The sequence below is a fragment of the Danio aesculapii genome, chromosome 16, assembly GCF_903798145.1.
Source record: "Danio aesculapii chromosome 16, fDanAes4.1, whole genome shotgun sequence".
NCBI lineage: Eukaryota > Metazoa > Chordata > Actinopteri > Cypriniformes > Danionidae > Danio > Danio aesculapii.
Genome location: NC_079450.1, coordinates 34,987,836 through 35,227,639, shown reverse-complemented (window position 1 = coordinate 35,227,639; position 239,804 = coordinate 34,987,836). Strand labels below are relative to the sequence as shown.

Genomic DNA, 239,804 nt, shown 5'->3' with positions numbered 1-239,804 from the left:
AAATTTCAGACAGCATTTAGAGGTTTTTGCATCTAAACTCTCCATATGTTCACTAAGTGTTTATTAAAAATCAAACAAGCAGGCCTGCATATTAGATGCCCTTAAACAAAAGCTTCTGTGGTAATTTTGGCGAATATATCTTAGTAATACAAACGTAACGCATTACCCTTCAGAGACAGTAAATGTAGTTAATCACATTCAAATGACAGTAACTATACTATATATCATGTATTACATTTTAAAAATCACTTGCCCAACTCTGAATGTGAAGCACTGGGATTTTTGATCTGGACGAGTCCCTTTTTAATGGACTTCTAAACTGAGTGTTTCAGTCTGTTTTAGCTAACCATCCAGAGACAGTATCCAAATGGCAAGGAATCAAGTTCTGTTAGCTTTTCCCCTCAGTTCTCCTCAGGGGAAAACATCCCAGACAGCGAAGACCTGGTTTGTGAAGTTTTCTTCATAAAACTTATAGCAGTCCAGCAGAGTTCAGTTGAGGTTGTTGTTAGCACTGTTAGCATTTTACTTCCATACGCTAACTCAACATCTTTGACTAAATTTCCAATTTTGTAAGCTGCTCTCTTGCATCTTTCATTATTTTAAAGAGTGCTGAGACTGCAAAGGAAGTCAAAGAGGTGACCGCAAATCTGCCTGTCTGTCAGATGAAACAAAACTCCATTTGTATGCAGTGTAGGAAGGTTCAGTGGCATATAATCAAACTTATGCCAAAAGACTCGAGCTGAGGTCTCCTTCTACTCTAATGAAAACATAAAGGTCATATTACTTCTAGAGTGAAGGGAAATAGAGGGCGCAGATGGTGTGTATGCTTATTGTTTGTCATAAATAATGACAGACGCATGTCTTATTGCTACACAATACTGAATGACAGTTGTGAATGTGATAAACAAAAGGCAGTTTCGGCTTTATGAATAGTTTTTGTGAAATCAATGCAGTCGGTAACTTAACACTGAACATGGTAAGGTCAAATCAAAACAACATTAACATTTGTTGTATTTTTCATGGTGTAATCTCATGAGTCTACCCTGTAATCTGAAGTCATTTACAAACCTTAATACCTAATCAGAACAGAGGACAACAGAGACGCCCAAGACCCCCTGATTAGCTTTTGTTTTCAGGTTTTCGGTGCACTGTGATCAGCCTAAAAACAAAGCTAAGCTTAATTGAACTGCTACTCAGAACTGAGCATCTGGTGGCATTATTCTCTCTGAATGCCAGACAGTGCAAATGCAACAATTATACAAATGCAATAAGGCAAATCATAACTGCACTGACGCTGATATATGAATATAAATCAATTGAATTTTGAATGATTTTTTGTTGTTTCTTACATACCATTACACATTTGGATGTCTTAAACATAGTTATTTTCTCCAAGTTTAGTTATTGTACACAATTAAAAACACATAATAACAATGTTATTTTAAACATTTTATTTAAGTGCTATTTAATATTTTATTCAGAAATGTATATAATCACATATGTTAAAACAAAAACTGTAATATTCAGTTTCAAGGCAATGAATAATTTTCAGCAGGTATTGTTTTATTGTTCAATGAATGTTACATATTTCAAAAATATATTTTTTTATATGAATAAGAATAATTTATTATGGTTATTGTGGAAAACCGTTGTGCTGCTTAATATTCATGGAAACTAGCCTTGACTTCAATACAATACACTCTCAGAAATAAAGGTGCAAAATCTGTCACTGGGGTGGTACCTTTTCAAAAGGTACCCTTTTGTACCATACTGGTGGACATTAGTATCTTTGGGGTAGACTTTTGTTCCTTTAAGATTCACTTTTGTACTTTTAAGGTTGACTTTTGGACCTTTAAGTTACTGTGAGGTACACATTTCTACTTTTTAGGTATTGATATGGACCTTTTAAGGACCAGTAAAACATTCAAATGACCAAAAATGTATTCAAAAATGTACCTTGTAAAAAGGTACCTCCCCAGTGACAGATTTTGCACCATTATTTCTGAGAGTATCAATGGTCTAAAAAATCACAACTTGATTTTCTTAATTCTTTTTTTACATTTTTATTGATGTTCAACAAGACCTTACATTGTAGTATACAATATAACATAGGAAACAAATATTTCTTATTTTCCCCACTATCCCCTCAAAATAAAATAAATAAAATGTATTAGATATAAACAAAGATATCCTCTGAGAGAAAAAATATAAATAAAATAACAAAAAAAGTGAAATAAAAATTTAAATATATATTATTTTATTTTAATAATAATTGAGCAAGTTTACAATAAAAGAGTAAAAAATAAAAAAAAATAAAAAATTATTTCTTTCAAGTTTGCGTTGAGGAGTCAATATTTCCTCTTTCCAGTTACTTACTGTGTATTGGAGCATATCCACTGAACAGGTTAAGCCTTTGATATAGTCTAAAACAGGATTCCAGGTCTTGTAAAAAGATTTGAGAAATCCTGCAAGTAAACATCTTAACTTCTCAAGTTTTATGCAGCTAAAGATTTCTCTGATCCACATGTCATCTGATAGAGGAAGTACCTGTTTGCATTTGATACGAAAGGCTCGTCTAGCTAAAAGAGTAGAAAAAGCAATAACCTGGTGAGACGCAACAGTCAGGTTGACTCTCTCTGAAATGCCAAAAAGGGCTGTCAAGGGGTTAGGGTCTACATTTATGTTAATAGTTTCATTAAGTGTACCAAAAACACTGGACCAGAAATTTGTCAATTGAGGGCAAGTCCAGAACAAATGGAGATGGTTTTAATTCATTTAACAGAACAGATGCAAACATTTAAACTAATGTAGGTAAAAAAAATAATAATAATTTAATTTTTAAATAATTTTTAAAGATTTTGTGCTTAACATTTCTTTTTAAAAATGCAGAAAACGTATTTTTGTGGACTCTTCAGGACCCCTTTGTCAAGTTTAAAAGAACAGCTTTTATATGAAACATGCCTATTAATCATATAAGTATGAAAACAAACACTGCATTTTTAGAGTCACGTAAAATATTGAAAAATGTTTTATGGCTACACAATATATAAGATTTTTTCATTGACCATAATCCATAGTCCAAATCCAGAGAAATACGCAATTTTACCATGATAATACAGTTCTAATGGAAAGCTCATCCATGAACATAATTTCTGGAGGTCCAGGAGCTGGATCCTGTTCTGGAAAATGTCAGGTATTCATGTTTTCATTCGTTTTTTTAATCGATCCGACATTAACTTGTATGTGATGAATACCTGCATGTGTTTGTGTGAGAGAGAATATAAATGAGTGCAAGCTAAGAAGGCTGTGTGGATTGTGTGCGAGTACACACACATGACAGTAGTCACCATGTGCAAGTTAAAGCAACAGCCATATTTAACCATTGGCCCTCAACAATATTTTCAACCAATCAGCTTTCTAACATTTACAATCACTCTCATTGGTTGATTGTTTAGCACACAGTGAGGAGTGAAAATAAATAATGGCATAGTATGGTGGCCTGCCTTCATAATATTTGTATTTTCAAAATAGCAAAGAGGCAGTCAAGCATATTTTCATTTTTTTAAACCACAAGTAAATCTGATATGAACCTGGTCAAACATGATCTCGAGAAGATAGAACTGTGTCCCTGGATGAGGATAGTGGGAGACAGAAGCAAAGCGAGTCAAGTCAGCCAGAAAACATGATGGAAGAGGTAACTGTGTGCTCTTCATGAAGATGAGTGTGGGCAAGTGCGAGTCATTTTATTATGTTTTTTTTTCCTACTTGGAAGTGAACTGAACATCAGTGGTGTTAATAAACTGAATCGTGATGTTTCATAAGATCTAGGTTTGTAACTACATGTTTGTTTGCATCCTTGTAACGACCTCCAAAGACTTCGTCGAATAGTTCGGACTGCTGAGCGAATCACTGGTACAACCCTTCCTACTCCCCAAGAACTGTACGTATCCAGAGCGAGCAGAAGGGCAGCCAAAATCACTCTGGACCCCTCACACCCAGCACACTGCCTCTTTGAACTTTTACCTTCTGGTCGACGCTACAGAGCACTGCGCACCAGAACAGCCCGACACAGAAACAGTTTCTTCCCTCAGGCAGTCCATCTCATGAACACTTGATGATAATAATTGCGAAACCAACATCACTACTTGCTATACACTTTTATACACATATACACTTATTTAACCACACACTTTACATGCCAATTTGCACATAACAGCTGCACATATAACGTTGTATATAGTAATAAACACGTACATACACTTGTCAATCTGTATATTTGCACTCACTACTTACTTCTATTTTTTTTTTTTATATATTTATTATCTGTTTTTTGTCCTGTCTCTGTAATGCTGTTGCACTGTAGAAGCTCTGTCACGAAAACAAATTCCTAGTATGTGTGAACATACCTGGCAATAAAGCTCTTTCTGATTCTGATTATCAACCCATAACATTGGCACATCACTGTTTAGTAATTCGGGATGAAACAGTGTTTCATATTTGGGAAAAACTGAAATTGTGTGGTGGACGTCCATCACCGTAACTTTTATTTCCTGGTTTTGTTCCAGAAATTAGTCATTTACAAATTAAGCACTAGATGTATTGAAGATGACACATCCCAAGATAACCAACCTTCTGTTTCACTACAATCCAACCCGCTCTGTAAGATCTCAAAACTCAGGGCTTCTGGTCGTACTCAGAATAGCAAAGTCTACTAAAGGAGGTCGAGCCTTCTCATTTATGGCTCCTAAACTAGTTCAAAACTAAATTAAAGACCTTTATAGTAAAGCGCACACACAATGCATAATGGTATGATGCACGAGTGTGCTCCATGCAGGTGAGCTTGTCTACCTGAAGGACGCACTCCTCTCCTGTCTTAATGCACCAGACATTTTGTTAGAAATACTCGTATGCTTTACGTTTGTTTACAGAACTACTATTTCCATTTATAGCACTTCATTATTGCATTGATATTTAATATCTCGTTTAAATACACTATGAACAGCAGCTACGCTAATTATTTTCTTTATTCTCTATTTCCACCTGAGGATACTCATATCGAGGGATCTAGAGATCATGCAGCGCCATCAATGTGATCAAACACCTGTGAAGAGATAATGCCAACCATCGAGAACCTCAAGGACAATACACACAAAGAGATGATGGCAGCCACAGAGCACTTCTAGAGGTCTCCATAATCCTGGACCAGGCCGTATCCTGAGCAGATGCTGTGGCGGTCATAGAGGAGTGGAGAGCATGAGACCGATTCCTGAAAGACCCCAGTGATAGACGGGCCTTCGCATTGATCCTGTGGGCCAGCCTGAACTCCCCCCAGTAACGTACTTGCACCTGCAGCTTCTCCATGATGGATGTCCAGTATTTTCCAGCCTCCAACTCCTAGACTGCATCTCTGAACAAAACGTTTGGCCAGAGGAGTAATGGTTGTGCCCAACTGAGCCTGGTTTCTCAAGGTTTTATCCTTCACTTTCGTCAATTTATGAAGTTTTTTACCTAACTACTGTCCCACTGGCTTGCTTGGTTTGGGACTTGTGACGCTGCGCAGCGATGGATTTGCTCTTCAGTGTTTGGACTTTCAGCAGTGAAAATTAAACCACACTGAACTCTGAAAACTAGACTGACAGTTTCAATTTACCAAAACTTCTATGTTACGCTGCTTTGACACCGTCTACATCAGGGATGGGCAAACTCGGTCCTGGAGGGCCGGTGTCCCTGCATAGTTTTGCACCAACCCTAATCAAACACACCTGCTTGTAGCTTTCTAGTGATCTTGAAGACACTAATTAGGGTGTTCAGGTGTGTTTGGTTAGTGTTGGAGCAAAACTCTGCAGGGACACCGGCCCTCGAGGATCGAGTTTGCCCATGCCTGATCTACATTGTACAAGCGCTATAGAATTAAAGATTAATTGAATTGATTTCACACTCAGTTTCATCATCATCATCAAAATATGCCTTCATTTGTTCTGAACATGCGCCCTCTAGTGGCAAAAATGACATACTGTGGCTTTAATCCAACAGATAATGGACAGACAAAAATCCAACCCACAGAGACATTTTATAACTTTATTAATGAGTTTATTATTTATACCAACAAACAAAAACATAGTTCATGTCTCCCTCTCTCTCCCGTGAACCGTTCATCTCTTGACCGATGGGCCGAGCAGCCTGTGTGTGGTATATATAGTGTGGACCTGCCCTTTCCAGAACATTCTATCGGCGTTTGAGATATGAATGTTACACCAAATGACATCACACACACAAAACCCCTCCCCCATCAGACTGTTAACAACAGAATCAGACAGCAATACAATAAATAAAAAGATCAGAATTAACACTGATGAGGAAGGGGAAGGACAGGCAGGTGGGCGAGCGAGCGAGGAGAGAGAGCGAGAGAGAGAGAAAGAAAGAGAAAGAGACTGGGAGATATCAGGTAAAAACAAAATTTTGTTCAGTTTCGTCTTCCTACCCGGACACCGGGAGAGGCTGGATGAAATGTTATATACAGTCGTATGATGGAGGGAAAGGAGAGGAAGGAAGAGGAGAGCGAGAGAGACAAAGAGAGAGAGAGAGAGAGACCGAGAAAGGCTGGTTTCTGCTCACACCAGCACTGCTCCACTAGGAGGAAAATCTAATTACAAGGACAACAGAATAACAATAACAAAAATAACAAAATAAAAGGTACATGGCATTTACATATTAGCAAGGACAGAGAGGAAGGATGGAAGAAGGGGAAGACAGCTCCGTTTTCATGTCTCATTTGCTGTGTTCATGGTGTGTTTTGTTTTTTTTGAACGAGCATCCGCTAAATCCACATTTAATGGCCACACCAATGTATACAAACACTCACACACCGGTGTCGACTTCATAAAGCACAACTGTAATCAAACAGACACAGCTATTAATGGGATTGACCTATGCATTATAATGTGTGTGTGTGTGTGCGCATGGGCACGTTTCTACACCCATTCTACCTCAGCTTATCCAAACACCTAAATATTCTCCTTAAAAGACATTAAAACCCAAAAGAGTGTGCAATGATTACTTAAAACTTACATACACGCATATTAAGACACTCATTTTCATCTCGGCGAGAAGAGAAAACACACAAACACTGACATCTCACACTCGCTGCTTCATAAAACACATCACAGACCTTGCTTTTGTTTAAGAACGTGGCTAAAAGGTATCGGTTTTAAGAGCAAAAACTAATTTTAATTAGCTCGATAGCTTTAAAAATGGATGGCTGGCAGAGAGCAGTAACTGTGCGGTGCTCTTCCTGCCACTAGAGGGCAGACGTGCCCAAAAACTTGCCCCTCCCAGGGTTAAAATCTTACCAGCTCAATCATACCGAATTTAAATCGACCTCCGGTGACGACTGACGTCGTTATTCTGGGCATCACACACACTTCTGCCATTATAGGAGAATGTGAGTACACTTAACACGAGGTGACGAGTGTGTGTGTGTGAGAAAGAGACTTGTGCAAGAGAGACTGTTTGGAGCTGCTGTTGGGAAGGAGAGAGGAATGAGAAAGAAGGGATGGAGGAGAGAGGGGTGATAACGTCGCAGTAATGCCAAGGGAACAATTAGGTGTTGTTGCTCAGGGGTCCCGGTGCGGAGCTGGACTGGGCTGGACCGTCTGAACCGCTGCCCTCTGTGAAAACACACATATACAAAGAGGTAAGTACACTGGATACTTCAGGTTTTTAAAAAGTCAAACCCACAGCATTTGAAAGCACACTCCAATTGATAGTCTAAGAACCAAATGAACAGAAACATTCCTCCTTGTCCAGTATCTAGCACTCAAATAAAACATGGCAAGACACTGCAAGTGAATTAGAAAAAAAACACACACTAATAGTTAACCCATCATAATTCCCAAGTTGACTGACTACATTAAAGCCCCAAATATACTTCAAGAAAATCAAGAATGAGCTGAAATGACCTATATTTGAAAAAAGTCTGCTCAAAACAAAGTTCATTTAGAATTCGTATAGCGAAATAATTCCCCAAAGTGAACTTTTGTACGAGTTTTTGGCTCATAAATCCCTACAACATCCAAAACGTCACCAATTTAGCAACATTAACATACTTTCTGTCCTAAAACGAAGAGCAAAAATAAGTATATTGGGGCCTTAAAGCAACACTATGCAAGTTTCTCTTGCGGCTCTCCCCTGTGGTTGAGGAGCACAGCTCCCTGTTGCCAGTTGTCAACAAACCTGAAAGAACATGTATTAGCTGACACCTCATTAGGAAAACATGCCCACTGACCAGGTAAAATAGCCTGAAACATGACACTGTATTAATACAGTGACAGTGCGTAGCAATGAACCATGGCTGACCCAAGTCAAAAGACCCATATGGGTTTATTCTTTGAGCAAGAACGAAAATAACTTTGTCGAACACCACACCTACCAAAAAGGGTAGTGTTGGCAATGGAAATACAAGCCTTGTCAAGAGGACCCATATCAAACTACACTGTACTGTACTAAACCACTGAGGAACCGAGCCATTAGATTAATTCATTTCACAATTCGCTTTTGGCTAACTTCACCTAGGCTCGGAAAACAACATGTAATATGCCTTAAAGCATTTAGCAATGTTTCGCTCAAACCATGTGTTCACACCATCGCTGACAAGATAGTCAAAGTAGCAGACTGCTCATTTTTTAATGGGAGCCAATGGCAAGCTCCGGCGAAAGCGGCGTGATGCGTTTTGGATGGTGTGCTGTTGCGAAGACTTATGTTAATGAGCTATGATGCAGTTCAGCAGCAACCTAGAGAAATGTACTAGTCCACCAGTTGAGAGAATTCCAGAGAATGAAGTCAAATATAATTTGACCACATTAGTTCAAAAGCAAATCTAAGCGGAGAGGTTAATTATTGCTCTGCGGGTTTCCCTGTTTGTAAAGTAGGATGCGCACAAATTAACATTAATGTGAAGACCAAAGGCTATTAACCGTCTTCTATAAAAAAGCATGTAGAAATTAGACTAGCACATAAATGAACACAAAAGCCTCACTATACAGACAGCTTTTAATTGATTTATTCCGTAAGTAAACGTGTTTGATCAGAGTGTCAACGGTAGGGGGCCAGGGCCAGTGACGCTTTTGTCGGCAGTGATATGGATAGCATTTCTATATATGCCCATGGTTCCACTGGCAGGGCTGTGTGAACCGGGCCACCTATCCAAAGCTGCAAGTGGGATTTCAGACAACAAGAGGCAAAGTAGCAGGATTCATCTAGTCACAAGTTATTCTACCACTGGTATTTTTTTAGAGATATAATTTGAGCTGCTTTGAGAATAATCAAACATTTTTTGTTTTACAAGCTTTTAAAATGATACAAGTGTGCAAATGAGACTTTTAAAAACTTTTTTTTATACATTTCTAATTTTTAAAAAAACTGGAGGAAGTTAGGTTCAAAATTCTTGTTGACATTCTTGTTGAAAGGGTGTTTTTTTATTAATTTTTTATATATTATATATTTTTTATTTATTTATCACTACATATTACAGTAAAGAAATTAGATTCTTTTGTAGAATAAAAGTTTGCATATAATCAGACATGATATGTAACACATCTCTCTGCAAAAAAAGAACACAGATCTGAAAGAATTCAAAGTTTGCTACAGCAAAAATGCCAAAACTCAAAGGTGCATGAAAAAAATGGTTCTGTCTGCAGTCTCTCTGTTCACCTGCCTGCCAATCTGACATCAGTGAACCAAATGAATAAATGTTGTTAAATTATTAAAATCTAAAATGTCCTTCTTCAGGGGAATATTTCATTGTCAGGGGTCTGGCAGACAAAAGTATCTGGGAATTCTTATATTACATGAACAAACATTAATAATAATAAAGAGACATTAATTAGTGTGACACTCCACAAAGTTAAAAACAGCTACTGTAAATAGGGGACAAAAACTATCTACAGACAAGAAATGAAATTAGCTCAGACAAATTGTTTCACTTATATTAACATACTTAATTAAAAAGAAGGAAGTCTATTTTTTGTAATACACAAAGTTCAAACAAACCGAGATGACAAATCATTATCCTGAATGTTTTCTTTATTTACAAATGCATAATGGGTTTATTGCAAGCACACAAATAAACGTAAACTCTGTACAGTTTCCAGTGAAGTCTAATTCTAATCTGTTCAAGCAAAAAGGGCAGAGTGTTTTCAATATGTTTTTTAAAAAAACTTGAAATTGTCAAAGAAATCAGCTACTGCCAATATCTCCGACCAACATTGACACACTATATCATTGTGTATCCTATCATCTGCACCACCATACAGTATACCGAGCATAAAAATAAAAACTGAAGTATACTTCAGGGCATGTGCATTCACAAATCCACACAGACTGACAGGAAGGGTAAATCAAAGGCACTGTGTTTGTAAGTGTGATCAGTACCGTGCGAGGCAGGTGTCGTCTGCGAGCGAGCATGTGGAGGAATGAGAATGGAGTTCAACTGTGGTTGGATAGACAGCTCTGTGGGAGGGGAGAGCAAAACAGAGATTAGACATCAACATATGTAGGCTATATGCCAAAAATAAGATTCCTTTATATTTGAGCACAGACTATAGAATACACAAGACGTGTCACTCGTATAGTTTTGAATGGGGGAAAAGTGTAACGGTCAATATGGCGAATGAAGCCCTGCCTATTAGTACATGAGCAAATCATCGATAGCTATAGACTGACGTTTCTCATGGGGAGAAGCTTGGACCAGATGCGTGCTTTTACGACAGTTTTTGTGATCAACAAACACACTGGAATCTCCGCGAAAACTCTCTTCACAGCTATAAAAAAATATATCCACATAAAACTGTTCTTTTAAATGAACCAACTACACTTGAAAACAAAAGGTTTTTGCTTTCGTAATCTGTATGAAACGAACGCAAGGTACAGTCCATCCTGTCAAACATCACATGACAGCAACTACACGAACGGCCACAAACTTGTAAACAAAGAGTCGCTGTCATTTCTACACGAGACTTGCCTTCAAGACCAAGTTGTGAATTACTTCAGAAGATCAATGCGATCTGACGGTCATTATTCATGATGTCAGAAACCAAACAGTAGTTGTTTAATTTTATTGGTGATTCCAAATATTTAATGTAATCGTAAGCTTGGCAAAAGAATCTGCCTATTCGGACAGAATGCCATTTCAAGACATTTCAGAAATAGCCGCCAAGTGAAATGACTTTTCTTAAAGAGGCTTTGATTTGAGACCTAGAATTTGAAAGTCGCCGCTAGCAAATTGATGCTACCTTCCAAGATTTCAAAATTTGAGGTATACGTTGTAATATGTTCAAGGAATAACAGTGCTCGAAACTGCGACCGTTTGGGTCGCATATGCGCCAAAAATTGTATCTATGGGACCTCAAAACATATTTGGGAGCATTTGTGCGAATGCATGAAATTGATGACGTGTGACCAGTTTTCACAGCAAAATATTCACCGTATGCACGGATTTAGAAAACATTCATGCAGAACGCATCTTTGCACCTGAAATGCGAAACACAGCGCTCAGGAATAGTTTAAAACAGTTGTAATGTCAACTTGCTGCAGTAAACAAATCCCGCAATGTCCGGCCCGCCTTTAAGCTCCTCTTATTGGCCCACTGCGCTACAACAGAACGCGAATGGATTGGTTAATATCAGCTGTCAATCACTCAGTTCAGATGACAGAGAGCTACAGCCGTGAAAATGTGAAGCGCTGAAGATGAGAATGAAAACAACACTGACAGATTGTGTTTGTGAAACCACCTAAAGTTACAAATAATGACATCTGATTAGTGATCTTGTGGTGAATGTTAATCCACCATTTACACTTTTTTCCCAAGAGTGGATAAAATACTTCCAGAGGTTAAAATCCACCATGAAAATGACTGAAGCATTCACAGTAAAGCTGGTGGGACGAAGTCTTCAGGTAACAGTGTTTGCCACATCTACACATTTTAAGCATGAGATGTTCTAACGTTATTTAATCCTTCATTTAGTCATCACAATGCTGTCACTTGTGCGACTGACAAAGTGTTCACTATCTCTAAAAAGCATGCATTCACTGAGATTAAGCTAATATTGTGCAAAGACCGGTATTGCTGTTAAGATGACGTATGCAAATAATAAAGTTATATGTCAACAGCATCGGTGCAATATCAGACAGCACATGTGAGAACAGTACAGTTAATATCATTAACTCAGTTCATCCTATTCAATTCAAGCAGTGTGTGCAGGGCTGGTGGGTGCATGCAAATTTTTTTTGTTAGTTTTGATTTCGTGTTTATTTCAAATGCATTAAATATGCTAATATAAAATGTGTAGTAACGCTGCTCATAATTTTTGGTGAGTGCGACTAAATTTTGTCTGGTGCTCCTAAATTTAAGTTACGAGCAACGGTGCTACCAAGAAAAAAATATTAATTTCGAGCCCTGAAAAATCTATCCCAGGGTACCCAATTTAACCCAAATCTCAAGTTCCCTAATCTAAAAAGCTGAATGTCCATGGCATCTAATAATTACACAGGCCACTGTTGTGCTAGTATACAAATAATACAATATTCAAACAATATTTTCAAATCATAACAATAATAAAATGGTTTTAGCTTGAATAAGTTGCTTGACTTTAACAGTGACTTTTAATAACAACAAAAGATCATTCAACTCCAATTGTGATACAAATCTGAGGTACTGTTTGCACCTATTTTCCATATTTGATAATTATTTTGAACACGCAGATTTTGGAAGACCATTTGGAAGACAAAGCTTCAAAATGTGTATTGCTCTGTCATGTTAGTCTTCGATGACAGGTAGTCTTGTGACTGAATTTGACTTTAATGTCAGTTGATGAGCATGAAGGAATTAAATGGAGCCGAATATTAGACTGATGATAACAACAGGTGTGTAACTATAGAAACAACAATTGATAAATGAAAACTAAGATTTAAAGCAACAAATAAAAGTCCCCAATTTCCCGTTACTAAATGAAAAACATTATACATAAAATTCCCTGACTTCCAATGTCTAAATATAAATTAATACTTCAGACATTTCATGAAATGTGGGAATCCAGATTTAACAATTAAAGGTCCAAAAACAAAAACAGCTGGCTCCTGTAATTACACATTTTTTAAGCTGGCAAACAGACAGAATATATTGCTACATGTGCTGCCATTTTTATGGATCTCTCATCAGATCTCGATTTCAAGCTTTCTTTATTAAACTAGTGCATATTCCTGAAATTTAATAATTCTGTTTAAGTTAATAGATTTTTTTATCGTATACAAAGGTTTGAGGAAGTTAAATATAAAAGCCGACCTATATTAATTTTAAATAGAGTAAACGTGGATAAAACCAAATATTGTTTTTGAATACAACATAAGAATTTTCTACTTAATGTTAAATGTGACAATGAGTGTGTTTACGTGTACATTCATAACCTGTTTATGTTCAATAAGCCAACAAAACCAGTGGAAAGTAAACATTCTAAAGCATGAACCGATCATCACAGCTAGATTTGTGCCACTTACATTTAGCGCTGTGCAATGAATTGAAATCGATTCATAATCAATACACAATTATGCTATAAGCAAAAATTGTAAAAGGCTGCGATAAGAATACGATATAAACGTATAAGTACAACATAAATATACAAAATGTACCAAACTAAACGCATTAAACAACGCCTCCTTAGAGGGTTTATACAAATTGATTTTAAAACAGCCAATTTAAAAAACAAAGCACATTTAGTGAAGTTAGTCACATTGTAATGTGTATTTACATAGCGCATTTATCGTGTACGGCCATACACCCAAAGTGCTTCACAATAATGGTCTCTCCACACCACCACCAGTGTGCAGCATGCACTTGGGTGATGCGACGACAGCCACGGGAGAACAGTGCGTTCACCACACACCAGCTACTAGTTGAGTGGAGAGATGATGATGGAGCCAATTCAGTGGACAGGAATGGAGGGATTTTGGACAAGATATTAGCATTTTGACTCTATTCACTATTTTTGATATACTGGTAAAGCAGTTACAGTAATTTTACAGCAATTGGCCTGTATTACTGTTTGAAAGGGGGCTATTATCTTATAGTTAGTCATTCTAAATTGCCAATTTGGTGTTTAATGAAACTCTAATACTTACAGATTCAAAAGCTCATAGATCAAGAAAGAGTTTTTTCAGTCTACAAGCAGTAAGCAATTACAAAGTGAGGTAAAGCATGACAAAATAGCAGCAAGTTAATACCTGGTGGAAACAGGGCCTTAATGACATGCCTTAATAGCTTCAGCCCAACACAATTATTCACCAAATGGAGAACAACTGCTCTGCTGTGTTTACTTTTAGGTTCATTAGACTTGGATCCATCTAATTAATACTGACTGGTTGTTTATTTGACAACATGCAGTTAAGTTAGACACACTTTCTCGACAAGACAAGAGCTTTCTTTTGAACGTTCATCTTAAATTATGGTCAAGAGTGGCAAAATCAGCTCGCTAGATTTATTCACCACCTCAGAGTATCAAAGCGCAGAGCATTCCTGATGCGTTTGAGATGCAAAGAGACAGACGAAGAAAGCGAGAGCGTGACTCTCCGATTACTCAGCCGAGGTGTATGTGCAATGGAAGTGGCAGTTCTTTCAGCTTCACTCACCCACAGGGCTGAAGTTGAAGAGCTGGGGAAGTTCTCGGCCATTAGGCAGACGGGCATTGGGCTGGCGCAGCTCATCAAAGAAGGCGTGTGCGCAGGCCTCCAGCGGAGAGAGCCGCGTCACCGGCGTGTACTCCAGCAGACGAGAACACAACGAGATGGCTTCTGGAGGAGTCCTCGGCTTAAACACCTGACACAAACACACACACAGTCACATCTGAGCTGTTTACACATTAATGACCTTCGAATAGCATCAGGTATTGTTTAACCTACTGAGGCATTCGGGCAATCAAAAATATGATTTTAAAATGGCTTTGGAGCGCTGAAATCACTGAAATTTGTGTGGTTTGACTGTCTTTTTTTAGTACACAACATGAACAAAAGCTAAATATCAGCTGTGTGGACGCTGGGACTGATTCCATGATTTTAAATCAATCTTAAAATGTCAACTGAGACACTTAGGAGCCGATTACACTGAACGTGCTTTTTGCATTGAGGCGCAGCTTTTTTCTTTTATGATTTACTAACAGCTGCAAGCACTTTGCACTCTGCTTATGCATTTTGCCAATGCGCCTCTGCGCTCGCACCTGAAAAGCCAACTGAGTGAAAAAAAAGAATTACGTCAGTCACGTCTTTTTCCTTCTCCAATCAAATGAAAGCAGAGGCGGGGTTTCCGTTGAGGCGACAGCAGTGTTTGTGTTGTCAAGACGACTACAGAGACTTTTGAAGACAGAAGAGACTAGTAGTTGCTGTTTGAGTTATTCGGAGCTGCATGACTTCACAAATCTTGAATATCACAAGTAGGCATAGGCCGGTATTAGATTCTTGACGGTATAATAACCTTGGATAAAAATATCACTGTTTCATGGTATTGTGATTACTGCTCTAAAATGTATTCTTTTTAAATGTCTGGGTAAAAAACTACAACTTTTTCCCTTTTGAGCACAATACATTTTATTTTTAGAAACCTGTAAAAAAAATTGTAACAGTAAACATCAGGCTAAATGAATCATTGACTTCTGCTGTCTTTATGTTTCAAAAACAGATTTTTTTTTTTTACAATTTAAAACGGCATTTTTGGATATCTTTTCTGCTGAAGATACGGTTGTCCTAAAAAAAAAAAAAAAAAAATTAACAAAAAAAAATCTTACACATATCTTTGACGGTATTAAAACCTTGACTTTTCCAAACTGTGGTATACCTTGAAAATAGTTATCGTCCCAAGCCTAATCACAATAGCATTAAATATTAAAATTATACCAATAGCAACAGCAGCACTCACGCACAATAGGCAGCTGATTCAGTCGCTGCATGATTCTGGTTAAAATGAGAATCGAAATTTTTTTGCTTAAAATAAAGATCACGATTTTCTCAGGATTCTGTAGATGTAAAATAAGGGTTATGTGTGGGCTATTATTATTATTTCTCAAACATATAATAAAACAACAATAATAATATGTGTAGCTCTAATGTTGATTAAAATGCTAAATTTTAGATTTTAAAGTGGTGGACTTAAACAGACTTTAAATTTGTCCTGGTCATTAATGCACAGTAGTGTGATGACATCAGAATACAACTATTGATAATTCTGAAGTTGAATTATTATGTTTGAGACATATGCTTGCAATCAGTCATTGACAACATTATTAAAAAACATTTTTTTTCACTGGTAAAATCAGACATTTGTCATTCTTAGATTCCCTCTTGCATTATATAGGCTTGAGTAGTTATACTGACACTGTTAAACATTTATTCTCATGCACAAGACTGTGTTTGCTACAAAAGAAAAAAAAAACATCAAATGCTAGTCCTAATCATAACTCTAAAATACAAATTTGATTATTTAAATGATGTGCGGGCTTTCGGTTTCATTTTCACTGCTAAGTGTGGTTCATACTTCCCGCGCGGCTCCCAAACAATCGCTCTGTACCACAAACTGAATGTTACAACTTTTTTACCCGTTATTCACAAAGCCTATGCAGGTTCTGTTCACTAAAGTAGACTTCATTCACAGGCGCGCACCCGGCCTCTCTGCGGTAACACCTCACAGTCAGCTCGCGTCACGCGTAATTTCGCGGTCACGAATACATCATTACATGAAGACAAAAATGACTTTTTTTTGGTGAATTATTACCTTATAAATACAGCATGTAACGCTTAACACAATTTGAAGGTGTCCGCGTTGCTGAGCAACGTACAGTTTATGTAAATTATTACAAATTTAAAATTGTTATAAAGTGTATACTACAGTTTAAGTCAGAATTATTAGCCCCACAGTGAATTTTCATTTCTTTTTAAAATCTTACCCAAATGAATTTTAACAGGGCAAGAAAATTTTCACAGCATGTCTGATGATATTTTTTCTTCTGGAGAAAGTCTTACTTGTTTCATTTTGGCTAGAATAAAAGCAGTTTTTATTTTTTTTTTAAACCATTTAAAGGTCAATTATTAGCCCCTTTAAGCTACATTTTTTTTCAATAGTCTACAGAATAAACCATTGTTATACAATAACTTAATGGCCTAATTACCTAACCTGCCTAGTTAACCTTATTAACCTAGTTAAGCTTTTAAATGTCACTAAGCTGTATGGAAGTGTCTTGAAAAATATCTAGTAAATATTATTTACGGTCATCATGGCAAAGATCAATAGATCAGTTATTAGAAATGAGTTATTAAAACTATTATGTTTAGAAATGTATTGATAAATATCTTCTCTCCGTTAAACAGAAATTGGGGAAAATAATAAACGGGGCTAATAATTCTGACTTCAACTGTACGTAAAACAATGTTAATACTTGTGCGGCCACCTTTGCTTCTCTCCTGATCTTGAAAATATGATTGGCAGAATCATAGAAATGCTGGATTAAGATCATCTAGGGGGTCGAATCGAGATCGCAATCTTTTTTTCGATTAAATGTGCAGCTCTACTGCCTAGTGATATAAAAAGTGCAAAAAAAAGTGGTGCATTGTGGTACGCCTTGCGTTTTTGGAACGTAAAAGCGTGTTCAGTGTGATCGGCCCAGCTTTAATAGGTGATTTAATGAAATGTTTATTAAAAAAAAAAAAAGCTACAAAAATATTATTTCATCATTAACCATTAACCAGTAAAATCCTTAACGTTTGTTTATCAGTTCAACAAAAGCTGTCTGGCATTACATGCTGATATATGGAACAGATAAAAATCATCTAGCTTATATGTGTTATTCTCAATATTTTATTTATAACTATGAAAAACCTATAATTGGGATATAATTTTGCTTTCATAACTTGAATTATATTACTTCATAACAAAGTACTTGCAGTAAGTGTCATTCTATAATCTTTAAACAGCTATAATTTTAGTACAAGTAATAGACTATAAATATTGCACAGATCTACTATACTACGATATGCTTTGTTTCTTGGGATATGAAATTAAGCTTTAAAATGTCATCCATTTTATAAAGGAATTCATTCAATGTCATTTTGCATCTCTTTAAAGGGATGTGACTGATTGATACAAATGTCTTTGTTCAAGTAGCAGTGCAGAGCAGAAATAAACCATCAGCTCTTCCTCTTTACTACTGGTTATACAATGGTTATGGCTACTTTTTATATTTAAAAAAATAAAGATGAATGAACGCTGGGGAGAGACAAACATGGTGACTGATACAAATATCAAACCGGCCCCAGCCCGCAGTCTTCGTTCAGCATTGGGACTTACCCTGTATCAGCCATGCTGCAAACTCAAAACCATGGGTGGGATGGCTTTTTCATACAGTGCGCCCAAGCTGTGGAATGCGCTACCCATCAGCATTAGGAATGCTGCCTCTCTGGACTGTTTTAAACAAATTCTTAAGACTCACCTTTTTAGTATTGCTTTTAACTTAGGATGACCAATTTGTTCAACTTTTTATTTTATCTTATGGTTCATATTGCATCTTTAATTCATATTCATATTGCATCTTTTTATTGTTGTGCTGTTTTGCTGCCTTATTGTTAGTATTTTATCTTGTAGCACTCTTGAGTTTAGGAAAAGCGCATTACAAATAAAATTTATTATTATTATTATTATTATTATTATTAACATGAGAAGGCATGCAGAAATAACCAAAACAACAGTATTTAAATGTCAGAAATTAAACATCAAATTGATGAAGCCATTTTCTAATTATAACACTGAAATTAAAATTCCGTACAGCCACATTTTATACGTTACTTGACTACTTTCTTTATGTTTAATATTTGTCCAAGTGGAGACTTCAAATTACGAATACTTCGTGCATCGCTAGTAATCTCCTGTAAAGTATGCTTTACCTTTGTCCAAGGGTGTGCTTTGATCTGTGGGAATTTAAACTCCGTGTAGTTGGGGTTCATCTCTCGGATCTGTTCTCTTGTGGGGGTCCCCAAAACCTGCAGAGTAGAAAGAGATAGAATTATTATGAGTGTTTGTGCTTCCTCTCAAAAAAAACAGCACAGCAACATATTTCCGGCACTCACCTTGATGATCTCCACTAACTGGTCCACTCCACTGTCCCCGGGGAATATGGGCTGTCCCAGAAGCAGCTCCGCTAATACACAGCCGGCTGACCAGATATCAATGTTGGATGTGTAATCCGTGGCTCCGAATATTAGCTCAGGAGCGCGGTAATACCGGGAACAGATGTATGACACATTTGGCTCTCCACGAACTAACTGCTTTGCACTGTGGAAATCAAACAATTGGGGATTTTAAACCACTACAAAAGACCAACACACACAACAACAAGTAAAAGTGATGAAGGGAGTTGCATTTGATAAACTTGCACCTGTATAGCACTGCTGAATAACAGTTGTATTAAAAGGTGCTGTATGGAAGTTTTCAACTATACTGAAGCATAAATATACCATAATTTGTTTGCAGACATTTAAGAAACATGCTAAGTGAACATACATGTTTGTGTGAAAAATAATGCTAAAGTCAGATATTCTCATTTGAAAATTTTCATTCTGTGTTGAATGCCTGTAGCTACGTTTCCTTTAACCTATTTTTATGCAAATTTGGGATATGTGCATAAAAACATGGTTCATAAAACAGTCTCACGCCTTCAAACGCCAGCACAAGTAACAACTGCGTGTCAGCATCGTCTTCTGAGGTGCAAGTCATCTATTAAATAAGTAAAAGATTGATGCAGCTTCTCCTACCACAAAAAATTTCAGTTTTTAATTTTTATATTTGACGCCAGTTAATCAGGAAGCAACAATTTTATTCTCTTTGACTTGTTGGATGGAAACGCTGCTTTATTTGCACGTTTTTTTTTTATGCGATATTCCAGTTTTGCGCATATATTTAACTAACATCTTTAGATGAAAACATAGCTTGTGCTTGTTTTGAATCTAACTCCACCTACTGCCAGTTTACTCAATTATATTTTAGCACCCTAGTCTTGTTAATCTGGCAACCTGCATGTTCGTAAAGTCAGAGGAGGAGAAGGCTGGGTAAAAACAAAAAGCATCGCCAATATTTTGAATTTGGACTGCAATACCCATTTCAATCCTAGTGCCAGTCCTACATACTGCACCTTTAAAACAGGACACCAACTCTATTCCTGGAGGGTCACAGCTCTGCACAGTTTAGCTTTAACCCTAATTAAATCACACCTGATCATTCCTTAAGTCACTAATGGCTCGTTTTCACTGACTGGTACGGTTCGGTTTGGTACGGGTCACCTTTATCAGGCTTGCGTTTCCACTAACAAGGGTACCCTTTTGGTGGGTGTGGCGTATGACAAAGTTTCAGTCGACGTCATTCTCGCTCGATGAAATGTCTACAATAAAGCTGTATGGGTCACTTACATATCATATGAGAAGCTCTTCTCACAACACAGATGCTTCATACACATAAATACTTGTGTAGAAATGTTTATTACTAACTTTTCAATGAACATGAGTTGATTATAACTGCAGATCAATGACAGTGCGAAAAAGCCTACTGTAATGTCTGTAATTATATTAAATAACTAAATAAATGAACATATATAAACACAGACAGCCCCTTACAGTCTCCGATATGTTACCAACTACAGAAGAAATACATATAGCAGACATTTCATCAATATTTAAGTTCAAAACAACACAAAATATAGCCTACAGTCAGTGAAAACCTCTTATCTGTGTCTATAATCTTCAGCAGCATATGTAGCCTCTGTTAGAGAGTAATTCCGTCATTCCGGTTCATATTAGTCCAAAAGGTGAAGATAATAAGTTAGTTAATCATGGCATTTTTGCCATTCGCGTTTGCTGAAAATATAATGTGCTCCTTTTTTCCGGCTTCTCCTTTGTTTCTTCACGCTTCACTCTCGTGTTTGTCAGTGTCTGACAGGATCGGGTTTCAAAAGCACATCAATAATCAAGCACAGGTTATTATCATCAGCTCAAGAAGTTTGTTATTTCAGATATAATGTTAGACGCGCGCGAGCGCAAGGAAGACAGCTAAACCGCTCGCGCCTCAGACTGGCTTGTAAAAAAACTATGGGGCACAGGGTAAATCTGCTCTTCTTCTTGGCTTTGTGGCTGTTCAAGACGACGACAAGGTTTGTTTGAGCCCAGATCGACCATGGCTCGTTATTATATGTATTTATAATTCTGCTATAATCTATCGCTGTGTATTTCAAACATGGCGGTTTTTTTGTTTTCATTCTGGCTTGTTGCGCAAGCGAATGACACCTCTCTGTAAACCAATAGCGTTCAGCTGCGCGTGTGGCTCCGCCTTTTGGTACCCTTTCTCGTGTTTGGTACCGAAAGGGTGTCGAAAAAGTGGTACGGTATGATTCAGTACGCTTTTTGACAGTGGAAACGGCCATAAAAGCGTACCAAACCGAACCGTACCGTACCACTCAGTGGAAACGGGCCATAAGGTCATGTCCAGTTGATACAGGCATTTTTATAAACCGTTTTCCCTGCTTTCGTTTAAAAAAAAAAAAAAAAGTCTGTTCATATGATATGTAAATGGCAAAACACTCGTGGCAAAACACACAGGTGGTGATAATGACCCTTTTATGCTAGGTTCACACCAAACGAGAAATTAAGTATATTCACAAGGGATGTAATGATTATTCATCGTGAGCCGGTTGAAATCGATTTAACCTGCACTTTCAAGAGTGAGCAAGAGGTGGGGCGGCAGAGTAATGACAGCGATGAGGTGCGCCAGACAAAACACAAACTGTGCGCAAATACTGCAAAAAGACGTTTACTTACACTAACAGAACAACAAATATGAACCACATAAACACAGCGAAAAATTACTGTCAGAGATGTCTGACCGCAAATAAACTATTAATAAGCCAAACCACACTGAATGAATGATTTGCAGCTCCGCTTGCTCTGACGAGTGCTACAGAGATCACACGGTGCATCAGTGTTTTCATAGCGAAAGTGTGAAGATGTCTTTCAGATTGAAAGAGAAAGATGTGCCGTCACAAAACCAGATATTAGATTGTTCCTTTTTACCCTCTCTTTTTCAATTTAGTTTATGCATATTTTAATCATTTGCTTATTATATTGTATATTATAATCAGTATTTTATGCCAGTGGCCAGTCTCCTGGATAAGAGGGCCTACTGACCACCTCTGTACACACCGATGTGTTTTAGGCTTTCCTCTCTACACTAGCCATCTCAGTCCACAGTAAAAGAGTTTTTTTAATCAGGAGGGGACATTGTAAAAGTCCAAAGAGCTCAGCTTATGTTAGAAAACAGAGATATTTCTTTTTAAAAACATTAAATTCTAGCACAGTCACAGTTTGTTAGTATTAAAGAGCCTTCTTTAATTTGTATTGTTCATTTTTGATTTGGAATTAGTTTTAAATTTGTAATTTAACTGCACCATCAAAGAGTCTTCTTTAGTTTGTATTATCCCCTTATTATTTGGATTTTGTTTTAAAATTTCAATTTAGTTATTGCAGAAAAAATTTTTGTAAAGAAAACAAAATTGTACAGCATTTGAGAAAAAAAAATTAAAGGGCCCTTGTTCACCTTAAGTTTGTTTCAAATAATTTTGTTAAAAAAACCTGACTAAATTGTTAATCATAAGATTAGTATCATGAATCGTATCGCATCGTGAGTCAGGTGAATCGTTACACCCCTAATATTCACAAGTAAACATGAGAACAGCGGCGGAATACTGTTCAGCGGGCGAACAATGTGCAATACAAAGATACATCTGCCATAAATGTGCGAAACTTGTGTCTTCCGTATTTTGTGTGAACCCAGCAATGTTGGCCAATCAGAAAGGAGAAAACATCGCACATGCTGACATCATAAGTTGTAGTGTCCACGTGACCACACTGTACCCAGAGTGTTGGAAAATCTTCACCCAGACCAGAGTTTTCAGAAAGTTTTGGTTTTAGTCACCTGATACTCACATTTTTATATGAACTAACAGCAAAACCATGTGAAATTCCCCGTGTTACACCCGTGTTCATGTGGACATGGCCTTCAGGTAAATGTGTTGAGCAAGGTTGAAGGTAAACTCTGAGGGCCTCTAGGAGTTTGAAACCCCTACAAGGGATAATTTAGAAACATTTACATAGTTTACATTTACATAGCCAACTTTTTTTGTCTTCTGTTGAAAAAATGAAAAATGTTTTCAACCAAACAGTTAATGTTTGTCTTTGATTATAGGAAAAAAAACTGATGTGACCTGTCATTGCTGTTGTTGCTCAGGGGCTAATTACACTTCAAACATGTTATTTCCAGTTTGATGCAGCTACTACGCACAAACAAAAAGTGGACCAAACACCACAGGACGACACTGGAAGGACACAGCATGTGATGGGCTGAGATTTCTCTTGTCAAATTCAATGCAGGCACACAGTAGTCACCAACTGACTAGCATTTCCATAACATACAAGCGAATCTGTACTGAACGGCAAGATCTTCAACTCAGAACATCAATCCACACAAGACGGGAACACCCATCTCTTACAGGACCCAACATGCATGTTAAGGCCCCACATTTGCTTTAAGTGAAATTGTAGAATTAACTGCTGTAACAATTTTAGACATGGCTAAAATGAGGCTGAAGAGTTCAAAACAGTTTGTCAAAATCAATATGCTCCTAAAGAACTTCAGTGGAGATTTAATTAAAGGCACTGTGTCTCTTGCACAGTCTGTTGAGGTCAAATGCAAGCAAAAAGACATTTATAAGGGTGAAAAAAAAATACAATCGTACTATCACAACCAAACCAGTGCATTGTTTTTTTTTGATGTTGTTTGTTTTTAGCATTCGGAAGCTAGTGTTTAGAGTTTTTCGGAATCTGACTGGAATTAACCAGACTTGATTTGCCTGTACATTCATAAGCCGAGTACACATGCTAGATGACAAAACACAATAGCCCCTTTCACACATACAGACCTTTGCGGAAAATAACCGGCAATTATTTAAAATAACAGGCCCTTTTTGAAAATACCGGTAAATTCGTTCAGGCTGTTTTCCAGGAAGAGAAGTTGTAACATTACCAGTAATTTGCCGGAATCATGCGCTGCGTAAACGTCGAAGGAAGATTGCCGGAAAGAGCGTGTTCACGTCTAGAACACGCTAACGTGTGACATCTACTTTAGCCAATCAGAATATTCAGAGGTATTCACATCCACTGTTTATGAAAATCCAGACACATTTAGCTGATAGATGGTAGTCAGACAACATTTCTATTTTCCTTCTTAATCCCAACAGTGTATAAAATGACTGATAAAACGCTTATGATAAACCGCTGTTTGTTCAAGCTCTGACGCACGTGAAGCAGCCAGTGAGCGCCAGCACACACACATTTTATGAACATCTCGACATGCGAAAGTGTTCCTCCATATGTTTTCATCAAAGTTGTTCACAATACTCCACAGAGTTTGTAATGTAGTCAAATGTTTACAAATACAAGCGCAGCCGTTAAGAGATCATTTCCAGTTAATGATGTCAGAATTTACCGGTATTTTGGAATGGATGTGTGAATGGTCTTTTCCGGAAAAATTCCTAATGTCCTTGCCTGTGTGACCAGCGCTTTTTTTAATTTACCGGTAAAGTTGTTCTAGAAATTTTCCGGATATTTACTGATATCACTGTGTGAAAGGGGCTAATGTCTAACTCAAAATTCAAGCCGTCTACAGGGTTTTGTTTTAAAAGACAGAGTAAGCATAAAGACAAGTAAAAGGATGCAGTGGAAGCGCAAAAAAAGTCTGAAATTTAAGTCTATGACTTTCCCACTGTAGCAATACCTGCTCGTTGCTGCACTCTCAACTATTTTCCACACCTCGAGCCCCACACTCTGGTACATTCAAGCAGCTTGAAGCAGTTTGTTATGATGTGCTACAGCCCATCACAACCTATTTAAACCAATCAGTTTAACTTGGGTTCATTTATCCAGAGTTTGCAGCCATTTCACAGATAATGCTGCAAATTTGCATGCTTCAGGTTTTATCAGTTTTAAGACTCCAGCACAAGAAGTGGCACACTGAATATTCACTCATGCAGATAATTCTCTCAGCTCACAATTTTTTTTTAATGTTCTTGCACTGCAACATTTAAGCTGAATGCAATTAGAATAACCTCAAAATATCCATCTCTAAGACAGTCAGTCAAGTTGGAGTCTGAAATTAAACTCTTGTGGAGTTTTGAAAATGACAACAGCGCTGAAATCATTGCTATTAATCAACAAGAAACTAAATTAAAACTCTTACACTAATATGTCATTCATCACAATAAAGTGTCTATTGCTAAGATCAAGCGGCCTCATACTTTCAGTTTTTCAGCACACGCATAATGAGCCGACAGAGCCTTCACAGCACCCAAAACAGCAGCAGGGGAGATGAGCACCAGTCACTGAATCCAGCATAGGGGTTCTCAACTCATTCACCCCATTCTGTCTTTATATTATGCTCTGTCACAAAGTCGCATGTGCTCAATGTTCAAGTGCTCAACTCTGACTCCACTTTAAGTGCACACGCGTGCTGCATCACACAGCGCCTGCAGTTAAAACTTTTAAACCCACAGCGGTTTATCAAATCTTTCATTGATAATTGATCCTTTTCCCCACAATTGACAGCAAGACTGAATACAGAAGCATTGTCTGATTGACAAACAGCACCTACATGTGTTCAAAAGAATCTGAAACGTCAAATGGGATGAATTTATGCCGCATTTTCTAAAGTAATACTCACTGTTAGGGTTGAGCAATGTGGACCAAATTGGCATCGTATGATGTCTTATGTGAAACATCGCGATGGACGATGGCATCGTCGTCATAGGCTGCAGTGAATTATTTAGCAATAATTAATTCATTCATAACAAATTAATTATTTGTAGCCTACCGTTCCAACTATCTGACCCGCATGGTTTTGATTTACCCATAACTAAATCATCAATAAATAATATTCTTTCAATCAATCACTTTTTCTGTGGGACTCTGTGGCATGAATAGGCAGAGTGATCTGTGTTCTTATAATGGCGTCAACACACTTGGTTGGTAAGCAAAAGATTGAAGCAGTGTTCTGATGCTGTGACACGCTACCTGATAGATTCAAAAGACTGAAGAGTCTTTAGACAAAGAAAAGATTAATTAAATATCACGTTAAACAACTATAGTGAGACGCGATCCTGTGCTATATCCTTGATAAACTGTATGACGTGCGCTACTCTCTGGGGTTTTGTGCTCAAAGCACCCCATACTTACTACCTGGAGCTCAGATGTGCGCATATACTGCTGAAGCGCATGCCAGAGTGTGTGTATGTGGTCACATGAAGTGCGTTTTCAGCGGTAAAGTGTGGAAGAAGGGTTATTGAGAAACGATAGGTGAAACGCCAGTGTGGACGTGGATCATTTTTATTCTAAAACGCTATTTTAAAACTAAGATGTATTAGTGTAGTGTCCACTTTCCTTCCTAATCTTCCTAATGTAGTCTCCACTTTCCTTCCTAATCTTAACTGCCTCTCTGACTATACCACTAACTGTACTCTCTCTCAAAAAAAACAAATAAATAAAAAAAAAAAATAAAAATTACTAATGCTCAGATTCTTAGACTTTACACACCTGAAACTTGTCTATAGCACTTGTTCACTGCTGCTCTTATAGTTGTGTAAACTGCTTCCTTTCCCCTTATTTGTAAATCGCTTTGGATAAAAGCGTCTGCTAAATGACTAAATGTAAATGTAAATTTAAAAGTAGTGTAAACGGGGCGCAAACGGGGAGCAAGCGGTTTGCTGCTGCGAAGGGGGCGGGGTGTAGGATCGTGATTGTGGCTTAGCATCGTGATGTCTATCCGCCATTGGCGATGGAATCGTCTATCGACCCAACCCTACTAACTGTATTTAGCTTTTCGCTTGTATGGTTGCTCTGACCTGTCAAAACACCTCTCAAAACGCGTTTAGACATTAAATATTTGAACATGTGTACATTACTGTAACACGGTTTATTCAAGAACATTTGAGCTGGTTTCAGTTCTTAGTTCTTTAATTTTACTTAAAAAAAAAAAAAAAAAATATATATATATATAAATAAAAATTTAATTGTTAATTAAATCCCATTTTGTAATTTAACCAATTTGCATGTAAATATGCTATGCGAAGAAAAGGAAACCATTTATTTTTGACATGCTTATTTTTATGAAATCGTGAATATAGGTCTATATAAATCACCTTGCAATTTTAAAATTATTGTTTTTTGCTTTGAGTAGGCTATTCAGTTCATAGAATCAGATCAAACTTTTATGAAGTTTTTTTTAAATAAAATCAGTTGTTTACTGTATAAAAAATATAACATTTTGAAGTATTTATATTTATGGGCTAATACAGAGGTTCTCAAACTAGGGCGAATCCTTTTGGGGCCCCCCAAAGAATAAAAACGATGCAAAAAATTAACACTTTAGTTAAAACATTTTAAATTGTACTATTCATGCTCTGGATTAAATTTTGTGAGATGTCAGAGGAGTTGACATTGTTTCATTGCTTGTTTCAATTGATCAAATCTTCAAGCGCAGTGTTCACTGTGGTCTATTCTCACTGGATTCCATCAAGCCATATTTTGTGTACGAGTAATCACATTTACACAATTTTTTTTTCATTCTAGGCTCTTCTGTATTAACCTTTTCAATTGAGTGTGTAAATTTATCTAAAGATTTAAAGTTTTAGAGAGTATTGTCCATCAGCCTGTTAATGGTTAACAGTTCACTGTACTGTTGTGATTAGCAATACTACAATAGACGTTGTAGTGGTTTCAGTGAGTAGAAGTTGTTTATTAATTTTCCTTTTTTGTGCACATCATAATTTACTCAGGTTGACAATCCTGACTTACACTGATAAAAAATACTTTCCTAAAAGCATTCTAGAATGGGGTAAACAAGTTCAGAGGCAAAGGGGGCCACATTTAAACCACTTAAAATGCAAAGAGCCACAAGTTTTACTTTGCATAAATTTTGCACTTTTGCTGACTTTAAAATGTTCATTACCAACTTGTTCTATTAAAAATAATACTGAACATTACATTTAAAGTAGTTACATTTAAAAAATGTGGGGAAAACAGTGGATACTTAGCAGCGCAAGCCATATACAGGGAAGTGCTTTCAGCAACCGACAATGTTCTTTTTAAAGCATTGATTATGTATCTTAACTGAAATATAGTCAGGTAAAAAGACCTCAGCATTCATTTAGTTGTTTAAGCATAAACGAGATGAAAACTTAAGCGAAACGTAAATGCCGTCAGGAGCAGCAGACGAGCACCAAAAATGACCAGAAGCACCCAGCCGGAGTGCTTATTCAATAAAAGTCTCTGTGCACAGTGGCGTGGCGCTGCCATACTTTTCCTGTGTGCAAAAATATCAACTGCTTTTAAATGACACAAACATGACACAAACATACAGATTAATGCGGTACTTTTGAGCTCAAATTATAATAAAGAAATACATTAACCTTCAGATACACACCCCTCATCTAGAATTTCTTTGCAGACCCCCCAGCGCCATCTAGCGGCCTCCAGTTTAAGAACCACGGGGTAATATATCGGTTATCTGCCTTCAAATCTTAAAGAGTTATCAGTTCTCAATATCAGCCAAAAAAATCCATACCGATGCAGCCCTAACCGAAATTGACAACAAGATAATTTTTCATATTTAACACAGTGAATGTTTACTATAATGAAATCTACTCTATATAATGAACTTCACGTGATCTAACTTGATTATAGTACCAATCTGCAGAGCTTGTCCAAACATCCAAATCTCAATGATCAGATGTTTTTAAACTGCTGTGTTTTGTCATCACTGTCATGTTTCTTGTGTGTACATTATTTTACTGAGAGTAAAAGAGCACAGCATATATTCATCTAAAATCTCTCTCGGCAGTGTAGGTGGAGCTGGGATTCTCACTAACATACCACCGCTCAGGTATTTCAAACTTTTTTACCCCCAAGCTAAGAACATTGCTATGAGTCTATCATTTTCAATACATGTCTCTTCTACACGGCTCAGTTTCTGAAAAGCATCAGGACACAAACCTGCCAAAGTCACACAGTTTAAGTACAGCTGTGTCTGGGTCCACCAGGAGATTCTGTGGCTTGATGTCTCTATGGCAGACGCCTTGGGAATGGATATACGCCAGACTGCGAAATAACTGATACATATACACCTGAGAGAAAGAAAGAGAGAAGTGTGGGGGAGGAACGACAGAGCAGATAGAGAAAGAGGTTATTGTTTATTGTACATGTATATATGAATAGGCAACAGTGGCCGCAGTCATGATAACATAGAGACTTACTTTGACATAGATAATGGGGATGGTGGTTTTGGACTTGTTGAAGTGGCGTGCCACCCTGTACACGGTTTCTGGTACAAAATCAAGCACCAAATTTAGATACACTTCATCTTTCTGAAGAGAGAATGAAAAGAGAATGCAGATTAGATTGGCCAACAGAAAAAAAACATTCTTCAAAAATATTAAATACTGAAAGGTTGAACAGAAAAAAGCTACCTTTTCTCCACTGGAGTAGAAGAAGTAACGTAGCCTGACAATATTACAGTGGTCCAACTTCCTCATTATCTGTAGCTCACGGTTCTGTAGAGAAAGAAATGACGTGTGAAGGACAGCAGAGGCAAGGCATGAAAATCAGACATCTATCTTGCTTAATGCGTTCATGTGTGCGAATGAGTTTCTCTGACTGTGCAGCACATTTAAAAACTGGTGCCGCAAGACCAAATCAAACCGCACAGATTTCACTGCTTCTTAGTTTGCTCACAAAACTCAATTTAATGTAGATGGCAGAACTTTATGGTGGCAAGACTGCTTTGCACCTGATATTAAGATATGGTATTGTTGATCTGGAAATTTCCAAAAGCAAAAACTCGTCGTGAACCCTTTTTTTTTTTAGCAAAGAGTTATTTCAGATTTTTGGCAAATGCATTTTAAACAAATATTATATTATCATAAAGATAAAACCGTTTCTTCAAATAATTCAAAATAAAGTATTTAGCAATGTTTTCATTTTGGCTAGTTTTAAAAAAACAAAAATCATATGGTAAAATCCTTTTACTATTAAGAATATAACAATTCGTCAATTTAATTTTGGCCTCAAACCAACTCAAAATAAATGCTGATGTTATGTCACTGATCTGTTGTGTCACGGATTTCGCTCCACTGGTACTTTGCCGCAAAAGCTGCATGGTGGGTTTCAAAAATGTCTCATAACTTGGCCCACACGGAATCTGCGCGCGCAGAATTCCTCCGATTTTTAGCCCATCATTAATTTTGTTTATTTACTTGAGTAAATGTGTAAATCTATATTTATTCAGTTTTTAAAGTACTGTGATATTATTGACTAATATGAAAAAGTTCATCTGATTTATGTACAATGCAGTTTGTAAAGTAATATTTTCTGTCTTTTAGTAGAGATATTATACGAGAGACTTGCTTTGTTTACCAAATAAAATGAATCTAATTCGATTTGCATTTTAAACATTAAATAAGTTAAAAATATATATTTTTTTTATTTCACATATAAAAGGGTTTAGTTATGATATTCCCAAAATAATTCCACAGAAATCTGCAGATTTTTACCAAAATTCTCGGTAGAAATAGCAAAAATGTCCGCGATTCCATCTGGCCCTACTCATAAAATTCGATTTTTTACAAGAGGAAATGCGTTTTGTGCAAATCAGACAGAGCACCAGACCTTTCAAAAAAAGTAAATGTTTCTGTTCACTCATTTTGAAACTTTCGATGTTCCTCATTTTTTTTCTTTTCTCCATCACCACTCATGAATGTTGTTTAAACTTACGTGTGTGAGGTTACCATAGAAACAGAAGTTGTTTGCCCTTTGGTGTCACGATTCAGGTTTATTCACATCGCCTCACACACACATCGTTCAAAACGACAAGTTTTCTTGTAAACTGAGTTTTTATTCTTTTTACTTATGCAGTAGAATGCATGTAAAGGAAGACAATACCACCTATTTACCTCATTTTTAAACTTGAAGCGTCAGTTCTCAGAAAATGAAGCTAATAATTACTGCGCTCGCAGTTGAAAAAAGTCAACTGAGTGGAAAAAGCGTGTAACAGTCAAATCTTTTTCATTCTCACATAAAATAAAAGCAGAGGCGGGGTTTCCATTGAGGCAACTGCGGTGTTTGTGTTGTCAAGACAACTACAGAGACATTCAAAGATGGAGGAGAGACTAGCGGTCGTTGTTTTCAGTTATCCGGAGCTGTATGACTAACAATTCTTGAATTTCACAATATCATTAAATATTACAATTATACCAATATCAACAGCAACACTCGCGCAAAATATGCAGTAGTGTGAGCCTCGCGTTTTTGTACCGTAAAAGCGCATTCTCGTGATTGGCCCCTAAGACTATAAAGGCCCATTAACACAAGCAAAATAACCATAAATAAGGATATTTGCGCCCACAATGCTGAAAGATATAAACAAGTTTTTTGTTTGTTTATGCTATTCAATTAGCATTATCCCCTAGTAAACAAAAGATCTTGTGTGCTACTAGATCATCTGAGAAGTGAATCTTTATTGAAAAATATATTAACCTACTCAAATATGCAACCAACGAGAATGACACACCAAGACTCTATGAGCTGGCACTGCATACCTGATGAAGTTTTATTTTTATATTTCAATTTGCTCGCCTGGCTTGCATAACTTCCTTGTATTTATTTAATATAGTCTTTAAATAATCTTTGACAAAATAAATTAACATTAATCAGACATTCTCAATAATGCTGTCTGTAGCTTTAAATTGTGTAAACCCTTTAAATTGTAATGAAATAACTCGTATCTCCCTTCAAAAAAACAAACAATAGGAGAGTAGTCAAAAATGAATTAAAACACCAGGTGTAAACAGGAATACTCCTTTCTTGTCTCTAGTAAAAGACCAAAACTCATCATAACTGCAGTTGAATACAAGGCCCAAGATCCCACAAGTACTTATGATTCAGTGTTTCCACATTCAGAGTGGATCCATTTATATTTTGTATTAACATGCTTCTCGGGTCTGAGATGAGACTGGTTGGCATTTAAAGCCTTGCAGGTCTGTGCTGTGCAGTTCATTAACATGCACCGCAAATACCCTAGGCTCACATTTGAGTACTTTTAAACAATTTACAAATTACTACACCAATGTAAAATTTTACAGACCGTATGAGATGTATATAAATCAAGCACACATAGAAACAGACAGCAATTATAGAAATACAGCAATATATTAGACTAAATTTGTAACTGCAAATTCTAATAAAACTGATCAATAATAATCATGTATATTACATCACAACTAAATAATATACAAGTGGAACAGGGTAATGTACAACATTACAACTAAAGTGAATTAAAACACTTACAAGCCCAGTTAAAATATTAACACTAAGAAGAGACTTGGTTCACTTTGAGGTCAGTTTGAATGAATATGTGGTCTTCTAAAAATGTGAAGCACAGTGTTTCCTCTAGGCAGCAGAACTTGGACAAAACAACTCGCTTTGGAGTCATAAGGCATTGCTTGCTGCTTTCTATTTTATGAACACGCTGCTGAAGACGAAAGGGGGAGGGTGTTCGATGGCATCTGAAGCATTTTAGTTCATTTAACTTTGATATCCAAGCACTTGCTTCATGATATTAAATGTTTAATCTATCAATATGTCAAAACAATTCAAACGTGACACTAAAAGCCCGACTTAAAATGCCTAAAGAATTTTCAGGGTGTTTTATTATGTGACATTAGTTTGCAAAGTTGTAATTGACCTTACCTTAAACCTCTTATCCTGAAGCACCTTCTTTATGGCCACCATCTCCTGGCTGTCGATGAGCCGAGCCTGATAAACCACTCCGAATGAGCCATTGCCGATCACCTTGATGTCTGTGTACGAAACCTCCTGAGGACGGTCGGGACCCTGCCCTGGTGTGGCTACTACTGTCGTCACTTTCCCACTGTCCCCTGAAGACACAACAAGAAAATAATTATTTTTAAAACAAAAAAAAAAGTCATTGGCTGTGTCAGAAATCGCAAACTAAAACAGCGAGCAGAGTAGTACGTCCGAATTCAAAGAATTCAAAAAACAGTTTGCAAGAAGTTCCCAGATGACCTACTACTTTTAGCGAGATTCTGAAGTGCTCATCCGATGCCATGCGAGATTCTGAAGTGCGCATGTGCTATACCATGATGCCATGTGTGAGATTTCATAAATGGGAGTGAAGCAACGCAACTGACGCAGGCAAGTCACGTGATAATGAGAAACGGCTGATGTGGTATGTCCGTGTTTCAGTCATACTACTCACATTCATTCGGATATCAGTTCGATACAGAATATTTTTGCTGGATCGAGTATCAGCCAGTTGGTACTGATCCAAATCCGATCTTGTGTCATTCAGTGTCATTTATAAGCCAACAAAAGCAATGAAGGTAGCCTATTATAAGGGCCTAGAAAGTTGTCATGTAGGCATACTATATGTTAAAATGTTCTGAAGCCATTCTATAGTTTAATGTGAAGTACAGATGAATATTGAAGTGGTTAAATTCATGTTCAATTCAGCGATTCCCACCGCCACGCCTGTCAATCATTCTCCATTCACTCACAGTACAAACAAAAAGTTTGTACTTTAAATATATATTCAACAATTAAGAGGTGCAATTTTAGTTTTTGTAATCTAATAACACATTTCTTATCTTTGTGATATTAATAGTTGATGGAAAATCTAATTATGGTTATTTGTTGAATATTTGTTGAATATTTTGAATAAAAGCACAATTACCGAAATGAGAAAAAAAAATTACTTTCACATTATTACACACTAAAAGTTAGATTGCCATTACAAATGTTAAAAACAACCAGCATGTCAAAAGAAAATAACTTGTAAGTGTTGTAAATGCATATGGTTTTAAATAATGCAATGTGAATAGTGAAAAAACAAAACCAGCACTGTTTTTACACATCCATAAAGCACATCCATTACAAGCAACAAATAAAAATGTCAAACAATCCAAATAACTGACATGGAAAATTTGTGTCAGTTAAAGTTTCTGAATTTCAGAATTAATTTAACCTATTGAAATTTTTTAACATTAAAAATAATAATGAAATCACACCGCTTTAAAATTCATTAAAAACAATGCGCTACATTATACTGTTACAGAAAAATGATTCTTGGCAAAATGTGAGCATAAAATGTCATTTGTGTTGTTTGAGAAGCAGAGTGTTGGTGTGCGATGTCCGTGTAGCAATACAGTGCAGGAATGGTAGTAAACATGCTCTTCACTGCAAAAACACTAAAATGGTGCTTGTAAGGCCTGTTCACAAAGTACGATAACTAAAACTATAGAGTTCTAACCATCGCTCTGAATATAAAAAACAACAACAGCAGCGTTCAGATTACAGTGATAAAGATGTATAGAAACAATATAGTTGGATTTACTTTCGGTTTCTCAGTTAGTAATAGGGTTGTCACGATACTGGAATTCAGTTCCAATCGGTTCTTAAATTTAAAAAAACGTCCATTTACCGTAAACATTTGAGCGGTTAGCCACGTGCTTAAGCAGCACTGATTTGCCATTGTGTTCACATGCTCAACAGAAATGACTGTAATTTGCGGTGAAGGTCATCAGTTCACCGCCGTTTCCTGAGTGTAAACCCAGATACAAAGACACTGGAGCGTTTCAAAGTCACGTTGATCAGCTGATTTGTCTATAAGCTAACAGAGCAATCTACTGATGAATAGCAGTTTAAAAACGCTCCAGTGTCCCTGCTTATGTGGTTACACTCAGTAGCAGTGAGTTTGGTGAACTGATGACCTTCACGGCCAATCACAGTCATTTCTGCCGAGCACGTGAACACAATTGCAAATCAGCGGTGTTTATGAGCTCAACAGCTGTCAAATGTTTGCAGGAAATGGTCACTTTTAAAATTTCAGTATCGACTGCTACCAAATTCCAGTATTGTGAGAACCCTAGCTAATAAACAATAAAACACTGAAAGACAGTCAGAATTCATCGAAATATTAAGAAATCGTATTTCAATTTACAGTCACAGATGACATTGTGGAGGAGCACTGCTTGATATTAATCTTTTCAAAGATAATGACTAACTACAAAACAATTAGTTATACTATGAAATAACAATAATAATATGCAAGCCAGGCTATCAAATTAAAGTATAAAAATAAGTACTGCTGATACCAAATGCTAATTTCATCATCTGTGTCGTCTCCTTTGAAAGTGCTGAGGAATATAGTTAGTAGTTTTTATATCACTCATCTGACTAAGGCTTCGTTTACACTGTCAGGCCTTGATGTCCAATTCCAATGTTGCCTATATCAGATTTTTTCGCCTGTCCGTTAGGGCTGCTCGATTATGGGAAAAATCATAATCACGATTATTTATTCATAATTGTAATCACGATAATCCAAAACGATTATCAGTTGAAGTCAGAATTATTCGCCCTTCTGTGAAATTCTTTGTATATGAATATTTCCCAAATTATGTTTAACAGAGGAATTTTTCATAATATTTTTTCTTCTGGAGAAAATCTTATTTGTTTTTTTTCGGCTAGAATAGAAGCAGGTTTAAATATTTTGAAACTTATTTTAATAGCTCAATATTATTAGCCCCTTTAAGCAATATATATATTTTTGATTGTCTGCAGAAGAAACTACTGTTATACAATGATTTGCCTAATTACTCTAATTAAGCCTTTGAATGTCACTTTAAGCTGAATACTAGTATCTTGAAAGACATCTAGTAAAATATAATAGCAAAGATAAAAGAAATCAGTTATTAGAAATGAGTTATTAAAACTATTATGTTTAAACTGTGCTTTAAGCATCTTCACTGTAAGAAAAAAGCTTTAGCTACAAAAGTACTTCAGCCAATAGCAGTGAGGGATTTTGTCCTTTTGTTGTTTGATTGATAATAAAAACAGGGGCAGCAGGAATATAGCGCGCTGTCATTAAAGCACTCACATTAAGATGGCATTAGATGCGTGTGCTCTGCTCGTCTCCGAGCCTGTCCGAGGCCAATCGCGGCGCACACACACACACAACAGCATGCGCTCTTTTGCGCTTTTAAAAATAAGAATGATTCGAACGTACATCAATGAATGTTGCGCATCCCGTGCTGCAAACGTTAAATTACAGTACATGCTTTTAGTCATTTTCACGTGGAACTGAGCTTTGCAGAGCAACAAATGTGTACAACTGGAAATGGGGCGGTATATGATGGAATAATCGTTTATCTCGATTAATGGTTTTTCATAATCGTTAGAAGCCAAAATCGTAACCGGGTTTTCGATTAGTTGCACAGCCCTACTGTCCGTTTACACATTCTTGTGACCCATATCCGATTCATGTTTACACTTGCCATACAAGTTACAACGTTGTGCAAGCGTAAAGGCGGGTTCTAGTTTCTGCGCCACACTAGCCACGATGGAAGAAATTGTCTTGCTTTTAGCTCTGTGAAATATGCAAAGTTTGTCCAACTTTAAAAGAATTCAGTAATGTAATGTAATTTGAGTTTTTTATTTATTGCCATGTCAGCAACCAATGCTATTTTCATGGCAAGAACGTTTCAATAATAAATAAACAATTAAGAACAACAAACAAATGAATACACAAGTTAAATCAGATTTTTAGTGTTAATACACGATAATAATTCTAACATTTTTCTGGTGTCACTGTGCTAAAAATGTCCTTAAGAGAGTCATAAAAAAAGACTTCTGGAAGCATTAAAAGTAGGACAGTCCAGTAAAATGTGTTTTACAGTAAGGGGTGCAGCACAAACATTGGGTGGGGTCTTCATCTTTCAGTAAAAAGGCACGAGTTAATCTTGTATGTCCAATACGACATCTGGTAAAAATCACTTGATCAAATAGAGTATTAAAATGTCTTAAAATTCTTTTTGAGATGTCAGGTTGTATTTCCTGCAATTTATTATTTTCCAATGCATCCCACTCCTCTTGCCAATTATTTAAAATGCAAACGTTGATAAAAGGTCTCATCTCTGATGGAGGAATTTGGCATTTGTTGAGGCTTTGAAGCTTAAAAGGATTCAGAGGAATTTGTGGGTAGGAGAGAGATCTCCGGTCTGGTGGGAGCAAATTGTGGCGACTGACCACTTTCCTCCTCGTTTCCTCTGTTGTTGTTTACCGTGTCTGCATCTCCACACACAATCTTCCTTCTACGTCAAACCACGGAGAAGTACCACAATGACTTTCAGTTTAATGATGTACAAAACGGAACGCCTCAAATCTGATCTGCCCGTTCACATGACAGTTGCATTGTCACATATTCGATTTATATATGATTTATTTTCACACATGAAGGAGGCTTGAAACCAATCTCTGAATGTTCGAACGCAGGCGATTTTTTTCATGTTTATCCGGTCTTAGAATCCGATCTGTGTCATATGAGCAGAAAATTGGAATTGGGTCACATTTAACTGGCAGTGTAAACGGGGCCTTAGACTTCTAATTTAGTTTGATTAGATGAACGCATTTTTAAACAAGAACTTACTGGTCAGACACGCTAGTAGCACATTGAGGACACCTGTTGGTTACAAGAGGGTAATGCTAAATGAAAACCAGACATTTTCGTCTGTCAGTGTGGACAAAACATATTTACCCTTATATTTTTATTTAAGCAATCCACGAGTATCTCTCCGTTAGTTTCTAGGACCTCCTTTAACAACTTAGAGACTGAATCTGGAGATCTTGAGCCTGCTCCTTCCGCCACCTTCAGTATACGTATATTCGACCTCCTCATCCTATTCTCTATATCTGTGCATTTCTCCTGCAACGCCGAAACAGCCATTTCAAGTTTGCTCACTGACTTTTGTAGTGAAGTCACATCATCCGAACATGTAGACAGCCCATGTTTCAGTTACCGTCTTATAGTTTCAAAATCTGACTGCAGCAGGGCGATGTTGCCGACAAATTTAGTTTTGACAGCCTGTAATTCCGATCTCATGTTGTTAAATTTGTCTGAAAGAACAGTTTTCAGTTCAGCCCTAAGCAGCATGGGGATATCATTTTTTATGAGCGACAGGATTTCAGCTTTTGTATCCGCCATTTCAGTTAGTTTCTCTGGCGATTTCTGATCATTACATGAGGCGCCAGGCCTACTCGCAATATTCAATTCAATTCACCTTTATTTGTATAGCGCTTTTACAATGCAGATTGTGTCAAAGCAGCTTCACATAAAAGGTCATAGTAAATTGGAACAGTGTAGTTCAGTTTTCAGAGTTTAAATTCAGTTCAGTTTAGCTCAGTTCAGTGTGGTTTAATAATCACTACTGAGAGTCCAAACACTGAAGAGCAAATCCAACGATGCGCAGCTCTACAGATCCCGAACCATTAAAGCTAGTGGCGACAGCGGAGAGGGAAAAAAAAAAAAACTTCACTAATTGACGAAAGTGAAGAAAAAAAACCTTGAGAGAAACCAGACTCAGTTGGGCACGACCATTTTAATTTCTCCGCTGGCCAAACGTCTTGTGCAGAGCAGCAGTCTCAGTAAGAAAGACTCGCAATAGTCCTTCTGGTGTAGGTATATTGTCACAGACTTTTACCCATTAACGTATCACCATGACCAAAACAGAAAGAAAAGTTTTGTAAACAAAGTATTAAATAATGTTTTAATGCAGATTTCAAAACACAAGACGCTCATAATACAGTTAAGTTAATCAAATTTAGCGGAGCTCACGCAAAACACAACCTCTTCCATACCTGCTCACTCCCTTAACTGTATTAATAATGAGCTGCTATGCCATTTCAACTGAGAACAATACGAGAAACAATTCTGATCAGCCGGTGACTTGAAAAGACAAGTTAAGTTTAACCTTAACTTTACACATTTTTCTTAAGTGATTCATGCAAGAGAGTACATCAGGCTTTAATCAACATGAGGCCGCACACCAAAAAATAAAATAAAAAAAGGATGATTGCTCGTAACTACTCGTGCATGCTTAATTGGCATTTATATTCAAACATACAAAAACATCCAGGCTGCATCAAAGCAAGCAGCGTGACACCAATATTAGATCTAAAGCGGTTAGATCTGTTTGAACTCATCTTATCCAGCACGCTATGCCTTTTTGCCCCTCTATCTGACAGGTGTCAATAGTAATTCAACACCCATGTTTAGATGAGGGTCCAAACACAACGGAACAACGAGCAGAGCTTATCACTAGGAATAGCAGAAACACCCTTGTGACTGTTTGAACTCAGCTGGAGGGTGAAAAGGCATAAGACTGAGCACATTTCCACCTGTGGTCAAGAACAGACCTGAATAATAATTATGCCAATAAACAGAAGGCAACAATGATGAGGTTTTGTCTATCAATTCCTGTCAGTTTAGACAGGAGAAAAGGCGGATTCATCAAAACAAGAGCTCTGAGAATTTATCATATGTATTTACTGGATCTCAGGGCTTAAAGTTAGATGTAATGCATTTAGCAAATGTTTCATATTCAGAATAAAACTCGATGTTCTGTTAACCGAAAACGGAATTTAATTTAAATCATGTTGCTCAAATTCACATGTCTTACTCGCAGGAGCTGAGCTCAAGAAAAGGTTCCAGCTTCCACTTCGCCATGTTGCCAGATCTATTTATTATAAGCACTGTGTTGTTGGACTGAATTTTTAATACTTAATATGACAATGTTAATAAAGTAATTACGGCACTAATTATGTGCATTGTTCACATTATTATATTATGTTTTTTGAAATTATTTATTTAGTTTTTCATAGCAATATCTGACAACACTACATCTACAATCTTAAACTTACAAGCAGCCATTTTTAAAAAGTAGTGCGTTGATTGTTTATTGCTAATGAGCTAATCGTAATGACCATATTTACATTCTGTAAAAAAAAAGGTTGTCAATCAAATCCTATCAAAACAGTAGCATAACGATTACCCTACTAAAACAGACCTGTAGAACAACAGAAATGAAAACAAGGGACAAGATGAACCCCATGCTATTTATTTGTTATATTAGAACTATGCTATTTATTACAGTGCTTCCCACAGGTTTGAAATAAACTTGAGGTGGTAGCCAGATTGAAACACGTTTTACCCAAGGTACACGCGACAAATTAAAAATATATATATAAATAAAATTAAAATATGATTTTTAACAATATATGACACTGTTATACACTGTTTCTTTTCAATAGGTTGAAGATTATGAAAAAAAGACTGCTGAAATAAAAAAAAAAAAAAAGAAATCCACTTCAGGGTTCAACGCTAAGGATTTTTTCTACTGGCCCGAATGGAATAGTGGTTCAAATTTTTATAATTTTCACTGGCTCCACCAAAAAAAAGAAGTTAATAGCTATTTCTTAACCACATATTTTACTAATTGTGTCAAAAATAACGTCTGTGAATGTAGAATTTAAATATTTTAAAAACGTTAAAATATTTGGCAGTAAAATACAGCAGTATAGAATATGTGCAGGTATTTTATTGCAAAAAAGGTGACTGATTTGCCAAACTGTTCAAGGCAGCACTAGCCCGATCGGGTCAGTAATGATTCTGTCTACTGTCCCGAGCGTCTCTCACACTGGCCTCGGGCCATCGGGCAGTCCTTATTGTTGAGCCCTGCACTATTTGTTTTACTTTGATTCTATTCAGGAGCCATGTGCATCCACTGGCAGGTGAAATCTGTTGCTGACATTTTGCAAAGCATGTTAGATGTCTAAAATTTGTATTATAACATCATCAATAGAAACAAAATTATACAGCAAATGAGAAATAAATGACAAAGGGATAAAAACAGACAATATCTCTAAAAAGTTAAATAATTACAAGAATAAAAATGTAGATTATTCAAGTAAGGCAAATGAGTTAATTAACCATTTCTAACGGTGTAAAAATATTTTGCAGCCATTTTAGATGCAATTTCGTCTTCTCCGGGTATATAGAAAAGTTTATCCGAGTCGTTTAGATCAAAGAATTATTTAATGTTTCTCTCACTCTTGTGGCTGTGCACACGCTGTCAGCTGCGAAGCCAATCGAAAGTAAATCAGGTTTACAATATAAATTAACAATACAATTAACGACGACTTTAGGAAGTAAAACCAAATGCTGAATACCAGACATTTCCGAAGATTTAGAAACCCCGGGTGGACAGATTTTTAAGTCCCAAAAAGGCACGTCTTCGGGTCTCTGCAGAGCATGTGAGATAGTCTGTGCGAGTGTTGACAGTTCTTTTATGTTGACAGCACATTTTTTATATCCAAAATGCACATAAAAATAGGTGGATGAAAACGTAGCTAGTGACAGGCTTCAGCCACTCTAGCTCACTCAAACTACATGTCATCACTCTGACGGAGGAGCTTGGCCGGACATGCCCTGGCCCAAACAAATCGTGTGGATCGAGCATGCCATTGTTAATTTTAGAAGGAAAATAAATATATTTATGCTTGTTTGGAGTTAAACACTTTGGACAACGCTTGAACAAAATTTAAAACCTCATAAAAACATGATTATGACTTTAATAACTTTTACGGGCCTTAATTATCTCATAACTGATTTGTCAACTTTTAATACTTTAAGACCCGGTGGACACCCTGATAAAAAGATACACTGTGCTATTACTAGGGCTGTAAGAGTTAAAGCGCAATTCAAAATTGGAGTAATCTGGCGCAATTAATGAAGTAAATTGAGTCCTTGATGTAATTTACATCACAGTTAGATGATTTTGGGAGTTCTACAATGGTACCACCATCTGTAACCCTGGTAAGGCAGAACCTATTCTAACCTTTTAACCTTTATTTGAAATCATTTAAAGTCATTAAACTCCAGGAAATGTTCAGTCTGATGATCTGGTAAGTGAATGCATTTAAACAATCGGTCCTTAAGAACAGGAAGAGAGAACAAATGCTCGGCCAGTTTTCAGTAAATTATTCATTTTAGTGTGCGTTTAGCTCTAACACACAAGTTGTCATATTCTGAGATTGGTTTTAAAGAGAGTGTGAGATCGCAAACGTCATGCTGTTAAAAACAGACTTAATCGAATGCCAAGCAACTTCCTACATAATACACAATCTATGTTTTTCAATTGGATAAAGCAAACCAGTAACTCACTAGTAATTGATATGTGAAAATGTTTGTGTTGTATTTCTGTTTGTTCCTGGTGTTTTTAGGTTAATAAAAATATAAAACCAAATCTAAAATTATTTTGTTTGTTTGCACTTAAAATGTCTGATTTGTTGTATGCAACAGTAAAAGATGGCTGTTCACTTTTAGAAATTGTAGCAATACTTTCTTTTCCCTGAAAAAATTTGCTTGTGACATTTTAAAGCACTGCACACAGACTTATCGCATTAATTATCATTAAATGTCTATCAAATTTTTCATCAGTATCACAAAGCTCAAGGTTTTAAGTTTGGCATTTCTTCTCCCTAACTGTACCGATTTTGAACCGCAAGTTAAAACCCGTGAGAGACCCTTAAAGGGCACCTAGGTTAGCCCTTTTTTCAGATTTAATAAGTGTTTTGTTTCTCCAGAATGTGTCTGTAAAGTTTCAGCTCAAAACACCCATCAGATTATTTATTATACCTTTTACAAGATTCTGGTTTTATACATTTTTGCACTAGGGGGCGGTTTTGTCGTACTGCACCTTTAAGGCTAGTCCTCCCTGGCCACCGTTTCTACGTGCCTTTCTGCACGCCTTAATCTCCTCCCTCAGCTGTCAGACAACAGACAGACTTAAAGAAAGATCTCACGTAGCGTTTGTGAAAAATACTACAGTAAGAACTTTACAATGTGCAGTTGCATCGATGAGTCACAAACAATGTCCTAACAAAGTTCACGCGTGCAGGCAGACGCAGACACTCAGACACACACACACACAGAGAGAGAGAGACAGACCGAGCGCATTTAGCTTTGCACTCTTTTTGCACGCAACTGTGACAGGATACAGGTTAATCTCCACTGTCGTATGGATATCTGTTATGTTAATGTACAAAATAAACCTGATTTAACGTCCACAAACCGGGATTGAAGCGTCTTCCTTTATAATTGTTCTGACACGCGGCTGTGCTGATGAAGTAAAGCTGAAGTAAATCGCTGTAATTCATTACACACATGCTCTGTTTTAAAACATTTTAAACTTGTAAAACTCACTCTTGACCACGTTTGATGATGATTGATGATCCTAGCGAACTGAACAGATCTTTTATTCTCGGTTGCTTTGCGCATGTCTGGTCTTGTTGATATGATTATACACGTGACTACCGGGACATGTTAATGCGCGCAGCTGTCAATCAATTTGGTGGGCGGGGGGACCGCACTCCTACATCAAGTTGCGGTCGATTTAAAAACCGTTCTAATTGGTCGACCGTTTTAATGTGTTTAAATTGAAAAAAACATACTGGGTTTGTTTTATCACCCCAATATGACGGTCTATACACTATATCTACACATATGTCTGTCCAAACAGCTTGAAAAGTAGATTTTCCACCATAGGTGCACTTTAACTCATTTTGTTCCACATGCATTGATGATGTTTTGATTTGTAGTGCATGTTGTTGGGTTTAGTATTTCAGAATGGATCTGTGTTTTGTAGTACGCATATAGTCAGGTCTAGGTGGCTGTTTTTTTTTCCTTTTGTACTACTACACTGTCGATGAACTGTATACTAGGGCTGTGCGGTTTAGGGAAAGTATCTAATTGTGATTTTTTGGAACATATAATGCAATTTCCATTTGATTTGCGATTTAATTTTGTAGTCTAGCTTCAGCTCAATATTCTGTATCGTAGCTTCTTACTGCTAAAATGCAGGGAGTGTTAGTTAAAAAAAGGAGCTGAAAAGATATTAACTAACTCTTATTCAAATTTATTTTTAAATATTTTAGAAACTAAACACTAATTTTTCTCAAGAGCAAACAGGAGTGAGTTATGGCGTTATCTCCTGGTGCCTTTGTGATGTTTTTTCATATGGTGTAACCATACAACACTGCAAACAACTCTGAAATTGTTCTTGGCTGTTGCTAGCTACTAGATTACGTGTTAATGACAATACTTTTAATTGACTTTTTAGCAAGCAACTCCTCATATAGCCGTCTGTGGTGCTGGTTGTTATTTTTCCTCATGCTGTAGCAACAATTTTGCGACACCTCTTACAAATTATCTGTTTTTACTTGGTGTCTGTGACTTTGAAACCAAAATATTCCCATTTTACAGACGTGCTGGTTTTTACTTCGATATGAATTCATCTATTAATGCTTCTGAAGCGGCAGAAGCCAATCATCCCAATTGTTCGCGCTTTCCTTGTTGTTTTATTGTGGGTGTTCCGCATAGTTTGGTTGAGCAATTCTGATTGGGCAGAACGAAAGTGTGCTCACTCAATTGGCTAGAAAGACACAGACAGACGGCAGTCACGCATTTGCTCTGGGTGGGGGAAATTATATAATACATATACATTTCATATCGCAGCCTTTTGCAATTAGCTAGTTGCAACGTTTCAAATTGCAATTCGATTTTGATTAATCGCACAGCCCTTTTGTATACATTCGGAAGTGTTGCATTTTCTTGCACATTCGTGCCTTGGCGTGGATGCATTTATGAATAATATAGACTCCTTGTATCACTTTGTTTATATAGGTGTCCTTTGAGAGTCTCCGAGTGTTTTTTATTTAAATACACTGATTTGAATACACCTGGCAAGCTTGCAGAAACTAGTTTTGAGAAAATCATCATTTTTTCATTGTTTTGTTTTACAATTTATAGGAAATTGTGACAAAATAAGTGAGTTTAGCCACATTTTAAGCTACTAAAGTTAAATTTACATTAATCATGATTTAATCACACAAAAATAACTTTTGGCTCTAGTAAGTTTGAGGTGGATACAGTTTTATTATTGAAGATAAACCAATTAAATCGGAGAAAAATACAGTTGATCACAAAGCAAACTGCTGTATATAAAGACTTGCTGCAAGTAATGTTTTGGTCATTGATGATGCACTAAATTATGACCTTACCATTGCTTACAGCAGAAGTGCATATATGAATCTTAATAAGAATATAAACTCATATTTTGCTAAACAAATAAACGAGCTTAACAAAAAATTTACTTAAAACAATTAATGTTTACTTAAAACAATTTAATGCACTATTTTTCACAGGAGTAGCCCAACCATAATTTACCAGTGGTCATTTTTTCTTCATAGGATTCAGTGCGTTTCAATTCAGTGCTTTTTGATTTGTTAACATGTGACTTTGGAGGTTGCCCAACATTAAGTTAATCATATGTTCTAAATATTAATTCCGACGTTTTGTTGTTTAGTTATATGGATAAGGGCACACCATTTGGTCCTCTCTCGATGGGTTTACCTTACTTGTTTTTTAGGTCACATCAATTGCTAACGTAACGCATATTTACGATACGACCAAACGTATCTGGTGTCATACAGAGTAAAAATATTTAAATCAAATGCAAAACTGAATGATAGAATGAGTTAGATGATGCCGGCTGGGCTAACTGAGCTTTGTTACCCAACGAGCACAGCTTGAGGAATACAGCGACGTCTGAACACCCAATAAACCCCAGATCCCATTTAAAACAGGGCTCAACTTGAGCAAAAATATGATGCACTTGTATCGATCATTGCAGATGTGTTTAGCTCTTGCTCTGGGGAAGGATTGTCGAGCTAGTGTAGTTAGCGCAATCAAAGCCCTTGATCCGTCTACAAAAACAAGCTCACGTTAGCTTAGCCAGTTAGCCGCCTAAAGTAGGTTAACGCGATCGTGGCAAAATAACCAGACAAATTAATGAATAGCACGCAACCCGATCCAGCATTTGGGCTCGTACTAGTATCCTAATATCACATTTATTGGGATTGTCGTGTGATGTCATTGAATGATACTCACTGCCCAGCTTTAGGTTTCCGAAACCAGACGAACTCCCGCCTGAGGCCTGCGCACCCCCCGTCTTTCCTGATGAGCTTCCACCGGCGACGGCTGATCCGGCGGCGGCTGCAGCGGCTCCCGGGACCCCCGGAGGCTCAGCAAACGAGCTAGTCCTGGGCCGCCCGCTGCCGCTCATTTCGGGTTGCAAATGTGCCAGAGCGGGGGTAAAGTGTGCCGGTAGACTGGCCCAGGCGCGTGGTAGATATGTCAATTTAATCAACAATAATCGTTAAAAAAATAAAGATAGCTGAAGTCTCGTTAGGATTCTGCGCCTCCTCTTTCTTCTGTGGCTGGGCAACTGGAGCTGACGCACAGTGACGCTCTGTGTGCATTGTCTTCTGGGTAATGAAGTTCAACAATGCCCTCACGTGCACAGATCCTGCAGCATAAGAAAGTCCAGGTTTTCAATAATTTTTTCATGACAAGAACCTACAATTTTCTGCAATGCCATTGTGCGAAAAGTTCAATTAAACCAGGGGGTTTTAATCTTTTATTTGACATTTACCCCCAAATGTGAGTCAAAGATGATAGCATGCACATATCTATCTATCTATCTATCTATCTATCTATCTATCTATCTATCTATCTATCTATCTATCTATCTATCTATCTATCTATCTATCTATCTGTCTGTCTGTCTATCTATCTATCTATCTATCTATCTATCTATCTATCTATCTATCTATCTATCTATCTATCTATCTGTCTATCTATCTGTCTGTCTGTCTGTCTATCTGTTTGTATGTCTGTCTGTCTATCTATCTATCTATCTATCTATCTATCTATCTATCTATCTATCTATCTATCTATCTATCTATCTATCTATCAATCTATCACAAATTCACAGTATACATTGTGTCTGTTAGTTGGCTATTATAGCTCTGTATTTATTTATTTACATTTTAATTAGACTTATTATTTAATATACATGGTTTAAAGTCGAAATATAATCAAATATAGCTATTATTTTTATGATTTAAAACAAATATTGGATAATTATTTGATATTTCTGTTATTAGAATATTAAAATGACATTTTATTTAATTGCATGTTTAAACATGTTTCTCGATATTTTTTTTTTCAATTATTTTTTTTTACAATTCTTTTGGAATACATTTAACTAAAGTTTCATTTTTATCATGATTTTTTTTATTCTTTTACATTTAGTTATGCTTATTCTCCAAAGATTTCCAGACTTTCTTAGTGGCCCCTGACCTGTTTGAAAACCCCTGTAGTAAATTTTAAATTGTATTACAGTACATTTCAAACACATTTCTTAAATATAACCTATTTAACATGCCATATAAACTGAAAGCATGCTATACAAAGGTATAACGTTCATTATTTTGAAATGATCATCGTTTTTAAGCAGAATTAAGATCATTTCCAATTAGTCTTTAAAAGGTGAACTATTGAAAATCACTGCATCACAACTCTGACATGAAAAACAATAATCCAGTCTAATGAACATCAAAATCCTTAATGTGACTACAGATGAATGGTCGTATGATATTTATTCATGTTTAAATTGGCAAAACGTCAAAACTGTAAACATGCACACACACACACTCCAGCATCCAAAACGCCAGTCTCCATCTCGACTGCTTGAGTTTGACAGACAGTTTTCTGTCCAATCAGCGCCTCACTCAAGCCGCACGCGAACCCCCATGGGGCGGGGCTACTAACACAGAGCAAGGAACAGAGGCCAGACAAACGGCACATTTCCACATCCACGATCGTGTTTACGCCAAAATACTCCACAAACAGTGCGTCGCGCTGAACAATACCGGTCCGTTGCGTTTAGAAACGCATCGTGAACACGGGGAAGCTTCCGCGGGACCGACGAGCGCTGCACGAGGGATTGCCCAACTGCAGCGCGCGCGGCGAAGCTCGGAAACGGCTGGGGAAAGAAGGCCTCCTTTCAGCGCTCTTAGACCTGCGGGGAAAAGTGAAGAGCGCCGCCTGACGACCGCCGTACAGCGGGGTGGCTCTCGCAGGAGACCGCGGTGCGCTCCTCAAGCTCTGGCAAAATCCGAAGAGCGCCGCCAACTGCTCGCCACAAGGTAAACAACTCGCCTAAAGCCCGCTAAATGCTGCTGCCCGTGTGCACTGAGAACGCTACGACTAGCGCTGGAAGTGTTGCTTGATTTTAGGGTGAACTGACTTCAGTCTGTTTAAGTTCTTCATCTGCATCAGTGCAGTAGTTGTGATGCCAGTAATATTTCTGATGGAGTGCACTTGTTGACTATTTAAATTATTTCATGCTCAAATATGAGAAAGCCACAAGTACATACTATTAAATGTCTATATAAATGAAATATTAGATACATGTTTTATAAAAGTCTGACATTATTGACAAAACTAGAGACACGTCTGTGAAAACTACTGACAGAATCTAGTATTCTTAGATGTATTTCATTAAGAAATAGTCACTGGTTTGCTGTTTTTGTCATATATATATATATATATATATATATATATATATATATATATATATATATATATACATACATTTTGGGAAATACTAAGTAATAATATTTAAAGAAACATTTGTGTCCTACTTGTTTTCCTGAGCAAAATATAATGTATGTGACAACAAAAGCATTCAATATTTTAACCATAATTTACAGAATAGATTAACAGTATTTACATTATATGTGCAAATAGTTGCATTTAAATCTTAAAAATTGTTTTTTGTAAATATATCATCTAGAGCAAAGATGCCCAAAATAGAGTCAACAGTTGGCTCATGGTTACCTTTGATTTAGCCCACCATCCCATATAAGAAGAGTGGTAGAATGATGGGGATGGTTTCAACATTGACAATTCAAATTTAATATAACCCTTTGTTTGTTTTATTGTTAAAAGCTAACTGAAATTAAATTGTGTAAATTAAATCAGATTTTGTTCAATGTACGAACTGTCACCCGACAATGCAGAGACTTTGGTGAGCAAATCAAGTCAAAGGCAGATTCTGCTTGAATAGTGTATTCAGCTTTGAAATTCGTTATAAATGTGTTTGTTTTTATTGCAATACTTTATTATAAAAAAAAACTATAATATTTGAATTCTTACAATTTAAAGTATTGTTTTCTATGTATTTTATATTTTGAAATGTTATGATTTGGAAAATACCCATGACAACTTTAATTCAATATAGTTTGGTATGTTTACTTTTGGCCCGCGACTCTCATTGATATTTGTTTTTTGTCCTTCATATGAAAAGTTTGGACACCCCTGATCTAGAGCAATAATCACTTGATGTATCTGTAGATGCTATTTAAACATCACAGTGCAGCCCTGAAATACTAATCAATGTCATAAATCTTCCCACTTTGCCATTATTCTTCAAACCAGTGGGTTTGTCAGCAGGACATTTTGATTCATTAATTAGATGGATTCATAGTGTACTCGATTATTAAATGTGTTTTATTAAAACTGCACAAAATACAGTTCAATACTGCAGATTTAGTATACATGTTTATATTCATACTGTTTAGATAAATGCTTTATGAATGCTGATTGGCTCACCTTAATTAATCAAGATAACAATACAATACAGAACTTTATTGTCAGACTTGCATAACAGCATGATAAATACTTATAATAAAAAAAAAGACAAAGACATACAAAAAAAATATCTTTTTACATAGGAGCAATTCCAGAGTTATGGATGTGACATTTGCAGTAAAAACTCAAACCATAAATTCAAAAAGAAAGTATATGTTAACGTTATATTGAAACTTCTGTTTATATTTTCCAGAACAACTGACCACAGACTAAAGGGACCATATAAATATCAATCTGTAAACATGTTTTGTACTTTAAATGAGGAAAATAAACATGTGTTATGGATGTGACCAAAAAAGTCTGCAAGTTTACAGTATACAACATGCTTTATAGATATTCTGTGAATTAAACTGCACAACCCAAAAGAAATAATGATAATTAAAAAGATGAGAGATGGGTCTCTATAGAACAAAAATGACTGATTTTATTTAATATTTTTGCATTTATGAGGAAAAAGTGTCGCTACGGATGTGACATACAGTGCATCCAGAAAGTATTCATAGCGCTTCATTTCTTCCACAATTTTTTATGTTACAGCCTTATTCCAAAATGGATTAAATTAATTTATTTTTTCAAAATTCTACACACAATACCCCATAATGACAGTATGAAAAAAGATTTTTTGAAATTGTGGTAAATTTCTAAAAAATAAAAACCCTTAAAAATCACATCTACAGAAGTATTCACAGCCTTTACCCTGAAGCTCTTAATTGAGTTCAAGTACATTCTGTTTCCACTGATCATTCTTGAGATGTTTCAGCAGCTTAATTGGGGTTCGCCTGTGGTAAATTCAGTTGATTGGACATGATTTGAAAAGGCATACACCTGTCTATATAAAGTCCCAGGGTTGGCAGTGCATGTCAAAGCACAAACCAAGCAAGAAGACAAAGGAATTGCCTGTAGACCTCCGAGACAGGATTGTCTCGAGACACAAGGCTGGGGAAGGTTACAGAAAAAAATCTGGTGCTCTGAAAGTTCCAATGAGCACAGTGGCTTCCATCATCCGTAAGTGGAAGAAGTTTGGAACCACCAGGACTCTTCCTAGATCTGGCCGGTCATCTAAGCTGAAGGATCGGGGGAGAAGGGCCTTAGTCAGGGAGGTGATCAATAACCTGATGGTCATTCTGTCTGAGCTCCAGCATTCTTTTGTGGAGAGAGGAGGACCTTACAGAAGGACAACCATCTGTGCAGCAATCCACCAATCAGGCCTGTATGGTGGAGTGGCCAGATGGAAGCCACTCCCCGCCTGGAATTTGCCAAAAGACATCTGAAGGACTCTCAAATCATAAGAAACTAAATTCTCTGGTCTGATGAGACTAAAATTGAACTCTTAGGAGTGAATACCAGGCGTTACATTTGGAGAAAACCAGGCACCGTTCATCACCAGGCTAATACCATCCCTACAGTGAAGCATGGTGGTGGCAGCATCATGCTGTGGGGATGTTTTTTAGCAGCAGGAACTGGAAGACTAGTCAGGATAGAGAGAAAGATGAATGCCGCAATGTACAGAGACATCCTGAATGAAAACCTGCTTCAGAATGCTCTTGACCTCAGACTGAAGTGACGGTTCATCTTCCAGCAGGACAATGACCCAAAGCACTCCGCCAAAATATCAATGGAGTGGCTTCACAACAACTCAGTGAATGTCCTTGAGTGGCCCAGCCAGAGCCCAGACCTACGTAAACATCTCTTGAGAGATCTGAAAATGGCTGTACACTGTCACTTCCCATCCAACCTGATAGACCTTGAGAGGTACTGCAAAGAGGAATGGGCAAAAATCCCCATAGAAAGGTGTGCCAAACTTGTGGCATCATATTCAAAAAGACTTGAGGCTGTAATTGCTGCCAAAGGTGCATCAACAAAGTATTGAGCAAAGGCTGTGAATTCTTATGTGCATGTGATTTTTTTTTTTTTTTCTTCTTTTTTTTTTTTTTTTAGGTTTTTTATTTTTAATAAATTAGCAAACTTCAAATAATCTTTTTTTATCTCACATTGCCATTATGGGGTATTGTGTGTAGAATTTTGAGGAAATAAATTAATTTAATCCATTTTGGAATAAGGTTGTAACATTAAAAAATGTGGAAAAAGTAAAGCGCTATGAATACTTTCTGGATGCACTGTATGACATACAGAATTACTGCAGAACACTCATAAGTGCAGACATAAAAAAAAATGCTCAAGAATCTTTTTCGATGCTCCGAAATATCCAAGACGACGCAAAAAATAGATTCTTTGTTTTATACAAGATAAGATAAAAAACCTATTTAGTAGATGAATTCATGATGTTAACTTGCTTATTAAATACAATCAGTTATTTTTTTGACAAAATGTTAAATACTGCAGCTTCAATTCATAGATTGTGTGAATCTTCTGAATGTTGTTTATTTATTTTTTTTCTTTAGGTCATTTGGTAGCTCGTGATCGATATCTGGTCGGGTAATGCACACTGAAGGAGTTGACTGAGACTCACTGTGACCCAAGCACATCATCTGCTCTTCAGCACACAGTCTTTGCATCTTAAACAGTTTGAGTAACAACAAGCTCTGCCATCACCATGAGTGAGCAGGAGTTTGTGGAGCATCAGTACATGTGCAGTGAGTGCCAGCAGCTCTTTAACACCCTCGAGGACGTGCTGGTGCACCAGCAGATCCACACCGGCGCAGAGGAGGTGGAGGTCCTGCCGAGCCTGGACGACTGTGACCCAACCGAGAGCCAGTATCAGTGCCTGGAGTGTGGAGCCATCCTGAGGAACCCAGATGAACTGCTGCTGCATCAGGAGCTGCACATGAGAGAGGCGGGCCAGGGTGAGTAGTACTGTTCAGTATATGTGCTGGGGATTATAGGGTTTTCGGGAAGTGCATGTAATTATTAATGCCTTCTTTTCAGAGCTATGTGAGGTCACAGAAGTGGACGCTGTTGATGCAGAAGTGCCAATCCAGTATCAGTGTCTGGAATGCCTGGCTCTTTTTGACACACCTGAACTGTGGTTGGCACACAGACAGACACACAGCAGAAGCAGCACTCATAGTAGCCTGAGCGCCGGCACAGTGAGTATAGAAACAGATTCGCGTTTGGATTTGCTTTTGGCTTGATTTGATTCCATTGGATTCCGGTTCATTTGGGATTGTTCCAATTGTAAAGTACATTTAGGGGTAAATTAAATTCTAAACAGCTTTCTGATTTGGTTTATTAGGAAATTGTTCATTTAAAAAATTGACAACAGGGTCAAACTATGCAGTTCTGTGGACAACAGTTAAAGAGATGAAAAATTTATGAGTTTCTTTCTTTTGTTGAATTTTAAAGATGTTTTGAAGAAAGCTGGAAACCTTTAACATTTGCCTTTCGTGGTATTTGCTTTCCCTGTGATGGAAGTCAGTGGTCACAGGGTTTCCGCTTTCTTCAAAACATCATTTGTGTTCAGCAGAATAAAGAAAGTCAATCAAGTTGAGGGTGAGTAAATAGTGAGACAATTTTCATTTTTGAGTGAACTATCACTTTAAACAATCATTTAATTCAGCTGGACAATTTGTAGAGTTTGTGAAATACACAATATGTAAATGTAGTATAAAATGACAAACTCTTATGAATCAGTATTGACCTTATTCTTCGTGTACGAGTGGACGCAGCCATTTGAATCGTTTTGGCTCGAGATTTCCAGTCTCATTCATTTCCTGTTCATTTTTAGCTGTTAAATACAGCTCGTTCTGCTGCTGAATGTTGCTAACTGATATTTTCCTGTTATATTATTCTACTTTGTCTGTAAAGTCATGCAAACACTTGTTTGTAGAGCAAGTAGTTTGATCGTTTTCTTGTTCCTAGTAATTTCTTCCATAGGACACTGAATCGGAAGTTCTAAAACAACCGCAAAAACGGACGCACTTCTGCATTAAAGTATAAGGTCAATTGAAAAGCTGTAAAATGTTTTAATATGACATATGTAAAGTAACTGATCCAAACATATCGTGTACAAGACTGTTCAAGGTCAGTAAGGATAAAAATGCAAATGAGTATTAATTACGTGAAGTTTAGTTATGAACAGATTTCGAGAGGATCACGTGCTTATGATTGCTAGCGGCTGGATCCGCATTATCCAATTCTCAATGCACCAATCAAACGACTCCTAAGCTACTACAAATACCCTTGGTGACACATCACTGCTATCTTCGTTTTGAAGAATCCCCCCATCCACCCCTACTCCTTCTTCCTAGATGGGTGACACGGTGGCTCAGTGCTTAGCACTGTTGCCTCACAGCAAGAATGTCTCTGGTTCTAGGCTTTACCAAACCAGCAGACATTTCTGTGCGGAGTTTGCATTTTCTCCCCGTGCTCACGTGGGTTTCCCCCGGGTTCCCCGGTTTCCTCCCACCGTCCAAAAAACATGCAACATGAGTTAATTGACTAATCCAAACCAGCACTATAGACATGCTCCTAGTAAATGGTTATCTCTCAAGAGCAATCACTGGCTGTTCATTGGTTATTACAGCGGGGGAGTTTTCGAGATCTACCTGAGCTCTCCTTGCAACGGGAGGGAGCCCAGGGCTCGAGGATCTTATGAGCTCAGGGCTCTCTCCCGGGACAGCATGCCAAACAAGCTTATAATTAATCATCAGCTAAGTGTGAACTCTTGAAATTTAAAAAAAGTTAAACAGTAGTGTAGATGTCCAGTACAGACAGACAAACAAATCAATCAATATTTGTAATGCAGTATTTCAGTATAAAACTGAGTTATTAATAATTAAAGATATCTATGTTTTAAGTGTCTTGATGCAACAGAACTTGTAATATCCATAGATTAAAAAGTCAGTTTTGTGATTTGAAGAATCAGGATCAAAATGCTTCTAATGGTTAGAAATTCAGCACTACTGAAGAACTTACATTGTTTTGTGTTGTTTCAGGAATATGTCCTTCAGCCCGATGGTTCAGTCACTCCCATTCAGTTGCTCAATGTTCAAAATCTTGTTCTGGATGAACAAAGGGCAGGCCAGATCCTGACCCTAGCCCAGGTCTGCTTCATTCTACATACACACAAAACAAATCATTTCTTAAAGGGGGGTTTGTTTTACACTATGATCTAACAAGGGTTTATGCTATAAAAGATATGTTTGGTTTCTATTTCTGTTATCCCATCACATCTTATTAAGGTTTCCCCATCTTATTAAGTCAGCAGGTTCCGTGTTTTAGAACAGTGGTTTAAGACTTGCTCCTGGAAGGCCACTATCCTGCAGAATTAAGCTCCAGCCCTAAGTAACCACTCGTAAGCCTATCTGTCATAGTGATGTGTTCTAATAAGACTGCCAAGCTTTATCAAAGGACATCTCTGTTTGAAGGATGCTTAATGGGCAGCCTTTATTTCAGCCTTTTTTTCATCTATTTCGTCCTTCACGTCCTCCAGTTATCCAAAGTGCTTTGCACACATTCCAAAAACAAATAAATATAATATAAAGATACTTTAATAAAAAAAATGTGATTATAATTTTAATAGTATTTATGCAAAGTGGCTGTGGAGGTGAAAACATTTGATTCAGCCATGTAAACTTACTAGATTCTTATTCAAACATTATTTCTGAGAAGGACTCCTTACAGCACCCTAAACCCTTACTGCACTTTTATAATGAAATGCTGCTGTGACTTAGGGGAAGAAGTCTGCTAGCATGTTCTAGGCGGCATAGGTGCGTATCAAGGGGGCATTGCAGCCTCTTATGCAGAGTGCAGACTGCGTGATTTTAGCCTGAATTTTACTTGCCGACAGGTTTTGAGAAAGCGCAGACAAATGCCTGAAATCACATGCAAATCGGTGCTCGTTAACGCGAGTAACAATCACACAGTGTGAACTATCAAATACGCCATCTGAGAGAATCGCTGATGAGTCGCCGACGCCTGGCTGTGAGACATTTGGCATGCTAAATATCTGGCAATTCAAGTCATGCCATGTGAAATGTCTTCCTTTTAAAAAAAACATTGGCGATTACCTACAGGAGAAAAAAGTTCAGGAGAAATTGCGAATTCTTCCTATTTTAAAGTCATGCAGTGTGAAACCCCCTGTCGCCAATCCATACTACAGTGTAAACACAGCACAGACGGAACGCTACCCCAGATAATCATGAAGTGTGAAAACATCTGTGACACGAATACTTTGAAAAATCGTGCAATCTGAACTCTGCATTATTCACAGTTACATTGGCACAAGAATGCAATGGCTAATTTAGACTTTCAAGTCCATAACTGCGTTTGGCATGGGGCATAAGATCTTCAAGTGTGTTGGAGCTAAAATCTGTAAGTTAATGGACCACCAGGAGCAGGACTTTATACCCCATATTTCTATGCTTATACTGTTGCCTTTATTTCAAAGGCACTCCGAGAACAAGAAACCCCATCCAAGGCTGCAGCCCCTCCCAGAACTATGCTAGTACCAGCAAACACTTCCCTGCCTGGCTCCACCTCTGCAATGCTCCGCCTGCAGTTCTGCTCTGCCCAAGCGATTGCTGATGGTTCTGCCCCATCTACTATCCGCAAAGCAAAACTTCTCAGCCCCCTCTTACCTGCTGATCCCATCCGGTTGGAAAATGTGACCACTTTAAATCTTCTGCCTTCCTCTGGTCAGGTGAATGCAGTTAAGAAGGAAAATGAGGAAATTTTAATCATCCACCCTTATGAGTGTTCCGAGTGTAATCTGCTGTTTAGTACACCAGAGGATTTCCTTCAACACCAGGGGGAGCACTTCTTAGGCCAGGACAAAGAGACTGGGGACACTGGGGTGATGGTGGGGTATGAAGACAGTTTGGGGGCAAAGGATGATGAAGGAAGAAGCGATGGATCAGAAGAAGGCAAAGTTGGCAGAGTTAGTGGTGGGAGACGCATGTACACTGCCCGCTCAGCTGGTTTGGGTTTGACATCACCTGTTTCACCCAGCAGTCTTCGGTGTGAAGAGTGCAAAAGAACATTCACCTCTGCCAATCGGCTTGTGGCACACCTTCGTGTGCATGAACAAGGAACCCATGAGTGCCCGGAGTGTGACAAAGTGTTTAAGAAGTTAGTGTCCCTTCAGACGCATATGCGCACGCACTCTGGTGAGGCACGATTTCTGTGTGTGGATTGTGGACACGGATTTACCACTGAAATGACTCTCATGATACACAGGTATAACCATTCACTAACTATGTAAGGGAAATATAATTAAAACTTGATGTAGATGTGTGTCTTCTAACCTCTTGTTTTCCCCACTTAAGGAAGTCCCACACATCTGAGCCATTGCACAAATGCCCATTTTGTGCTAAAACTTTCACCAACATGACAAAGTTCTTGTACCACCGCCGCACTCACAGAGTACGTGAACCAACCACACCAGTCTCTCAGGTAAGAATTCATTTTAGTGAAAGAATTTACACATACATAAGAAATGATAAGTGGAGGGTGTCAAGCTAAATATTATAATATGTGAGTTAAAATAACATCCCAAACTCTGCAATTTCCACTGATTTAGAACATATTCACCCACAACTTATCAAAACTGAGTTATGGCACAATTGAATTTTGGAAAAATGTGAAGTTAATTCAACTCTTACACTCTCTAGTTTGTACTGGCACAGCAGTCACCTGTCTCTATCATCCAAAGAGCAAGAGAACGAGAGGCTGCTTGGAGAAAAGACAGACAGGTGCTGACAATTCCTTCTAAGGATGAGTCCAGTGACGCAGGTCCAGTGCTCATTGAAGGTATTACTGTGGTCTCCCAGTCTACAGAACCAACAGAGAATGGGCTTTATGCTGAACCCTCAAACACAGAACAAACCCAAAATGGAGTCAAAAGGCTGGCAGATGACCCTAAATATTCAATGATTGCCATAAGTGAAGGAGGTGGAGATGAAGATAAACACATGGTTCCGGCTGCTGAGGAAGAACCAAAGTTCCCTTGCTCTATTTGTGGAAAAAGATTCTCCTCGCAGGTCCGTTTGTTGCGCCATCGGTGTACAACTCATACGACTGAAAGGCGCTTTAAATGCAACATCTGTGGGAAACCATTCAAGAAGCAAATCCATCTGCGGAACCACCTGCGCACACACACAGGGGAGCGACCGTTCCAGTGCAGCGTGTGTGGAAAGACCTTTTCCTCTCTTGCTAACCTTTCTCGTCATGGACTCACACACACAGGAGTCCGTCCGTACCGCTGTGACATTTGCCACAAAGCTTTCAGCCAATCCTCAAATCTACGTCAGCACCGTCAGCATCTTCACAGCAATGTGACACCCTCACCATGTCCAGATTGCTCTGCGACTTTTATCCGTCCTGCTAAACTCGTAGCTCATCGATTCCTTCACCATCCAGGGTCACCGGCCCCTTACCCCTGTCCACACTGTACAGAGGGGTTCCTGCGCAAGCGTCAGCGAGACGTACATTGCCTGGAGGAGCATCCCAGCTTGACACAGCCCCACAGCATTTCTCAGGAGTCCCAGGGCAGAGGTCAGGAGGGTACAACTGATGATACTGAGCAGCAAAGTGCTAATTCAATACCAAAACCCAATCTGGATTGCACTATTTGTGGCAAGCGCTTGAACTCTCCTGCAAATCTTCGCCTACACCAACTGAGTCACGGACTCGGGCCTGGCCGGCCACGAGGCTCCAGCTCTAACTCTGGGAAGTCTCATCCCTGTCCAGTCTGTGGAAAACTGTTCGTTTCGGCCTCAAGTGTTACACTACACCAGAGAGTTCACACAGGTGAGCGTCCGTATCCTTGTGCAATCTGTGGAAAACGGTTTCGCCAGAACACGCACCTGCGGGAACACCTTCGCACACATTCAGGCGAGCGTCCATTCCGGTGTGAGTTCTGTGATAAGGGCTTTGTTCAAAGCATGCATCTAGCAGAACACCGGCGAACACATACAGGTGAGCGGCCGCATGCTTGTGGTGAATGTGGAAAGACCTTCAAGACTATCTCAAACCTTAGGACCCATCGTAAAACCCACTCTCGCTCCCAAAAGCAACAAAAGTCAGAACATAGTGAAGAATTGTCAGCCACAGGATCAACCACAGTAGCTGTTGCTGTTTTGGAGGCTTCAGAGATGGAACTGGCAAACTCTGTACCAGACTTCAGCCAACAGGGGGTCCAGCTTGGACAGCCACAAGTCATTCAGATACAGACATCTAACCTGACACAGGTAGACAGAAGTTGTTCTCTGTTCTAGGATGCTTTTGTTTAACAAATTTATAACTTAACGGTTTTTATTTTTTCTCTGTTTCAGACTCCGGGCACTCCTACTATCATGTGTAATGAGTTTGGAGAGACTATAGCCATCATTGAGACAAGTGGAGATTTAACAGAAGCCATCGAGCTGTACCGCACGGCACTGGAGGGTGGCATCAACATGGAGGCCATCACTGTGGACAACCTGCAGCTAATGTGAAGCGTTGACAGTGCAGCATTCCGGAAGCGGGACATTCGAAGATCACAATTATGCGATGAGTGAAAAAGATGTCAGATGCATCAGAACAAGTGTAGAGAGACATTCAAAAATAAAAGCAGAGAATGAATTCAAGCATCTGAGATCTGAGAGTTTTGCAAATACAAGGAATTGTATTAAGTTCTTGAATGTGTCAACAAGTGTACCTCAGAGAGCCACTCTTGTCCTTCCTTTCAAATATTTTTTCAGCCATTCTTTGCAAAATAACATTAACTAACAGACTTCAAAGAGGGCTGATTTTTGAAGACGCAACTGACAGACTTACGATGGTTCCTTTATTGGGGCTAGAAATGGATTGCTGCTCTTGTCACACTGAATGACTCATTCTTACATTTGGACAGAACTTGACAGAGGCCAGCAAGGCACAGGTTACAAAAGTAAAGAGTTTGGACAATGAAGAAAGTTGTAATGATTCTCGGTTTACATTTTGATCTGCAGTTCTTTAAAGACGGTAGTTTAAGGGCATTGAGCTGTGAAACAGAACAGGGAGGGAGGAGATTTAAACATGCTTATTACGGAAGACAAAATATGCACCATCACTTACGATGGAGTAAGTATCCTCCTGTTACATGTACCACATCTCTGCCTGCACATTGTATGTTTGTAGCATTTTTATATTGTTATGCTGATTTGGAGAAGTGTTGGAAATAAACTGTTTGTCTCTGTCTCCCTTTTAATTGTGTGGAGGAAGTTTAGGTTTAACAAAATGAACCAGCTGTAGGGGTGTCAAATTAAATTAGGGGTGTTCCAACTTGTTCTTAGAGCAGAGCAGCGGTTTCTTTTATCTTGGTCCTTGCAGCCCATCGCTACACATATTTCTCTTACTGCTTCAGAGGTTTGTTCCATTTAACTGTAGGTGCCCTGTGAAGTAGTGGGTAGCCATGAGGACTGGAATTGAGAACGTTTGTCTTAGAGGGCCACTGTTCTGCAGAGATTAGCCAAAGCCTGTGCAAGGGAAGCCTCCAACCTTTAAAAAGCATAGACCAGTGGGGGATCAAGTCAGAGCACTCACTCTGGTCCCCCCGGGCTCTGTGATTGGTTGGGGAAATTCCAAATAAAACTAAAACTATTACAATTGGCTTAAGATTGGCAATCAAAATTTGGGATGTTGCAACCTGTAGAACCTGGGAAGTTTAAAAAAAAAATGTAAAAAAAGCATAGCAACTAAAGATAACACCGGAAGGAAGACCATAATGCATTACATCCTTGGCTGAGATGCCTCAAGTAATAGATTCCAATCTCTCTAAGAACTAATTCACATTTGGGTAAACTTTGAGAGCAAGGAATGATAGAGCATCACACATACATTTACTCAGAAAAAGAAAATGTTGAGATTGATAACAGCAGTCAGAAGAGAACAATGTCAAATTTACTTTCACTCCCAAAGACGCTGCATTAGATACACCCTTGCATAAGCTTGAACTGTGTTGTCTGATTACGTTGGCATACGTCATGTGCAGTTGTGGACCTAAAATGGCCACCACATGTGCACTAGGGATGATAACCCTGGATAAAAATATGGTTTCATGGCATCCTATTAGCCACTGCACTGTTCAGGTCTAGAGCATGCTGGATGTTGGTGTGTAAGTGATTTGTTTTTTAGATGTTTGCCGACTCGTGGGCTGAGTAGTACCTTTTGATATGGATGGTCCTTTTCTCCTGGAGATACTGGTGCCCTAAAAACTAAATAAAATAGTCATAAAAACATGTTTAAAAAAAAAAAAAACAATACTTACATATACCATAGGAGCAGTATAACAGAACATTTTAGCGGTTTTAAAACCTTGACTTTCCCAAATCTCGGTAAACCTTGAAACCGGTTATCGTCCTTTGCCGGATGTGCACATTTGTTAAACCAACAACATTTGCTTCCCAGTCCTTTGCAATTACTTTTCACCTCTGTTAAGCATCATGGCACAGGCTGCACTGAGGCATGCAGACTTCTACATGAAGATTAAAGTGGTATTGCGTAATGAAAGTGTGGAATAAATTGAAGACTACAAAGGTGTAGGGTGCCATTAGGAACTGGCCCTCTCTTGGAGCTAAACTCAACTAAACATTAACCTTTTAGAAGTATTGGACACCCCTGCCTTAAAGAGACAGATGATGAACGTTCTTTCATAACTTCCTATATTTCCTGTTGCTTTACATCTGTATGACCTTCTGTTGTGAAATAGGTACACTCACTGGCCACTTCATTAGGTACACTAGTACTAATACCAGGTTTGACCCCCTTTTGCTTTAAGAACGACCTTAATCCTTCTTGGCATAGATTCAAGTAGGTAATAGAAATATTCCTCAGAGATTTTGGTTCATATTGGTATGATAGCATTATGCAGTTGCTGCAGATTTGTCGGCTGCACATCCATGATACGAGTCTCAAAGATCCCAAAGGTGCTCTATTTGGGTTAAGCTCTGGTGACTGTGGAGACCATTTGAGTACAGTGAACCCATTGTCATGTTCAAGAAACCAGTCTGAGTTGATTTGCACTTTAAGACACGGGTTATTCTCTCGGAGGTAGCCATCAGAAGATGAGTACACTGTGGTCATAAAAGGATGAACATGGTCAGCAACAATACTCAGGTAGGCTGTGGCGTTGACACAATGCTCAATTGGTACTAATGGGCACAAAGTGTATCAAGAAAATATCCTCCACAGCATAACACCCCTACCAGCAGCCTGAACCACTGATACAAGGCAAGATGAATTCATGCTTTCTTGTTGTTGATGCCAAATTGGGATCCAGCAGAAATCGAGACTCATCAGACCAGGCAATAATTTTTCAATCTTCTATTGTCCTATTTTGGTGAGCCTGTGTGGATTTTAGCCTCAGTTTCCTGTTCTTAGCTGAAAGGAGTGGCACCCGGTGTGATCTTCTGCTGCTGTAGCCCACCCGTCTCAAGATTGGATGTATTGTGCATTCAATGATGCTCTTCTGCATACCTTGGTTGTAACGAGTGGTTATTTGAGTTACTGTTGCCTTTCTATCAGCTCAAACCAGTGTGCCCATTCTCCTCTGACATCAACAAGGCATTTGCGCCACATAGAACTGCCGCTCACTGAATATTTCTCTTTTTCGGACCATTCTCTCATAAAAATCCCAGTAGATCAGCAGTTTCTGAAATACTCAGACCAGCCCATCTGGCACCAACAACCATGCCACATTCAAATTCACTTAAATCCCCTTTCTTCCCCATTCTCATGCTTGGTTTGAACTGCAGCAGATCGTCTCGATCATGTCTACATGCCTAAATGCATTGAGTTGCTGCCATGTGATTAGATATTTGTGTTAACGTCCAGTTGGACAGGTGTACCCAATAAAGTGGCCGGTGAGTGTATATAGAAATCCCTAAAGTCAAATACAGAAACTCAACATTTGACCCCACTGACTTTATGATTTTAAAGACAAAAAAGCAGTCTATTAGTTATGCTCCAAGGTAGAAATGACTCCTTTTTTTGGTGACCTTGATTAAATCTCTTTAAATCCATGTCAATGTTACATGGATCCATTAGTCTCTTCATATTGTGCTTTTGTAGGATGATTTCAGTTGAGACAGCAAAAGAAATGTGATTGTAAAATGAAAAAAAAAAAATTCAGCGTGCAACTACTAATGCTGAAATGTGGATACATCAAGACACATCATTTTTAAAGGTCACATGAAATATAGAATGGTTTATGTACTAAGAGAGCCTAGCAAAGTTTCGAACTTCTTCCCCAGTCCAAAGTGTCATCCCAGAAGCACACAAATATAGATCAGTGACTATTTTACACATAATTGTTCTCAGAAAAAAAATAACCCAGAGATTACCCAGTTCGCACTTCCTCAATTGTTTTACTTGTAATAGAGAAGAGGCGATTTCCTTGAACATTATTCATACACTAAGAAATACAGCAAAATTTTAGACCAGTCAGTCCTCAAATATGTAAATCAGCAAAACAATGTAACGCAGTAAGAACTGTTTATAACCGTATTTCTTTATTTTTCGTTTTGTTTTACAATTTTATTTCCGTTTACTGGCTTTGATTCCTCCAATGATGCTTTTGACTTTATTCAAATGGTAGAGTCTTTGGACTCTCACGGTATTTATGTACAACAAAGACCAGTGCTGCAGGAGTAGATCACCAACGATGGCCCCCCAGTCCCACCTTACAGCCTTAAAGTGATTAAAGAAAGAACAATAAAGTGACGGGAAGAGGAATGAGAAAGGGAAGGAATGTAAGTGGCAAATCAAAACGATAATAGTAATAATAATAATAATAAAGTGTACAACTACCAGAAAAATGTTTGGAGTGTCTTACAACAAAGGCCTATGTAATTACTTCCTGGTAAGAAATAAAACATTGTGAATATCAAGACAAAGAGCGTAAGAGAAAAATGTTTTGAAAAAGGTAGTGGAAGTGCCTCCAGGAGCGAGGAAGAGTGCAAACTCATCCCTCCTTTTCTGCTAAACGAAAGAGTATATTAATAGGAGTACAGTGTATATATATATTTATATATAGGTTTTAAGGATCAAATCCACAAGAACAACAAAGCATTAATAAGAACAGTAATAATGAGAGATTTTATAACGTAATGACCTGTAGCATTACGTGTTGAAAAATCAAGTTTTTCCTTTAAAAAGTGAATAAAAATTCATATTTTTCTGAATATATTCCCTACATTCTCTTTGCTCCGTGCTTCGCCAGCTCATGAAAAGTTGAATAAAAATGAAAGGGAAGAAATGTTTAAATAGGTGGAATCTCTTAATATATGGAAGAAGGAAAAAAACAATTAATCAATGGCAATAAATGTGCCTGTTGACTTCCCTTCCATGACCTTTTTTCCTTCATGGCTAGTCGATCGGAGGTTTTAGAATGACTCCGGTTTGATTGGCCACCAATAAAGCCAATCATAGGACGAAAGGTTTACAAACGGCAGAATCCCTCGCCTAACGTTTTCAGTGCCTTAACAAAGCTCTTTGTGAGAAATCTGGAAAACACCACAGAAGAAAGAAAACAAACAAAATATAAAACATAAAAGTCCAACAAGTCTTCATTATCACTTAAACTCAGCCAATGGAGGCCTGCCTCCCAATGACCGGCAGTAATCCGTGAACCAATAAAAAACAAACACCTGTGGCCAAGCTACTGCCAATCAGGCCATACGAAAACTCAGTCAGAGTGGAAGGGATTGGGTGCCCTCGCACATCATCAGCAGCACTGGGACTTCACTGGCCAACAGGACAGGACCACGGTCCTCTAGTTCCAAAGGAAGCCTAATGACTAGGATAATGCTGTAAATTCAAGAGTGTATATTCAAGAGTGTCTGTGTAGGCAAATGTCTATGTATTTTGCGAAGTCCACATCACGTAAAATACTGAGAAGTTTCAAAACCCCAACATTTGAGGCGTCTCCCCTCATCCGCTTCACACATATGAAAATTTGGCTCTTTTTCTCTCTATGTCCTTGGTCATAGCAGAGGCAAGACAACAAATGTAGATCGGGCAGATGTTGAGGGGAGACTTCGGGTTTTCGGGCTGTCCATTTGGACATTAGCCTCATCTGGAGGAGTCCTGTGAATCGCCAGCGTTTCTAGGCTCCTCTGGGCTGTGTTGTTCACCCTCTCGCTCAACTTCCTTCTCCAGAGGGTCTGCCCCTAAAGCTGGGTCCATTGTCACCACCCCGGAAGGTCCCGGTAATGAAAGGTCTGAAATACCAGCAGATTCTGATGGAGCTGCCGTTTGCATGATCTTTTGCCGGACTTCTCGAATCTTGAGCTGTAAACACACCTTTGTTGGGAAGATATCAGCATACCGTGCCTGGAACGCAGCAGTAGCTTGAGCTATTGATAGGGTGAAAGGAGAATAGAAAAAGATAGGGATTTAAAAGATTCAACTAGAAAATGCAACCCTAGAAGATGCCAACACTCTCTGTCAACACAGAGACCAAAGTTTAATAGCAATGTTTTTAATCAAGTTGCCAGATGGCAGCAGCATTTTTGATCATTTCTGTAAAGCCCTTGAAATAGTTTGATGTATGAATATCTGAACGAGCTAACAAAAAGACACTTTACTAAAACTTCAGGTATTATTGTTGCATCACATTTGAATGTGGACAAGTTTAAACATAAAGAGAGACAGTTGACTCAGATTCAGAATGAGGAACAAAAATCGAAGTTTGAGATCCAGTCGGCACCCCCAAATCATGCTCAGTCACATTTTACTTGAGTCACATTCTTAGCTAATGTTAGGATTTCTATGCTATTGAATATTTGTTGATTGAGTAATGTGTGGTTCACATTACAGGATTTTAAGCTCAAATTAAAGCTGATTTGGAAGTTAAAAGGTAAAGTAGGCAATTTCAGAGAGGCTAGCAGTTAGGGCTGCAGAATTCTGGCTAAAAAGAGACAAATTAAATAAAGATCATGATTTTCTCATGATTTTGTAGATGTAAAATAAAGGTTAATATGAGTAGGCTATTATTATTATTGTTATTTCTCAAACATATAGTAAAACAACAATAATAATAGGCCTATATGTAGGTCTAGTGTTGGTTAAAATTTTACATTTTGTATAGATTGGGAATGGTGAACTTAGACCCAATCCCAATTCTATTTTTGTACCCCTACCCCTTCCCTTTCCCCTTGGCCCTTGAAGTGTGAAGGGGAAGGACTTCAAAATTTACCCCTAAGAAATGGGACAGCTCTACAACACCTGCACACATCATCATATGTCATCGCGATCTCTTGCTTTATTTGAGATCAGACGATGGCGACTGCTTTAGTTATTCCAGTTGCGTGATTTTTTGGTGTTTATCTTGAGGAAATCACTGAAGGCATATATCTTGTTATCATAGCAATATAATGGGGCAATAACTGTACTGTGCATTTACACCGTGCCCATATTCATCTATGTCAACACACATAAACAACATTAACATTATAGCAAACACTGTAAAAAGCTCGTTCCCAGCTACTAGACTTTTCTGACAGGGGATTCGAGTGTCATCGAGTAACAGAACGTTGTGGGTCTACTATATAGGAGTTATTATTATGGATAGCGAAATTTAGCGTTTTTTTTTTAAAAATGTGATGGTAAAACACGAACGCGGTTATGAATGTATTAAAACATGTGCTTGTTTGTTGTAAAAATTCGTAATAATGACAAAAAATACTGATTTGTGTATCACTTTACTTCCGTGTGCAGCCATACTGCCATTGCAGATGGTGTATTCTGTGAAATATTCTTACCCCTTGGTTTCAAGTGTGGTCCTGAAAAATCTTCAGTTTGAGTGGTTTCTAGCCCTTGCCCTTAACCCTATGCCTTCAAGCTAAAGAGAATTGGGACACCCCTAGGTAAGGAGAAGGGCTAAGGGGTAGAATTAGGATTGGGTCGTAGTGATGAACCTCAGCCAATGAGAGCTGTATATATACTACTATATATACAGTAGTACTATATCATTATGATAACATTATATCATTATTTCCTGAAGACTATAACTGGAAACTACGCAACTGGAATAACTACAGCAGGCGCCATCGACAATATCGTATGACAGAAGAGCTTGTGATAACATATGATGACGTGTGCGGGTATTGTAGTGGTGTCCCATTTCTTAGGGGTAAATATGAAGCCCTTCACCCTTTATACTCCGTTTCAAGGGCCAAGGGCAAAGGGTAGGGGTAAAAAAAAAATAGAATTGGGCCATAGTCTGAATGGTACAGCGATTTGCTGACGTTTAAAGTCGTGTAGTGTGAACTTGGCCTCTGATGATTTTTTCTGCTGTTTCCTGCTTGTTTTTGGACCCAGAGAATATTAACTGTGATATTTGAACAGTGTTTCGCTAATTGTGTGCAGAGAAGTGGGTTTACGTCATTTGATTGATCGTTTTATTGGTGGATTTATTGTGCTTTATTAAGTTGTAAGAAAGACAATAATATTTACTTTTTTCATTCTGTAAATGTGCTTCAAATTATGTGATGGTTAGAAAATTAGAGAATGTTCATGTCAACCATTTAATATGATGAACTTTGCGCACAGAAACAAGACAGAGAGACAACTCTTATGGCTCGTTTCCACTGAGTGGTACAGTATTGTACCGGTCACCTTTATCAGGCTTGCGTTTCCACTGCCAAAAGGATACCAATGGTCACTCTCGCGTTTGTCCGTTTCTGAGAGGATTGGATGTCAGAAGCACTTCAATAATCACACGCACGTTATTAACATCAGCTCAAAAAAGTTTTTTTAAAAGTTTTTTCAAATATAGATGCGTGGTGAGTGCACGCGAGAAAGCAAAAACCGCTCGCGCTTTAGAGGGCCTTGTCAACAACTATGGTGCAAAGGGTAAAGTCCACTTTACAAATTGGGACTTGAACTCAGGATGCTAATTAACGGCACCAATAGGGTTGAAAAGTTTTCTTATGCAGCTCTTTTTGGCTTTGTGGCTGTTCAGCAAGACGACGAAAAGGTTTGTTTAAGCTCAGGTCAACCATGGCTCGTTATTATATAAAGATATATTGTTATGGCGTAATGTCTCGACTGTGTATTTAAAAATGGAGCTTCCTTTGTTTTCATTCTCCTAGCTTGTGCACGAGCTAGTGACATGTGTATGGCCACTGTGTAAACCAATATCGTTTAGCTGCATGTCTAGCTCCGCCTTTAGCACCCTTTTGCTGTAATAGGTGCTCTTACGGAAGGGTACCCATAAAGTTGTATAGTACGGTTTGCTTTTTGGTACCTTTTGACAGTGGAAACGGCCATAAAAGCGTACCAAACCATACCACTCAGTGGAAACGGGTCATTAGAGGTATTTTCTTTCAACTGTAAACTAAAATTCGTTGGGAGGGTGAAAAGTTTTCTTGATTTTTTTCCCCTTTATTATCATAGGACATTAAAGAAAGTGACAGGAAATTGAATTAAGAAGAGATGTGTGAATGGGATAGGGAAAGGCCCACAAATTGGGACTTGAACTCTGGATGCTGACTAACGGCACCAATAGGGTTGAAAAGTTTTCTTATGCAGCTTTGCGCTTACCAACAGCTGCTGGGTAAAAAGGTAACTATTTTTTTTAAATGGTAAATAAACCATTTACTATGTAACAACACTATTGTCCTTTTATTATTTTATATTCTGCAAAGGAGTTTCCAATTAGTCTTGTATTTGATTATAAATGAATAATAATGTCTATAATAAGATCTGCATCTGTTAAGATCTATAGTGTGATTTGCTTGTTTTTCATTTCTAGAGTTATGAGTAGTGTGTGCGCTGTCTGTGAGTTGTGTGGGTGGTACAGTATCTACAGAAGTCTGAGCGTTACCTGAGGGGAAGAAGCCATGATCCTGGAATAGCTGCATGACAAGAGCTCTCCTCTGATCAAGAGTTCTCCTGAGAGAGGAATAGGGCACCTTGTCAAACTCCAGCTCCCCCAGTATATCCTCTCCATCTGAACCAGACACACAGAAAGAGAGAGAGAGAGAGAGAGAGAGAGACAGAGAATTAAAGTGCAGTCGAATCAGGGCTGCAGAATGATAAAGGCATTGTGGGTGGTGGAGTATTACCTGGCCTATCAAAGGTGAAAATGTCTCCCTCGCACTTTGCAGCACTTTTCGGTGTGTTGGGCTCTGAACTGCAGCTCGATCTGCGCCGGCTTTTCCGTTTAGGAGAAATGGGATCTTCAGTGGACGAGTCTAGGTCTGTATGCAGGGGCATTGAGTGGTTGTTGAGTTGGGTTTGATATTCAGGAACATGACATTGAGTCTGTGTGGGGGTCTGAATGCTGCTCTCACCGGTGGAGTTTTTCCTCTTCCTGCGGTAGCTGCCCAGTATGGCTCGTGGGGAGGTGGCCAGACTCTGCAGGGTTGGAGAGGGCAGGACCTCCTCTGGACGGAATTCTGGCAGCTCTGCGAAACGCTCCTCAAAATACACCTCGGACAGGACCCTGTGCCAACCAAAGATTTTGACCAATCTGCACATGCAGTGGGTTTCAAATGTCTGAGTTTGCATTGAAATATCTGTGAATCTGAAATCTCCTCAATATAAATATGAGTCACATACAGAGTTATCTATTAATTTGCCACTAATCAAATAAGCAATTTAGTCCAATTTTGTACATAAGTATTTAAATCCTGAAATCTACAAAATTATGTGACTACAATGGGGTTTTTGGACTTTTTGGGATTTAAAATAAATGTCTACAATGCAATAAGCTGACAATAAATAAATTCAGACCTACTTGTCAACTGAATCAAATGGCCGTTTGAGTGGTGGGGGACGGGCCTTGACTTTTTTAGGTGGTGCATCTTTATCACCATGAGACTGTGATGGGGAAGGATCTGATCCAGATGGAGGAGGTAATGGAGAAGAAGGATGGGAGTCCCTCTTTTCAACCTGGGTAAAGCAAAAAGTAATTCAGCCTTTAAAATGATATATCTTATTTAATAACATTTCTGATCACTGGTTAATTTAATTATATAATTTCTTATTTTAATTAAAGAAAACAAGTAAATTAGCAGAAAAATGTGTATGTAATATCATCATCATCATCATCATCATCTATTATATATATATATATATATATATATATATATATATATATATATATATATATATATATATAAATTACACATATCTATGCTGTATGTTGGTGACAGAGAAGTCAACGATCCTAACCTCCTTAGCATTTGTCTCTTTGCCACGTCCACTAGGGGCAGCGGTCTCCACACCGGAGTGTGTGGGTGTTTCAGCAGCCCCCTCCTCTGCTGGAGAGCTTGACTTTTCTATCTTTTCTACCTTTTCTACCTCAAATGAGAAGCGGCTACTGGTGTCTTTGTCCTTCTCCCGCTCTCTCTCCTTGTCCCTGTCCCTCTCCTTCTCCCGCTCTTTGCCTCTCCCTCCTCCATCATAACTGCCCACTGGGATGTTTGCCACGGTGGCCTTTACTTTCTGAGGAGGCCTTGCTGTGATCAGCTTAGGTGTCCCCGGGGCACTTCCTGTTGAAACAGAGAAGAGAGACTGTTAGTGGCCCTAAAACAACCATCAGGTGTAATTTATGATGCTTAATGGGGTCATGAACTGAAAAACCTAAATATAACATAGCTGAGGTCACTGTATAATAAAAACATCAGTGAATCACTCATTAAATCACTTGCTCTAGATTACTGGCAGGATGTTTTTCTCATGTTTGAATGTTTTTGGTTTTGTTTTTTTAACTTGAGCTGAAAACACGACTGAAATGAATCCTCACGTTGCCCCCACCGTGCAAATTTACTACTATTTGCGCATTTGCATCGACTTCACATGTAATCTATTTGCACAAATACTAAAATTTGCATTTGGTGCGAACCCAGTATATGTTTCAGAACAAAAAAAAGATTGTCATTCAATTAGAAACAGCTTATATAGCCAAAAACTTTTTATATAGCCGATTCAAGCGCACCCTTTGACATGATTTTCTGTCATAATTTTTTTCCGCAAAACCTATTTGAACGAACTCATCCTAGGCCGTTTGTCTGATTTTTTCCAAAATTGAATGACCTGATCTACAGACCATGCTGACCAAAAGTTATTGAATTCAAATTGATTACACGAACCATTTTCGATTAACTTGCAAACAAATGTAACGTTGAGCTTGCGAAAATTGACTTAAGGTGTTTTCTCCGTAAGGCATTGATGTATTCACACCAAACTTGGTGTGGGTTATCACAACCATGGTCTGAAGTGAGCTGCAGCGTTTCGGTGCACTGCCTTCTAGTGGTACGGAGATACAACATTATTTATTTTTTGCTTTTACTTTCTAAACCCAAAATTCATAAAAATTTCTTTACATCCGGCGCAACATGCTGAGTTGGATGATGTCTGATTTTCTCAGGTCAGTCATTTTGGCCGTCAGACACTTTGAATTATGTCAAAAATTGCTATATTTTACAGATGCATTGGCGAATTGTTATGAAATAGTTGTGTCTTCGAGACTGTGCCCTGAAAGTTCTCAAAAAGTTGTCACAGCACCACCTTTTGGTCAAATGTTATAACGATATTTCTAAAAATGCTAATAACATTTGACTAATTTTGCCTATTGTTATGAAACTTGTCTTGATATTTGCCTTGGGTTGTCCTGAGAATATCAATACCAATTATGCCTTAATTAAGTGAACACCATTTTGCCTTGTCAAAAACCTTCTTTTTCAAACTCCTCCAACATTGTTTGGTTGATTTGCACCAAATTTGACTCAGATCATCTTCAGACCATGCTGACAAAAAGTTATTGAATTTGTGTGACACGTGATAGCATGATGCCAAACTACATCTGAGGCTGTATCTCTGCGATAGTTAAAGATAATGACACCAAATTTTAGGTCTGTCATTGTCGCCTCACACTGACCACACCATAAAAATGTGACAGCAACACCTATAGGTCAAGAGTTATAAGACATTTATTAGCCATTAATAATGAAACTTACACATTTGGTAATAACTTTTGAGTGCATATGCTTGTTTTGATGAAACTGGTCTCAAATTATTTCTTGGGTCATGCCAACAACACAGATATCAATTATGTCATAATCTGCCAAACTTCCTGTCTGTCACTTTGATTTTGTTTAAACTATTCTTTTTTTTAACTCCTCCTAGACCGTTGGTCCAATCTTCATCAAATTTGACTCGGATCATCTTCAGACCATGTAGACCAAAAGTTATAGAATTCATGCCAATAGACAAAATAGTTGTCATTTAGCATATGCGCATACTTGATGTAATGCTGCCAGATGACATTACAGGCAGAATCACTGCAACGGTTTAAAGTTTTGAAACCAAACTTAATGAGTTTGATCTAGACCTGACATTGACCAAACTACATCAGTTTGCAGCACCTTCTGGGTAAAATTTGACAAACAATTAAATTCTATCAATAGAAACCATATACATTTTATCAAATGACTTTTGAATAGTTTTGTCTATTGTCATGTGACTGGTCTTGCAGATTCCCTGGATCATACAGAAAACATTGATATTATTCCCTAATTGACACAACTTCCTGTCCACCATCTTGAATTAGTTTGAAAATCTGTTTTGAACTCTCCATAGATCGTTAGCCCAATTTCCACCAAATTTGGCTCAGAACATGCTGCCAAAAAGTTATAGAATTTTCCAGTTGCTCTGTAGCTTGTTGCCATGCTTGCTAATAATGTGGCCATTGGGCTGCTTGGCCCCGATAATTGCTGCTTGCAGCTATATTTTTTATATTGGATTCATTTTCAAACAAAGTGATGCTGGATTTTGAGAAGCACTAAAAAATTATTCTTTGCTGACTATATTGGATCTAACAGCAATTTTATACCACACAGGTGACAGCAGAGAACAGTACAAAATAATTAAACATCCTTTTAAGTTTATCATACCAGAATGAGAGGGTTGTGCAGGGCTTCCAGGCTGCAATGGCACTGAGGTGGCCGATGGTGGCGCAACAGAGCAGCCGCTGCCTTTGCTTGGGACCTGGAAGTGCTTGTCCAACTGTAAGAGACAGCCTTTCTCCATCTGTCTCTCAGAGGAAAGTGTGTAGACCTGACTGTCTGTATGCTGTCGCTCTAGGGATCTCTCCTGGTGCAACTGTCGCTCAGAGTGCACAGAAACGTTCACCTGCCGGTCCAGGGTTACAGGAGTCATGGAGGTTGCTGTGGTGTGCTTGGGAAGGATGTGTGGAGAGAGGCTAGAAGAACTGGACACTGTGTAAACCACACTCGGAGACACTGTGGCCATAGACACCACCCCAGTTGCAAGAGTCACATTTGTTGGGGTGTAGATGGCTGTGATGGCAGGAGCGTGAGGGGGGTTGGGAGACTGGGCCGGGGCAAGCAGTGATGGCTGACCTGGTAACCCAGAAGACAGCAAAGCAAACCAATGACTACTGTGTAATTATAACAATAAGTTGCACCATATCAAAATGTCATTGTTGATAGTAACAAGTTTTTTAAAAATGTTTGAAATTTTATCATAAGAAACAGACTATCTTTAGCTCTAAATATACTGAAACACATTCAAATATTAACACATCTAATTTAACCTCAATCCACAATAGATCATTTCAATTGAATGGTGTTCTGAACAAAAAAAGCTTACAAAAATGATCATTTACACTACAAGTGAGGATAAAAGAAACACTTCAAATCATCAGAGAGTAGCAGTTTATAAATGCTATGACAAGTCGTTTGTTGATATTGAGAAGAGAGTGTGTGTCCTACAGGTGGGTTTGTCAAGACTCATATGTGTGAAGCACACTCAGAATTGCAATGTTTTCAAGACGTATAGGATGCTTATAAGAAGGTGTCTGGTGCATATGGAGAAGAAAAGAGTGCGTCACCCTCATGTAATTAATTCAAGCTCACTACATGGCATTTGCTACAACTAATATTTAATCAAAGCCCAGAGACTTGCTCTAAATGATCTGGACAGTAGACAGTAAGGCTGCACAATATTGGAAAAATCTGATATTGTGGTATTTGATTTTTATTCGATTAATATTGGAATATGAGTACAGCTTCACAAGATGGTTTGAATGGCTCTATTTGATGGTTTTCTGTTGAGTCTAACAGTATTCAGGTACATAAATTGAATTATCACAATGAAAAATCTTACTTTGTCTCATTTCTAGTCCAAATATCTCCAATTTTCTAGATCAGTTAAAAGCATTGTTTTGTTTTCACCTTCAGAAGGAGTAAGTCAAAATAAAGAGTTATTCCCTAAATTAAGCGAAATTACCTGCTAACTGGGTAAGTAAAAATAATCTGATTTTCACTTTGAAATTTGGACTGGAAACAAGACAAAAATTCCAAGTAAGAAAAACATCATTTAAATAATTAAATACAATTAATCTTTGTTACACCTCCAAACATCATAATTTTCTGTGCCTAAATGTTTTAAATTCTTTTGAAATGCTCACAGTCGGGACGGTTCAGAAAAGTCAAGGTTTTAAAACCGCCACGTTTTCTGCTATACCGTTCCTAAGGTGCATGTAAGAATTTTTATGTACGTTTTTATTGTTGTTGTCTTTTTTAGGACAACAGTATTTCCAGCAGAAAAGATATCCAAAGATGTAATTGGTCAGATGTCAAAATCTCTGCTTTTAAAACAAATGAAGACAGAAGAAGTCAATGATTTATTTGAATTATTTAGCCGGACATGTTTACTGCTCCGAAATATTTTAAATGCAGTGCTTCCCACACATAGACTTTACTTGAGCGGGTATTTTAACAGCCGCTCAAGTATATTTGGTGACACATTTTTTGTTCATTTATTATTAACATCATTTTACACTTTTTGTATTCGCCCAATATAAGATTAATATCGATTAAGTAATGGAAAATCTTCTCTCGTTTACCAGTTTTGTTCTGTGCCTGCAAGACCTGTCAACACTCGTGCAGACAGTTTCACATGCTCTGCAGACTCACAGAGATGTGCATTTCTGGGACTTAAAAAATTTGTCCGGCCCAGGTTTCTAAATCTCCTACATGTCTGTAATTCAACTTTTCGCTTTCTAAAGCTCGTATGCGTTTTTGCATTATTCTTTTATTAAAGACTACTTTCTGCCAGGTTTCACAGCTGACAGCACGCACAGCCGCAAGACCAGAGAGAAAAAGTAAATAATAAATTCTTTAATCTAAACGACTCAGAAAAACATTACTATATACTCAGAAAGGACGAAATGATATCTAAACTGGCTGCAAAATATATGTACACCATAAGTTATGATTAACAAACCCATTTACTCGTTTTAATCTTGCAATTATGATCATTTTAAGAGATATTGTCTGTTTTTATGACCTTTTCTGTCATTTATTTTTCATTTGCTGATTATTTTATTAATTTGATGATGTTAATATATTACATAGACTATTTTATATACATATATAAAATGCTATGGCATTCAAGTTTGCTTTGAACTTGAAAGAGAAAGAAGCAGATTTTACCTGTCAGTGAGTGCACATGGCTCCTGAATAGCATAAAGGATTTCTTTTTTATTTCAAGTCTTTTATTTTACTTTAAGCCAATGAAAAGAAACAGTGTATAACAGTGGCACAATACATAAAATTATTATTAAAAATGAAATCATGCTTTGTTTGTCACATATAGTTAACTATATATATATATATATTATGTGGGTAAACGGTGTTTCAATCCAGCTACCACCGCAAGTATATTTTAAACCTGTGGGAAGCACTAAAATGTTGCTCAAAATAAAATATATTTTGTTTAAAGGGGAAAAAAGTTAGTTTTCTACCCAGACTCTTTTATATTTTAAATCAGTAATCACAATACCATGAAACCGTGATAGTTTTATCCAAGGTTATCTTACTGTCAGAATCTTATCCCGGGCCATGTCTAGTCACAGGCCTTAAAAACACATCTAAATGATAAACGTTCACTCTGTTATGCTTAAACTAAGCAGTGACTATACGAATCGTGTGTGTTCTGTGGCTCCTGGTCAACTATGATTCAGACTCAACATTGCAGATCTTGCGATGTGACTATTGCGGATGCTCACATTGTGATATCGATGCTGAAACGATATATTGTGCAGCCCTAGTAGACCGAAATGTCAGTGCTGGCTTGTCACTAAAGTTCAGAATTTGCCTGTGACTGTTTGTCAATACATATGCAAATGCGATCTTCCAATCGATAAGCAGCATGACTGACAAACATAACAGTGTTTGAGTATATCACTTATGAATCCACTGACCTGCAATCAGTGGCTGCACCAGAGTCTGTCCCGGATGAGCGATAGCTGCAAAGGTGGCCAAGGGTGAGGACACATATGCAGATCCAGGCGCTGCTGAAACTGTCTGAGACGTGGAGCCTGTAGTTGTGGGAACTAATGGCAAAGGAGAAGGAACCCCAGGAGTGGACTGTACGTAAGTGATTCTGTGGGAGAAAACGTGATGTTCAGAAAGTAGATTAGGCAGCTTTTAAAGTGAGCAGGGTTACTCTCAAGTGCTGCTGTGCTTCAGGAGTGTAGGAGTTGGTGAGATAAGAGTGGTGGAGAAGTTTGTGCGTGTGTGGCTAGGTGAGAGCGGACATTTTACCTGGTAGGTGGAGGCGGTAGCAGCACGGTCTGAGACGGGGTAGAGCCTGGGGCCACTACTGTAGCTGTTCCCATAGTAACTGAAAATGGGCTCCCAGGCTGCACTGGGCCTGTAGAGGGGAGCTGAGACTGCACGACAGGCATCGGAGCGATCTGAATAATCTAGACAGATGAAAAACAGGATTATGATTAGGTTGATTTATTACATTATACATTTCAAACAAATGTTTTTTTTAAGTTGCAAAGGAGGCACTATTTAAACCTGCCGCATACTGCATTGATTCAATAAGTTAACTTGTTCTTTGATATGACCATAGTAGATACGTGCCTTAAAAAAATCTCCAAATATGGTTTTATATGTTCATTTATTGCTCCATAAATACCCCAAGAATCAGAAGCTCAATATTGACCATATTTGGAATGGTCATGAATTTTAACGAAGCAGTGCTCTCTCTCTCTCTCCCACACATACATGCGCACACACAGAATGATATACTCTGAAATAAATGCATGTATAATATTTGAACAAACTGAGTGGATTCCTTGTTAAATCTTTGTGGTGGAGAGGTTTATTTAATTTAGATTGAGTGAATAGGCCATCTAATATAAATCACCAGAGTAACCTATTTTGTGTAATGGATCAAATTAGAATTAAACGAGATTAAAGAGTCCAACAGGGATGTATTGTATTTTAGAGCTATAGTGTAAATGTAAACACAGCCAGGAATTAATATTGACCTCTGCATAAACGGATGACGTTTCATATTGTTATTATTTCACTTAGAGAAAAATCGCAATAAGAGCAGAGTAGTTATAATACAAATTTTACAAGTTAACAAAAGGTACAATTAAACATAGCTTATGCCTGTTCGGGGTTGAGCTGAATAAATTTATAATCTGCACATCCCGCATTTTGTAGGGATGGAAAGTCAACTCCAAAACAGTCGATTCCTTGACTCTCAATGGACCTAGTACCGGAATCGACTCCAGGACAGGAATTGACTCCCAGAGTCAAGCCTGTTTTTTCAAAACCTCTTGAATGTAGCAGTTACATGCTACAGTTACACAGAGAAACAAACCCGGACCCGAACACCCCAAACATTTTGCATTCTGACAAGATCTAAAGTAATGGCTTTTGAGTCGTTGCTTAGTAACACATAGTAAACAAACTGGAGAGCTGTCTTTGAATTTGCGGCATCTCCTGTTTTCAAAATAAAAGTCCAACTTACATAGTTAGTTTAATGCAAGCTTTAAAAATATACATTTTGATACACTTATAAGATAAGGAAGGAAATGTTTCATTGAAAAAAAATCTGCATGGGGATCATATTGTGATATTATGATCCCAGAGCAACATATCAGTCTGTGTTATTACTGCTAATCTTCTGATGATGAGGCAGCTCATCAGGTCTGGATGAGAAGACCGTGACCCAAAGTGCATGCAGATCTTGAGGGCATGCCCCAGTCACGCAACAGTTTGTTTTGTGTTCTGATTTGCATGCTTTTCACTGGGGTTTCACACTCAAGAATAAGGAAACAATGGTGTTTGAGGCTTACGGTACGGCCATTTTTCATGTACTGATCTCTTATTATTTGACTATGCCCAGGGTATACCTAGATTTTCTTTATAAGGTCCCTTTAAATATGCAGTAATTTGCATACATTTCTAGCAGTCTTATCAATTAAAACAAATTTGGCAAGTTATGTGACAAGCTATTTTTGTACTTATCGCTCTGCATAAAAAAAACTTTCAGAATACAGATATGACTAAAACTATGAGGTATGGCATAAGCAGAGAAGAATTTGAGGTTTACAGCTCAATGCAGGAGAAAATCTATTTTAGCGAACCTTAAAAATATGCATTTTAATTTAAATCTACAGAAATAATAAAGTACAGCAAAAGAAGCACCGTAAAGTGCAATTCAAAGTTTTCTTTACATTAAACTGGAACAAAAATATCATGAAAAGCCAAAAAGCCTAAAATCTCAAAACTGACAGGTAGGAAGAAACAGTATGTCACCTTAAAACAGGTAATATATTAAACGCTGAAATAGAATAGTTTCCATTGGATATTTATTGTCAATAATTCTGCTGCAGAAATCTGAGAAGTCACCTTGCTTCCTGCCTGTGCTCCATTCTGAACAGGAAGAGGAGGGGCTACCAGGGGAAACTGCGGAGACGGGGCAGGAGCAGCCCTCACTGTTGCCATGGGAACCAGCATCTTGCCCTGCAAGACTGGCGACTGTGTTTGCACTGCAGAAGGAAACAAAAAAAAGAGAACAGAGTGTTTAAAATAATTGTGTCTTGCACAGACCGTCTTTATCTGGCACAGTACTAAACTGAAGAACTGGAGCTGCAGAACTCCAGGCGAACATGATGATGGCTCTGAGCCGCAACACCATGAAAAAAAGACAATAGGCAATTTCACACATCCAGCCCTCTGCAGTAAAAGAGAGGGGCCATACCAGTTTTCTTACATTCAATACAAAACTGATACTATTTGTTATGAAATTAACAATACCAATATTGATACCGGTCAGTTTTAAATAGGTGTGTGATTAATTTATTGACTGATTGTTTTTAAATAATACACATTTTTAGCAAAAAGATCATTACACTTCATGGCATACTGCATACACAACACTTACTGGCCATGAATCACCAGGGATAGGCAAAGATTTTACAGAAAAATAAAGGAAATGCATTACCATCGATTATTTTTTATACTGTAGATCTGAATAAATAACTTAAAAACCAATATAAAATGTGCATGTTTGATCTTTCAGAAATATTTTTTAATCTTAAACCCTTTTTTACCTAATTTTTTTGCACCAATTTCAGCTTTTTACACATTTATCAGAACCGCAATGTTCAGAAACGCCTTAGACCACCACATAAAGACCCTAAGTGTTATGGATACATGAAAAACTACATTTTGTAAAGAGGGTTTTAGCGTGAGGTTGCTCATTACTTGCTTCTCAGTCACATGACACAGACCAGCTAAATACGTCCGGAGTGTTTTAGGACAAGCTTTAAGCAAAAAGTACTGAAAACATCAAAAAAAGATTCAGCAACCCTCATTTTTACATTTGAACATCGAGCATAAGCAAAACTGTTAAACATGTAGCTTTTGAGTACTGATATACCGATAATGCAGAATCTATTATGTCCATTTCTAAAATGAACAACTTCTTTAGTGAAAACATTTGGAATTGCGGAAGTATGAAACGAATGAAGGTTAAAGTTTGTTAAAATGACTGCATCCTGTGACATTCCTGTGTGTCGCTGCTGTCGACTGTGCTCATAATCTGTCAGAATCAAAATCTCTCTCTCTGGGTGCATGTGTTCTTCTCTGATCTCTGTTAGTGGTGTAACGAATCACAAATCTCACAGTTCGGATCACACTATGGTTTTTGAGTCACGGATCGGACCATTTTTCGGATCAGCAAAAAAGGGAGGAGACAATTGTCATTTGCTTTCATTTATACAAAAATATTACTGCAAAAACCATTGGTTTTAACAAACAGAACTTAGAACCTGTAATTTTATTAAAAATAAAAATCAAGAAAGAACCAGCTGAAAAAAAGGTAAATATTCAATACGAAAAATTATCTTTGCTACTGTTTCTGATAATGCTAAATACAGGAATCTAACATCTTGTACAACATATTTATTTTCAATTAATGATTCAACAATTTACACATAAAACTTCATGTTTCATTATAGGTGGATCATTTTTAAAAACCTATTCAGTGACATCATTTTGATGGTTGTTTGTCGCCACCTATTGGTTACACAATGTAACTGCTACAACATTCACTAGCATCAAGTTCAACTGAACGGTGACTTTGATCTTTACCATAAACATCAGTGTTTATATCTGAACTATACACTGTTCTCCCAGTACTTTATGTGTTAGATTTGAATACAGCACTTTGAAGGATTGATAGACATGCAAATCATTATTATTTATCATTCATGTTGCGCAGGTTTGAGTTGAGATCTCTTAATATATAACTGTGCAGATTACACTGAATGAATTAATGCAGTCTAAACAAACAGTGACAGAAAACACTAAGACACTAACACTAATAAAGCATTTAGGTAGGTCCCAACACAACTTTTTCCGTCGTCATTATATTTTACAGGGAAGCCTTTCATACAGGTGATTTGAATGACACGAGAGGCGATCTCTCTGCAATTGTTATAAATGTTGGATTAACCTACAAGTTAAAAAAAAGTTATTAATCTGTGTGTCACCTTCATTCCGAACTGTGAGTTGTGATCCGTTAAACCCCTAATCTCTATTAACATTTCATTTATTTACTTTATAGTATAAACAGGGTTCAAATACATTTTTACTACTAAAATTTCATGACTTTTCCAGAACTTTCAAGTACATTTTCATGACGTAATGTGTCATGTAAGGTCTACATATACAAGGTAAATAATAAGAAAAACAACGATGTTCAAATTTATTACAGCATATCATAGAACACGCAACAATCTATTTTGTTTAAATTTGTTTTTATATTATTTTTGATTCATGCTTCACATTGTTAGTGCTGTGTAGAGCAAGTTTTTGGCCAAGGACAGAAAAGTAAAGACAACTAACCTATATTCAAGTTAGGGCTGAACAATATATAGTTTCACCATCAATATAGCAATGTGTGCATCAGCAATAGTCACATTGCAGGATATGCAATGTTGGAACTATAGTTTAATATAGAGTTTAATCATAATGGCCTAAACGTTTAATAACTGCATGCATTTTTAAAGAGATAGTTCACCCAAAACATACTTGCCATTTTCATTAAACCCTTCACTTGTTTTAAACATTTAAGAGTTTTCTTTTTTTTTAATGAACACAAAAAGAACATAATTTAATAACTCGTATAGTATTGAAACAAGTGAAGTGTGAGTAAATAGTGAGAACATTTTAATTTTTGAGTAAACTGACCCTTTAAGGCCTGTGACTGTGTGAACATTTCAATATTTAAATTTTTAAAACATCCGGCCACAAGAAATGTTTTGTAACTTTAATAAAGATTAAATAAAACACAATAAAGACTATGCAGTGTTGATTATATCTGTACCAGAATAGTGAATCCCTGAAAACTATAATTCACTTTATCTTTATTTTATTCATCTATGCTTGTAATTTATTTATAATATATTATTCGAGATTCACTCCTCTACAACAGTGGTTCTCAAACTTTTAAACCCGCGACCCCCATTGTAAGATCGTCAAGAACTCGCGACCCCCCACTACCAAAGCATATACAAACAATAAAAATAGCTTTTTTAAGCTGTTCACAATATTTTAACTATATTTACTATAGATTACAGGGCTCGAAATTAACATTTTTTCTTGGTAACACTGGTGCTTCTAACTTTAAAAATGTAGGCGCACCAGCCAAAATTTAGTGGCTCCCACCAATTATCGCACTGTTACTACAAGTTTTATAAACAGATTTATTGCATTTGAAAATCAACACTAATCAAAACTAACAAGCAAAAAAATAAATATGCATGCGTGAGGAAAATATGTCTCAATGAAATCCCGTTATCACAAGAAAAGACATTTTTATAACATAATTGAGTGACCAAAAGATACACGGACGGATATCCCAAAAGATATCCCAGACTTTACAGTGAATGCTAGTTATTTTCATAGCAGACTTGAAGCCAATGGAGGTCTTTTATCCACTCTTCAATAAGTATAGCTGGTGGATTAACATTCAGCACATGATCAGTAATCAGATGTGCCAATATTTGTAGCTTTAGGTGTTTCTAAGACAAAATCTGTCAGTGTTGTTTTCATTCTCTCGTCTTCAGCGCTTTACATTTTCGCGGTTGTAGCTCCTGTCATCTGAAGACAGGGGGCGTTGACTGAGTGATTGACAGCTGATTTTAACCAATCATTCGTGTTCAGTTCTTAGCGCAGTGGGCCAATAAGAAGAGCGTGAAGGCGGGGCAAGCGTTGAAGGCTTTGTTTACTGCGGCAAGTTGACATGACAACAGTTTTAAACTGTTCCTGAGCGCTGCGTTCCAAGTACAAAGATGCATTCTGGCCGAATGTGTCCTAAATACTTTATGAATCAGTAATATCTTTTTAAAAATCTGAAAATATTAGCTTTCACTTGTAATACTGAAAAATATTTATTATAATCACTGAAAATTACACAATTTTTAAATAACTCTCGCGACCCCTTGAAATTATTCTGCGACCCCCGCAGGGGTCGCGACCCCCAGTTTGGGAACCACTGCTCTACAAAATCCCCCCAATCAATCCAAATAAAACTGTTAAATCAGCTGGTAAAACTGTACTCACATCGCAATGTATTTCACAGACATATGAAATATCCTAATGTTAGATTTGTCCAATATCGCGCAGCCAATTCAAGTATAGATATTTGTTAAACTAATTTTCATGACTTTTCTAAAACTTTATGGGTTTTTCTGTTTATTTCCAAAACTTTTCCAGGCCTGGAAAACGCCATGTCAAAATTCCATGACTTTTGCAGGTTTTCCATGACTGTATGATCCCTGTATAAAGCTGCAAAGCATTTTGTATGCAAATCTGGACATAAATCAAGAAAAACTGAAACAAAAACTCTTGGTTGCTGAGTGCTTGTTTATATCAGTTTCAATTTCATGCCAGTCGATCAGTGCATCCCTATTCAAAAGAAAGTCTGTCAATTTTACTGCAACAAGACAAAAACAAAATTTTATATGTGAAAGTGGCTATTACTTTTTAAAATAATGCCTTTAACAGGTATTGTAGTGTTCGCTGTGTTTTATTACAATAAAAGTGTTCTCACCTCTGGCTCCTGGACTAACTACCCCCACAGGGCTGGAGACGTATCCTGACTGCTTCCCGTTGGCCAGTGAGGCGTGGGTGGGCAGAGCTGTGGGCAGGGTGAAGATACTGGTTGGCTGACTGGCCTGTTGAGGGGAGGGGCTCTTGGGATTGTTGGCAGAGAGGGTAGGGAGAATGTACTGGACCTGTGTTATAGGTTTTTGGCCCGATGAGGGCGCTAATGAGGCCGAGGGGAGAATATGCGACTGCAGCACGGGCAGAGGCAGAGGACCATTACTATGAGCTGGGGAAGCTGGGTTTTGTGGAGGAGGAGGAGGAGGCGTGACAAGTTGTACAGCGGGCGGAGCCTGGAACGTGCCTCCCAAAACCAGATTGGTCACAAGTCCCGCTTGACCAGCTGGTGCATTTATAGGACTGGGCGATGATGAGGAATAGTACCCACCACCTCCAGCTGAAGCTGCTGCTGTGGCTCCATGTCCGGTAAGAAGTTGTGTTTGTGGCGGGGCGAGTTTCCTGTCGTGTGGCGACTTGCTGGCGATCGGCACTGGTGTGCTGACCACAGGACGCACCACATTAGTGACCACAGTGGACGCCACTCTGACCGCTCCTAGCACTGATGACACTCCCCCTCCAGAACTGACCAGGATGGACTGCCCCGCAGAGAGCTGGGACACACCGCCTTCACTTTCCCTTTGTTCTCCATCACCTGCCTCCATTGTTCGCTTTCTCTTTGAGGAAGTGTCACTGAAGCGTCGAGAAGTGGGATAGGAGGAGAGAGACACACTCCGACCATGACCAGGGCCGTAAGATGAAGAGCAAATAACCGGAGCAAACACCCTCTGATGCCACACAAGTGAGAAAAAAGCACATGCAAAAACACATCCATTAGCCAAAGAACTCAAGCATACGCAATGACACAGTTCTTTTACCGGTTAATAAAATACTGTGTAATAGCCTTCTGTAAACTTCATTAATAATTAACCGCGGAAAAAACGCTCAATGACTACAAGCAATTTTCTAGTTCTTTAGAGAGCAGAGTGTTCTACATTTTACAATATTTTGCAGGGCTCTGTTCATCTTAAAGGAATAGTTCACCAATACTGTATTAAATATTTTCAGATTAATTAAATATTAATTTTAAACATTTGGAACAACAATTCAGCGCACTAATTTTAATTTGAATGAACGGCAGTTAATGCAACTGTTACAAACACAAATATTTGAATGCTGTCAATACAGCTGATGTTTTTCCAAAGTTTTTTTCCACTGAACCAACCATTGGCCACCACTAAAAGTGAAAACTGTCCAATCTATGAGATTTAAGCTTATAGACACATGCCCAAACATTACTGCAAAATATAACAATATACATACACTCTACGGTCACTTTATTAGGTACACCTTTTTAGTACTGGGTTGGACTCCCTTTTGTCTTTAGAACTGCCATAATACTTCATAGCATAGATGTAACAAGGTACTGGAAACATTCCTCCGAGATTTTGTTCCATATTTACATGATAGCATCACACAGTTGCTGCAGATTTGTCGGCAGCACATCCATGATGTAAATCTCCTGTTCCACCACATCCCTAAGGTGCTCTATTGGATTGAGCTGGAGTGGAGGGATTGTGGAGACCGTTTGAGTACAGTGAACTCATTGTCATGTTCAAGAAACCAGTCTGAGATCATTCGCGCTTTATGACATGGCACGTTATCCTGCTGGAAGTAGCCATCAGAAGATGAGTACACTGTGGTCAAGGGATGGACATGGTCAGCAACAATACTCAGGTAGGCTGTGGTGTTGACGCAATGCCCAATTTGTACTAATGGGCCCAAAGTGTCCAAAGAAAATATCCCCCACACCAATACACCACCACCAGCCTGAACCACTGATACAAGGCAGGATGCTTTCATGTTGTTGATGCTAAATTCTGACTCTACCATCTGAATGTCGCAGCAGAAATCGAGACTCATCTCTAGGCCTAGGTCTAGGCAACGTTTTTCCAATCTTCTATTGTCCAATTTTGGTGAGTCGTAGCGAATTGTAGCGTCAGTTTCCTGTTCTTAGCTGACAGGAGTGGCACCTGCTGTGGTCTTCTGCTGCTGTAGCCCATCTGCCTCAAGGTTGGACGTGTTGTGCAGTCAGAGATGCTCTTCTGCATACCTCAGTTGTAACGAGTGGTTATTTGAGTTACTGTTGCCTTTCTATCAGCTCGAACCAGTCTGGCAATTCTTTTCTGACCTCTGGCATCAACAAGGCATTTGCACTGGACATTTTCTTTTTTTCGGACCATTCTATGTAAACCCTAGAGATCGTTGTGTGTTAAAATCCCAGTAGATCAGCAGTTTCTGAAATACTCAGACCAGCCCGTCTGGCACCCACAGCCATGCCACGTTCAAATCCACTTAAATCCCTTTTCTTCCCCATTCTGATGCTCAGTTTGAACTGCAGCAGATGGTCTTGACCATGTCTACATGCCTAAATGCATTGAGTTGCTGTCATGTGATTGGCTGATTAGAAATTTGCATTAACAAGCAGTTGTACAGGTGTACTTAATAAAGTGACCGGTGAGTGTATATTTCAGCATTTTAATTCAGCCTGTCTGACATTTCGTAATGCAATTGTCCTTATAAACAAAATAATATGCAAAAATCAGAGCAAATTTTATGATGGATATAATGTATAAAGTTTAATTAGCATAAACGCTTCAGTTGCCCATACCCACACTGTAGTGCAGGGGTCACCAAACTTGTTCCTGGAGGGCCGGTGTCCTGCAGATTTTAGCTCCAACCCTAATCAAACACACTTGAACAAGCTAATCAAGGTCTTACTAGGTATATTTGAAACACCCAGGCAGCTGTGTATAGGCAAGTTGGAGATAAACCCTGCAGGGACACCGGCCCTCCTGGACCGAGATTGGTGACCCCTGCTTTAGTGGATAGAAATAAATACAGATGCCAAACAACAAAATGAAAAACACAGTCCACTTGACTTGTGCTTTATTCCAATTAGTTTGTAACAATATGATAGATCTGTGTTAAGTACAGGCAGCAATCTTAGTCTTTGTTCACTGATAACAAACTCGAAGTAGCCTTTTATCTAATTTCCAGAAAAGTATATTCAAAAAACACATCAACTATTCATTTAAGCAGTATGTTTTTTGTTTGTTTGTTGTTTTAGTTTAAAAAAAAATCAACATTTGTCAAAAATGTAAGCTGATACCTTGCGTTCTCCTTCATCTCCGGATCCATTTTCACTGTCACTGTCTGTCACCCTCTCCTTACACTTCAGGTCAATGGAGCTGCCAGGATACGAGTCCTCTGAAAAACACCAAGCAAAATGACACAATTCCTCATAAGCAAACACAAAAGTCTTAAAGCTGCATGACATCAGCACTTGCTAACGTATTTTTAGAAATGGATTCAAAGACCTGAAACAGTCTCCGATGATAAAGTCTGACTCACCGATGACGTCATCATCCCCCTCTTCTTCACAGATGACCATGCGCTCGTCGTCACTTGTCATGTCCTCGCTTACCCCCCTCTGCGTCTGGGAGAGAGCACCCCGTCCCCCAACCTGACTGCCGTCACCACACATCTAAAAATACAGCAAGAGTTAGTTGAGCCTGAAACTGCCAAAATGTGTCACTTGCGCAAATGTGCACGTAATACCTGTGCAAGCTCAGCGAGTGCCTGTGGATTGCCTCTCTCGCTCCTCTCCAGACTGTGCATGGCGCTCTGAGAGAAAGCACGAGGACGGGTCAACTGGCCATGCCCCTCAACTCCGACTCGCTCCGACACACTCACCATGCCATGCCCCATACCTTTGAGCTCCATCCCCATTGACACAGTTGGAGGTTCTTAAATAGAACAATTTATATTATTTTGTGCACTCATAATGGAAAAGCTTAGCAACAGGCAACAAAAATTGAGTCCAACAGTGTCTATGCACATTTTCAGCAGTCCTGCTTCTAGAAGTATTTGTCACAATATCTCTTCTGATAGGGATTTATAAAGTCTTTGTTGAAACCAAATACCTACTAAGTTTTATTTAAACAGAAACTGGACAATAGAACAAACGTACAACAATGGTTTAATGATAATTTCTGAGTGTAAATTAGGGCTGGGCGATATTGCAAAAAAATTATCACAATTTCATGTTTCATATCATTCGATATCGACAATTATTGAATATTTTAAACAATATATTTAGGAATATTAGGATTTTTATTATTTAACCACTTTTATTTACAAACATTACAAAGGCAAACAGTTTTAATAGTCAAAAATATCTGATCTCTTTACAATAAAATAAACATAAGAGACTCTTAAACTTGATAAATAAAATGTTACAAAGTGTGTGCAATGGTAAAGGTAGATCAACATCTGTAAGGTGTGAATAATTATGATACAGTAAACCTCAAACTCTGTAAACAAAACTAATTATGATGATCAAATCTGAGCTTTCAAGTAAAGGAACTAGCTATCATTACTCAAATACATACTAAACATTACAAATTGTGACGTTGGATGACTTTACCCCCTATGCTAAATACTCTTTCAGATGGAGTGCTAGTGGCTGGGATGCACAAGAAAAGAAACCAAAAAGCCACTCTGGCAACATTTTTACATCCTTTTTTATATACAATTTCCTCACTGCTGCTATACGGCACTCATTTTAGCGTGTTGTTATTCTGACCTGAAGTGACAAGCGTGAGCTTTCCTTCACCATTTTCAATGGCGTCTCTCGTAACTAGGGGACCGTTTTCTCAGAGTATGACAAACGGACAAAACCTTGCTGCGCTTCTGATACAAGTTCATGGAGAAAAGTAAAAAGCACTGCAGTGTTTGGGTGCGCTGTGTTTGTCTGAGGTAATTAGTCTGCCATTATTACTGAAATGTGTTTATTCCATAAAAAGCGTGAAGCAGATTGGTTAGTTCTACTTGCATAAATCGCGATGCGTTCGGGGCATTCGGAAAAGTTTAGCTGTTTTTCAACTAGGTGTACCTGTAAACGCATACGTGTCACGTTCGTGCCGGTTGAACACCATGTGCACGAACGGACACCCTAAGCTTAATGGTAATGCTTCCAAGGCGGGTGCTCAGCAGCCACATTTTAATAAAACTATAGCGCTTCATACCGAAACTTCTTACCGAACTGCTAAGTATTCCATCAATTTAATGTGTCTGTTTTGTCTTTCCTATAAATATTGATAATAATTATTACTCAAGATAATTTGCTAGTATTTTTGTACAGAAAAAAACACTGATATAGCAAATATGCAATGCAATAAAATTAATAAAATATTAAAATAAATAAAATACATTAATATGCCCAGAAGCAAATTATAATTAAAACTCATAATACTTTTTTTTTTTATAACTTTGAGATATTTGAGATAAAAAAGATACAAAATATTGAAATAGATCACAGCTACTCAAACTGTGAAACTATTTCAATCGAAGAGGCATGTCCTGCTCTGTTCCACACCTGTGGTTTCTGACATGCTTCTCTCACGGATGTCTTTGCCCCCTGGAACACCCCGTCCCTCGCTGCTGGATTTCTTTCTGTCCTTGTTACACCACTTCCAGTCAGGATGTGCCTTAAAGTGTGCCTCTTTTACCTGTAAATGAGTGGCAGAGACATTTGCAAAGAGCCAGAGGGACTTAAATGGGTTATTTAGGTGTCTCAGTATGCGTATCTGCCAGTGTGAGAAAGTTCCAGTAACCTGAAATGCGAGGTCGTGGTATTTCTGTTTTTCTTTGGGTCCCAAGGCGTACCACCACTCTCCGAGTATTTTGCTGACAGTGCGGTTGTCCTGATTTGGGTGCCTCTGATGAACCAGCGCGCGATGCCGCTTGCTGAAGATCATAAATGCATTCATAGGCCTCCTGATATGGTCTTTCTCCCTCTTTAAAGTAAAAGAGCAAAAAGGTATGATTGAACATGCCTGAGTGATAGAGTAAGATTATGAAAGGATACACTACAGTTCAACAGTCGATAGTTTGGTTATGCAATATATATTCCCATTGTGTTTATATAAAAAAAATGATTGAATACATTTTAGACTTGCAAACACACACAAAGTGATTTCCCATTGATGATGTATCAACGCTTTCTCTATGACGTAAAACATAGGCTTCAGCATTAGCCGGGTGGTGTGTTGATTAAACCTAAAATATTGATTGATTTTAATTTCAAGAGTTCCCACTTAGATATGCTTGGCGTTTAAAGCAGGTTTGGCATGCTTTCCCGGGAGAGAATCCTGAGCTTGGAGATATTTGAGCCCAGGGCTCCCCCGAAATCAGGTAGGTCTCGAGAGCTCCCCCTTTAGAAAAGGGAGGAAAAGGAGGAGATGGGGTGGAAGGGGGAATTCTTCCAAACGAAGATAGAGCAGTATGGAGAAATTAATCCATTTATAGTAAACTAGGATCACTCTGATTGGATTATTACTGATTACAGATGAGTGGCCAGACATGCTTAATCATATTACGTGCTCCTCTCGAAAATTAATTGTTAAAATAATGACTCAATCATAAAGTCCCTTGCCATCAGCTACCGACATAGCAATGTAACTGCACTGACTTAAAGGATAGATCAAACAAAAATACTACTCACCCTCATGTCGTTTCAAACTTCTGAGACCTTCGTTTATCTTCAATACACTCATTTGTATTAAGGTTGGGACAACATGAATGAACTGTGTGGAACACTGCATTTTTTTGTGTACACAAATTAAGATATTTAAGATGAAATTTGAGAGCTCTCCAATCCTCCGTACACAGCAACATTCAAAGTCCAGAAAATGAATGTAAAATGTTAAAAATGTGCCTTCAGGTGGTTCATTTTTAATCACTTAAAGCTCCAAAAACATTTTTGTGCCCCCCAAAAACTACAAAACTTTTTTCACCAATGCTTTATACCAATTCTCATTCACGTCAGATCATTGTGGCTCGTGTTTACTATGGGCAGTAAAGTGTATTGCCGTTAGAGTCAGCAGAACAACAAGCATCTTACTGCCCATAGAAAACGCTCACATCTGCGGAAGTGGAAGAGAAGACATTGGCTAAACAAAGTCACTTTTACGTTTTTTTGGTGCACAAAAGTGTTCTTGGAGCTTTGTATGATTACAATTGAACCACTGAAGTCACATGGAATGTTTTGTTTTTTGCTTCCATTTCTGGACACAGAAACACATCTTGGGACTGTTGCGGTCTATGGAGGATGAGGGAGCTCTCAGATTTAATCTAAAATACCTTCATTTGTGTTCTGAAGATGAACAAAGGTCTCAGGGCATTGTTACTACATGAGGGTGAGTAATTAATAACAGAATCTTCATTTTTGGTTGAACTAACCATTTATCGCCTGACTAGTGTATGCAAAGACAAGTTGGTGTGCTAAAACTGCTGAAATACAGTTTGTGGCACAAAATGGTCTAAATGATTTCAGCTTTGTTTTGGAAAGCCATTTGACACACTTTCACATAAATAAAGGGAAGAGCCACGTGCCAAATTAAAGGTTGATATTATATATAGGGATGTCTAAATCAGGCCCAATCACACAGTTTCAGACTTGATCGTAATCGGATGTTACCAGTATATATATATATATATATATATATATATATATATATATATATATATATATATATATATATGTTCTCATTGATTTTTAACATATCTATAGTTAAGCAGTGGCACAGAGTTCTTTCTTGACTTCACACAGAAACAGCAAGTATTGCGGCAAGACATCACTTTGTTGCAGAGACGCTATTGGTTAAATGCCGGCAAAGTAGAACACGGAAGCAGCTTAAAGCAGAAAGCGTGAGTATGTTTGCAGTTTAGAGGTATTCTAAAGTTGATGAGACTTTTTAGTGCCGTTGCAGGCATCGTTAATGAGAACAAAAACAGGCTCAAACCTGACATGGTAGAGATGCTAGTTTTCATTAAAAACTTACATTTTTGTCTGTGAAACTTGCTACTGTGATGACAGTAAAAGTTAGGAGTGCAGTTCCTAAAGGCACATTACTGGCTTTGCAAACACTGTGGCACTTTTATTTTATTTTTTTGTTTACATGTCTGCCAAGTTTTTTTAAGTTGAGGTGCTATTTGTTTTTATATAGGATTTTAATGTTGACTGCTGCATTGTTGTACAAGTTCAAAAGCGAAGAATTTACGTTATTTATAACTCGATTGTTCAAGCTACCTCACAGAAGTGCTCTGTTTACTTAACAGAGTTGTTGAATGTTAAAATAAGGTGAATTAAATAAAAAATAAGGAACATCCTGGATCTGTTTCTTCGCTCTTTTTTATGCATTACAGAAGTATCGGATCGGGTTTCGCTATTGATAGGTACTGAAAATCAAATGACTCGGACTCGAGGGCAAAAAAACTGATCAGGACATTCCTAAATATAAATTTATATACTTTTTTGTTATTATTTTCATAAAAGAAATTAATACTTTTATCATACAAGAAGGCAAGGCAAGTTTATTTATATAGCACATTGGTAATTCAAAGTGCTTAACATAAATATGAATAAAAAATAAATAAATAAATAAAAAAAAGCCATACAAAAGCATATAAAAAAACTTCTGTCCCAAATAAATGATTTTGAATGTTCCATTTATCAAAATAATTTTAAAAATGAGCCATGGTTACCAAAAAAACATATGGCCAAAAAACTGATTGCAACCACATGAATAAATTGCAAAATATCTTAGGGTGTTTTCACACTTGCACTTTTGGTCCGCACCTGTGTTTGTTTGACATCAAAGTACGATTTGTTTAGGTAGTGTAAACGGGCCTTCTAAACTCGGGTGCGCACCCGTGAACACTACCCAGGAGTCCACCTGAAAGAAGTGGGTTACGGTTTGTGCCAACTCTGGTATGGCTCACATTTGATATGAATGCAATCATACCAAATAATTGAAGTGAACCACCAACTGAACAACAAACTTAAGTTTTTATAATGTTCATTCATGTGTGAATGTCTGTGTATCACCTACCTTGGTGACAAGCGGGACTGACCCAGTGCAAACAGTGATAATGTCTGCTTGTCTCCACCAAAAACGACTTCTGCAGACATTGTGTGATGTTCTCAACATTTTTTAATGTTTTTTTTGCGGCAGATAAACACAAGTGGCTTAATGTACTTTGGTTTTGGTAACGAAACCAAAAGATTCAGTAAAAGCAGAATGAGTGTGATACGCGGTCTCCATTTTTGCACTTTGTTTTCATGGCCGTCACCTAGCAACAGCTGTACATAAAACAGCAGCTTGATGAGGCAAGCATACCGAGGTTCAAACGAAAAAAAGATGGTGTGAACACAAACCAGCCGAGAAGGTGGCAAGGGGGGACAATTGAACTTGGGTTCAGTCCAGGTAATTAAATCAAGTGTGAAAGCACCCTTAAACAATAATGATTTAAAACATTTATACTGTACTTAAATCCAATCAATGTAGCCTAGGTGGGCACATAAAACTTCATTGGTTAACATAAAATCACTTCTAGTAAACTACGAGTGAAAACGTTTACCTTGCCAGGACTGTTCTTGTCATCTTTGGGGAGAGCGCTGAGGGACTGAGATCTACGCTTTCCAGGAGATGCAGAAATTGGAGGATCAGGAAGAACACCGGGGAAAAACCTACACATAAAATTGCCAGTTAATATTAAATATTAACCCAGAACAAAAATATCAGTGGGGCTCCAGCAATGTGCGCTGAATATCCCAGTAACTGTCCCCATCCATCTCCACTAAACATGCACAACAGTTCTCTCTGAAACTATCTCACTTTCCTCCTGCTTTCAACAAGGAATATTATTCCTAGCACAAAGGAAGCATTTGATCCCAGCTGCCTATTTGTCACAAGTGTGACAACAACACACTATCTTCATCTGAGATATTTTACTGACACATTAACATGATGCGTTTGCACTTGATTCTGACAATTGATTTTTTATTATGCAAGCGCTTTGGTAGTATTTATCTGATATTTATTACACTGTCATAACCATATAGCTACTGTGGCACAAAACAGGCTCAAAATATCCACAAATTTCATTCTTGCAACCCTCAGGGTCCTGTGGAACAATACAGCAGAACGCACAGAGCCAATTACAGAAAACTGCAATGCACAGCGTCGATGAGCTACTGCTTTGCAACCCACCGCCAAAATGCTGTAGAAAGCACAGAGCTTTAACATGTCCGAAATATCCAGAGCGCACTATAACATTGAAAGATGCTTCACGAATGTCAATAACACCTTAATGCAAAGATAATACAATAAGCCTAATTGGTAAATCACATTTAGCAGGAACTGTAGCAGATGACTATAGCTGATAATAAAAGAAGCAGAGTTTTATATGTGAATCATAAGAGAGAGGGACAAAAACTAAGCGAGAGAGGTGTATTCAGATGACAGTTCATTAATGTAAACTGCCGCTGGTTTGCTACTGTCATTCATACACAGAAACAAAGTGGAATGCTTTTGTTCTCTTTCTTTGTGCTGCCATTATGCAGCTCTCTCCACACAGAGACACCAGCAACAAAACACATTCAAACAGAATGACACATCACACACACACACACACAGTAGACCACTCACGGATCATCCACGTCACTTTCTGTTTCGCTGTCAGGTCTCTCTCGCTCCGCATCCTTCTCTCTCTCTGGAGGGAGTTCGTCAGCGGAGGGAGTGGGGCGTGAGGAAGGGTTAGGTGCTCCCTCTATAATCTCTTTCAGCACTGACCCACTCTGAGACTCTGGAAGAGAAAAACGACTCATTCGTTACGGCATCTTTAATGAATCCCACCAATCCGGCAACCTCTGAGGTCAATCGCCGCACCAGGGTAATGGCTAAATTACAGCAGCTCGAGTTACAGAGAGTAACTGCAGATGTGACATACATATCAGTGTCTGGACTATCCCAGAAAATGCGCTTCGAAATAAATTCTAACCATAAATGTATTGTTTTATAATCTGAAACCCATTTCAGCTAATTTTGGAATCAGACAATGGCGGTGCAAAGTGAATTACCTTTCTTCAAAGCGCCCGTCTGTGGATGGCTGACAGTTTGTTGGCCCTCGCCAGGTTGAGCCGATGGATCTGATTGGGTGGGTGCCAGGAAAGGGACCAATGAATGCCAAGGAAACACTGGAACCGATCTGGGCTCAACATTAGTCCACACTACAGGAGAAAATAACAGAAGATTTATTCTAGACAGCATTGAGAATAAATATCAAATCAATTCACAGCCTACTAAGCCAAACATTTTATATCTGCTAAGCCAAAAATATTATATCTGACTACTCACTACAGTTCCCACAATAATTATGATTTAGATATTTGATGTGTTTTCATATATAATGATATATTTAGATACCTAACTGTTATCTCTAAATCATTTGCTAATTATGTCATGAAGAGACCATATGAAAGAACATGCCAAAAATATGCAAGCCAAACATTTAATATTATTTATGAAATGTATCTTAAATATAATCACAAATATTTGAATATTACTGAATTAATGCTGCATAATAATGCTTCACATATTTCATACGTTGCAAAAAAATGTTAAGGCAGACAGACTGTCATGAACACACTGAGTGCGTGAACATATTGTTCCCGACTGATATTAAATCAGACAATATTTGGCGCCAAACAATCATTTCCAAAATAATATGACTCTGGAACAGCGTGTTCATGCGGCTATTCCGTTAGATACGATACAACATTAATTTATTTCAGCTGCAAATAAGAGTTCGCTTTTTCTGTCAAACGTTATATGAGGAAAGTAAATCAGACGCGTTGAGTAATAACGACTGACCAAACATGCTGAGTCCTTGGCGAAGATACTGCGGGCTTTCCGATGAAAACATGGTGGAGTAAGAGGCTTAAAATACTTTTTGTTTTTAACAGAAAAACTTCACAAACATGTAATATTAAATAGAGGTGCTGTTCCAAGCGTTCGCCTGATTTAAAGTAAAAGAAGTCCGTGCGATTAAAAACGAAGTATCCACATGATGCTTCTTCCAGACAGGTGATGAAAATAAGCGGCCATAATCGATGCTGCAAGCATCCGTTTACTGGAGTTTCTTCATGTTGGTACCAAATGTTCCTGTAATGTCATGCCGTCCTGTAGCCACTCCGATCTTCAGTTCATAAACACGTCCCTCTGTATTCTCAGATTTGCTGGCTCGGACAGTAGATGGATGATATTCGGGTGAAAATGATGACAGCGTGCTATCAGGTACCGCACAGAAGACAGTCAAAGCGCAGATTTTTCACAAATGACAGTCTTGGCGTTAAAACACTTTCGTGGACACGGTTTCTATTGTGTACACTGTTGAGGACCGAAATGCGGAAACGGGTTTGGTTTTATTTGGATGATGTAGTTTATTTTTGGTCCTGTTTGCCCCCTCCTCGTCTGAGCTTGTTTACATTGACGGAGAGCTGCGGGGATGAATGGGTTAAGTAGGCCTCTCGGTCATCCTCGGGCTCGAGTAGTGCAACAGTCCGCGACCTGAGCTCACCTCAGCCCAAGGGGGTTTACATGAACAATACCACGGTTAATAATTGAATCGTTAGCAAAAGGAATATTGATTGCGGTTATATAAAATGTAAAGAGCACCAAAAAGCAATGCTAAAACGTGAAAACGGTTAGCTCAGTTAAATCGTCGTGAAAATGGGAAGCCCCAGATTAGCAGGCTAGCATGGTCTTGGTGCTACTACACCCGCAGGACGAGTGAAATGTATTCTTTGGGTTGCGACACACAACGACTTATTTAATAATACAAAAGATTAATGAAATACAGTATTGATTAGGCAGGGAAATGATATCAAATGCTTAATAATGAAAGGCCACATCTGTCTTTTTCACGTGGTCACGATTTTTCTCTCTGGCTGCCTGTCAGTGCACTTGTATCAGACCAACATCCTGTTTCACATCACATCCAAATGTATCAGCCATCAAAGCTCTGATTGACAAACGCATTACATCCCGTCCAGCGAACAAGCAGTAACCGGACTCATTCTGTACAGCCGCTTTGGTTCTGGGGGCTGCATTTGGGAGATCCGGACTTGATTTCAGCAGCACGGTTCCAGATGAGCCCGTCCCCTCGGGAACGCCCCTGGTCTCGCATCCGCACCGCCGGCCGCTTCCACAGAACCTGTCCTCATGTCACGGCGTCAAACTCAAGCGTTGCTCGGAAAACACCCGATTTCGCGAATAGGGAAGAAACTATAGTGTCTAGGAGTGAGAAGCTACCAAAGCCAGGGGTCTCGAGTGCAAACACTGAGACAGACAGCTGGTTTCAATAGGCAAACAACACCTGTGCAGCGCTCCCGACCAACAATCATTAGTTACACTGTAGTAGCTGTAGCTGACCGTGGTAATTACTCTTCGTGATACTCTCTTTGAACAAAACGAGCTAACTACTTTTCCACACAACTCAATATCCAGTATAATAGCAGCATATCATATTAATGTCAGAAATGAAAGCCTGTAGACTGCACAAGCATCCTCTAACGTTACTCCAAACCGCATCGTGCTCTCCTGTGCCTCACACTCTCCCTTTATTTGGGTCTACTTCAGCCTCGATGGGGCTTTAAACCCCAGCAAACTGAACTCTAGTTGCAGCGACTTGTCTTTTAAAATGCCTGCTCCGACACCCCCTCCCTCGCACACATCCCAGCCCCAAAGTGTCTCATCCAAAAGGCTAATCGTGCAGTAAACTCCTCACAAATCGTGAATCTAGCACGAAATCCGCTAACCGACGAAACGGGCTCGAGCTCAGCCGTGCCCTGAAACCCGTGGCGGGGAAATACAAAACATAAAAAAAGAAAAGGACAGAGATGATCCGGCGCAATGCTGTTGTGATGAAATTGTAATAACAGCCCCTAAAGTCCAGTGCGGCTCTCCTGCAGCAGGGTCACTCTCGGGTCCGCGGCGGCTCGCGCGCTCCTCTCCGCTCGGCCCGTGGGTGTCCGTAGTAAAGAAGTCGTTGTCTCATAACATCATTCAATTGGCCACGACTCTTCCCTCGATTTCGCTCTCCTCTCTGGTTTCGCAAAGCCGTTCTTTCTTTCTCTTTCCCTCCCTCTTCCTCTTGTTGGATAGTAGGCTGCCCTCTTTCGTTCTCTCAGCGTGTCAACCTCGCCCAGCCCGTGACCCGCCTTTTACTCTTCGAAGGCTTTCCGTGATTGGTCTACGACGCAACCTATCGTAAGACAACGCGGCGCGCTGATTGGCAGCCGCGTGCGATGGAATGTCAGTCATATGCAAATCCGGATTTGCCTTTTGGCTTCTCACTGGCCGCGGGTAAATAAGGAGCTAATAAATATTGAACAGACGAGTGAATGTGGGGCATGACTTTACGTGGGTTTTCGTCTCGTGATATGTACGCCAACTGTGACGTTGATGCTGCCGCGCGCTACTATAACTGGCAGGGCTCGTCATAACAGGCACTGTATGTATTCCGGGATCTGAGTTTGTTATGGCACCATTTTATGACAGATCAATCAGATTTAAATTCTCACATCACTTAGACTGGACTAGTTCTTTTCTTCATGACTGTAGTAAAAGTGTACTACCATCTGTGCATTTTCATTGAAGAGGGCGCTGTATATATAGACAATAATTATAATAACTATAAATATACATCACCTATACTGTATTTAATAAAACACTGATATGTTCAAATACATTTCTTTAAAATTTTAATTATATATATATATATATATATATATATATATATATATATATATATATATATATATATATATATATATATATATAGATAGATAGATAGATAGATAGATAGATAGATAGATAGATAGATAGATAGATAGATAGATAGATAGATGGATTGGCCAGTGATAAATACATTTAAATACAGTGATGTTTGTATAATAATACTAATAAGATAATAATAAGATAATAATCAGATATTGCTTAAATTGATAGTTCACCCAAAATTGAGAATTCTGAGATCATTTCTTCAACATTGTGTTGTTCAAACCCTTTGAAACACTAATGAAGATTTTTTTTTCTTTTGTGAAATCTGAGAGATGTCTGTTTCTCCATCAAAACTGAATTCACTCGTAACTCTGATGATTCAAAATATATTCACAGAGAGAATACAATTCATATGTACTGAGCAGTTTAATCTGGATAAAGATGTAATTTAGGCTTTAAATCAAATGCGAGTTTTCCAATAAAGAACCTTTATTTTTAGGAGTGTGAATTCTGTTAATGCTGATACATTTTTATTCATTTCAAGCTTTTCATCAGACAAAAGTTTCTTCACGGTAGGGAAAAAGCGTTCTTTAGATTATGAAATTGTTTATCACGTTATTAAAATAAAAATTGTCCTTTAAAGCAAGGGTCCCCAAACTTTTCAGCTCACAACCCCCCCAAAATAACTATTCCAGAGATTTGTGACCCCCACTATCCTCAGAGGTGGTAATAAACATACAAAAATTGCACACAAGGGTGCACACATACAACTAGGAACTATATAAACAATCTTATTGACAGCACAAAAAAAAGTGCAACAGTCTAACAACCATGTAATTTTTTATAGACATTATACATTTGTTTAATTTAATATTAACCTCACTTAATGAGGCAGGGGGGCACAATGTTTACAGCAAGTCTATTTTTGGTTTAATTTTGGAGATCCTCCTCTATGTTCAGTCGTGGCCTTTATATTTCATGTATGTGAATGCCGTAAAGGTGTCAAAGTTTAACATTGTGCTGTAAAATCCATCTGTCATTTAGGGGTGTTATCTAGTGTAATAACCCCAGGGGTCGCAATCTAATGGCAAAAGAATCGAATGGCTGATGGCTTTATATTTGCATGTTGTTTTTCATGTAACTATTAAATACTATTTTCTGTAGGTTATGAATTAATATGGTAATTCTAATAGTTTAATAACATATATGATATTTTTGGAAATCACCAAAAATAAAGCTTTAAAGAACTGTTCACTAATGTTCTTTGGGAAACCCAGAAAGGTACCTCTTTTTGGTTCCTCCTGGGATCTTTATTTTTAAAAGAGTATATTTGTTTGTTGATTGTGAACCAATGAGGTCCATCCTTGAGTATCAAACAGCATTCATGAGCTTCATCAAAGACGAAAGATGTTTGTCTTCACACATCAATGTCAGTGGTGTTGTAGTTTATGTTCAGTGATCAGTGTTTATTTGTGAATAAAAACCCAAATCATATCATGATATTAAGCATTGATGCCTTTAAGTTGAAGACTTTAATTAAACATCCTCATTTTTATGGTTTAATTTCTTTATCTGTTTACAAATTATTTGAAGCATCAGTTTTGTATGAATAGACTTTAAATGAAGGGACAGAAATCGGTGGCTGTAATTTTAACAAGGATGCGATCCTGGAATTGATGTATAGGTTGATCCTATTAACTAAACCTAACTGTAAATTATTCCCAAAGTCAAAGGGGAATATTAGTTCACAATTAGTTTAACCCTAACTTTAAAACTAAACTTAACTGTAAACTTATCTCTTAAATCTGATTGGTTTATTGTAGTGTAGTTTAAGGATCCACATAGATGTTGATCCATGAATATGTCCTTAGTTAAATCATAACCAAACAAATCTCCCATATTGTCATTAAAGATATCCCCATGTGGGTTCAGAAGTTAAATTAAAGTATTATAGGTTTGGAGTGACAGCTGTGTCTGTAAATGAAGACAGAACTTTCATTTTGAGGTGAACAAACTCAATAAGGAAACTCAACACATCCACTTCCTCTAAAGTCATGCACATCACTTGCAGTCCATATGAATTTGCCAAAATAAGACTCAGTGCAAATGCAAACTGATAACACATACTACTGCAGCAATACTGTTATTTTCCACACTCCAGTTTTAAACACTGGAGAGCACCTCATCCCGTAGTTAGTTTTGGTTTTTGAATCTGATTAACTGAGCTATATTCTGTTAGCGATATGCACTCACTGGCCACTTTATTAGTACACCGGTCCAACTAGTCGTTAACACTAATTTCTAATCAGCCAATCACATCGCAGCAACTCAATGCATTTAGGCATGTAGAAATCGTCAAGACGACCTGCTGCAGTTCAAACTGAGCATCAGAATGAGGAAGAAAGGTGATTTAAGTGATTTTAAACAAAGCAGAGTTGTTGGTGCCAGATGGGTTGGTCTGAGTATTTCAGAAACTGCTGATCTATTTGGATTTTCATGTACAACCATCTCTAGGGTTTACAGTGAATGGTCTGAAAAAGAGAAAATATCCAATGAGCGGCAGTTCTGTGGGCGCAAATGCCTTGTTGATTCCAGAGGTCAGAGGAGAATGGCCAGACTGGTTTGAGCTGATAGAAAGGCAACAGTAACTCAAATAAGCACTCGTTACAACCGAGGTCTGCAGAAGAACATCTCTGAACGCACATCACGTCCAACCTTGAGGCGGATGGGCTACAGCAGCAGAAGACCACACCGGGTGCCACTCCTGTCAGCTAAGAACAGGAAACAACCTACAATTGGCACAGGCTCACCATAATTGGACAATAGAAGATTGGAAAAACGTTGCCTGATTACTCTGATGAGTCTCGATTTCTGCTGTGACATTCGGATGGTAGGGTCAGAATTTGGAATCAACAACATGAAAGCATGGATCCATCCTGCCTTGTATCAATGGTTCAGGCTGGTGGTGGTGGTGTAATGGTGTAGGGGATATTTTCTTGGCACACTTTGGGCCCATTAGTACCAATTGAGCATTGTGTCAACGCCACAGCCTATAGTATTGTTTCTGACCTTGTCCATCCCATTATGACCACAGTGTACCCATCTTCTAATAGCAGGATAACGCATCATGTCAAAAGCGCAAATCATCTCAGACTGGTTTCTTGAACATGACAATGAGTTCACTGTACTCAAATGGCCTCCACAGTCACCAGATCTCAATCCAATAGAGCACCTTTGGGATGTGGTGGAACGGGAGATTCACATCATGGATGTGCAGCCGACAAATCTGCAGCAACTGCGTGATGCTATCATGTCAATATGGACCAAAATCTCAGAGGAATTTTCCAGTACCTCGTTGAATCTATGCCAAGAAGAGTTAAGGCAGTTCTGAAGACAAAAGTGGGTCCAACCCGGTACTAGTAAGGTGTACCTAATAAATTGGCCGGTGAGTGTATGCAAAAGCACTTTGATATGACATCACTCCTATCACTCTTTTGGTTTGTGCTTCTGCTGTTCCAGATTAAGCAAAGCATTCCAGACATACTTTTAGTCTGTTCATTGTTTGGTGACAAGCAAAGATATATAAAGATATGCATTTTTGTCATATCCAGGACATAAATGGCAAAAATATTGTAAGTTGCTTGATATATGAATGGTTTGTTTATTGCACACCTCTATATGTACAAAAAGTACAGCCATGCTGATAATCAGTACAGTACATCGTTCTTGATTGTGTAAACTGATCACCTGTTCTTCTTAGAAGTGAAAAGTTAAGGCAAGAGTATGATTTTGGTTGTTTATACAAGGCATGTTAATAGGATTTCTCATAGGCCAAGGGTTTTCTTGGAGAACATACAGCTATACATATGTCACAATCAGCTAAGAAAGAGTAAACAAAGGTGGAGAAATATTTCTCACATAATATTGTGAAACCTCTATTACTATTTAGTTAGCGTTACTAACTTACTAAAACACACAAACCTTTGTTTTGGTTGGGTGCAGTAATATAGGTCAGAGTTTAAACTCTGTGACCGCTGCCATCAGGACATTGACCAGAGAATTGGCTGTTCAAAACACTATTATCAGTGAATACAACTTACAGGCAGCATGACAGGGGCGTGATCACAGTGCCTGTGAGTGTCAGCGTGCCTGCGTGTAGGTTTATGTGTGTGTGCTCACTTCACTGACTGGATTGTTTGTATGGGCAGAGGGGTATTGGCCTTGTGCCCTGTATCAGCCAGTCCTCTCACAAACAGCTACTATGAGAAGCCGCTGTAGTAGTCATATAAGCATAGTAACATTCTCCACACAAACACAGTGGTCACAGCCTCCACAATATAACCATATATTATTTTCTGAGATACACATGTCACACTAAAATTCTGCATAACCAGCATCAAACAGAAAGGCACTCGAGAGCAGATGAAAAAACAACAAATCAGTGGTCGTGGAATGTTTGAGAAAAGAGAGGGAAAATGGGTGGGAAGGGGAAACTGTACAAGTCAGGCGAGTAAAAATAGAACAAGAGTCATTCTGTTGAGAGGAGGGGAGGAGGGAGTTGTGAAAGTTGTAAAAACAGGGCCTCGCTCGCTGTATGTGGGAAGATGCTAATCGAGCTGCAGCCAAAGAGAGACAAAAAAATCTACAAAAATATGATAGAAAATCTGATTATGTGGGCACATGCTCTCAAACGATGGACTGAAATCGATGCACATCAAACTGAAGGAAGAATGGCTTATGAAGAGCCATTTCTTCACCATATTACACAATGTCAGCGCAATGGGAGGGGCCACTCGCTCTCTTAGCCAATGAGCATGCGCTGAGCTCCTGGCAACAGCCAATAAAGAGAGGACGTGACCCTCTAGCTCAGACTGTGATTATAGTAAACAACTTCTTAACTCTTTCCATGCTGATTCCATAAAAAACAACTCACGGTAAAACGCAACCTCGTTTACATCTTTAAACTTCAGTAATAAGGAGACGTATAAGTACAAGGAAATGGCAGTAAAATATCTTACATCCGGAGTTATTTGATATCACTCAGAGAGATAGCTGAAGCTCAGGATGATTGAGGGGTTAACAGTACGAGAGTGCCATGATCAAAACCTCTTCTCCTCTTATCCAATCATTGTTTTTACGTGATTAAAAAACAATCTCAAAAAGCCCACTCCCTGTTTCCATGGCAACAGCTTTATGGGTACTGTTACTCATGCCACTTTGGTGAACCACTGACCATGGCACTATCTCCACGCACACACGCTGCCCTTTTGTAAGATATTTATATCACGGCTGCCATCTGCCAGTACCAGCATTCCAGCGTTTTTTTTTCTCCAAAGGACACATGGAGGGGTAAAGAACCAATAAATACATAAATAAATGCATGAGCAATTCCAGCGAGCGTTATGGATGTGACATTTGGAGTAAAAATTAAAAATGTAAATTCATAGAGAAAGTATATGTTTACATTATATTGAAACTTCTGTTAATATTAGGGATGTCCCGATCAGGTTTTTTGGCCACCGAGTCAGAGTCATTTGATTTTGAGTATCTACCGATATCGAAACCCGATCCAATACTTCTATAATACATAAAAAAGAATAAAGAAGAGAAAAGAAACAGATCCAGGATGTTCCTTATTTTTTATTTAACTTGTCTTAGTTTAACATTCAACAACTCTGTTAATAAACAGAGCACTTCTGTGAGGTAGCTTGAACAATCAAGTAATAAATAACATCAATTCTATATTTCTGGACTTTAGTGCAACAGTAAATATAAAAAAATCTAATATAAAAACAAATATCACCTTGACTTAAAATACCCAGCAGGCAATCCCAAATGTACATATCTCCCAGTTTGCTATGGAAATCTTGTCGTCATCAACTTTATAATACCTCCAACTATTAATGTGTTATAAAATAATTAGAATATATTCGAGTTCTGATCAGGAGGTAACATCCGATTCCAATCGAGTCTGAAACCGCATGATCAGGCCCGATTTCTATTCATGTGATCGGTCATCCCTAGTATATATTTTTCAAAACTACTAAGAGTTACTTCACAACATTTATGTTAGCAATTATACATGATCTAAGTTTATGCAGACTGATGGAAATTGCTCATTCGGTTTAGATCATCCAGAGTTTTTGGTTCCTCTTTTTTATGAATGTCAACAATCAAAGAGTTTTTTTTTTTTTGGGAAGACTTATCATTGAATGTCAAAAAAAGATGTTATATTTTATTTTGTCTCAAACAATTTATCTGTGGAATTTATAATGAATCTTTTGATTTTATTTGGTAAATTTCATATTCATAAATGTAGATTGAATAACTCGAAACCTTCTATAAAGGTTTCTATTATAGATTTTCATTTATATATAGACTCGCTCCAGTATATTAATAGCAAGAAATGTCAAGATAAAATTATAGTTGCAAATGAGCTGAATTTGATTGAATAGTAAACCTGCTGTCAACTGGGTAGGTTAAATCATAATATCATTGTAAAGGTCTCTATGTTGAAGTTGTCTTTTTAATTATTTTAATTATGTAATTTATATTTTATTTCATGTTATTAGTTACATTTGTGTTTTTTGGATGTTATGTTTAAATTGTATATTTGCTGTTGTTTAAAAAGAAAAAAACTACTAACAGGGTTATGGGATCAGAAATATCAATCTGTATACATTTTTTCAGATTTTAATTGAAGTAAATTAACCTGCGTTATGGATGTGACCAAAAAAGTTTGCAGTAAACAACATATGTTGTAGAAATTCTGTGAATTAAACTGCACAACCCAAAATAAATACCCAAAATAAATAATGCTAATCGAAAAGATAAGAGTTGGTTCACTGTAGAACAAAAACTATTGATTTGATTTGATTTTAGATTTATCAGGGGAAAAGCTTGGTTATAAATGTGACACCACATTGACTTGTGTGACTTTGGTTAATCAAATATAATTGTTTGAAAACACAGACAGATACATTTTTGAGTATTTTTACAGTACTGTAAAATACAAACCTACACAAAAAACACAAACGGTTTCGCTATTCTATTCGCTAAAGGCTGACATTTGCATGGATTTGCTCGTATCATGCTTGATTAGTGCATTTGGTGCACATCTACATTCATGTTTCACCACTCCTCTAGTGTGTAGCTCAATCAAAAACACCAAAGATGGAAAAGGAAAAATAGTTATGAAACTGCACTCAGGTAAATCTCCTGAGTGAATGTAATGCCACAAGCTCCTCACATGAGGGCAGCACTGCCCTATAAAAAACGTGAAAGCGATCACAGCCCTGGCAGACTCCGAATTGAGTGAAGGAGAGATTACAGCCAGAGACTGAGCTTTTATGCGAAATGTATGTGCAAGAGTCTTACGAGAACACATTTTTAGATCCTGTGATCTCCCTCGAGATATAACGGAAATCAAACATACACTGAAACCTAAAGGATTTAATATGAATAACAATCAATACAGTACACTATATAACATGCTGGATATCTTTGCTATAATTATTTTCAACTATATACATGTTTGTGTTGTCATAGGGTAATCATCTTCAAAAGAGAATGGCTGGCATTCCCGGGAATGCTCCATGATTGGGGAAGGAACAGAGATTCTGCACTGCACCAGAGAGAGAGAAAGAGAGAGAGAGAGGGAAAGACAGAGAGCGACAAATAGGTGAGGAAAAAGATTAGAGAAGACTGACACAATTAAGTAGTTGAAAGGAAATAAATAAATATTATATATATATATATATATATGAAGCGATGATGAAAAGGGAGACACCATTCTGCCATATAAGAGATAAACATTGCAGAGTTGGACTATACGACAGATGGCGACTCAAAACTGCACGTAAACAGAAGAGATCATGTCCCACGCACTATTGAGGCAGAGACCTATTGCAAACACCGTATCGAAATACACTACAGCCTAAAATAACAAAAACACAGTCCACGAAACATGTCATTATAGTGATGAGTTGAAGAGTAATTTAAAAGCAAGCACAAACTGTTTTTCTTATCAGTTTAAAACTGCCAACATAAACATGATGATTGCAGTAATTCAAATTCATTGATATAAAGTTATTTTCTGTATTAAATTTATTATTATTTTATTATTATTTGTGTTTTGTGACAGTTTGGCAGTGTTTGTTTATCTTCTAAAACAGTGTAATCACTGCGTTCAGATGTATGATCACCAGCACTGTCATGAGCACATTATTGAACCTTTGCACAGCACGATTCTTTTTTCTACTGTAAAACTTCTTGCATGACCTCCAAATCAATCGGTAGCATTTATTTTTAGGATTTCTTTAGCTAATGTACAATAACAGCAATAGCATTTAGTCTAAAACAAATGAAACACACATACACACACATACAGTGCTCAGCATATATGAGTACACCCCCCACATCTCTCATTTAAATGAATATTTTCTATAGGAAGCTATACAATATTATATGTGTGCATATACATTAGATTAGTCAGTACTGGAGTCAAATCTGGAGCTTATCTAACAAAATAACTTACTATAATGGATCAAAATTTAGTAGCCCAAATTGATATATTAGGGAAAAATATTAAATAACATTTTCAAAAATAGCAAAAGTCAAGAGAAACAAAAATTATGTACAATTTTGTTGAATTGTTGTAGTTTGTAATTTGTTTTTGCAATATTTTGCTTGAATTTAATTGTATTTTCTTTCCGTTTCTATATATGTTCTGTGACTAAAATATTATTTTAATAAATATATCTGTTTCATAAATATGTTTTCTTCAAATGCACCAATATATATTACCCACATTCACTGAGAAATGGATAAAAATATTCATTATCAAAATGGAGTGTACCCTATTATGCTGAGCACTCTATAAAAGTGTATGTATATATAAAAGTAAATGTACGTGTGTGTGTACGTGTGTGTGTGTGTGTGTGTGTGTGTGTGTGTGTGTGTGTGTGTGTGTGGGTATGTAAACACTCTTTAATGCAGACTTTCCATTGATATAATGGCTTTTATACTTTATAAACTATATTCTGTTACCCTAAACACTTACAAAAACATTGCATTTTTACATTTTTAAAACATATAACATTTACAAGCAAAAAATAATAATAGAGTCAGTATAGTATTTCGAGCATTACTATCCTCGTAGAGACATTTTGTCCCCAAACTGCATAGTGAAGGCAAGCACAGTGGCACAAACACACACAGACAGACACACACGCGCGTATATATTTACTATATAGACTGGGACATAGTGTTCTACTGTCTTAATATGTAACTGATTATGAATATTATAACCAAGATATACAGCTGAAGTCAGAATGATTAGCCCCCCTTTAAATTTTTTTTTCTTTTTAAATATTGCCCAAATTATGTTTAACAGAGCAAGCTAAATTTTCACAGTATGTCTGATATTATTTGTTCTTATTTGTTTTATTTTGGCTAGAATAAAAGCAATTTTTAATTTTTTAAAAACCATTTTAAGGTCAAAATGTTTAGCCCCTTTATGCTTCATTTTTATCAATTGTCTGCAGAACAAACGATATACAATAACTTGCCTAATTACCCTTACCCTAGTTAACCTAATTAACCTAGTTAAGCCTTTAAATGTCACTTTAAGCTGTATAGAAGTGTCTTGAAAAATATCTAGTCAAATATTATTTTTACTGTCATCATGGCAAAGATAAAATAAATCAATTATTAGAAATGAGTATTAAAACTATTATGTTTAGAAATGTGTTGAAAACATCTCCACTCCGTTAAACAGAAAATGAGGGAAAAAAATAAACAAGGGGGCTAATAATTCTGACTTCAACTGTATCTGTGTTTGAGTTTTATTTCATATCTGAGTATGAATTCCTCCCCAAAATGCTCGGCTCTTGGGGTTTCACATCCCAACAGAGGACTTCCATATTTTAGAGGAAATTTCCAAAGGCATACTGATGGATAGTTTACTGTACAAACTGTATAGCGCATCCTCTGTCCATAACTCAACCTCTAAACTAAACTCTCGCAAAAAAAGCCTTGTGCAGTTTACAATAAAAAACATTTATAAATACTCATCAATAAAAAAGCACCGTTAAGTAGTATATATAAGTTGTTAGCAAAAGCACGCACACACACACACGCACACACACACAGAGATATACAGAGAGAAAAAAAATACAGAATTGAAAGCAGTATTCTCTAAAATATCAATTAAAAAGCACAAATACTGAGAAATACCTGCTGAATATATAAAATGATTATGAATATGGCCAGCATTGCAAACTGTCAATATATGTGTTGATCAGCAAAAAAAAAAGAAAAGAAAAAAAGAATGAGATTGTGAATGCTGAATTGTGTCAGTCATTAACATCAGATAACATGATTTAAGAGCTGAATTGTTTCTATTTTCATACTAGTATTTATAATTTACGTTTCACTAATTACATTTGCAATTTAGGCTATGGGAAAATGGTCTTTTTAGCAGGTCTGCAATGTTGTCAAACTGACTGTGTGTGTCTGTCTCCGTTTTAATTAACGTCCTTTTCAAAGCCTGCATGTCAAGACAGGCCTCCAAGATCAGGCCTAAATTTTTACAAAGGCCTTCTTGTCAATTCACATATACACGCACTCCCTTTCCCTCAAACACACTTTTGATCACTGCTAATTTGAAGCGCACACACACACACACACACACACTTTTTTTGTAACATTTTCATTGCGATCGGCAAGCTTAAAATGGTTGTTTTAAATATCGTGCTAAATGCAATGCAAGTGCAATGACCAGTGCTAATCGAACCCGCTATTACAGAACTGAGGATTACAAACACACTGTAAATTCAAAAGCCAGCAGAACACAGCTACCTGCTATTAATGCCAAAATATGAACTCCTGAATCCAACAAACAAACAACAAAAAGCAGACTGCACAGTTATAACCTCACTTATAAGAGGAAATTGTTACACAGCAAAAAATGAATTACTTACTTAGATTTTTTGTCTTCTTTCTAGTACAAATATCAAGAAATTCTTATATCAAGAAGCTTTTTCTAGGCAAGCAAAACATATTGTCTTGTTTCAGAAATAATGTGCTAAAATGAAGTGAGTTTTTCCTTAAAACAAGCAGAATAATCTGCCAATGGGGTAAGCAAATTAAACTTGTTTTTCCTTTTGACAAAAGATTATTTTGCTTACCCCATTGGCAAATTATTCTGCTTGTTTTAAGGAAAAACTCACTTCATTTTAGCATATTATTTCTTAAAACAAGACAATATGTTTTGCTTGTATAGAAAAGTCTTCTTGATATAAGAAATTTTAGATATTTGGACTAGAAACAAGACAAAAAATCTGAGTAAGAAAAGCATTTTTGCAGTGCAGATACTTTAATCTAGAAATACAGAGTTTTGATATATTTTAAGAACAAAACTTAATTTAGTTTTCTGAGATGTTTTTACAAGCACTAGAGTGGATAAATTACACTTGGTTATTTTAGAATCTCATTAGAACGAAGCATTTGTTTGAGTGTGTGTGTGTGTGTGTGTGTGTTTTAAAATTTGAGCATAAACACTTGCCTTAATGAGGTCAAAATCACAGTGGTATTTTCACTAAATTATAATATTTAATAATAATATTTGACTAAATTAAATTCAAAATATTTTCAAAATAAATAAAAATCTAATCAAAACATTAATTAGAAAAAAAATCATTCTGCAGTAGAGCTGTGGAAATAAAAACTAAAGAGCATTTCAAGAGTTAGAACTTAACTAAAACAAATCCATCGAGTACGAGGTAAATACATTTACATGAATTTACCAATAAACCGTTAAATGACCAGGAAGTTACATCAAACTGGTTATATGAAAAGGCTGCCGCTGAAAGTCAAAATTCTTATCGCAAGGGCACTTGAGTCACTGTTGTCACAAAGTGTCAAACGATTACATTCGTAGTATCTACAGCACACTAATTTGTTTAGCTGAGAACGGGGCAAAAGTGATCCAGCTTTAAAGCAATTTATGTGGTGCAAAGCCTAACATTTCCCACATTTAAAAGACAGCATGTGAGGAATGGTGATGGAAAGAGCATGCTGAGGGACTGTTTTTCACCATGTTAAAATGTGCTTGACGTATTAGTATTTCAAGAGTATTGAAAAAAACGGGAAAGTACAGGGAAATTTAAAAACTGCTTAATAATGTGAATGTTTTTAAATGAAAATCTTCTTTGCATCAGTATAAAACATTGACATATCAAGTGTATACACATGGAAACAAATTTTTGTCAGTATTTTGAAATTAAAAATATTGCAAATAAAAATTATTTGATATTAAACTTATATTTGATATTATACATACTTTTTAGTATACAAATATTTGTCGTGGCTCTCTCAGCTCATTTCTGATCAATCTCTAAAGAAATAATTGCATGCTTAAATGTTATTTTATCATACTAGCTAAGTGTTTAATTATTGTAAAACAAATCGAAGAAAATAAGGACAAACATTTTGCAGAATGTAATGAGAATACATACATTATCCTATTCTATCTATTCTAAAGTCATATTTATAGTGTGTAGGATGAGAATTTATGTTTTACAGTGCTTTATAATGTCAGCATTCTAAAATATGAATGTGTTTTCAGTGCTTTATACACTCACCGGCCACTTTATTAGGTACACCTCACTAGTACCGGATTGGACCCATTTTTGCTTGCAGAACTGCCTTAATCCTACATGGCATCGAAATTTGGAAATATTCCACAGAGATTTTGGTCTATATTGACATGATAGCATCATGCAGATGCTGCAGATTTGTTGGCTGCACATCCATGATGTAAATCTCTCTTTCCACCACATCCCAAAGGTGCTCTATTGGATTGAGCTATGGTGACTGTGGAGGCCATTTGAGTACAGTGAACTCATTGTCACGTTCAAGAAACCAGTCTGAGATGATTTACGCTTTATGGCATAAAATATGGCATAGTGTTTTATCCTGCTGGAAGTCGCCATCAGAAAATTGGTACACTTTGGTCATAAAGGGATGGACATGGTCAGCAACAATACTCAGGTAGGCTGTGGCACTGACACGATGCTCAATTGGTACTGATGGGCCCAAAGTGTGCCAAGAAAATAACTCCCACACCATTACACCACCACCAGCCTAAACCATTGATACAAGGCAGGTTGGATCCATGCTTGTTCATGTTGTTGATGCCAAATTCTGACCCTACCATCCGAATGTTGCAGCAGAAATCAAGACTCATCAGACCAGGCAACAATTATCCAATCTTCTGTTGTACAATTTTGGTTAATTTGTTTGTAGCCTTAGTTTCCTGTTCTTAGTTGACAGAAATGGCACCCAGTGTGGTTTTATGCTGCTGTAGTCCATCTGCTTCAAGGTTGGTCATGTTGTGCTTTCAAAGATACTCTTCTGCAGACCTCGGTTGTAACGAGTGGTTATTTGAGTTACTGTTGCCTATATATAAGCTGGAACCAGTCTGGCCATTCTCCTCTGACCTCTGGCATCAACAAGGCACAAAACTGCCGTTCACTAGATATTTTCTCTTTTTCGGACCATTCTCTATAAGCCCTAGAGATGGTTGTGCATAAAAATCCCAGTAGATCAGCAGTTTCTGAAATACTCAGACCAGCCCGTCCAGGACCAACAACCATGCCACGTTCAAAATCACTTAAATCACCTTTCTTCCTCACTTTGATGCTCAGTTTGAACTGCAATCTTGACCATGTCTACATGCCAAAATACACTGAGTTGCTGCCATGTGATTGGCTGATTAGATGATTAGAAATTTGTGTTAACGACCAGTTGGACAGGTATGCCTAATAAAATGGCCGTTGAGTGTATATTTTTTAAGATAAACTCTTATATTGATTTCATACCATGGCTCATACATACAATGAAGGTTAGATTGACATGGAATGATGTCACTATAGCAGACAAGTGTCTTTCCTTCTCTCTTGGCTAAAAAGAGTAAAGTATTGATTTCTGCATGTTGATTTATATTCAATACCCACAGTAATTTCTATAACTATAGTATGTTAAGGATAGTTAGTAGTCAAAAATTAAAATGATGTTAAGTTTTCCTTTTATTCTTCCAAATCTGTATGATTTTTTTCTCTTGCAAAAAATAGAAGAAAAAAGAAATCAATCAGTGCTGCTAATCAAACAGCCTTAATAACCACTGACATAAACATTTCTCAACAGGAGAAGGAAAGGTCTCAAATGACCAACGAGAGTGACCAACCAGAATTACCAAGTGAAAAATCTCTTTTTATATAGTCTCTTTTTTTTATTAAATCAGGTTTACGCACATTCGCAATATTGTGTGTGTGTGTGTGTTTGATTATGCAAGCCTAGCAAAACCACATTGCAGCAAATCACAGCTTAAACCTTAGTGTTAGCTTTAAATGTAAATATAAAATTCTCTTACCAGTTCCAGGTCGCCCCATGATGATGTCTTTGCATGGCACAGGATGTAAGGTCTCTGTGGGAAGAATGAGTGGCAGCAGTGCAGTAGGAGCAGGGTGACAAGCAACCGGCTGCTGGAGTGTCACTGGGCAACTCTTATCTTGTCCCCCTCCATCATCTGCACCAATTAGACCAGCCCCTGGAACAGGGCTAGGCACTGATATGCAGGCTAAGGTGGCGCTAGGTTGCGTAGGTAGACCTGCAGGGTTTGGAATGGAAGAGGTAGTAGACACTAGAACAAGAGTTGAAGTGGGATTCTGCAGTAGGACAGAGCCATTAGTGGAAGCAGCATTAATTGGAACAGGAACCTGTAGCCCTGTCTCTGGATGTACACCAGTTTGGCTGTTTTCTGTGAAACTGGTCCTGTCCACCTCTGCAACTCTAGCCAGTGGGAGTTCTGTAAACTTTATTAAAGGAACCTCAGGATTTCTCACTATTACTGGAGAGTCTCTCAAAGGCTGCTGGGAAACGGTGCATTGTGAACCTGATTCTAGGCTTAGGGGAGAAGCTGGTGAAGAAGAGGCAGTGGTTGAAAGCAGTCTTTGGGGGTGTGTGACAGTAGTGGTCTGAGGAGAGATAATGCAAAGGTTTGTTACAAGAGAAGGGTCACGACAGCTTTGTTCCTGATCAGGCTTGCCATATTCCTGTAATAGTGGAACTGGGGGAGGAGGGGCATCCGTCCTGCGTTTGCCTGGGCTCATAGGTACAGTGAAGGTTAGATTGGAGTGGAATGATGGCACTATACCAGACAAGTGTCTGTCCTTCTCCCTTTCTGTGCCTCCTGTTCCATGTTTTGGGAGACCACTGTTGGTGCCACTGGGATGTTTATGGCGGCGATGAGGCAAAACTGGAGAGGCTGTAATTGGACTGAAATTTGCAGGGTGAAAGCCAAAAAGTGGCGAAGCTGATGGAGAAGGTGTAGGTGAGAATGGGGACTGATTTGAAATTGGTGAAAATGAAGGAGTTACAGACCTTGAACCCAGAGATACCAGCATAGTTGCAGCCTCGCATTCATCAAAGTCAAAACGAGAGAAATCCTGAGGAAGCAGCGATGGCAAGCCAAGACGTGGACGTGAGTCAGTGCCTCGGCTGCTTGTCTCACTGCTATCACGAGAAGTCTCATCCCATTCAAATTCACTGCTGGCACGACCCCGCAGGTCTGACGGGGTCACAGTCCCTGAGCTACTCTCTCCACCTCCTGCACTTCCTCTCTCTCCAACTGCTCCCTCCATTTCTTTGGTACGCATAGAGAGGTGACGAGAACAGTAGCCACGACGCTGGGACTCTTTCATGCAGCCTTCTCGTGAACACAACCGCCGCCACTGCTTTCCATTGAACTTCTTACGGATTCCATTGGGTGTACAAACTACATCGCCTTTCTTATATTTTTGTTGGACAGCTGACAAAGGTGTCCTTGACCTTGAGGAAGAAGCAGAGGAGGCAGAACTCCCTGGAACTGGGGTGGAGGTCTGTGAAGGTGTAGGAGTCTTTTCCAGAGGTGTCAGAGAACCTCTGGAGCTTGGGGAAGGAGGCATATGGTGAGTGTTATGGTGAGTGTCTGGCCCTAAAACTACAGATGAAGGGGTTGGCTGTGGACTTCCTAAAGTTGTCCCAGAGATGCCTCGCACCACTGTAACAGGACTTGGATACCCAGGAGGTTTGGAAAGAATTTGTCTGTGCTGATTAGGAGCTCCTGCTTTTGGTCCTCCTGAGACTAAAGGTCCTCCACTATCTCTGAGTGGTGCCATGTTAAGTCGCAAAACCTCCATGTCCACCTCTGGAGTCTGCAATTGCTTTCGCTCATGTTCTCGTTCTCTAACTCTTTCCCTACTCTCAGTTCCCTCATTCTCTCCCCTAGCTGCTAAGCCAAACATATTGTTTGCTACCATCACAACTGCTGGTGAAGTGGAAGATGAAAGTGTGCTTTCATAACGATGAGCCCCTGTGTCTGGAGATGGGAATCTGCAGTTCTCCCTAGGTGGACCTGCAGTTACCAAATCCATTCCCTCACTTAACTGACATAGTTCTCGTTCAACTTCTATCTCCTCTCTGTGCTCTCTCTCCTCTCTTTCTTTTTCTCGCATAACCCCATCCCATGGTGGAACAAGGAGGCGCAAGTTCTGGCGAGCAACCCATACACTACTTGATGTCTGTTTTGTCTCCTCCTTGCTGCACCTCTCCTTCTTTTGCTCTAACTCCTCCTGCAAAAGCACCATGTAGGGACAAGCTGAATGAGAGTCTACCTGAGCAACCACACCTTCTCTGTACCACTCTTTTCCTTTATCTCCTCCATAAGGCACACAAACACGCGTCCCTACCTCCACAAGTTCATTTCCTGGGGGTGGGGCGTCTAAAATGAGGTCAATGGGTTGGTGTGGACGACTTACTAATGTATGGAATGGATACGAGAGGAGTGTACCCTCCCCATTAATCTGCAACTCTACATTCAACTGCTCTTTATTGGACCCTCTCACCACACCACATATAAATATACATTCCTTGATTAACTTCTCATCTTCTTTTAAATTACGTCTTGGTCGTCTTCGTGCAAGCACCCTTTGGTTTTTCAGTCCTTTAGCTAGGGCTTCTGCTACTGTTGCAGACCCTCCCTGTTCAACTTGTGTGTGATTTGGAGACAGGACAACAGACAGCGTTGAATTGTTCAATAGGTTAAATCTTCTTGATGCTCTTACATGGTTCCCTGAATTTAGTTGCATACAAGTGGGCTCAAGCACCTCCAGATCCACAGAGTGTTCACTGGCTGTGTCTGTGGATGATGAACGCACAGAATTTGGGGCTTGCTCCCCATATCCATCTGCTTCCACCATTTGGATCACTTTTTCTACTTGAGAAGGCACCTCACTTTTGTCACCCTTAAATCTGTCTCCTTTTGAAGTCTCTGTGCTTGCTATATTGGCTATTTCTTGTCTACTACTACTATTCCCCCTATCATCCAGATCAGAAGTATTGGCTTTAAATAAATCATTTCTGATTACAGGAGTAGTGTTCTGAGAAATGGAATTTTGTGGAGAACCTAGATGGTTGATATGAAGAGTGAGCTGGGTTACAGGTTTTGAACTAATGGGAGAGGTACTTGTAGCTTGATGTTCATACATATATTTCTTCTTGGGCACCCTTGCTTTGAAAGTAGCTGTTTTTCGACTGGAGAGTGTGGTGGAAGTGTGGTTGGCACTGAAAGAGCTACTTTTATTTAAACTGTTGCCTATATTATTTGTATTCTGTGTATTGCTAGCAGTGCTGTTTGTATGTTGGTTGCTACTTTTACTGTTTGTGCTAAGGTTTTGAGTGTTTGTGTTACATATGTCTGTGCTATTACTATGTGAATTTTCATGTGCATTGCTGGCTATTTTAATTGAGTCTGTGTTATCTGTTAAATTCTTGGTGTTAATGTTCTTGGGGCTTTTTGCTTTATTTACAATTACTGCATTTTCTTCAGACTTCAAGGTTTCCATTGTCCTTTCTTTGATTTGCTCTTTTAACCCCTCACTGTTTGTCATGTTGCTACTCTTGATTTGCTTGTCCTGAGAGCTTTCTTCTTTGGACGGAGTGTATTTCTGGTGTGAAGGTGCAGGCGGTGTAGTTTGTGAATGTCCGTCGAGTTTGCCTCCTCGTTTTCTTGTTCCTTTTCCTCTTGCTGATAAAGGGGATCGTCCTCTCTGTTTCTTTGGTGGCCTCATTTTTTTTCTTCTTTTTTTTGTTTGGCAACTGTTTCCTTTTCCCCTTTTGTCTTTTTTCTCTTTTCCCGTTTAATTGGCTTTTTGAGGTTTTGTTTGCTTCTTCTCACAACAACCTGTAACAAGAAAAAAAGAGTCAGAGAAAGAGAAAGACATTTAAAGAGAAATGACCATGTTGTCAGTATAGTAATTAGGGATACTGCTCTATGTGTACAAATATTATCAAACAGTAGAAATAGTGATGTGTACCTGTAAAGGTTAATGACATCGTGTCATCTAATGTCCGTATATATGCAGATGTTTAGATCATATCAACATTATATAGATATACTAAAGTACACAAAGATAGCTGAAAACAGTAGACCATGAGTGTGCTAATAAATAACATAAGCACATTTAATGTGCAAAATGAATTTGAGAAAATATGTACAATAAGGAAACATTCAACCTGCTTTCCCCAATATACTGTACTTTTCTGAAAATGATCAATGTGCATTCATCTAATTTAAAATTAAAAAACAAACAAATTAACTACAGTATATTGCTTAAGACACGCTTAAAATCATATTTGTTGAACATCTTGGGGCAATGTTAGTCTTGATCCATGTTTTAGATTTCCAGTTCAAAAAACAAAAACATTTAAATGTATTTTTATTATTAATTTTAAGAACACTAATACTTATTAATTGCAATTTGAATGTTTAAAAACAAATAATAAGTTTCCTATCATATGAAGGTAATGTTGTATATTCAGTTAAAGTCAGAATTATTAGCCCCCCTTTGAATTTTTTTTCTTTTTCAAATATTTCCCAAATTATGTTTAACAGCAAGGAAATCTTCACAGTATGTCTGATAATATTTTTTCTTCTGGAGAAAGACTTATTTGTTTTATTTCACCTAGAAAAAAAAAGACTTTAAAAAAAACATTTTTAAGGTCAAAATTATTAGCCCCTTTAAGCTATATATTTTTTGATAGTTTACAGAACAAACCATCGTTATACAATAACTTGCCTAATTACCCAAACCTGCCTACTTAACCTAATTAAGCCTTTAAATTTCACTTTAAGCTGTATAGAAGTGTCTTGAAAAATATTTAGTACAATATAATTTACTGTCATCATGGCAAATATAAAATAAATCAGTTATTATAAATGAGTTGTTAAAACTATTATGTTTAGAAATGGGATGAAAAAATCTTTTCTCCGTAAAACAGAAATTAAGAAAAACTGGGGGAAAACTAATAATTTTGACATCAACTGTATATATATATATATACACACACACACACACACACACACACACACACACACACACACAACAGGGAAATAAATATTGAACACGTCACCATTTTTCTCAGAAAACATATTTCTAAAAGTGCTGTTGACTTGAAAATATCCCCTTATGTTGGTAACAACCAAAGAAATCCATATATGCAAATAAACAAATCTAATTATTTTAGATTATTAAAGTGAAAGCCCAGACAGCAGCTGAAATCTCTCAGAAGTTATTTAGCAACCCTCTGCCCTTCGTCATTGTAAAATAATATTAGCTGCTTCAGTCCAACTTCTACATTGTAAGGATGATGAACATGAAACCAGGGTAAACATTTCTGCAAGACAATGATACAAAAGAGCCAAGGAAACTGAAATGCTTTCAGAGAAAGAAAATCAAGCAGTGGAATGGCCCAGCCAATCACCTGACTTGAATCCAATATAAAATACAAATTAAAGATCAGATTTGCTAGACGAGACCCACAGAACCATCAAGATTTTTACACTCTGATGAAGTCTGTGAAACACTCACACCTGAGCAATGCATGACTTCATTCTCCATATGAGAGGCGTCTTTAAGCTGCCATTCCCAAAAAAGCCTTTTATATAAAGTATTAAACACATTTCAGTAGTTCAGTACTTTCTCCTAGTGTCATTCCATTGTTATTACACATAACTACTTTTTCATATTTTTGTTTTGTTTTATTTTCATGTTTGTATAGTTTTTTTCCCCAAAATCTGGTTCAATTCCTTGTCAACAGCTCCTTTAGAAATATTATTCACAGGAAAACACATGACATGTTCAATACTTATTTTCCCCACTGTATATATGGAAGGAATGCCACTGTCATAGAGAGTCACCAGAAGAAAAATATATTTGCAGGAATAACTCTAATATCTGTTTTGAATTTTTGTGCATGACAGATTTTGATGTAATAAATTACAAAACACAAACTATCAAATAGCTAAACTGAAAATAAACGTCAAGTAAAATCTATACATTTCCACTATAAATACTTTATTTGATAAACGTGTCGAAATACAGAAAACATGACACAGCAGAAAAAAGTTAAATGATATGTCCATAGTGGTCCACAATTTATTATGGCACAAAAAAGTATGTCAAATTATAATTTGGTCTCATTCATTATAAACCCACTGCAAAAGGCAATATATGCATTCGTTTATTTTAACATGAGTTAGCTGATAAAAACTAATTAAAATCTGCATATATTGTCTACACTCAAGTGTCTTCAAATAAAAAAGATCATGAAATTAACAGACGTATATGCTTTTACCATCTAAATAACAGTGATTATACATTTGTCATAAGTGCTTCTGATATTGTATGTCCTTGATGTGAAGATATGCCCAAATTAACAAATCAGTGTGTGCAAAATTCCTTTAGTTCCAAAGTTGTGATTTATCTGTTTATTTTATGACACAACTAAAAAGTCTCAGTACATCAAATTCAGTGAGAAAGATCCATAGCAGAGCGTACAAATCGTGAATTTGCAGGCGCCCCTGTGTGTGTGTGTGAGTGTGTGTTTCTTCTGACACAAACACATACGTTATGCATGCAAAAATAGACATATTTAGCATCTGCTGTCACAATGCAATACACAAACGCAAACATTTGCTCCTCTGCACATACAACTGCATTCTATGCTATTGTCTCCCTTTACCATCCTGTCCTCGTCCAGTCATACACACAAACACGTGTGTGAAATCACTCCTCTGCGCTCAGTTTCTCACTCTCCCTACTATTCCACACACCCACCCACTCACAAAAAATGTGCAAACAGACACTCCCACACCAACAAAACACGCACAGGATTTTCCTGCGAGAGATTGCTTTAAAAGGAGAATCGGGGGATTCTTTGAGTCATTCCAGAAGACTCCCCACCCACTGTTCCTACTGACCTTAAACTGTTTATTTGCCATGGAGAGAGATTTCCTTCCTCGTCACTACATGGAATATTACAAAGAAAATAACGGCGTTAGGCTGATATCAAAATTATAGATCTTAACACCACATATTTCAGATGGTGGATTTGTGAGAAGATTTTCATTATAGTTTATTATTTTTGGAACTGCACAACAATTCATTAGCCTACTTAGATGCACAAATCACAGCACAATGTACGAGTCAGCATGGCACTGTCACACAATCAAGCCAAAATTCAGAGTAAATTCCACTATTATCAGTTTTTCCTCTTCTCAGCTTAATCTATTATCATGTTTTTACCATTTTATTTGCTCTCATGGGGAGTCCGAAAGTCTTGGCAATGTCAAAACAATAGGAAAAGTGCTTATGAGCAGGGCCAGACACAATCTGTGGACTTTATTTTCTCTAATTCTGTGCTTTTTATTTATCTGCGAATGTATGCAGAATTATTTCGAGAGTACGTGAACTTCAAACGAAACACATACAATTAAAAACATTAATAATAACTTCTTACATTCTAATTTGCATTTACAACTCAAATCCGATTAGAACAACTTGTTTGGTAAACAAAACCACAGAAGGTCTCTCATATCAGTAACACTTTACGATAAGCTTGTATTAGTTAATGCTAGTCGATCTATTTGCCAACATGAACAAACAATGAACAAAACATTAATTACAGTATTTCTTCATCTTTGTTAACATTAGTTCATTGTTCATTGTTAGTGTGTATTATATATTGTTAACAGGCATGGATCTGGATTATAATAATGTATTAGTAAATGTTTAAATATGAATAATAAATGCTGTACAAGTCTTCTTGATTATTAGTTTGTGTTAATAAATACATTTACTAATGAAAATCTATTGTAAAGTGTGACCAATATACCCAACATAGGCTCATTCTGAAAACGTAGCCCTATATACGTTTCTGGAGATCACAAATTATGTAGCCTGAGCTACGTATGGCTGTATTTCATCTCTAAAACGAACTCTAGGGGGCGGTATGATGTCGTTCCTTTTCTTGCTTACCAGCCGACCACTTACCTCCATATGGACGGCTTTCCCACTACCAGTTTGTCCAGTAGCGTCTAGTAGAGTTTGTCCGGGTCAAGCAGTGCTATTTAAAGCACTATTGGTTGGGTTTAAGGAAGTTGGGGGATCAGTCGGTTGGTCAGTCAGTAAGTCAGTCAGTCCACAGTGGCCTCTGGTTGATTTACATGAAAATAGCAGGCGCAAATGGCATTCGCGAGAAAAAATTGAGATCTGAAAAAGCGTACACAGCGGCCTCGCGAAAACAAAAACTGCAAAAAATGTAGCTCCCTGCTTTGACGTATTCTGCGATCTCCAGAAATGTATATCCGCTTGTTTGTGTGTGGCGTCACGCAACGCGGCTTCTGGGTCGAAGCGCTCTGTCAAACTGTATGGGGAGATTCATCAAATGGAAATAATAAATGTTTACAAAGTGATGTAATACTTTCGAAAATCACGATCGCAATGTATATATCCATGCCTAATATCCGATGGCCAGAAAGTGATACATTTTTTATAATTTATTAAAATTTTGGTATGTGTGATGCAGCAAGTCCAGAGACTGATTGTATATAAAATTCACTTGAAAGTGATATGACTAAAACGGACATTTTTTCTATTCAAATGAGTATTGGACTTAACAAGCGGAAAGTGGTACGTTTTCAGAATGTGCCTAAGTTGAATATATCTACTATAAAGACAGAATATATCACTCATTATCCTTCGGCTCAGTTCCTTATTTATCAGAGGTCAGAACAGTGGAATGAACCGCCAATTATTCTAGCATATGTTCTAAGTGACGGATACCCTTTTAGCCACAATCCAAAACTGGGAAACACCCATACAGAGGAGAAAACCCATGCAAACATGGGGAGAATATGCAAACTCCACACAGAAATGCCACCTGGCCCGGCTGGGACCTGAACCAGAGACCTTCTTGCTGTGGTATGACAGTGCTAACAGTGCTTATATTACTTTACAAAATGTTTTGAACATAAATCATCTAAAAATATGCATTAATTCAATAATATCACTGAAATTAATATAAAATATATATTACACACTCAAGAAATTACTGACGTTAGCTGTTTGTTAAATCTACGTATTTAAAATGAGCTGAAACAACACAATTCTTCAGTTTTTTGGGGACAACTTAATTGTTTTATGTTCATCCCACTTAAACTTGTAAAAACAAACAATAATTTAACTTAATTCCTTGATTTTGTCACAACACGAATTGATTGTGTGGAACCCAGCATAAACAGATTGAATGATGGGCTCAAAAATGTGTGGAAATCTGCAATTTTCTGCTGAGTTTTCTGTGGATTTCTGCAAGCGCAGGTTCCGTGTGGACCTATCCACGAGTAGCCAATGTCTTTTTTGACAAGGAGGTTAAAAATAAATAACTGTAGGCAAAAATACTAAAGAAACATTTCTGATCTGTAAAATAATTTAAAATACAGAAAAAATCTATACACTAAAAAAAAGTGACTCATAATAATACAATACCGAAGAACTACTCTCATTTCAAGAACAACATTCAGAATTATTTATACGATATACTGTAGCAATCATAGTGTAAATCTGTTGGATAAGTTTATATCCATTTAATCACCCAATTGCACATATTATTTACATAAAATCTAAAGCACAATAATGAAACTAATCGAACATCAAACAGTTAGTCCAAAGTGACAGAATATCCAACTTATTTTAATATTTATTTATCATAATAATATTTATTTTAATTAATACAACTCATAAAAGTGAGGGTATGAAATATCCCAAAACCAAAGAGCTTTTGTAGTTTTGTAAGTATATGATAATCTTTTACACAAACTCTGAACATGCCGTGTCGTCCTTGTCCTTGCTCTATTAATATATGATAAGCAAAAATGCTGCTTAACTGAAGGAGAGCGAACACGAGCCCTATACGTTTGCTTATGATTTAGTAATGCAAATGATTTTTCAACTTCTCATTTATGGCTGACAACATTCTGCAAATTATACCCATGATCGGAAATTTATCACAGCAATCTGAACCAGACCATCATCATATATAATCTTCTCAGCCATGCAGCTTAAGCGTGTTGTTAAGTGTTGCTACATTTGCATAAACTCTGACATATCTGCAGCTTCCAGAAATTCCTGTTCGGGAAACACAAGACTGATGATGTCAAACTGCACAACCTACAATCCTGGAAACATGTGATGCTTTTTTATTTTACTTGAACAAACCACAAAATCCCTATTTAGCTTAAGATTTATTCCTAATGAATTTGAACCACTGACATTTTGCAGGGAAAAAAGGTTGATGATTAAATCGTCTATCGTCTCTGGCCTACAGCGTCCTTTGTTGGTTTTTCACAGAGGGGAATTTTGTTTTTCAAATGTGCTGCTTTTCAAATCAACGGAACTAGATTAAATGAACATGCCGGACAACTTGCCAAGTTGAGATTGATACTAGAACTAGTACTGCTGCTTTAGTACGTCTTCACGAGTTATATGCAGTTTGGCAATGGACTTCATTACTCTAAAAACATTCAGCTGTCAAAAAAAAAATTAAAAAAAAATACAGGTTAGGGTTATTTCAGGTTTTTTTGAAGGTCTTTTTTTTGACTTGATGGAGTTTTTTAGACAATGTAAAACAAATGTGATAAATTATTTGAATAGAACAACTAACATCAACATGTTCCCTAAAATTTTTATTCATATAGGGTGCACACAGTGAGTTACATTAGCAATACTTCAAAGAAAAAAATGCAGTTGCATACAGTTCTATTACTTCATTTTTACAACAAAAAAGCACTAGGTCAGGGAACTAACCTTTACTTTACATTCTGTTGTTCGTCAATGGAGATATTTGGAAATCAAAATTACATTAAATAATAAGTCTTGCCTACTTCAAAATATATAATAATAAATAAAGTGATTTTAAGATCAAACCAGAGCAAGTATCTGCCAATGAACTCAATCTAAAATCTACAAAATATTTTTTTTTCTCATTTAAACTCCTCATTTAAAATGAGCTGAAACAACACAATTCACAATTTCATTGGGGCAACTTAATGTTTTTATGCTCAATCCACATAAATTTGTTAAAAGTGTTAAGTTAATCGATTTATGTTGGGTCAACATGAATGAATTGTGTTGAACCCTGTATTTTTTTCAGTTTAAATCTAATCTAAAAGAACTCATGTTAAATGTATTTGTTCTTGTTTCAGAAAAATAATATCTTAAATTTGTAAAATTTCAAGTAACTGTACACTCTCAGAAAAAAAGGTACACGGTGGTACAAATATTGTTCCTTAAGGAACAGTTTTGTACCTTTGTAAAAGTTGTATCTATGATAGAAACGGTCTTTTATGATACTGTTCTGTACCTTTTATGGTACAATTGAAATGAAGGTACACAATTTTTCTCATAAAAAAGGTACATAAGTGTAGGACAACTCCTTATTTATTACAATATCTATGAAAATAAATATTACTGGAAAGGCAAAGTGATTTTATGAATAATATTAAAACATGAATCATCATTTAGAAGCATATGTTTAAAGAAACTCATGAACATTCATTATTAAGTTCTATAATACAAAACTACTGGTAAAACAAAACTATTGTATTGTTAACCAAACATAAGGCATTTTTAATAAATGCTTGGTAAGCATTTTCTGATAGATACATTTTCATAATTGATATCCACTATCAATTTGCTTTCCACTTTTCACGTGGACTGGCTAAAGTCCGGCATATACAATGTTTATGCTAATCAAACATTGTGTATAACTCGTTAAAAACCTTTTCTATTTCTATTTTAAATTAAGTAAATTAAATTAACTTTTAGATTACAAATGTATTGTGTGAAAACTGGAGAAAAAATGTTTTATGTTGAACATGGGTGAATGTATTTCTGTAACATTTTTGTGAAAGTGTGGAGAAATATTTCGCAAAAAAATAGATCTTTTTTTTCTATATTGTAAATGGAAAAGGTGCATTTACACAAAAAGAAACTTTTAGTTTTACTGAAACATTGTTTAAAAATGTATTTGATGTTTTATATTTACTGAAAATAAATGGATGCATTTTGGATATAGCAAAATGCCTTTTAATAGTTCTTGAAGGAACACATTTGACACTGTCCATGTACAAAGTGTATTGCCACTGTAGTGGTACCTTCATGGGTCAGATTTGTACCTTTGATGAAGGTACAATATTGTATCTGCAGGTTTTAAAAATTAAAAGTACATTTTGGTTTCCCACGGTACAAATCATGTCCTTAAAGGTATAAACTGCAATGGTACAAATTTGTTTCTTTGTCTGAAGGTACAATTCTGTTCCATAAAAAGGTACTGCCACAATGACAAGGGTTTTTTAACTTTTTTGGTACAACATTGTACCAATTTTTCTGAGAGTAGATTCATTTAGATATGTTTAATCGTAATGAAAAACATACAGAAAGATATGCAAAAATATGCTAAATTTATGGCAAAACATTTTTATTTATATATAATCATTTTTTTTTTTGTAATATACAAAATCATTTAAGACTTTCTGCTCTGATTTGAGGCCTTAAATTGTGAAAGGCTTTTAAGAATCATGCAGAAAAATTTTTTTAAAATCTTTTTCTAAATTATTATATATGGCTAACCAAAATGTCTAGAGTGAGAATTAGTTGTTAAATAGAAAAACACTGGAGAAAAGTAAAGACTGAGTAATTATTAAGTATCTAAAATAAGCAAGTATAAATTCAGCATCTATAAAAATTTAATATATTTTTTTAATTATTGTATAGCAAATTCAATAGTAGAAATCTCAAATGAACAAATTAGATCTAGCATAAATTTACAGCAATCAGTGATATGCATGTACGTCCAGGTTAATATTTTTAGAAAATAATTATACCGGGTTTTTCCTGGCTCAAAATGAGGCTGAGAGGGTATCCCATCATTAAACAAACACATTTAGCATTATTCTTGTAATCTTATCAATAAAACATTATCTTTTTTAAAAAGCCTAACATTAAACGTAATTAAATACATGAGCAGTGCTTGAGCATCGCTTGGAGCCTTTCGTTAGCTGTGATTGTCTGTCTGATTTTGGACAAAAGTGGTGGAGGTGCAAAATTTGATGGAGGTCGCGTTCTTGTACTTATCTATGCAAGAAAAACCCTGAATTATATAACAAATGCAAATGTGTGTAACTAAAAACAATCAGACACATTTGTGCATTAATAGTGATGCAAAACGACACACACACACACACTTTCAGCTAAACCTATATCCACTTCCTATATTTAACGTGTGCAACAATAGTGATGCAAAACGGCGCACACACACACGGCTAATCCTAGGTCCGCTTCTCATGACAGCTTTGACTCCTATGTGACGACAGCTGGTCAAACGGAGTCTCAGCATTTTGAATATTAGCATGACACCTGTTTTAAAACTCTAACTAAAGCAAGAAAAACTCTGATATCAGCCATATGACAGACGTCCAATCCAAACACACACACACACACACACACACTCACTCAGAGCACAAGGTTTTCAGCAGAAGCGTCATTGTGTTCTGTGTGAACATCGATAATAAAAGCTACCATCCTCATCCTCAGGCCAACGACTGCTGTATCATTACGATCTTAATCCACTTCAAAACAACACAAACACATACACACTCCACTTCTGCTGATAAATGGACAAGATATTTCAGCCGTCACTCAGCTGCTGTTTGATCCTAAAAGGTCAAATGGTTTATTTCAGAATTAATGACTATTTCTTCAGATTGAGGCTCTTTAAATTTGCTTGATTTGCTTCTCCTTATTCACCGTAGCTACACATTTATTAGGGTGAAACAAATTAGCATTTGTCAGTTCACCCCAATGAAAATGTGATATTAAAATTTTAACAAGGCACAATGATTAAGAGAGATTTTGCATAATTATACATTTTTTAAATGTAAAACCTTGATGAATTGTGCGTCACACGCCAATGCCAAGCTCAAACACGCAATATCACACATACACACTCACTGCTCAAGGTGCACCAGTTGTCAGCAGAGCAACTGTTAATGTCAAATTTGCTCAAAATACATCCGTGCATTTATGTTTCCCCTCAGGGGTCAATAAAGCACCTATCTATATATTCAGACTGATGTGCGGCAGAAAAGGGGGACACAGACTCACACGCAGTTGTGATGCCAGTGTGCCAGCCTGTCACACTACTCGGATTAAATTGGAGAATAAGTCTTACAGTGCATCGCTCCACCGCAGTGTTACGAAGCAAAATAAACATTTATATATATATATATATATATATATATATATATATATATATATATATATATATATATATATATATATATATATCAAATGAAAACAACAAGGAGAACCCACGACGCCACAATGAGTGTGAAGTCAACGATCTGCCCACTCCAAACAACACATTGCGTCTCAACAGTGAATTTGTGCTCATTCACAGATTGTTCTGCAAATGTGCATTCTGGGGCATTCAGGAGGGTGCAGGGCTGCAGCAGTGCAGTGCCGTGCAGCTCTGGGGCATGCATGGGTGCTATTTCCACCCCAAACACGACCATTTCCAACTGTATTACCTGCTTTATTTGGACTTTTAACTGGGTCACAAAGGGGGTGTTACAGTCACACACATGAAACAGCAAAACATGGAGAAACTCAAGAGACAAGCGCACAACAAGAGGCATCGGAGACACATGCCATGCTCCTGAGTTCAAGCACTTTGAAATCAGGAGATAAACATGGGTACCAAAGCTTGCGCCATATGGATGCTGAAGCAGTACATGTAGGGTGTGACGTAGAAGCGAAGCTGCCCAAAACAACATCCAGCACCACCACCATCACCATCATCAGTCAGCAAATCTCTCGCTTCTCCACCATGACTCAAAGGAGCAAAGGTCCTCCGTGGCACACACCTTCCATTGCTAAGCGTGCAAAGTGGCACAGATAACCTGATGAAGAATGAACTGATGGATTGGTGTTTATGCAGCCATCATCATGAAGACACTCTTTAAAAAACATCAAGAGTGTGTGTACCATGAAAAAAACCTTAATCAAGGAGGCCTGTGAGAACTGAATGATACTTTTTAAGCAGTCATTACAATATTAATTTAAATGCTTTTTAAATACTACCATAAGGACATATTGTGAAATGTGTGAGCCACAGAAATGATGCACAACAATAAAAAGCGTACCGTCAGAAGAATGCGCACGAAAGCCGCCGGTGGTAGTACTATACTCGCTTCGCAATGTCACAGGAGTAGTACTATGCCAAGGACTCTCACACAAGCGAGATTAAACAAGAAACGTCTTGGAAAATAGTAAAAGAAAGCTTTAAAGCGTGCACAAATACAGTCGCGCTGACGTGCAAAAACACAACGCAAAGGTTGCCCATGTCAATATAAGGACGTACATGCATGCAGCAAAAGTTGCGAATGATTCACCTTTATGAGACGTCCGAGAACGACAGCGCGTGTGGTTAATCCGAGTAATAATGAAGTATTAATTTGTTTGTTTTTGCATTGGTGCCGTGACGTTATTACTCCGCTAGTACTGTAGTGCAATCCTTCCTCGAGCGTAATCCTGCCAGTGCGTAACGCAGTGCACGAGTGCCAGTCTGCTCTCGTCAAGTTGCTCAAACTCATGCCATTAAGGCAAAACAGTTCGGAATGGGGTAAGTTATTAAATTAAGCTGGTCGAAAGCTTACTCTTTAAAACATTTGACAAAGTTTAACTCTGCATCCCCACCCCCTCCCTTCTTTTTGCTCTAGGTCTTTCCTTGATGTTTTTGTGAGCTGCTTTGTCGTTTTCACGCAACAGTCATGCCTAAAACACGGTTTGCCGGTAATGTTCGTTTGAGTAGTAACTACTTACCAAACCAGCAGAAATACTTAAGAGGAAACCGATGAATTTACGGTGCAAATTGCAGATGCGTTTTCTCTTTTCGGACTGAAGTGGCGTGCAACGTCCATGTGTGTCTTCTGTCTGTCGGGAATTTTACTTTATATCAGTCCTCCGTAAAACATCCTTGCCCCCCTCCCAACAGCAACTCAGGCAGGGATTAAAAACTATATGAATCCCTTTTCCACTACACTCACAAAATGGTGAATGAACCACTAACAGCTGGCGTGGCTAGCCAATCAGAGCGCGCTGGCTGATACAGTAGCCTATGGATTTGACAGCAGAAACTCGGGGGTGTTTCTTAGTGGCTTCCTCGCTTTGATTGACAGGCACTTTGTGCCAATCGCAGGGAGGCTAGATAGCAAGCCGGCGCTCACTCCAAAAGTTACAGTATCCAATGAGAGCGCTGGGAACCATAGGAACAGGGTGTGGGCGGGCACTAGGGAAGTGTTCAAGAAGCGCTGGCCAATAACACGATACGAGTCTGCGCTCTTTAATAAACGTGCGTTTCCCATAAACGACATCAAGATAAACACTTTTATTTTTAAACTTATTTGATTAAGATATAATTAAACTTAAGAAATAATCAACTTTTATATTTAATTAAGAAAATTACTGTTTGCTATTGTAAAGTTATTCAGTCAGTTATGAGAAATGCAAAATCACTCGGCTAATCTCAGCGTTCCCCTCGTGCGGGTCTCTGACTAAACAATTCACTTTCACACTACTATGCTTGTGGCCACTGTTGACGCTCTCGATTTTTTCCACTCTGCCTCGCTTTTCTCTCAGCAACAGCCCCTCGCCTCGTGCGCGACAGCCAATCACCGCGCCGCATTCCACTGTCTCTAACGTATGTGCCGCTGAGCCCCGCCCCGTCCATGCAACGCTTGCAGGAGTTTGTAGGTGACGTCATCGAATCCCCGCGTGATTGGCCAGAAGCGTCGCGTCGACTAGCCAATGATCAAACTCAGCGATGAAGTCATCACGCATGTTGCCACCAGCTGGATGGAATGGGCGTGGCCTGACGTACTCGCCTAACCCCGTGCTTGATGAGTAGTAGGACAAACACACTAGTGACTGACTGAAAGCTATATAAACCACGCTGGAAAACTAGGTAGTGTACTTTAAAAATGTTGTTGTAATGCAAATAGAGATTTTCAAACGAGTTGGTTCGTGTTGGTCATATACAGAAGGCTTTCAGAAGCACTGACGCATTGAAGCGTGCATCTACATTCACAGGATAAATGTCCGTTGTGAATTTTCCTTCGAGAAGCAAAGAAGTCGTTACATAATCAGTGTTGTAGACAGATTCAAGCTCTCTCACAAGCGCAGTCCTCACACGTTTAAGCATTGTCCAGCGACCTCTGTCGGTGTTCTGCTGAAATGCAGAGACGCATTCGTGCACGCTGAGGTAGGAGAATTCAAGGTACTTTTTCATGTGCAATTTATTTCTACGGATAAAATTATTATAAAAACTAAAGGCGATAGACTGGAGGAAACAAATCACACTTTTTAATGCACCTGAGAAATGTTGCCTTTTCTTAGCAGGCCTGTAGCCAGCCTGGTGAAAGGGGTGGTTCTTCTCAAAAAGTGGACTTTTTTGGCAGTTATTCGCCTCGTTTAAATACTATATTAAGTGACATTTTAAGCACTATTTTAGCTGGATTAGCTTGACGGATGGTTTAAAAACCACAATTTTTGATGTAGGAATGAATATGTTTCCTTAAGTTTTATAATAAACATGTAAAAAAACGTACAAACTTAAAAATACAAAAGTATTGCATTATATATAATTAAAAAATGTAGCCTGTTGTCATTTATTAGACAAATAACAAGCTGGACAGCACATTCAACTTTCCTGAGTCAGAATTTGGCCATTTGAATTAAAAACAATTTAAACATGACTTCACTTACGTCATGGTCTGCATGGTCTTAAAACATTATATGGGTTATTTCCACAATTGATGATGGCATAGCAGTCGAAATAGGAAAAATATCTGGACCTTTGTCAGGAGTTAGGTCTTTCGAACCACCCGAACCACCTGGGCAGCCCAATTGGGCTGATGGCTGATTTCTGTAAGTTGCTCTATAATATGTTCTATAATATAACATGTCATTAATTTGGTTCTCAGATTTTTCTTCTTTATTAAAAACACTTTACAAACTGAACCCACAGCTTTAATAGTTTTGTTCTGCTAAAAACTGTTATTTAGAGAAAAAAACCTTCAGAAATAGCAAGTTCAATTTGTTATTATTCACATCAATTGATTATAAAAACATGGAATTATAAATAAATTCTACAAATAAAGACTGTTTTGCAATTGCCCCCGTGTTTCTTTCAGTCCTGTTACATTTGCATTAAATTTAACCAAATGCGTGCATTACACGTTTAAGGCTCTGACTCGGAAAAGTGGCATCATTTGATGGAGGAGAAACTGCAGTGATCAAGGATATGTTCTATCATTGAATTTTATCATTTTATGCTTGTTTTGTATGATTTTCTATTTTAAATTTTTTTGTTTTGAGGACAACAAGCTTACGTCAAGCCCTGTTACATTTTTTTATAAGTGAAAATGGACGTTTCTGGTAAAATATCCCATAGGGGGGTTTCTTAAAGTGGGTTTCTTCATTCTTTTGGGAAGAAAAAATATATTAAAACATATTAAATGTTTATTTTATTGCGTTATATCAGTTTGTATATTGTATATGCACTTTTCTTATTTTATATACACTCATGGCTTAGTTTATCATCCTAAACTGAGCCATAAAGCTCCACTTCAGAAGTGCTTACAACAAACTTTGCTATATTTATTTTAACCTGTATTCTAAAAGTTTTTACCAAGGGATATTTGCATACATAACGTTTTATTTTACAAACAATTGTTAACATTTACTGTGCTCAGCATAATTGAGTACACCCCATTCTGGAAATGAATATTTTTATCCATTTCTCAGTGACTATAGGCACTGTATTTTGGTGCATTTAAACAAAACAGATTTATTAAACAGATATATTTATTAAAATAATATTTTATCTTTAGAATGCCAAATAATACAGTAAAATAATACATACAAGAATACATAATAAGAATAATACAAATAAATTCAAGCAAAATATTGCAAAAAAAATTCAACCTACACATTTTCATCTAAATTTTTCTTTTTTTTGCTTCTCTGGATTTTTCCTCTTTATTTTGTTAGATAAGCTTTAGATTTGGCTTCAGTACTGACTAAATGTATATGCACAAATATAATATTGTCTAGCTTCCTCTTAAAATATGAATTTAAAAGATAGATTTGTGAGGGGTGTACTTATATATGCTGAGCACTGTACTTTTATTCTGACTGTTAGCAAATTTTCTGAAATATGGAGTGATGAAAGAGATTCCCTAAATCCCTTCTGTAAAACATGACTTTAACAAGTCAATAAATAAATAAGCACTATGAACCAATGTTCAGATATTTGTTCAAGAAATGTATGTAAATTAGTAACATTTTAGAAAACTTGTAATACAAAAAAGGTTGCAATTCAGTCAATCAGCTGGTAAGAATAGTGAAAACTTTTTTCTTTTTACCCTATTACTTTGGTGTCTTGCTTTAAAACCCCTTTTGAAGAACTTGAGTACCTTAAAATGTCATACTCTCTCTCATTAGCACTCCTCCTCCCCAGAGCCGTGCCCTTTGACCTGACCCCCACCATGATGAGGACCCCTCTTTTCTGGCTTTGCAGTGCTGTGTCAATCAGCTGTCAGAAATCTACCCCACACTCCCACTGTCCCACCGGGACCCGCATTCCCTTCTCTGGGTCCCTAAAATGCAGACAACGACTGAGGTGATAAAAGGAGTGGAGGGAGACGATAGACAGAGAATGTGACAAAACAAAACATGACAGGGATGATGAGATGAACCGGAGGCAGAAACATGATCACGCATTTCATTTGAATCACACAACCGCTCTGCGCAACATTTATTCAGTGAGTTCTCATGAAGAACATTGATTTGAATGCAGAGACGGAGCTCATGCTTACTGATTACATTGCCACAGGTATCGCATGCTAAATAAATAATCCTTATTGGTTAATTTACAAGAAGTTAAAGAAGTGGTGGATAAAAAAAGTTCATAAACGTGAATTAAGGTCATCAGACAAACTCGATTTTAAGGGGTAAATTTGAACCAGTGTACCCTGTCGTTTTGATGATGAAATATGCCATCAGATTGTGCTAACCAAGGTAAATGTTGATGTGGACTACCCCAAACCCTAACCTGAACCTGACAACATTTCAAATAGCATAATCTGATAGGTGGGATAAAATGATAGCTCACCTCTCCTGTTAAAATAGCCACGTCTCTCTACATCCCTTTTACATTCGCAGACGCTTAAAATAATAGCAAGAATTACAAGAAATCTGACACTAGGTAAAAAAAGGAGATAAACGTTGGTTACACTTTTGTTTTACAGTGTCCATGTTGCAGTGTAATTGTACAATTGCACATTTATAATATTAGTTACTACAGTATGCACACTTACTATAGGGTTTAAAGTCAGAGTATGGATTAGGGTTATGTTTTACAGTTATTACTGTAGTAAGAACATGTAAAGTGTAACAGCAACACTATATGTTACTAAAACACCATGCTGCTCTTTAGTAAACAAGAAATAACAAACACATGTAGCCCCCTTAATAGGATAATTCACCCAAAAATGAAAATTCTGTCATCATTTACTCAACCATCACTTCCTCCAAACCTGTTTGACTTTCTACTGTTGAACTTAAAAGAATATATCGAAAGATACTGGAAACCTGCAACCATTGGCTTCTATGGTTTTCATACTATGGAAGTCAATGGTTACAGGTTTCCAGCATTTTCAATTTTTGTGTTTCACAGAAAATGCAAACTCTTAAAGGTTTGGAACCACTTGATCCTTTTTAAAAATGTATTGCAGAATTTTTAACAGATGCAATGAAGTTTGTGGTCCTATAGACCACTGTATGAGAATTCATTAGAGATTAGGAGGCGTCATGGTGGCACAGTGGGTAGCACCATCGCCTCACAGCAAGAAGGTCGCTAGTTCTAGGTCAGTTGGCATTTCTGTGTGGAGTTTGCATGTTCTCCCTGTGTTCGTGTGGGTTTCCTCCGGGTGCTCTGGTTTACCCCACAGTTCAAACACATGCGCTACAGGTGAATTGAAACTAAATTGGCCGTAGTGTACGAGTGTGAATGCAAGAGTGTGTGGGTGTTTCCCAGTGTTGGGTTGCTGCTTCTGATTAATAAAGGGACTTGGTCAAAAAGAAAATGAATGAATTTGATTAGGACTACAATAAATAATTATTGTAATTTCATTTTTTTTAAATTTGGAATATTTGGAATACACTGCATTGGTCGTGAGAAATTTGATTTCAGTCGTATCTCCAAAGGTCAACTGAGATTATTTTAAATGGTTGATAATGCTTGTACTTCTACTCTTCGAACAGCAGAGGTCAGTCTTAAAGAGTCTATGTGATATCAACGGGATAAATACAAAAATGAATCGGTGCCAAGTCAACTAAAGCAAATAGTTTTACTTAATTTATTTACTTATTTATTTTACTTATTTTATTTATTTATTAAATATTTACATTTTTTTAAACAGGAAAAGATTAAAAGATAATCAGGCCTGGCTCAGCATGAATGCTGCTTTTCAGCAAGTTACTGCCTTGCAGAACATAGAAACATACAGACACACTTAACATCTCATCCATCAACACATGAGAACAATACAAACAATCACCAAACATACAACATGAAGAGAGACGGGCTACTATCTCAGTGGCTAAAGCGATAGTTGACCATCAGATGACCAGCATGTTTTTTTTTTTTTTAGAAAGTCTTAATGTTGGTATTGTTTTTAGATGTTGTGGGATCTCATTCCAGGCTTTTGTGAATACAGAAAAGAAAGATCTCTGTCCATCAGTTTGTAAAAGCCGGTAACGGCAAACATCCATTTGTTGCAGATCTGGTGGAACGATCAGTACTTGCATTAAGTTTTGGTAGCAAAGGGCTGCTGAGGTAACACTATTTAAAGTTTGATAGTACAGCTTAATCCCTGTTGTTCATAATGTCATCTTGAAATGATAAAGCATTAGAGAGTGACAGAGCAAAGCAGTGATGTGTTCATCAGGAAAGTCTATTGTGGATCATATAGGCCCTGTATAAAGTACTATAGTACAGTACCTATTGGCTTTATCATTTGTTGTGAGTAGGCATGGGCCGGTATAAGATTCTTGACGGTATGATAACCTTGGATAAAAATATCACAGTTTCACAGTAATGCGATTACTACTTTAAAATAAGTTCTTTTTTTAATGTCTGGGTAAAAAACTAAAACTTCCGCTTTGACTACAATATATTTCATTTTGAGAAAGATTTAAACTATTCTGGAGCAGTAAACATGTCAGGCTAAATAATGAAAATTAATCATTGACTTTTGTTTTCTTCATTAGTATCAAAAACACTGATTTCTTTTAAAATGGCATCTTTGGATATCATTTCTGCTGGAGATACTGTTGTCCCCAACAGTGTTTTAAAACCTTGACTTTTCCAAACGGCAGTATACCTTGAAAACAGTTATCGTTGGGGCCAGAAGGAATCTGCGGATGTTTTTTTGATATTTTTGCAGAGAATTTTGGTAAAAATCTGCGGAGTTATTTTGGGAGTATCATAACTAAAATCCTAATATGTGAAATAAAAAAATATATCTCTTTAACTTTTATTTAATGTTTAAAATGCAAATCAATTTAGATTCAATTTAAAACAAAGTAAACAAAGCAAGTCTCTCATATAATATATCTACTAAAAGACGGAAAATATTACTGTACAAACTGCATTGCACATAAATCAGAAGGACATTTTCATATTAGTCAATAATATTACTGTAATTAATTTAAAAACTGAATACATACAGATTTACACACATTTACTCAAGTAAATAAACAGAATTAATAATGGGCTAAAAATCTGCGGAATTTTGCGCACACAGATTCCGTGTGGACCTAGTTATCGTCCCATGCCTATAGTTGTGAGTGACCAAACAGACAAACAGTATGACAAGGTGGACAAAATTATGACATGAAGATAAGTTTCTGAAATGGAGACAAATATGTCCTAATTTTCCCATAAACAAATAGTTTTTGCTTCAGCTTTTTACAGACATTTTGAACATGGCCACAATAAGTAAGGCGAGAGTCCAGACTGATTCCCAAATATCGATATGTAGATACAATGGAAAGTTTTTGATTTGAGAAAGTGATGGGATTGGATATGGACAATTTTCGCCTAACATTACAAGCCTTAGTGTAGATCCATAGACGTGCGTTTTGTAAGATGCAAACTGTTGTTTTTCAACTCTCTAGAAAACGTGTGTGATGACTGCCCCTCTACCACACAGTTGACCATGTTTTTACTGTTTTAAAATAATGACGGTTAAAGTAATTTAAAGAATAACTGTTTAAAATAATGATTTACACACACCATTGTTGGTTTACAAAAACTAAACAAACATAATTCTGTTGCACTACTGCACTTGATTTTAATTTTATCGTAAAAACAAAACAAGAAACTGTTAAATGAGAATCTGAAATATTTTATGGCATACTTTAAAAAAGGTGATTTAATGTTTAAAAATGTTTTATCTAGATTTAAAAAAAAATTAATTACACTTCATATTTTCAGATTTTTCATAGTATATGTATTGAGTCGTTATTATGTCACAAACCGACATATCAAGCATTTGGTAGAGGCTGATATTTTAGAAATTATGAGATGTGTTGAAAAAAATGCATTGAGTTTGTTAACTAGTGACATAAGTTAAGAAATTCAATCCTGACATTTTTTTCTTGGTGGAGTATTTCAAGGGTTAAAACGGATGCATTTCAGTGGTGTAGTCCTAAAAACATAGGTGGTGTACTATTACCCTACCCACCCAATCCAAATTTTAAATTTAGGCAAAGAAACGACGAAAGTCAATGTATCTTTGATTCATTTAATTTATATATATATACACACACACACACACACACACACACATTGCACAGCTGTGGTTTGCTGACTAACTAAAAAACGAGTTCAGGATCAGGATTCTGCTGCCGATTTTATATCAAATTTAAAGGGGACTGAGGCGATCATTTAGTACTGTACAGGTAATCGCAGAGGTGTTAGAGGGGCTGAATGGAAACATAGGAGGGCTAAAGCGACACCCATGCTGTTTTATCATTTTACTTGAACGTTTCAGCGAGATTTCATTCAGTTGATTTGTTGTGATCTTCGAAAAACTCAAATCCTCAATACACAAAAATTAGGGAAGTCTAATCACCAAAACAAGTGAGTATACCGAGAGTATGATCCTCAGATGTCGTAATACCCAAAGAGCTCGTTGAAAAAAGTAGGCATACTGAGTATACGTGCGTATAGCAAGGACTACACCACTGATGCATTTGTGGTGTAAAGAAAAGCTGCGGAAGCCAGATGGCTTTTAACCAGTTTAATTGACCCTGATTACATTTTAATTACAATTCTGAAAAAAAAAGAACACAAAAAAAATGAATAAAGGAGGAATTAAATGTTACATCGTGGTATTAAAAACCGTTATTATGAATTATGGAACCACAGAAATTAAATCCAAGAAAGTGGGAGGGATAGAGACTTTTACACAATAAAACAATACACAATATATCTTTTCAAATCATACAATCCCCCGATGAAAAAAAAAAAATGTACAAGAGCAAGAAATCAGTAACTACAAAATAACAATTACATGACATGAGAACAAATCATGAGCCCGATCCTCCACTGAATGCCCTTCCTCCATCTCTCCACAATAACCACCCATATTAAAAGTTACAGTTTTTCTTTAAACGTTAATTTACAAAATTTTCAATGTTACACTAAACACACTGTTGGGTTGCTCGTGGGAGGGCGGGGCTGAGGGAAACATTCTCAAAAGGATCTCTTACAGTATTGTATACAATGTTATCATGACTACAAATGTCAACGAAATAATAATAACTAATAATAATAATAATTAGGATGAACAGCAACATTGACATCAGAGAGCAGATAAACAGGAGCAGTTCGGGTAACGAAACAAAACATCATTCGACGTCCTGGGTAACCGACGAGAGCAGCCTAAGAGAAACCGAACATCTTCCCTCCTAAATAGAAATAATGCACTCACGTTGTGCCCGAACAAAAGTTAATAGCCTGCACTGGTCAATACTGCTCACCCCATCTCAAAATTCAGCCCAGCCTCCTACATTATGAGGTATATGCCAGGTTTAAAACAAGTGCACACTAGTTAAAGACTTGACTCGTTGATAAAGAAAGGAGAACTAAAATCTTAAACATAATCAAATCAGGGTTGCAGTGGGAATAAGGCAGCTAGAAATAGTCCCAAACTTTCGAGGAGGTCACACCATTGCCAATTTTGCAGCACATCAGACATGATATACCTTCCTGTGACTGGAAAACCATTATATCACGCCTCCTGCCTGACTGGCCGTCGCTTGGATGTCTTGAGTCCTGTGTTGAACTTCCACAGGGCTTTAGTGCACACAGGTTTATGAGGTTCATGATGCAAGGTTTCAAAAGAATTACAGCCTTGGGTGTGGTGTGACATACATGCACGGAGACCCACAGCCTCTGTTAAACACAAACACACACACATCAGTTGTGGCAGTAAGAACAGGATGTTGAGGAGGTGCATGCTGGTTAAAGATCCGAATGTGCCACATCATCTGTGGTGCAAAGCTCTCGTGCTTATTCTTTCGCTCCTCTACCCTACCTTTTATTAATGTGATAAGAAAAGCAACATGTTCCTCCCTTTCCCGACATTATCCCTGAGGAGAAAAGTCAACCTTCCCCTCGAAATGAAGTCGGTTACAAAACCCCCTGAAACTGATATATCTGTTAATGCTAGGCTTTCTGTTTGTAGTAAGTTTAACAAGTAATATATAAAGGTATATTGAGTGTATACTGTTCTTTCTTTATTTATTTTTTATATTTCCTATTTCAACATGCTTTTAAAACAAGGTATAAAAGGCTGTGTGTGTATATGTGTGTGTTCATGGGGGTATGATAGAGCAGGTATGTCCAAACTCGGTCCTGGAGGGCCGGTGTCCTGCATATTTTAGTTCCAACCCCAATTAAACACACCTAAAGCAGCTAATCGCGCTCCTTCTAGGTATACTAGACACTTACAGGGAGGTGTGTCGAAGGAAGCTGAAGCTAAACTATGCAGGACACCGGCCCTCCAGGACCGAGTTTGGACACCCTGTGATAAAGTTACTCCATTTCTGCTTTCTTTCTATAAGTTAGTATTTAATTGTTTGGGATCAGGATTAAGGAGTGAATCTGCTCTTCCAACTCCCCACCCCGTCAACATTAGGATCTCACAAGGGTCTGTGACTTGTAATATTGATTAAAGGACAGAATTGACACTTGCTTTTAAAGGGGGTACATCATCAAGTGCCAAAATAGTTAGACATGGAGTTCTGGTCAATCTTATATCACTGTACAAGCTTGTGTGTGTGTGGAGGGGGGATGCTGGTTTAGTTCACGCTAAAGGACTAAAGCAGGGGCGTCCAAACTCAGTACTGGAGGGCCGGTGTCCTGCATAGATTAGTTTCAACTTCCTTCAACACAAGCTGCCTGGAAGTTTCTGGTATACCTAGAACACAGGTGTCAAATCCAGTTCCTGGAGGGCCGCAGCTCTGCACAGTTTAGTTCCATTCCTGCTTCAACACACTTACCTGTAGGTTTCAAACAAGCCTGAAGGACTTAATTAGTTTGATCAGGTGTGTTTAATTAGGGTTGAAACTAAACTGTGCAGAGCTGCGGCCCTCCAGAAGCTGGATTTGACACCTGTGACCTAGAAAGAGCTTGATTAGCTGGTTCAGGTGTGTCTAATTAGGGTTGGAACTCAACTTTGCAGGACACCGGCCCTCTAGGATCGAGTTTGAACACCTCTGGACTAAACAACTGTAAACTCTCTAAAGAGTATCACCTTCAGACTGTCAATTCAAACCCTAACTACCAAAGAACCAATCGTTTAAGAGAGTTAAGAGTATGGTCTCTGAACCGCATGTTTGGCCTGAGTCATTCATCCCCAACGGAAACAAAGTGGTTCAGGTATGGTCCCAGAGGGAAATAAAGACAATGAAAAAGAGAGCAAGTATTAAGCTGAGCTGGTTAGGATAGAAAAGGAGGGAAATATCCTGAGAAAACACACAGCTAGATTTCAGAAACACACATTCACACTCAAATCAGACACACGCTTCATACTGGGAACAAGACAGACATCATGTCTGAGTGTGTGTCTGTGTGTGTGTGTGTGTGTGTGTGTGAGTGTTGAGGGGTTTTGTCCCTGAGGGTTCGGACTTCTGACCAGGCTGGTTTTAGAACAGTGTCTGTTTGTGACTTTCTGTGCATTCGTATCCCACCACATCACATAGAGTCTGTCACTGAGGAAAATAATGCTGGAGACGGAGATCAAATCCCTAAAGAAAAAAGACCAGTCATTCCGATGCCCATCTCTAGCTTCTCTTTGTGGGGTTTTGAGGGATAGCTCACAGGCACTTTGCAAAATAATATTCTCTTCTAAAAAATATAAAATATTCTCTAGTGCCAAAGGTCAAAGTTCATGACTCCTGAGGGTCGCTGGGGCACATGGGTGAACTCATTCCTCATGAAAGTTACACTGAGATGGACTGGAACGTGTGCTTGCGGGGGAGCGGGATTCGATTAAGCAAGGGTCAGTTAGTCTAAGTGTGCAGTGTATGTGTCAGTTCTACTGTTGTCAGTATCAGCAGTCATTGATCTAGAGAGAGTCACGTGTGAGTGTGGGTCCATCAGCAGTTGTAGAGTTGTGTATCAGCAGTCGTCTACATGTGTGGATGCGTATCAGCAGTCCTTGTTCTCCAGTGACAGCTGTGCCGTGGCTCGATGGAGTTCGGCGCTAACTCTGTGATGAGCAAGAGGAGGTGGGCTCTCCGCCTCTCCACTCTCCTCCGCAGTCCCGTTCCTCACTCTCCCCCTCTCTTCTCCTTTCACTTTCTTGTCCTCCGCCTCTTCCATGTGCTGGTCCTGGTCCCAGCGCCTTTTGAACCGGAGCTTCAGTGGAATACACTGGGATTGTGTTTGTGGCAGCCCGCCGGATGACAGCTGCGCGTCCCCAGGCTCTACAGGTTCGCTCTTTATAACAGGGGTTCCTCGTCGACCATTACCTGAGGACGAGGTGGGAGAGATGAAGAAGGGTGGAGGGGCAGGAGCCTTGAACACCTCCTCCTCCTCGTCCTCATCCGGGTGGAGAGCAGCATCAGTGCCGTTAGACTGCTGGTGCTTTTGGCTATGAAGATAATGGTGTTGATGATGGTGATGACGATGGTGATGTTTATGGTAGTGTGGGGGGTAAACGTCAAACTCTTCATCCCTTTCGTCAGCTTCTTCATCACTAATGTCAGTCACTTCAACTTCCTCTTCTGACTCAATGTCAGAGATGGGCTCAACCTATAAATTGAGAAAGAGAAAGGGTCAAAATGGAGTTGGGTGTTGCCAATGGCCGCTTTTCCACTCAGCATACTTAAATATAAGTTTTTAAAACACAAAAGCACCATCTCCAGTGAAGACATACTTTAAAACTAAGCATAGCTAACCTTATTTCAATAATCCTGCAAATTATTAGGAAAACACCTGATCATTTCAGGTTTTCTAAAACTAGGGACGGATCATTTCTGATTACCTTAATCTTGGGCAACCCAGCGCTGTTTAGGGAGCCCGTTGAGGAGGAGTTGGACACCAGTCCTGATCCGCTGGCTGAACTGAGGTCACTGCCAAATGACAACGATGAGCCCAGACCGGATGTGGATGTGGAGGACAGTGAGCCCTGGCGACCCTGACTATCACGCTGTTTTCTGCCCAGTGGAGGAGGCTGGAGCTTGAACTTAAAGGGTGAGTGGTGCTGCTCCTCACTAAGGTGGTGGTGAATAGGGTGTGCGTGAGGCGGTGGTAGAGTGGAGTGATGGCTATTAAGCACAGAGGGCCTCTCGACAGGGCCACGGTCACAGGCCTGGGGTCCGTGCATTCCTTTATCAGGGCGTTGAGGCTGAGGAACGATGATGTTTGGGTAATGAAAGAAGGCACGAGGACTCAGGTGGTAGTTGTAGACGCTCTGAGTGTGAGCTTGCAGGTAGCGCTGCATGTCCTCAGGGTTGAAGGAGAAGATGGAGCCAGGCATGGGGGACAGTGTAGGCGAAGGTGTGTAGGCCAGGTGAGAGCCTGGCGTCATGGAGAGTGCTGGTGAGAGAGGTGGTGCCAACAGGCCTGGTCCTCCCGGACCAGGCAGAGGTGAAACTGTGAACGGTGAGAGAGGTTCAGGGTGCACCCTGTGTCCACCAACATCTGACACTCGATGACCTGTGTGACCTGGACCGCCGTACATCCTGAACATAGCCTCGTGAGACAGACGAGGGTGAACGGCACCTCGAAATCCACCTCCTCCTCTCTCAGCCACTCTTTCCGTCACTCTCTCCTCTGATACGCCTCCGTTTCCATCCTCAATCTCAGAGTTGACAGAAGTCCCATCACTACAGTCGGAGACAGATCCTCGAGCGATACGGCGGCCATTGAACATCCCAGGACTGCGCAACTCTTCACTGCTGGGGGAACGCAGCACCTCGGGCACCTGCATGTCTGATGGGGTGGATGGAGGGAAACGGAAATGTGGACCTGTAGGCACTGGTGGAGCACTCTGAGGGACAGCCGCTCCTGTAGAGAGACAAACACATGAGGAAGAGGAGGTATTAGCTGGGCTTTGTGTTTTCTGGTCTACATAAATGTATGTGATGATATGCGGGTGCTTCTGTTGTACCTGTAGAGCCCATGTCAATAAAAGGGTAGTTGACCAGGACCAGCTTGTTGAAATTAAACTTGTAGGTGAAGCGTTTTCCTTTAGTTTTATGTAGAATTCTCTTGTTGTAATAATACCTGCACACACAAAAATTAGTACACATCAGCACACAGCGAAAATGAAATAATACCAAAAAAAGGATGTAAAATAAATAAGAAATATTTAAGATTCTGTAAACATCCCACTTTGCTGTCCACATCAAATTATATTCGACAGGTTATTTCATTTACACAGAAAGCTAAATAAATGAGAGTGAAATGTCTACTGAATAAAATGTCAAGGTTTGAGTGAAATAATGTTTAATCAGTGTTCAGTATAACAGATATAAACTACAGGTCAAAAGTTTGGGGCCATTTTTTTTTTTTTTTAAGAAAATATTTCTGTTCATCAAGACGGCATTTATTGAATGTAAAATTTTTAAATATTTACATATTTATTTATTACTTATGTATGTAGTTTAAACTAAAATTATTACTCCAGTCATTGTTTTTACCATTACCATTAATAATAATAATAATAATATTAATAATAATAATTAATATTAGAGTGATTTCTGAAGGATCATATGACTCTGAAGACTGGAGTAATGAAGCTTAAAATTCATCATTAAAATCAGTGGAAAAAATGATTAAATTAAATTAGAAACTAATTTTAAACAGTTTAATTTATAGTGCAATAACATTTCACAATTTTACCATTTGTACTGTATTTTTGATGAAGCAAATGCAGCCTTGTTGAACAGAAGCTTATTTTAAAACATTTACAAATCCTACTGACCCAAAACTCTTGACCGCTAGTGTATTTATTTAAATATGAAACTTATTCTAACCTGCACTTATTAAAACATTTAAATGAAAAGTGATCAAATAAAATTCAATTCTTTTAAATAAACCAATGGTTTAAAGGATAGTGGCTGGTAAAATATCATTTTTAAACGGGTCTGCATTGTGGTCCTTAATTTTTTTAAAACATCATACAATGATGCTTGTCTTATGCTGTATTTTGGTATATGAACTACTGTGACACTAAATGACATTTTTTTCTTATATAAATCGTGGATGAAATATGATTTGAGTTGTGGCTCAGAAAGAAAATTAAATGGGACGAATGTTTATGTATTCTTCTATTTATTTATATATATAAACATGTATATATAGAATAATCTTGAGTGCAGTATACATACAACATTTCAAATTAATCCGCTTAATCCCAGTACATCAGGCAGAAAGGAAGGAAAGAAACATTGCGACGTGTGTTTATATATAGAGTTTGTTTATCCTTATGCATACATTTGAGTGATGGGGGTATTGTTAGGACAGCTCTGGTCACTCTAGTTCCAGTTTATGTAACACTATAACCCACTGATAAATTCTCCTTCCTTAATCCCATTATATAATCCCATTCTCTCTCTCCTCCTATCTATATATTAACCTTTGTCCTTCCCTAGCTCTTTACATAACATCTCTCCATTCCTCACAACCCTCCATCCATTTATGTAACTTCAATAACATGGCATCTTTCTTGCAGACCTGCACATGTATGTGTGTAAATCCCTGCGACAACGATTCATCTTGAACCTAATAACCTTTGAGCCACAATCTGTGAATGGCATGTTTCAAGGAAGACATTGAGCTTTTTGAATGCACAGAGGATATATTTACTTGCATTGTACTTGTCTGTGTTCAGGTAGTCTCGCCTATAGAGATTAAGCTGAGACAGAAAAAACTGTGGTGAGATGAAGACATGAGAGGTGTGTTTCAGTTGTTTAGTGTTTTTTTTAAGCAGATTTTTATTTTACCTAGTATGTCCCATCATCACCCAACCAAAAGTTTACATCTTTTCATTCAACTATAAACAAAGACATTAGAGCTACACAATATTTAAAAAAATGACTAAGCAATATTTAATTTTTGGAAGTGGTGTTAGTCAGGCCAGCAGGGGGCACTCAATCTGTGTGAGTCCTGATGCCCCGGTAAAGTGAAGGGCACACTATGCTGTCAGTGAGCGCCATCTTTCAGATGAGACATTAAACCGAGGTCCTGACATTCTGTGGTCATCAAAAATCCCACGGCACTGCTTGTAAAGGCTAATTTATACTTCTGTGTCGAGTTATTGGCGTGACCCACCGTGCTGCCATGCCTTTATACTTCCGCATGCTGTTTGTGTTGCTCTGCAATAACCCAAACGCTAGCTGGCAGTGAGGTTTTTATAATCCTCTGTGTCGAGTTCTTCACTGGTGTTTTGTTTTTCCTGAACGCTAGCTCAAACTCGCTCATTCAGAGGCAGGAACCAGTAAACCAACAACTTTAATCATAAAAAAAAGTTTTAATTTATAGCTCCTCTATTGGACTCGACACTTGTGAACACTCACTCCATCGGGCTCGCGGCTCTCAGCACCGTCCACACTTGACACTGCTATCAAGCTGACTAATCACAGAGCTTGCACTACGCATTGTTGTGAAGTGTAGTTACATTTTTTGAGAGGTGCGCGTCAGCGTTGGCATCAGTCATGGCGAGGGTTCTGTGACCACACCGAGCCATACGCGTGCGCTTGCTGCTGTCGCATCATCCAAGTGGATGCTGCACACTGGTGGTGGGGTGCGCTATATAAATACACATTACTTACTCACTCACTCACTTTATCAGCAATATACAGTTGAGGGCAAAAATATTAGCCCTGTGAAATTTTGATTCTTTTTCCAGTATTTCTCAAGTGATATTTAATGGATCAAGGAAAATATTGCTGATCTTTTTTCTTTATTTTTTTTATTTGTTTTATTTTGGCCAGAATAAAGCTTTTACAACAATTTTATGGTCAATATTATTAGCCCCATTAAGGAATATATATTTTTTGATTGGCTACAGAACAAACTCTTATGTTTAGAAATGTTGAAAATATTTTTTCTCTCATCTAAACAGAACTAAACTAGAACTAACAAAAAAAAAAAAAAAAATCAAATAATTACAATTTAGCAGGAGGGCTAATATTTTAATTTGCGATAGGAAATGCATTTCACCAGATGGAGTTAATAATTCCATTTGTGAAAAATTTATTATTTCAGAATGGTTGGGATTATTTTGCAAGGCAATTCATTTGCATAAATTATTATAGACTTGTTAAATTTAACAATAAACAAATAAGGAAAAAAAGTGCTTAATATTTTTTTTTCTGGGAAGTCTTCATGGCAGTTGGACATAAATATTGAAAAATCAAATGCAAAATAACACTTTGCAGTCTTCACTATATAAATGAAATGTAATTAATCTTTGTAAAAGCTACAAATGTTGTTTCCTGATGCTTTAAACTCACTTGAAATGTTTACACACACACAAAAACAAACAAATGCAAATTATGAACTTTAATTCCACAATGGTTCAACTTTGCACTTAAAGCCCCTACGAACTGGAAGCTGCAACTGTTTTTTTCCACATAGTGATGCAGTTCCTACAGAAACAGAATATTAAATAACAAAACAGTGGGCGTGGCATATTTTTTCTACTGCGAGTTGATTGGATGTAGTAAAGTAGCTATTTTATTCAGAAAGATCGGCAAAATGTTTGGGGAGAGTTATTACAACCGAACAGACTCCTCCTCACCATTTCTGTTTGTTGTCAAAACTAAAAGTTGGAGCGGCGTGGTTAAATACGTTAGCCACGCCCAATTTCTGAGATTTACGTAATTTGACAAATTAACTGAAAAAGAAACCAAACAGGAAGTGCATTTTCAGATTTCAATGAAAGATTAGAAGGGCAAACTATTTTTTTTTCTTAATGACATGCACAGACGAATTGTTCACCACAAAACTAGCTAACAAACGTGAGCTAACAAAATCTTATGGTTAGTTTTGATTTCTTGGTGACTTTAATCTACAAATGACATGCGTTCCAAACTGGCTCCTGGTCAACTGTAATATCCCAACACTTGACATCATTTTGCAGATGTGCACATTGCGACGCCGATACTGAAACAATATAATGTCCAGCTCTAAATGACAGATATATAAGCAGGTGATTAGCGATCGTGTGATTCCAACGCTAACACTTGGCGAGATATAAATATACTTGAGACAGCTGTGGATTAGCATGTCTAGCAAATACACCAGCAGCAGCAGCAGCGTTTGCATGGATAGACATCCAGCTCACACAATCCACTTACTTCTGCACTGTTTGGCTGGAGGTGGTAACCTGAGTTTATATGACGGATGACGGATGAGGAGAGCCTATAACGATGACATCCTGAACTGTGCCGGCCCAATCAACAGGCCAAAAGTAACACTTATTTCAGGGGTTGTCAGAGATGACTGCTTCTTAGAAAAAGTCGCACGATCTCATCAATGCATACGCTTTCTATATAACACGGGGCTGGTTATAAAGGCAGAGGTTGAACCTCCTTGAACTGCTGAACATTTTCTGTGGTGAAAAGCTGTGTATAATTATATACTCTGTGTGACAGTACGTGGGTGGTTCTTGAATTGTCAATTTCTGCAATGATATTATGCTTTATGACGCTTAAAGATGAGGAATGTTTTTGCTTGAATTTATACACTTAAAAAAAAACACACACTGAGGTTAAACTTATATACACAATGAACTATTCATGTCAAATACATTCTTGGTTTTTCAAAACCTTGACCCAAACACCAGAGTAAAAACACAAGCTAAAAGAAAAAAGTTTATATCATAATGAATATTTTGGTCACTATCAAGTAAAACTAGATAACCTAAGCTTTATTAATACTTGACGTTAACCTGTAAATATCCTTAAAACATCATTACTATATTCTCAATGTCAGTAACTTCAATACAAAATACCATCTGAAAACATCCATACTGCTAAAACGACATCAATATCTGAAAATGTTTGAGGAACCATCTGAATAACATCCACGCAAATGCCTGAAAACATATCTAAAATACAGTTTTAAAATGATGTATGAACGAGGAAAATTACTACTATTTACTTGATTATTACACTACATGAAATTTTTAAATACAGTTTCCAACTAAACTCCTGAAAAGGATATACAATTTTCAGAGCCACGAGTTTCAAAGCCATACCTTTCGACAAACTTGGTGTGCGTTTTAAATTAAATATTACAACATGACCTCACAGCAATTCGTAACCTTTTGATTTAGCGACGAATTCGTCCCAATGACATGAACATCCTCCCAATGACAGTTGGGTTTAGGGGCAGGGTTTGGTGCCACGCCTCCTTTTTAAAATCGTACAGTTTCGTACAACTGAACTCGTACAAATTTGTACAAATTAGCCACTAAACTGACAAAACGTAAAATAGTTCCATTTCCGCGTGAGATCAAGTTGAACATGACAATAATTTATTTCCTTTTTTAAAATCATAGACATTCTTAATTGACTCTTAAATCCTCATTCACACTATGAGCGACTCACAGCAACAAAGCAACAAGCGACCGTTCATTTTAACGGAGAGTGAGCGACCACCGTCTACGCAAGCGACCGTTGGTGAGCAGGTGGGCGTGTCGAGTGACACAACAAAGTTGCGAATCCTTCAACTTTAAGCTGCGGTCACACTGGGCTTTTCCTCCCTTAGACTTCCATTCAAACGCACGCGAATGCGTCAGACCGGAAACGCGGGGTAATGCATCAAGTTTCGCAAGTTGCTGCGGTGCAAAGTTCAAGCTTGGTGAACTCTGACCTGCGAAATCGCATCACTTGACTGCGTGAGACCAATCAAGGATCAAAACAGGACCTCTCTGGGGAGAAATTTCAAACATGGAGCAATCGCTCGCTTTTTTAATGTCTAATCATCTTGTTTAATCCCGCCCCTTTTCGCAGCGCCGCACGACAGAATTTCGCACACACAAAGCCCAGTGTGACCGTAGCTTTATGCAAATGAACAGCGACTTTCTTGAGCGACAGCCAATAGGAGCACCAGTACAGCTCACCTGATCCTCTCTCAGCTCGATCAGAGGCCAGTTGTATCCCGGCTGTTTATACCTACACAGACGTGCATTTACAGCAGGTCGCCACCCAGAGCGACAGACTCTTACAAAGTCGCTGCTAGTGTGAATGAAGCATAACTCTGCTTATTAAAAAATGCAAAATAAAAGAGGAAAATAAATATTACCTGACATATCATCTTGTTATTAAGGTGAAACAAGATAACCGACGCAGCATAAACATTTTTTGTAAAGGATATATCTTAAAGTTATACTTTATGAAACATAACAGTATTTAAAAGTAGTGCTGCCCACCACACACACACACACACGCACACACACATACATACACACATGCACCCACTCCCTCAAACACACTTTAAAGAGCATTTGAACTGACTTCAAAGCACAAGAAAGGATTCTTTGAGCGTCTGCATCTAGTGCCAGTGACCCTCCTTCTGACTGCCACATTCACTTACACACCTGCAAACACACACACAACACACACACACATATATGCGCGCTGGCGGGAGCACAATGGACAGAGCCAAAATGAGCACATTTTAACAGATGCAGGCAGGCAGGCTCTAAATGACTTTAGGTGGTACAGTTGAGCAGGTTTCCAGGAAACAATCAGATTTCACTGGGTTAGGACTTGGATTAAACAGCAGATTATTAAAAGCTCTCAGAGTCAATATTCTGTGACTGACGGGAATATAGGAGCTAAACAAACACTGCGCCATTTCCTGGTATTCACAAATCAGGGTCTGAACAGCCAGCTTTAGAAAAGACGCAGAATGAAGAAAGAAGAGAGAGAGGAAGAGGATTATCAGACCGATGCTGAATAGGTGCATGTTGTGTGTGTACTTGTTGCGCTAGATGTGTGAGGACCAAATGTTGAAAAAAGCATCCTCACAAACTTAAAAAGAAATAAGGAACACACAAATGTATGAAAAATAAAATATAAAAATCGACTCACAAATGTCTGAAAACAATCTGGTATTAATATTCTTACCACATATCTAAAAAACCTTGAATATTTACACTCACCGGCCACTTTATTAGGTACACCTGTCCAACTGCTTGTTTACGCAAATTTCTAATCAGCCAATCACATGGCAGCAACTCAGTGCATTTAGGCATGTAGACATGGTTAAGACGAACTGCTGCAGTTCAAACTGAGCATCAGAATGGGGAGGAAAGGTGATTTAAGTGACTTTGAACCTGTGGCATCGTTGTTAGTGCCAGACGGGCTGTATTTCAGAAACTGCTGATCCACTGGGATTTTAACGCACAACCATCTCTGGGGTTTACAGAGAATGGTTCGATCCAGAGAAAATATTCAGTGAGCAGCAGTTCTTTGGGCACAAATGCCTTGCTGATGCCAGAGGTCAGAGGAGAATGGCCAGACTGGTTTGAGGTGATAGAAAGGCAACAGTAGCTCAAATAACCACTCGTTACAACTGAGGTATGCAGGAGAGCATCTCTGAACACACAACATGTCCAACCTTGAGGCGGATGGGCTACAGCAGCAGAAGACCACACCTGGTGCCACTCTTGTCAGCAAAGAACAGGCAACTGAGGCTACAATTGGCACAGGCTCACCAAAATTGGACAATATATTGGATAATCGTTGCCTGGTCTGATGAGTCTCGATTTCTGCTGCAACATTCAGATGGTAGAGTCAGAATTTAGCATGGAAGCATGGATCGATCTTGCCTTGTATCAGTGGTTCAGGCTGCAGGTGGTGTATTGGTGTGGGGGATATTTTCTTGGCACACTTTGGGCCCATTGCCACCAATTAAGCGTCATGTCAACGCCACAGCCTACTTGAGTATTGTTCCTGACCATGTCCATCCCTTTATGACCACAGTGTACTCATCTTCTGATGGCTACTTCCAGCAGGATAACGCATCATCATAAAGCGCAAATGATATCAGACTGGTTTCTTGAACATGACAATGAGTTCACTGTACTCAAATGGCCTCCACAGTCACCAGAGCTCAATCCAATAGAGCACCTTTGGGATGTGGTGGAATGGGAGTTTCACATCATGGATGTGCAGCCAATAAATCTGCAGCAACTGTGTGATGCTATCATGTCAATACGGTGCAAAATCTCTGAGGAATTTTCCAGTACCTCACTGAATCTATGCCATGAAGGATAAGGCAGTTCTGAAAGCAAAAGGGGGTTCAACCCGATACTAGCAAGTTGTACATAATAATATACTAAATTATCAATCCACCCATCAATTCATGTACATAAAAAGCTGAAAATGTCTACAAACTTTTGAAAAACAAACACACAACTTTAAATATCCTTATATCCAAATGTTCAATAACTTCTAAAATCATCTTCAAGTATCCTTGCAAAAAATATATATATTCCGAATTATGTATATATACACAAATCATGTTATGTTTATATACACAAATACACTTCAACGATCCCCAAACAACCTCAAATTCTTCTCTTGTGAAAATGTCTTTAAAAAAACACACACACATCAAAAAAAATCCTTGAAATCCTCACCAATCCTTTCTAAAAATCCTTTGAATTTTTTTTTGCAAAATAACCTTCAAAAACTACCTACAAACTAAAACTAAATACCCTAAAAGCCTTACAAATACACGTTTATCTATTAGCTATACACATCCCTCACATAGTAGTAAATATAGTAAACCCTCTCTACTAGCACATGTTGACCAATTTGGAAAACAGGTCATAAATTGAACACTTCTTTTTTCAGATCTCTATAGTTTCATAATAAATGTAGACTCCTGTTGTGGTTTAGAGCTGGCTACTGTACAGCTCTTATAATTAGCTTGATATTAACAATGGCAGTTCTCATTTAGTATGTGTGTGCGTTTGAAGGATGGGGTTGGGTCTAGAGTGGGCATGTGTGGCTCTAGGCGGATGGTCAACGGACAGTGAGATCCACTCCATCCATAAGCTCTATTGAGAAGCCAGAGATAAACATCATGTTTTGTATGCTGCGTGTGTTAGCGCGTGTCACTGTTTCACTAGTGTGTGTATGTGTGCATCTCCACCCACCGAGCTAATAAAGAACTCATTCTGTCCCTGACAATAAGACCCAAAACTGCCCTCAGAAACACACGCACACACACGCGCATGCCGTCATCCTCCTCCAAACAAAGAGAGCCGTTGTAGGACAAGGCCTCTGACCCACTCTTTCCACAAGTACACACACACACATACATACACACACAGTCAATCTTAATCAAATCTCTAAAGAGTGAAGCAGAAATCATGGCCGGCCGCTTCAATCAGCACCACATTGGTTTAGATACTGTGATTGCATTGAGAGCATCTGACATCAAAATATCCAAAAACTTTGAAGACTTAATAATGGTTTGGACCCAACTTTTATTATACGAACAATTCAAAAACATTATTTAAAGTATCTTCTTTGGAACTACCTAGAAAAAAATAAAGTTGCTTTGGAATGGCATTAAGAAAACTTTGATTTATTAACACTGAAATTGACCTTCGAAATGATTGTCATAAGGTTTGACTTTATTCCAGTGGTCGACTTTTAAGGCTGATTTATACTTCTGCATCAAGAGTACACTTTTATCCAGCGCAGCCTTCTCACAATCACATAGCCCTCGCCGTGGCTGATGCTGACCTCTCGAAAATGTAACTACACGTCACAATAACACACTTAGCGGCAAGCGGTGTTATTAGGTAGCTCTGACCAGTGTGAGTGGGCCCGAGAGCCACACGAAGCTGGAGTGTCGAGTCCCATGAAGGAGCTCTAGTTGTTTTGGGTTTACCTTTTGATTAACGTCATTGCACATCTGCCGGTTCCTGCCTGTGAATGAGCGAGTTTTAGCTACTTGTACATTTAAGGTAGCGTTCAAAAACAAAACAAAACACCAGCGAAGAAACTCGACACAGAGGAACATAAAAACCTCACTGCCAGCTAGCGTTTCGGAAGTGATATTGCAGAGCAACACAGACAGCATGCAGAAGTATAAATGCACGACTGCTCGCAAGGCATGCGCTGTGGGTCACAGCAATCACTCGATGCAGAAGTATAAACCAGCCTTTAGGCGCCATTTACATCACGTTTTTCAGCCAAAAATGGTAAACTTCTTGTTGTTTTCCCTGTTTGTTTACACACCAACACCGTTTTTGTTCTGAAAATATATACATTTTAAAAAACGGGTTTCAAAGGTGAAGTTTTTGAAAATGGTCCTGTTGTCATCTTTGAAAATGATGACATCATGCGCATGTTTATCGAAGTGTAGTTTTAAGGCTAGAGCAAACAAACATACACAATGGTGTAGTACGTGTTGCTCAAGTGTCTCCTAATGCTCCATCAGCAAAATGTGGATTTACTTCACATTATATATTTAACTTCTTCTTAGTAAGTGGATGGGGATGGTTGGGAGGCTGGTAAGCGCCAATAGAAGGAATTTGGCCGGGACACCGGGGTTTCACCCCTACTCTTTACGAGTAGTACTATGGGATTTTTAATGACCACAGAGAGTCAGGACCTCGGGTTAATGTCTCATCCAAAAGACGGTGCCCACTGACAATATAGTGTGCCCTTCACTTTACTAGGGGCATTAGGATTCACACAGACCATAGGTTGAGCGCCCCTGCTGGCTTCACTAACACCACTTCCAACACCACTTCTTCTGAGTTTTACAGCAGTTGGCATCCCTAAGTTGCATTACTGCCATCAGCCGTTTTCACTTAAGCTTAGTTGTCGCAGCTAGCTCTCTGAAACGCCCACATGGTCGCCCACTGAAGCGAAGCAGGGCTGTGCCCGGGCAGTACCTGGATGGGAGACCACATAAGAAAGTTAGATTGCTGTCGGAAGTGGTGTTAGTAGAGGCCAGCAGGAGGCGCTCAACCCGTGGTCTGTGTGGGTCCTAATGCCCCAGTATATTGATAGGGACTCTATACTGCCCAGTGAGCGCCGTCTTTCAGATAAGTTAAACCGAAGTTCTGACACTGTGGTCGTTAAAATGCCCAGTGTGTCCTTCAAAAAAAAAAAGAAAAGAAATGGGGTTTAACCCCGGCATCCTGGCCAAATTTGCCCACTGGCCTCTGTCTATCATGGCCTCCTAATCATCTCCATATTATCATTGGCTTCAACACTCTGTCTCCTCTCCACCAATCAGCTGGTGTGTGATGTGCGGTCTGGCACAATATGGCTGCCCTCGTGTCATCCAGGTGGATGCTGCACACTGTATAAGGAGACCCCCCCCCCCCCCCCCCCCCAAAATGTGTAAAGCACTTTGTCCAGAAAAGTGCTATATAAATGTAAGAAATTATTCATTATTATTATCTTGATATAAATGTCCTTCCATGATCTCAATTTATACATTTTATGATACTTTTTAGATTGTGTAATTGTCCAATGCCCATTTCCATTAGCTGATCCTTTAATGCTCATCTTTTCCTGTATACATTTCTCGCATGATATAAAGATGTGATTAACAGTTTCTTCTTTCTGGCATTCATCACATAATCTCGTTTTAATGTCATGCCTTCCCTACAGGCATATGTGTAAACATAGATTGTTTTGAAAGCGTTGTGTAGATGAAACTTTTTCAAAAGCTTTTTTGGCAAAATGATTGCCATGTAAATGTAGCCTTGGAATGTAGCCACTGTGAGCTCAAATAAACTGACGTTAGGCTTTATATGGGGCAATTTTGACAAAGGCAAAATTAAATCTAATAAAGAAAGAAAGAAAGGAGTAGTTGGGCGTCAATCTCCCTTGGAGCCAGACGGGAAATGTCCTGACGTTCAGTGGAACATCAACAGTGGGACAATAGTATTTTATTTTTGTGGAATTTCCACACGCGTGTGGCAGGAAGGTGATGAGTCGAGTCCCAGCGGGGCGTCTGTAGGAGAACATCGCTGAAACAACAGCCCAACATCAAGTCAAATTCCTGTCAGGTTTCAGAGCATTAGGCCAAACATTAATACATGTCATAGAGCGACCAAGAGAAATCTAAAAAGAAGCATCTGTGCAAGAATAAAGGGACGTCACAAGCATACAGGGTTGAATGTGAAAGCCCTGTTGTGAGTTGAGAAGTGTCAGATTGAAGGTATGAATCAGATGGAGGAGTAGAGTGTGGGATTGTGGGGTTGGGAGGCGGTGTAAATGTGGAGGAATGGCAGTGAGTCATTGACATCATGACAAAAAAAAAGAATGGAGGAAATACAACAGAGAGAAGAAAAAAACAAGACAGAAACATGACCATGGATGTTCAAGGTAGTTTAAGCTGAATAAATAAAAAATATTAGAAAAAAAAATCTTTTATATACATCGTCTGTTATTATTTCAGTTTCATACACACGCTTATATGTTGTTTACGAGGGCTCTCTACACTACCTGACCAAAGTCATGTCGCCTCTACAAGTTTTGGGAACAACGCACAATAACTTGACTTCTAGTTGATCATCTGGTATCAGAAGTGGCTTATATGAAAGGCAAAGGCCTCTAGATTATGCTTATTTGAGCAAATTAAAAATATGATCATGCCTTTTAAATCATTTAATTAGGACAGTAAGGTCTGACTTTGCTTAGACAATAAATAATGTACAGCATAGAATATAAAGTCCTGGTGCAGTGGGAAAAGATTTAATATTGTGTATGACTCCCATGAGCTTGGAGGACTGCATCCATACATCTCTGCAATGACTCAAATAACTTATTAATAAAGTCATCTGGAATGGCAAAGAAAGCGTTCTTGCAGGACTCCCAGAGTTCATCAAGATTCTTTGGATTCATCTTCAATGCCTCCTCATTCATCTTAACCCCAGACATGCTCAATAATGTTCATGTCTGGTGATTGGGCTGGCCAATCCTGTAGCACCTTGACGTTCTTCAAACCATGATTTTTCCTACACCAAACTTGACTGATTGCTGTGAGAATCTTGGGTCCATGAGGGTTCCTGCAATATTTGTGATGATTGGGATCAGAAAAATCTACCTTCTGCCACTTTTCCAAATTATCAACTAGAAGTCAAGTTATTATTTGTTGCTCTTACAACTGGGATCGACGACAAGACTTTTGTCAGGTATTGTATAGACGTAATGTATTTTATACTGTAAAAAACACTTATTATATGGCCTCACCCACCACTAAACCTTACACTCACAGGAAGTGTGGCAAATCTGTATGTCAAAAGACGCCGTTAATTATGTTTATGCATTTTGAGTTACTAGGAGACAATGCATGACCTCGTAAACCAGCTTAATAGAGTACAACTAGGTCATACCCGTGTCAATATACAATTTTCGAAAACAATTACCAAAATTTGAGGTTACTGCCAAGTATGTGAATAAAGAGTAGTAAAAGAGCAGTAAATTAAGCATATTTTATGAGTTGCATATATTCTGAAGCTGAGATATTTGAAAGGATTTCACACATTTGCTGCAGTTTTTAGAGTTAATGTGGCATCTAGTGGAACATTTCTTGAATTTTTTGACCACTACTGAACTGGGAGCCTAACTTTCCAGTTTTCTGGAACTGTGAGCCACTTTAAAATGACCGAAACACTCCTTGTCCAGAGGAAGGCAAAGACAGACCCTTTCAGCCAAAGCAAGAGAAGTTAGTAATCCAAATCTGTCTTCTACTTCATTCATTTTCTTTTCGGCTTAGTCCCTTTATTAATCTGGGGTCACCACCACGAAATGAACCGCCAACTTATCCAGCAAGTTTTACGCAGCAGATGCCCTTCCAGCTGCAACCCATCTCTGGGAAACATCCATGCACACTCACTCACAGTCATACACTACGGACAATTTAGCCTTCACAATTCACCTGTACCGCATGTCATTGGACTGTGGGGGAAACCGGAGCACCCGGAGGAAACCCACGCGAACGCAGGGAGAACATGCAAACTCCACACAGAAATGCCAACTGACCCAGGCGAGGCTCGAACCAGCAACCTTTTTGCTGCGCCACTACCTACTACGCCACTGCGTTGCCTCTTCTACTTCAAATACTGCATATTTACAACCTCACCCACTCATTCAAGACCCAAAGAAAACCGGACATCCACAATGTATTCAACACCGAAGCTGAAACTGGTCTTCAGGATACCTCAGGATAAGGATACAAGGTCACTCTATAGCTTGAATAGCATTTATTTTGTACCAAAATATTAATGCACACACTTTTAACACAAATACAACCTACACAGTTCTGCTTGTAGTGCTTAGCCCTGCAGACTTCAACTGTAAGCACCGTCTCACAGTAATGTGCTGTTTACTTTGAATAAGGTCTACAGAGAACAGAGGACTGAGATGAGAAGTTATGTGCTGCTGCTTGACCTTCTGACGATGAGGGCGATGCAAATATCTCCAGCCCAGAACAGAGAAGAACTCATGCTGAGAATGATCAAAGGACAAGGTCTCTATCTGACAGCAAATGACAGTCCACCCCAGTGCAACAATTACCAGGTTCACATTTCAGAACTCGCATTCTGCCACTCGAAGTGTGTTCGCAAACATGAAAGTGGGCTTTCTTTATGTCCACTGCTGAGAAGCGGGGGAAGTCGGAATTATCTGGCTGAGTTTGACAGATTTCTGTGAAAAATGTGCTTTGTGGTGTCGACTATCACTCTTAACAACAAAAAAGGTTATTTAAAGGTATCAATGGACCCTGAATGGAATCAATGGAACCTTTATAAGGTTCTATAGATTATTAAAATGTTCTTCAAACTTTGGGGAAATGTTTTTTGAAGAACTTTTTATTAAAAGGTACATTGAGGAACAAGAAATCTATTTGCCATGTCAGCCATGAAATCTTCTTAAAGACAAACAAAAAAAAAATAATAATAATAATAAAAACAACTTCGGTAACTTCTGATGTTTCCATATGGATGAGAAACATTTAGAAAGTAATTTGAAATGCTCATGTAGATAGAGAGTTTTGAGAGTTATACATCCAGATTATTAGTCTTAAGGCCTCATTCTATTTTTTTTAATCAAATTAGGGCTTAAGTTTTTATGTTTTGTTTTGTTTTTCAGAAAAAGTCCTGCCGTTCAACACCTTCAACCTCCCATTGGTCTGTTTTGACTCGGTAATAAGTGGGTGTGACTCTGAGTCTCAGAAACATTTTAAGTTCTTCTCTTCAGTTGGCTGAGAAAAAAAAGCAATCACCAAAGAGGTTATTCATAGGACAAATTAATTTATCTGAGGCACTGACACGCTCTTTCCATGCTTAATATTAAAAACTGTATTCTTTAAAGTCAGGAAATGGAAGTTAAGATGGTCTTCTTTTCCTCTTTGATGATGTAGTTTCTGAAATAAGTAAAAAATGTACACTGTAAAAATGATTTGTAAATTGTCCGTATTTGGTGATTGATGGTGTTTTTTCAATCATTTATTCTTTTGAATTGCATTACAGGATCTTGATCTGTCCTCCAAAAGTTTTAGATGTTGAAAAGTTTGAAAAGTGACATTTTTGATAGTTTAAAGTTATATATTGTCTGTGTTTGTGTTGTAAATACTGTACAAAAACCTAGTAACAAACTTCCAGTATTTTTCTCTTTATTGTTTCTTAAGCAATATCTTGTCACAAACTACTAAAATGCTAATAAAAGTCACTTTGTTAATTGATGGTGTTAATATCAAAAGTTGACAGAGCAGAGATTAAGATCCCATAATGCAATTCACAACTATAAACAAACAGAAAACACCATGTGAACCATAAAATACGGAACCTGTTAATTAACAGATATTTTTTACAGTGTAGGCCAGTGCATGATTTTGTCCTTTGGGAACTGGTAGGATTGTTGGACAATGGGCGATGCTAACTAAATGGAGGAAGATTTAAATGCCAGTTTGTACTCCATTGTGGAGGATTACTGAAATCACAGTTAGAATAATTGTGATGTGAATTCCCTTAATTTAGTGCTGAGGTTGTGCAAAGATCTACAACAGATGATTTCTTAACTGCTGTTTTCTAACAGCTGTAATTTGACTTGCATGTTTATTTTAGCACATGCATATTCATCTAAACACTGCTCTTGGCAGAACTGGTGGCATCAGGTTGTTTGATAACAGTTATTACTGATCAGGTATTTGTTTTCATACCGAAATGAAGAACGAGAAAGCTATGGGAATAGAGTCCATCAGACCCAGAGATTCTGGAAACTTCTGGAAAGTGAGATTCTGAAAACATGAAGTATGATTACAGGATTTAGTATTTGTGGCTCTCAAATCTCTTATTCCTCTAAATTTTATGCTTAAGTGAAAAGAGCATTTTCATATGACACTACTTAAAACCAATTCCAATCCTAAGGATTACAGATCCTCTCTAGATGAGCGCACAGGCTTACACAGAACCAACGGCCATCAGTTGAGTTCAGAGAGTGTTTTGAAAGCCTTCAATTTACAAAACAAAACAAAACTGAATCTCCTAACTGAAAGCATAGTTGAATTAATACTCAGACATATCCATTTTGTTTTTATGAACATTTAGAAGTATCACATGAAAACGAGTTATGGGAATGATACATTTTAATTAAAAATCCCTCTATTGGAAAACGTTTTTTTAGCTCATTTGAGGTGGCTTTGAACTTTATTATCCATTATTCATTTTGACTGCCTTGTTTACTTTGGTTGCTAAGTTACCAATACTGCAGTTAGCCACTCTAACAACTGGATGAAAATATACCTTTCGATGTTTCTTTGCACAAATTAGCTTCACATTAGTACTGAAGCCTGGCCAGCGTAGTCTCTTATTCATCACAAATGGGGAGAGCGAGGGACGAAAGTACCATTTTTCATAAAAAACCTAATTTTAAAAGATAATATTTGTAGCAGAAATATATTTTTGCTCTGGTAACTAACTCATAAAATGGTGTATCAAAATCAGGAGTTATTTTAAATCAAGGTAGAACAACTCTAATATAACTTCACTTTAAATAAAAGTTGCATATTGATACTTTTGACCCCATCAGCAGGAACGAAAGTACCACACGGTGGGTCAAAATTTAACAACAATATTTGCTAGATTTACTTGCTTAATCTTGTTTATTTTAAATATACCTGATTATGACCTTGTTCATGTTAACTGAATAAATGATAAAAAATATTAAACAGCATTCTCATTTTACATTTCAAATGTTCCATCAAATGTTTCAAAAACAACTCAGCAATGTAAATTGTTACAATTTTTTCAAAAATTTTAGAATATTTTCTATTATTAATGTCAATATGCATCCATTTTATAAAATATCTGAATCCAAACACTGCTAACGCTAATGTGGAAGTGAAAAATAAGGTTATTCTATTAGCAGTGGGACATAATAAACAGTGTTACTTTCGTCCCCACAGGAACTCTTGCCATTTAAACCTGATTTACTTTTAAACTGAAAAACTCAGACATTGCAAACTTGAGGATGTGTTATTGCACTAAATAACCTGTAGATTGATCATTACTGAGACACATGAAAAGAGAAACACAACTTGTAAAAGGGAAAAAAGTGCTACAATAATTTACCTTCTGCTCTTAAAAACTGAAATTTGGGACATGGTCCCGAAATCATGTGATATTTGGTGTTAAAGCCTAGAAAGCAAATGTTGTGAGGGCTCCGAGAAAATCGCTTTATTACTGTCATCCCACATTACTGTCATCCATGCTCTTCGCTAATTAAAGTATGACAAAATATTTAATCTCCATTAGTCATTTTTGTGTTTTGACTTCTTTTGGATTACTTCTAGATTACTCTAAACTAGCTTTTTAAAATGAAATTCTGCTCAAAGTATCATTTTGTGAATTATTTGTAATCAGGTAACCAATATAATATATATATAATATGATTATGAATGCTTTAAAATACAAATTACATGTAGGATAATCGGTCACTAACCAGCATTGTGCTCCAATTGCATTTTGAATGACAACAATCTGGCAACTCTATCAGTGTGTCAGTGTGTGTTTGTCTATGTGAGATGGAGACAGTCTGAGAGAAATCACTTAAAATTACAGCAACAAGTAGATTGGCTGCATAGTTAAACATTCTTTCAAACACACATGGCAAAGCACACGTCTGTGTGAACAGAGCACACATTCACATTTGTAATAACAGACTGAAGAGGAAGGGTGACATCATAGTTTAGAACAGCCGTCTGCCAGTAAACAGTTTACTCTTCACTCTCATTATACTTTCTGTCTTGTAAGGGAATATATTTAAGCTCAAAATCTGATCTGGCAATAACAAACAATGAGAAACAGAGTATAACTTGGATTATCCAGCATAAGTGGTAGATTTTTTAAAGACACAAAACACACACACAAACACTGTTAATCCCTCACTGCGCTGTTAACATAGGATCTTGTCAGTATTTGCAATCATGCAAAATCTCCAACTCTCTTCAAACTGCCCTGGATTACATGATGTGATTTCTTTAATCCAATCCCTTAACACATCACACACTATTGCTCCATAGTCTGGCTTTACTGTAATCAGCAGTAAATGCACTGATACTAATAATAAATACAGAGCAAATGCTACAAAGAATCTGCTAGAGGTGACAAAATTCACTCCGTGTACATTCATTAATTTTGCAGATGCTTGAATGAATCAAAAGGGACGAAAAAATTAATGGTAAAAGTGATAATGAGGCACACTATTACAAAAACTGATAGCAGCACAACCTTTATGAAGTAAACCCTGCTGATAAATCCAGCTTAAACCAGCCTAGGCTGCTTGGCTGGTTTTAGCTGGTTGACCAGCCTGGTTTTAGAGGGGATTTGGCCATTTCCAGGCTAGTTTCCAGCCATTTCCAGCCTGGTCTTAGCTGGTCAGGCTGGTAGATGACCAGCTAAAACCATCTAAAACCAGCTTGACCAGCCTGGTTTAAGCTGGATATAGTTGGTTTTGACTGGGCTGCCAGCCTGGCTAGGCTGGTCAAGCTGATTTTAGCTGGTCATCTCCCAGCCTGACCAGCTAGGACCAGGCTTGAAATGGCTGGAAACCAGCCTGGAAATGGCCAAAACCCCTCTAAAACCAGGGTGGTTGACCAGCTAAAACCAGCCAACCAGCCTAGGCTGGTTTAAGCAGTTTTTTTCAGTAGGGAAAGCTAATGCAGGAAAGAATTAAAGGGATAGTTCACCAAAAAATAATTAGTTTACTCAAAGCTTTTTGAGTTTCTTTTTACTGTTGAACACAAAAGATGTTTTGTCTGTGGGGATTGGGTAAAGTAGAACAATCAGTCCTGTGATTCTTGTCCAATCAAATCGCACATAGAAAGTAAATCGCATCATACAGAACAATCCCAAGACATGAGCGCTTTATAAATGCAGCGAACCATTTGGAAGCAGTAAAAGTGTCCAAGAAGATGTCCAAAATAGTCACACATGTATGATGTCTGAAACAGCCTTAAACAATTACTAAACGCACTACAGAATAAACTCAGACAAAACAGAATTTAAACTCAGACAAAACAGAATTATTACTTATTGGGCCTAAATCCTGTACACAGCAGATCTCACAACTCGACCTGCAATTAGAGGGATACAAAGTTAGCGTTAGCTCTACTATAAAAGATCTGGGTGTCATATTAGACAGCAATTTAACTTTTAAAAATCATATATCCCATGTCACAAAAACTGCTTTCTTTCATCTGAGAAATATAGCTAAGTTACGAAGTATTCTATCCATCTCAGATGCAGAAAAGCTAGTCCATGCTTTCATGACTTCTAGGCTGGACTACTGTAATGCACTGTTTGCTGGCTGCCCAGCATCTTCTATTAACAAACTTCAATTAGTACAAAATGCAGCTGCCAGAGTTCTTACCAGGTCTAGAAAATTTGATCACATCACCATAATTTTATCCTCCTTACACTGGCTGCCTGTTAAGTTTCGTATTGAATTTAAAATATTGCTTCTTACATATAAAGCTTTAAATAATCTAGCTCCTGTTTATCTAACCAATCTTCTGTCTCGCTACAATCCAACTCGCTCTTTAAGGTCTGAAAACTCAGGGCTTCTGGTAGTACCTAGAATAGCAAAGTCGAGTAAAGGAGGTCGAGCCTTCTCATTTATAGCTCCTAAACTCTGGAATAGCCTTCCTGATAACGTCCGAGGCTCAGACACACTCTCCCAATTCAAAACTAGATTAAAGACCTATCTGTTCAGTAATGCATACACTTAGTGCACCACTTAGGGGGCTTCCACACAGGTTATACATCTTGTTGATATACACTGTGAACATCAGCTACGCTAATTATTTTCTTTATTCTCCATTTCCACCTGGGGATACTCTTCATGAGGCCCTCAGACTATGCAGAGTCACTGATTCGATCCAAGACCAACGATGAGATGATCCCAAGGTTTCCATATCCTGGACCTGGCCGAATCCTGAGCAGCTACTGTGATGGTCATGGAGGAGTGGGGAACATGAGACTGATTCCTGTGACGCTCCAGAGACAGACGAGTCTTCGCTGAGGCCAGCTTCCAGCCTCCGCCACTGAGACTGCAGCTCTGCACAAGACGTTTGGCCAGCGGAGAAATTAAAATGGTCGTGCCCAACTGAGCCTGGTTTCTCTCAAGGTTTTTTTTCTTCACTTCTGCCATTAGTGAAGTTTTTTTCCCTCTCCGCTGTTGCCACTGGCTTGCATGGTTCGGGATCTGTAGAGCTGCGCATCATTGGATTTGCTCTTTAATATTTGGACTCTCAGTAGTGATTATTAAACCACAGTGAACTGAGCTAAACTGAACTGAACTTAAACACTACAAACTGAACTACACTGTTCCTATTTACTGTGACCTTTTATGTGAAGCTGCTTTGACACAATTTACATTGTATAAGCGCTATACAAATAAAGGTGAATTGAATTGAATTAGAATATTACGTTTTCACACACGTGCACAAATTGCATGTAAACGCATCAGACTTTCACAGTGTAATACTCACTCTTTTTTTTACAAGGGCTATTTTTTACTCATCCTTTGAGTAATATTTACAAGATACTTTTACTTGCACTATATTTTTGGGCAAGTACTGGTACTTTTATTTGAGTAAGATTTTTCAGTACTCGTTCCACCACTGGATACCGGTAACCTTTAACATCCATATTGACTTTATAATTCAATGTAGAAGTAAGCTCTATTCAGCAAATGTTTTAGAATCGCTGATTCGTTAGCATATGGGTAAATGACTGCAATAACAAACAGCAGTGAACATTTAATTACTTAAACAATTGTGTTCATGACAATACATGAAAATGAAAATAATTTAATCCAAAATTGAAAGTTTGCAGTATCAATTATGAGCTGATTTTATGGCTAAAAATCAATAGAAATGAATGAGAGTGAATGTCTATATCCAATATGGCTCTAATGGCTGCGCCCGCTCATACATGAATGAATGGTCAATAGAAAACACAAAAACACAATGAAAGTCAATGGATACTGCTTACTGACTACTAATGCCTACTATCTTCTTTTGCATTCAAAACAAGTGAAAGGTGAGTAAATAATGACAAAAATCTATGTTATGTGTGAACTTTCCCTTGAATTTGGCCTTCATGAAGGAGTTTGGAAGATCAGTTCAGCAGCGGGGGAACAGAGAATGAGAAGGTTCTGGAAAGCAATTTTTTTTGGTCTCTGTGATGGTGCCATATTGACCTAAAATAAATCATGCTGATGAAAACATGGACCCTTTGCACAAGACTGTTATGACACATTTAATAGTCATCAGCATCTTAAATCCTAGAAAGCTTTTCATATTTAGATAAAAAAATGTATATTTGTATGCAAGTATGTATGTATTATATCATCCTTGCATCAAATTACAAAAAACGAGTTACATAATGTAGTCTCTATGGACAGGCGAGTAAATTGAACGTTGTTCTCTCTTCTGGCTACAGTTATCAGTCTCAATCAATTTTTTTCCTTTTTCTGACAGTCTTGATAACACCATCGTTGAGTTTTTCCTTTTACTATTTCAGGAAATAAGATTGTAAAAAAATATTTATTGTACTCTCCTATGCACTGCACTCTAAGTTTACACAACTATGATGTCTGAGAAACTGGTAAATGTGAAAAGGGTTCATTGTAATATAACAATTAATATTACACTGTAAAACACAATAAGTTAAGGTAACTCAAACCATTTGAGGAAACCGTTTGCAACAAACTATGTAAGTTCAAAATCTAATCTTAATGAGTACTGTGAACTTAATCTATTCAAGATATCCATTTAAGATTATCTATCTAATCTAAACAAAGCAATTTGAACACCGTAAAACCCAATAAATGAAAAGAACTTAAACCAGCTGAGTACTGTAAAACCCAACAAGTTAAGGCAACTCAAATCGTTTGAGGAAACCGATTGCAACAAACTATTTGAGTTAAAAAAACTAATCTATATAACTTTTAACTACACTCATTTCATTTGATAAAGTTGACTGTTGGCCTTTACAGTGTACACATTACTCGACTGCATAATTGCATTGGCAGGAATTGTTGGGAGTGAATAACCAGCACTCTCTTCCATCCACAGTGTGTGTTTGTGTGAATGTTTACTTGAATGGGTTAAAGACAGAACAAATTCCAAGTATGGGTCACCGTATTTGGCCACACCTCACTTTACTTTTTTTCGCTTTCATCAACAACCTCATAATCAGAAGTGTCCCACAATACTGGGAAATAAACCATTGAAACTAACGTTAACAGTTACTCGATTAGCATAATTTATTCTGAGAATCGTGGGATAAACAGAACATTCAAATAAACATTTCAGCCAGTGTTTTTTTACATACATTTCCATCATTACATGTCAATTCATTCATTTTCTTTACGGCTTAGTCCCTTTATTAATCTGGGGTCGCCACAGCGAAATGAACCGCCAACTTATCCAGCACGTTTTACGCAGCGGAGGCCCTTCCAGCTGCAACCCATCACTGGGAAACATCTATACACACTCTTTCATACACATACACTACAGACAATTTAGCTTGTTCAATTTACCTATAGCGCATGTCTTTACACTGTGGGGGAAACCGGAGTACCTGGAGAAAAGCCACGCGAACACTGGGAGAACATGCAAACTCTTATACCTTATTGACCCATGAATTTAAACAGTCAATACTCTTATTAAAAATGTCAATAAAATTAGATTTTAGTACTTTTAAAATGCATTAACTTCTCTATGATATCAAATAACACACTACAGTTAGAACTGTATTCAATTATTGATCATGTGCTTTACTTTGTTGCACTGAAATAAGTTACTTTTGTATTATTGTAAATGAATTTAATAGTTAAAACTGTTGTATTTTACAAGTGTACTTCAAAGGGATAGTTCACCCAATAATCACAATTCTGTCATCATTTGCTCATCCTTTTCTTCTGTTAAACACAAAGCAAGATATTCTATGTACTATGGATGTCCATGGCTGTTGGTTTCCTGTAATCTTCAGAATTTCTTGTTTTGCGTTCAACAGAAGAAAGAAACTCATAAAAGTTTACAACCAATCGAGTGTAAGTAAATGGTGAGGAAATGTTCATTTTTAGGCGAACTAACCATTAAAGAATCATGAAAGTGTGATGTTCTGTTCACTTTTTCCTCACTTCAATCCTGTATGACATTTTTCCTTCAGCGGAACAGGAATACATACACTCACTGGCCACTTTATTAGTACTTACTAGTACTTGTACTGTTGGACCCCACTTTGTCTTCAGAACTGCCTCAATCCTTCACGGCATTGATTCAAGTATGTACTGGAAACATTCCTCAGAGATTTTGCTCCGTATTGACATGATAGCATCACTCATTTGCCGCAGATTTGTCGGCTGCAAATCCATGATGCAAATCTCCCATTCCACCACATCCCAAATGTGCTCTAATGGATTGAGAACTGGTGTCTGTGGAGGCCATTTGAGTACAGTGAACTCATTATCATGTTCAAGAAACCAGTCTGAGATGATTCAAGCTTTATGACATGATGCATTATCCTGCTGGAAATAGCCATCAGAAAATGGGTGCACTGTCGTCATAAAGGGATGGACATGATCAGCAACAACACTCAGGTTTGGCGTTGACATGATGCTCAATTGGTAATAATGGGCCCAAAGTGTGCCAAGTTATCCTCCACACCATTACACCACCACCACCAGCCTAAACCGTTTATCCAAGGCAGGATGGATCCATGCTTTTATGTTGATGACGCCAAATTCTGACCCTACCATCCGAATGTCGCAGCAGAAATTGAGACTCAGACCAGGCAACGTGTACCTAATAAAGTGGCCATTAAGTGAAAAAGAAAAAAAGAAAAAAATTTTTTCCATGCAATGAAAATCTTTTATAATCCTGTTTTATATATAAATATCAGTTATTTTCTAAAAGAAGAGGGAAATGCAGAGATGGGGCACAACATGAGTGTGAGTAAATGATGACTGAATTTCTATCCCCATCACAAACCACATCCTCTCTAGTGAATTAATTGCTCTGGATCATGAACTGATGGTAATCGATAGAGTTTAATTACAACCAGCAACCTCAGCAAACATACAGTACAAGGTCTGTCCTGAGAAGCCTTCAAAACAAAAGCAGAAAGTGGATCATTCTCCATCCACTTTGAGGATCAGCGCTGATCTGCTAAAGCAGGTGAGTCCGAGGTGAAAATAAAGATAGAAATGAGCAAATGCAGATCAGGTCAGAAAACAGAGTCAAGGCTAAAACTGTGGTTTGCTCAAAATACATTCGCCTGTCTGTCCTCTAATGAGATCAGCTCCTCCACAGGTAAATGGACCGGGATTATCGAGAGATCAGACTCGGTGCAGTTATAACTCTCCAGCAACAGGGTCAATCCTATAACGCAACGCTAGAGTCAGACGGTTTAGCTCTACAATTAGACATAACCGAAATAGGCTTCAGTCTTCTCTGGTCAAACAAAAAAAACAGGCCAGGATTTAGCTTTTAAAATAGTAAATGGTTAAAAGGTTGAACGTGTTTGAAGCTGGACCATGTTTTGTAATGATCAGCTTATTCTGGTTAGCTGACAGGCAGTTCAAGTAGGAAAAAAATAGGCCGCTCAAAATAATGAAATGGATGGCTAATGGGCTCTTTTCGCAAGACAGTGATGACGCATTTAAAGGTCATCGGCATCTAAAGTCTTTCAAAGTTTTCAATATTTGGATTTTTTTTAAACGTATGTACATTTATAAAGCTATACTAGTTTATAGTATATTATCTTTGCATCAAATTACAAAAAACTAGTTAACGCTTATGTGAGGTGTTTCTAATGCATGGACAGTAGATTTGACGTTGTTTTCTCTTCTGGCTGTCGTTATCAAGTTGTTTTCTGTTTTCTGAAAGTTGTAATAATACTATTGTGAAGTTTTTCTTTTGTTTTTTGAGTTGAATTGAAAAAAAGTCTACCCGATTATGACAACTTCCGCTGCTGAGAAACCCGGATATGTGAAAAGGGTTTATAATAAAACTAAAAAAAAACTATTCAATCGACACATGTGCACTAAAAAGCATCATCCTTTTACAGTGTTTCCATATGCAGTTTTCAAACCTAAAAGTGCTACATGTCTATTAAAAAATAGAGTTGCATACATCTTTCAACCCCCTCACTTTTGTAATGAGCAGTTCCAGGAACAAGCCATCATGTCCATTTCCCCGGAAACTAATTTCACTCCGGGTCATTTTTTCTGATTGCATTTGTACCATCTCTAGGAATTCCGAAGAGATGTATGCTGTCAGGACAACAGTGGCGTCAAGCCAAATCAACAACTGGAAGAAGCAGTGACTGAAGCAGCATTTCAATGTATGGTCTGTGTTTTGTGATAATGGGGATGGAATTTAGGTGTAATAGTTATCTAATGTAAACTTCATTAAAAAAGTGCATGGAAATCACATATTGTGCTACATATCATTGAATACGTTTACATGGCCACCAATAATCCAATTTTAATATGAATATGATACACTGATTAAGAGTCTACCATGTAAACAGCAATTTTTGATTACCTAAATCCGACTAAAGTTCTAATCAAACTAAACAAAAATCAATTTAAGACATGTGGAGTGTGTCGATCTTAGTGGCATTGTTGAAGTGCAGTACAGACATGTAAACATCTTAATCAAACTATTACCATCGTGTAGCATTTTGCGACAGGATATTTCATACACACACAGCTGTTTGACACTATTCTCTGCACCTACCGAGCCAGTAAAGGACCACAGACACACATCATGAAATGCGGATGTTTTTTTTTCTTTTCCATTTGGCCATTAAAGCAAAACTCATCCAGCAGTCCTTACTTCATACTCGCATCCAATACCTCAGTTTGTCATGGGGGCATGAATGAAAGTGAAACTGCCGAACTGCAGTGAAAGTCGAAAAATTTCAAATGAAACCCCCAAAAATACATGAAACTCTGAAGAAAATGTTGGATTGTGTGGTGACGCAAAGACATTAACCGAATTATGTGCTGTAACATGTCAAATTGAATCATGAAAGAAACATTCAAAAAGCAACTCATGCAAACACCAGATTAAGGCAACTAATTTGATAACTGATGTGCATGTAAACGAAGTCAACGAAGCTGAGGAAGTAACAACACCTCATGTGTTAATGTGTATGTCTTATAACACTTTAAAATAATATGCTTGTGTTTTAGTATGGCATGGTATTAACTGGTGTACATTTTATCGCTGGTAGTTCCTATTGTCCTGGATTAGACACTGCTTTGAAGCAGAAGCCAAGTTAGTTTGCCCAAATGGCGTTCCAGGAAATAAAATCATTCCCAGTTCCTGTGATATGAACACACGAAAAGTGGGTACATCTACCAATAGTTCTAGGAACTTTGAAACTCTGTTGTAAAAGTTACGTGCCTATCCATTGTTTTTGCCATCTTCAGTAGTTTAAAATAAGTGCCGCTTTTAAAAAACATGCCTCAAACCTTTCGATTTTATCCATTTCACTGAGCTGCCTGGATGAAATGCAATTTCCACAAGCTAGAAGTTCATTCTGCTTAAGGGTCAGTGATAAGCTCATTCTTACCTAATGCTGGTGTGATGTACTCTGATCAATAATCAATGTATATTTATTTAAGCCAGAGGAGAGCTGGGCCCCCCAACTGAGCCTAGTTTCTCCAAAGTGTAGTCTCCTCCCCCCTGCTTCAATTTCTGAAAGCTGATGAATTTTAAACACAATGACCTCTTAGTACTTAAAGGTCTGACCTGGTTACTGTAAGGTCAAGAGTTCAAATTTGATATCCAAGGTACTTAAAGGAACACTGCACATATTGAGGGAATAGGCTCATTTTACAACTTCTTCTAGAGTTGAACAGTTGAGTTTGACCATTTTTGAATCCATTTAGCTGATCTCCAGGTCTGGCGGGAATTTTTTTTAGCTTAGCATAAATCATTGAAAGAAATTAGACCGTTAGCATCTCGCTCAAAAAAATAAAACAAGAGTTTTGATAAATTTCCTGTTTAAAGCTTGAATTTTATGTAGTTACATCCTGTACTAAGACTGACGAAAAAATAAAAAGTTGCTTTGTTCTAGGCCAATTCGGCAAGGAAATATCCTCGAATTCTGACGAGATGCTAATGGTCTAATCTGATTCAATGATCTATGCTAAGGTAAGCTAAATGTGCACCCGCCAAACCCGGAGATCAGCTAAGTGGATTCAAAAAATGATGAAAGAGTAGTAAAAAGGACCTATGAAGAAAAAAAGTGCTTCTTTAATGCTGGACTGCTACAGGCAGGAAAGAACTATACTATAAACAGTTTACATGCTACAAAATGACTATGAACAGAAATAAAGTTCAGGACAAATGGACGGTCAGAGTCTTACCTGAGAGCTCTACTGAGTTTGTCGTAGTTCATTTGAGGTTTGCACTTGCGCGCGCCCCACAGCCTGGCCACCTCATCAGGGTCTTTGATCACAAACTCCCCGTAGTCTCCCTGCCAGGCAATCACATCATGATACTCCTCCTTCCTCAGCAGCTCCAGGATAAAGTGCCACAGCTGGATCTGTCTGGAGCCTGGACTCGACTCGGGCTTATAGGCCCAGTCTGGGAACGCAAACCCTGCAGAGACGGTAAAAAGAGGAAGAGAAGGTCAAACTCAGGCTGATACATCTAGACGCAAGGACAAAAGATATTGGATGCAAGTAGGTAATCGAGATGGTGAAAAAGCAGGTGTTTCACTACCATAATCATCTTCAATAGGTTTACTATACACTATGGATATGAATATACACCTGGCTTGCATAAAGACCCTTTTGCCCACTCTTCTATTTACACAGAAAAGTCTGGAGGGAAGCTATAGCCAATATTAAAAAACCAAAAAGTTTTTCAACTATGAATTCAGGCATCACAATATTATAATGTTCAGCATGAAGTATACACTCTACAAAATGCTGGGTTCCACACAATTCCTTCATTTTGTCACAACACAAATCCATTAAGAGAGCTTAGTTGTTTTTACAAATTTAAGATTAACAAATATAAATTCAGATTAACATACAGTAAAACAATTAGTTTTATGTAAATAAAACATAAAATTTACTTTAAGTATTTTAAATAAACTTGTGTCAATAAGTTGTCGCCAAAAAACCTCAACAAGTGTGTTGTTTGAACTTATTTTAAATAAGCAGTTTGAACAAGCAGCAAAAGACATTTCAGTGTAGATATTCATTTTCGCAGTGTTAATAAATTATTTTACTGTATAGTAACTATATATTATATAGGGATGCTTAAAACAACCGATTAACCATTGACCGAAAGGGTGCATTTTTAACCGATTAATGATATCAGTTAAATTATTACAAATATTTAATAGTTTGGCTGCATAAGCGGCCGATCACAGTGAATGCGTTTTTTGCGTTGAGAATCAGAATCAGAATCAGAATCAGAAAGAGCTTTATTGCCAGGTATGTTCACACATACGAGGAATTTGTTTTCGTGACAGAGCTTCTACAGTGCAACAGCATTACAGAGGCAGGACAAAAAACAGATAATAAATATATATATATAAAAAAATAAAAATACAAGTAGTGAATGCAAATATACAAATTGACAAGTGTATGTACGTGTTTATTACAATACACAACGTTATATGTGCAGCTGTTATGTGGAAATTGGCATGTAAAGTGTGTTGTTAAATAAGTGTATATGTGTATAAAAATGTCTAGCAAGTTGTGATGTTGGTTCCACAATTATTATCAGCAAGTGTTCATGAGATGGATTGCCTGAGGGAAGAAACTGTTTCTGTGTCGGGCTGTTCTGGTGCGCAGTGCTCTGTAGTGTCGACCAGAAGGTAAAAGTTCAAAGAGGCAGTGTGCTGGGTGTGAGGGGTCCAGAGTGATTTTGGCAGCCCTTCTGCTCACTCTGGATAAGTACAGTTCTTGGGGAGTAAGAAGGGTTGTACCAGTGATTCGCTCAGCAGTCCAAACTATTCGACGTAGTCTTTGGAGGTCGTATTTAGTAGCTGAGCTAAACCAGACAGTTATTGATGTGCAGATGACTGATTCAATGATGGAGGTGTAGAACTGTTTCAGCAGCTCCTTTGGGAGGTTAAACTTCCTCAGCTGATGAAGTATAGCCTCTGTTGAGCTTTTTTGACAATGGAGTCAATGTGAGTGTCCCACTTCAGGTCCTGAGAGATAATAGTGCCTAGGAATCTGAACCTGAAGAGAGGGGTATCTTTTGAATGGTTTACTAACGACCGCGAATGTTTTGCATTCTGCTTATGCGCAGTTGAAATAAAAATCAACCCTGAGAGGAATAAGCACTACGTCAGTTGCGTCATTTTCATTCTTCAATCAAAAGAAAGCAGAGGCGGGTTTCTATTGAGGAGACAGCAGTGTTTGTGTTATCAAGACGACTACGGAGAACTTTTAAAGATGGAGGTGAGACTAGTGGTCACTGTTTCAAGTTATTCAGAGCTGTATTACTTTACAAATCTTGAATATCACAATATTATTCAATCATCAATTATAACAACATCGACAGCAACACTCACGCACAATACGCAGCTAATTCAGTCGTTTTATAGTGACATAAAAAAAAGAGCACCGCGCTTCTTTTTTTCTTGTCAACAAAAAAGGCAGTGTGGTATGCCTCTCGTTTTTGGAACGGAAAAGCGTGTTCGGTGTAATCGGCTGCACCAAACTGAGGCTTTCATTTTACAGCTTATAAAACATGTTTGCAAATGAATGCAACATCATATATTAACAACAAACTTGTTATATGCGATAGTAGCCTATACTCTACAAAAAGTCAACATTTGAGCCTGGTCATTGTCTTTCATCACACGCAGCGCGTGCACATGAACCGCGAGTGAGAGAGGACATGAAAGCACACAAATTCTACGGTTAAATCAGATGCTCAAGACATAATCTTTAATCACTTATTTAAAGATGTTGACAGAGGCTTGTGATATAAGAATTAGAGCGGAGCATTAATTACTGTAAATGCATAGGCCTATTTTCCGTGGAGCGATGGATTTGAGGAGCCTGCTATTTTTATTTAACGGAAGAAAAAACATATGAGAAAAAAAAAGCTTATGCCAGTTCTTAAAAAGGATTCAGTCACTGTTTTCATTTTGTAATTTAAATTTGTCATTCAAGTGAAAAATATCTAGCGCAGGCCTGTTTATTTGATTCTTTTTTATTTAGTTTATTCTTTTTTTCTATGCTGTTGGAAACACTGCAGGTTTCTGAAGATGTTCTGTTGTTAATATATTCACATGTTAAAATAAATCGGTATTTTAAAGTGCAATATTTAATGTGTCACACAAAATAAACACGTCAATTAAAAAAAAAGTAATCATTTAATATTAATCTGACCAGTTAAGCGTTAATATTCAGCTAATGACCAGCAGTTGTCAGTAGGCAAAATTAACCGAAATGAGCATCCCTAATTTTTAATTATGTAGATGCTGACAAAGTTGATATAGGTGCCTAAATAATAAAAGAAAACAAATAGGAATTAGCATAAATAATTAATATTTTATAATTCATTATCCAATTTATGTAAACAATTTAGGAGGTTATTAGAAATGAACATTTATCAATATTGAAAGCCAATATGTGGTTAATTTATTACACTTGCTTCAGGTTTGAACATACTAGATGTCTTGGTATCACTTTATCACGAAATATTTCGAAATTTATGTTACATTGCATCTACATGGTTGGGGTTAGGGTTAGTGTAAGTTGACATGTACCTGCAAAGTTTCTTATAGTCAGTTAAATGTCTGTTGAAGGAGCAGTACCAACTGATATTAAGCAGACAGTCTACTAATACTCAAATGAGAATTAATTGGCATGTAGTTACAATGCAACCTTTGGTCAACATAATGTGCATTAGGGACCATCAAAATAAAGTTGTACCGATGTCTTTTCTCTTTAACATTAAAATCCAGCATAAAACATTTGAGGTTTTTTCATTTGTTTATTTAATATTTAATATTCGAAACACAATTTAGACTGAGTTATTGGGGGAAAACGGTTTCCTGATAATGTATTGACAGATTGAACACAACGCAAGTCACTTCAGCCAAAAATCTTCTGAATATATAAATGTAAATCTGTCAAAAGCTCTACATCGCCAAATCTCTCCTCATCAATCACTCTCTCACGAGGTCAGTCTGAGAGCCACCGCGACCTCAATCTAGCACACTATCTGATGTTTAAAAGCTCTCTGCGCTTTTAAGAAAGAAGAAATAGTCTGAAAGAGCGACAGAGAGGATTGAGGGTGTCCAGTCACTGAGGTGAAGCAGGGTCAGCCAGGGTCGGTTTAGGTTGAGGCTAGTAAAGGTCGGATAGGGTAACAGCTCACAGTGGTTCCTTCACAGCTGATCCTCTTTACACTCACTTTCTCTCTCTCTCTCTCTCTCTCTCTCTCACACACACCCTTCCTATGTAAATGGGGCCAATCCATAGACCTGTTGTTTTTAAAGGGTCATGAAACACCAAAACACATTTTTTGAGATGTTGAGACACTATTAGGACACATATTTTTCACAAAAAAGTTGAAATTGGTTGTTTTTGCGTTGTTTAGAGCTAATTTGTTCTTCTGGTTTAAAGAAATTTTGAAGCTACGTCACAGCGATGAGATTATTATATACATTCCAGCGTGGAGATTGGCTGTAATTGAGTTTTCAGCACATCTGTTCATTAATTCATGAGAAAGACTTGGTTCGAACCAATCAGGGCGCTCTATTGTGAATGAGCTGCAACTTCATAAATCCGCACGATATAGCTTCAAAGACTCTTTTTACCTGTTACAGTGTTCAGAGAGATGACACGTTGTGTTGCCAACTATAATTCAAACAAGCAGTAGAATATGGAATAATTTTTGTGCCAATAAGAATGAACGTAACTTTATATAACTGAACGTAACTTTCCAAGAAACGATCAAAATATGCCACTGCAAAAGAAGAAAAACACAATGAAAACAAAAAAATGAACTCAGTCGCACGAATTTAACATGCTCTTCAAATATGCTTCATTCTTTGTTAATGAACAAAGAATCGTTTTTGCGAATCATGGATTTTGAATGCGTTGCCACAGTTTTCGCTTACGCTTCGTAAATTTTCGTTTGCTGTTTTGGCACAAACTTCTCGTGGGGGCGGGCTTAACAGCGATCTACACTGATTGGCTAATGAGCTTTTGATGGACAGTTGCTCTCTGACCTGGAAGCACAGACGGTGACGTCATGTGGCGCGCATATCGGAAAGTTGTTGCGGTGTGCAATACGTCGTGCTTTATGTTAAGTATTAATGTTAGTATTTTACCTACGGTCGTCTCTTAGTTTCTAAAGATGACCTCCCGGGAGAGACACGAAGCGGTGCCATCATCTTCCACCTCAGCTTGTCCCTCAGGGCAGCTTGAAGTAAGTTTGTGTTGCTAAAGTAACGTTTATCAATAACAACAATAAAAGTTTTATTCATGTACAAATTAAGTTAAACATTACAAAATTTAATTTGTTTGTTTAAATTCAACACAAATAAATAGTTTGCAACAGTTTTGCATGCAACACTTTTTTTCAGTGCATCATTAAAACTGCCTGAACAACGCATAAAATGAGCTATGTTGAGTAAAGATACACTGAAAAAAAATGATTCAAAGATGATTCCTTGGATTTACTAAAAAAAGTTAAGTGGTCATAAATAATTTATTTGGGCTTAATTTAAACAAACAAATTAAGCTGAACATTACTAAATGTAATTTGTTTACGTTCAACACTGAATTTTCTGCGGACATCATTTTTTTTAGTGTAAGCATTTAGCCTTCATCTTACCATTTAACTCATTCTACCGATAAAAAACATTTCTCAAACAACAAACAATCCTCAGTCATATATTCAAGTCACTTGAAAAAGATAATTTTTATCAAAGGTGAATTGTTTTCAATACATTTGATCGGTTTATCCACTTACAACTTATGAATCGTCGGTGTTGATATAACTATTATGTAGATCAGAGAATAGCCAAGGGCTGGGCCGATAAATGATAATATATCGAATCGCGATACATTTATGTCAATAAAAATGCTAAGATCTGGACTTTTTAAACTCTATTATGATCTAAGAGCCAATCAGACAGCAGAAATGTGCAATGGGAATCTAAATGTGTGTTTATATTAGAGATATACCAAAATTTTATTGGCTGAAAATGTCATTTAGTGGACCCTCTAGTCATTTTTGGGATACTCTTTTAAATGCGGAAACATAAACAACTTATATCGAAATATATATCGTCATCGTTCAATATGGGAAATAATTATCAAGATTGCATTTTTGCCATATGGCCCAGCTCTAGTATGGCCTTAAATAAACCTTAAATCAATTCTTGAATCACTTTAGCTTGTTAGTAATAATGATCCAAATACTTCACCCGACAACTTCCGACAATTTACGGATTCGTAGAAACAGGCGAATCACTTCCTCTCGATGACTCAACACTTCTAAATAAACACTTGAGTTGTTGTTTTTCCTGTTTCTACCTGCCAACAACCTGAACAACATTTTTCTCTCTACAAGACAGAAGCGCAGTGAAAAACACAGCCTTTCCTGTGGATTCTGCAAGGCCGTTGATGAATGTAAATGTGCTTTTTACACCTGGACTGACTTCATCATTTCTCCTTCAGAAAACAAACAGAAAGCGCAGCACATACACTACTACTGGCTCTCAAAACATCACACACGCACACACTTAGAGGGTACATCTGATTGCTCCTTTAAGAGGTCAAATGTACCATGCACCAGAGAGCAAAGTCTGACTTCAGGAACTGCAGACAGGGATCTTGTTTCAGGGCTCACATTCTCACTCACACACACACATACACACGGGCACACACATGAAAAGGATCCTTACTAAGAAGTTTGAGCTAAATTCAATATGTCTGTCAAACTCCCTGATGAACAATGTAAAGGAGACACCACACCAAGAGTCTTACACACACACATGTGCACAATGCCTGAAGAGGTTTCATCTTAAAACCCAGGATCAATGTTGTTGGAGTTTTTCTGTATATAAGAGACACACAGAGAACAGTTGTCCACCACAGCAGACTCATGCAGATTACATCTGGATCAGGACTAGGATCACATGAGTGATTTTAAGAGTAGATCTGAGTGCGAGTTGACATTGACAATTGAGTGTGCTGAGAGAGAGAGAAGTAACTGTATCTGTGCCTGCTAGTGTGTATGTGTGTGATATTAATCATGTTATAGCTATTACACACCTACTCTCTCATGGCACCTTATAAAAATATTTAGTAAAAAATGTAATAGTAAAATGGTTGTGCGACCTAACATGTAAGAGCATTTCTTAAACAGAAAAAGATACGGTCACCGGCCACTTTATTAGGTACACCTGTCCAACTGTTAATGCAAACTTCTAATCAGCCAATCACATGGCAGAAATTCAATGCATTTAGGCATGTGGACATGGTGAAGACCATCTGCTGAAGTTCAAACTGAGCATCAGAATGGGGAAGAAAGGTGTTTTAAGTGACTTTGAATGTGGCATGGTTGTTGGTGCCAGATGGGCTGGTCTGAGTATTTCAGAAACTGCTGATCTACTGGGATCTTCACACACAACCATCTCTAGGGTTTACAGAGAATGGTCCGAAAAAGAGAAAATGTCCAGTGAGGGGCAGTTCTGTGGGCGCGCATGCCTTGCTGATGCCAGAGGTCAGATGAGAATGGCCAGACTGGTTCGAGCTGATAGAAAGGCAGCAGTAAGTCAAACAACCTCGTTACAACCGAGGAATGCAGAAGAGCATCTCTGAACACACAACACATCAAACCTTGAGGCGGATGGGCTACAGCAGCAGAAGATCACACCGGGGGGCCACTCCTGTCAGTTAGGAACAGGAGACTGAGGCTACAATTCACACAGGATCACCAAAATTGGACAACAAGATTAGAAAAAGGTTGCCTGGTCTGATGAGTTTTGATTTTTGATGCGACATTCGGATGGTAGGGCCAGAATTTGGTGTCAACAACATGAAAGCATGGATCTATCCTGCCTTGCATCAACGGTTCAGGCTGGTGGTAGTGGTGTAAAAGTGTGGGGCAAATTTTCTTGGCACACTCTGAGCCCATTATTACCAATTGTGTCAACGCCACAGCCCACCTGAGTGTGGTTGCTGACCATGTCCATGCCTTTATGACCACAGTGTACTCATCTTCTGATGGCTACTTCCAGCAGGATAATGCATCGTCATAAAGCACAAATGATATCAGACTGGTTTCTTGAACATGATAATAAGTTCACTGCACTCAAATGGCCTCCACAGTCACCAGTTCTCAATACAATAGAGCACCTTTGGGATGTGGTGGAACGGGAGATTCACATCATGGATGTGCAGCCGACAAATTTGCAGCAACTGCGTGATGCTATCATGTCAATATGGACCAAAATCTCTGAGGAATTTTCCAGTACCTCATTGAATCTATGCCATGAAGGATTAATGCAGTTCCGAAGGCAAAAGTGGGTTCAACCCAATACTATTAAGGTGTACCTATTAAAGTGGCCAGCGAGTATATATTTCTAATATGCTTTAAGATTGTAATCTATTGATCACATCAACACATACATGGTGATTAAAAGTATTCATTGCATAAAACTAACTTTCAAACCAACGTTTAGGCGTGGGACGATAACCGTTTTCAAGGTATACTGCGGTTTGAAAAAGTCAAGGTTTTAAAACCACCAAAATTTTCTTTGATACCGTTCCTAAGGATTGTGTAAGATTTTTTATTAACTTTTCTTGTTTTGTTTTTTTAGAACAACAGTATATTCAGCAGAAAAAAAATATCCAAAGACGCTGTTTTAAATTGTAAAGAATTTAGTGTTTATGAAACCAACGAAGACAGCAGAAGTCAATGACTTATTTGAATTATTTAGCCTGACATGTTTACTGCTGCAAAATATTATAAATCTTTCACAAAATCAAATACATTGTGTTCAAAGGGGGGAAAATTATTTTGTTTTACCCAGACATTTAAAAGAACTTATTTTAGAGCAGTAATCACAATACCGTGAAACTGATATTTTTATCCAAGGTTATTATACCATCAGAATCTTATACCGGCCCATGCCTACTTGTGTTTCATATTTCCTAAAATCTAAATGATGACAAGTTTTTGAACATGAACCGATGTGAGACCTGTGTGTGATGAGTTGTGTGTTGTTCGAGTGCCTTAATAGCATGCTGTGCTGTGTGAGAGTGTATGACCTCATCCCCCCACCCTACTTAACCTCTACGACCTTCGTCCCCCCCCAATACGCCCTCTCTAGTGTCCCCCCCACCACCCACCCCAGAGGGAGACACCAGATCCCCATTACAGACCGACCCGCAAACACACTGGCACTCACACACCACATCAATAATGCAACAACCTGACTGCCTTAGTGCTGTTGAGAGACATTCTCTCTGTCCTGGGACGCCCGAGTGTGTGAGAGTTAAAGGAGAAAACTTCGAAAGAAGAACAGAGTGAGATGACAAAGAGAGGAGAGACTAGACAAGGAACAGAAGAGAAAAGAGGGGACGGAACAAGGAGGGAAAGAAAAGAGGGGGCCTGAGGAGGGAGTGGGAGAAAGATGGAAACAATGGAGAGAGGGAAAGGGGGATGGGATGAGAAAAAGAGAGAGAGAGAGAGAGAGAAGGATGAGATCATAGCTCTTCTAGTAGTCTGTTGTCACTCAGGTCAAATTGCCTCTCTCTCTCTCAGGCATCGATTGCACTCAAGAATGTAAATCTCGCAGGCACTCCTGCACTTTAGTCTTTACATAGGAAGTATTTAAAGAATTCAGAGCATCCGAGGAAACTGGCGGACTGGTGTGTTCGTACGGAAAGAGACTGAAAGAAAGAGAGAGTGACACACTTTCACACTATGTAATACATTTCAAGACCTCGTTCCACATTTTCCTGCAACGTCTGGGAGAGATCAAATGGGGGAAGTTACTGGAGGAAAGCAGACACGCGTCCGTCTGAGCCAAAGCTGCACACCATCAGATAGCAGGCCATCCTCTCATCTGTATACCATTATCTCATTCAATGGTTTTGCATCAGCGTGGTGATAGGCTCTGATCAAATCTGGTATTAAGATGTCTTAGTCAATCCCATCACAAGGTAATGGTGCGAAACACCGGTGTAAACTTGAGATTGAGAACGTGTTGAGATTGACCACTTTGAGACATAGTTGAGACCACCACACAGCACCTCTCCAATTGCTGACTTAATTCTTACTGTGCGTTCACTAGAGGTGTCATAATTAATTGTTTTTTCAGGGCACCGCGATGCAGATGGGGACAATTCGATATCGATTCAGTAATAGATCATCACCGGTTATTTCGCACTGACATCATTTATCCCCTATGTGCAATGTCATGGTAGAATACTATGGCGAAGGAGACGAGGGCGAGTAAATAAACCACTCCTACTACTTAAAAAGTAGATAATTGTGCACAATTCAACTGCTTGTGAGTTTGCTGGACAGTCTTTCATTGACACTGAGGAATGGCACAGCACGAGCCGCTATTTCACTACTAGGGACAAATGCTGCAAATCTGCCTCTCTCACACACACACACTTTGGACATTTGACCCGCTCGGGTGTTCGTGAGGTAACTTTTCCTCTCCTCTTGGCTGTTAAAGAAATACTTGTGGATCCAGATACAAGAGTGCCTGTGGTGCGAGTTTTGTTCACTGCGTCTATTACGGATTACCTGTGATAACCGCGTATTATGCACATATAGACTGTAACCGTGGCTGTTCTTCCTGCGTCACTCACAAGCGGCAACCTCCTGCTCTCCCTTGGGAAGCCAATACGGAAGTAATTGAAACTGCAATTCATCGAAATTTCCGCTAGTCCTGGCTCCGTATGGATAAATTTCAATTGAGCCCACTGTTAGAATGGCCAACTTTACAACAGAAATAAAGGTGTTTACAGCCTGGTACAAAGAACGATTTTGGGCCATATAGCTATTATTACCCTTCATGACAACTGTGAGGGGGGTGAATTTTTTTATAACTCATCCGTTTCCTTTATATTAGGTTATATTAAGTTTGCATAATTAAGGGGGCGTGGCCACTTGAGTGACAGCTAGGTCTCGTTGGTCGCCATCACTTCACCTCAGCTGAATCTGGCAGATTAGCCACTGATCTCGGCATATTCATCCTATTTTTGTGTTGTTTTATGTGGCTTTACACAGTCAGCTGCCTTTTGGACTTATTTCTCACAATCTCAAATCAGATAATATGGCATGCTGTGTGCACTTAATTGTACTCACAAACCACTCATGTGGCCTCCGTTTCCCATGTGAGTAAAGTTATACACTTATATACCATCTTTAGAAATGCATTTTTTTTATTTAAGATCATTTATCATTAATATTTTTCTTTAGAACTGTAAAGCACTCCAGAATCTGACAGATTGATTAGCTGTAGGCTCTAGAACAGTCATCTGAAGCGTTGTAGTATTAAGCGTTCTCCCAAAGTAAAGTCTGTCTAAGCCAGGTCCAACCAAAATGCTAGTAGGTGTCTGTAGCTCCGCTCATTCCCCGCCTCTTTGACCTTGTTTGGTGTCCCGCTGTGGGTGCGATGACGCATGAACAAAATGGTGACGGTTGGCCACGCCTACTTGTAGCTTCTTTTGCAGTGTTCAGAAACCTATGGGTGACGTCACGGATACTACGTCTATATATTTTACAGTCTATGGTCACTTATCGGTAAACAGCGCTTTCATCTTTAAAGCCAAGCGCAGCCGTAATATTTTAATAATATTTACATTAGTTTATTTGCTCTAAATGCTCACGTTGTTCTGTGTATGTGTTTGAGCTTTGCCTAAAACATCCGAAAAGAGCGTTTACTTTGAGTAGGTCAAATTAAAGGTACAGTTCATATATCTTACTGCTTGTATTAAATGACAAAAATGTATTACAAATAATGTAAATAAATTTATAGATGTTAATAAAAAAAATTGTGTTGTGAATAAAAAAAATCTAATTATGTATGGAAAGCCCCGTCAATGCACCATGATGCACTGAGATATCGAATTGAACCGAATCGATGGCATGATAACTATCTTGGTATTTCCAGCATTTTGTGTTTCCAGTATTGCTAGCACTGCAACCCGAATTGTTTGGAGCTTCCCAGGTGGTATGCTTGGGTCATTACAATTAGCTGCTGAAGGCGAATCAGTGAGACTTTTTTGGGGGGACGAATTACAAATTTGTCCATTTTTTTGATCAGCCAGGGGATGAAATAAACTAAGGCAACATGATTGTTCTCCTAATCGTCCACTGCTAAAAATTTTTTTATATATGACGCGATCCCCCGCTATTTTATGCCACTTCCACACTTCAATGGATTTTGGTCAATCTGCAAAAGTTTAATGCTGTCTTGGGTATTCCATATAAACCCATTTCAGATGTTTTGTAGGTAGTGGACATGTATGTTTTGTAATCAATGACATACATCTGAGTCAACGAGATGAAAAGAAGTTAGCAACGGAACAAGGCCATGAAAATCTGGACTGCAATGTCGCCGTACTCAGTGAACTTCGTGCACATGCTCACTGCATTCTTCTTTGATTTTATCATGTCCTGCAGCTCTGACATTTCTTGAGTCAATATGTCTGCGCATGTGAAACTTTTAAATGATAAAACAAAAACACAATGATTGCTGTGTGGATACATACATTTGAAAACTCCACAAGCTTATTTTGCTAAATTAAAGAGAAGAAAAAGACCCTACATAGACTCTATATCAGGTGTTACAGGGCCGTTCGTGGTTTCTGCATCCATCTTGTTTTTATTGTTGTGTATTAGAATAAGAAGCTTAGGGTGGCACAGTGTTGCAGTGGGAAGCGCTGTCACCTCACAGGAAGAAGGTCGCTGGTTCAAGCCCCGGCTGTTGGCATTTCTGTGTGGAGTTTGCATGTTCTCCCTCCCTGTGTTCACGTGGGTTTCCTCTAGGTGCTTCAGTTTCCCCCACAAGTCTAAAGACATGCGCTATAGGAAAATTGGGTTGGCTAAATTGTTTGTAGTGTATGCGTGTATGTCCTGGTCCTCCAGGTTGGGGGTTGAGCATTGGGCTAATGACCCACCTCGTGAAAAATTACATGTTACAGTTGTTTTTGCAGAGTCCCGCTCAGCTGTCATACGTCCTTATTTTCATTTATGAAGATGAGCAATAAGACATAAGCGAAAAGCTGCCTTTAATTTTGAATGGTGACACCCACAGACATAATTACCAGATTTAAAGGGAAGACTTTCTCATTCATAGCAGTTGGCTAGAATTATGCATTATAGGCTTTACATTATAGACAGAAATAACAGATAAACCAAGACTGCTGTTCTGTCACTTTTCTTAATGTATAAACAGCTCTCGTTAATAGTTAACAAGCTTTTACTTTCACATTTGACATGAAACGCACATTTACCGGTAGGAATTATGACATCACGCCCTACTCATAATTCTCTCTCTAACACATATCCATAATACACTGTGATATAGCCTGGTTCGGATCAGATTGCTTTCTCACTACAATTAATTCGCTCCAGAGTTTGATTCAATCGAACCGAGACCACCTCATTCAGGCGATCTCGAACCAATTGTTTCGGCATGGATCTAAGGGCGATTGTTGGATTCACATATGCCAAACGAACCGTGCTAACTGGGAAATCGCGCCAGGTTCTGAAACAAAAGTCTAGGTGTGAAAGCACCCTAAGAAGCCCGTGCTTTATCCTGCTCCATTTTAAACCTGTTAAATTCATTTGTTGTGTTAAGTTTTAGATGGATATTTTGTTGATCATGGTAAAATGTATTTAGTTTTGTTTTAAGTGTATGATATTTTGTTTCAAAATGAATAGATCAAATCTTTGATTATCTGCCTAACCCTATTGAACTGGCAGCCTAATATACAGTTTTCACATTGTTAAGATGAAGACCAAATAGAGAACAATTACTCCATATTTCTAGAATCATTTCCTAAAAGGATTTCTAGAATAATGCAGCTTTACAATGCCACCAACTTATTTAGGTTTCCAAAAAAATGCTGGTGAACAGGATAATGATCAGCTCTCGAATGTTTCGTTTCAGAGAATTTGGGCCAAAAGTCAAACTCATTAAAACAAATACAAAAATACAACACAAACAGACTGCAAACTTTTAAATTATACTACATATTTATTTCATTTATTATCTTTAACATATGCTGCATTGTTTTTTTTTACTAATCTTTTGTGTGTTGTCAGTTTAGAAAATGTGTATGCAAAACCAACATGCCGATAAAAAACTTTGAAATTGAAATTTCATGAGCGGACGAGACCGAGAGCGATAGTGAGAGAGACTCGAAATAACTCTGAAAAGTTCTGAAGGAGTTTCTGTCAGACAGCACAGAGGAGGGATTCAGCTGTTGGCTGGAGAGAAAAAAAAGCAAAACAAAGACAGCTTTTCCTCCGTCTCCTCTCTTCTCAGAAGGGAGCTGCCAACAGAGGGAGAGTTTTCGGGGGGAGAAGAGAAATGATAGATAAATCAAATTCATTACATTTTAGAAGAATTTTTTTGCCACTCTCCAAAACCCTTTCTTCTATTTCCAACTGGACTAAACAAGATGAGCAGCTTGAAACTTGAACAAAAAAAAATTCAATTTCAGCGGCAGTAGATCTTTATGTAATGTACACTGGACCTGTGACTGTTCGCTGGTCATTTCACACCTCTGCTGTGACTGTGAGCAGAGCAAATGTGTGCATGTAAACTGATTGAAAATAACTCAGTGTGAAGGAAAAGGAGACAGAAGATCAGTGGTTCAACATTAACAGGTGAGCGTGAAGGCTGAATATAGCACTAAGCTGGTATTCAAAGTGCATGTCTTGAGGTCATGGAGTGAATCTGTGAGTGTGTGTGTGTAGATAAGCATGTTGTGACCAATCTCTTTGCGCACACGCATTCTGATAATATACCAAATGTCCTGATTTACTTACCGCATCCACATTAAATCAATCTGTAAAACTCATGCACATCTTGTCAGATAAACACAGCTCTGTGATCTTTAGTAAATCTCCTCCAAAGGCCAGAGGGCGCTCTCATGCAGAAACTCAAAACACGCCGCAAAGAAGACACACAAGAAATGAAGGGGATTTAACTGCTGCTATTGGTTCAACATGACTATTAAACGTGTTATTAAACGTGGTATTTTTACATGCTTTCAGATGTACAGCAACATAGAGCCATCCTAAGAAGCGATGCTAACAACTGTCAAACCACAGAATGATTATCTCTGATTTCAAGATCACAACGATTAAATCATTCACCATTTTGTGTAGCTTGTTAGTGAATTATGGCTACACAGCTGGCTTTACTGTCAAAATGAAGATAAAAATCCCTTTTGATTAATCATGTAGTTATACACACTAGAATTTTTTAAAAATACACACTAAATACCTGATGAGGGATGTCATGTTAGTGAAAATGCAAATGGCAGCATATAGATGATATGTACCCATGTTAAAGCAAGCTTTCCTCTTTCCTATCAACCAAAATATACACAACAAAAAAAGACAGCGATGTGAAAACAGTAGTTAAGAAAGCATCTGATTATAGCAATGTTTTGTGCAACATGTTTTTAGCATTTAAAGAACAGTTTTGCTTTTGTTTTCCATCAAAATAACTTTAATCATTATTATAAATCATCTCTCCGGAGTTTTTGTTTTTACTTATGTGCATCTAAACTCAACTAACTGAATAGAAATAATAAATAAACTGGAGATTTCCATGTTTAAGACGGCCAAGGTCCAGCACAAACCTACATATAACATAAACCAATGGCTGCTTACCAACTTTTCTAGAAAGTTTATTTTGGGAAGCAGTTTCAAACCAGTGAAATTAAGTAAAAACAAACTCAATTTTGCCCTGTTCAATTCAAGTATTTCTGTATAGCGCTTTCTTACAATAATTATTGTTTCAAAGAAGCTTTACAAAAGGTGCACATTATTGCATTACCATCAAATTAAGTTAAAGTTACAAATAAACACTAAGTTATTATATACAGACATAGTTACTTGCAATTTTATAGCATAGAGATGTCTATGTGTACATAACAAAGTCTTCGAAGGTTGGCATCATCTCTTTGTACATATTGTCCTTGAAGTCCTAGATGGTTAGCATCATCTCTGGTACAAAGTACCAGTTCACAGTATCTTCTACAGAGTGGGCTATTTATATTGATACACCTTAATAAACTTGGGAATTTCACAAGAAAAAACAATGGTGTGCTTGGTTTAAAACCTACCTTTATTTTTTCATGAGTTATTTACAAGCCCCCTCACATATACTAATGTGCCACAAACAGGATGTTAATATCACCACCTATTCCCATTATTAAGGTGTATCCATATAAATGGCCCACCCTGTAGTTTTATCTTAGTGCCTTTCAGACATCCTATTGTAATAATAAATCTAATTTATTACAATAAATTAATGGATCGCTGTTTTCATAAACATTAATAATACAAGACTCACTTATAAAGTTTGAGATAGTTTGGACCACAAAGAAAAATATTCAGTTTTTTTAAATAGTATTTTATAGTCTCTCTGAGCCTCATAACTAACATTCTGCTTTGCTTCTGCATCTGAAATGCCCCTTTGCCTGTGAAATGAGCTCTGCTCCAGTTCTCACACACAAGCGTACAAGTTTGTTTTAAGTATAGTTTTAACTCCTGGATGCTTTTCTGCAAAGCCTGGATTACATTATGCCTGGATCACAAAATCAATCCAAAAATGAACTGTTGAATTCAGATTGAAATGATCACGGATCTTGTTAAAATTAAATTTTGCGGTGTGACAAAAACAGTCAAAAATGTAACAGCTGAACTGCAACCTGTTACTAGAAAAAAGTTTACTAGATACAAGATATAACAAAATAACTAAAATGAATGAAAATAATATTAAATTGGAGTTGTTTGTGAGCAGAGCAAGACCATATGGCTGTTTAAGATTTATTACACCAAGAAAGAGATACGTTATGTATCACTGATGGATGAGTAAGAATGCGCATATGAAGAGTGTGGAATGTAACTGTCTGTAAACACTTGCGCACACAAGAACCATTTTATGATGTGCCTTGAAGAACTCCGAAATAAGACCAGGGGGTTAGTGGTGGCCTTGAAGTTCCAAAAATAGACAGAAACACACTGGGGTTATTGTTTTACAACAGAGAGCAAGAGAAGGGGAGAGGGAGTGACCGAATGAGAGAGCAAATGAAAGGATTAACACAAAGTTAAGAGCTTTCACACTATTTCACTGTAACAGTAACCAGTAGCAAAAGGGTGGAGAGGTGTGCAATTAAAATACCAAGCATTTGCATTCTCTCCGAATTCTTGATGCTAAAAACACCTGCACTCAGTCTGTGTGAAGAAAACTATTACTTCCTCAGAAAGCTCACCACAAATACACACAACAGGAAAGGTTATTTGATCCGTACACAAACAAATCTGGTATTACTTGAACAGCAAATACATGTGTAAGAATCTCCAAACTGATCTTTCAATACAATGAAAACATACTCTGATCAGGCACTGCCAAGTTCTGAAAGAAGAAGATAAAATTGCTCTAAATATCATTACTGCTCAAAACGTGTGAAGGTTTGTGTCGGATTGTTTGTGGACCCAGTACCCATCCCTGATGAACCCCTTTTCTCAGAGCTACATGACTCTGATTAGGGCTACATGATATTGGAAAAAGCTGATATTGCAACAGGCCTCAACAATAAGGACTGCCCGATAGCCTGGGGCCAGCCTGAGAGACGCTCGGGACAGTAAACAGGATCGTTACTGGCTTGATCGAGCCAGTGCTGCCTTATCACTAAAGTTTAATTTCCCTGTGACTATTTGTGAACTGCGTGCTAATACAGACTTAGAATGGAAAAACAGTTAGTACTTTAAGCATTTAAATGCTACCATCTCTGTAATTTCGTAAACACCATATTGCTTTTTGGTTCCTCTTATCTGATAGGATGTTTTGAGCACATTGTTTTTTTCTGTAACCGGCTAACAACCAGTACAGCAAAGAGGCACTAACATCAAAATATTAGACTAAAAAAATGTCTGTTTCTAACATCTTGGAAGCAGAGATGTACGTGGGTACAACACGGCGAAAAAAATAAAGAGATGTACAGTTTTTCATCAGTTTGGCATGTCAACCATCTATTGTTAAATAATTTAGAACTTCCATACAGCTCTTTTTGTTTGCATAACACTTTGAATTTTGCTCATTACATATTTATTAACATTTTAAAAATATGTATATCATAAATTCACAGACATTCATTTTGACATGTTATTTAAAATATGTGGCTAAGAAATTGCTACTAACATTTTTTTTTTTGGTAGGGCCAGTGAAAATTGTCAGGGAAAGAAAAAATCTTAACCACTGATCCGATCGGGCAAGTACAAAAAATCCTTAGTGAATCCTGTGCAGTATTTTATTTTTCCCTGATAAATATTGCGATACGAATGCAGTTTCAGAAGATGGTTTAAATAGCTCTGATTGATGGTTTTATGAAAAGTCTTACAGTATTCTGGTACAGAAATTGAATAAATCACAATGTAAAAAAAATGCTTTTCTTACTTTGTTTTGTCAAAAAAGCTGAGACCAAGTATTGTCTCAAAATATAAACAAAATATTGTTTAGTTTTCACCATCAGAAGAAATAAGTAAGAATTAAGAGTTTGTTTGCTCGTTTCACAGAAATGATCTGCCAGTGGGGTAAGTGAAATAATCCTGTTTTCACTTTGAAATGTAGTTATTTGGACTAGAAGACAAAAATTCTATGTAAGAAATTATTATTTTTTTGCATAAATCGTATGAAGTGCATCCAAACACAGTGATTAAATACAATTCTGTAGCTACTGGTTAAGTATAGTAATTCAGACTAGACATTGCATATCTTTGCGATGTGACTATTGCAGATGCATGCATTGCGATATCAATGCTGAAAAAATATACTGTGCAACCCTAACTCAAAAATTAAAACACTAAAAGGTATAGGAGACAACCAATTGGCACAATCATCTGAACCCTTATGATATCCTTGTTTTGACATCAGACCAAATTTAAAGCTGTTATTTATTCTCACGTAGCCAGAGCTTCAGACTGACGACAGAAGGTCTGGATGCCATCGCAGCTTTTGTTAGCCAAGGACCACCAAGATGCTGTTCTGACACGTAAAATCGTTCTGTTTAGCATCATGTTTAGGGGGAAGAAAATGTAACATTGATGTCCCTACAAGAGCAGACTGGTGTGTAAAACTCTTAATTTAATAAGTCTATGCCATAAGGATGTTAGAACTGGTGAAACGCATCTATAACCAATAGCAAAAATTAGTAGCCAACATATGGGAGGGGTGTAGCATCCCATATCCCAGGATGTAGCCTCCTGTGTCCCAGTATATTTGTATAAATCCTCTGCTCATTACCCTTCTGTCTCTCCCCTCCATGATCACTTATTCGCTTAAACCCTAGACAAGAGCCACTCGTCCCCTATCACTCACACTCTCGTTTAAATTACCATCTCAAACTTCTCACACTCTGGCAGTCAAACACTTACATGCGATTTCCACTTTTTCAATCACTTTCTCTCTCACACACACACACACACACAATTCTGAAACAGTATTAGAGAAGACCTCTCACACGTTTACTACATCCTACATAGGGATGCAACGATTATAGATTTTGGTTGTACGAGGATAGCCTATAGGAATAATCATGGTTTCACGGTTATTACAATTACTACGCATTCATTCATTTCAAAACACAACTAGTTTAGAAAAATCACATGAAAACTCCTTATAATTTAAAGTGTTATTTATTGCTGCTCAGTAACTAAATAATACAGCACATAATAATAATAATAATAATAATAATAATAATAATAAACAAACAATAGTCCATTTCTCTTAAGACTTAAAAATAAGTGGAAAAAATGTTTTTGGCATTTGGGCGCAAGAAAATAAACAATGAACTTGTGCATGCAAAAGACAAGACATGTGAACAGCGCTTAGTTAATAGCCTCAGCCATAGTGTGCCTATTAGCCTCAGTGTACAAGCTTGGAACTTTAAATGTGCGCACAGTTGGAATAACTTTGTTTAGTTGCAGAAGTTTTTTTCCTAGAAATGCGGTGTTGAGTAGCCTTTAAAGGGTACCTATGATGAAAATCATCTTTTTAAAGCTGTTTGCGCAGACCTGTGTGCAGGTATAGTGTGTCCACTGTCATATTGGAGTGATATAAACACAAAAAAGGACGTTAAAATAGGACCCAAATCCCAGTGATTTAGTGGCCCACCGCAACATAACATAAGAGTGCGGTTTTCCCCGCCTACCAAATGCCATGTTTCTATAATAACATGTATACACATGTCCACAGAATTTTTTTTTGCAATGAAACTTAAATTAAAACATTTATTAAATCTCTCTGTGATTTTTATAAGTTTTATAAGTTTAAAACATTATTAAAACAGAGCATGTTTGTAATAAAGACAGTAAAATCGCTACTTAAGTCTTAACCAATATAATCACCACAGCCGCATGGTGTCAGTAAATGAAATATGAGTGTGTTTGTGCGTGTACTGTAAATGGAATTTGTGTGAGACTCATCATTTCAGAAAGGCTTGAATAAACTCCACCACAAATACATGAAATTACTTACTTGGTATTTTTGACTAATGAGCTGTATTTCAGCTTCATCCGTGTCTGTCTCTTTCACTGACTGCTATTTATCTGACGTAAAACATGAGAAGCAGACACGCACCTGGGAATGGTGGGTGGGAAGAAGCAGCTCATTTGGATTTAAAGCCACAGGCTACAAAAACAGCTACAATGAACTCAAACACCAAAATGGGCAGATTCCGTAGGCTATAATAAACAATTTGATGGGTATTTTGAGCTTTAAGATTTATTAACCGTGATGAATTAAGGTGCGGTTAATAGCGAAGTCGTGACATCATTGCATCCCTAATCCTACTAAACTAAAAGATAGTTTAACCAAATATTTTAAATTTTATTCTCATTTACACACCGCATGCAACTTTTAACTTTATTTAAATTACTACTTTAGTCCTCACTTAAACATGTTGACATTTCTAGATGTACAGCCAGACATGATTTATGAACATTTCAAAGAGTGAAGACCACTTTAAATGTGCTAACAAGTCAGTTCTCTGCAAGTTTCACTCCATTCGCGAGGGCAAAATTTGACCCTCACAAGTACAGTCACATGCATCCACGGTCTCTCTTCAGTTAGTGTTAATGTTCCGACAGATAGGTGAGAAAAATGAGGGTCCAACCCTCCCACCTTAACACAGAGCGTGCGAGTGTTTGTGTAAGATTGTCAGCAGGCCCAGTACCCATCCCTGTTGCACCCCATTTTTTTTGTAATCTTCCCAGATTGTCAAACAGTGCGACATGAAGACTTGTGCAACCGTCTGATGTGTCATTGACAGGTGACAAGTTATATCATCCCTGTCACAGAGTATAAGCTGTGGCAGACTGCAGGAGGTTCAGGGTTAAACGCACTAGAGAGTTACAGTAAAGTGTGTGAACATATTTGTGCATGTGTGCGCGCATGTAGGTGTGTCTGGGTGTTTCCTGGAATGTGTCACGATTGCGGTACAGGAAGTTAGCAACTGTTCTGCACCACAACAACATCTCTGCTTCCTGTATTTATGAGTGAGGGACAGATTTTGAGCATCTGTACTAAAACATTTCTCACCTTGCTCTCTTTTGAATCAGATCTGATGGAAGGAACTTCAACAAGAGTCACGCCGAAATGACACAAACATTTCACAGCACGGAGTGATAAAGATAATAAAGAAAAACAAGCAACAGGCACAGTGTGTGTGTGTGTGTGTGTGTGTGTGTGTGCGTGTGTGTGTGTGTGTGTGTGTGTGTGCGTCCGCTAGCGTGCGTCAGCGCTGACTCAGTGCGTGAGCGTGTTTGTAATTCAGCCTTCACAACGCAAACAATCTCTCTCCTCCATTCCCTTGCTTTCTCCATCCTCTCCCTCCCTCTCTCTCTCTCTCTCTTGGACACTGTCTCCTAGCAACCAGACACTTCAGGCCTAAAAATAAACCCCTAGAAATGAAGAGAACAAGAAATAAAACATAAACGACAATTAATCCTTTCACCAGAGCGTGAGTCTCAAATAGAAAAGGTAGGAGCGTGGCAGAGAGAAGAAAGAAAAGGAGAGAGAGAGAGAGCCAGCAACAGGTATTTGTTAGTTTTCTGTTGCACTCCAACAGTTTGAGTTGCTGGGAAGTAAGCAGACTTCTCAGACTCACCGAAACTCTTATAGCTGCAGTGATTTTCACACTGAGGCACTGATATCTACTCTGCATCTAAACATAGACCTCAAAAAACAGTCCACAGTGACTGAATTAGAGCTCGATTTGTGAAGTGAAGACCACTTCAAATGTTGTCGCAGGCTGTGAGCTGAATGACACATGCTATACTCTACTCTCATGTTGGCATGGGCCGGTATAGGATTCTGACGGTATGATAACCTTGGATAATAATAATATCATAGTATCATGTTAATAACGTTTGTCTGTGTCTGTGTAAGAAACAAAAACTTTTTTCCCCTGTGAACGGAAACTTTATTTTGAGAAACATTTAAATTAATTTGGAGCAGTAAAGATGTCTGGCTAAATAATTAGAATGCTGCTGGAGATACTGTTATCCTAAACAACACAATAACAACAAAAAAACACGTAAAATAAAAATCTTCCATATCCCGTAGTAACGACATAACAATTTTTGCGGTTTTAAAACCTTGACTTTTACAAACCGCGGTATACCTTGACACCGGTTACTGTCATATGCCTACTCTCATGTATTTTTGACTTAAATAAATTCAAAGTTCCTGTTCAAGCGCTGCAGGTGGGCTAAAGGGAAGCCCTGCTATGCTTTACATACCTAAATTTAACCAGATGAACACTCTTGTGCGTTCGTAATACTGACATGCACACCTGATTGACACACACAGGCTTTATTGGTGTACAAACTTCCGCTTGCCCATATGGAGAGGAAGAAGAGGAAATTAAACAAAAATCAATTGAATACAGATAAGAAATTCAGTCCAGCATAAAATGAAACGCTTTCATTCTGACAGGTTTTGTTTTATGGTGATTGGCAACTCAAACTGAGAGCAAACGCAACAAAATGTTGATCAAATCTTGTCCCAATATAAGAGAGAAACAGTGACAGATCCTATCTTGTGTGTTGTAGTGTACAGCTGAGAGAAAATAATTTGAAATATATATTTTGAAAAATGTGTATGAATGAATCATTCACAATAAGACTTATAATACAGTGCAGCTGGGACTACAACCAGCAACCTTCATGCCAAATACACAAAGACGTGTCACTCATAATGTTTTGAATGGGGAGGAGTGTAACGGTTAATATGGCGAATAAAGCCCCGCCTACTAGTACAGAAGCCAATCATGGATCGTCATAGACTAACGTTTCTCCGGGTAGAAGCTCGGACCAAACGTGTGCTTTTATGACAGTTTGGTGGTCAACAAACACACTGGAATCTCAGCGAATACTTGCTTCAAAGACATAATTTATTTATTTTTTATTTATTTAAGAAATATGTTTAAATAAAGCTTGAAATCTGTAATGTATCTGTACTGTATCTGTATTGAATGAACCTACACTTGAAAACAAAAGTTAAGTTTTGCAATCTGTATGAAACGAACATGAGGTACAGTCTGTCCTGTCAAACTACTCAAACAACTACAAACTAGTAAACAAATAGTCGCTGTTTTTTCTAGAGGAGATTCACCATCAAGACCAAGTTGTGAATTACTTCAGAAGACCAGCGCGATCTGACGAAGCATTACTCAGAGGATGATATTGTGTAACACTGCCATAAATGAAGTTGGTGTTGTGATCTTGTTCTTTTCATTAGCTTGGGCATCCTGAAAAAAAAAGCCATTTTGTTTGATTGTTCTCTGAGTAACAATGTTGAGAACCGGGATAGGAAAGCAACTGTACTGTGTTGCTAGTAACTGTATTATGCACCGGGTTTTGGGCAGCCGCTGAGATTGGATTCTGTACCAAAGTTGGTGACCCGGGGGTGCAACAGACTGTACCAAAAAAAAGAGGGGGGGGGGTGAAATTACGGGAGTTTTCCGGGAGAAATAACAAAACGGCATGGTTGTGGGGGATTGGTCTGACATACGGGAGAATCCCGGGAGGTATGGTCTATACACACACGGCTGTTTGATACTATTCTCTGCACCTACAGAGTCAGTGAAGGACCACAGACACACGTCGCAAAAAGTGGAGGTTTTTCCCATACAGCATGTGCTATCAAATTCCATTAAAACAACACTCTTCCACCAGTTCATCCTAACTTCCAGTATCTCGTTTGTCACGGGGGCATGCATGAATTGTTCCTGAATGAAAGTGAAAGTGCCAAACTGCAGTTAAAGTCAACAAATTAAAACTGAAACACCCCAAAATTACATGAAACTCTGAAGGAAATGTGGATAGCGTGATGAAACAATGCCGTTAATCGATCGATGAGCTATAACATGTAAACTGGATCATGAAGAAACATTCAAAAAGCAGCTCATGTAAACACCGTCATCATATTATTGTCTTATTCAGATTAAGGAAAATAATTTTATTACTGATGTCCATGTAAACGTAGTCACTGTTTAGCATAAGACACTTACAACTTTAATAAAGTAGCTGAATCTGCAGCTTGAATATTCAGAACTTTGTTTTCTAAATGACTCTAATAATATAAATAAAAACAAACAAGATGGTGGTGCTTAAACCATGACCCAAAAAGTTATTCAGCTTTAACAGCCATGCACCATGCCCTGTTAAAGTGGTCTCTGAAATGGTTAACGGAGACATCCTCAACACCTCGGCACGAGTGTACACACAAGCGGCGACCTCCTCCCGTCACAGCACAGCGCTTTTATCACCTTCCTCATCTTTGTTTGTGTACGGCAGTCTGACTTGCGTCTGTGTGACGTGTAACTGGCCAAAAATACTCCCTCTTCTTTATCTCCATCACCCCATTCCTCACCCCTCCTTCCTTCACCTCCATCAGTCCCGCTCTCCCTCTCTTCCTGCTATTCTTCTACCTCTCTAATTTTAGATAGTCGGGGGGAAAAATCCGCCACACATCTGCGAACAATCTGAGAGAGAAAGAGAGACAGGGACACGAGCGTTTCTATTCAACTAACACAGTTGTAACACTTGGAGTTGGTGAGAAACTTTTTTAGGTTACATGGGAGTTGTGTGTACTGTATTTTCAACATCCAAATTCACAGTGTTGTAAGTGCTAAAGTTCCACTTCGGTGTAATCTTCCAAGTGTTTAATTTTGATTTTGAAACATAAATGAAAACTTTACAATACAAAACTTTACAAATGCTTTACAATTTGCTATATTAATTTAAAACAAATCAACGTACAATTATTCGTTTTTGATAAAATAGCAATAAAGGTAGCATGACTTTATTCTTGTTAGACAACACAATACCAAAGACTAGAATAGGGCTGTCACTATACCATTAATTCATATCGCTATACTATACTAGCTGAAGTATCGTGATACCAATTAGTATTGCAATACTGTAATTCATAACTCAAATCCATGAAATAAAGAAAAATTTCAGAAATACCTTCTTTTTTTTTGCTATAATAGGCCTACTTAAATTGAATTAATAATTCCCTTATTATTGAAAAAAGTATTTGCACATCTCTTCATCTAAAATGTATTTGTACCAACAAAAAATACGATAAAACAAAGATACAAATTATACCAAACGAAATTAGTTTTCAAAAAGAGCATTTTTCCAACAAACTGAGGCTATATGAAGTGGTGAAAATTGTTTTAATGTTTCCTGTTGCTATTTTTGGTCTTTCATTTATTGTTTTTTTTTCAGTCTTATCAGGTAAAAATCCAAAGAAATTCAAAATTTCACTTTGTGAGTCGTTCTTCTAAAGAGATTGTCATGGATGTTGTAGCTATAAAATCATATTAGCAGGAGCAGAAATGAACAGATTCAGATTCGAACTGAAGCATCAGAAAATATGCAATAGGCTACCGTAAAAGGCATGAATTCTACGCAGTTTTGCAACCTTAGAAGACTACATAGACTATTACAAAAAATAGTCAATTTTTTTAACGTATAAACATTTTAGGGACTTTCACATGCAACATTATGTATTGTAGACAGACCGTTAATGACGATACTACCATTTGCAAACTACAGTGGCACCACCAGTATTTTGGAGCCATAGTATCACGATACTACCATAGTACCGGTAAATCGTGCAACCCTAGACTAGAATTCACGAGGCGTGTCACTCGTATAGTTTAGAATGGGGAAAAGTGTAACAATCAATATGGTGAATAAAGCCCCGCCTTCTAGTACAGGAGCCAGTCAGCAAACGCTAAACACTGATGATTCTCAGGGGGAGGGGCTTGGACCAGACATGAGTTTCTGCAAAATTTGTGTGATTCGAATGTTTAGAAATGAAATTAAAGAGAAAGTTGTCGTTTCATTTTACTGGTGATTTCTAATATGAAATTTGATCGTAAGCTTGGCAAATAATTTTGTAGAATTTGATGTTTCCCCATTCAAACAGAATGCCAGAGCATACTGCCCTAGAGCAGTGGTTCCCAAACTGGGGGTCGCGACCCCTGCGGGGGTCGCAGAATAATTTCAAGGGGTCGCGAGAGTTATTTACAAATTGTGTAATTTTCAGTGATTATAATAAATATTTTTCAGTATTACAAGTGAAAGCTAATATTTTCAGATTTTTAAAAAGATATTACTGATTCATAAAGTATTTAGGACACATTCGGGCAGAATGCATCTTTGTACTTGGAACGCAGCGCTCAGGAACAGTTTAAAACTGTAGTCATGTCAACTTGCCGCAGTAAACAAAGCCTTTAACGCTTGCCCCGCCTTCACGCTCTTCTTATTGGCCCACTGCGCTAAGAACTGAACACGAATGATTGGTTAAAATCAGCTGTCAATCACTCAGTCAACGCCCCCTGTCTTCAGATGACAGGAGCTACAACCGCGAAAATGTAAAGCGCTGAAGACGAGAGAATGAAAACAACACTGACAGATTTTGTCTTAGAAACACCTAAAGCTACAAATATTGGCACATCTGATTACTGATCATGTGCTGAATGTTAATCCACCAGCTATACTTATTGAAGAGTGGATAAAAGACCTCCATTGGCTTCAAGTCTGCTATGAAAATAACTAGCATTCACTGTAAAGTCTGTGGGATATCTTTTGGGATATCCGTCCGTGTATCTTTTGGTCACTCAATTATGTTATAAAAATGTCTTTTCTTGTGATAACGGGATTTCATTAAGACATATTTTCCTCACGCATGCATATTTCTTTTTTTGCTTGTTAGTTTTGATTAGTGTTGATTTTCAAATGCAATAAATCTGTTTATAAAACTTGTAGTAACAGTGCGATAATTGGTGGGAGCCACTAAATTTTGGCTGGTGCGCCTACATTTTTAAAGTTAGAAGCACCAGTGTTACCAAGCAAAAATGTTAATTTCGAGCCCTGTAATCTATAGTAAATATAGTTAAAATATTGTGAAAAGCTTAAAAAAGCTATTTTTATTGTTTGTATATGCTTTGGTAGTGGGGGGTCGCGAGTTCTTGACGATCTTACAATGGGGGTCGCGGGTTTAAAAGTTTGAGAACCACTGCCCTAGAGGCATTTCAAAGATGGTCACCGAGTGAAAAAACTTGTCGTAAAGGGACAATACCAATATTTAACTTTAAATAAATCAATATTTGCTGGAATAAGCCTGATTTTTAAATCATAACAAATGAAAACAATGCTATAAATGGCAATATGTTTATTTGCAGGTTGGTAGAAGTTGTATTAACACCTTTTTTAGACAGTTCTTTGTCATTGTGACTAATTAATTTTTCATTAGACAACAGAGTTTTTTTTTCTGTGGCCAATCAAAAAAAAATTCTTAAAGCGATTAATAATTGGTGGCACGGTGGCTCAGCGGTTAGCATTATCACTTTACAGCAAGAAGGTCACTAATTTGAGTCCCAGCTGGGCATTTCTATGTGGAGTTTGCATGTTCTCCCCGTGTTTACGTGGGTTTCCTTCAGGTGCTCTGGTTTCCCCCACACTCAAAACACATGCTTTGTAAGTGAACTGGAGGAACTAAATTGGTTTTAGTGTATGAGTGTGTGTGTGTGTGTGTGTGTGTGTGTGTGTGTGTGTGTGTGTGTGTGTGTGAATGAGAGAGTGTATGGGCGTTTCCAAGTACTGGGTTGCATCTGGAAGGGCATCCACTGCATAAACATATGCTGGAATAGTTGACGGTTCATTCCACTGTGGTGACCTCTAAAATAGAGACTAAGCCAAAGCACTATTAATTCTGACCCTAAAAAAACTGCTTTTATTCAAGTCAAACTAAATAAAATAAGACTTTAGATCTCCAGAACAAAATAAAAATATGATAGGAAATACTGTGAACATTTCCTTACTCTTTTAAACATCAATTGGGAAATATTTTTAAAAGAATCCAAATTTTATGGGAGTGCTAATAATTTTGCCTTCAATTGTATATATGGCCAGTTTTTGCTGTCAGATTATGATTTGTTTAATGTTCGACATGATACTTTTATTTAGTCTGGTACAGTGTTTCTCAACCATATTTCTGGAGGAACACCAGTTCTGCACATTTTTCCAGTCTCCTCAACCAAACACACATGATTCAGACCATCAGCTCATTAGCAGAGACTGAAAGACCTGTAATGGGTGTGACAAACAAAGGAGACATCCAAAACATGCAGTGTTGGTGGTCCTCCAGGAATGTGGTAGAGAAACACTGCTTTAGTACTAATATATAACTGGTAACTTTATTTCCTTACCCATGCCAATTTTAACTCACATTTTACACTTTGAAGCATTCATTTTCGACTCTGTATGTGTGTGTTTGCGAGGGGACAGAGGACAGGGCACAGCGTGTGAGTGTGTGTTTTTGTGTGTCTGATGGTAAACACGCAGCGCTGCCGCCTGTCACCATCACACACAGGCAGACGTGTGTCTATGTGATGGTGGTGTGGCGCTGAGCAGCAGGACGGCTGTGCTCCGTATCTCAGAGATGCTTAAATGGATCTGCTCAAGCTGATTAAAGTCCTGCTGCTCGTCATTACATAACACTCACCTCACTCACACCACAGGAGACCTGGATTACAGCCGCCGCTTTCTCTGTGTGTGTGTGTGTCTGATCACACTGTATTAGCGCTGTGTCTCTTCAGTCTGTCTGGATATTCAGTGTTTATCTTCAGCTGAGTGAGTGTGTGTGTGATGCCCATGGATGTAGAAACACACACACAGCATGGAAAGATCTCATTAATGGCTGAAATGATTGAATTATCAGGCCAGAGTGTTTTGGGTCCAGATCTCACCACAGCCATCCATCTTCCTCTCATCCTGCTGTTTGTCTTTCGCTCTCGATCACTATCTGTCTCTCTACCTAAAGTCAGCTCTATCTCTGTGGTATTCTCTCCATCATCTACCTTCAGTCCCGCGGTCTCTCTTTTTTTATGTCCCACATCTCTGTATTGTTTTCATTTTTGTTTCATAACGACTTTGGTGTTGTTGTTGTTACATGAAGATAAAAAAAGAGCATGAAAGAAAAAAAACACCCCCCCAAAATATATACAAATACACAAACAAACAAAAATTGGAAAAAATCTAAACTAAAAAATATCAGACTAAACAAAAAATCCAAAACAAAAATCAAATGAGAAAAAGAAAAGAGATCAAAGCTAAACCCAAACTTGATCAAACTAAACCAAATTACAGTGGTCCCTTGTTACTCGCGGGACTTATGGTTCTAAAAATAACCCACAATAGGCAAAGGTGAAGTAGTCAGCTTTACTTTTTACAATTATTTTAGATGTTTTAAGGCCGTAAAACCCCTCAACTAGACACTTTATACACTTTTCTCAGACAGGTATTAAGATTTTCACACTTTTCTCTCTTGTTTAAACACTCTCAAAGTTTAAACCTTCGTAGAAAAATAAGTCTAGCATTATAGAATTAAACCAAAGATCAAAACCATTAGATCTTCATTTATTTATTCCATAATGGTGCCCTACAGCTGGGTAACCTCTACTTTCCTTTAGCATGTCCAAAAGTTTAACTTTGTGCTATGGTTAGCATCTTCCTATGCCTTTTGGGTGCTACCTAGGGCTGTGCCATGTGGGGAAAATATCTAACTGCAACTTTTTTAACAGATATTGTGATTTCGATTTGATTTGCGATTTAATTTTAGTCAAGCTTCAGCTCAATATTCTGTATCGTAGCTTCTTACTGCTAAAATGCAGTTAGTGCTAGTTAAAAAGGAACTGAAAAGATGTTAACTTACTCCAACATATAATCAAATTTGTTTAGAAATATTCAGAAATTAAACTAATTTTTCTCAAGAGCAAGCAGTAGTGAGTTATGGCGTTATCTCCTGGTGCCTTTGTGATGTTTTTTATACGATATAACAGCCGCAAACAACTCTGAAATTGTACTTTGCTGTTGCTTGCTACTAGATTGAGTATCAATGGCAATACTTTCAGTTGACTTTTTAGCAAGACACTCTTCATATAGCCGCCTGTGGTGCTTTTTAGGTGCTGGTTGTTGTATTTCCTCGTGCCGTGGCAACAATTCTGTGAATACTCTTACAAATGATCCGATTCCCATATTACCGATGTGCTGTTTTTCTTTTATATTAATTAGTCTATTAATGCTTCTGAAGTGGCAGATGCCAATCATCCCAGTAGTCCGCGATTTCCTGTTTGTTTGTTTGTTTGTTTTTTATTGTGGGCATTCAACATAGTTCAGTTGCGAAATTCTGATTGGGCTGAATGAAAGTGTGCTCACTCATGCATTTGCTCTGGGCGGGGGAAATTAAATAATACATATATAGATCATTTCACAGCCTTTTGCGATGAGCTAATTGCAAAGTTTCAAACTGCGATTCGATTTCGATTAATTGCACAGCCTTAACGCTACCACAGGTGTCTTTGATGGTGTAGAACATTTCGACAACATTGTGGGGAGAAAACTTGCAAACATACAGTCCAGCACTTCAGTGTCATACTGCTAGCGATTGACGATTTATGTAAATTTGGCAAGCTGAACGCATTCTGTACTGTACAGGAGACACGGCACGGAGGAGATTGATTGTCAATGATCTACAGCCAATCAGGACGCAGAACACAATGTGCTGTAGAGATAAAATAGCATGTCAACTTACACACAAAAAATCCACGAGTCAGCGCCAATAGCCTAGTGTTTAAGTGCACTGACATATAGCATTATGGTGCTTGTGGCGACCAGAGTTCGATTTCCGGCTCGAGGTCCTTTGCCCTTACCCACTCTCTGCTCCCAATACTTTCCTGTCTGTAAACTCTACTATCCTATCCAAATGTGAAAACCCCCTAAAAATAATTATTAAAAAAAATAAAAATTTGTGAAACTGCGAGGCCACGAAAAGTGAACCACGTTATAGCGAGGAACCACTGTATTGAACAAAAACACAACAAAACTAAACCGAAATCAAACAAACAAATCAAAAATCAAAGCTTAAATCAAACACAAACCCAAATATAATCAAATTGAACAAAACGACATCCCCCTCCCCCTCCCAAACAAACCACACAAAAAAATAAAAAATAAATAAGACATTACATTCAAACAAAACTATAAATGTAAAACAGCAAGCAAGCAACACAAACCACAGGCAAACCAAACATAGTACATCTCTTTCTGTGTCCTGGTTTCTTGCTCTCTCTTTATCTCTGTCCCGGTCCCCGTTTTTCTCCCTCCCTCCTGTCTCTCTCTCCATCTCTGTCCCAGTCCCCCTGTCTCTGTCTCTCTGCCTCCAGGGACAGATTACCCTCCTCAGTGAGAGCAAGTAAAGGCCGCTGCATTATGCAAGACACTGATGATGTAACCACACTCACTCACTACCCTCAAACACACACACACACACACACACACACACACACACACGTCTCACCACAGCAACAAGCAGCAGCGATGCAGAGAATCAAAACAATCATCATCACCATCATTGTAAGGACTCCTGTAGTAACAGCAGCAGCCCAGTTAAATGTGATCCCACTCGAAACATACGTATCTTTTGTAAGTGCTCAATCAGCCACTGTGTTTTGTTTTTAAAGTAATTCAACTGCAGAATGAATCAAGCTGTGACTCCAAACATTAACTACAATACGTCCGTTTCAATGGTGAGGTCTAGACGTCTGGAGATATTCAATAATACTGCAAGATTAACAGTAATTTTGCAATAAAGAAAATGTGATATTTTATTGTAGGCACTTCAAAATACTGTCAAAAACGACTTAATGTTTAAACTATTAGAATGGCTTTTAAAGCTTTGGTTCATACCAAAAAAATAATTATTAATTACTAACCCTTATTGTTCATCTTTATTCGTTCATTCATTCATTTCCCTTCAGTTTAGTCCCTTTATTAATCAGGGGTCGCCACAGTGGAATGAACAGCCAACTTATCCAGCATATGTTTTACACAAAGGATGTTCTTCCAGCTGCAACCCAGTACTGGGAAACACCCATAACACTCTCACATGCACACACATACACTACAGCCAATTTAGTACACCCAATTCACCAGTATCGCATGTCTTTGGACTGTGGGGGAAACCGGAGCACCTGGAGGAAACCCATGCGAACACGGGGAGAACATGCAAACTCCACACAGAAATGCCAACTGACCCAGCTGGGACTCGAACCAGTGACCTTCTTGCTGTGAGGCGACAGTGCTAACCACTGAGCCACTGTGCTGCCCATTGTTCATCTTCCGAACACAAAGCAACCGATTTTAGATGAAATCCGAGAACTCTCTGACCCTCCAGACAGCAACGATCCAGAGACATTCAAAAGTTCAGAAAAAGGATTCAAAGTGTCTGTGTGACTTCAGTGGTTTAACCGTAATCATTATTCGAAACTCCAAAAATGTTTGTGCAGTACAAAAACGGTAAAAAACAAAACAAAAACTTGACCTAGGGCTGGGCGATATTGCAAAAAAATGTATCACAATATCCTGTTTCATATCATTCTATATATATATATATATATATATGAATTACATTTTGATTTATATATGAAATGTGTATATTCCATACAAAGTGTGAAGCAGATTGGTTAGTTCTACTTGCATGAATCACAGTGCACATGTGGCATTCGTAAAAGTTCTGATGTTTCAAGTAGGTGCACCTGGAAAATGTGTGCGCGTCACATGTGCTCCGCTTGCACAACATGTGCGCGTCGCTTCCATATGCAAGTCACACGCCTCCATTGGAAATTACAAACTTACACCCTAAGCTTATTGGCACTGCTTTCAAGGTGCGCGCTCAGCAGCCACATTTTAATAAAACTATAGCGCTTCATACAGAAACTTTTTTCATCGTTTTTGACAATGGTGTTCGGTCATTAAATACAGATACCGATTTTATCGCCCAGCCCTACTTTAAACACCTTGTGATCGTTACTGTGTATATGGAGGATGAGGGAGCTCTCTGATTCTACCTAGTGCCATCTACTGTACTTCATAAATCAATGTACTTCATATTTTTGAAAAGAAAGTATTTAATCTGAACATTCCAATACAAAAAAGCAAAGCAATATACAAAACTTCAGTTTTTTTTGTTGGTATACCAGATAAAGTAACCCGTTTTGCGGCTTGTCATTAACGTGATAAAATTGTATATCATGATAAAGCTTCACCAATCACCGCAACAAGAAAATTTGATACCAGCTTAGTGCTTGGGGGTGCTTCACAAAAGTGCAACTTTGGAAAAGCATAAGCACGAGGGTCTCACGGTTATCAAATAAACAGCTAACCTACTCACCAGGTTATCACCACAACAAAGGGAAGACGGACAGAGGCTGGTCAATTTTCTAACTTGATTATTGCTGGTCTACAGTATTATGTAACGAGGAAATGAGTGTATACACACACACAGTGCAGTCCATTGTGCAAAGATAAGCCACTAAACTGTCTAATCAAATCACTTTATAGTCGCTAAACCCTATAAATGAGTGAATCCACAATATACGCTTATTACACAATCAGTGGAGTCGATGTAGAAGTATTTGAACATCTACACACACTTGGCAGTCATTAAGAATAGTATGGGATGGAAAATAGTAGCACTGCACCCAGGGGAATCCCGTCCAAAAACACATCTATCCTAACAGCGCTTCATACACACACACACAGACACGCACACACGCGCACACGCACACACACACACACACACACACATAAGCAGCTGGAATTGAGTTACAGTACCAGTGGCAGAGACAAAAGAAGTGCACGTTTCTCAGAAAACACACCTTGCTGAGTCATTCAAACACACACAAGCTTGTACAGCTATCTTTATGGGGACTTCATGTAGATTATATCCCCCTACCCAATCATACCCATAACCTCATTCTTCTAAAACATTTTCACAATACTTAATTCTATAATATTCAGGTCACTTTCTGTATGAGAACTGTTATTGCTATACTTGTGGGGACATTTGTTCCCCACAACATGATGAATACAAGATAAACACACATACACACAAATCAAACAAACAAACAAACAAACAATTACACACACATACTTATAGAGATTCCAGAAACACCAAAGACACTTTCAAAACACGTTAGGAACGATCTATGAACGCACAAACACACACACACAGCAACACAAACACAGGTCTGCAAACTGAACCCCTGAGATAACACAGAAATAACACAGAGTCTCTGAGCGGCAAGCCTGGGTAAACCTAATAACTCTCAGCACACATCAGCACAAAATGGCGGCATTCAGGTGAAAATAGTGTTAATGTTTTGGCCTATTTTTTATTGTTACTTTGGTATATGAGTTTAATTCCTCAAGGTGGAGATTTCCTTCTTTCACAACTTCCTAGAAGTCATCAATAAAAACACTTATCAGGTCTTATCTTAAATGCCAAAGGTAGTGATGGGTTGTATGTTTAAAGGTGAAGTTTGTATTTTGTATTCTAAATTACAAATAAAGTATGTGCACAAGAAAATGTAGAGAATTTTTATGTTTAAAATACAGCGAAATCTGTAAAAGAAATGTAAACATTTTACGGTGAACTGCTGAATTTCACTACTTTAGAGTGTTAATATATCAGTGTTTAGTGTAACGCATTACAAGTAACGCGAGTTACATAATAATATTATTTTTCTAAGTGACGAGTAAAGTAACATTACTTTTAAAAATTAAGTAACAATATTTAAGTTACTATATATATATATATATTTCTGAATATACGGCATGAATAGCTCTGTGGTCAAGAAGTTCTTCAACGATAACATTATTCTACATTCTTTCTACATTCTAAAAAAAAATAAATAAATAAAAAATAAACTTACATAAAAACTAACTAGTAAAAACGCAACTAGTTACTTTTTTGGGGAGTAACTCAATATTGTAATGCATTACCTTCAAAAGTAACTTTCAAAGGTAAATAATGTTTTGAAGCCCACTGATTTTTTTTTTTTTCATTTAAAAATTGATTTACTCCATTTTTTAAGGTAACTGGTTGCAAACAATTTAAACAAACAAAATACATTTTGTAATATTCAACTTAATTTGTTAAATTCAGCCCTTATAAATTGTTTGCAACCACTTACCTTAAAAAATATTAGTAAATCCAATGGATCTTTTTTTTCAGTGCACTAACATCTGCACATTGGACCTTTGGTGTCATTTGATGTAACATATGTTCCATATGAAATCATACGCTAATAACAAACAAATTTTCCACAAGCACAAAACATACTAACATATAAAAGCCACTCATTGTCATTCACACAACAACTAAACACCATCATGGTAACACACATGAAGATAAAGTAATGCCATGAACATGAAAATCCCATGAACATGAAAAGTGTAGTGTCATACAGGGAATACTAGAAAAGTACATTTTCTAATAATCACTGTATATATTAAGGAAACTCACTGTTAACCAAGTTACATATTTTTACTGACGTATTAGTCCTGAACAGAGGACAAATGGTCGTGCCTAACTGAGCCTAGTTTCTCTCAAGGTTTTTTCCTTCACTTTTATCAACTGATGAAGTTTTGTTCCTAGCCACTGTCGCCACTGGTTTGCCTGGTTTTAGGACTTGTGGAGCTGCTCATCGATGGATTTGCCCTTCAATGTTTGGACTTTCAGAAGCGAAAATTAAACCACACTGAACTGAACTAAACTGAAATTCAACTCTGAAAACTGGACTGACAGTTTCAATTTACTAGAACTTTTATGTTAAGCTTCTTTGACACAATCTACATTGTAAAGGTGCAATAGAATTAAAGATGAATTAAATTGTACAGTTGTTTTACTTGCCAAAAAAAATTAATAACAGCCATTTTTCTTAAGTGTACTAATAACCATCTCTCTCTTAAACTTGGTAAAAGGAAACTATTACAACAGAAAGGCCACTTCAGGGTACAAAGCACTTAATCTACACTTCATGCTACTGCCTTTAAGCTAGTGAGTGTTGCGAGAGCAAGGCAAAGCAGCCGTTTTGACAGACTGAGTTCAAGCTAAAAGCCTGGCTGTGACTGCTGCGCGAGGGCCTCTCGGTCTCTGGCCCGATCCCTCATAAACCCTAATCCCCAAAAACAACAATCACACACTGTTACGCAGGCAAGCCCTGAACCGCCTTACGCTGCTTCAGAGAGAATAACCCAGCGTGTCCCTTAAAACCTGGCCCACATGCGCGTGTGAGCATTGCATAACCGGCCAAACCATGTCTGAGGCTAAATATGGTACAGTTAAAACAATTATGAGGCAAGCACTTTGGCCAGAGATCACACACACACGCACTAGAAGCTTAAAGCTGATGTCATCTACAGCCCAGAAATATCAACATCACCCAAAGCCACAGAAATAAGCATTGGGTGTTTAAAAGACTGGCCGCAGAAACCAAGAAAAGCTAACAATGAATTAACGGACTAATAATAGAGCTAATGGACGGCTTTTTTTTTTTTTTATGTGTGTGACGGGCAAACATGCCATTAACATTTGATGCCTAAAGTCGCCTAAATACAGGACCTCTTAGACCAGTCGCATATGCATTATTGAGCAACACAAGACATTATGTGTCTGTGTATATACACGCTGAAAGAAAGAGCAGAAGGGCGTTAAGAGCCTGAATGGCTTGTTTTCGATGAGAGTCATTCAGTACTGATGAAATGCTGATGTGAGAGTGAAAAAAATTTTTCTGAATCGCAATCAAAGAGGGTAATCACCATTTAAAGGGTCATAAAACCCTCAACAAAATTCTTCTATTTTAACCGATTTATCAAGACAGTAGCTATGTTTCCATCCAAACCATGCGCAAAACTGGAACATCGCATAAAAGACACGTGAATAAAGCACCGTTTCCATCCAATGAGTCAAAGAGAACAAAATCGTCACTTCCTGATTAACTGGTGCCAAATATCTACAGTAAAAACGGAATTTGCTGCGGTAAGAGAAGCTGCGTCAATCTTTTCCTTATTTACTAAATGACTTGTGCCTCAGAAGATGATACCGACACGCAATAAATGGTGTGGTGTTTAAATGAATTTTAAATAAATGTAATGGCATTTGAAGGCATGAGACGCGGAGCACAGAGGCTCTTGACAGTTCTGGGGGCGTTTTAAAATGACCAAAACAACATTTCAGATGTTTTACAATGTACTCAGCCTGCTGGTTTGTCCATTCACACACATTTTTATCATCACGTGGTCTCTTAAAAAAATAAATAAATAAAAAAAAATAAAAAAAATCACATGACCTTTTTCTAATGCGCATACTGGAATTTGTTCAGTATTTCCATCGTAGTTTATGTGCATCTTTTCTTATCGAATAAAAAGTTTATCCTACTCAGTTATGCGCTTATGTTTTTTTATGCACATTTTCAAAATTTAAGCGCATCTTGACATTTCCATCAATCAATTTTTATGCGCATATCTATAATCCGCATAAAAATAGGTGGATAGAAATGTAGCTAATGTTAGCATCTATTAGCTTTATTAGGGAACAACTGGCTATTTTGTTGGCAACGTTCTGATAACTTTTTACAATTCCCAATACCTTGGCTTAGGGTATCAGCCGCCACGGTGTATTGATCCGATACCTGTGAGTGTGTATTTTTATATACAGCTAATAGTCTTGTATGAATTAATCAAATTATTTTATGGTGTGCTTTAGGCTTATTGATTAATAAAACAGGAACAAAACATTCAGTGAATTACAGTGTTTTTATTATAAGACATATATTTGACAGTTGCTTCGGTTTCCCCCACAGTTCAAAGACATGCGCTATAGGTGACCTGAATAAGCTAAATTGGCCATAGTATATGTGTGTGACTGAAAGAGTGTATGGGTGTTTCCCATGTTTGGTTGTGGGTGGAAGGGCATGCGCTGCGTAAAACATCTGCTGGATGAGTTGGCGGTTCATTCCACTGTGGCAACCCCTGATTAACAGTCATTAGAACATTATATATGACGTTATAAATGAATAATATAAGAAAATAAATCTCTTTAAAACGTAAAGTCCAGAAATAAAGTGTTAAATAAAAAGCAGTTCAGTTTTTAGATACAAAAGTATAAACAAAACGCAACAGCAACTTATTCTCAATTATACTCCAAATGTTGGTAATAAAATGGATTGTTTACTTCACATGAATGTGTTCCTGCACTCAAACAGCTTAGGAAGCGCTTTTCAGAAATACTATTGTGACGAGGCAAAATGTACAGGGACTTCAAATGTTCAATAAATTGTAGAAATTGACATCTTTGACAACTTACTGAGGCTGATAATTCAAAAAACAAACTCAATATTTTATTTTGTTATCATTATAGCCCACTTGCTGTGCTTTGAAAACTTTTTTTTTGAATGACCCTTCCAAACGTTGATTCTGGCATGGCTCAACATTCTGTGCGCTAGCCTGTGTAAAACTATTGCATTCGGCAGAGTGACGAGTCTTCATATGCTTTATTTAATTACATGAAGTTGCTAATACTTGTGCAACCCACTGTTTTACTGGCTGGTCTAGTCTGAATTACTGCGGTCCTAAAAAGCAGACATACTGCTAGTGCATTTCTTCTTTTTCTTCATATTTGACTTTGGATTTGCAGATTTGAGTAAAGGTAGAAGGCATAACTATATGCCTCATTTAATAAAATGATACCAGATCAGTTTAAGGATTCAGATACTTACCGATACAGATGCCAGATTTTATGGTATCGGTGGCACACTAGTATCGGAATGGGAACAGCCCTACTAATTTGAGCTTTGCCCTCTAATTTCATATCCTTAGTTTAAAATCTAAATCATAGCATATAACTTTAAGTCCTTTAAAGACACGTTGGTGTCTAATTATCATTTATAATACTGAGAGTTATTATCCTATGAGAAGACACTACTTCAGTATTATTCAATCAAGATGTGAGATATTGCAGCATTTAGGCATTAATAATGGGACGCAGTGCCAGGTAGTTTTGTCTGAATTACCAACTTCTACGAGTCATTTTGAGTAATGAGGAGTGGATTCCTGTTGCTTGGCCATTGTGTTCACATGCTCAACTGATTTGACTGAGATTGGCTCTAATGATTATCAATTTACAAGAGTACTCACAAGGATACTGGAGTGTTTAAAATCTGCGTCTATCAGCTGATCCATCAGCAAATTGACATGGCATTCAAACTATCCAGTGCCCAAGGACTTCTGTCACTTCAAAGTATGTACGCATCTAAATTTTAATAAAAGCATTCTTTAAATATTAAAATATGTTCTTCTTCATGTTTTACCTCTGATATTTAGTCAGAGTCAGTATGGCTTAATGACAGATTACACCTCTACTCTCCTAAATTCTGCTCAATGGTTTAAATGTCCATTTAAGCTGCATTTTTTCAAATTTGAGGTAGACTATTACTGAAAGAGGGAGGTTCATGACCCTTTAATGATATATTAAATATAGTAATCAAAAAGCTTGCCTATTTAACTGAACTCATGACAATTACACAGCTTTTCTTGACATGTTTACTTTTGAGATTGTTTGTATACTCAAAAAGACTGCAAGAAATCATAAGTTTGAGCAGTAAATAATCCACATCCTAAAGTCTGGGCTGTACAATTTTCTTCATGTTGTATTTTCTGTTGGTATTTTTATGTGACATGATTTACCAGCAGAGCTATTTCAGTCCCCTGCATGATTTTCTTCTTGACTATTTTACATTTTTCTTTGTTGTCCACTGTAACAATATGATAAAAGACAACATATACTGCACATCTGTAGTCTGCCAATTTATATATCAAGCTAATAATTTAATTCACAGGAATGCATTACAAATCTCTCATTTGTTTCAGTAGACCCTCACATCTCTTTCCAAGTGTTTTTACAGAAATGCTTTGTTAATGTAATTGTGTAACATTTTTTTTTTTTGCACCTCTAATCCTTTAAAGTGTTTACTGGGCTGTTTCTATAGCAGTATTTGTCTTTTAAAATGATGGAAACCCTTTTAAAATATCACTCAATGTCCCATTTAATGTATTTTACATGGTAGACATATTGCTACTGTGATATTTCTTTTAGAATCTCAAAATTTTGCTGCAGATTTTGGATATTTTCCATGGCTTGTGGAAAGTAATTTAGTAATGATATAAACTTTTCCAATTTAATGTTCAGTGGTTGAAAAGCTAATAAACAAATTTTACATAATTCTACTGCTTTTTTTTCATTTTTTTTTAGAAATGTATGCCATTCCATTCAAAGTTAGGTTTTTCCTGATGGTTTATGGCTGAAGTTACTCTAATAATTTGTGAAAAGCATCATGTTAACATTTATAAACTTCAAATTTGTCAAATTAAAAACATTGTTAGATTAAAACACACTAAAGAAAGTAGCTTTCATTTCTTAAATAAATAAATAGCTATCATTTCTTAAATAAGTTAGCTAAATTATTATTATTCTTTTTTAGATGAGTGCATTTAGCTGTTCAATAATAATGGGTCTACACTCACTAGCCACTTTATTAGGTACACCTATCCAACTGCTCATTAATGGAAATTTATCAGCCAATCACATGGCAGCAACTCAATGCATTTAGGCATGTAGACATGGTCAAGACGACCTGCTGCAGTTCAAACAGAGCATCAGAATGGGGAAGAAAAAGGATTTAAGTGACTTTGAACATGTGGCATGGTTGTTCATGTCAGACGGGCTGGTCTGAGTATTTCAGAAACTGCTGATCTACTAGTATTTTAGGGCACAACCATCTCTAGGGTTTACAGAGAATTGCACGAAAAAGAGAAAATATCCACCGAGTGGCAGTTCTGTGGGCGCAAATGGCTTTTTTTTTTTTTGCTAAAGAATGGCCAGACTGGTTCGAGCTGATAGAAAGGCAACAGTAACTCAAACAACCACTCGTTACAACTGAGGTATGCAGAAGAGCATCTCTAACGCACAACACATCCAACCTTGAGGCGGATGGGCTACAGCAGCAGAAGATCAGTGGCACCGGGTGCCACTCCTGTCAGCTAAGAATAGGAAACTGAGGAAACAATTGGCACAGGGTCACCAAAATTGGACAATAGAAGATTGGAAAAACGTTGCCTGATTACTCTGATAAGCCTCGATTTCTGCCACAACATTCGGATGGTAGGGTCAGAATTTGGCATCAACAACATTAAAACATAGATCCATCCTGCCTTGTATCAACGATTCAGGCTGCTGGTGGTGTAATGGTGTGGGGGATATTTTCTTGGCACACTTTGGGCCCAATATTACCAAATGAGCATTGTGTCAACGCCAAAGCCTACCTGAGTATTGTTGCTGACCATGTCCATCCCTTTATGACCACAGTGTACTCATCTTCTGATGACTACTTCCAGAAGGATAATTTGCTTTGTCAAAGCGAGAGTCATCTCAGACTGGTTACTTGAACATGACAATGAGTTCTCTACACTCAAATGGCCTCCACATATACCAGATCTCAGTCCAATAGAGCAGCATTTGGATGTGGTGGAAATGGATATTCCCATCATGGATGTACAGCTGATAAATCTGCAGGAAATGCATGATGCTATCATGTTAAGATGGACTAAATTCTCTGAGGAATATTTCCAGTACCTTGTTGAATCTATGCCACAAAGGATTAAGGCAGTTCTGAAGGCAAAAGGGGGTTCAACCCGATACTAGTAAGGTGTACCTAATAAAGTGGCCCGTGAGTGTATATTTCATGTCTCAAAATTTCATGAAGACCCTTAAGTTTCTGTGTGAACATATGACAACATTATATGATCTCATATAATCCAGGAAAAAAATGCTCACAATGTTAGTGTCAAGGGCAGCTCTGAAGATGAAGTTCATGAGTTCTTGCGTTCATTTCATGTTAAAAACACCACTAGCATCACTTTTGTTTTGTTAAAGATGTGATGTTTTAACAAAAGCCACACCATTCATTCGCAAAGACATGCAAAACATGCAGGTTTTAGAATTAAAACTATTTTTTTGTGGTTTGTTGTTCAGGTATAAAAGTCCTCATCTTTGCTGGATTTGGTGTACAGCACTACTTTTAATATATCCATCCAAAATTTACTAAATCTTGTGAGACATCATGTTACGCAGTCGAAGATGATGACACAGCGCAAAAGTCTAAAAACGAAAATCACTCATGCACTCACTAGCATGTGCAACTGACACCCGGCCTAAAAACAAGAGCGGGATGGAGAGAAGAAGACAGAGAAGAGAGTGATGGAAGATGAGCTGCCACTGGGGTATTCCAGCATGGATTAGTGACAGAGAGGTTATGTGTGTGTGTGTAAGAGGAGTGCAGCGATGGAGGTGTAATCGATGGTTTAAAAGGTTTTCAGTCACACCAACACACACAGTTTTTTTTCATGCAGCTCAATATGAAATACAAGACTCTTCTGAACACACACACACACACACACACACACACACACACACACACACACACACACACACACACACACAGTACATGTCAAGCACCAATATCATCTCTTCTGACTGTGGAAGTGTCAGAGGTGTGTAATGAAATCAAATAGCACTTTAAAGTTGAAGAGTGTAATTTGTTCAGTGTTCAAATTCTCAGAATGCTGCACTGAATAGGCTGCAAGACTGTGGTGCTCTTTGTTTTAATGTGTTGACATGCACAAAACACACCACCACTACTACTACCACCATGTACTACTACCACCACTACCATGTACTATTACAACCATGTACCACCAAGTTCTACTACTACCAAGTACTACTACTACCGTGTACTTCAACTACTACAACTACCACCACCATGTACTACTACTACCACCAAGTATTACTGCTACCGCCACCATTTACTACTACATAGGGCTGCTCGATTGTGGGAAAAATCATAATCACGAATATTTTGGTCATTTGTAATCACGATTATTCAAAACGATTATCAGTTGAAGTCAAAATTATTTGCCTTTCTGTGATTTTTTTAAAATATATAAATATAAATATAAATATATATATATATATATATATATATATATATATATATATATATATATATATATATATATATATATATATATATATATATATATATATATATATATATATATATATATATATATATATAAATAAATATATATAAATAAATAATAAAAAAAAAAATATATATATATATATAAATAAATATAAATAAATATATATATATATATATATATATATATATATATAAATAAATAAATATATATAAATAAATATATATAAATAAATAAATAAATATATATAAATAAATATATATATATAAATAAATATATATATATATATAAATAAATATATATAAATAAATAAATATATATAAATAAATATATATAAATAAATAAATAAATATATATAAATAAATATATATATATATAAATAAATATATATAAATAAATAAATATATATAAATAAATATAAATATATATATATATATAAATAAATATAAATAAATATATATAAATAAATAAATAAATATATATAAATAAATATATATATATATATATATATAAATAAATATAAATAAATAAATATATATATATATATATATATATATATATATATATATATATATATATATATATATATATTTATATATATATTTATTTATTTTTATTTATTTATTTTTTTTTTTAAATAAATCAACAATAGTAATAATAATTACATAAAATCTTTCAACTTAATACTAACATTTCTATTATTAGGAGAAACCTGAGCAACAACATTGTCTGGTATAATTAAAAACTTGAAATTCTAGTTAAGAATGTTTTTTGACATTCTATTATCTGCTATAATATTACTACACAAAACAATTTAAATTCAAACTAAATAACATCTACAACCATTTAATAGTATATACTGTAAAGAATATGTTTTACATAAAAATATTCATTGACTTTCATAGTATTTGTTTGGCCAGTTACCACCACAATCCAACATATTATAAAAGATCTAATTTCTGGGTTTGCTTGGCTTTCAGACCAAACTTCAACTAGTATCTGCACAGATTATGTCATTTAATCTAGTCCTTCAAAAGGCGTGTTGGGTTGAAATCCAGTCTGTCTTCGTGAGCGTGTAACGGAATATCACAGCTCAAACGCAGAGTCTGTCTACACAACAAGCGGGCAGCACGTGAGGGAAGGACGTCCTTCCTCGCAGCTTCAAAAACATTTTCCACCTGCCTTCCATTCAGCCCTTTATATGATTAATAGTATTTAGCGCACAGGTGCACACAAACACACTTATATCCAACAAGCACACATACACACAAAGCTGCCTATGACAAAACACACACACCCTAACTGATGAATAGCAAAGTGCGTGCTGTAAACGCTGGCGACAAACTGGTTCAAAGTTCACAGTGAACTCCAGTAGGGTTTAAAATGGTCATCTAGAGCTTTTCGAAGGCTTGGCTGTGTTTAGTGAGTGTGTTGTAATGTGTTAATACTTATATTAATGCTTATATAGATATTTATTTACATTTATACCATCATTACAAATACAGTCTGTTGACTTCCTGGTTCTATGAAGCCTTTAGCCTAAAAAGCATAACGCTAACGCTGTCCTTTATGGCGGTACGCAAGGAAGGAGACTAAAAGCTGCTATGTGATTGGCTAAGATGCATTTCACATGTCCAAGTTGGCACTACAGGTTTTCCAATGGCAAGTAATACAGACCCTTTCATCATAGTAAGAAAATCTCTGGAAGGGACTATTGGCACACTGAGGAAAAAAGTCCCACCTGGGAGAGGGTTTTATGTCAATTTTAAGGGTTGGTAATGTCACAAACCCAGGAGGAAACTTGTTTTAGCATCTACCAGCTATTTGTTGTAGGTCTTTAAAAGCAAAATCTGTGAAAGAGAATCTCTGTTTTTGCTTTGCTGTAACTTTGCAGATGTTGTTTATGCTCAAGCAGCAACATTACACACTGACTCACGTTAAATAAGTGAAATCACAATCAAGGACTCCTTTAAACAGAAGGAGAGAAGGACAGAGTGAGTGAACATGATCCTGCATTCCTCAGAAGAGAAGGAAAGGGGACGGGATTTGAAGCGGGGGGTGGGGTGGGGGGTGTTAAAGTGGCGCCAGACAGCATTTGAATTCCCGGCAGTTGACCACACAAACACACACTCTCACACACACACACCCAGGTTTAGTGTATTTGTGTGTGTACATAATGAATAAAAGTGTGTGTGTGTGTGTGTGTGTGTGTGTGTGTGTGCTGACTTTCATTATTATTTGAATAGCATTATCACAATCTCATACACACACACACAAAGCCATGTTTACCTAGCTAGCAAATGAGGACATACCACTGCTTAGACAGCAAGTGTTTTATAATTACTCAACTACCTGTAGTACTACTTTTAAAAGAAATACTGCTAGTTTACAGTCTAAATTAGTAAGAATGTAACCAAGCTTCATATATTGCTATTTTTGAGTAAACACAATTATATTTAAAAAGTTTATCAAAATTTAAACTAGCTACTAGCTATTTAAATGAGCTACTTTTATGGTAAGTAATGTGTTGCGTTACTTTTACGGGTTTTTTTCTGATCTACCTGCTGCTTGAGCTCTTTCAAAACTTGATTTTTTTTCTTCCGCAATTAACAACAGACTATGTCACATTTGTTTACCTTTAAAAAAAACACATAAAAAATTAATGTAGTTTAATGTTATTTTCTGAGAACTTCCTGACCCCAGAGCTATACAGATTAATGAATGTTTAAAACAATGCATTTGGTACTTTTGTACTTTGTCTTATTAGTGAAGTAAAATCACTGTCCATTCAGATAATCCTCTTTTCCTTTTCGTCATGTGTTCAAAATAAAGAAAATCTTTCCATCACAGAAATGTAAGGCTCTGCCATCTTCATTTCTGTCTGTTCCTGCATTCTCTTATTGTTTGCGAAATATCATGTGACGATGTTCATTTTAATTCAGCAATTTATTTTTTAATAGTGAATTAACTAAACTAAAAATTAACTCGCGTTACATTTGTAAAAAAGTAACTAATATATTATTACTTATTTTTTTAAAGTAATGCGTTACTTTACTCATAACCTATGAGTAAAAAGAGTAATAATATTACATAACTTAGGTTACTTGTAATGCGTTACCCCCAACACTGCACACAAAAATGTCACGATTTTATTTATTTTTTATAAAAATTCGCACTTTCATATTTACCACTTGATATTTTTCATTTTCAAATTTAATTGTAAATATTTTTGATTAAAATGTAATTAAAATATGCTTATCTATGTGTGTGCGCATACTATACAAAAATATATACGTGTAGAAACTCTTCAATTTCACTAAATAATTATGAAGAGTCTGCAAGAAATCATCCAACAAATAAAACTTTTGAAATTAAATTTTGAAATAGAAAGAGCAAAAGTAGTATATGTTTAACAAATGTACAGTAATCTTAAAAAATATTTAGCGTACAAATTTATTTCAGATCATAACACCAAATCATTTTATCCTTACAAAATATATACATTTGTCTATACTGGTGTTTCACATCTACCCGTTTATATTACCAAAAGATTTTTTTGTTCTTTTCAAAAGGCAGTCAAGTTCACCATCCTCAGGGGCATCTGGTTTGCACAATGTAAGCAAAACCTTTTTTTTTTTTTTTATTATCAGTGTTTAACCATACATAGTAGTATACTATACAACAGAGGAAAAACTAAAGACTGCCTTAGTTTTCTTATTTTCCCACTACCCCCTGAAAATAAAAGGAATAAAATTTATGAGTTAAAAACAAACATATCCTCTGAGAGAAAAATTAATTAAAAATAAAAATGTATGAAAAAATAGTAACAGAGCAAGTTTCCACTAAAAGAGTAAAAAAAGTTTTAATTAAATTAAAAAAAGGAGAGAAAAGAAAAAAAAGGTTCATGCTAAGGAGTCAATATTTCCTCTTTCCAGTTATTAACTGTGTATTAGAGCTGATATCAACTATACAGGGTAAAGGCTGGTTTATACTTCTGCATGGAGTGATCACTGTGACTAACAGCGCATGCCTTGCGTGTTGTCGTGCATTTATACTTCTGCATGCTGTTTGTGTTGCTCTGCAATAACACTTCCGAAATGCTAGCTGGCAGCATGTTTTGATGTTCCTCTGTGTCGAGATTCTTCGCTGGTGTTTTGTTTTTTTCTGGATGCTACCTTAATGTACAAGTTAGTAAAACCTGCTCATTTAGAGGCGGGAACCAGCGGACAACATGCATCAACTTTAATCGTAAGGTAAACACAAAACAAAACTTTCCCCCTGGAGTTCCTTCACGGGACTCCATACTTATAGACAATCGCTCCAACAGGTTCACGCAGCTCTCTGTCTTGCCCATTCTTGTCAGAGTTACCTAGCCAACCAATCACAGAGCTTGTGCTACACGTCATTGCGACGTGTGGTTACATTTTTTGAGAGGTGCGCGTCAGCCGTGATGAGGGCTATGCGACTGCCATAGGCTGTGCCGGAGCGTACGCGAGCGCTTGATGAAGAATATGACTTAAGCCTTTGATATCGTCTGAAACAGAATTCCAGGTCTGGTAAAAAGATTTGAGAGATCCTGCAAGTAAACATCTTAACTTCTCAAGTTTTATGCATCTAAAGAACAATGTAGGTAAAGCCTTTGTTACGAAAACAACACATTAAAACACATTTTAACAGTCAGCAAACTCGCATGCAGTGAGCGAAAGGTGCATGACAGACAAAAAGGAAACAAAATGCAGCTAACCTTATCTTAAGTGCTTATGACCGACACCTTACATCAGTTAACGTCCCAACGTCACTGATGCTGCACTCAGAAACACCACACACACACACACACACACACACAGTGCAGGTGTTACACTGAGTCACGCTCATGACAATGCAGCCTCTGTAAACTACCTGTATTACGTTTCTCTCTCCCGACACACACACACACACACAGCAACATTCTTCCACAGCAGGCTAAATTTTATCAGGTTCAAGCGCAGAAGATCCTGATGACAGTCTGCAGCCAATCTAACAGCAGCTGAGCGCTAATGAGCAGCCGCTCCAGCACAAAAAGTCTCGGGAAAACAACTAAGTACAGCGTGACAGAGACAAACACAGTCCACAAACACAGACGATGCTTTAATCGCAGTGAGGAAAAGGGCTCAGATCATGTTACACGGTTAGTTCGGCCCAAAACGCTGTCATCATTTACTCACACTCATGTCATGTTCCAAATGCATGAGAGTTTTGTTTATGTTTGGAAGACAAATTAAGATGTTGTTTTGTCAAATTTGAGGGATTTCAGTGCCTTCTCTGCTAAAGTCATGCTAAATAAAAGTTTGCAAAGAAATCAAAAAAATAAATCCATATGAACTGAGCGGTTCAATCCAAGACTTCGGAAAAGACATGTGAATGATATTATGGAATCATTAAAAACAGAGTTAGCTGAAAATGTGTGAGAAAACTAACCACAACATCATTACAAAGACTAGAAAACCACTAAAAAGGAACCTGCCTCACTTTAAGAAGAATATGAACCCATGAACTTCATCTCCAGAGATGCTCTCAAAGTCATTTCACAAGGATTTTTGTGTGGAAAACTTGTTTGTAAACACAAAAAGCCCATTTCTTCACAACAATCCAACAAAATAAATGTAAAAGTAATAACAATTAGTTTTTAGAAAAATATTAGTATGCAATAGGTTGTCATTATTTAAATTGTATTGGTAAATGTGCAAATGTTATTTCATGATTCAGGTGTTGAACTGAACATGCTCCACATGATCTTTGGATTATTTAATTTCTTTTAGCCAGTTGCCAGTAAACTAAAAAAAGAATTGGATTTGGGGGATCAAATTCTGTAGATTTATATGTGTTAATAATCAGGTAAGTTTGAGGTTCTGTTTATTCTTGATAATCAATGGGCGTATAAGGGCGTACTCACACTAGGCATGGTTGCCTTGTGCCGACTCCCCTTCTCCCCCGACAGCCTGCACTCACACCACATTTTGCCTTCTGAGCCTGGGAATGCTTACATCATCGATGATGCGACTGTTCAGTTTAACAGAAGAGAAGCGCTCTCTGTCAGCACAGTGGACATTGCTTTAGTTATCGCATTTTGTATTGTCTTTAGTCAATTTAGAATGCAGTGACACAAAATCAAATATTTTGCAGAACAGATCATAAATGTTCACAAAAGTGCTCGTGCTGCAGGTATTAGGAGGTTTGCTGAAGGTGCAGCTGAAGTACAGCGAGGGGTTTGCATCTTTGATAAACTATGACAGCTTGCGTTCATTGAAAAGTAAGAATCATTAATAAATCCATATAAAACAGTCCCTTAAAAGTGACCTCGGGTCTTCAGTTTCCCACTCATGCAAGCTTTGCACTCACACTACAAGCGTATCGTGACAAAGTCCAACCGAATTGCGCTCAGGCACAACTAAACTGCTCTTGGGCCCGATTAAAAGCATGCGCCCAGGCACGGTTCGAATAGCCTAGTGTAAGTACACCTTAAGTGAATAGCAAGCTAAATGTAATCGGTTCATTATAAAATGCACTCATGTTTGTTCTGAATACTTGAATTAAACTTTGATTTATACATACAGTTAGGTCTATAAATATTTGGACAAAAGCAGCAGGATGAATTCTGAAGTGTTTCAGGCAATATTTTCTGCTCATATTCAGTCAAATGCTTCGGAACTCATTGGATGATGATTGACAGTGCAGATGGAGAATGACCCAAAGCATACTGCAAAAGCAAGCAAAGAGTTTTTGAAAGGAAAGAAGTGGAATGTTATGCAATGGCCAAGTCAATCATCTGATCTGCATCTGATTGAGCATGCATTTCATTTGAAGAAGACAAAACTTAAGGGAAAATGCCCAAAGAACAAGCAGGAACTGAAGACAGTTGCTGTTGAGGCCTGGCAGAGCACCACCAGGGATGAAAACCAGTGTCTGGTAATGTCTATGTGTTCCAGACTTCAGGCTGTAATTGACTGCAATGAATTTGCAACCAATTATTAAAAAGTGAACGTTTGATTTATTATTTAAATTTATTACTTATTTAATTTATTGTTAGATTATAATTCTGCGCAATTACTTTTGGTCCCTTAACAAGTGGGAGGCACATATGCAAACTGTTGTAATACCTACAGCGTTCACCTGATTTGGATGTAAATACCACCATTTAAAGCTGACAGTCTGCAGTTAAAGCACATCTTGTTCATTTCATTTCAAATTCAAAATTGTAACATTTCAAAAAAATGTTAGTATTGTGTCGATGTCCAAATACTTAAGGACCTAACTGTATTTATTATTTTATCTCATTATGAATGTTTTGAACTGTCAGTTTAGTGTAGGTACACTTTGAATGGGACCAAAACCTCAGATTTAACTTAAATATCTGTTCATTTGTACATCAAAGTTGATTAAACATCTTATTCATTAGCAAAAAGAAAATAATAGCTAAATTACAGAATTTTCATTCTGAGGTGAACGACCTCTTTACGACACTGTCATGACCTAAGAGTTAAACAGATGCTGGACAAACACAAATGGTTTGTGAAACGCTATCGGTGTTCAAAAGCACAAGGTCTGATGCATCCGCGTTCAGGAATGCCTGCAGAAGCGAGTTTTTCCAAGAATGCGATTGAATGTGTGAGAGTTTGTGCCTGAGTAAATGACTGTGTGTGTGTGTGTGTGTGTGTGTGTTTGGCAGAATGCTTTCCTGGAATGAGTAATGCCACACAGGCTGCAGTGATTTAAGCTTTGAGCTGGAATGTGGGAGGTCCAAGTTTTTTTTCTGCAAAACAAACCAGTGTGAGAGCGCGTGTGTCAGCGTTAACACAGCGAGTGTTTGCTGAACCATGAGAAGATTGCCCTATTATCGGTTGTCAATGGCGCAACGATCAATATCAACACTTTGTCCATTATTCAAAATCAATAATCGTGGCTCACTACATACAGTCTATAGGCGGTGCGTCTCTTCTGCATCGTCCTCAATGAGTGGAAACAGATGTTGGAGCTCTCTTTGCACAGTGCAATTATGTGCAAGTCTAATAAAAGGCTAATGGAGGTTTCTCTGAAAGTATAATGGAAAGCTACAGTATGAAGCGTAAACAGTGGTGGGAAATGAGCAGAAAAGGTCACTTAACCTTTAGCATCTCATTAAAACAAACACATTAACGTACATAGAAAGAAATTTAATTAAAAAACTACGAATTACATTTTTATCTTTAGAGATTTTGAATTCATTTAACATATCTGGGCGAGCTGTTAGGTTATTATTTGGTTTGTTTTTCCACAGACCGGATTTGCTTTTTCAGAGAAGTTGCGATGAGAAAAGAGTGAGAAAAGTAATGGGATAGCTAAACTAACTCTAGTCACTCCAGTCCAGCAAGTAAACCAGCATTTTAGATAGATCAATGAAGCCAAACGTTTTAATGCCATCTCAAGTGTTCGGTTGGTATGACATGCCTTCTTAGATACCCAGGACGGCATACATAGTTGAATGTGTAACCATAAAAAGCGGACGGCATAAGCACATTAGAAAGTAACATGAAATTTTCATGAGGCGACACAGTGGCTCAATTGTTAGCTCTATCGCTTCACAGCGAAAAGTTTGCTGGTTTGAGTCCTGGCTGGAGCAGTTAGCATTTTTTTGTGGAGTTTGCATGTTCTCCGTATGTTCGCAAGGGGTTTCCTCCGGGGGCTCCAGTTTCCCACACAGTCCAAAAACATGTGGTATAGGTGAATTGAATAAATTGTCAGTAGTGTATGAGTGTGTATGGGTGTTTCTCAGTACTGGGTTGTGGCTATACTGGATTAGTTGGCGATTCATTACGCTGTGGCGAACTCTGAAATGAAGACTAAGCCGAAGGAAAATTAATAAATGAATTAATTAAATTTTCATAACTATCCGAAACTATTAAAAGAAAATGCAATAACATTTATTTTACAAGTTATTTACATTAGGGTTGGGTCAATAGACGATGCCAGATAGACACCACGATGCTGAGCCAGCATCGCGTTCCTCCGCCCCGTCACAGCAGCAACCTGCTCGCAAAAAATACACACTTAGTTGCGCCATTGACAACCAATAATAGGGCACACTTAGTTTACACTTAGTTTAATGTGTCTTTTCAGAAACGCTAGATGAAACACCAGTGTGGACGTGGATCGTTCTAGTTTTAAAATGGCATTTTAGAACTAGAACGATACATGTCCACACTGGTGTTTCATCTAGCATTTCTAAAAAAAAAAGCCCTCCTTCCACACTATACCACTGAAAACGCACATCAAGTAACCACACACAGACACACACGCACACGGACGCACATGCACACACGCACACGCATGCTCGTACACACACGCATGTGTAGCAGCATATGCGCACGTCTGAGTTCCAGGCAGTCAGCGGGTGCTTTGAGCACAAAACCCCAGAGAGCAGTGCACGTCAGACAGTTTATCAAGCACGTACCGCTGAATCGCATCTCACTATAGTTGTTAAACCTGATATTTAATCCATTTTGTCTCTATCTAACAACTCTTATGTCTTTAGAATCTATCAGGTAACGTGTTACAGCGTCAGTACACTGCTTCAATATTCCGTTTTCGCTTGTACTTAGTCATTTTAGCGAAAACCTCAGATACTGTTAGTCCCTTTTTTTACCAACCAAGTTTGTTGACGCCATTTCACTCACAGATCACTCTGCCTATTCATGCCAGTGTCCTGCAGAAAAAGTGATTGACAAGTGGTAATTTGTGTGTAACTTATCTTTATTGATTTTGAACTTCTTTATTGATGATTTGGTTAAGGGTAAAACAAAGACCATGCAGGTCAGGTAGTTGAAATGGTAGGCTACAAACAATCAATTCGTTATGAATTGATTAATTATTCATAAATAATTAATTCACCGCTGCCAATGACGACGATGCTATTGTCCATCGCAATGTTTCACATTAGACATTGTACGATGCCAAATTGGTCGACATTGCTCAACCCTAATTTATGCATTTATTTTTTATTATTAATTATTTTTTATTAAAGTTTAAAAAATCATTTAAGGATATGAAGTGGACACCAAAACAATTAACAACTACCATATCACAACAAGCCGTCTTTAAAAAAAAGCAAGTAATGAAGATCTTTAATTCAGAAGATTTAACTTTAATTCAGCTGTATCTGGACCAAAAACCTTCAAATGAACACACTGCATGGATGACAGAAAAGAAAACAAGCATTTTTATCAAATTGTGGGTATTATTTAACAAAAAATGTTTAATGTATTGAGCTGGCAAGACGGGCTTTTAAGCTTTAGAGCAGCTTAAATCTATTTAAGTCTTAGGTCTATGCAGTAGAAAGTTAAATTAGTAGTGATTTGTGCTACATGACTGAAAAAAAGCATGTTGGAATGCTCTTTTCACCAAGAAATTTGAAAACAGTGGGAAAATACAACAATCACAATGTACTTGGTGAAATCCAATTGTCCATAAGTAGCAGTACTCAAATGTGAAAGTACAACATGAAGTTTCCAAAAGATTGAACTGTCAAACCAAATGAGAGGGAAAAAAAATAATTATTAATATAATATATAATATATATATATATAATATATATATGAACCGAGAGTTCTAGTCGAGAATCGACTAGAATCTAGTCGAGAATCTGCAAACTTCTTCTTTAAACATGTAAACCAAAAACAAATCAAAGATCAATTGTTTTGTGCTTGAACACAAGCCAAAAAGCCTCAATGGGAATACACCCAAAAATGAGCCCCATGACACATGCTTTCACACATGCCTTTAAAGATCTTCTTCAGTGGTTTGTCATGTTAATGAACATCCTACTGAAGGCTCTTCAGATATGCGAGGTATGCCTTTGTGAAAGACATGCAAATATCCAACCACATAATAGAGCATTGGTTAAACTATTATATCCGCAACAAACTTCAATCATCGACTTGCTCTTGTTTGAAGAGAGAGTGCTCAAATCTCACCATGGCCCTGTACGTTTAACAATCTCCCAATGAAGAGGAAGAACAGAGCACTGAGGAAGAAAAGCGAGACCGAGGTGACATTTGACCTCATTAACTACAGCCAAACGGAAACTTCATCAAATATCATCAATCTGTAGTACTTCTGATTTGAAAAAATGGGGAATCGGTGAGAGGAATTTAGGAAATTACATAAGGAAATGAAACCATGCTGACGTGGTTCATACGCTTCTTCTCTGGAGCATCGATGCGTTGATGAGATGGCATCAGCCCTCATGCCATTGGCTGCGTGGCATGTGACTGGCGGGGCAGGGGCGTGTGCTGGAATGCAGGGTTAGGGGTGCCGCTATTGAAGGTCATGAGGTCAGGGTCATACACACACATGTTCCCCCCTTCCCCCCTGATCATACACTGGGGCCTCTGTGCTGCTGCCAGTCCATAAATGACTCCAACACATGGAGGCTCTCGCTCGTATTCTCTGCTGCCCCCGTAACCCACTGACATGGCAAATACACACAAACCACTGTGCTCCCCTGTTGGTGGACACACCATTATTGTTCTCCAGGGGTAAAAACAAACAAAATACTATTCAACCCCAGAGGGCCTCGTTCATCCCTAGAAATACACCATCCGTACACTTCCAGTGAAAGATTTAGTCCCAATGCTCCCAAATGGAGGTACAAGTTCTCCCGAGGCGAGAGAGGTGTAAGAAAAAAAAAACGTACAGATTGTATTGCTGGAGTGTTTGAAAGGCTCTCACACTTCAGTGTCAACGAAAAATCCTGGCTATGTGTGTGACATTTACAGCCGTTCCATTTGTGTTCACAGAAATAGCATGACGGAGCAACCGTTTGATGGGCCTGATGGGAAAGCAGGCAGTGCGGAAAATACAAAACATACTCGCTCGCTGACTGTCTCGCACAAACACACGCACATGCTGCCGAACAGGATACATAAGCATGTAAACATTGAGAGGTGCCTGTTGATGTTGAACTGGTTCCAGAGAGACCTGAGCAACTGAGGCGGCTGCATAACACTGACTAAAATGAAGCATGCGGTCTTCTGTGTGACAATGTGAACAAGCGATAAAAGCCTGCTAATTATTCCAAATTAATGATCTATTACGGCTACATGGAAACCGGGATATAGTGGTCATGACAATGACACGCTCAAGCAAACTGTTAAATTGGGATAAAGCAAAAGGCTTAGGATGCACAGGAAAGCTGTGACAGGAAATGAAGCAGGGATCTGTTGAAAAATGTTACATTGTTTCTATTTGTTTAATGTTAGTTATAAAGCAGTTGGTATTTCATTGGCTTTGTAGAATTCATTATGGATGATTCATTGAATCAATCACTGAACGGATTCATTCAACAACACTGATTCACTCAGAAAACAAAGTAATGGACTGTATTTACGAGTAAGGCCCCATTTACACTAATATGTTTTAGTTTTAAAATAGCATTTTAAAACGAAAACGATCCACGTCCATGGATCTTTTTGTTATAAATATGCATACAATGAAAATGACGGTCATGTAAATATGTAGCTACACGATGCCTCAACATTTTTGGTGTCTGTTAAGTTGAAAATGAAAACAGGCAGTTCCTTATAACATGTTTTCATTTTATTGAAAAAATAGGCCCAATCCCAATTCTATTTTTGTACCCCTTACCCTTTCCCTTCCCCCTTAAAAACGAGTGTTATGGGGAAGGGCTTCAAAATTTACCCCTAAGCACTACAGCACCTGCACACGTCATCGCGATTTCATGCTTCATATGAGATCACACAATCGCGACTGCTGTAGTTATTCCAGTTGTGTTATTTTTTGGTATTTATTTTCAGGAAATCACTGAAGGCATATATCATGTTATCATAATGATCTAATGTGTCAATTAGATCGTAAATGTACTGTGCATTTACACTGTGGCCATATTTATCTATGTAAACACACCAAAAAAAAAATTACAGTATAGCAGACACTGTAAAAAGCTCATTCCCAGCCACTAGACTATTCTGACAGGGTATTCGAATGTCATCGCGTGTCAGAATGTTGTGGAACTGCTAAACAGGAGTTATTATTAGGGACAATAGAGCGTGGAATTTAGCGGTTTTTATTTTAGCATGATGGTAAAACATGAACGTGGTTATGAATGTATTAAAACATGTGCTTGTTTGTTGTAAAAAATTCGTAATAATGACAAAAAAATACTAATTTGTGGATCTCCTTACTTCCGGGCACAGCTGTGGCTGGTGTATTCTGGGAAATTTTCTGACCCCTTGGTTTTGAGTGTGGTCCTGAAAAATTTTCGTTCGAAGGGGTATCTACCCCTTGCCCTTAGCCCTACGCCGTCAAGCGAAAGAGAATTGGGACACCCCTACCCCTTGGCGGGAGAGCGCAAAACAAGGGGTAGGGGAAAGGGGAAGGGCTAAGGGGTAAAATTGGGATTGGGCCATAGTGAAACAACATAGCTTGCAGAGTGATGTGAATGACTTTATAAAGTACACTGTTCCCTTTGAAGATTAACCTGACGTGTGCTCGGGAGTTTGTTTTCCATATAAAACTTGGGAAATCTGAACTTACAAGGGAAGGATGCAAGTCTGAACTTTGTGCAATTCATATTAAGAAAATGCCCTAATCAGATGTCTGCAGCCACGCCTCCGTTTTCAGATGTCTCCGTTTTCCCCATCCACACTGACACGAAGCAGAAGCGTTTTAAAACCAAAACGGCCGGAGGACACAACTGTCGCAAAACTTACCGTGCATTCACACGGGGCTTCAGCATCAATGCTTGACAGAGGGCGTGTCTGAAGTTGGGGCTGAAGCGATTGTCATAGCAGCACCAGCCAATGAAATTAGTCTGTAATCGGCTACTGTCTGAGATGGGCTATTTGCATGAAGCGATCTGATTGGCTGACAATTCTGTTGGTGCTTAAAAAGTTAGGAATTTCCCAACTTCTGCAGCAAGCAACGGCACTAAACAGCCCCGACGGATCCACAATGCAGTTCGGCAACGCCTGACGTCACCCATTCAAAGTGGATGGAAAGCGTTGATGCCCCGTGTGAATGGGGTGTTATGCGTTTTAAAACTAAAACGTATTAGTGTAAATGGGCCCTTAGGACAGGGGCTGTTTACAGAACATTTTAGCCAAAAAATTAGAAACTTTTTATGCGTTTTGCCTGTTTGTTTACATGATAACAACTTTTTGGGCACAAAAAAGTACATTACTTTGAAAATGAGTTTCAAAGTGCACGTTTTTGAAAAAGCTGCAGTTGTTATTGTCTTGTAAACGCCAATATAATACGTCGACACTTCCCTATACAGGTACTGCTTACTAACAAGGTGACAGCAACAACTAATGGCGTGGCATATGTAAATTTTTTGACTGTTTTCTCAGATGTACCTAGCACAAATAGCATTGAAAGTTTTGTTGTGCATGTATTAAACTTTTAAAAAGTGCAAATAAAAACTTTACCATTTTCGACTATATCGTTGTCATGTAAATGTAGCCTGAATCACTCATTCAAACAATTTAACCAACACGCTGATTTATTGTGAGCAAAAACCTACATACTGTTAGACAAAACTGACTTAAAAGTTTACGAAATAGTTGTGAAAACACTGAATATCTCCAAGTCCAGAATAGATTTTTTTTATAAGACAAGCTACAGTAGAGCTGCATAAATTTCAGTTTATCTTATTGGCAAATACGGTGCATTTTATTCATTTTTAAAATGACATTTGTCTGGAATTATATCAATTTATATGAATACATTTCTATCAGTTTCTTTATGTTAAAGCAGACTTTTACTTTGTACATGATGTGATGTAAAAGTTGAGAGTTGCCGGTGAAACAGATAAATTGACTGACATTGTGGGGTGGGGGGTTGCTTTATATATTTTAAATCTACCAGTATTTATGCACAGGACTTGAAAAATAAAATGTAAAACAACAAATCATATTTTTCACTGTATAATTAAATATAATATTAAATATAATATATTAAATAAATTACAAAACATCTACTTTGTTAAAGTTTTGAAGACTATCCTTTCTTGGCCTGAATACTTTCAACTCGCCTGGCCATTACGTGCAGAGATACATTTTCTCCTAGTAATGTTCAAACTGTGCAATTGATCCACAAATCACATGTGTTTGAACTGCGGTGCAGGTCAACTATTATCCACAGTTGACATCGCACATCCTGCTATTGTTGACATCCACTATTCTGGATACACGCACTGGCAAAGTCAATGCTAACACAAAATATTCTGAAGCCTCAATATGTCCTCAAAGTGTAAAAAACGGAATACTTTTCTGACACTGATGGGTGGTGCTTAACTCTGTGAGAAATAACGAGCCAATATTCCAAATTAAAGCTGCAATCATAACCGCTGACTCTTCACTAGCACACATCTCACAAGACGGCGAACAAATTACAGTGTTAGCCATTGAGAATCCAGCCGTACTAAATACACACCAAGGCTTGGCGGGTAGACCATAGTAAAACCACAGACACTTTCAGATGTTACAGAGGAAATGAGATCAGCCAGGGTCAGCTCAAGCCTATTTGCGCGCACACATACACAGCTCAGAAAAGAAGAAAGCCTGAAGAGGTGCGCATCATTCTGTGAATTCATGCAAAGTGGCAGTCAGAGAGTGAGGAACTGATAAGAGCAGTGTCTCTTATCTAATGTGATTCATGTGGCGAGAGCTTTTTGATGAAGTCGATAGTGTCACTGCTACAAGGACTGACAGACACACACACACACACACACACACGACTTTTATCAGGATGCACACCATACTGACGCCTCCTGTTCTCAAAACAAACCACGGCTTTCAGAGAAACGCACTCTCACTAAAATGCACTACGTTTGTTTACCACTGTGGGTGTTTGCAGGTAAGAACTCAGGCTGAATAGATACTAAAATCTGATGAAGAATGAAGCACTCGGAAACCACATCCTATACTCAGTACTGTATCTTCGTCTCCCTTACTTGCTCGCTCGCTCACTTGCAAACTCAGCAGCTGAGCTCACCTCGTAACTATCGAGGTCAGAATGTGGCCTGCACAGCCGTAGACTGATAAAAACCGCAAGGTACTTGTAGTAGTTTTTGCCACCTGACTTACAGCAGCATCTCATCCGGTCTGCACATGGCATTCCTGATGATCAGACTAGGGCTGGGCGATTTGGGCTAAAATCAAAATCTCAATTAATTAAACATTTTAACTCAATTACGATTAATGAAAGAATATTTAATTCATTTAAAAAAAATTTTTGCCCTCATAGTTGACTGACAAGTTTTATACAGTAAATATGATCACATATTAAAAGTGAGAGATTTTTGAATGTAGGGTGCATTGCTTGATTTTAAAATTATTAAGTTAACACACACTATTTACTATCTATGATTATTTATTGAACATCAATGCTGAACAACTGAAATTAAAACACACACTGTTTAAAACGTGCTCTTCTCGCTGCCCACCCTCGTCACCAATACCAAAGTGACCAATCAAAAAGCTTGCACTACGTGTCGTTGTGAGGTGTAGTTATAGTTTTTGAGAGGTGTGCAGGTATGCGAAGGCTGTGTCAGACCATATGCGGAAGTAGTTAGCACATACGGTAGGGAAAGTAATTGAAAAAAATTGACCTAAAAAATTTTGATTGATTATAGGTTCTGAATGTTGATTTCAATTACTTTCCAATGAATCGCCCAGCCTTAGTTCAGATTCACCAAGTCAACATATGTTAAAACTACATCAGCTGTGGATTTAAAGGGATAGTTCAGCCGAAAACAACTTACTTATGAGTGGTTCCAAAACTTCGAGTTTCCTTTTTTGTTGAACTTATTCAATAATATTATATATTAAAGAGTGTCTGAAATCACTGCCATTCAGGGGTGTGTTTCCCAAACAACCACATAACTTGCGGCTGAACTATCATAGTACGATGCATCGTTTGAGAAAAGAACGAAGTAGTGATGAGTGTTTCCCAAAACCGTAGTTTCTCTGTCGCAGATCCATCTTTTGAACCCCATTAGTTATAACGTAATACGTCCATAATGACACTCTAAATGGGTTGGAGTAGCTACTTCTTTAGAGAAAAACCTCATCATTTTTGGTGCAAATCATTTTGTTTTACACACACACACAGATTTTTAAAAAAATCCAATATTAGTTTTAGTAAAAACATGCACTCATTTTTTATTTGAATCGAAATATATGTAAACGCCACATATAGGACCTATATAGGTTTCTTTTACAAATATTATTGAGAATACTCCATATAAAAATCACTAACAGGCCCATGTCATATACAGTATAGATACATTTCTTAGACAACCTACTATAAATGAAAAGCATTAACATATGCTATATGTATTTGTTTTTACAAGCGTTGGAGACGTAACGTAAACTTCACTTTTAAATAATAGGTCAAATATAGCTTTCGTCATGAGACACGGCTGTGTTCAAAATGGCATAAATGTTTTCAAAGTGCACTACGAAGGGAGCGAAATTGTCAATGTGAAGATCGATAAAACTGAACTGTAAAAAGCAAATTACACCTAAGAGAGATGTTAGTCATGTTTTTTTAATCATTCCAAGTTTGAATATTAGAGTGTTCTAAATTAATAGGGCATAGGGGATAACTGGGAATAGAACACAGCCAGGAACTCTGCTTCTAACTACAGCTCTAGATGTGTAGTTGCAAGCGTACAAGTTTGCAACGCAGTTTGCGAATGTTCGTTGGAACGATGGATTTGGGAAATGCCAAATAAACGAACTTTGTTTATAATGACTAAACTTGCGACTTTAGTTAGGCAACAATGGTTTTTGGCACCCCAGAGCAAGAAAAAAGCTATATGGAAATGAATGGTTATCGCTTTCCAACATTCTTCTTTTGTGTTCAGCAGAAGAAAGAAACTCAAACAGGTTTAATACAAGCGGAGGGTTGAGTATGTGATGAATTTTCCTTTTGGGTGAACTGTCTCTTTAAGATGAGATATGGGTGATAAACTTTTTTAAGTACATCACAGCGGGTCAAGAGGTCACTCATGAACCATTCCTAATTTTAAATTATGCATAGTTACAAATGTTTAGATGATAACAGATAAACAAACCACAGCTGAAAGTGAAATGTGGTTTTCAAATGTGTTGACAATAGTATCAGGGCATGTATAATGAGCTGATGAGGTAATGCATTTCCCTTTAAGTACTTTAGGCTATATAAGTACATTCTAGTGAAAGACTCGCACTTCATTAAACACACAGGCAACCAAGGACAGTGGTTGTATTAAGTAGTAATGTGATTGATCAGCATGATGATATAAAAGTCAACCAAAGTCACAAACAGAAACAGCTTTCGTACTAGACTTGAATGATTTCAGATGCACTCATTCAGATTCTGAAAGACTAAACTATTCCCTAATTGATAAAACTGAAAGACATTACACAAACTACAAAAATAGTGGAGTTCAGTTAAAAAGCTGTATTTTTGTGAGGGGGGATAATAAACTTGAAAGTGATTATGACACTGAGGTAAAGTTGGTTTTATATTTACACATTCTGGCTTTCTCCTTAATAATATAATTTCAGGAAACTTATTTTCAAATTCTACATAGGAAATTCATATTAACAGCCAATGACTATCAAAGTACAACATTGTTCAGAGTCAATTAAATAGTGCTTATGTTGTTTTGAATACTTTAATGGAATTTCAAACCTAATATTCAAAGTACCATGGTAAACAATACTGAGACCATTAAAATGTTTAAATGTGCGTATATACAACTAACTTTTCCTCAATGATTATGGCTTGCTAAGGCTTCACGCAGAGCCGGACACACTTTTACAAGTCCAGTCTTCAACGCGAGACAAAAACACGACTCATCGCGCGCTCGCAGACTGGCTTATGAGGTCGCGCGCATGCACTGAATGTTTATATGCGATGTAATAGTTAAAAGTCCTTTAAACTTTGAGCAACGTGGGTGGCGGGGTAAAACAAAATCGTGATATGAGAGAATTGTGTGTGGTAAGATAGAGAGAAAGAGAGAGAGAGGCAACATGGATTCCCAGACATGCCACAATAGGCCTCCGGAACACGGCTACTGAAACTTCCTGTAGTTGGCGGGACAGTAACAACTTCTCAAGTGCATACTGGACAAGTGGATACATGTTAACAAATTATTGCTTGGTGCAAGTATGCTAACGGTGATTAAAGTGAATTCACACTTCTGTTTTTTTGTTCATCAGAAAAGTAGGCGATACTTTCGCTTAAAGGGAAATTACTGCGCAGCTCTGTACTATGAGGCTTCACCGCACTTTACAAGCTTAACGGGCCCTATTAAAAAACTTTACAAACTGGACCGTATATAAAGTTGTTAATATACAAACAAATGAATGAAAAGCTGTAATAAATAGTCTGGTGAGAAAGCGGAGCTTCCATTTTGAATGTGCCAGTAGCATGGTTCAGGGCTCGCGCTTGAGCTGCACACACAGCTGGCACGCGCACAGAGCAACGAGGAGGATTTGGAGAGGAGAAAAGTAACGTTATTTAACAATCTGCGGGGGATTCGCACAACATTGATGTCGACATCTTTCCAAGAACGACAAAAGCTCGCGAGCCGCTGTTTCTGAGTTGTGGCCATTCAACAGGTTTAGTTCGGTTTGCGCTGACAGGACTTGAAATGCAATGAAACTGTAATTTAGGTTTTAATGCAACTGCTAAAAAGTAAACATCTGATAATACATTAACATTAGAATGGATACGCTGAGGTGGACTTCTGCTTTGACACTTTGTAATTTAAGTAATGTAAAAAAATGTAATGTATTACTTTTTGGTGCAGTTAAAACACACTAGTTATACCTAAACATGGAAGCAAAACAACAGCACCGAGTGTTAAATCAGCCGGTATGTCAGAATAGTAGATGCTAGACAAACAGTCACTTGTCAAAAATCTAGCACATCAGTTCTGACACTGAATAATAAAGCACACAGGGCTGATTTGATGGTAAAGTCCGGGCTTGAAACGCTGAACAAGCTCGCGAGTCAAAGAAGTTGTGGCAGCGCTTGATAATGAATGCCTGGGTAACTTACCCGAGTCCCCCGGGGTTTTCATGCTGAAAGTTATCTGCCCCGAACACTCGGCAAAGCTGGCTTAAGTTGTCAGTTCAGCAGCGGCGAGACTCGGCCTCTCCCGGACCCCCGTCTCCAAAAGGCCAAACTTTTGTCCGATGTTCAGCGCTCCTGCTGTACGGTGTCCGGCCTCTTTAAGCGATCCTCTAACCGACAGCGCCGAGTTTAGACAGCGGCTCAGTACTTCCACGGGACGGGGTGCAGCAGAGTTCCGAAACAGCGCTTTCCCGTCTGTCCCGCGAGCGATCGATACAATCCCAAACACGGCGGCGGAGCAGCAGCAGCACACTCTCTCTCTGCTTCTCAGCGTCTGTGTTACTCTGCTGAAGACTCTCGCAACATTTTATCCTTGTGTTAGTTTGTCATCTGCTCTCCCGAGGCTCGCCATTCGCAGTGTATCAGTCAGTTTCCCATTCTCTCTTTCACACCGACTTTTTTTTCCTTCCTCCACTCTCCCTAGTCTGAAAGTGCTCGCTGTCTCCTCCCCCCGGTTCTCTCTCTCTCTCTCTCTCTCCTGTCGGGTGTCGTGTTTCTCGCCGCCGCCGCACGGGGCCGCCCACACGGCCGGGGGGAGGAGGGGACCGGGCAGGAGGGGGGGCACGGCTGAGTCACGCCCCCTCACCACGAGTCGACGGCGCTGCGTCACTGCAGCACGAGGCGTCGTTATGGACACCGCCGTAGCCACGGTCCGTGATGACATCACATCCGCGTCCTACGAGCAGCGGATAGCTCGGGATTCCGCGTCATCGCGCCGGTGAACGTCAGCAACAAGTGTTTTTCGAGCTAATTAGCCCCCGTACTCTTTCATTTAGCGACAATTATCAGCCCCCATAGAGAGGTAACAGCGCAATGGATAATGATTTCCGGTTCTTACTCCGCAAGATCAAACACTGAACCCCGAGACCTCTCAGACCACTCATGTTTTAGCTCAAAAATTAAAGTGTGTTGAGTTGTTTGAGGAACTGATTCAAAGATTTTTCAAGGTAACAAATGAGCAAAACTTTAAAATAAAGTACTTCTAAACATTTCATATTCTTAGTTAATGTTAATTTCTACATTAACTAATCTAACCTAATAGGTTAAGTAAATATTATTTGGATCAAATGAATTAACAATGCTGTATGGTTATTAAAGTTAACAAATAAGCCTTACACTACCGGTCAAAAGTTTTGGGTCAGTAGGATTTGTAAATGTTTTAAAATAAGCTTCTCCTGCTCACCAAGGCTGCATTTAGTTCATCAAAAATACAGTAAAATTGTAAAAATGTGAAATCTTATAGCACTATAAAATAACTTGAAAAGTAGTTTATAATTTAACTTAAGTATTTATTCCTGTGATTTTAATGATGAATTTTCAGCTTCATTTCTCCAGTCTTCAGTCACGTGATCCTTCAGAAATCACTGTAATATTATTTATTATCATTGTTAATATTATTATTATTAATGGTATTAGTAATAAAAGCAATAACGACTGGAGTAATAATTTAATTTGAAACTACATACAATAAGAAAGCAGTCAAATAAAAAAAATGTAAAATAAAAATGGATATAAAAAATATTTAACTTTTTTTTTTTTACATGTAATAAATGCCGCCTTGATGAACAGAAAAAAACTGACCCCAAACTTTTGACTGGTAGTGTATATTAGGCATGGGCCAGCATAAGTCTCTGATGGTATAATAACCTTGAGTAAAAGTGTCACAATATTTTGATTTCTGTTCTAAAATATGTTCTTTTTAAACAACAACAAAAACAACTTTTTTTCCTCATTGAACAGGGTCTGTTTTTTTTTTTACATTTAAAATATTTTGAAACAATAAACATGTCAGGCTAAAGCCGCAGGCACACTGCACTTTTCTTCCCATAGACTTCCATTCATACACATGCGAATGCGTCAGACTGGAAATGCAAGTTCATGTGTCAATTTTCGCAGTTTACCCCGTTGCAAAGTTCAAGCTTGGTGATCTCTGATCTGCAAAATCGCATCACTTGAAAACATGACCTCTCTGGACAGGAATTAAAAATATGGAGCAATTGCTCGCTGTTTAAAATGTCTAGTCATCTTGTTTAATTCTGCCCCCTTTCGCAGCACCGTACGACAGAATTTCGCACGCACAAACTAGTGTGACCGCAGCTTTAATCAGGGGTGTCCAAACTCAGTCCTGGAGGGCCAGTGTCCTGCTGAGTTTAGCTCCAACTTGCTTCAACACACCTGCCACGCAGTTTCTAGGATATCTAAGAGCTTGATTAGCTGGTTCAGGTGTGTTTAATTGGGATAGAGCTAAACTCTCCAGGACACTAGCCCTCCAGGACCGAGTTTGGACATCCTTGGACTAAATAATTAAAATATGTCATTGACTGCTGCTCTCATTAGTTTCAAAAACTCATATTTCTTTAGAGCTTGAAAAGGCATCTTTGGATATCTTTATTTTCTCTGAATATAAAGTAAATTCACTGCACTGTTCAGCTCTACAGCACAAACACACCTGATTCAGATCATCAGCTCATTAGCAGAGACTGAAAGACCTCTAATGGATGTGACAGACAAAGGAGACATCCAAAGCATGTAGTGTTGGTGGTCCTCAAGGAACGTGGTTGAGAAACACTGGGTTAAAGCACCTAATTCTGGAGGAGTGTGGTGATTTATATTTGACTGATACAATGTCTTGAAATAAAATATTTTTTAAATTATTATTATAAATGATATTATAAAAATGTCAGAAAATGACATTGTTTAAATTTATCTTAACTAAACTCCACCAAACCTTGATTCTTAAAACAAACTTTTATTAATTAATATGTAAATAAAATATCCCAAATCTATAACTATTTTAGAATAAATTCATTAAACTGCACATTTCATCAAATATCTGCTTAATATGCCTCACTTTAAAAAAAAAAAAACATTTTAATTTAAAGATTATGTGACGATAACTAGTAAACCATAACAGTGTGGCCCAGTGACCAAAACCTATTGAATTCTGTTGGCACGTGTACGAGCGTGAGAAGGAACAAGCATATTGCAGTGGCACTGCCAGTGTGAGAAAGTGTGTGTGTGTGTTTGTGTGTATGTTTGTTTCCTGTATGATTTGAATGAGATCCATCTGCTCGAGCATATACATCCTGTTAAAGCTCAGCACCTGAACCATAAAAGGACCCTTTTTCCTCCGTCACTGCCGAACAGTTTGTGAGTAAATGTGGTGTCTCTCTTGAGCAGTGTAGCATATCTCCTGTTTTATCAGCACATCCTACCACTAGAAAACAGCGGACTGAGGAGGGTTTAGACAAAAATAATTTAATAGGGGCACTACGTCAATTTGCCATTCATAAAAAAAAAACTTTACCGCAAATAAAGTTATAAATCACACCAAAATGAAAACCGGCAACATTTACTCATCTTTCATTGGTTCCAGACCTGTTTGTATGTAATCAGATCAGTCTCAAAAATAATACATTTACAAAATGAAATTCATACATCCACAACACAGTTAACATTTACAAAATCCAATTCGTAAATTTTAAACACGATTCAAAAATGCACAAATACAATTTGTAAATTCAAAACCGAATCAAAAGTACGCAAATCCAATTCATAAACTCAAAATATGGTTGAAAAATACACAAATCTAAATCGTAAATTCAAAACACGATTACAAAAATGCAAATTCAATCCATAAATTCAAAACACAGTTAAAAAATACGCATATCCATTTCATAAATTCAAAACACGATTCAAAAATATGCAAATTCAATCCATAAATTCAAAACATAGTTAAAAAATACGCAAATCCATTTCATAAATTCAAAACACCACTCAAAAGTATGCAAATCCAATTCGTAAATTTGAAACACGATTCAAAAATGCGCAAATCCAATTCATAAATTCAAAACACCATTCAAAAGTACACAAATCCAATTCGTAAATTCAAAACACCATTCAAATGTACACAAATCCAATTCGAAAATTCAAAACACGATTCAAAAGTATGCAAATCCAATTCATAAAATCAAATGATTCAAAAATACACAAATCCAATTCGTAAATTCAAAGCACGATTCAAAAGTACGCAAATCCAATTCATAAAATCAAATGATTCAAAAATACACAAATCCAATTCGTAAATTCGAAACACGATTCAAATGTACACAAATCCAATTCGAAAATTCAAAACACGATTCAAAAGTATGCAAATCCAATTCATAAAATCAAATGATTCAAAAATACACAAATCCAATTTGTAAATTCGAAACACGATTCAAAAATACACAAATTCAATTCGAAAATTCAAAACACGATTCTAAAATACGCAAATTCAATTCATATGGTAAAAACATTTATGATTTGTACTTGTGAATTCACAAATTGTGTGTTTACAAATTGACAAATTAGATTTTGTAAATGTCAATTGTGCTGAATTTTATTTCTAAACGTATTATTTTTGAGACTGATCTGGCTCCTTTTTTATCTATTCAAACACAATAGAAGATATTTTAAACCATGTTGGAAATTGGCAGCGATTGCATTTCATAATTTATATATATTTTTACATGTTTATGTTGCATTTGGACCTGTTCACAAACTCAAATTAAAATGTGTGTTTCTGTGGCAAAACTATTAAAGCAGTAGTTCACCCAAAAAATGTTATTCTGCTATTAATTCCTCACCCTTATGTCGTTCCAATTCTCTGATACCTTCGTTCATCTAAGAACACAAATTAAGAAATTTTGGATGAAATCTGAGAGCTCCCTCATCCTCCATCTACAGCAACAGTCATGAGATGTTGAACGCCTAGAAACGAGTATTGTTCACCAATGTCTTCAGCTTCAGATTAGGGTGCGTGTTTTGTTTGAACAATACAATGCTTGTGTGTTGCGCTGCTGAATAGAGTTAGAGAAAGGATGTTAATGGTTGGAAGTTAACAAGAATTCATCCATTTTCCTTTGGCTTAGTCCCTGATTTATCAGGAGTCACCACAGCAGAACGAACCACCAATTACTCTGGCATATGTTTTAAGCAGCGGATGCCACAACAGCCACAACCCAAAACTGCACTGAAAAAATGATGTCTGCACAATTGTTGTTAACAAAACAAATAAAATTTAGCCATGTTCAACTTAATTTGTTTGTTTAAATTCAGCCCAAATAAATTGTTTACAACCACTTACCTTATTTTTTTTAGTAAATCCAAAGAATCATCTTTAAATATTTTTTTTCAGTGTAGGTTTATTAAAGTTAACGAGAATTATTTATGTAATTGCTCCCTACATTCTGCTTTATTCATGTCTACCCCTATCCCAACCATAAGCCTACCCTTCACATTAATGTAAAACTAATTGTTGTACAGACGTCATAAAATTTGTCATGCGTCATAAAATTCAAGCTATATTGATGTGTGCATACCTAAGTATCTGCAGCTTCTAGATTTTACTGACTCTAATGGCAATACGTCATACTGCCCATATTAAACACGCACATTGACCCATTGAGCAAGAAGACAAAGGTGAACAAAGTCGTTTTTTTTTACAGTTTTGGTGCGCCAAAGTACGAAGGAGCTTCATATGATTACAGTTGAACCAGTGGAGTCACATGGAATGTTTTGACAATGTTTTTGGTTCCTTGTGTGGACTTTGAACCTCTCAGGGCTGATCAGAGCATCCCTAGTGTTGATATTTGCTATTGCTGTGATGTCATTTGAGTGACAGGTTATTTTCTCATCTTCATGCTAGTAAGTGTAAACAACATCAGGATAAAAAGGTGGCTCGTCCACACTAGTAAACATGACTATTTTATGCATTGGGGAATATATTGGCTTATTCATACAAATTCATATATGTCATTACTAAAACGCACAACAAAAGAAAGAAGGACCACAACATGCACCCCTAAACATAACTGAGTCACAAATGAGGCACTGACTTATAAAGTTACATGTAGATGAGATATTTTTGATATGCATGAATAAATTCTTTTTAATAAATACAATGTTTAAAATGCAATACTACATTTAAAAACAGTGTCCATTTTGGGGTGGTGCAGTGGGAAGGTCGCTGGTTCGAGCCTCGGCTGGGTCAGTTGGCATTTCTGTCTGGAGTTTCTGTGTTTTCTTAGGTTTCCTCCGGGTGTGCCAGCCTGATCTCACAAGAAAATGTAAGTATTTTACATTTTGTCAGTTTAGTGGCCAATTCGTACGAAATTGTACGATTTTAAAAAGGAGGCGTGGCACCTAACCCCACCCCTAAACCCAACCGTCATTGCGGGATGAGCAAATCTTACTAAATTGTGTGAATTAGATCGTACAAATTCATACGAATTAGACACTAAATCAAAAAGTTACGAATTATCAACAAGTCCAAAGACTTGCGCTATAGATGAATTAGGTAAGCTAAATTGTGTATGTGTTTTTTATGAGAGTTTACAGTATGGATGTTTCCCAGTGATGGGTTGCAGCTGGAATGGCATCCGCTGTGTAAACATTGTCATATAAGTTGGCTGTTCATTCCGCTGTGGCGACCCTTGATTAATAAAAGGACTAAGCCGAAAAGAAAATGAATGAATGAATGAATGAGTGTCCATTTTGATTTGATGGTGGCTTTAA

The 239,804-nt window shown here is 37.7% G+C and overlaps 4 protein-coding genes across 5 annotated transcripts; 1 reads left to right on the top strand and 3 right to left on the bottom strand.

The window, feature by feature from the left end:
• Positions 1–6,068: 6,068 nt before the first annotated feature.
• gsk3ab (glycogen synthase kinase 3 alpha b) lies at positions 6,069–46,386 on the bottom strand. The gene is made up of 10 exons (XM_056475306.1): positions 46,028–46,386; positions 32,917–33,104; positions 29,640–29,723; positions 29,427–29,537; positions 29,167–29,297; positions 19,153–19,357; positions 18,970–19,065; positions 14,677–14,863; positions 10,429–10,506; positions 6,069–7,667 (listed from the first exon to the last, which is right to left on the bottom strand). The coding sequence occupies exons 1-10, from the start codon at positions 46,200–46,202 to the stop codon at positions 7,600–7,602; spliced, it is 1,323 nt and encodes a 440-aa protein (XP_056331281.1). The 5' UTR covers positions 46,203–46,386; the 3' UTR covers positions 6,069–7,599.
• A 1,361-nt stretch (positions 46,387–47,747) lies between these two features.
• On the top strand, positions 47,748–59,755 carry znf526 (zinc finger protein 526). The gene is made up of 8 exons (XM_056475534.1): positions 47,748–48,129; positions 52,039–52,440; positions 52,523–52,683; positions 54,532–54,639; positions 55,986–56,773; positions 56,863–56,989; positions 57,208–58,785; positions 58,870–59,755. The coding sequence occupies exons 2-8, from the start codon at positions 52,191–52,193 to the stop codon at positions 59,029–59,031; spliced, it is 3,174 nt and encodes a 1,057-aa protein (XP_056331509.1). The 5' UTR covers positions 47,748–48,129; positions 52,039–52,190; the 3' UTR covers positions 59,032–59,755.
• A 3,289-nt stretch (positions 59,756–63,044) lies between these two features.
• cicb (capicua transcriptional repressor b) lies at positions 63,045–128,227 on the bottom strand. Of its 2 annotated transcripts, none has more exons than XM_056475986.1 (21): positions 128,021–128,227; positions 112,135–115,983; positions 93,998–94,147; positions 93,567–93,723; positions 92,497–92,605; positions 88,689–88,871; positions 88,451–88,583; positions 86,632–86,819; positions 86,425–86,557; positions 86,183–86,280; positions 82,961–83,798; positions 78,250–78,389; positions 76,138–76,298; positions 75,795–75,976; positions 72,460–72,927; positions 69,737–70,056; positions 69,300–69,454; positions 68,854–69,032; positions 68,626–68,760; positions 68,385–68,510; positions 63,045–64,911 (listed from the first exon to the last, which is right to left on the bottom strand). In XM_056475986.1, the coding sequence occupies exons 2-21, from the start codon at positions 115,868–115,870 to the stop codon at positions 64,628–64,630; spliced, it is 7,875 nt and encodes a 2,624-aa protein (XP_056331961.1). In that variant the 5' UTR covers positions 115,871–115,983; positions 128,021–128,227; the 3' UTR covers positions 63,045–64,627. The 2 variants fall into 2 exon arrangements, with proteins under 2 accessions (XP_056331961.1, XP_056331962.1); XM_056475987.1 differs by having other exon boundaries at positions 68,854–69,005; positions 128,021–128,226.
• Positions 128,228–136,097: 7,870 nt separating this feature from the next.
• erfl3 (Ets2 repressor factor like 3) lies at positions 136,098–233,691 on the bottom strand. The gene is made up of 5 exons (XM_056474819.1): positions 233,172–233,691; positions 169,730–169,964; positions 141,949–142,064; positions 140,821–141,845; positions 136,098–140,588 (listed from the first exon to the last, which is right to left on the bottom strand). The coding sequence occupies exons 1-5, from the start codon at positions 233,191–233,193 to the stop codon at positions 139,983–139,985; spliced, it is 2,004 nt and encodes a 667-aa protein (XP_056330794.1). The 5' UTR covers positions 233,194–233,691; the 3' UTR covers positions 136,098–139,982.
• Positions 233,692–239,804: the final 6,113 nt, after the last annotated feature.

Coding starts and splice junctions, on each gene's coding strand:
- cicb (XM_056475986.1), bottom strand. CDS start 115,870: ATGAGGCCACCAAAGAAACAGAGAGGACGATCCCCTTTATCAGCAAGA. Junction 88,872..92,496: donor ACAAGAACAGTCCTGGCAAG/GTAAACGTTTTC, acceptor TTTACTTTAAAG/AGGGAGAAAGACCATATCAG. Junction 83,799..86,182: donor GAGATGAAGGAGAACGCAAG/GTATCAGCTTAC, acceptor GTGTGGCATCAG/AGGGTGTTTGCTCCGGTTAT.
- gsk3ab (XM_056475306.1), bottom strand. CDS start 46,202: ATGAGCGGCAGCGGGCGGCCCAGGACTAGCTCGTTTGCTGAGCCTCCG. Junction 29,298..29,426: donor TCCCCATTATCTATGTCAAA/GTAAGTCTCTAT, acceptor TCTTTCTCTCAG/GTGTATATGTATCAGTTATT. Junction 19,066..19,152: donor AGTTAGTGGAGATCATCAAG/GTGAGTGCCGGA, acceptor TCTACTCTGCAG/GTTTTGGGGACCCCCACAAG.
- erfl3 (XM_056474819.1), bottom strand. CDS start 233,193: ATGAAAACCCCGGGGGACTCGG. Junction 142,065..169,729: donor AAACTCAGTAGAGCTCTCAG/GTAAGACTCTGA, acceptor TTGTGTGTGCAG/GTATTATTACAACAAGAGAA. Junction 141,846..141,948: donor TATTGACATGGGCTCTACAG/GTACAACAGAAG, acceptor GTCTCTCTACAG/GAGCGGCTGTCCCTCAGAGT.
- znf526 (XM_056475534.1), top strand. CDS start 52,191: ATGAGTGAGCAGGAGTTTGTGGAGCATCAGTACATGTGCAGTGAGTGC. Junction 52,441..52,522: donor CATGAGAGAGGCGGGCCAGG/GTGAGTAGTACT, acceptor CCTTCTTTTCAG/AGCTATGTGAGGTCACAGAA. Junction 54,640..55,985: donor AGATCCTGACCCTAGCCCAG/GTCTGCTTCATT, acceptor TTTATTTCAAAG/GCACTCCGAGAACAAGAAAC.